Source organism: Rhipicephalus microplus, unplaced genomic scaffold (assembly GCF_043290135.1).
Source record: "Rhipicephalus microplus isolate Deutch F79 unplaced genomic scaffold, USDA_Rmic scaffold_47, whole genome shotgun sequence".
NCBI classification, from domain to species: Eukaryota; Metazoa; Arthropoda; class Arachnida; order Ixodida; family Ixodidae; genus Rhipicephalus; species Rhipicephalus microplus.
This window is the reverse complement of record NW_027464620.1, coordinates 2,558,723-2,847,080: the sequence shown is the minus strand read 5'-3', so window position 1 is coordinate 2,847,080 and position 288,358 is coordinate 2,558,723. Positions and strand designations below refer to the sequence as shown.

Here is a 288,358-nt window from a genome sequence, read left to right as displayed (position 1 = left end):
GCCATGCAGAATACTGTGGTTTGATTTTTGCTGGGATGATGACATTTATTCTTTGCATTTACTGGTCAACGCTGCTGATGCCCGCTTTTTCTCAACTGTAATAATATACGTGTAATTCATGAGGTATTTATGGTTGGGAGTGTGATTGGTCCCAACAAACCACGAGGCTGCTTGCACGTTCATGATGAACACTTATTAAAGGAAACATGAATGGAGGAGCACAAAAACGTACAAAACAAGCAAATGAAACACAGCAGACGGAAAGAGTTAACTACAAAAGTTACTGAGGAGCGAATCGTCCTTGCGAAAGTCCATCTCGGTGGACGGACGCTCACCTCTCAGACAGTTTGACACGCCGGGCGATGCGCAGTGACGAGCGACGTGGAAGGGCTTCGAAAAATTCGGCAACGCCTTGTCCTAGGTGACGAAGAGCATCTTACGGGAGGGAAGAGTCGGAGGTGGAGGACGTGAGCGGTCGCATGGAGCCCATAGCTCCTACTCGTGGACCCCGTCCTAGAGCGTCAACCCTTGGGCACAGTCACACGACTGCGTCGAGCACCCACCACAGTCTCATCTTCTTTCTTTCTTTACCCACGCCATCCCGACTCCCTCTCTTGCTTGCTTGTTTCTACATGTTGTGGCACGTACCCGCAATGGGGGATTGTTCTTTAAACCGGTGGTTATGGTTATGAGGAAAAAGGAATTTCAAATTTTGATGAAAAAATATAATTATTCAGTCATCTAGAGAATATAAGGGTGGATAAGTATAAGGTAACTTACGAATAAAGTAGGTAAATAACTAAAAATTAAAATAATAATTGAAATGAATGAATGAATGGTAGTTCCAAAGAACTAGAGTTTTATTAGTTAAAATAAGAAACTTTAGTAAGCAAGCCTTCTTGTGTCTCTGTGAAATTTGCCAACTGCTACGAAGACGTTCTGGTTGCTGTGGCCCATAGAAGAAGCCCCAATCGAAAGGTATTTTCAGAATAAAAAGACATGTTTAATTTTCTAAATATAGTTTCAAAATGTTTCGTGTTGTGATTCGAGAAACTTTGGCAAATAAGCAAACAAATGATGGATGTTTTCAAGCACTTGGCAGTAAAAGCAAAGGGAACATGGCTCTTGAACAGACCTGTATGAAAAGAATGGAGAGGCGGAATCCGGCATTGAAATTTTGTGCTGCAAACTTCCATTTTGCGAGAGGGGCACCATTGATTATTCCAAGCAAAAGAAAGATGACCGGAATCTTGAACCGGCTATTTGATATTCATGAAATTCTGAAGTAAAGAATATTTACGAAATCAGGATTCAGTGGCAACACTGGTATCAAGTACAATGGACATTACAGGAACATCTAGGGCCCACCGCGCAAGGGTGTCAGCCATTTCATTTTAAAATATGCTTTGGTGACCTGGCACCCACACAAACCACACTGTGAATAAATAAGCGAAAACATTCCAAGGACAATACTCAAATGAACTCTCGGCAGGCGCGCATATCTCCCCACGCGAACCAGCGTCTTCGTCGTCGACTTAAGCGCACACGTCACACTGGGGTGTCACAGCCTTTTCGGGCGCACATCGCATGAAGAAAAATGGCTTTAACTATATATATGTGTGTGTTTTCACCGTTCCTAAGTATATCTAAACCATCAAACATTTGGGGCTCACACCTGCATACCTGTGGCACATGCCCGCCCCGGAGTACGTACCACACGTCTGTCGGAAAGTGTTTGACGACGTACGAGAAGAAGGGCTTCGCATTTAAAATATAAGCATAGAGCCCAAGCCCGTGGACATACAGCCCAAATGTACGTGAAATATATACCGAGTAAGAGATTCTCATCGAAAGCTGCCTAGCGCCTCATTGGAATTCGCATCGTCCGTGACAGGAAGTATCGGATGAAGCCTAGCAAGGAAACTCAGAGTGCGACTATGCCGTGATTTCCGGCGATGCGATTGAGTCTCCTACGTGGGTGGGAACACCGTGGGCCTTGCTGAATCCACGCGACAAGAAGGGAATCTAAATTGATGGCCCACTCGACGATCGAAGCTTCTTAACCGTCCTCTCAAGGTCACGCGGACACTTTCTCTCTCGAGCACGTATTGAGGGGAATGAGAAACAATGTTAGCCAACTCCTCCCAGCTCTATCGGAGAAAGTGCCGTTGCATTGCTGTCACACTCAATTCACTGCTGCACACTTCGTCTACCTTGTTACTATGTTCTTCACGCACACGAAAAACAAAGCCCTTTAAATGGGAATATGTTTTTGATATTGTCGTTGCTTATGTTGCCACCGATGCCACCACTGTCATAAACTTTATAACAAAACCCGTTGTCTCGCCATAATGACTGAAGTGCAGATCACCCACAGTGCAGTTCGCCCCGCCACGGTGGTCCAGTGGCTAAGGCACTCGGCTGCTGACCCGCAGGTCGTGGGATCGAATCCCGGCTGCGGCGGCTGCATTTTCGATGGAGGCGGAAATGCTGTAGGCCCATGTGCTCAGATTTGGGCACACGTTAAAGAGCCCCAGGTGGTCGAAATTTCTGGAGCCTTCTACTACGGCGTTCCCCACAACTATTTGGTGGTTTTGGGACGTTAAATCGTATACATATCAATTGATCACACAGTGCAGTTCGCTCTTTGCTGCTGTCACTCACTCACTCACTCACCTACTCAATCCGCAGAGAAGCAGCACTTTGTGGTCGAGAATACCGTCTCCCGTTCGCCGATGAGCTGTAGCGTAGTTCGCCGACGGCTTCATAACCGATTCATGAGCCATCTCGAAACGAAGGCAAGGACTGCTTTGGAGGCATTTTGTAATGCAAGTAAATGCAAGTCCGAAGTTACCCCTTTTGGTCCCAGGACGACTTAAGTGCGTCTTTCTTTCACAATGCGTAAATTATGAATGAATCACGCATAGAGGTTTACCTAATGTCATGAGCAAGGTAATGATACTTCCAATGAGGTAACTGCCGAAGCCAATCCCTATACTCGACACCTCTAATCACCTTTGTGGGGTAGTTAGCTCATGTTTCTAATGTTGGCAGGTGGAAGGCAGACCGGCCGGAAGTCAATATTCAGAATACCTCGCCTTCGTTTTTTTTCTTGTGCTCCGCTCGTCGGGCAAATTTGATGGCTCTAGTTAACTTTATTTGAGGTTAGCCTGACATTTGGAATTGGTAGTTAGGGGGGAACCTTTGCAGCTTTCTCAAAGGCACAAGTATGCACCACCGTCTCTATTAAGCAGGTATAGTGCCTCTTTGGAATGCACCTGCCGGGAAACCCAGCTGGTCGAAACTTTGGAGCCCTCCACTGCGGCGTCTCTGTTAATCGTATGGTGGTTTTGGAACGTCATACCCCACATATCAATCAATGCGAGGACGAATAAAAAGTCACGGTTTCGGCACAAGCGCGAAGCAATGAGTGCGATAGATACCCATCAGCCGTAAGGCTAAGAGTTTTAGGAACTATACGAAATGCAGTGAACATGGTCGATTGTGCTTGAATTCACAGTAATGCAGTAACCACAATATCTAAACAGGTTTTGTTGTGAATAGTTGACTGCGTGAGGTCGGACAGGATACGAAGTCCAAGTTTGGCACCAAAAAACACGACAAGTCACTGGTTCTGCCGCCTAAGTGCACTAACGTTGAAGTCTCCAGTAACTATCACCGGTAAATCCTGTAGCCACACCGCGTGGAAGTTGTGCAGCAATAATTTCATAATGTCAGTCCCGTAGGGTATCAGGTGAGATGCACACTGTTACGACAAGAAAGCCGTACGATGTTTTGACGGCGTAAGCGTCACCACAAGTCATCTGGGGCAGGGAGTAGAATTAGTCCGTCTAAGGTGAAAATGGCGGTGCGCATTACGATGAGAACTGAATTCACAGGCGCGAACGCACCAGCAACTTTTCGAATAGTCCTGGATTTTAAGCGAGAGATTTTTACTGTTGCTTCAGAATGAAAGTGGAGCCAGAGACGTTTTGAAATGCCCCTTTTATTTAACTGCGTGCGCTTCAGTGAAGCCACACTTCCATTGACCAAGCCATCGGACACGTCAATTATTAGGAAAAGCATGTATGGCTTGTCCAAACAAAGTACATGCTTTGTTCAAGAATGTTCCTTTCAAGTTTATTTAACGTAAGCAAGTGGTAATTGGCATATGTACATAGCTCGCCATTTGTGAGAAAGGCAGTATGAGTGACGTGGCCTAGTTGGTAATGCGGTGCGCTGAGGAATGATAATTGGGGGGTCACTGGTTAGAATCCCCCGCGCGTGCCTTCAAATTTTAGGGGCGAATCTTCTCTTAGTCTAACGTTGTCCCGCATGAGGCGTAACTAGCAGTATGAGACATACGGTCAGACAAACATGTAAACGAACAGCCGGACAAACGGAAAGATGGATGTGCGGACGCACGGACAGACAGACGGACCGATGAACAGACAGACAGACAGACAGACAGAAAGACGGACGCTTCGCCCCACTCATCATCGTTCACTTCCCCTGGATATGCTGTGAATTTTTTCTTCTGCTTGCTTTAATTTTTCTTTGACCCTTATATATATATATATATATACATATCCGACGTGTCGGTGATACTGGTGGGTACCAAGTTTTAAACTGTCCTTCTTTCTCCTTCTGTATTTATATATTTTACTACTTTATACAATTTCTTTACGTCTGATTAAAGTACATCCTATCTCATTTTTTTGTTCCTTCCTTTATCTCTTTCTATGCTCGTTCTCTAACTCATCAGTTATATTGAATCTCCCGCCAGAGAAATTGCCGCACGTGTTCTGGTAGGGAAGCCATAGATGAAGAGAGCCCGTGTCATTTGGGATGACAAGTTTCTGTTCGCTCTGCACGGACTAACGAATCGGCTTAAACGACTTCATTGTTAAAATATTTGAGCGGATCGTCGTTATTTCTTTATGTGCGTTATATGAAAGCTATATTGGCCAGTGAGTGCCAGCTCATTGTCAGAGGTACATTCTTTCTGTTCCCGCACATTGCAACATGTGGCGCGCCTTGGTACTCGAACAATGGCGGACATCGAGGTCTGAAGCGGCAATATTGTCCCGGCATATAGAAATATTAGACAAGAGAATTAAACCTCTGACTAAGAAAAGCTGAATCTAACTCACCGGAACAACGGCATAAACAAAGAAATTGAAAATAACAATATTTGTGACAGCCGCGAAACTGCCTCAAGGGTAACTTTGGCAACACTGTAATTGTTACACTACGTTTAAAGCATTTAAAAAGTTCTACTTACGAAGGCCAGAAATACATCATGCACAACTCGAAAAGGGTGGTTTATAAGAACATATCTTTATGTTCCAACATGAATACACTAATTATTCGGAGTCATTTTGTTGTTTTGGTCCCATTCTAAATCATTCCCCGTCAGTCCTTTATGTTACCGGTTCGGGATACGCAATCTGTGGCTTCTTCTTGGTTTCTGTACTTTATTTTGTTTTTCCGGCACACATGAAGGCTGCCCCGTGGTCCAAGGAGCGACCGGCATCGTGCTACAGCCGCGACCCAATGGTGACATATGAGACAGGTTTACGAGTGTGGCGTGCTATTGTTTCGAGATCTTGCCGAGGACGATAGGCATTTCACCTTATAAATTTCGCTTCGCACCTCACTAGCAGAAGAAAAAAAATCTCTCGAACCCTGCGTCGACATCGGAAGGAACTGTTTCACTGCTGCAATCCTTGCAAAATTCATGTTTTCACACATATATATATTTCGCGTGAGAGTGCCGCGTAAGTGGGCAATGGCGAACATAAGTGCTTTGTCAGACGCCTTCGAATTGCACCGGTGCGTCAAACAAGATAAGACTTATGTGTTTAGATTGCCCCTTTTCTCTTTGTTTTGTTTTTATTTATTTAGGCGTGGTTGCTTGCATTTTGATTTTCACCATTCTTACAGGCACACCTGATGTGACAGACCGTGATGTGCACTGTTGGCAGGTAGCACCCACAATCGATGTCGTTATATTGTGGAGGCGCTGGGCATGCCACGCTCTATCGTAATTGAAACACCAGGATATGCGTTATGTGACACGAGTTGGATAATTAGGCTATCACATTCCGAAACCACCATAGAATATGAGGCTTGCCGTGGGGATGGGCTTCAGAAATTACTTCAAGCTGGGGTTCTTTAACGTGCTCTAACAACACACAGTACACTTATCTCTATACTTCGACTCCATTGAAATGCGACTGAGTGCCACGCCGAAAATTAAACTCATGTCTTTCGGGTCAGCAGCACACGACGCTGACGCGTGCAGTTGTTCGGTGTGGATAGAACGTCGGTCAGAAATATTAACAGACTGAAAAGTCTAGTTGTTTTCTTCTCGTCTCCGTGTCATTTTTGAGAGCCTCAGTTAATCACTTGTTCTGAGCCCATGGTCCAAAGCCCCCTATATAAATTTAACTCCAATAATGGACGTTAACAGTCATGACTGTGTTTGTGAATGAAATAACGGACCGAGAACGTGACCACCAACTCAAACCGGATGGCTGATGTCATTTAAGCAAGCTTTTCTGCACAAAGCTGCTTGATTTAAGCTTTTCGATGCTAAAACCCAACAGAGAAGAATAAAGGTGCCTGTCGAAAAAATCGTTTGCGGAAATGAATAGTTTGCTGATTACGTTTCATTTAAGTAAGCCATGTTTACGTTTTGTAAAACAAGAATAGCCAAAAGTGGCACACAATTAAAAGAAATATCCTGTTGCTTAACACTAACTTGGCAATGTGACTGTTAACTTTTTTTTTTCCATATCAGAGTGTCAGTTTATGAACAAATGTGAACTCATTATATGACAATACGCTGCCAAGGCTGATACGAGGTGTGTTGAAGAACTATCCAGCCTTTATTTCCCACTTAAATCAATGAATACCTTTGTTGAAGATAAGGAATGGATGTTTATGTGTGTACAGGGTTTTTTTTTTTAAGCCGCAGATAGCGTCAATTGCTGGCCATTGGCGCATTAGTGGGGACTTGTAGTGGCGGACTATAGTCAGTCGTAAAATTACGAAGCACCTCAAGGAGCGATATTACATCATATTTCCCGAAAGCTTGCTGGTACCTAAGTGCGATTCATTCACAATATGCAACACGTTTAAGGTTACGATTTGATTGAGACTAATTACATAAAAGAGTGGCGGAGTTGCTTCGAAAATGGCCGCACACCAGCTTACATCTAACCGCGTGCAGGCAGACCCTTAACAAGCCGAAATAAGCGTTTTCATGAAGTAACGGGGGCACTGAAAAATTTTCCTTGCCCTCCTGCTGATTAAAAACCGTGACCTCACAGTTTAAAAGCTTGATAACAAGATACGGGGAAGCATCGAATGAATACATTGAATTTAGACTCAAAATTTGGGCACGAGGACAGCTTCTACGAGATTGGAGCCAGAACTACTAACAATGGAGCAGAAGAAACTGCATTCCTCAAACATTTCTGTGATTAGTCAAGCACCCTGCCCACACATGGCACTGGGCGACCTTTGGGCGTTTCCCAAACTGAAAGTACAGCTGAAAGAAACTCAGTACGAATCCACAAAATACATCAGCAAGGCTCGTTTCAATTGTCCAGCTAATTACCATTTCTAAGTGCGCATTCGAAATATTTCCAACATTGGCGGGAACACTGCGAGAAGTTTGTAGATTGCCGAGAAGATTACCTTGAAGGGGCTAGCGTTTCGTACGCCCTCATCAATACATGTGTTTCTGCTGACCCAAGCTTCGACAAGTTTTGAACAAACCCCATATTCTACTTTGCAGTTTTCAATTGTGGTACTCCTAAGGTTTTGTTACAACGGGGGCTAGGTTATATGCCGGCAGGGAAACTAATATAAGTATGTAGTGTAAGCGAAGTGACTGGATGTGTTTAAGAAAGAACTTCTTGAAGTGGGCTAGATTAGAACAAAATAGAATAGAGGTATATTTAATGAGCAATTACAGATCGTGAAGGATCATCGAAAACATCGCCTCAAACCGTTATCATGTATGAGGTACATACTTTAAATCCCCTTATCAACGATGATTTGATTTTATCCCTTTTTGTGGAAGGAAGTTACTTTTAGGTCTTTCTTTTTGTTTGCTTTTTGTCTCCTTTTTTAACAGCTTCTGGTGAACAGTTCCCGCGTGGTCATGGTGAGATGCTTGTTAGAAAAGTAGAATTTTAAAACCACATTTTGAACCTTTACGAGTAATCTGCTGTCAAAGTTATTTCGGTTTCTTGCAGTCATCATTTTTGTTTCTTCAACGCAGACCCACAAAAAGAGGCGAGCGGAGTTAAGGCGTCCTAACGGGCGCGTAAACTTCCCTTTTTCTGAAATTGGCTTCGTTCTTCAAAAAATAGCGATTAGGCTGGCAGAATCTCGAAATAAGCCTAACTGTCTGTCACTGCAGCCCTTTACTTCGGAGGTTTATGATTTGAGCGCATGGTTTACCTCAGAACTACGTCGTCAAGTTCTGCGTGGCACTTAGCTTTGTGGGCTTCTAGAAAGTCGAACTAAAGAAGCCACTTATATTCTTTCCTACTTTTCTTTATTTTTTGCAAGATTTACTGCAAATCTCGGCGATTTGAGAGACAAGAGGCGATCACCGTTGCAAGTTCTTCGACAAGCGGGACGTGGGGTCGTTCTGAAAAAAATGTTCACCGAGTAGACGCGGAGCGAGGTCGAGATATTCTTTTCTCCTTAATACTGTCATCATGACACAAGATGAGGGCTTTCACCCGTTGTTAACTCCCTCACAAATATTCCTTTTCGCTTCATTTTCCAGTGCATCCGTTTCTCTATATATACATACACATCTGAGGATAACATTAGTAGTTATGTTTTGCTCACAGGAGTTGCTCGTTCGCTCTTCGTTCCTCCGGTGTCCTGGTTAGTTCAACGTCTCGTTGCTTGCTTTCTAAAATTGCCTCCACCGCTGCCAGCTCTTGTGACCCAGAGGCCTATCTTTTGTGGGCTCGACGGAGTTTTTCGAGACACACTATGAAGTGAAACGGCCGACCAAATTGAATTTATAGCCGCGCCTGTCTCCGTTACGGCGCGTTTTCTCGGTCGTGTAAGCGTGCTTAATGGAATTGCTGCTGCCTCCTGCAGCCGCTCTTCTTTTTTTTCGGAGGCCTCGGTTTCGTTTGTCTCCATCCTCATCCTCTCTTTACCGTGGAATTTTAATGTGGCTCCTACAGCGAGATCCTCCACGATTCGTTCTGGAAACGTAGGAAAGGTCATTCCGTGCTTGGCTTTTTTTTGTCGTCATTGCGCTAACGACAACAGCATGCCGAGTGTAGAAATAATTATTTCGAAAACATACTTTTAGAGTAAAACGGAGGGGGCTGGAATAGATGTCTCGTTTATATGCTTGGCTTTGCTGTGATCTTTGAAGCGTACGTCTCTGGCATTGCGATAGCAACTTACGTATGGCGCATGCATGTTTTTCTTTAATTTCATGGCTCTTCCAACTAGTGCGATAGCAATTATATGAACACTATCGGCTGGAGTTTACCGCCGGCGTCGACATCGGCGTCAATGTCATGCACCGTATATGTATACGTATCTATATTTATGAAAACGCAAGAAAAAAAATCCCAGAAAAAAAATCCCGCACGCGGAATCGTGCGTGGGACCTCCGCGTCGTGAATGCGAGGCGCTAACCACTGAACCACCGAAGGGTACCTCCTTCAACGTTCAAACGGCAAGCTATTCATATCTTCCACTTACCGCTGTTGGCGGGCATCTTTGGGGGAGAACTATCGTGTTTTCTGCATTATCAGCAAGATGGTGCAGTGAGCGCGCGTACTTTGGCCTGTGGAGAGGAGGTGATTGGACGATCTCTCACGCACCCTTATATTTCGGTGGGGAGGATCATACGTCTTGGCTGGCGTTCGGCTTGCACTGGAACGATTCTATTGTAGTTACAGCGCACACAAAGGTCACTGCAATCGTTGCACAGCCTCCTTTTGCGAAAAGGGCGCGCTTTTCAGACACATCGATGTAACAACTGAGACGCCTATTTGCGTTCATCTGTACCTGTCATTACATTTCGCGCATCATTTGTCTGTTTTTTCGTCATTTCTTGTTATCGCGTTCATTGCTTCGCCTTTGCGGTATAGCTGTGACTTTTTTTTTTCAAAAATATGAGATGTCTTATTGCTGGGGAGGATTAAACGCAGCTCGCAAGACTTTCACGTGAAGTGGCGAGCTGTTTATATATCGTAGTTTGCCTCTGGGACTCAAGTTCACTCAGACAGACTGAACTTGATTCATTGCGGAGCAATGATGATGATGATGTCTTCACTATGACTCTTGCCCACTCAGGAGGATCGGCCAAGAATTTCTCTGCCTTTTCTTTTCTTCTTCCTCCTCTTCTTTTTGCTTCGTAAAGAACCATGCCGCGTGTATAGCACTTGCAGTAATGTATCTAAAATGTATTACACCAAGTTTACAATATGTCACACGTTCACAAGTTCAGACTATATATATATAAATTTGAAAAGACGTTCCTTCTCACAGCCTTTTCTCATTCATATATAATATGGTCTAGTGGGTCAAAATACTGCATTAAGAGAGTGTCCATCTCTGCAAAGCCTTAAAAGATACGACGTGTTTCCGTACGCTTTATGGGGTTTTCCAACTTACGAAGCGTGCGCGAACATATAACACCGTTGAAATGCACACCACTATTCTGGCAGTATATCAGTTGAGCGAAATGTATTGTACATCAAAAAAATATTACAAGTAAAAGAAGACCAATTTGTAATATAAAGAATTGCTTGTCTATTCGCACAAGCTGCAAACATTATTGTGCTCCCATCTTTTACCTATCTTTTTTCTGCTTTGTTATTGGGCGATAATGCGCTGTAAAATTAATTTTTGCACACTGCAACTTATTTTAGTAAATTATGTCGATGCATTGTATTACTTTTTGCGTTATCACATATATACTTAATTGTGTAATTCCTTCAGAATAAGCGACTTTACACGGAAAACACGTGGCGCAAAAGAATTAACTTGCATACATGCTCATAAAAAGTCGGTTTCTTTGTTCATCGGGGCTAAGCTTTAGGAGTCAAAAGGACTCCTTCATACACACAGAGTATCCGTAAGTAATGAAGTATATGTCACAGTACGCGAATAAACAACTAATACTCGTTAGACGGTCAGCAAAAAATGTCAATAAACATCTTTATTTCTGCATGAGCTGCTATTCGGAGCACTACAGCGAAGCATGAGGACACGCAGAAAGATGGAATAATGAGCAAATTACCAATTCTGATGTGATGTCTGTCACTCTATTGCCATCAGGTTAATTAGTTGCCATGAGTTACTATTCAAACTGAACTCACGCCTCAGATATCACACGTCACGCCGCCTCTCTAACAACCTGATATCTTGCTGCTACACCACGCACTGTTGCGTGTCGTCAAGTCGTTAATGCAATAGTGTTTACAATTATATGGACGTTCATGCCCAGCAGGGGCCCCTTTCTTTTTTGTGTGTGTGGACGCTCTTTTTTAGCGGCAGTGTTGGCAACTTGTTCCCAATCAGGGTGTCCCACATTAACCCAAGCATAGTAATAAACAGCCAGCGGAAGCCCGGGCAAAGCGAGTCCTACGTTGATCGGGTGTTGATTAGATGAGAACGGTCCTGGGAATCGAATTGCAAGTTAGGACGAGTGACCTAGACGGAAGCTCTCGAGTGCGCAAGACCGGAAGTATGAGGCGCATACGTGACATCTGCCCTAAGCTTTCTACAATATTTATGTGAATGGTTTTGTTATATAATAATGTTAGATTATGTCCGTGCTGCACATTGTCAGAGCTCTCACAGCACTCCTTCTCTTCTTGAAGCTGCGATACCGCTGTGCTGTACACAATCAAAGCTACGCCGATCGTTCTGAACTTTCTGTGCTCGACCTCTTGTCCGTGTGGTGCCATGGTTTTCTCCTTTTTGTGGGCTGTATATATGCATAATTTCCACAGTGCATGCATGGCGTTTGAGTTCCCCTGAAACTACATTGGTGATTCACGGGCAGCCGTCATATTTATGAAAAGGAACCCGTGAGCGCTTGGCAAACAGCCTCATACCACACATGTAGCATTTCGCGACGGTGAAATATGAGCACAAAAGGAGAGAGCGGTGTTTTTTTTTTGTTTATTGCCTGCCACTTTCTTGCAGCTTTCATATTTCGCTCAAACGTCTAAACAATATATATATATATATATATATATATATATATATATATATATATATATATATATATATATATATATATATATATATTTATATATATATCCTAAGAGAGACACATTCGTGTTAGAAGTTTAGGCAGCATAAGGGACGGATCCAGCCTCTCTATTTAGGTACCACTCCCACTCTCTGTACACACTCTGTATCATGATTTACGTTGCCAGCATGTCAAGATTTTAATGTTGCGACCTTCAATATACGTTCGTCATATGCTTATGGCGTGCTGTGGAAATCGTGGTATATGTTAACGAAATGGTTACGACCGTACAAATAGTGTGTTAGGGAGCTGACACGTTGGGCTAATAATGTGTCGAATGACACCGCATGGCAGCAGATGCAGAGTGGTCTATAGCCACCAAAATAATATGCCATACGCCACAATTACTTGGCATCGGCATTGCGAATATGAACATAATTTTCTGGAAAAACTCTCATCGCAGCGCTGATCAAGCGTTGGTTCTAGCAAGGACGGAGCTTTCTCTTCCATCTGCGTAAATTGGTATACACCAGAACACAGTGAGCTCAGTGCGTGCTGCCATATTGAGAGGCGCGTCGCACCACCTGTTGCAAGCGCGGCGAAGCCACACCCTGTACTGCCACGTGAGCAGACGCTACGCACATCAAACGCGAAACTCTACAACACGAGGGTGGCTGAAAGCATGTTTCGCACTCTTTCTTTCCTGGAATTGCACGCTGATTTCGTGTGAAATGTCGAGGAGACCTTCCTCGACACTCCAAAATGTCTACAGCGCGCGCATTGCAGACTGCTAAAGCAACTTCGTCAAGTACGTACTCAGCATTAAAAAAACGTGAACAGAGGAAAGCCTTCCTTTTGACTCATTTAAACTGCGACGTGCTTTGGCTGTGGCAAAGCGAAATTTTTGCTGTAAGCCAGCGTCGACGTAGCGCTAGAATCTCACTTCAACTTGCACTCGTGCACCGCAACTGTTTGTATATTGGCAGTCCTGCTGGACACTCGGAACACACTCGCGGTGCGAAAATTCCAGACAGAACAAGATTTTAAAATGCTATGGCGAGGCCGACCGAGAGCTCATATTCGCCTAGTGACAGTCAAGGCATGTCGCAGTTCGACTGAGTCGAAAGCATGGTGGTCGAAAGTCATGCAACTTTGACAACATTGTAACTTGGAAATCTTCTTCCACAAATTTAACAAGATAGCATTCAAGAGCTCGTTTCACAAAGCTTTCGGTGTCTGCATCGTTGGTTGTGCGCGAAAACTTATCTTTTGCGTGACGGGAAGATCAAGAAAGATGTAAATAAAATAAATATAAAAATTCCGGATACGAGGGGGGATTGAACCCGACTTGTTTACGTGGCAAGCGTGTGTTTTGACACACTGCCACGTGTCTATTGGTGCATACATTTGATTGATTGATATGTGGGGTTGAACGTCCCAAAACCACTCTATGATTATGAGAGACGCCGTAGTGGAGGGCTCCGGAAATTTAGACCACCTGGGGTTCTTTAACGTGCACCCAAATCTGAGCACACGGGCCTACAACATTTCCGCCTCCATCGGAAATGCAGCCGCCGCAGCCGGGATTCGCACCCGCGCCCTGCGGGTCAGCAGCCGAGTACCTTAGCCACTAGACCACCGCGGCGGGGCTGGTGCATTTATTTGAAAATACCTTCTTCTGCTTGGAAATGCGGTCAAAGTAGCTTTCGTGATTAACAAACACACGCGTCCTGTACTCATGCTGCGGTATACGAGATGAGAAAAAGAATGAGGAAAAAGGCGGGGAGGTTAAGCAGGTCTAAGCTCTGCTAGACTACCCTGCACTGGCCAATGGGCCATCTTTTGCGACTCGAGGTCGGCCTTACAGAAATTACGGTTTGCTATGCAGCACGGGTTACACGAACAATTCGTATATCTGATAAGAGACGACTACCACGAAGCGCCCAAGGAAGGTCACAATATTGTATTTCAGTCATTGCCGAATCATTGCGGAATTGTCGGCAATGACCGTGCGGATGAAGCTGCTCGATCGGCTCATGACCAAGACCTGCGTACTCTTGAAAACACACGCTGCAAGACGACTACAATCACTTGCTCGCCGTATAACTCTCGTACAATGGAATACACCGGGTTTCTCCAACACGCACCTTTATTCGATCAACTCAAACTTGCAACTTCGTTTGCCGTACGGGCTCCCACGATGCGCTGCAACTTTACTATGTTGCATGAGGTTGGTTGTGGCATTTACGAATGCGTACTCTTGTCTCCTTAGAATGGCGAGCACTTCGGCGTGTAACATCTGCGCCTGCAAGGAAACGCTCGAGCACATACCCAATTGCCGCATAAAAGGAGCCTGAACGAACAGATCTTACAAATGCATGATATTGGAATGGGTAAGGCCACATAGCTATCGCATCTCTGTGGGAAAGCGCTCGGACGCACATGTGGCACAAGCAGCTGTAGATACCCTTTGTACGGCGTCACATCAAGACCACTTCCTGATCTGAGGCGGGACGACGGCCCTCATCGAGGAGCGAGCGTTTGCACTGGCATTGAAAAATAGAAGAGGCATTGCCTCAATGAAGTAACCACTTTTTTTATGGGTCATTTACTTGTAATAAAGTGAAATCGCTTCTTCCCACCATAGTTACTCAAAAGAAACACTCGGTTTTATGGACGCTTTGATTTTGCTCGGGTGTGCTCTAGTCAAATAAGTGTGAAGAAAAATGAAGGGTGTCAATACCTGAAAAACTTTTTATACAGGAACCGTTTAGGTAGCGATCCAGAAAGTAGATCACAAATAACCTGGTAGCGCTTGCAAGGCCTTTTTTTTACGACAATAAGTACGGACAATGGCGTATATATTATTGTTCCCTCTGGCATGCAAATGTCGGTTATCTGACTTGTTGTGAGCATTACAAAGTGATTGATTGGAATGAAGGGATTAACTTCACAAAATTACCATATGATCATGAGAGACGCCTTAGTGGAGAGCTCCGCAAAAATTTCGACCACCTTGGGTTATTTAACGTGCACCAAAATGTGGGCACACGGGCTTACAGCATTTTCACCTCCATCGAAAATGCGATCGCCGCAGCCGGGATTAGGTCTCGCGACCTGCGGGACAGCAGCCGAGTACCTAAGCCACTAGACTCCCACGGCGGGGCTTATGAAGTGATTGTCATTGTGCGATATAACCTTGGCAGTCGAACAGAACGTATCAAACTGTTTCTGCATGGCCACAGTGTTCACTGGTGGCGGTTTCTTCAGTCATCTTTCTAAAGATGCGTAACGCGTACGCATGTATAAACGTGTCGCTCAGCCATAGTCCTCACAAAATGGTAGCGTCACAACCACGAAGCCTTAATGGAAGTCAAAGGCTTAACAAAGATATTCTAAACAAACAAATATTCTAAAAATTTATGGAGGTTTCAAGACTGGGATGTTCGTGAGTTTCCGTGATTGTAGTACGAGTGCAAGTATTTGCAGTGAAGGTTTTCAGCAGCACCCCGCCACGATGGTGTAATGGCTCAATTATTCGGCTGCAGACCCTCAGCTCGCGAGATTGAATCCCGGCTGCGGCTTCTGCATTTTCGATGGAGGCGAAAATGCTGTCGGCCCGTGTGCTCAGACTTGGGTGCACGTTAAAGAACCCCATGTGGTCGAAAGTTCCGGAGCTCTCCACTATGGCGTTTCTCATAATTACCGTGATGGTAACTTTGGGACGCTAAATCCTACATGTCAATTATTCAAGGTTTTTGGCAGCAACTTGAAGTACCATTTGAAGCTTGGAATAATTCTACGTCCTCTCAGTGACAACAAACGAACAACGAATTGGGTATTGACATCCTGACATTCTTTGAGATTTGGTCATCAAATGAGAGTTGTTCGCCACGTAGAAAAAAATCAAGTATTAATGACTAAAGTCCAGTGAAGTAGATGTATTCACGTTCTCGACAGAGCTATAAGGATCAGATTCCCTAAAGTCTAACGCTGATTATCAAGAGAACGTGTCACACATAAGACATCTACAGCACAAGGCTTTTTTCTCCATTCTGCCTCCATCAGTATTTCGGATAGCGAAAGGCGTATTGGCATTGGTCATTCCCTTCTTTTTCTCAGATTTCATTGGGGTCTGATTTTTTTATTCTAGAATTTCTATCCGCCCTTTCTTGTTTCCCGTCTCTTACTGCGACTCAACATTCTAACCACGTCTTGAATTCGTGAGCAGCAGCTTCAATGCTGCGGAAACGAAAACAGCGACGTTCTCTAGTGCACCTTAGCTCGCACTGCTTTGGGTGACTGCTTCTTCCTTTGTTTTCTTCCTTCGCCAAGACTTGTCTTTGATATATTTATTCCCATGTCCTAGCGCTGCTCTTAAGACCGGGGTGCATTTATTTCACTCTTTTTCGGTGTTGTATCGCTGGCTACTTGCCTCTTTTGGTAGCATTTTGATCAAGACACGAAGTTCGGCATCCTTCTGCATTGTGAATAGAAAATAAACACCGCGCTCTTCCAGATCTTCACGGAGAAGTCGCTCCATTGGCGATGAATACGAATTGGTTGTCCTACGCAGGAGTCGGCTTGCATAGCTTGTCTGCTTTTTCTGCCATTTGCTGTATCATTCATTTCGGACGTCTGCGCCCGTGATCCCCTGCTTCTTTCGCTCTACCGTTACGTCCAGGTGTAGGTCGTCTTCATACACTGCAGGGTTCTCAATCGCTTGGTCTCTAATGCTTTTTGGCTTACATTGTCGTTATGTGTCTCATGGGTACTTGCCGTTTCTTGGCTTTGCCTGCTAAGAAAATTGCTTCTCTATCTGCTTGCTGTGTATCGTGATAGCCTGAGTGGTTGAGTGCAGACAGCAGAGCACGGATTTATCAAATATACAAGGAGGCTTCTTGGTACGCAGCTGCCTTCAGCGGCCAATGAAGTTGCATTGCTTAAGCCTAAAGTATTTCTCGTGCCCAATCACGCGCTAATTTTGGTTGCCTTACGCATAGCACGAACGTCTTCGCCTCTTAGCTAGAAGGTAAATTAAAACGTAAAAATTTGCTGCTAAAATAAGTCACAATGCACACTGCGTTCGTCGACAGCCAGTGTTTAGGTCACAAATGTTGCAAGAATAGCATTATCGACATGATGTGCATACATTTGTTTATTGCTTTTACATTTTCTTTCGCTGATACATAAGCAGAGGCGTTGACAACGTAATTCCTTTAAAATACTGCCTTGGAAAAAAAACAAAGGTTTAAAGAAAGCTGAATGAGACATAATCTCTAAAGAAACTTTTTTTATACCATTCAAATAATTTTATATACTTCCCAAAGATTCTTACGGAAATACGGGAAGTTTATCGAAATCATACGGATGATGTACGAATTTACATATAGAATTATTGTAAAGGCATACGAAACGCCACAGAACAATTGAATATCAGTGTCTCGGAATGGAATGGAATTGCGCCTAATTCAAATTGCTATAATAAAACTATGAAACAATTAGTACTACATAAATATAGTTTATCTATCAAAGCCCTCGTTGGACGCTTGACCGTGAGCACTTTAATTTTGATGACGTTCCTTCGTAATGAAGAAAAAAGTAAAAAAAATAAGAAAAGAGCACCGGACGAGGCCAAGCATTCAACGGTAGAGGAAACTGTATTTGAGAGTATCACAAATATGAAAGAGGTAACTAAATTTATGGGCAAAAGGAACGGGGTAGCCTACCACGCCCTTTGCTTAAGAGCAGCGCCATGGAAACAAGTGATCATGTGACGTGCTTGCAGTGTGAGAGAATTTAATTTGTTCTGACTTTTGGTGCTAACCTTGTGCTTGAGCACAGAGTTTTAGAAGGAGAAAATCTCGCGGACTAATTTATATGCAAAAACGGGAAACTTACATCGAAGTTGATAGCTTTTTTGTAATAGTTACACCACCTTTGGAGTCGCAGCGCCTTTTAAAAAAACAAAGAACAAACACATATAGGAGACAAGGACGTTGCAAGCGCGTACTATGCCACGATCTTCCCTACTCATCCTCCCCTTCCACTACAGCTCACCTTCCTTCATTCGCTGCGCAAGGCCACATCTCCCAATTTCGTTTTTACTGATTTGCATTTCTCTTTTCGCTCCTTTTCTATTATGTTCTGCTGCCTGAGGGCTGTTGCTCGCCCAACGCATGGAACTAACGCTATTAGCTTGCAAATCAAGGATCTGTTCCCTCGCGCGGCCTCTAGTCTTCGCACTGTGCTGGCTTTCTCGCGTTTTTTCCTCTTATCTCGTGTACCCCCTTTATTTTCATTTCTCTTCTCCCTCGCACTCATTGCGCCGTCTCTCTTTTCTCCTTTATCACCTTCTCTGTTTTGTTCAAAAAGAAGCGCTCGACTTTAACACGTCAGTAACAAAAACAAAACACTTCGAGGAGAAATCTGTTGAGCTAACAATAAGAGGGGATTTAGTCCCCAATTTCCCTGTCGATCATAATCGCATACGAACTCTCTCCTTGTCGAGCCCCGACTCCTCGTCGAGCTTTTCCGTCTCGCTTCGGTGTTTTGCTGCGTCCTGCATGCGTGTGCTGCTGTACACGAGCTAGCTTTGCGGGGAAGAAGGGAGCTAAGGAGCGACGAAGCACTTCTCGGTTTGATGGGCTCTCTCGCGCTTTGATCGAAGCTGCAGCACCGGCAGCAGCTTCCCGAAGCAGCGCGCAGAATAAGGTGCCTCTAACACGGTCCGTAATTTCGAGAACTGTGCTGTAACCTTTCTTTTGCGAGTACCCCCCTCCCCTTATTTTCCCCTCCTTCCCTGTTTCACCAGGTTGCCGGCAACGAAGAAGTCGCGAGGCCGCAGCCGGGGCGATGAGCAGAGTCGAGAACCGAAGGAAAAGAGGGCAAGGAAAACGTTGAAAGGAGAGAGAGACGGTAATGCGTCGCTGAGAAGCGCGAGGGATAGAAAGGGTTCCAGCGCATGGAGACGAGCCCTGGTGCGGCGGCGAGTCGAGTATTACCGCGTTTTGTGTTGCTGTCTTCCCGCGTGCCACTGCATTTGCTGCTGCCCGCTGACGTTGTCTCTCTCGTTTTCTTGCCCCGTATCATTTCTATCTTTTTTTCTTCGCGTACTTTCTATCTCTCACAGATTGCGACGTGCACGAGGCTTTTGTGCCCCGGTTCTTGCAAGCACGGTTCGTTAAGTGCGACGCGAAGGAAAAGAGCGTGAAGGGGCGGCAAGGGGTATTCTTGTTTTTTTTTTTGTCTCCCGCTTCTTTCATACAATTTCTTTTTTTTGGTTTCATGATTCATGGTTATCTCTCATTTTTCGCTATACGACGCGTTTGAGAAACTGCCGTGGTAAATTTTGTTCTCTTGGTCAAGTTTTACTCTCTTTAGTGTCAGTCAAGAAGAAATTTCGCGTTTCTCGAGTTAGTATGTGTGAAAATGGGGAGAAAAGGGAAGAGAAGTAGACGGGTTGGGTGTGCATGGTCACCGAGTGACGGCGCGGCGCTCAAGAGGCAAGGAACAAGTGGCGAATGAAGATCTAGACAGCTAGAGCCCTTCGTTGCAAGACAAGAACGTGGACGTTCGGGACAGCAGGAAACCGTCGCTGTAGGGTGGAGGTGAGAGTGAGACTACAAAGGTTTTGACAACCTCCGCTGGAGAGAAGCACTTGCTGAGCGCTGCTAGCGCACCTCTCGTTTCGTGCGCAACAGCGCACGTCTTTAGATTGCTCCTTTCCTCACACTCTCTCCTTTTATCACTGACACTTCTTCTTGTGTGTGACACCGGCGCTTTTTTTATCACGACCTCGTTCTCCTGCCCAACTTTGTCGCGAAAGACGTGCATTTAGATGAAGAATATTCAATTTGCGTTTTTGATTCTGCAACAACGTAGCAGTATAACGAGACCCGTAGGAGAATAAAGTGCTACTTTTAAAACAAGATTGTGTTGGGCGTACGTGTTTTCTAAACTCTGAATACATAACTTGGTTTTGTTTCCTTAGTCAGCACGGTTGTTTGAGAGAATTCAGCTATGATGAGAAATGTTTACTAAAGTATGTGTGCCCCCTTCCCCCCTTCACCCCGAAAAATATATATACTCTGTCTGACAACGTGGTTGCAGCGCTACAAAGGCTAAGCCGATTTCAACCAATGACGAGGGCGAGTTTCTCAGCGTTGTATAAATCCGTACACATTTTTAGCTGGAGCCTAATCGGTTTATTGCCCGCAACGCGAGATTGATCACATCTCAGTGAACCGAAGTCCAAACCCGCCCTGGTGAAAAAAATTTTGAAAAATTTTTGCAACGTAAATCTCTTTTTTTGCTGCCTGATGCCAAATTAACCACACCGCAGTGTTCAAGAAGTGGGTTCGTTCATTGGCGTATTTAGAATGTGTCCGCTACTGCAATTGCTCCACGCAGAATCCAATAAAAAAAAATGGCAGCATATCTAAGGGGTGAAGGATGGAGAGTGGGGCGAAGCATCCGTCCGTCTGTGTGACCGTCCGTGCGTCCATCCGCCCGTCCGTGCGTGCATCTGTTCGTGCGTTCACCCGTCCATCCGTGCGTCCGTCCCTGCGTTCGTCCATTTATCCGCTCCTGCGTCCGTCCATGCGTCCATCTGTCCATGAAGCCATCCGTGCGTCTGTCCATCCATCTGCCTGTGTGTCCATTTGTCAATCTAGTCAACACTCTAAGTACCACCATCTTGCATCTTTTCATCATAATTTCTGCATATAGAAGCACCGCCATCCAGCGGACATTCCAAGGACTAAACGAGAGGTGGCACACGCACACTTTCTTACGGCTTGCGCTTCGTGTCTACTTCCCACCTTTAACCACCTCGAGTTCATGGTATATACTAGTTCACTGTATTCATGGCACTGCGGCCCAGCGCTCGCTACACCTTTCTGAAACCAAGGAGGTTACTTCCAGCGAGTATAATGTAGCAACCCTTTCTTGTCAGATAGGGCTCAATGTACATGCCAATGGCTGCTAATGGGCAATAAGAGAACGGAGAATTCGACTTTTAGTTAACGCGCACGCTGCGAATTTTCGATTGCTCAACAACGCACAGGAGAAATTTCCCACCGGCACCATTTTGCAGGTAAAGCGTAACATGTTACGTACTAAGACGAGGGACGAACGGATGCCGCTTTAAGGAGCTTCGCCCCTAAAAACACCTGAAGACCGCCTGTTTCAAAGTATTTTTTTCCTTTTAAAGCAATGCTGTGTATGGTTGACAGCTCGAGATTTCGTCATGATGATGTATGCTAGAATGCACAATCTAAAAGAAAAGCATGCGCGGTGACATAATATGTGGATGTCTGTACCTACCAAGCGCCCCTGAAGCAGAGGTCTGATACTTTGACCTTAGCCAAATTATGTGACGCTTGACTTCTCAGACACCCAAACCACTGTGGGGATGTCCATCATAGGTATTATTGTCAATAATTGTAATAGGTATACAAATAACGTGATGCCACTAGTGATTTTTTGCACGATCTACGCAGAGTCACCAGCATAAAATGGACCAAATTGTCAACACGCGTCTTTGTTTCACCACCAGGTTTGTTTTTCACACATCGTGATGTCGCCCCACAACCAATAGAAAGCTGACACTCAAGAGAATACGAGAGTTTACTAACATTCGCACAAATATGGCACGTTTCATAGCACGTGTTTGCATTTGTACGCTTCGGAAAGAGATACGCACATTTCACAGAATCTTTAGAAGCTTCTTTATTATCCTGTGCATGATTGCTGTCGACACGAATGGCAGCTCGCTGTCCTCTTCCAAGTGCCCATAAGCTTAGTGAAAGTATATTGGTATCTAGTTTCTGTGAAATAAACTGTGTACAATCCTTCGCAGCACTCTCAGGTCAAAGTTGTCCAGCTTCTTTTTTGCGCAGGCGTCCTTTCCCGCCGCAAAGCTTCTTCGGTGAACACTTAGCCCGCCTTTTCTTTCCCAAACGCCAGCTGGTACTATGTCCGCTCGCTCACTTTTTCTTAGTTGCGCAGTCTTCTTCACGAAAATATTCGTGCTAGCTTTTTATCCGCACTCATTCCGTAACGTTTTTAGGGTAGTTAACGCTAGCATCCTTGCCTCCTTTGGATAAAATTGAGTCTTCGAAGGACGGCATATGAACTAGACGCTACTGCACTGGAGAAAGCCACGTTTGTCAAGGACGGCGCACGACTTTTGAAAGCCTCCGCATTGCGTTTTTGACGTGTGTTTGTTTGCCCGCATGCAATAAAATTTCTCTGCTTTTTCAAGAATGCTAATAAATCAGTGTTAAACCAGTGAATAGATTTTTTGCATACTTTCAATATCATGTGTGTATGTGCGAGGAACTACTTAGTCGATGACGTTGCAAAAAGTAAAAAAAAAGTTGCAAGACAAAAGTGAAGATCCTTAAAATAATCACAGCGACTGATTTCTAGTTGGTTTTAAGTTATAGGAGCGTGCATAAAAGCATTTATTGTAGTTATTAGACTAACAGAAATACATGCCCAACGAGCGTACTATTTTGCAGTGCACTGGGATACTGTCGCATTGCATCCCGTAGCTTTTACAGTGCTGCAACAAGCTTCTGAGATGGAGTGTAGTGCTAATTGGTGCTGGTTCTGCAGTTTCACAACTGTTGAAATCTATGGTTTGATAAGTGTTATTGCTGAGCTCAGCTATATTTATAACCCTTACAACGAATGATAAATAAACACATCGCTAGGCGCACGTACCACGGCTTCAAACATAGTAAGAAATGCAACGTCGCAAGCTAACGTGGCATCAATTTTAAGCGCTTCTTCTATCATCTCGTAATAAAACAAATTCTGGGTATCTTCTGTATACATTGCTTAACCCATTTGGATTACATACATTAGTATTTATGTGAAGAGCTTCAGTGCACTCATGTGTATGTGGTGGTCGCATATTTCATGCATCACTGAGTTTATATGAAAAATATAAGAGTCTTCAATATTTCTTTATTAAAAATGGCAGACCTGCGCGGAGCGCACAGCATAGTCACAGCGAAAGCTAGAAGAGTGGCCTTTCAGAGCGTTTTCTAAACCCCCTTAGGGTAAGTGCTACTAGCACACTTCTGGCTGCCCACAATGCTATAAATATTTATATTTTTTTTTTGCAGTAGGCCAGCATTCATCATGATATCTTTTATCATGCTATCCAACATTTACGCTGTTGGGCTATCTTTTGTCATTCCTTGGATAAGGGTGGTATCCGCTACGCACCTGCAAGGAGAATGGGGAATAAACTTGATTAAAAGAAACATGCAGGTGTAGGTCGCCGGGCCTAGGACTCCCATGAGGGGACATAAAGGGCTTGCCTCTACGCCGCCTCACGGGCGTGCTGGGTCACCTGGGTTTGGTCGTCAAGAGTGGTGCTCCGCAGAGGGTCATGGAGCTTCGACGAAAGGGCACAGGCCACCACTTTGCACCTACTTCAAGCAAACACGTATCCCTCAACTTCCCGCCTTCACTTCATGTTCCTGGACGTGTACACAACCTCCTACTGCCAGTGCTGCGGCACTCACCCGGCTACGCTTCCGCACATGCTCTGGGACTGCCCGGCACTGTACAGACACACTAACGCTTGTTAGGAATTTCATGCAATTTTAAATGCGAAGCATTTCTTATCGAACTTCGGTGACTTTGAGTGTATCTATCTATCTATCTATCTATCTATCTATCTATCTATCTATCTATCTATCTATCTATCTATCTATCTATCTATCTATCTATCTATCTATCTATCTATCTATCTATCTATCTATCTATCTATCTATCTATCTATCTATCTATCTATCTATCTATCTATCTATCTATCTATCTATCTATCTATCTATCTATCTATCTATCTATCTATCTATCTATCTATCTATCTATCTATCTATCTATCTAGCCACCTAAAACTTTTAGCTCTTCTGGCCGTTTCGAAAATGGTATCGACTCCAAACTTGGTATTGCGTAAGATGAGCATAAGATGACTGAATGAAGAATATATTTGACTGCTCATAACAAGAAAATCATGACATAGATGTCATGAATGTCATGATTTACATTTAATGGTCCTGCAGCTCTTGCGGTGGTTTCGTTCCCATGGCATGTTGCAAAACTTGTTTGGTATGGCACGATTGCATGGCGAACACAAGCGACAGACCCTAACATGAAAATCATGACATGCGTGTCATCTAACAACATAAATGCCACGCTCATGATGCGCTCACGGCCATTTTGTTAGCGTCACATACACCAAATATGATATTACGGTACGTGACTGGTGCAAACATGATAATCATGGGATGGGTGTCATGTAACAACATGACTACATACCATGCTCATGATGCGCTGGCGGCTGTTTCGCTAACTTTCCATGTACCAAACTCGGTATTACGCGACGTGAACCCACGAAATAGGTAAATGACACGTCCACACATAATAATCACGACATGCGTGCCATGTAACATGACTGCAAGCCACACCAATGATGCGCTCGTGGCCGTTTTGCTAGTTTCACATATGCCGAATTGGGTGTTACGTGACGCCAATGGATGACGAACGTATGTGACTGGTGCAAACATGATAATTATGAGATGCGTGTCATGTGAGAACATGACTACATGCCACCGCCAAGGCGCCAATACATTTCGACGTGACGAGGTGCGCGTGCTCACCGGCATTCGTTTCGTCGCGTCATGCCAGCATTGCCACGCCAGGCGCCGGTCCTGCCATATACTCGCAGGCACGCGCCGCGCTACGTTGTTTTGACGCAAACGCGTTTCAGTGCGCCCCGCGTCCCTCCGTCACGAAGAGAGGGAGATGCAGTGTTGTCTGCGTAACGCATCGGCGTGAAATGCAGCATGTCATATTTCGCACCGGTTGCTGTTGGGCGTAATGGACGTATGCATGTGGGAATTACGCCCAACAGCAAACGGCGCTTGCAGAGACCACAGATTGATACGGTCTCAAATTTGCCTAGACTTGAAAAAAGAACGACAAAAACTGATACGCAAGAAACCATTCAATGAGCTAGCACTGAGAGGGAAAGTACAGGAATTCAGAGTATCGCTTCAGAACAGGTACTTCGCCCTTAGTGAGGAAACCAACCTTAGCGTAGGTACAATGAATGATAATCTGTCGAGTATCATTACGGAGTGTGCAGTGGAAGTTGGAGGCAGGGTAGTTAAACAGGACACTGGCAAGCTTTCCCAGGAAACGAAGAATCTCATTAGGAATCCCATTCGGTATGAGTGCACGAAGGAAGTATATTTAAACCGTTTGTTCCGTATTTACAATCGTTTTTATACGTCAAATCCGCCCGCCATTGGGGATCACCGTGGCAATTATCTATGACCCGTATTATTACCGTAACAGAGTTCTCCGAGCACTAGGTGGCAATCAGGTTGTTGCAAGGGAGAATCTACTCGAGTGAGGGCCCGTGTTTACGGCTTACCACTTGTCGGACCTTTATACACTTCGACCCGCACAAATTTTCCGCGGCCACTTCGCGTTCACAGAACGCAGTCGGTGGAGGAACGGGGGATTTCAAGTACTTTTCTGAATGAATGTGCATGTGGGCACGAGGAAAGAGCCTCAGACAACCAGGCTGCTTAGTTGGCCACATAATTAGAGGATAAAGACTATAGTGCCTGCCGGAAGAACAGTGAACGGTGCCTACATCCGCACATCACAGTTTTTTAGACTTCTAATGTTTGTATATATCCAGGCAATTAAAAATGTCTTTACAGAATTTATTTACAATGTAATGAGCATGTACTTGTGATTTACGTGTGAATATGTTACATTATGCTTGCAGATACACTCAGGTGCATCATATAAGGTCATCACTGCATGACATTTATTTTTATAGTTATAGATTACCTAATTACCCAAACAAAACTTACAGAACAAAGTAAAATGACTTGTGTGATATGACGGAAAGTTATGATAGACAGTGTACAGGTATTCTGGAAAAAAGATGTACGAAGTCATTGCGATTTGCTAGATTTAGCATAAGGGAAGATACTTATATGCTAACAAATAAAAGTTTTGATGTACGCGTGCACACATTGCTGGTGCCAGTCTATCTTTCTAAAGGCTTCAACTCTGTTTTTTTTTATTCTGTGTACTCTTTCCCCTGAACAGGTTGATCAACGGCAACTACATTCGGGCCAAATCCCTGCTTTGTATGAGCATGTTCTCTAATAAGAATAGCTTTAGGACCATGCAAGAAGTATTAGAAGGAGAAAAGGTGTGCCTAACAATAAGGAACAGACTGACACTGTTGCGCATAATAAAGCGAATGGCAATCACCACTATTTTAGATTTCTCGAGATCAAATATAATAAAGCTTGAGGCATTGAAATTCACATAGGGAAAGTAACTATCTACTAGTGCTATTGAACACCAAGAATAAGGAAGCACAGTCAGTGGTAGTAAGTAATTAAGCGTTGCTATGAAAGTAGGACATTTTAGGGGCGAAGCTCTTTATAACGGCATCTGTTGGTCCCTCGTAGCCGTTGTAGTATGTAAGAAGTATAACATTTTGACCTCCAAGGTGGTGCCGGTACGACATTTCTTCTGTGCATTGTTGAACAATGAAAATAGTGCTCAATATACATGCCAATGGCTGCTAATGGGGAATGAGAGACAGGAGCATTGGTCTTTTAGTTAACGCGCCCGCTGTGATCCCCATTAGCAGCCATTGGCATGTGCATTGAGCACTATCTGACAAGAAAGGGTTCCTACGTTATACTCGCTAGGTGTAACCTCCTTAGTTTTAGAAAGGTTTAGCGAGCGTTGAGCCTCACTGCCATGAATACAATGAACTAGTATATACCATGCATGAACTCGAGGTCGTTAAAGGTGGGAAATAGATACGAAGCGCAAGCCGTAAGAAAGTAAAAGCCGAATTCTCCTGTCTCTCATTTTTCATCTTTAACTTGTGCGAAGGGCGTGCTATGGTTGATGCGTCTCCAGTTTTTGTTCATCAGGGTTTTTCTTCCTATTCTCCTTTCTCTCATTTGCAGTGTCTTGCACTTTTTCATCCGTTATATTGGTTTGCCTTGAGTGAAATCAACTTTCACTTGGTGTTCAGCGCCTCTTTGTGTTTGCTTGTCTTCTTTTCCTGTGTAATTTGCACTGTTCGCCCGATGAACAAGACTGACTTCCTGAATGGGACGTTACGTTATGGGCACACCCTCTCGCTCTCTCTTTTTTTTTTCGTTTAACCTATAACTTTGAAACTCATCCCATTCCTTTCGCCTGCATGCATATGGTAGGTAGCATACCGGTCATTCTTAAAGAGGTATTCAGACGAGAGACATATCCTCGGAGGATTGGAGTTGACGTTAGCTTGCGAGGAGAATTCCTCACAAATGCCCCACGCTCCATCGGATGACGGAAACAGAGGGAGAGACTAGTGTTACCAGACTACTCTGATAGCTTGTACCGCCCGCTGCTGAGGACGAAACCACCAGCGCTGTCGCTCTCTCGGAGCAAGCGTAACAATTTGGTCATAAATGTGGCCCAACACTTGTGTAAAATTCAGCCATATCCCTACAACGCGGAGGACAGTTTGACCTGTTGGGGATCATGTCCCCGTCGCCTCCGAGTAGGCGTGGCGAAGTCGCGCACACTCGCTAATACGTGACGTCATTGCTGCGTGATCCGCAGTTTCCGCGTCTCCCCCGAGGTCTCCCCCGCGTCTCCCCCCCGCGTCTCCCCCGCGTCTCCTCTATGTAAATACCCCTTAACGCGCTTACATCCCTGCCGTTCTCTTCTCTCCCGTTTGTTTCTGTTCTTCCTTCCCTCCTTCCTTAATATATGATGAACTCAGTGTTATCTGCGCTGGCGCTGGCTTTTTCGGTAAATCCTAAATAGTTGCACACTACGCATATATCGCATTATAGCGTGCCGCTAACTACGTAATAATCTATGGAGTCACAGCCCTATGCAACATAGAAGTGCAAGGGTGCTCATGAAACGGAAGTCAACGACGGAGCTATAAACGACGTCGATGTGTGACGTCAATGTCGCTCTCGGTAAAAATATAAGAAGCAGTAGTGAGACCACAGTTGTTTCTGAAACGCCCTTTTTGCTGTTACGCCTTTCTTTCCCAACGGCACTGTCACCACACCCACTCACGCTTAAGCGATTGCTGTAGTTAGGCAGCACTCAAACAGTGCCACTCACTGCTTAAACGTCACTGCGGTCGGCGAGCAAGTTGACAGGAACGCACGTGCATCCTTACTTATTGTACAGCATGACATAAAAGCGGAAGACGATGCGGAAAAAGTGAGCCGCGACAACAGCTGAAGACCGGCACTACGCAGCTTACTCGGCTACTTGGCGCGATCGACCAAGGTCGACCCGGGACAGCCATGAACGCGCAAGCGCCCACTGGTCTCCGCACATTACTGGCGCCGCGACAAGCTAGGCTCGGACGACTGGCGATCGTAAACATAAATCACGTGCTTGCGCGCCCATGCTCACGCCTTGGCCCAGGCGGAAATGGCAACAGCCCCTCTCCTCGTGGCCGTTTTCATCGTTCTCCATCTAACCGCGCACCGACGGACACTGCCTTGGCTGGTATAACGCGGCACGGAACTGCCGGGGACAAATGGTGCGTAAGGGCAAGAAAGCACGTCGCCCTTTCTCTCGGCTCGAGGCGGCCCGCGGAAGCTGGATACCCAGCAAAAGCGTCAGGTGCTGGTGCAATAACCGGATTAATCTGTCTCCAAGTCGCTATTAATTCTTCTCCTTTCACGGTGGTTTCGCGTTTCCGCTTTTACCTTCTCAAGGCCGCGGTCATCATTCCCTCCTACACAGTTCTCCAACTACTACCCTCTTCCCGCCCTCCTGTTTTTTGCTTACTGTTTCGAGGGTAACAGGTGGTTCGCAGCACTAAAGACGGGATTATTCCCTCCCTATTCCTTAGCCTTTGCTCTGTCCGCTCAGGCCGCACGCACCGCCGCAAGGTGTGCTCGGCTCGCCAAGGCTTAGCCCTTTAGATCCGCCCCTTGCATCTGCACCCCACCCGCTTTCTTTTTCTTTTTAGTACCATCTCCCCAGCCAAAAGTACCCCCACCCCCCACCCCTTCCTGTTTGCTTTAGTCCCGATTTTCCTGATTTCCTGCCCGTAACTTGCCGTGGTCGGAGGTGAAAGGGTGGCCTATATGTTTGTTCTGTCCTTACCTTGAAGAACAATCTGAGCCCTTCTCCTCTAATCCTGATACAAGTGCCAGCGGGCATGGTTTTTTTTTCTCTCTTCAGTGTTCGCGTAGGGGTTGGTAAACAATGCCGTGAAGGTTGCAACAAGTCGGAAGTCACGGGAAAAACCTTTTACGAATTTTGTGTTCTTTCAACTGCCAGATTACTGTCACCAGCACGTGCAATTTGATGTTTTTCATATTCAAACTTGCTATCGAACGAAGTAAAACAACATAGTGATCAGCATTTTCCCCTTTAATATAATTGTTGGAATTCTACGTTCCAACATTAGGATATAATTATGAGGGATAATGTAGCGTAGGGCTTTGCGAATTTTGACCATATGGCGTTCTTTAATAATGTACTTAGAGCTAAGTACAATGAGCCTCAAGGGTCCGGTGGTGTGAAGCAGTGGTTAAGGTGCTCGGCTGCCGACCCACAGGTCGCGGGGTCGATCCCCGGCACGGTGGTGTGATTTCGATGGTGGAGCAATGCGAGAGGTTCGTGTAATGTGCAATGCCAGAGCACGTTAAAACAATATTAGAGTGTTCAAATTTCCTCTGTTCATGATGAAGTCCCTTATAATCATACAGTGGTTTTGGGAAAAAAAATCTCAGATATTAATAATGAGACTTAAGCATACCGCCTCCATCGAAATGCGGCTTCCGCGTCAACGATTCGATCTCGCGACTTTGGGTCAGCAGCCAAGCTTCATAACCACTGTAACATCGTGTCGGGTGTCTGCAATTACTTATTTCATTGGCAGGATTTTACAATGGAGAGACATGTAGTGTTTAACTATTACATATCCGCAGTGGCCACATCGAAATGTGATCTTCTGGCCTCCCAACGAGCATCATACCACACGCTTCACCAAGTTGGACGGACGACCGTCTGGCAAAGTGTTCCATCACAAATCCTCACCCGTGATCAAAATAGCTTCGGAAAAAGCACTTCGTGAATGTCACGTAGTGCAAGTAGTGTCATTAACACACGTAATATTGCGTGGTATAAACGTGAAATAACTCTGGGGTCGAAAACATGTTACTTGCGCCAGGAGCCAGTGCTTGGTTGGAAGGCTCATAAAGCTCAAATAATACGGGCGCAATTAATCATGAAATATGAACAACAACACAAACATTGTGTGTAGAGGCGCGAGTTCCTTTACAGACCCGCAGTGTTTGCCTCGCCGATTCACAAAGGGAATAATTATGTCGCAGGGGAAACTTCGCAACAGTGTTTTAGGTAGGCATTTTGGGATAGTTTGAAAGAAAAATAGCTTGAAGAACCGTCCACACTCGTCGGTATGGTTGAGGTGCCTAAGAAGCGAAGCTATAGGTTAGTGAGGCCATGCAAACAGTGTCCAAATATGCTATCGCGTTCTTTTCTTGAAGGTCGAGCTGAGGCACCTTCGAAACGTTTTTTTTTGTTTCTCTTTTTTTCGTTTACAGCTATCTATCACGAGTCCCTCGCCGAACCTATTCCTACGCCAGCTTCTGTACGTACTATTAAACCTTTTTTTTCTTACTTACGTCGTTATATTTCATCGGTGTTTCACTCAGTCACCAAGTGTCCCTAGTTGTTTACATGAATACTGACTTTCATTTGTGTACATCAATGCTGACTTTATTTTCCCTTCCTTTTATTTTTCACCATCTCTTCACGAGCCTCTCGCCAAACCTATTCCTACGCCAACGTACCATCGAACCTTTTTTCTCTCGCTTGCCTCGTCATCTTTCATCAACTGTTTTGCACAATCACGAAGTTTCCCTAGCTAATTACACGAGAGCTGACTTGGGTTGTAATGATTCACTCTAGCTCTAAATACCGAAATGATATTTATGTTATTGGAGAAAAATTACGGCTTCTTGATAAAATTTGTGCCCCCTCTCCTTTTAGAGGTAATGCCGTTTCCATTTGCCATTTTCTCGTAAACGTGGCGTCATCGGAGGAACTTTGAGTGTGTCCCTCACTGAGTGCATAAAAAAACGCATATGTGTGAAGTTGGGAACACGCTGCGTAGACAGTACCGAGAAGCGTACGACTAAAAGCTTAAGGCAGTTTTTAGCATTTTAAAGAATAAGAAAGGCGTAATGTCTTAGCTCTGCACACTACACCAACAAAGTTGTGTCTCTAGCAGTCTTCCCATCACAGGCCTCGTCCCCAGTTTCTCGCGAAGTAATCTATTTCCCGAGGAATAACAATACTGGGAACTGAGCGTGGTATGTTACCTGCAGTTTACTGCGAGGCATAACGTCCCTTCTGCTTATCGCAAACAGTCAGCAAACTCACCGATAACTAGTGGTGAGCATGTTATCTCGCTGAGTAGTTTGAAGAAAGGCCAGTTGCATATACAGGAAAGGAGGAGCGTACTAATGAATGGTGATCGAAAGAATTGGATGAAGTTCCTTATTGCTAAAGTACAAAGAGTGTTTGACAGATTGAGGAACAAGTTTAATTGGGTCATGTGTCATTTTTCATTCAACTACATTATCTCTACTCCTACACGCTTGGTCGTTATAGGCAACAATGTGAGTTTTTCTTAAATTCAAAACGCAGATGAACAGGGTGTATTCAGTCTATTTCCTAAGTCAATGCCCTCTAATTTAAGACACTTAAACCACCCCGCTGTTTTCTCGTTTTCCATCCTATCTACGCAAAAAGATCGAAAAGCATACTGCACGCGCCTGCGGGAAGTAGTCATTCTAGCAGTTGAAAAGCAGCCACTGTTCAAGCGAGAGCGAAACGAACTGCCGATAACCCTATAGCACGACCGTGTTGTCGGCCGCACACTCCGACTCCCCGAAGGCAGAAACGGGCTGCAACATCAGTTTTTCCATCGTTCTGCCTTCTCCACTTGTTATTTCGCTCGTAGGATGTTGTGCGCCGAACGATGCGTTGCTCGTATAGCAACGAACCGCGAGTGGAACCGACGCATGCGCTAGGAGCGCGAAGTTTCCAATACGGCCCCCGTTACGCTCAGCTCCTATACCACCGTCGAATCAATACAAATATTCCCCACCGTCTTGGGGCACCCTCTTGCTTTCTGCGTCTCATCGCTGTTTTCTTGTTTTTCCAACCCATCGTCGTCGTCGTTTGTCTCTGCTTGCCTGTTTCCTTGCTTTCGAGTTCCCTTCTAGTCGCCTTACTTCGTTTTATTTTACCCCGCGCAGCCATCGTAGTGGGCACCCTCGAGTCTTGAAGCGGTATACGGACGAATGCCGCAGCACGTTGGCTTTGTTCGTCGCTACAGGCTTCGAGAGGACCGGCGACGGAAGAAGGGCGATCTGACGGAGACGTCGAAGAACTATGCGTTCATCGTCTCGCTCTCTCTCAAGTCAGGCTCCCCTCTGGTTTCTGCAGGCGAGAGACGGCGGCGATCGTGGAAAGGCAGCCGGAGGAGCAGCGGAAGGCGCGGCATCGTTTGGCAAATGATTCCCGGCACGCATCGGCGGGCCTCTTTAGATAAGTCGGTCGCGTGGATTTTTTTTTTTTTTGAAAAGAAGGCACTCCCGGCTTGACGTTGTCGAAAAAGAAGAGCTGTGTGAGTCGTTGCTGAGGCTCGAGCTCGCCGGATCCGACCAGTGTGACGAGAGAGGGGTTTGAATCGCTCCACCGTGGGGAGAATATGATGAAGGAGAAGAATAAGTCTATCGTCTGCCATCGAATGCGTCATGAAGACCTCTACGCGGGAAAAAATCTCCCTCTCCAGTTCACTCTACGTCTTTGGCTTGTTCGTTTTTTTTTACTTACGGTTTAAATGTAGCTACTTCTTAACTTCTCCCCTAAACATATATCACTCAGAGCGAGACGCCACTCCTCATGGCACAAAAGCTTTCTTCTATTTTTTCGTGTATTACTTCCCTGACCGCCGGAGAGGAATGGGCCTTACGAAGGGGAAAGATGAGGGCGAGCAAGTCGCAGGTCTGAGAGAAGCGGCGCCGTCCACAGGAGCGCTAATGCGTCTTCATGCGTTTCCTGTAGTGCTTTGGGTTCAGCCTCAAATGCGGCTCGATTTTTGGCATCGACTCTGCCCCTGCATGTGAGGACGCGCACTTCTCGCTGCTGCTGGAGGATTTCCGACGTAGATGGTAACAATTGTGACATCGTCCTTGACATGTCGACAAGTTTACAAGGTTTGAAACTTCGCCACAATCCGTAACGTGTACGCTGCTTATATAGCTTGATCTAAGTTTTCTGTGGTCTTTCTTGCATGTATGCAAATCGCCTTTCACGAGTTGTGTAGGACTGGTTCACTTTATTACTTTTTTTTATGTGGTCATGGGATTCGATTTCAATTGAGTGAAGGTAAAACAAATGTCAGTCAATGGAACCTGAATATATCTACCTTGATTCTATCAAAAAACAAGACATACACTCATATGGATATCATTTAGTCATACTGTTATTGGTATTACTAGTACTCCAATCGAAACTGCCTTGCTTGAAATGACTAAAGGTAAGTTAACTTAGCCTTAAGCTATAAGTGGTATAGCACAATTACACTGGCTGAAAATAATGTAGCGTAGTACTTTTAATGAAATATTAACACAAAGAATATGTTACGTCTACTTTGCATAATACCGCCTCAAGATGGTCTAATATACAAGGACCAAGAAGGGGGTATACGAAGCTTACATACAGCGCCTCAATAAACTTGGACGGACCCCGGTATTAGTGATAGGTTGGTAGACGCTCGTAATAATGACATTTAAGATTTCTTTGATGAATTTGTTAAACAGGTGCATTTTAAAAGGTTGGTAACAGTGCGCAAAAGAACTGTTGCAACTTTTGAGTGTCTGCAAGCATACGTAGTAAAAAGGTTACAAAAGTTAGCAGGTACCTAAAAAATTTAGTAATAGCTTCAATTACTAACACTTTGCTTAGCTTACAAGTTTTCTACTATTTTCCTTTAAGAGTGCCCACTTAAATACAGTAATTCACCTGTGAATAGACATTGAAGGATTTATTTGAATATGGTTCAAGTTTAACAAACGGCTCAAAAACCAAGGGTGCGGGCCGCATCAGGCAACCTACGCTGCGAGTGAATTAAAACGCCAGCTCAATTTTGACACAACGGGCTGCATGAACACCTAAGCGTAAATGCAAATCTTGCGAGCGTTACGTAAGACAGTGCCACATATTGCAATACGTAACAGCTCAATGACCACGGTAGATTAAAGATGCGTAACGGTGTGGACACGCATCTTTAAGCTACCGTCATATTCGAGTTGTTGCGTGTTGCAATACGTATGTTATTTAAACCATGAGCAACTCAGAAGAAGAATTACAGCTCATTATAACTGAACTATACACGAAAAGTAGAAGAGCAGGTCTTGAAACTATAATCTATAAATCTAGAGAGTTGTGCAACAGTCTCGACAAGAAACAGCACTTTGCTGAAGGTGGAGAGAAGCTAGAAGTCTTAAAGAAATATGTCTACTTGGGACAGGTAATAATTACGGAGGCGAACCATCAGAGTGAAGTAACTGGAATAATAAGAATTGGGTGGATCACATGGGGCAGCATTCTCAAATGATGAATGGTAATCTGACAGTAACCCTCAAGAGCAAAGGATGTAACAGCTGCATCTTGCCGGTAGTTACGTATACGGAGCAGAAACCTGAAGGCGCACAGACAGGGTTCAGCTTAAATTGAGGATGAAGCAGCGAGCGATAGAAAGGGAAATGATAGGTATAACCTTAAAAGACAAGAAGAGAGCAGAGTGGATCAGGAAACAAACCGGGGTTAAGGATATCATAGTTGAAATCAACAAGAAGAAATGGACATGGGCCGGGCACATAGCACACAGGCAAGATAACCACTGGTCATTAAGGGTAACTGACTAGATTCCCAGATAAGGCAAACACACGAAGGGGAGACAGAAAGTTAGATGGGCCAATGAGATTAAAAAGCACAAGACCAGGTTGATTGGCGGATCATGGGAGAGGCCTTTTCCCTGCAGTGGGCATAGTCAGGCTGATGATGATAATAATTACACTGGTAAAAACTACAGGACAAGAAAAAAGATAAGCATTGAAGTTTAACACAAAAAGCATAGTTTGTTACCGACTACGTGAAGCAGAGAGGTAAACAACTTGGCTTTAGAAAATCATGTACTCACTCTGTTAACCTGTCGAATATTATTCGATACGTAAGGTATACCGGTGTCACGCGGGCACTTTCAATCACGATCAGGGTGATCCTGATCGGTTTGCTTGGTCGTGATGAACTTTATGGTCACTGCTACACGGCCCAAGCTAATCCAGTTCGAGCTTGGGTAAGATGAAATGCACCAGGTGGCGTTTGCGGGCCGTAAAACTTGTCATTGACAAAACTCAGCGTGCGATATTTCAATAGAGCCATTTATTAGCAATATATTGTTGGAGCAAGAACTGCTCCAACGTCAAAACTTTGCGTGCCACTAAAAAAGTAATTTAATAAATCATCCAATCGGCAGTTTTTTTTTACTTACCTGTAGTGCTGTGCGAGAATCTTAATCTTCACTTTCAATTCTGACGGCACCTGCTCGCAGCCGTCTCGTTTCAGCGAAACGGCAATCTCGTTGTACACGCCAGAGTTTCACTTCTGGCACCTCACGTCAACCAGTTGCTCCTGACAGCGGTCAATTACTGTAAAGGTCTCTTCATTCGACCACGAAGGGCGCGTACGCTGCAACGTAGTCGAAAAGCTGGCTACACTCATAATCAATTTGCTTCGAGGTGCTCCAATCGCTCCGACGGTGCGAGAGTTGAACTTGTCGCCTGCTCATCATCTGCTTCTTCCATAACTACGTGCAGTCAAGGCGAATCTCAAAATATGCAATATTACAGATATATATATATATATATATATATATATATATATATATATATATATATATATATATATATATATATATATATATTTCAATTGAACCAGAATAAAAATATTTTTTTATAAATAAATATCTACTTTTTAAAATCAGTTTTCACAGAACTATGCTTGATTTTCTTGTTTATTTTGCTTTCAACAAGCTCGGCCAGGGGGTGCAAACGGCATGAAATTGAGGTCTCTCCGCCAGATCGTGATGCGCGGATCGCGATAATCTTGATCCTGATTGGAACTGATCGCGATTAAAAGGGACCGTGTAGAAGCACCCAATCCGAATCGTGGTTAATCCGGATCGGCACTGATCGTGATTAAAAATGCCCGTTTGACACCACTGATAATCACACATGTTGATCGAACGTGTACATGACACGTGGAGGGAAGCTTTGGCAAATCGGTTATTGGGCACACCTGACTAGGTACCTCAAGTATTTTTTTTTGTTTACTATCATAATCGCAATGTAAAATGCATTCAGTGTTTGAGTTTATGCGGCTAGCAGCTCACAAATTTGCCTTCGTGCAAATTTTTGCCTAGGGTAGTTTAAACTTTCTGGACATATGAAAAGAGAATTCACCCTTGGGGTTATCGCCTTTTGGTGTCAATAGAGTGGCAGCGGTGTTCAGTGTCTAACAAGGGAATAATGACCTGTGAAGCCGTGCGTTGTGTTAAAAGGAGGCACGAATGGCAAAGACAACGCTGGCCTATATTTGCACGCTTAATGCGTGTCTGCGTTAAGTAAAAACTGTTGCACATTCTCCTGGGATGCATGTTATGTCGAGACTGCTACATGCGCCATTCTCTTCGATCAGGCACTCAGAATTAGTCCGAAGGTATCATAAGTACTAGCGTAGTCTAATCTTTAAGCACCGTGGATCGCGTTCACAGATGTCTCTTTTGATATTGCTATAAGTCCCTGCCTTTCCCACTTCTACAGTTCTTTCCTACCTTCCTTCCTTCATGGAAGAAAATTCCGCTCAATTCTGCTACTGAATGTACTATTTGCGAAGGTGGCTACATTTATAACTCATGAAAGGTAAGTTCTTTAAACTTACCTCAAACGCCGCATTTCAATCCTACCCAGAGGATGCGTATCACTTCCTGTATTGTGCGTACGAGCTGATCGGCCGACAGCGGCAGCAGCAGTAACCTTGAGTAAGGGCCAGGAAAATTAGCCAAAAAAAAAAAAAAGTCTGTCCTTTAAAAGAGCGCAAGGTTTTGTAACGCGATGTCCGCAAGACAAGTTTTTGGCCGACGCATCAGGTCAAGAATAGTTTGATTTTAAAGCTCAGGCCAATCCAAGCTCTTCTTTTCTCTCTGTTTTCTGAATGACTTGTGCTGGCAGTAACGGATGAAAACGTGACTCCGAGAATAGACTGCAAGTGTCAAGCTGCAATCTGACTTTGATGATGTACCCACTGTACCTTACACTGAGTGCTCGGCAATGAGAGCATGCACCAAAATGTATAAATATGTGAAGACTGTTAAGCATACCGAAAACGCTCTATGGAATCTAAGCAAATAGAAGGAGTAGGATTAAATAAGCATAAGGTGATTTAATCAAGGTTTATTTTCTGCTATAGCTGGTGGTCGACAACTCTCAGGAGGTTAGCGAAAACTGTGCTTTTACTATGCTCTCAATTGAACTTCAGGCTTAAAAAATAAGCACAGCCTATTTATTCTATAAAATCCTAATACTTTTTTGAGACTGACATATTCAGTATACGCAACCAAAAGCAGAACCTAGCAACAGTTGCATCAACGGTTAGTACAACGTGCAACTTCTCATCGCTAAGATGATGCAAGGTGCGCGAAATAACAATGCGTGAATTATGTTTACATTCGAGATACTTCCTACGCCACGTAGTCTGTATAATGTAAATGACGTGTTGGAGCGTATATACCTTTAAACTGAGCCACTCTGCGAGTTCCGCATAGAAAAAGAAGCACCCATAAAAAGAAAAGCTACCAAACCAAGATGTGCCCAGATGACAGGACAATCACGGCGATCGAAGAAAACGCAGACATAGGTTGGATAGGGAGGACTCGGGGGGCGAGCCTACTTTGAAATGACAGATTGATGCCACTGTCAGCCGCAGTTGAGCGTTCGAGTGTACGAGACGGCCGCCTGCACGCTACCTTGGAGTGCGCACGCACGAACTCACGCATCCCCGCTCTCTCTCTCTGTTCCAAACCTCCATTTCGTCTTCGGCATCCATTGGCTTTGGCTGCGTCTGATGGCGCTAACCTCGCTGGCTTCGCCGCAAACCATCATCCCGTCCTCGACTCCCTGTCGCCTTCACGATGCGCGGAAGAGGCGGGGACCGCCACCGCGGCGGTTTTTCCCTCCACGCAGGATGCCCCAGCACTGGCCGTGCGGATTTCCACTTGTCGCCACTGGAAGGGCGGCAATTGTGATTGCTATTTGGTTCTTAGCGTAATAAAAGAAGAAAGGAAAACCTCTCGACCGAGAGCTCGGTTGCGAGGTTGCTGTCCTCGTGATAGCGGTTCATACACAGCTGTGCATACGTGTAGTTGCCCACCGCGTTCATTTTTTTTTTTACGTTGTGGTGCTTGTGTAGTGTCTGTGCTAGTCAGTCCGACCACACTCCCACAATGTTCTCTTTTTTTTTGTGAGTGCATTTAAACCTAGTTTCTCTTTTGACTTTGTGCTATGTTTTGCAGAGAATTATAGCTGTGTTTTGCAGAGAAATATAAGTTTAAAAAGCGAGTGGTTTTAATAGAACTGTGGGTAGATAGTTTCTGTTCTCTTCGCTTTCTTTCTTTCTTTCTTTCTTTCTTTCTTTCTTTCTTTCTTTCTTTCTTTCTTTCTTGCATAGTGAACTCTACTCGTTCGCTAAAAGGCTGATTTTGAAACCTTCCAGCTTAAAAGTAACTGTTTGGTTAGAGAACTTTTTTTGTCGAAATCAAGCATTTTTTGCTTTGCATATAAGTCAACGAGATTCGGCCTCTTAAGAATACGATACATAATGATATATGCTATACTGATACTCTGTACACGAGATTATATATATGCTGTTCATTGGATGTGTTGAAAAAAATAGTCTAAAACATCGAGTAAACTACATTTAGATTTTCGCTGCGCAGCGTGCTGAAAATCACACAGTTGAATACACTATAATTGAAGTCATGTTATACCAGAGGTCAGAAAATTTCTGTGTTTTCCCTTGATGATTTCGCGACTTCAGTGCTGAACTCGTGGGCGTTGTATCGCGCTTCGTTTCCGGTGCAGTTTCGGTCTCTCGCCGCATCGTGCATGCTCAGGTCTTGGTATCCCCGTACTGATGAACGAACACTGTTGGTTCAAGACTGGCTTCATTCACATGGCGTTGTAATATCTCTCCTATTCGGCTCACTACAACGGCTTTAGTACTTCGCCACTTTTCCGCGTTTGGCATGGAGGCATTGACTAGATGTCCATGGTAGCGTGATGAGTTACTTCGTTCTCATTTGAAAAGAAGTGCACTAAGTTTACGTCGCCAAACGAATCGCTGTTATTTACAGCTGAACAAGCAAATTGCTAGCATTTCGGCTGCACGCGCGTTATAGCTTCAACGGTTCGAGGGGTGCTTATGGCTTTTCCCAGTCGAAAAGCCTTTGACTATGACAGGACGCCGACAGCCCGCATCTCCGGAAAGACGTTCGCATATATAAACGCACAACGCACATCAGACATCCACAAAATTCAGAGGCTGCGGGACGTTTTTACTCCCCGCGCATTGGCTAGCAGAAGATAGGCTTATTTTGGAGGGTGAAAATTTTAGGCCCTCTCGCAGCACCCGATTTGAACGGCCGAGGGCAAAGACAGCTACGTAATTGAATTTCGGGAGATGCTCGGACACGCCGCGTTTGGCCGTTAGAGCATTCACGACGGGAAGAACAAGGCAGCAAAAAACATCAGCAAGTAACGACGTGAGTAGAACGGAGGCGAACACATCGACGCGTCCTCCCGGCGATGTCCTGGCACGCGCCAAACTCGCGACGCTGTAGCGGTGCAAACAAAAAGATGCTTGGCGCGCGGGCCGAGTGACGCCTCGGGAAAACATTGTTGAACGGGCTTGCAAAGCATTCCTGGCAACGTCATGTTCCATGCTTCCCTCACTTTAGTCATTTCTCTCGCCCTCTTTTTGGCCCTTATGTCGCCACACGGGCTTTTTCGCCCTGTATCAGTGGGTGCTTTCGAAACCCTGTACGCCTCGGAGCTATAAGCTGTGACTCGCGCTGGGGGATGCGTGGTTTGGCGCCCTCGACTGCTGGCTTGGGCTCCTCTTGGCCACGAGGCGTCTCGACAGTCGCCGAGGCTAGTCTGTAATTAATTCACGCGTCTTCTAAATTACAGTCTCGGCGTGAGTTATGGCGGGAAACTGACCCGCAGTGACGTCGCAATGAATTGCGCTCTTCGCGCTCGTTCACCCCGCCGGACGTCAGTTGCTGTTTGCTTTTGTGCGTGAATCTGGGACGGCACGTTGTTGCGTCATCGCAAAACAAGTGGAAAGTTAGACGCATTGAAAAGCACCAGTTGCGCACAATTATAACTAGATGCGTTTCGCACATGGATGGATCGATGGATCAACTTTATTAGGGTCCCTTAGAACACGCCATAGCATGTTGCGGGCCGGTCCCATATTCAATGAATTATACGCACGCGCCTTGCATTTACCAATGTGGATGCGGGGTTCAGTTAACAGTGCCATATAAATGCACGCAGAAAATTTATTATAGACGCCGTGGTGTTTCTCATCTTCTTCTTTGTGGACTTTAACGAATTCGTTTGAAATGTAAAACATATCTTTCGAGACATAGTAAATTTAATATGGATGAATGGATGAATGAATGGATGGATGCGCTTTATTAGGTCTTTCAGAACACCTCTTAGCACATTGCGGGCCACTCCGACGTCGGAACAGAAAGACAAGTTCTCTCTGTTACGTCACGGGCCCAATGAACTGCCCATGACTGTTCCTTGATTTCGGCGCAGGTAATAGCACCCTCCCATTTGGAAGCAGTTATGCCTTTACCACAACGTGACGCAAGACAACACCAGAACACGTGTTCTAAATTAACTATATCATTGCAGAAGGAACATATGTTAGCTGGATGCTGTACTTCGGGATAAATCTTGTGCAATTTTGTGGGGTTATAGGGTACGCCCCGACTTGAAGAAGCCGGAGTGTCAGAGCTTGAGGTCGCCTTAGTTTTCTGTGTGGTGGTGAATATTGTCTCCACGCCCGGTAAAATTGCTTTGTCAGTTCGTTATATGAGATCAGAAGGTCCCGTTTTTCCAAAACATCAGCGCCGCGCTCCCCGATGGCTATGCGGTTTACTACTCCTCGCGCAGTAATGTGGGCTTACTCGTTCAGATTGGGCGGCGCTCGATCAATGCATCGTTTGTGATCTTCATGGGAACCAAACGAGTGTGTGCGGCTGGATCTTCTTGTTCCGCAGGAATCGCAAAGCTGGTTCTTATATTCAGCCCTTCGCAAATGCTCTGGCTTACCGAGAAATTACTGAATTAATGTTCTGCGTTCATAGAAAGAGCACAAAAAATTGATGGAAACAAAAAATATGCACAAGAAAAAAAAAGACGCGTGAAGTACTAAACAACAAAGTCAAGAGAACACATTTCTTAGCATAAACTTTGGAGTAACGTTTATGTTGAGACTAAAAGCCATATATTGAACTCATTTCAACAAATATTTTTAATATGAACGAATGGCAATTCTTAGCACATTTAGTCTCCTGCTTTGCGCAACCTGTTTGATGACAAAGATGGCCACAAAGAGTAGATGTAAGTTTGCACTGTTGTGTAGCATAGCCTTAAGAGAGACATGAGATCAAGATTTATTTACCGGCTTAGTTTTAAATAGCAATGTGGAGTGAAAATAGAGACTTCATTCTGTGTGAGCAACAGCATACACATATATCTTACAATGACCTCAGTCACGAGTGAACACCTGCGTACGTAGATTAAAGCACGCCTCAAAGAGCCCTAGGTGGCTTATACTAATTCAAGCTCCTCCACTGGTGTCGTTAGATTATCATATCATGCTTGTGGCACATGACACCACATAATTTTATTTAATAGTGATTCTTGTATAACCGAGCCCCTCTCGCTTTCCTCTAGGTTTCTTGTTTTGCGCTCTAAACATCGCAGCCGGTTCAGCAACCACTAAAGCGAATCGAAATAAACCGAAAGTACTTCACATTAGTTCACTATGGTGCCTCTTGCATGCCCTGTGATCCTTCGGGACATATAGCCTTATCGATCAAAGTCCTCCTTTTCATAGCCTGAAGCGTTTCTGGCCACAGCTTTAGTATAGTTAAGTTAATCGATCCGAGCACAAGAGGTGATGTTGTTGCTGAGGGAGATTGAGACTGAGGAAGCAGTTGTGAATATACAGATACTGGAAGACATGCGAAGGCGTCTCTCATAATCATAGGTTAGTTTTGGTACGTTAAACCTCACATATCATCGGAAGACATGCGACAGCACTTGTCACACTATTCACTCGCACTTCGTTTTTTTTTTAAATTCGAGCACGGGCTGGGTGCATACAACGTAAGTTTTATTTTAGTTAGAGCACCGTCCACGGGTGCATGCAACGTCAATGGCCAAGTGAATTCTACCGAAAAATGGCTGTTCGGATTTTATTCACAGCTATGTCAAGTTGTAAGCGTCGTCTGTACATGGCTAATCAGACAAGCGGAAATGTCTCCTTAACCAAACTGAGGTTCAGCACTTTCGTGATGTGTCTCTTATTCGCAGCGAAGGAAGACACTGGTTGCAGTCTTAGACATCGGTAAAAAATGAAAAAAGTAATCACAAATTTATTTGGTTAAAAGCCACCTTAGATGCTAAATATTTTACACTAATGGTACTTGTGTTTTGTTTAGTCAATGGGTAATTAATAAAGTCGCATCAATATAGAAGCCAATGAATACACTCACTTTCACGGGAATGGTTATTCACAACGAGGAACCACTTGTTTAATAAAGCACAACCACCATAGACCTGACTAAGACTATAACTGAAGTTAGTTTCCCACTCACTCTGACATCACTGCAGACGCAAAAATGACCATGATGCACAGGGGTTTTGGTGACATTTCAAGTTGTTCTGATATCCGACTTCGGGTACTTAGCTATATTAACTATCTCATTGTATTTGACTTTGCGATTCTGGCTTGAATTTCTTCTTTTTAACACAAACGTAGAGCTGAAACTTTGGCTTCTTGTTTAAGCAATGGTGACGCGTCCTCATTCCGCTTTAACCATTGGTGAGAAAGAGGTGAAGACAGAAAAAAGAAGTAAGTACTCTCATCAAAATCAAAACCGAAAAAGTAAGAGCGGTGGCGACTCAACTCGGCGATTGGACGTACCGGTGCACACATCGAGAAACATTCGCATGTGTGTTCTGTATATAAGCGCACTGTTCTCTTTCGATGCGCATGAGAGCACTCCAGACGGCTAGCGATGGCGCCATAGTGGACAGATGGTTCTCATTAGTTCGTCTCAGTGATGTGGAAACGCCTTTCCCGATTCGCAACCAACTTTATCGCTCATCGCGCATGACCATCTGCCTCGTTCTCACACGACGACGTTTCTGTTCACTCTTCACCAGTTCACCGGCTCAGTTTACTATGATTTTGACCTATCATATCAGTATTTCGTTTTAAGCTTCAATAGTGGAGCCAGCTAAGGTGCCATCGAAACCACACGTTTACACATTAAAAAATATCTTTACAGCAGAGCCTTCTCTGCCACTTTTGTGTTTGTTAATTCTGTGACGATATTCGGGCCGGGGCCAGTGTACAAGTAGGTGAGTCGGCGAAATCCATTTGCGTTCAAATGAACGCTGACCCCATTCGAACGCTTTTCCACAATGGATGACTGCGCAAGCAAACGGGCTCCGCTTGCATAGACAAACAGAGGTGGGCTGGAATGAAAGTTTTCGATCGGGCTCTCTAGCTTCTCTCACTCATTTTCCCGCAGTTCATCTTGTAACTCTTCTAACGTCTATGCCCAGCATTCGTCTTTCTCTGTAAAATAGCGTTAATTAGCTTTTTTTTTGCTTTTTGCGCTTTACTATAGCTACTGAAGCTGTAAAACTCTTAAAGTAAACGAATATTCTGCGAGTGTTCGTTAAAGTTATGAATGTATAAACCTTCACAAGAAGGCATAGAAATGATGGGAGGGTAAGTGATGGTGCTTTTTCACGAAACGAATGACAAAGACTCACGCAGAAAAGCAATAACATCTGAGAAATGACGTATATTTAGTTTAGATTGGCATGCTTAAGGTTTGACTTCACTATAGATTTACAGATTGAGTATTTCAACGATTATGGATTGATATATTAGGCATACAAACAAACACGTGCCTCCTGAAGTACTTCTAGTGGCACAAATGATATAGAATTTTAGGAAGCACTGCAGTCAACATAACTTTCCCCCTCTGCAACGTAGATTTTTCCACAACCTTCACATTAAACTCGTTAACATCCTTGTTTTAGTCTTTTTCATACTTTTACCTTCTTTCTTTACACTGATACCCATTTTGAAAAAAAAAATAAAACAGTATTTATTATTGGTATACCTATCCAGCAGGCTCCTTATCTACTGACTTCTTGTATGAGATAAACTCAAAAGTGAAAGAAGACGGTGACAGTATATTTACGGCTAACATCTACGACTGGCATCTCACGTATACAAAAAGCGCCCCAGGCTGGTTCTCATTTCACGGCAGAGATTCATATGAGGACAAGCCACTTACTTTTTTTGTCGGCAATGATTTATACGTAATTATGATTGCTGCAAGATACGTGAAGCTAGAAGCACTCACATGTCAGTTTCAAAGTCCTGTTAAACTTTGAATTTACGTACGTTAATGCGGAGAGGTACGAAGTGCATTCATGCTAGCCTCATGTTCATAAACACGTTTTTTTTTCGTCCTTTCAACCAGACATAGCTATTTCTTGAAAGAGTCTTGAATTCCTCGTGTAGTAGGGCTGCACATCGTTAGCAGCATACAAGGTGCAAATGAGATCCTCCACGCGGTTCATAAATTAATGCATGAAAAATGGGGGACGTCGCAAGAGCCCCATAGGCAATTATACGACGTGCAACCTATAGTTAACCACCCTGCCTTTTTCTTTGTCTCTCTCTTTCTGTTGTTCCCACATACGTGGTTTCCACTATAGCAATTTTCTCGCTCATGCGTACAATCTCAAGCAAGGCGTGCTCTCAGTGGAGTAAAGGCTTGCATAATCACTTGCAGTAGCCATTTCGCGACAATAATCAGGAAAGCGATAGAAAAAAGTTTAAGCGAGGGAACAAACGTTATTGAGGCGTTGACAATGTACCTCATAAGCCTGAGGCTTTTAGAGGCAGCTCATCTTCGCCGGTGCAGCAGAGACTATACATATGGCTGCTTTCGGCCTTTCGGCTTCTGTAAGAAATTGAAACCTGAAAAGGGGTTTTCAGGTGTGCATGCTCTAATGAAAGGGCAAATAAAAAAAATAGCAAAGAAAGAGTGAGAGCATGTTACGTAAGAATTAATAAAAGTTTTCGTTGGCGTTTGTCTCCTCAAGCCAATTTGTATCATATATATATATATATATATATATATATATATATATATATATATATATATATATATATATATATATATACTCTACTTTGTCGATTATGACTCCACAAAATTCATGAGATTGACAGTACGCTATATTTTGACCAATAATTGACACACTGTAATTCCAGAAGAGCGCACTTTCCGTAGGAGATTTCCAGGCCGCGATTGCGGAGGTACAAAGCAGTTGCAGTAGCAGCTCTCTGGATCCTCGCTTGTAACTGCAGGCGAGTTACTGCGGATCTTGAGATGCAGACGTTATCTGCGTGCGTTGATGGACAAATATTGCTTGGTAGGTGGCTATGGAGAGCGATAAATGTGAGAATAAATAGCACGGGGTCAAATACATAACCCTTGGAGACGCCAGAGCAACTTGAATGGGCATAGGCGTTCCCGGCCTCCGTATTCCCAAAACAGGATCGCATGTGGAGATGGCGGTGTATACCCACTCAAACATTCCGCCACCCACTCCAATCTCTTCTAGTGCGGCAAGGATGGCATCATGAGTAACGTTATCATAAGCTCCTATGACAGAGAAGCGCAAATACGCTTATGGCTTTTCTCATGCTCAACGTATTGTCGCAGTGCAACGCGAGCAAAAGATGACAGCAGCTTACGGCAGCGAAAAGAGCGTATTCAGGATCAGCTGTACAGCAAGATGCCTGCTTCGTTGTCGTCCCGAAAAACCACCTGACCCACTAGCTGGAATCTACAAAACATTCCTATCATCGTTCTTTTTCATATAAACACGTGTCACTTGCCCCTCCTTATAAGAGCATCGCCCCGATGCTGATGCAGACGCACAGTATTTTTTTTTAACGTGCAGTCAGTCACTCACGTACGACTTCATACGCACTACATGAACAAGTTCAGGCTGGTGGTGGCGACGCTTCGGGCATTGGGGACTGTCGGAGACAACCTCGTAGGTGACGTCACTTAGCTGGCGCGATACTCGGTATGGCCCGAAATATCGCCTTAGCAGCTTCTCAGACAGTCCACGTTTTCGTACGGGTGTCCAGACCCACACTCTGTCACCGATTTTGTATGTTACAGTTCTATGGCGAGCATTGTAGCGGCCTGCATCGTAGTCTTGTCGCTGGTGGATCCGTAAGCGGGCGAGCTGTCTAGCTTCTTCCGCGCGTTCAGTGAACACGTCAGCGCCTGTGTCGGTAGCGTCCCATTCATGTGGCAACATCGCATCCAGCATAGTCCGTACCTCCCGTCCGTGAACCAAGCTGAAAGGAGTCATGCGAGTCGTCTCTTGTTTAGCCGTATTGTACGCGAACGTGATATAGGGTAAAATCTCGTCCCAATTCTTATGTTGGACGTCCACGTACATCGACAGCATGTCTTCAATCGTCTTATTGAGGCGCTCCGTTAGTCCATTTGTTTGCGGGTGGTACGCAGTGGTCTTACGGTGAGTCGTTCCATTAAGCATCAGGACGTGGTCTAAAATAGCTGCCGTAAATGCTGTTCCGCGGTCCGTGATCACGATAGTCGGAGCACCGTGGCGTAGCACAATATTTTCTGTGAAAAATCTCGCCCCTTCCACTGCGGTGTTCTTTTGAATAGCTTTTGTTTCGGCATACCTGGTTAGGTAGTCTGTTGCGACTATAACCCAGCGATTCCCTGCAGTAGAAGTAGGAAGGGGTCCCAAAATATCCATTCCTATCTGTTCAAACGGTGTACGTGGAACCTGTACTGGTTGCAGCTGACCGGCGGGTCTCTTTGGAGGTGACTTGCGGCGCTGGCAATCGATGCAAGTGTGAACGTGGTGCCTGACGGATGTTGTGAGTTGTGGCCAGTAGTATCCCTGCTGCACTCTTGCCAATGTGCGAGTGTAGCCTAAATGGCCAGACGTCGGCTCATTGTGACATGCTTGGAGCACTTCAGTTCGAAGAGGTGCAGGAATAACAAGCAAATAGGGAGCTCCGATGGACGAAAAGTTTCTTTTGTAGAGGACGCCATTGCGTAAGCAAAACGACGATAATGTCCTTGCAAAGACTCTAGGTGCCCTCGAAGAACGTCTGTCGACGTAATTAATCAAATCAAGCAATTCAGGGTCACTTCGTTGTTGTTGGGCAATCGTGGACGCGTCGAGAACACCAAGGAAGGCCATATCGTCGTCGTCAGAAAGAGAAGCTGACTGTACTGGTGATCGAGACAGGCAGTCGGCGTCCGTATGGCGCTTCCCAGACTTGTGTACGACCGTCATATCAAACTCTTGTAACTTCAGACTCCAGCGTGCTAATCGGCCGGTTGGATCTCTTAAATTAGTCAACCAACAGAGGGAATGATGGTCACTTATAACTTTGAAAGGGCGGCCATACAAGTACGGGCGAAATTTCATAACTGCCCAGACCACGGCGAGGCATTCTTTCTCAGTTGTTGAATAATTGGCCTCAGCGCGTGTTAGCGCCCTGCTTGCGTAGGCGATCACTCGTTCCGTGTCTTCTTGCCACTGCACAAGCACAGCTCCGAGGCCTACATTGCTTGCGTCAGTGTGAAGCATTTTTGGCGCTTGTTCGTCGAAGTGAGCAAGCACTGGGGGTGTTTGAAGACGTTGGCGGGGGTCATTAAACGCTGCTTGCTGTTCGTGATTCCACTCAAAGGTGGCGTCGTCTCTAGTGAGGTGAGTTAACGGCGACGCAATCCGTGCAAAGTCGGCGATGAACCGGCGATAGTAGGCGCATAGGCCCAGAAAGTGCCTGACAGCTTTCTTATCGGACGGTACTTGAACTGTGCCACAGCCGCAAGTTTTTCGGGATCAGGCCGAACGCCGGTACAGCTGACGACATGACCAAGAAACAGCAGTTCTTCAAAACAAAAGTGGCATTTCTCTGGTTTCAATGTGAGGCCTGCGGAGCGTATGGCTCGTAGAACAACTTCTAGCCTCTTGAGATGCTCTTCAAAAGTTGGGGAAAACACTATGACATCGTCTAGATAAACTAAACAGGTCTTCCATTTTAACCCTGAAAGTACAGTGTCCATGAGCCTTTGAAAAGTAGCGGGCGCTGAGCACAGACCGAAGGGTAGAACTTCAAATTCATATAAACCATCCGGCGTCACAAAAGCGGTTTTTTCCCGATCTCTTGGGTCTACCTCGATCTGCCAATATCCACTTCTGAGGTCCATTGAAGAAAAGTAGCGAGCGTTCTGAAGCCTATCGAGGGAGTCATCAATACGTGGAAGCGGACACACATCTTTCTTAGTCACTTGATTCAGCTTCCTGTAATCCACGCAAAAACGCAGGGTACCGTCCTTTTTCTTAACTAATACTACAGGCGATGCCCACGGGCTCTGTGATGGCTGAATCACATCATCTTCAAGCATTTTAGCGACTTGTTGCTGTATCACTTCCCGTTCCTTTGGAGCCACACGATAAGGATTCTGGTGTATAGGCCTTGCTGCGTCGTGGGTAATTATTCGATGCTTTGTTAGCGGCGTTCGACCGACCCGTGATGTCGATGAAAAGCAGTCCTGGAATTCAGCTAGCAGCTCAAGAAGTCTAGTTCGTTCGTCCCTTGACAACGTAGTACCAACGTCAAGATTAGGTAGTGATTCTTCTTGAGGTGCTTCGTCTAGGGCCGATAAACTGCCTTGGATTTCTGCAGTAGTGTCAAAGTAAGCGACGGCTGTACCCTTCGGGAGATGTCGGCGCTCAGTGCTGAAGTTAGTGAGCAGCAAGTTTGTGCGTCCAGCAGTGACAGTGACAAGACCTCGAGCAACTGAAATACCGTGGCTAAATATCAGTGAGCTTATTTGGTTAGCAATGCCATCGCCGTCAAACAGCTCATCCCCTGCCACCGAAACAAGCGTACACGATCGTGGCGGGACGACCACATCGTCATCCGTCAGACGCAAAGGCCCTGAACAAGACGTATGTCTCAGCTCTGAACAATCGACTAAAGTAGGGCTGTTGTTGCGAAATGTAATGACACTGTCAGGGATGTTGATCACGGCGCCATGTTCTCTCAAGAAATCCATTCCGATAATCAGGTCTTTACAGCATGAAGCGAGAACGACGAACGTCGCCACGAAAGTAGAGCCACCGATGTCGAGCCTTGCTGTGCACATTCCGACAGGCATCAGTAATTGGCCGCCTGCCGTCCTTAAGTGAGGTCCCGTCCACGCTGTCTTTACTTTCTTGAAGCGTACGGCAAGGTCATCACTGATAATAGAGAAGTCAGTCCCGGTGTCGACTAAAGCTTTGACTTGCTGTCCATCCACAAGAACGGTAAGGCCCGGGGTCATGGTTTCGTCGGTATTACGTCTTGTCGGCTTTACAGCGTCCTGACGTGGGAGTAATGGGGGCTTTTTTTCTTCGTCTTGACAGCCTGCAACCTTACCCCCTGAGGTCGCCGCCTTCAGTTTACCCGGTGTGGGCTGGGTGACCTCGCTCCTCTGGTGTCGGCAAAAGTGCGGCGCTGCAACGAAGGTGACTGGGCAGGAGAAGGAGAGCGTGGTCGATGTCGGAAGACCGGCTCCTAATCAGTTGTAGCCTCGTCATCATTGTTACGGCGGCCGTCGAATGGGTGTCGAGGTACCGGAGGTCCTTGAGAACCGACATCTCCACGGCGGGATACGTACTCGTTGGCATGTCGAATGTCAAACCGTGGCCTGAGGGGGCGAGACGGATCGGCGCGGTGCCAGCAATAGCGGGCTATGTGGCCTACACCACCGCAGTTGAAACAGAGTGGACGCCTGTCGGCAGTGCGCCAGGTGTCTGTTCGGCGAAGCTGTGGTTGCCGTGATGACTCCTCACGCGACAAAGGCCATGGCAAGCCAGAAGACGACTGGTCGTATGGGGGCTGGATGGATGGGCGCCACGATGTCTCCCCCTGTGGTGGTGACCAAGGAAGAGTTGCAGGTGGCGGGTAGTATGAAGGCGGAGCGGGTGGGGAGCTTCGAAGGGCGGCGGCGTACGTCATGGGACGTTGTTCGGGGGCAGGATCAGCTGTCGAGAATGCTTGGCGGATTTCGTCACGGACGACTTGAGCGACGGATGCCATGGGTGTATCCACTACCGGAGTCCGCAGCCTTTGCAATTCTTCACGAACAATCTCTCTAATTATGTCACGTAAGGAGCCATGACTGTCAAACGTCACAGCGGCGGCCTGAGTTTGGGGGCTGCTGCACAAGCGGTCATATTGTCGGCAGCGTTGGTGAAGGGCCCGCTCGATAGCCGACGCTTCTTTGATGAAGTTCTTGACAGTGCTTGGCGGGTTGCGCAGAAGTCCGGCGAACAGCTGCTCTTTCACGCCGCGCATGAGGTAGCGCAACTTCCTATCTTCAGTCATCTGCGGGTCAGCCCTCCGAAATAAACGTGTCATGTCTTCGGCGAACATGGCGACCGTTTCATTGGGTTTTTGGACCCTTAGCTCTAGTAGTTGGTGGGCGCGGTCACGTCTGTCGACATTGGCAAAAGTTTCAACCATCTTCTGGTGAAAGTCGGTCCATGTGGACAGGTTGCCTTCTCTGTTCTCGTACCAAGTACGAGCGCTGTCATCGAGATAGAAGTAGGCCCGGCCAAGCTTTTCCTGAGCAGACCAGTGGTTGATCTTCGCAACATGGTCATAGTGGTCTAACCAGTCTTCTACATCTTCGTGTGCGCCACCACCAAAGCGTTTAGGCTCCAGCGATTGAAAAAACGTTACCTGGGATGGAGCGGGAGCACTGGTGCCGAGAAGTACAGGCTGGGGGCTGGTGTTAGCCATTTCTATATGTCTGGTAGAGGTTTTCTGCGAGGGGTTGCAGTCTGGAGGAATACCTCGTAGCCGACGACTGAATCGATGGACAGGGGTTGCAGTAGGCACGTCCGGGCTGGATGAACGGCTCCCACTAGGACTGTGAAGCATCGGGCAGCGTCACGGCCCAGCACCTCCACCAGTGTCGCCGTGCAACGCGAACAAAAGATGACAGCAGCTTACGGCAGCGAAAAGAGCGTATTCAGGATCAGCTGTACAGCAAGATGCCTGCTTCGTTGTCGTCCCGAAAAACCACCTGACCCACTAGCTGAAATCTACAAAGCATTCCTATCATCGTTCTTTTTCATATAAACAGTGACACGTGTTTAGTATGTAATTAGGTGGATAAGACTTTCAACGGATGTGAACAGATTGTTGGTATAGTGCGCATTGTGATGGCGCCATGCTAGGCTTCTTCAAATCAAAATAAACAGTTGTCTGCATTCTATCCTGTCTGCCTTCTTACTATACTTTCTTGCGCGGTGAGTCTAGGTTTCAGCATGAGCGACGAGTCTGCGAAGCGGTATTTTTGAGGGAATGTTGTATTTGTAGAGGTTACTGTAGCGCGATGGCGTCTAATATTTTGTTACGCAGCCTAGTTTCTACGAAGCTGCGTAAAGCTTTTACGAAGCCTAGCATGTCGACAGAAAATCTAGAACTTACCGCTATTCCCTTTTGGCTATACATGAAATAAACAAGCGCTGTTTCTAATTGTAACTAAAAGAGAGACTATTATCAACTTACCTGTATTACCAAATTCAATATTGCTCGACAATAATATATAAGGCGCTTGTTTAGCGTGAATCAATTTTTCCATTTAGGAATAATAATCGAAACCGTGACGTGTCTGCTTGCACATATAGGCCTGTAAACACGGAGGTAAACAAAGCTTCGATTTGTTCGTTTTTCAAATACCAGTAAGCGCTGTACATGAGTACCATCTGCGTGCATAACAGATAGCTTGCGAACCCGCCATAACTTACCGCAGTCCTGTGTTAGGGCCAAGGCAGCAGATAGAATATGAACGCTTAGAGCTCATTACTTTTCCTCGCCTTTTGTCCGAGGCACGCTTCATCGATTAAGCGATCGAAATGCGCGTGGTGCGAACGACTATCGGTGCTGCGGCTTGCGTTCACCACTGCCTACAACGAAGTAAGCGCGTGAAATTCAAAACGCTTTCACACCAAGCGATAGAAAAAAGTGACGAAGCACGCGCTAAGTCGCTTAAGGCTTCGTGCTGAGCCGTGCTCCCAACTAGGGCTGCAGAAGTTGCGTCCTTTACTTCCCTGAACCTCTCTATCTCTCTCTTAAGGCTTGGAGCCATAACACTGGACAATTCTGAATTACAACCTGGTTGCTTATAGCTTCTCGCTGGGCTTTAGCTAGGTGACGCTAGGTTATTTCGGGTTTGCTTCTTATCGCAGATAATTTCGTGTTAAACCACAGACAGTCACACACACGACATGGACGTTCAAACTCGGGAGGCTGAATCTACTGCTGAAACCGAGCGTTCACACCTATCATAGCCATACGGGCACGTAGCAGTTCGCGTATATAGGGCTTCAATCGCGTCAGGGTTTTCTCGCAGTCGTCGTTGCCTTGTCCGTTCCCTAGTACTCTCTCGTTGTACGTAACTGCTGAAGCTGTCCGTATGCTTCAGCGAAGCTGAAACGCGCATTTACATTCTTTACCACTGGGTCAAACCAGGTGGTTTATTATCGCTTTTGTCAATTACTGCTTGTGCCTGTCTAGAAATATGAAGTGTTGGCCGGCCATCGCCTGCTTTTTTATTTTTTTGTGGACCAGCGTTAAGTAGTGGGACTTGCCCAATTACTTCGGTACAAGCCCGTTCATGATATTATGATAATGAGAGCTTTTTGTGAACATTTGTAGACACCGAAGTTTTAACGGCTGGCTTAAAGAACTTCGCTCGCTCTTAAACAAACCATACGTGTTACATATAAGGTTCAAGTTCCTCAACATTGTGAAGTAGCGATAGGCACTTGTGGATTCCACTCTTTGAAAAGTTCAGTTTTAGTTAGCAACTGCCTTCAATAAGCCTATGTATGCAAGTAAGCATGAAAAACATGGTTGCACACTAAATGCATTGACATGAAATACCAAGAAAGGCAGGGATCAAGCTAAGACTGAAGCTTGGGATCAAAAATTTGTTAAAAGGGGACGTGCTGAAGCAGAACGCCTGTTATGTGAAATATAACAATTTATTTGAAATATTTATGTGAAATTTTATGTGAAATAGCAACACTACTACAATAACTACTACTACTACTACCACTGCTAATAATAATAATAATAATAATAATAATAATATCGATGATGACCAGTGGTGTTTGTAGATAAGAGATGTATGCCGGCTTGGATGTAACATTTCACTCAGTACGAACTGCGACATGACGTATACGCATGCACCAACTTTTGTTTGTTTCTGCTGAGTATACTATAAGAGTTGACATTTTCCTTGCAAATGTATAGTGCAAAATTAACACTTTTACTATTCTCTGGACTAGTGGGTTCATGTACAAGCCATACCTTTGTGGCTTTACATGAATACTTTCGTCTGCCCCCGAATGCTTTCGTCTGCCTCTTAGTGGGTAGCCCTGAAATACATTCTCGAACTGTTTCGTCAGAGAATTGCAATTATACCAATTATAACAAGTGATATTGGCGGCATTGCAAACCCTTGTTTCTCATGACGCCATATTGTATGAGGCCACTCGAAGCTGTACAACTTGAACCTACAAGGACAATATTTCAGAAGTGCGCCACAATGTACCTACCTAGTACTCCTGCATGCTCCTACTTGCTTTGTCAGGTTATATGCATGTAGGGACTCAATTACTAACAATCTGTTTCCTTCAAGGCGTCGGGCTTGGCTGAGGCAAAAATTTTGGCATCATACCTACTTTTCGAAAAATTTAAGCCACTCCTTTGTTACATAATGATACCTTGAATTATTTCGCTACAAAAACTCTTTGATAGTAGCACACTCCAAGGTCTCTTTTCTGCAAAAATATTTTATTCGAAGTGAAAATTAAGACCACGATCTTGAATAGTCTGTGAACAATTATCGCACTGTGTGAGCTACGCTTTGCAAACAATTGTTATGCGCGGTAATTTTCTTTATATCCAGTATAACGTGCTATCTTACTCGACGCTTATTTGTTGCAATATATATCATAAAAATCATCATCATAATGAGCCTGATTACGTCCATGTAAATATACAATTACAAAATTCCACACCTATCAGATGCCACCTACAAATACCAAATCGGGAGGATATGAGAGAAAAAATGGGGACTTTGTTTCAATAGAGGGGGAGGGGTTCGTTTGTTCGTTAGCCACAACTAAATTATTTAACCTAGCAATGGAGCCAGAAGAAGTGTAAAAGACAAGAATCATTGATTCGCGAAAAACAAATATTTAAAATAAACAAAAAATGACTTTTTCTATCGGTGAAATTCGAACCTATATGACTTTCACATCACGCGGAGGTTGTAGGTTCAGATTGCAACAGCCAAAAAGGTGATTTCTCGTAAGTATTATTTATTTCAATTTACACGACCAATAGTACGGCACAGCCAAAGACAATTCAGTGCCGCCATGCCCTACCTGGCCTAATTGCCTGTTTGATTAATTTCTGCCAAAATCGGAAAGATATGCTTCGTAAAGCAGTGAAGTATATTTATATGTAGCCTTGTACGAAATGTTAATAGATTAGGTGTGAATGTTGGTGCATTGGAGCCTCTGTATGGCGGTCTCAAATTATGATAGTAATTTATATTTCCTACAAGGTTCATACCAGCAACATGCTACGAGTGAGATTGGCTGCTGCATCTAGAATGACCAAATACAGATTTCCTAGCGAGATAGGAGGTCTGTGCTTCTTTGTGATAATTCATACTTGACAAGCTTACAGCGCAAAAAGAGACATGGCGTTATATTCTTCGATATTCATTGTTGTCCATTTTTTCACTGTAAGCTGGTTAAAGATGTACAAGTTTTCTTAGTCACTGTGCAGTTTGATATGAATATCTCGTTTCTATGCAAATCGTGCAAAGCAGCACAGAGAAAAGGCTGTAAAAAGGAAATCTTCATGCTTCAGGTATTACTCGAGAAGACTTACGCCGACTGATAGAAGTTCGTTTTAAACGACGAGCTTGGGTGAACTAAAATCGAACGTTCTCACGTTTTTAACGAAATCATTGATGTCAGCGCAGCAGCCCTTGGAGCCATTTTTAGGTACACTTGATCAGCACTCTTTTCAGTATACTTTTAATTGTTTAAATAGAATGGGGAAAAAATTTTGGCAATCACTCATAGATAACATTCCAGCAATCATTAAGCTGCTTTGGGAAATTCCCAATGTTCTGTGGCACGTTTTCCTTGCACGCTGTTCCGCCTTTCACGTATGCGCTAAGAGTTATAAAACAGGTACAAAATTGGATTGACAAAAGCGGATTTGCAAGCAGCAAATAAGTTCAGCAGCGATGACGTAGGGAAGCCTGAAATATTTTTATCAGTCGAGTTCTCCTAAGTACCTTCCATCAAAGGAAAAAATTCAGTCAAACTCACTTTCATTTGTCACGCACAAAGAACGAGAATCGGTTCCTGTTGTAGTATTTTTCCTTGACAATTTGGCCTTCTGAACGTCCGTATTTCGTTCAGGTGTGTGCACTTCATAGTCTTGGTGCTTTTAGAGTGGCCCAGGGACGCGACAAGAGTACGAGAGCAGAAACCGAATTCAGGCCAGAGTGAGCGGTGGCGTATTTTTTGTCGTTGCTGTTTTTTATCGCTTCTATGAAACCTTTGGTATTTTCTCGTGTTCGCCCCTTTTTTTTTATCTAATATTTACGGGGAGGGTTCTCGCACCAGTGCTGTCTGAGCGAACAGCAACGCACTGAGCGTAGTTTGGCCTAGAGTTTACGATGACCCGACGTTTCTGTTTCCGTGCTCAGATATAAAAGTTTAGTTTGTCGATTCCGGTCCCAACAAAAAGGGTTTATGTGTGCTGAAACTGCTCATCGGAGACCATCTTTTACGACATAGAAGCAGGTGACTTAAACTTTTTTATACAATTTTTGTTCGGTTTGGATTACAAATGAAAAGCCTCGAATTGTGAGATATTACCTATCTATATAAGTTGTTGCGAAATTAAACATGCAGTTTATGTCTCTACGCATCTGTCGTAACGAGAAAACTGTATTTGAGATGTTTTATTTCAACGTGTTCTATATTCCTTGAGATGCTAATTTATTCTTTAGACATAAGAAGATAATCTTTGAAATGAAACGTCTCGCTGAAATTTATTGCTAGAGTATCATTCCAGCGGAATTCACTACATCAATGTCAAAGTCAACCTCAAGGGATAAGCTTAACATATATAACGGCTGTCTCTCAGTTTACTTCATCTAGTGAAATCGTTTATCTGAATTCTTAGAATAAAACATAGAGCAAGTCGCAGGTACGCAACCAAAGACCTTTCACTTTGCTGTTTAGCAAGAATATTGAGATAGCTTTTTTTTTCCTTCTAAGGACATTGACTTGCATGTGATCATTGCAAATTACTTCAAATCAGCGTCTTTGCAGGAGGTTCGGTACTCGTGTCCTATAGGCGTTATGCAGGCAATACTACAGCACACAGATGCACCTAAATATTTAATGTCATTCGGCTTTCTAATTAGCTATTTGCTTCGATTTACTGTTTGCGTATCTAGTTAGACACGCAAGCATGACTTTTTCCGCTTATGTTTATTGGGCGACATCAGATTTCGTTCCAATTAACCTTACGAGCACCATGTTCAGTAAAAGACAGAAAAAAATACCACTAGCATGGCCGTGTCTGTGGGTTTTAACACCTACCCCTTTCTGAAAATTTTGAGTTATTGCATGAAGACGAAGAAGTGTGTTTTGAATAGGAGCTACTTCTGCTAACTCCGGCGTATTTCAGTTGTAATTTAAGTCTGTTGATCAGTTTTCGCTGCTCCCTTGGAGGGGATGGATGTAGACCACCCCGGGCGCCTGCTGGCACCAGCGGCGTCAGCGGCGGCCGCCTCCAGGAAGCGGATGGGACAAGCGAGCGACAGCGACAGTGAAGATACTCATGCTTACTATCTCAGCAGTGAGGACTTCTCAGATGACGGTTTCCAACCTGTGCTGAGCCGCAAGGCGAAGAGAAGGAACATGAGGACATCCTCATCCTCAACTATTCAAACTGTAAGTGAAGCGCCAAAATCTAACACTTATACCATTCTGTTTCTGCCTGCACTTCCTACCGTCAGCATGAAACACCTTAACAGACAGTCTGTGTCGAGGTCTCTGGAAACGCTCGTGCCAAATGAGATCACGGACATAAGAGTGAACGCCAGAAAGAATATACTGGCTGTGGACGTTTTGCACGCAAGTGCGTTGGGCGTTCTGCGCAGTGTAACTGACTTTCACGGCAACCAGGTGCGCTCTCATGTTCCCTTGGGATGTGATGTAGTAACCGGCGTGATCTACGACATTGATGTCGCTATTTCCAATAAGGACTTACAACTTCTTGTCAAGTCAACAACTGATACTCCAATTGTTGATGTCACCCGGCTAGGCAAGTCTCGCTGTGTGAAGATTGCGTTTAAGAGCACATCCCTCCCCTCTCATGTGAAGGTGGGGTACTTCAGACATGCTGTGCGGCCTTTCATTCCAAAGCCTCTCCAGTGCCGTAAGTGCATGAAACTTGGACATGTGAGCAGCGTCTGCGAGAATTCGGTGGTATGCCACCGCTGCGCCTAGCACCATGAAGCGGATAAGTGCGTCGCAACTGTCAAGAAATGCTCTAATTGCAATGGATCCCATGAAGCCACATCGAAGGACTGCCCGCAGATTCAGAAGGAAATTGCCATCTTGAAGGAGATGGTGCGCGATCACTCATATCATCTAGAAGCCGCAGCTAAAGTCAGAAGGCGTCATTCACGTCGACGTCGGTCTTCGAGAACGCCCGCTACCTCCTCGACACGTTTGCGTGATCCCTCATCAGTACCACCTCCTTTGCCTCCCAGACCACATGCCGTGGGAAAGGCTGTAAAGGACAAAGCCAGTGAGCATACCCTAACTGCGACAGAGTGGCCTGCACTTCAAAGGGAAGCAGCATCAAGCGAACCGAAGGAGCTTCATGACGGCCAGTCCGCGCTCCCGGTTCGAGATCTTTCCAACCAAGACAGGCAAGTGACTGCAATCGTCCCGGTTCGAGATCTTTCCAACCAAGACAGGCAAGTGGCTGCAATCGTGCAATCATTAATTGCCACGATTCGCACGCTACTGAGCAGCATACAATCTCCGTCTGCTAAGAGTGCACTGCAAATACCGGATGCACTGAATCCAGTTCTTGCTAACTTCGTATAAGCACAATGGCTCAACAAAATCTCATCTTCCGCACTGAAGTTAAAAGTGCGTCAATTTTTCAGTGGAATGCCAGAGGCATGAAGTCCCGTATCTCGGACTTTCGCCAATTTGTTCGGGCCAATCGATTCCCTATACTTGTCATATGTGAACCAAACGTATCAACGCCTTATAGATTGTCCGGTTATGAAGCTTTTTGTTCAGCCGCTCGCGAAGAACGAAGCAAAGTAATTGTTTACATTCGCACAGACTTGACTTATCTTTCGCACCCAATAAGTTCAAATGACGACAATCAGTGCGTGTGTCTTCGTGTGAAGAAGAATGCAGTTTCGTTCACGCTTATTGGTGGATATATATCTCCGTCATCGCGATTTGACTGCGACAGATTAAAAGACATCCTAATGAGAACCAATGGGCCTTGGATCATCACCGGTGACTTCAACGCCCATCACATGCTTTGGGGGAGCACTAGGATGAATGCCAGGGGCCGGAACATTGTGACATTCGCTTCCGATTACGATCTTTCCATCATGAACGATGGTACCCCCACATATCTGCGGGGTCTCACGTATGGCAGTTGCTTTGACCTGACATTGGTGTCACGGTGCTTCTCTCACAAAGTTAAGTGGTTTTGCGATATTGAGACCCATGGGAGTGATCACATACCCACCTACGTGACGATCGATGGTATCATAAAAAATTTCTCTTCCGGTGTTGCAATTGGCACTGACTGGTCGATGTTTGCATCGCGTGTTGAGAACGCTTGCCAAGAAGGCCTCGCCTGCAGCGTGGAAAATACCATAGCGGAAGCTATGCAAGCGTCCAAATGTAAATTACCATTTTCGTCAAAAGTAACACAGTTTGACATCGAACTGGAAAAATTACGAACTATACGAAGGCGTGCTGAACGACGATACAGACGCACAAGATCAATTTACGATCTGAGGGAAGCAAGGCGGCTCCAGAAAAAGATTCAACGACGAATTTACACACTGGAGAGCGAACGCTGGAAAGCATTCTGCGAATCTTTAGACCCTCATTAACCGCTGTCATATATTTGGAGAACAGTTCGTGGTCTTCTCTCCTCTCCACAACAACGGCACCCTTTTAAAGCTTTGGCACTCCATCATGGAAAAACAGAACTCGAGGTGGCTGAAGAATTTTGCACGAGAGTTGCCGGGAATATTATGAACGAGAGCATTGACGCCGTGATCGTTCCTGAGACGCGATTACCAGAAATGGACATTCCGTTCACCATGGAAGAACTGGAAGGTGCGTTAGTCGCTTCTAAGCGCATGTCATCGCCAGGTCCTGATGGTATTACTTATAGTGCGTTGGGACACCTTGGACAAAAAGCCAGAAAAGAACTTTTAACATGCTTCAACAACTCCTGGCTCAGCGGCAGTGTTCATCGAGAATGGAAAATAAGTCGATTAATACCACTTTTGAAATCGGGAAAATCACCATTGGACTTGACAGCGTATCGCCCTATTGCCCTCGCAAGCTGCCTCGGAAAAGTGATGGAAAGAATGGTTCTATTTCGTCTCGAGTGGTACTTGGAACGATACACCAAATACCCTTCTTGCATGGCAGTGAGTAACAACTTTATTAGTCGAAGGGGTGAGGGGTAAGGGAGGCTAAGCCACGAAGGCTGCCAGGCTGTGCTTCTCGATGACTTCTTCCGCTCGTTTCAGGACCCGTGTCTGGATGTCTATGTCGTTGCTGGAGAGAAGGGCCTCCCATTGTCCCTCGGTGGGGGGTGAGCAAAGGAGGTCGGCGGGCGGGGGATCCTCCGGGCAGCCCCAGAGGATGTGGTTCAACGAGGCAACGTTGCCGCACAGGCAGCAGCGTGGATCGATGGCACCTGGGTGCATGTATGAAAACACGAGGGGGCACGGGAAGGTGCGGGTCTGTAGGCGACGCCAGGCGATCTCGGACCGCTTGGGAAGGCTGCTGTGAGGATGTGAATAGAAATATCGCTCGAGGCGATAGTGCTGAGTGATGTCGTGGTAGGTGACCAGGGGCTCCGGCACCAGGGCGTCCGACTCTGAGTGGCCCACCGCTCGGTCGACGAATCCTCGAGCATGGCAGGCTTTCGTCGGGGCCGCTCCTCCATTGACTGTGTCCTTGACTTATCGACATTTGTTCAACAAAAAAAAAAGTCGCAAGCGCATATCAGTAGCACTCTTTCTTGACGTGAAGGGTGCATATGATAATGTAGCTCACGATGCCATCCTCACTTCTCTCGCAGCAATGGGCATTGGTGGACGAATGTTTCAATGAATAAAAGATTATATAACTGGCAGGGGTTTCTTTGTACAAACATAAGAGGGTACAACTGCCCAACATTACACCTACTGCGGAGTACCCCAGGGAGGTGTTTTAAGCCCCACATTGTTCAATGTGGCCCTCATTGGTCTGGTGAAGGTTCTGCCAAAGTCGGTGTGCCTATCCATATACGCCGATGATATTTGCCTCTGGAGTGCTGCAGCTACTCGCCCTCAGGTGCGTGCACGAATACAGCGGGCAGCAACCCTCACAACAGCCTACCTTCAGAAACAAGGCCTAAATATATCAACTGTGAAGTGCGCGTTGATGGCGTTTACACGCAAACCAATGACGCCATACCCTGTTTACATCAATGGGCAGAGAGTCAAATATGCACGGACGCATCGTTTCCTGGGCATAATAATCGACAGAAGTCTTTCGTGGAGCCCACATTGTGCGTACTTGAAGAAGAGACTGCTATCTATTGTGCATATCATGAAATTCTTGTGCGGTAAAGCATGAGGAACTTCTGTGGCCTCCATGCTACAGCTGTACAGGGCCCTATTTCTGGGTCTATTGCGCTACAGCTTGCCGGTACTGACTAACACTTGCAAATCGAATACTCGTTCATTGGAGAGTTTGCAGGGTCAGGCACTGCGTATCTGCCTAGGACTGCCTCAATGCGCTTCTACTTATGCCATAATCATGCTTGCCAAAGACCATCCGGTCAGGACATATATGGTTGTGGATTGCCTCAGAGCGCACATTCGACATGCTAGCCGTGTCCCCGACCACCACTTGGCCCTTCTACCTTCCGGAAGACCACGTGCTACGTTTTCAGACGTCACAGCCAAGCACCTAAACAGCATTATATCAGGATATACGCCAGCTGCGAGAACGGCTTGTCCTTTGTGGTGCCTCGACCAGCCGCAAGTACGTCTAGAAATTCCGAGAATCAAAAAGAAAAGCAGTCACCCCAGAGTAGCATTGAAGCAAGCAACACTGCTATTATTACATGAGTTGTACTTAGACCGAACGCAGATATACACTGATGGGTCCGTCTCATCCAGCAGCTCATCAGGTGCCGCTGTAATTGCGGCTGCAGAAATGACAATCAAGTTTAAGTTGTCGCATATGACTACATCTACGGCATCAGAGCTTGCTGCTATAAGGGATGCTTTACAATATCTCGTTCAAGAACGGCCAGGAAAATGGGTCATATTCTGTGATTCGAAGGCAGCGCTTCAGAGTTTGCAGTCTGCCATGCGTAGGAGGAGTTATGACCAACTGGTACAAGAAATAAGACATTGCCATCATGAAGCTCTAGCACGAGGGCATGATATTATATATCAATGGCTGCCTGGACATATCGGTATTACCGGAAATCAATTAGCCGATGATGCAGCCCGCTCAGCCCATGAAGAAACCCGTGTAGTCCCGATTCCTCTATCAAGGAATGATGCAGCAAGACAACTTTACCTGCTGGCTCGAGATCTCACACGCACGTTCTGGTCGTCTACCAGCTTCCAAAGGTGTCAATTTTATGAACTGGATCCTTCGCTCAAGCTAAAGCTACCATCACAACTTTCCCGCTCCGATGCGACACTGTTATGCCGCCTTTGGTTGGGTGTTGCATTTACAAAGGTGTACTCCTTTCGCATTGGTATGGCAGACACTCCTACATGCGACTACTGCGGAGCTGAAGAGACCATCGAACACGTCCTGTGCAGTTGCACTTGCTACGACACACAGCGATGCCAGCTCCGGATGGTTTTGAATCGACTTGACCCCGGACCATTTTGTGTGCAGAAGATACTAGGACCTTGGGCATCTGCCTCAGTTGCGCAGAAAGCAACAAAAGCACTGCTACTTTACCTCAAGTCAACAAACCTGAGCGACCGCCTGTAGACTGTGTGTGCTCCCCGAGTGTGCTCGTGATTGTGTGTACGTTCTCATCTTTCTGCAACCTCTTTTCTCCCCTTTATCCCTTCCCCAGTGCAGGGTAGCAAACCGGATGTGCGTCTGGTTAACCTCCCTGCCTTTCCTTGCATGTTTATCTCTCTCTTGAGTTATTGCATATATACACACGTACAAATACTAACACGCAGAGGACCTCCCCTTCCCGACCCATTTCACTAGAAACAAAAAAATTGGTCACACCACTGTTAACAACACACCTTGATGGCCCCTGCATTATACTTTTATGAAAAGCTGCCGCATTAATGTATTCCTTAAGATCGATTGCGTGTTTAAGCCATACAAGCATCAGGGGTCCTGCATATTAAACAGCTTGTGAGCCCAGTTTGTTTTGAAAGGATGCCTAGGGAATGCGTAAGCGCAGAGTTTTATTGCGTAGTCGCAATCTTCCTTATACAGTTTTGATTTCGGGCGTCATTGTGCCTTTATTCCCTTCTACAGCGTTCCTAGGTGTATGAAACTACCCTATGGAAGGCCCTTCGCGCAAAGCCCACCACCAGGGCGCCCACCTCTTCCCCCAAAATTTTGATGGAGGGGGTTGTTTTACCAAACCTTTTTTGAGGGTGTGGGCACTTGCCTCCGGCAAGTGTTTACACCCCGAAAACAATATCCAGCCGCTGGATCGAATCCCACAACTAGAGAAACACTACTCTTGCATTGATTTTTCAGAAATTTTACCAAAAGCTAAATCTTCTATGAGCACACCGCTGCACTGACGAATGAAAAAAATGAGACAGCTTCAGCTTAGCTGGTTGGGCTGAAAATAATGAACGCTTGCCCTCGTGGGATTAAGAAATTCGCTCTTTTGACGATGCGGCAACCCACATGTGTGGACGTCTTTACTTGACATCATAATTTAATATCAATGAGAAACCTATACTTAGTTTAATTTCCCGCAGTTTCATTCGGATGAGGCGGGAAATAGAGGGGCTTAACCCCTGGGCTGTCCCACCCTACGTCAGTGATGATGGCGGTGCCTCATCATCGACGTAGGCATCATCGAAGCTTCATCATCGCGTTCTTAATTGGACCCAGGTGGCGTCTTCAGCCTACCGTACTTACATCTAAAAGCACGTTCATATCTCGGTCACATTGGAATTTCATACGTGTCCATCTTCAGCGTTCTTGCCAGTAAGCATTCAGACATTGGCGCAGCCAGGGAACCCTAGTGGAAGCCCCCAAGTATTTTATCAATTTGGCACATACATATGCACACGTACAAACGTACGCACATTCATATAGACACCATATTCGGTTCCGCTTCCATTTTCAAGATGGTTCATCTCAACTTAGATTGTGCTCTACATAGCCATACGTATGTATATATTCTTGTCAGAAATGTGCAACTTTTTCATTTTCGTTAGAGGTACAATTTTGCCGCGAAAATTGCAGAATAGTTAGTGAATAATGTTGCGCAACAAAAATTTATACTGCGCTGAGTTCAGTCTGAGTCTTTTTTTTTACCACAATTTCTAGCTACTTGGTGCAATAACGCTTCTCCTATTTCACTGCCATATGAATCATGTGGGGCATGTGCACCGCAGTTGTTTGGACAATGATTATAGCGTCCGTTGTTGCATTACGTTTGTTCACGTTCGTTTTCTCCCGATGCCACATGTTTCACCTCGCAGATTTTTTTTAGTAGGGTGAATAAGGCTTTCTTTCTAGACAAATTGGTATTTTGACTCTATACAGTTCTCTCGTTTTGATAGTTTCACGTAAAATGACCAGGAGGAACTTCCACAGGGTATTTTCGTGGAGCACCGACGGCCCAACCTTCGGGAGCACGTTCTAGTTATTGCATGCCTATAGCAAACGTCAGAGGCACGCCCGATGGAAGACGGCTCCTAACTCCCCTTGTTTGTTATTGACCAAAAGCGTCCAAGAAATGCGTAGAAGGTGCGCTTTGTTGCGTTTTGCGCGCAAGAAAGAAATTAAATCTTTTCTTTTGCTTTTTATTTCTATTTGTTGCCACACAACGACGGCATTTAGCAGCTGAACATTCCTACGCACGCCGGATCTCTTTGCAGAATTCATTGCGTTTCGATTGCTTCTCACACAAAACAGTGTGACAGATCGATAGGAGCATCACTATGCGAACCCATTTGCATCAGCCACACGTCTTGTTATTCCCCTTCATGTACGAACTGGTCTCGGTGCGTCAACTACACCCGCTCGAGTACGAACTGCCTTCCCGGAACGATGCGCTGCATGCATTTGTGTTTACTCGACCGCGCTTCGCCAAAGCGATAACACTCGAGCGGATGGCGCATTCCACCTCGACTCCATTGTTTGGATTCGCGGCTCTCGCTCCATACGCACGCATTTTCCAGGCCAGTGGAAATATTGAAAAGTTAAAAACCGATGCCGTGAGGAGATCCCCTTATTTTTTCATCGAACGGGAAAGCACGAGCACTCTCTCAAAGCTGACAGTGGCCTCTCCTTCTCTCTTATAGCCCTGGGCCTAACAACTATTTGTTCTTTGACCTCCTCTCCACTTTAAAGAAGCATGGATTTCTCCGTCTACAGCATCGTATATGTCGAACGCGTGCGCGCACTTTTGAAACCTGAAGCGCGAGGTGCCTTTAAAGCGCGTCTCGATGAACACCGCCGGAACCACCGCCACGCAGCTTTGATTCAGCGTCTCGTTGCCGTGTCTCAAGTGTGTTCCACTTTGGCTGGCACAATCGATAAGTTCCATTAGAGGTATTGCACCGCCGAGATCTGTTTCAATGGTGAGACAGAAAAAAATGAAAAGCGGCCCGTGGAAAGCCTCGAGTTATATTCGACGGTGATCTGATTTGGCTCGGATGTTTGCTTCGTCTTTTCTCCTGTTCGGTGGGAGTCAACCAATGAAATGAATGCGCTGTTTGCGTCTAGCGTGCGGAACGAAATGGTAGATTTTGTCTTGAGTTTGGATTACTGAGGGTCTCCCATAGTTTTTTTTGACGTTTTGTTTTCTAGTGCATGGTTTCCCTTTCGGTGCCTGTTGGAGAGCTCCGGCTGGTTTTGAAGAATTGGTGCTGTTCGAGTGGAAAATATAGGACCACTTAAGTTGTGTTTATCACCGCGGTGAGAGAGCGTTTTGGGGTTAAAGTTGTTTTAGCGCAAAGCATGAAAGGGTTAGGTGAGCTAGTAGAATTAGAAAACGTTTTTTTTTTTCATGTTCGTCAGCGTGAACGCGTGGTCTGTTTGTACTTGGGAAAAAAATGTAAGATAATTTTCTATCATTTTTAAAGGGGTGACACATATACGACTAACATGGGAAATAGTGAGATGTGCTGAAATACGTCATATATATGCACTCCAATCATGAGCACGCTCTTTTATGACACTAGGCAGCTATTAAAGGGTGCGTATTTATTTTATATTAGTTTTTCTGAAAACATCTGTGAGGCAATGAGCCATCTAACTAAAATAAAAGTTTGTAATTGGCATGCTGTTGGTTGTCTCAAAAGTCTAAAGGCGGGACTCCGGAAATATGGAAGTGTTTTGTTTTTTGTAGTTTCCGCTGAGGCTGAGTGTCTTTAAGATGAAAGTGTTTTATGCCGGGGTCATCAAGACGAGTGTCATTACTCCGTTACGCAAATGAAGTAAAAAAATGCAGGTGATTAGATCGGAAAAAAAAACACTTCCCTCAACTGGAATCCTACCCATGAACACTCAGCCCGCGACAGCAGTAGCCGGGCATTCCATGCACTGCAACGCGTTCACATATACTTAATTTAGAGGCTATACAAACGCGGATTGTATATATTTCACAGTCTGCTATCAAATTGCACTTGGTCAACGAGGGGCGGGGGGTCAAGCTCTTACAGCGGCAAAGAGTAGTAATTCATCATGACTGAGGCCTTCCTGATTAGCCCCTGCCGTGCGTCTGTGCTTCGCGATTACTAATGAAGTTTTGACAATGCTCAAAGAGTAATCTATTTCAAAGCACCCACCCGATCAGGCGCGTATTTAAAAAATGTTAAACTTCGTCAACGCCTTACCACACTGCAAAATGGCGACTTCAGCACAAGTGTTGGCTTAGCTCATAGCATCTATCCATACCGAAAACAGCTCTACATCGTGCGCCTGCTTCTCCTAACTGTAACACTGCGTTCCCTGCTTACGCTCGCCCTGAGAAAATTGTAGCCTGGGTGCGGGCGGACCCGACGTTCACGTCATTTCTCTCCAGTCCGGCCGTAGTGTTCAATTGGTTAACTTACTGTCAACATTGGCCCAAGTTTTGCGTCCAATCAGCGATGTTCTTCTGGCTGTCACACCCCGATCTGATTGCGCTCCCACTGTTTTATACAACTGCCACAAGGTCTATTTCTCGAATCGTTCATCATGTACGAGTGTCGTCAAGATGCAGATGGGCCGAAAAGCGCCGACATGGGCGTATCCACGCTAAACGGGGGTAAAGGTACCGACACACCAAGAGAGATTGTGTAAGTATATAAATGCGTGCTTATATGTAGAAGAATACCTTCGGTTGCCGCAAGGTTATAAGTATGAAAGTAGATGCGATTTTCATCACAACTGTTTATTCAGCCATCGTTTTGTTTCGACGGGAGCCCTGTATTTTTCAAAACATAAGCCCCACCTTAAATAGACGGGCCCCCGTCGAAATGTCAGCTGAATAAAAGCGCACCTACTTTCATACTATATATATATATATATATATATATATATATATATATATATATATATATATATATATATAAATATATATATATATATATATATATATATATTTATATATATATATATATATATATATATATATATACAGTATTTACAATCTCTAGGCATAACATTCCTAGTATATAATGTAGCAGTTTGTATTTCTGTCATGTTTTGCATTGAACCTGTGAATTTGTGCGGTAAAAAACTTGTCAATTATAGTACTTCTGTGCATACACTTACTGTAAGTATTTTTCTTTTCACTTGTACTGCGTCAATTTGACGGTATATCTGATTTGACCATGTTCACAGGCAATGTTCCATGATCTATGCTTACTCATGTCCTCGTTGCTTGCCATGTGCTAGGAACACTCGTGTTCTCCCCAAGTGACACACGTCACTTTTCTCCCGAGCCTGCCCTCATGCTTGAAATGAAAATAAATTGAAATGAATAATGTTATGAATTATTGCCGTTAGAGAATACAATTCAATTCTTCAATGTAGATTTTTTTGAAATTTCTGAAAAGCGCGTGGGCTGGAGCTACAGACCATGCCAAAAAAGAAATTGCTTGATTGATATGTGGGGTTAAACGTCTCAAGACCACCGTATGATTTTGAGAGACGCCGTAGAGGAGGGCTCCGGAAATTTCGACCACCTGGGGTTCTTTAATGTGTACCCAACTCTGAGGACACGGTTCTACAGCACTTTTGCCTAAATCGAAAATGAAGCTGCTGCAACTGGGATTCGATCCCGCGACCTGTGGGTCAGCAGCCGAGTACCTTAGCCACTAGACCACAGTGGTGGCACCTAAAAAACGAAATCCAGAGGTTATACTCATTTTACAATAACAAAAACAATAATGCAGCCTCACCCTAATATCACCAAGCCTGAAGGCGATGCGGAGCTGGCTAGCCTTTTTTTTGACGTCATGTAAGAAGATGTTGTCGCACAAATTAGGCACCGGCTACACCTTATCCTTTAGAGATATCTAACATAGAGCACTTAGGTTTAAGGCTCCATATGTATGAAGTCCACAGCACATACAATATACAATTATAACAACAAAATATACAGTATAACAGTTAAGACATGCAATGTCTATGTTGAAATACTTCTTTGTCTCACTTTTATTTTCTTTTTCCTTTCCTTTTTTTTACGTTTTGTATTTTCATTTGTGGCGTTTCTACAGGGGCTTTTTGAGAAATTCTTTTTATGTGCTTATGTCGACGCTGGTATAGGTTGGAAAGAAGGCGTTTATATGGAGAAATCATGAATATGCATTGGTTGCAAGGTTACTCCGATTCTTTCATACCTCGCCCATAATGACAGACACAAGTTTGGAAAGCTGCGTAGGTATTTCTATCGTTATGGCGTTTTGTTACGTGGACGAACGCTCGATTTTACTTTAGGGATGAGTACATTGAAACTGTGGGATCATCAGTGAGGAAAAATTTTCAAGTAAATAAAGGAGGGCTAAAGTTTATTTAAAAAGTTGCCTCAGAATAGTGGAATTTAATTTTTAGACATGTCTTTCACGTTTCTGAAAAACTACATAGGCTATAGAAGTGTTTTCTTAGATCTTTCAAACAGCTGTTGAACTCCTCGTCGAAGCACTCGAAGGTTGCAAAAAATGGTATTGCCACATCTTCTCTTCAGTAGGCCCTCACGAGGTCGTGTGAGCACTAATTGAGCGATGGCTTCAAAGCCAATTATGCGTGTGGTTTTAACGTAGGTTTTCCTCTTGTTGCACTGGACACTGTCACCCAACGTTTGGAGAAGTCTGTTAAGACCAATGATGGTTGCAGAAAGCGATGAAAAGAAACGTGTCGATATTGTACATTCATTGTGTATCTCACAGGCTGAAGAAAGTGTGATGTACACAAGGCGTTAATGTTGTTTTTACGACTTCGAATAAGCTGGGTAAGATTTGTACCACCAAGCAGAGAAAGAATGAGCGAGTGAATGAAATAAAAAGCTGACCAATATTTGTTGCGTAAAGCACACCCATAAATTCACTGATTGCTGTAAAGTGTGATTTTAATGTTCCTTTTAACGGTGGTTGTTCCACATAGCACACACGGGCCGTTGCATTAACCAGAGGTTATGAGACATAAGAGATCGCTAACAGGAGACTCATCTTCCTATCTATTTTTAAATTGTCCAGAGTGCGAGTGCGTGTCGAAATTCAATGAATACGCAATTTTGTAGCGGGATAGGAATGACGAAACATGTCTCATGATTGACGCATGACATATCAATAATAGTGGTTGCACATGCGTGAGCCAACCGTTGATTAACATGTACGAAGATTAAATCAGATGCCTTAAGAGTTATCTTTCACGTATGAGCCCAGTCATGCAAGGTTTCCCTATATTGATAGGTTTCCTTATTGCATGGCAATTCACAGATATGTTTTCGTACTCCCTATTTCCTTCCAGCTTTAAAGTTGTTAGTCGGTGTTTGTCTCCTTCATTCTTGCATCCATGTTCACACGCGGTATTTTAGGAAGTTCATAAAGTCTATCAATGCCCTTGAAGCTATTGCTGTTGCTTTCTTGTCCCGCATTGCGGACAATGCACACTCAAAAAGAAAGGATAAAAAATTATTGATTACTTGTTTGATGAGTCTGAGATAAATTATCGGGGAAATATGACAAATTTAAATGCCATTTAGGTGCAGATTTCTACGACGTTGGAATTTTCTACAGTAACCTGAGTAGTTCCTGCAATTATGTCGACAAGAGGGTTCTTTTTCTGTTCTGCTGGCTTATAACTTTTATCCTCACAATGTGCTCATTTCCGTTCACAAGAAGACAACGACATGGTTCCACAATTTCAACTTGGTATTTATTTACAAAATTTACATAACCAACTTCACTGTGTTAGTTGAAATGTAGGCGCACGCGGCACATGATTGAATTCTCCAACAATTCGAAAACAGCAGAGCGAATTTCAATAATGTTGAGCATACGTATCTTTTTATTTTCTTCTCATTCTATATGTATAAAACTTCCATTAAAGTTTCTTCCTTTTTGAATAACAAGTTTATATTCACTTGAAAAAGCAATATATTCTTGAGCACTTGCACTTATTACTTACTTGGTTTTACCTGGTTTAGTTTTGTTACGTTGACTAGAATTTTCACAAATAAAAAGTTTCTTAGTCTGGCTGCAATTAGCGATACAACAATTGCCTACCTATATTATGTACATGCCACGGAAGTTTTATTTTGCATTTTAAAGAGCAATTTTTCAAGTCCTTCATTATTGAGTCTTTCGTCGGGCTTAATAAGCATACACCTTATTATGTACAATTTCTCCTTTGTCAGACATCTAAGCAAGCAGCACTGCACAGAACGCTCTCTTGTTTAACTCGTCTGCCTCTTAGTTATCGCAAGATAGAGCACCTTCAACAAAAATTTCCTAGCGTGGTAAAGGATACCTAGGTTAACGATACATGCAGAGCGATAGAGTGCTTTTAAGACATCATTACAACCCGTAACAACGTGGCAGACACATTCGACCACTTTACAAACAGTCTTGGCCAACAAGAAATGCGCACGGCATTTTGTGTTCTTTTTTCTTGTTTTGCGCTTATCGTTGTTGGCTGCTCTGCTGATGAGTGGCCACTTAAACAGAATGTACAAAAGCTGCACCTGAACTACATTTACAACGCTGTGATGCTCACATGTGTCGCAAAGACCTGAGGTTCAAAGAACAGCATGGCCCCCTTGGAGTAACTGGGGCTCGTATATTTAAGATGGTTTCGTGATTAACGTGACCAAGTGGACCTGCAGAAAAAAAAAAGCGAAATTCAATTATTAGCAACATTTTAACACTAATATCGCCGATTGTCTTCGTTTCTTGAGCCGCATTTCTGCACTAATGGAAGCGTTAATTACTCACGCTTTGCTCGGTACAATGTCGCAAACGCATTTGGTCTCTAATATGGATAAAGCACCAGACTGCTGGCCGTCAATATGGTTATGAGCTGGTTAACTGAGCGCGTAGTTAAGTTTGACAAAGCAAGGATGCCTCCATAAAAGGCTGATACAACTTTCTTCTATCCTCATGGTAGAGTTAAAAGTTTCACGAAAGCCGTTAGTGTGAAAATAGTGATGCACAGCTTAAAGCGGTTTATACATTACTCGACTTTGCTACACAAGCTTGGAATTAATGGTGGCGTGAGGCTGAAACAGTGCACTCCCCCCCCCCCCCCTTCGCTCAGCTTAAGGAACCAAAAGAGATTGTGTGTAGATGTCGCCACATGATGACTGTTCCACAGCACGCTCCCAAAATCTAATACTCAAAGAAGGGGATGTAAAATGCACCCGCTTCGCAAAGCCTATTTATTAGGCTAGCTTTGCGGGTTTTTTTTTCGGCAACACGGTTTTCCTTTCACATTCTCCTACAGCGTGGTGAGAACAGTGCTAATAGGGATCTAAGATTAAAACAATTGATCCCTCCGTTTTAGCGTCTTTTTGAGTGTCACTAGGAAAGCCATTAGTCACTTTATAAGCAGAACAATGTATGGTGCTTATGTAAGAATAATACACGAATAGCTATCGTGTGCTCGTGTGCTATGGAGGATGGCCCGAGCTTATCCGAAACATGAGTTTGCACCGGGATTCCCCTATGGTGGTCATAGCATGAAGACAGTGCGGAGGACGTAGTAGCGTTCATAAACACTAGTGCAAGAATGCGAATGTCATCAGAAACGCATGCGAGACCTTTGCGGTGGTTATCAAAAAAAAAAAAACGCCGTGTATGAACACGTAGGCGCCGTGACTTAGTCACCGTTTCAACAATGGAGCGACGTCAGCGTTATTGTCACACTATCTTTTTTCCAACTCAACATCGCGCCTCTCGCAGGTGTGTTCGTAGCCGTTTGTCCTCTTTCTGGCAATTTCTTTTGTTCCATCTGCCGCATGTTAATTTTCAACCTCGAAGGCAGCAAGAGTGCACACGCAGCACTATTATGCGGCTCGTTTCGCTTCCGTCAAATATCGCAGATAGATATCAAGACATATCGATGGTGACGCGGCTATGAGTAGATATGTCGTGAGTGCGATGATGTTGCCTGGTGCCGCCCGCTGGTGTTGCGGCGTGAACACGGCTCTTTGGCAAGAGTTAACATGGTGGGCGGACAACAGTGGGTGTCTGTCAATCAAACTGATTAACGTGTGAACTATAATACAAAGTCGTTGACCTTGAAAAGCCCCAATTCAACTCGTGACTGTGATGGTACTGGTGTGACTGTCAAGCGTTGCATGCGGTGGATGCTAAGCAGCAGCTTCTTTGGATCCGAAATAGTTTCTCCACCTTTCACTGCTTTCTCCACCTTTCACTACTTTGCGAGGCTGGAGACATAGACTATCATGTGATCACCTATAGCTAATTCCAGTATTGAAATTCGGTTGTCTACTCAGTGTACTTCGAGGTGAAGACTGCATCCGCTCTGTCTTAGTTTTGATTACACTGACAGTTTTTTCTAGATGGTTAAAGTTTCAATTTACCTCACGTGTAGTAAGCATACATAATATAACTTCCTCGGGTGTAATTAGCATGGTCTTGATTAGTATGGAGCCTTTTATCATAACCCTAGGAAGAAGGATACCCATTATTTTTATATTAGTTAGCAAAGTATAAAAACTATCATCTTAGCATGGTTTGGCTAGAGTGTTAACAATCATGCTTTAGTTACCACATCGTAGTTTTACCATTTTTATTAGCACGGTCTCATTATATGTGGTGTAATTACGTCAGTGTTACAAGGACTTTGCTTAATTAGCTTAGTCATATAATGACCTGGTCTAACTAGTCAAGTATAGGTACCACTCAACCAAATGGCTAATTATCCGGTCACACGTGCTCGGGGAGCTGCAGACGAAGAGGGTGCGCACCGGCCGAGTAGCGCGCTAGAATGTACCGTAAGACTTTGACTTGGGCGAGTTGGTACAATCTTACTTGGAAAAAAAACAGCGCAAAAATGTCGAATGTGTACTGGGTTTCTGTGGCTTCGTCCATTTTGTGCTGTTTTTTTTTCTCACCTTAGAATGTATAGGCTGACTATGATCATTAAACACCTGGCCTGAGGTTTAATTGAGGTTGCGATGTTTCAAGGCACTCGGTCGGAGCTAATTTTAGACGCCACTATGCTCATTATTTTAAACGATGCTTAGAGGAGGCATCAAAAGCTTCAAGATCAATTTACACAGCCCGTACTTTAGAAAATATGATCAGGGAATGTTTGTGAGACCTTTATATCATAAGCGCACTTCTGCACTGAGGGGAGCGACAAACAAATGAAAAAAAATGATGCCTCTAGTTTCAAAACACCACCCAAATTTGTCGACCGTCCTTGACAATGCCGCGTTGCGTCGTAACCATTGGAACGTACCGCATTGAAGGGTGGATTTGACCTATTCGTACTGTTGGCTAGTGCAACAGGGGGTGTCTTCAGAGCTTGGAAAGATCCCGAGTTTTGCAACACTCGAGCGATCCTGCATAGCACTCCTGTACCGTATTCTCTGAAAACACAAGGTATCACGGAGAGGCACGCGAGAGCCTTATCTTCGCATACTCACCGGTGCACCAATGATGTAGTGGCTGAATGTAGGTGTTGAAGTTGTATCGTAATGTTGTGTTCAGGTCCACAAGTTTCCGTGAGCTTCAAGCTTCAATCTTCTTCCGTCGTAGGTTTTCCTTTACCGATTCCTCATGTCACTGCTTTACCGATTTCACTCAATCGCCACCTCGCGTTATCACGTTTTTCTTCTCGTATGTGTTGGTTAGCCTCTTCTACGTAGTTTTTTTCTCTATTATACACTAATACAGCTCTCAAGCTGAAACTCTATGGAACATACATCGAGTATCACGAACAGTCATTTGAGTCTTGTGCACAATCGCGGCCAGGTCCAATGAAAAGCCGTCAATGAACGGGAAACGAAAACACATAAAATTGACCAGAGAAAAACTGAATGAGAAAAAAAAACGGCATCGGCGATGAACGATGTGCACGAGCGTTTCTCGCGAGTCTCTCATTCGGCTTGTTGACAATGTCATCTGGCGGGCAACCCTCTCTGTGGAGTCATCCGTGTTTTCTCCGTGGATTTCGATTCAGAGGGTCGCAGTGTTCTATTCACAAGAACAAGCCTTAGTGGACGATTGTTTAGCGCACCGTCGACGCAGCAGCTTCGACGTTTTGTGTGCAGGCAGGGCCAAACTCTGTTACCTCAGCCTGGCACACGCAGTCGCCAGACAAAGGGCGAGAAGAACACCGAATTCGGTGAGCACCGTCGCCACTTCCGGAGGGCTCGAGGACGAAAGGGGCTTCCCGTCATGCTGCATTGCCGCTGGCTTCTCGCCTGCGATGAAAAAAGCAAACAGAAGTAAGAAACGTGAGACATTATGCTAATTCAGAGAGAGAAAGAGGAAGAGAGAGAAATTTGTTAATGATATTCTGGAGATATTAGCTTGTCTATTTGCCTGACAAGCTACTCCAGGTCCTGTGTGATGGTTGAGATTATACACTTAGACCTGGGCAGAGAAACAACTGTTTAGCTCGCATACTTTCTGTTCAACGCGTTCAAGTTTGTACTCAACAGTTCTAGATGTTAAACATGCAAAAAATAAACGTAAGTAATCATGGAAGGCTTTGCGAAATAGGCGAAAAAACCTTAAACTGAAGTTTTACATGCTGTATAGCATTATAAAACCGGCATTGAGCAAAAAAAGTGTTTAAAGTTACCCACTTACATCTCGTCGACACGTGGCCATGCTCTGAAAGTTCGACAATTTCCTTTTAAGGGTGACGTCATCACGTATTATTTTTTTTTCCACGAGCTATAAGACAGTGGAATGCTCTATCGTAAGACGTTGTAGACATTTTGAACAACGATGTGTTTTTCCACGCTTTGTGAGTGTGTTTACTTAGTATATTTTTTGGTATTTAATCCCCTTTCCTCTGCTAGCTATAATGCCCAGTGGGGCAATGTAGGTATGCAATGCATAAAATAAAAAAAACACAGCTCAACTGATAAGCACACAATAGCCCACACAGCCACAGAAACACACACTGTCTGCGCAGTTTCGTTAAGGCTTGGGGTCTGCAAAAATGAATGAACACCCTGAAGATTGGCCCCGCCGCGGTGGTCCAGCGGCTAAGATACTCGGCTGCTGACCCGCATGTCGCGGCATCAAATCCCGGCTGCGGCGGGTGCATTTCCGATGGAGGCGGAAATGTTGTAGGCCCGTGTGCTCAGATTCGGGTGCACGTTAAAGAACCCCAGGTGGTCAAAATTTCCGGAGCCCTCCACTACGGCATCTCTCATAATCATATGGTGGTTTTGGGATGTTAAACCCCACAAATCAATCAACCCTGAAGATTGTACTAAAAGAAGCTTTTTTAAAGCCGGTGCTTAGTGGCTCTAAATTGTCCATGTTCTGCATACTGCCAGGAGCTCTGGTGATTACATTTATTGTCAGCACCATGGTTGCCAATAAATATGGCATAACACAACCTCCCTATCTTGTTCACCTTATTGGAGCCCACGATTTCAAAGCGATTGCAGAATTACTCGTTTCCGGGATTAACTCAGTTTTCGTAAAACCGTCTACGCGATAGTCGAACTTTAGTATTTCACTCTTTCCATCATCGAAACATGTCACTCTCAAAGGAGGTGATATTACAGAAGCTCTAAACTTCTGTACCCGAATTCCGAGGAGAAAACATGCATGTGTTCATATAAGTGCGTATATTTCTTTGTTCTGGTGTTCTGAACACATTATTTTAGAGCCTAATTGCTTATTGAATAAAGGTAGCCACCTCATCATCAATTTAATTGATTGGTATAGTAAGGATAGATATTTCTTTAAACCAGTTCTTTATATCAGTGCTGCCCTCTGTGTGAAGTATTGGACAGGACCACCAAAGCGTTAAAGAGCTGTGGTAAATATAGTAGGATCCAGAAGTGTTCGTGAAGGTAAACTTCTTGATAGTGGCAGTTTGCATTTGTCGCAAAAGGACTCCATGGCCAAAAGTCTCTTTAAAAAAACGGAACGCGTGAGAAATTCAGCAATGCTTGTAGAATCGATCACTGTTAGGCGAAACAGCTCACTTACAACCATTGAAGACACCATCGAAATGCTGACCATGAGCTTACAAAAGACACTCCGTATTTCGCGCTCGACTCGTCAAATACGAAGTTACTATACTGCACAATACTGTTGTCAAAACAAAACTTGAGTGGAGTGTGGAGCCTGCATAAGGAACGTAGTGCTATTTCTTAATACGCTTCTCAATACGGTTACCGTTCCTTTGAATTACGCTCATCAGATTCATATTTGATAATTATAGCTAAACAACTAGCGTCAGATAGGTGAAAAGCGCGTTTGAAGTATCAAAGATCATGATTTTTTCGCAAACACTGTAGTCTCTCTCAATATCCCAGAACCTATAGCTATTTCAATATATCCCGGAATCTTCGGTGCACTTATCATTTCACTGAAAGTGACTTCATCACTGAATAAATGGGCATAGTGCGCAGCTGACATGCTGTATATGAAGGTATTTCTTTGTAACCCCCCTTTTTTAATTTTGTGCTAGTAATCATTCTTCCGAAGAAATCATCGGCCATGTGGGCAACATTTAAGAAGCCAAAATATGAAGAATTTATATAGATTACCTTTTATACTACATGTTCTCTAGAGAGGGCTTTATATAGCGCTCTATAAACCAATTGCTACGGCAACGTCTCTTTTAAATCTCATGTGTGTCACCAGTTTCTCGATAAAAATTATGCCCTTAATAACAAATATTGACTTGATGGGTATATCTTATGTGAAGAGAGGGTAAATAATGAGATATAGGAAAAAATTTATGGAAAAAAAAAATTACCCACTGTTTACGCAAATGTTGACAGCAGCAAAAGCTAACTCAAATGTGGTTCCACGCAGCATGAACATCTTTTTTTTTGCCGTTAGAAATACATTTGGAACATTAGGAAGCCTAAATATCAACCATCTGATCGAGAAATAATGCTTCTCAAAAACACCGCATCTCAAAACTGTGCGCGCCAATAAACTGCGCCATGGGAGTCGGCGGGAAAAACATTTGCGAGAACCGCTTTGCGAAGCGCGATTAAATCTACTTCCACGCAAAAGTAGCTCAGCCATCGTCCTTCCCGGCCGTGTTACGCAGTAGTGCACTCAGGCTGCAGTAGACGAACATACACATCAAAACGACGAGCATAATAAAGGAATAAATCCTGCAGCCGATTGGATTTGCATCAGTTCCTTCCACGCCCCGTTCTGCTTCGCACGTGCACTCTCCGTCGGCATAGTACGCCTTGCTGCGGCATTCTGTTTTCACTTACGAAAAAAAAAGGAGGTTGTTGGGGGAGGCAGGAAAAATAGAAAAAAATGCTCGCCATATTTTATATAACCAGAAAAACATAACAAAAATAAGGTTGGAAAATTGAAAGTCCATTCTAGGACATAAAATTTAATAAAAAGCCGTGCCGCCGGGGAGAACCCTTCCAAGATGCGAACGAAAGAGAGAGAGAGAGAGAGAGAGAGAGAGAGAAGTAGAAAGTGAACCGAGAGTGGTCGATATTGGGGTCCATGCCATGGAACGAGTGGCAGCACATTCCATAACGCCTCACAGCGCCAGAGACTGACGAGGAAAGAAGAAAGTGGGGCTGCGTATGGAGCAGCATATCGCCACTGACGCCCGCGCAAGAGCGCCACTCCGCGCACGGAGGCGTCGTTCTGTTTTATTTCATGACGCCCTTGTGTCTTTCCCCCTTGCCATCACTAAGAGCCATTTAGATTCGCGAAATATCAGCAATTCAACGCCGACGCCCGGGGAGCGCTGAGGTAAGGGCCTGTAGCGGGAGAACATCCGCCTGTGTAGGGCACACAACCAAGCCATATATACAGCAGAAACGTAGCAACGGCGAAAAGCAATAACGCGCACTATATGCGACTCTGCCAGTCAGAGAAATGTGCGCGTGAGAACGAGAGAGAAGGTGAGGAGGTGAGATACATAGAAGTGTTTTATAACTGACAAGCTCTCGCTGCCAACGACCTGAAGGAGGTTGCGGTAGACTGCAACCTCCTTCGCCGGCTGCACCAAATGCATCTTGGTAACAGGTGCCGGCCTGCCGTTCGCAAACGCGGAAATAGTCATGTTCGGAATAGCCGGAAGTAGACGCAAGGGAGAAAGAGGTAAAGGAAAGGAAAGGAAGTCAAGCAGAAGCGTATGCCGTCTCCTACCTTACAAAGAGGCAAGCAGGTTGACTGGTAAAAAAGAGAATGCCCATCAAGCCCACACAAGTATTGAAACCGATGTAAGATGAAACCAAGGAAAAAAAACAATATTATGCTTTCTCAGTTGTCCCCATTTCCGTCAGTGGGATCCGTACTTACGACCATTGTGTGTTGGGGGCTCGAATATCAGTCACGGAAATGGTGTATTTTAATCCTCTTTAATTCCTTTCAATTCAAGTGAGCAAAAATCAATACACAACTGTTAGAGAGAGGGAGAGAGAGAAATAAATAGAAAGAAGAGACGGAGAGATATGCCTATTACTTATTCAAAATTTAAACAACCTTAAATCTTTATAATTTAATTAATTAGGAAAAATACACATGCACACACATGCAGGGCGTTCCAATCACAGTCGTTTGGAGAGGCTTGTTGAACGCAAGCCTTCTTCTGGGACAGTTAAGAATCCTTCTAATACAGACCCATGTGTAAGTGTTGGCTTAATTGTCTTTGAATTTCTTGATTGGCATATAATTCAGGAAACGAATTGATGGAACGATTCCCCTACTTTCGCACTATCAACACCACAGTTAGCCATTAATGTTCTGAGAGTTAGATCGTTTAGCTTGAAGGGTGGCGCTCCAACACTAATGCGGAAAACTGAAAAGTGGTTCTTCAGAATCTTGCAAGGCGTCGAAATGTTTTAGAAAGCGAAATTGGTTCGTTATATATATCGATAAAGTAACAATCCCGGAAAGTTAGTCCTCGTTTCGATTCCCGAACCAAGACCCCTTTTGAAAAACTAAGCAACTTCATCTCTGACGAACAACTATGCATTTTCTTGCGGCTGGCTATACTACAAAGGAGTGTTCGTATAATCCTCTCTACTAACTTATGCGGATCACTTCGAAAGCTTTAACAACCCACACTACGACATCGACGACAGCAGAGCTCACCGCGCCTGAAGTCGCATTGTATTTCATCAGCGGTGAACGGGCACAAAAATAGACCAGGTTCGGTGGCACTGTGGCACGGCAGTGTCTTCTGTCACTTTCACGCCACTGCCCACATGAGCGAATGGTATATAGCTCAAATTGCAGAAGAGTTGGCTCATTTAACTGAGAAAGGAGAACAAATTTTTTTTTTTCATTGGTATTCAAATGACTTTAAGATGATCGACAATCCCGGCCGCGGTGGTATAGTGGCTAAGGTTCTCGGCTACTGACCTGCAGGTCATGGCATCGATTCCCGGCGGCGGCGGCTGCATTTCCGATGGAGGTGGAAATGTTGTAGGCCCGTGTGCTCAGATTTGGGCGCGTGTTAAAGAACCCCAGAGGGTATAAATTTCCGGAGCCCTTCTGTACGGTGTCTCTCACAATCATATGGTGGTTTTGGGACGTTAAACCTCACATATCGATCAAGCTGCCCGTTCACTCCTAGAAAAAACAATGAAACATTAATACCAGTCTCCAGGACTGACGCTGCAAAGAAACTCCACGTGCTTGCTCACCGTTGCACCACGTGTGGCAGCTTGGGCTAGTTGGTATGGCATGACGACAGTTATAGCGCGAGAACAAAACGACGACACAGAGACAAGAAGGACACGAAAGACACGAACGCTAACTTCCAACTGGAAGTTAGCGCTCGTGTCTTTCGTGTCCTTCTTGTCTCTGTGTCGTCGTTTTGTTCTGGCGCTATAACTATCGTCGTTACACCACGACTATGTTCCTTAGACTCAAATCTCAGTCTTCGAATTCCTCCAACACTGCACGAAGTTGGCGCTACTTTTAGCATTCTGTAGTTGGAGTGGCATTTATGTATGTTTATGTCTGCCGCATATAAATAGCTCCCGCAGCCTGTGACTACAGCGGCTGTTATAAAATGATATAAATTATCCTTTGAGACTGCCCACAGTATACTGTACGCAGAGACAGTCGCGTTGCAATGCACTCGATAAATTGGGTGACTGAGCACTTTCGGGTGAAAATGTTGCTGCGTTGACAGGACTTTAAGTCTTGAATAAAGGCTGTGCAAGCGCTACTATTTGTCCATTCTACCAATAATCGAAAATGGGTCTGATTGGAACATTTTGCACATCTGCGCATTTTCCTGTTTTGCTTTTTATTTAATCACTTTCTCTCGCTGCCCTTTTTCCGACCCCTATTTTCCCCACCTCTATGCAGTGTAGCAAACTGGTTATTAAAAACTTTCGATCATTGTCGACCGTCCTGCAGCATTGGCATAGGAGTCGAGTCCGTCCGTCTGTCAATCTCTTAATCTGTTCATCTGTCCATCCATCCATTCGTCCATCCTCCCATCCGTCCGTCCTTCCGTCTGTTTGTCTGCCTGTCCGTCTGTCTGTTTGTTCCTCCGTCCGTCCGTCCCTCCGTCCGTCCGTCCGTCCGTCCGTCCGTCCGTCCGTCCGTCCGTCCGTCTGTCCGACCGTCTGTCTGTCTGTCTGTCCGTCCGTCCGTCCGTCCGTCTGTCTGTCTGTCTGTCTGTCTGTCTGTCTGTCTGTCTGTCTGTCTGTCTGTCTGTCTGTCTGTCTGTCTGTCTGTCTGTCTGTCTGTCTGTCTGTCTGTCTGTCTGTCGGCATCTGTACAGTGAGTCAGAACTAGATGGTCACGTATACCAAGCGAAACATGCATGTATGTACAGACTCACGGCTTAACAAGCTTCGCCCCATAAAAAGAAGATTGCTTCTAGCTTTCGGTCGTCTTGCGTAAACTCGTAAAGAGCGCTGCGAGTGTTTTATACTAGGTTATCCTCCCTGCATTTTGCTTTTCCTCTACTTATTTCTCGCTTTTTTTTAACAGTCAATCGAAGATAAATATAGAGAACAGCTCTGCGAAACAGCTTTTGAACAGATTGCGCATTCGCGGTCTATAGTTTAATTAAAATTACTTGTTAGGCAATTTTCGAAAACATCCCTATGAAAGGATGAAATGCGCAACATGGTAGTCTTTTAAGCATAAAACGAGCTCATTTGGAAAGTACGCAGTAACGTTGGAGCAGAGCTTGGTTCTATATATGCTCTTTATCTTTGCATAGCAAGACTAGACAGCATATTCAATATGCTATTACCAAGGAAGTGCATTACGAAATAGAACGACTACATTAACGTATGCTTTGGGATATAAGAACAATAAAAATGAGTGATGATGAGGTGGTTTTCACGTCCCAACTAGTGCGGACGGCAAAGCAGCTGTGAGAAAAAAAATAGATCTTGCACGTTAAAAAGTTCAGATGGAAATGGGAACTTCAGGCCAATATTTATGCATTTGAGAAGAAAAATCTGAATCAGAACTGTTTCGCGAGTTTCCCGTGCCAGTTTCAGAAACAAACTTGGTTTCTAATCTCGTTTTAGCTTTGCAAGATCTGCTCCGTTATCTATTGTGCTCGAAGCAGAGCGACTTTGCTGTTACTGAGAGCAGAAGAAGGAACTTATAAAGTACTGGTTAACACGTAATCTTCCAGTTTATTTAATGACTTCACATGAACAATGAGGTGTGCTTAATAGCATATTGATAAGCTCAGAAAGCAAATGTTAAAGAAAGACCGGTTCTATGATAAATAACTGTACATACCACAGCCAGCCCAGTGTCGGCTATAACTCGTGCTTCGGGGCGTCTCTAATGCAGCTGCTTTGTAGTTATATTCTGCCTTTACCAGCGATATATTCTTAATTTACTTTACAATTTAAAATACCGCCAGACCTACGCGGAACGCGCGGCACTGTCACAGTGCAAGTTGGAAGAGCGGCCTTTCAAAGCCTTTCTTAAACACTCTTTAGGTAACTATCACGCACATTTGCAGGATACTCACTGCGTCATTAATCACTGCGTTGTACGCAGGCATTCACGATGCGGTCTTCTGTCACCATTTGGAAAAGCGTGGTAACTGCTGCACACTTGCAAGGAACTTTCTGGATTTTTTTTGCTGTGCTTGACGACGATGAAAAATTATGGCAGAAGCTTTTGAAAACCCCGCTATCCCACACAATGGGTAAGTGTCACAGTTAATATGGAAACAAGATATATAGGCTCAGATCTATCGCAGGCTATTGAAACTGCTGTGCAAAAGGCAGTACAGACTAGTACAGAACCTGCACTATCCGACAATACTAGTGATGCCGCTCAGCTATGCAATGTAGTGTTGGACGAACTGTCTACATCTGCAGACAAAGCTAAGCAGTCAGGAACACAGATGCACTTGCACTGACATACGCCTCAGCCTAGCACAAGTGCTACAATGAATATGGAACTCAATATGCTAACTAATAAACGTACCAGATCTCCTTTCTCCAGCGATCTCAAGTTCAAAACTAAACAGAATGAATCAGCTATTTCGCGTAAAGATGCTAACAAGGGCGCGACATGCTCCTCTGCGGTGCGCTTAACGCCATAGGTCAGTTGAGGGTACTACAGCTGAACTGCCGTTCTATATTCTCAGCCTCAACTGATTTACATTACTTTTGCAATCATTTTAATCTGGATAATACTATTCTCCTAAAAATTTGGCTTACATCAGATAAAAATGTCCATCTTGCAGGTTTTTGTTCTTTTCGATTAGATCGCATGACACGTGGTGTTGTTTAATGATCCTTGTATCAAGTAACTTATGCAATAGGGCGAAAATGTTTTTCAGAATGTTAGGCTCGGATTGAGAAATTGTAGCATTAGGCTTGTGTTCCCCCGGATACCACCCCTTTTAAATTATGAATTGTTACTTCCCCTCCAGTGTGCAAAAGTACGCATTATCTTGACAGTGTTTTGGTAGCATGTAGAAAAGAAATTGTACTCACATGAGACTTTTAATTCACATTATTTTTCTTAAAGCCTAAGAACAGATTCTTGTGGTAGGTGACTGTAGGAATGTTGTATGCCCATGTGCTTAGATTTCGGTGCACGTTAAAGAACCCCAGGTGGTCGTAATTTCTGGAGCCCTCCACTACGGCGTCTGTCATATTGATATGGTGGTTTTGGGACGTTAAACCCCACATATCAATCAATGAAAGACTGCTTTTCTAGCTTTCGCTGTGAGTGTGCTGCGCCTTCCGCGCAGGCCTGGCTTTTTTTTTCGTTTACTAAATTTGTTTTTATTTTGCGCCATAGTGATTACACACACTGGTGGTGGTGTTGGTGGTTGTGGCGGTGGACAACTAAAGCGCGTACGTAAACCATGTTGTGATCTTTTAAATGATTTCAATGTAATAAGACGCTCAGTGATCATATCTTGGCGAGAAATGTTTTGTAGTTGTACTGAGAATGTACTCACTACACCATTAATCATTGCGTAGTTCGCAGGCATTCACTAAGCGGTCTTTTGTGACTATTTCGAAAAGCGTGGTACCTGCTGCACACTTGCAAGGAACTTTATGGATTTTTTTGGTTTTTTTGCTATGCTTGACGACGATGAAGAATTATGGCAGAAGCTTTTGGAAACCCTACAATCCTCCACAATGGGTATGTGTCACTGTTAACAAACGAACAAGATCTATAGACACATATCTAACGGAATTGATGCTTTTCAGGTGTTTTACTTGTCATGTCTATTCTCTCTTCTTCATCATTCGTTGTTTATGTTGTTCTTTTTATCGTGTTCAATAGTGTATACTTACTTGAGCTCCACAAATACTTCCAAATATTCAAGAAAAGTACGCCTGGCTAACCTAAAACCTGCTTGAACAGGTGCAGTGCATTACGGGAAAGAAGAAACTGTCGAGGAGAGTGACACCACAGGACAGAGCGCTAACTTCAACGGAGCTTTATTAGAAAAAATGCACCAAGCATAAAAAACTGGGTGTAGTTTTCTAAATCAGGTGAATCATCTCTAAAACCTTGGTCTGTGACGTTACGATAGCATTGTCTAATCTTGGTGTTATGTTCGAGTGGTTTTGTATGCTTGCGCAAGTCTACATATCTGATGCACTTTGCCAATAAAGCTCAGTTATAACTTAGCGTAGCGCTCTGTCCTCTGGCGTCGGTTTGCTCGGCCATTTCTTCTTTCCCGTAATGCGCTATACCAGTTCAATTACGACGAACCAACTCGCCCTATCTTCTACATTTGTGTAACATAAATGTCGCATTCACTCTGTATGCATATGAAGGAAGCAAACGGTAAAGCACATGACCTTTTGAAAATAGAAATGTAGCTCTGTGAAGCGACCTTGCATTTTTTGTTTTTGTTTTCTTTGTTCTATATGTGTATAAAATCTACCAGCAGAGAAGTGAAGTGAATAGATCAGAAAATTAGGTCAGTGACAAGCGTTGAACATGGAATACATTCTCGCGTACAATGATGCCCTGGCATTAGTATTGCGTTCATGTGACACCTATCGCCTCGCTTATTTCTCTGCTAACAAGACATGCCCTTACCGTTCACGACATGGACGCTGATGGACACAGGCTCGGCGTTGGCCGGGTCACAGGTGTAGTTTCCCGAGTCAAGTGAGACTGCCTTGCGGATATAAAGTCGGCTAATGGTTCTGTCTGGTCCACCTTTGTGCAGCGTGATTTCTCCCTTGGCCGACACGTAGTTGATCATGCGATCGTTGTGGTACCAGAAGACAAAATGCGGCGGCTCAGGGCTTCGGCTTATCTCGCATGTCAGGTTGATGGAGCTCCCCGTGCGAATGAAGAGGTCCGGACCTCCTTCGATGACCGCTTTTGCCACTGCGATAAAAAAGACAAGATTGATGTCGAATGGTCGCAGCAGCCAACGGTTGTATCGACGCTCAATGTGCGGCAGTACACAAAATTTGGTGAACTAAGCCGCAGTGGCTGCCATGACTCTGGCGTCACGGTGATCACTTGCTGTCTTCGAAAACACGGTGAGTATATTCGAAAAAAGGGCTTATGGAAACAGCGAATGGAATGTCACATCATGCGAATTTCTCTCGGCACTCCGTTGCCCACTTGTTCACAAACCAATCTTGACCAAATGCAGAGGCATGGCCATAAGAATAAGCCAGTAAAAAAATAAAGTAACTATTTCAAGGCACAAAATGACCGAAAGCTGGTAAATCTGTTCTATGACATTAACATCCTGGGATGCTGCGTGTTCGCTGAGCAGTATTGAAGAATTACTCCCGCTTGACCACGTACCAGTAGAAAGCAATAATCACTGTGCTCCCTAAGCAGGTTTCTGGAATTGGGCTTTTGATCGAAGCTTAGAAGAGTGCCGCATCAGGGCGCGAACGTGCCTGGCATATTATTACTCTGTAACAGCGTTTGTTACGCGTAGGACTCCATCTATATCTTGCAAATAAAACACCCTATCACCCTGTGTCGCTCGGCGTCCAGCCAGTGCACCTTACAACACTTGTACGAAAGTAAAGCACTGCTTCAGCGAGAACGTTTGGATGCGTGGTCATAATGACTGCGACACGTGCTGTGGAGGTTCAAGCTTTAGGGGCGAATGAACGGTGCTCATTCGGGCGAAGCGACAACTCGGTAGCCTATTAACAGATGCGTCGGTCTCCCAATCGTCGAGCAGAGCCTCCGAGGGTGGGCTTGCGCTTATGACCCTGCTAATGCCAGCGGTCATTGTGAGGCCCGCAACGACTAGAGAAATGATGAGGGTGGGGGCAAACTATCAAGGACCGGGGTGCAAGAATGATAATCAAGATAGCAAGGGCGTTGCGGTGTGGGCCTCCGGCGGCCGACTAAGTCGGGGCAAGCATTGCCGCGAGACAAAAGGAACGGGTTATCCGCCTCGTAGAGAGAAGAAAGGGGGGCGAACGGAGAGGGCAATATTGCTAATGAACCGGTTCTTTGTTTTCACTGGGTCTCGATAGTGTGTGGGTTCCTCTGTGTTGCCCCGAGAACCGCTCGGCAGCTGCGTTTATTTCCTCGTGTCTTGGCTCCCACTGCCGGTGCGTCGTTGCTTCTGTTCTGTTCAGCCGTGTTCTGTGTTTATCCGTATCTTCGGTTCGTCGCGTAGGGCCCAAGCAGGAAGAGCCCCGGGCTGCTAGAGGGATCCCGTTTAATGGAGGCAGTGTCGATTGGGCTGTGACCAGCGCTCCCTGGCTGAGGCCGAGAACCCTGTTGTATCGGTGTTGCGAAAGGGGGTCCCTAAAAGTTATAACAAGGCGCCAGCAGAGGTCAAGGCAGTCGTTAGGCCTCGTAAGATTAACAACAGAGGCTACGGACATTTTAGTTTAATAATAAAATATGTGTGAGATTGTGATACCTTTGCTAATATATATATATATATATATATATATATATATATATATATATATATATATATATATATATATATATATATATATATGTATATATATATATATATATATATATATATATATATATATATATATATATGTGTGTGTGTGTGTGTGTGTGTGTGTGTGTGTGTGTGTGTGTGTGTGTGTGTGGGAAAGCGTTTAACAAGAAATCTTATGGCAGCGTTTGAGAAGAAACAAGAAAACAGGCCCCTCAATACATTCGTCTTCCTACGTGTGCTCATGAATACTTACCTAGTACGGTGAGGTTAACGAAGTAGCTGATCTTCGGGTCTGAAGAGACTTGGCATTCGTAGAGACCCTGATCCGATAGCTGCACGTAGCGCACCTGCAAGGCCCAGTCAGACGATCGTTCCAGGTGAACCGCCTGAAAGCGATCGTCGGCCGTGTACGTGTCGAGACCCACAGTGAGTACGTTGTAGTCCCGCCTGCGTATCCACAGAACCTGCACATGGAAATTATCGCGCAAGCACACTGTCAGCCAATCGCAAAAAAAGCACAACACTAATTCATGGCCTTAACAAAGGTCTCATATGTCGGCACTGCTACAAGTAAATATTCAGAATTGATAAGGAGGTGATGAATATTTTAATCAGCTGCATTTTAACATCAATTATCTATTTTATTTAGGTTTGTCACGTAAATTTTTAAATAATTATTACCTTATCTTTTGTACCAAGTAAACATGCGAATACGTATTTCGGCAAAGATCACGATAACTGTGATCTGATATGGAAATGAACTACGGACAAAGCAATTGTCAAAATGACCAAATTTAGCAAACACATATTATTCAAACTAGCTCAAACTAGAGGACAAGAAGTAGATACTTACAACAATTAAGTACTTTTTATAAGGGGGGGTAGATATAACGTGGGCTTTAGTGTTTTTTTGCTGTTTTTTTGCTGTCCAACAGTATGGCTGCATATATGGCGTTAAAATAGCTAACCGATGATGGATTTTTCTTTTATTTGCTTGTTTTTTTATCTTTGTACTTTTGGCAAGATTATCACGTGACGCCGATTGCGCAGTTATTCTGGGTCACTTTTTTATATGTTTTATTTTTATGTTCCTTTTGATAGACTTGTCCGTGGCGAGTGTGTTGTAAGGGTCTACTTCTGGTGTACAATATGCTACACTATGTTTTAACAAGCACAGTGGTTGAAAAGACTACAAAAACAATACCTTTCCGGCTTACCAAAACGTCACAGAGTAATTAAATGCTTGGACTGGCGTATGCCAATGAGGTTCGATTACATTGTCACTACGACCTTAGATGCGTGAAAAATTAACGACTGCGTAAACATTCTTGTTTCCCGAAAGACCCAGAGATTCACTACTGTAAGGGAATCTTTGGGAAGATAATTTTTTCATTGCATGAATCAAATATATTCGGAAAGTTTATTTAGTTGTGCAGGTTTTTTTGTCATTTGAATTCTTCTCGCACGCAATACCTCTTCTGTACTTTTATCCAACGGTCTCCAATTTGTCGAGGCTCAAACAGTGGGTGAGCAACGGTGTCCTATGCAAAAAAAAAAAATGTGTTGACGTGAAGTGTTGTATCTGTGAGAGCTTCCTGTACACACTTTAATCAAGCGCTTAAGAAGGTTTTTAAAAAGTTTAGGACGGTATGTAAAATATGACATCATTACTTTCTCAAATATAACTTTTAATCACACTGCATATGCTTGAGTCGTGACGACCGAGATTGTGCTTTTCTGGCCCAGAGTGCACGAATTAGTCACCCAGGTAAGTGTCATAATAGATGGCACAAGTAAAATGCAAATGATTCTAAACTAGTCAAAACAAATCATGGCATTGAGAAAGGACAAGTCTAAATGCAAGATGTGCGCAAGTACAAAAGATTCAGATGCAGCACTTGTGGTTCGAACGAGCTGGTATTGGAACTAAGAAGCACTAATCGTTTATTCATTTTATAAATGGCAATATGCATAACAGGCTTCGCAAGCGTGGCTGAATGGTCTTCTCGTACGTCATACGCCGTTAGTAAGTAATGAAGGATCGTTTTTTTTTTCATCAGCAAGTGTCGTGGCTCCTATGAGACTTATTGTTCTTTTTGTTCTTGCTGTTGTGCATTTCATGCCTAATGCTTTCGTGAACGCAAAGTGACGTTGCTGATAAAGGGTAGAAAGCAAAAGTTATATGTTGTGTCAGGTGGCGTCGGTATATAAAATTTTTGAAAGACAGTAATATGACGGTCTTTGTAACTTTTCATTATGAAAACTTTGCCTGATGGAGCTCGAAAAAAGGAAGAAATAATTTTCGACATATACATTATTTGTCGGAAACTCCACTGTCGTTAATTTTACTATGGTAGGTTCTTCTATAAAATAGATAATCAAAGCTTAATATTAATTTTCAATTACATGCATCATTTAGTTAAGGCCTAGAAATAAGGCGAAAACTACTGCCCCGCCACGGTGGTCTAGTGGCTAAGGTACTCGGCTGCTGACCCACAGGTCGCGGGATCAAATCCCGGCTGTGGCGGCTGCATTTCCGATGAAGGCGGAAATGTTGTAGGCCCGTGTACTCAGATTTCGGTGCACGTTAAAGAACCCCAGGTGGTATAAATTTCCGGAGCTCTCCACTACGGCGTCTCTCATAATCATATAGTGGTTTTGGGACGTTAAACCCCACAAATAAATCAAATCAAGGTGAAAACTACTATATTAGTCTTCAAGGCCATCCAGTATCACTGTTTGAAGGCTCACGTGGCTTAGTGAATAGTGAAAGCTGCGCTTTTTTTTAGTGCATCTGCTTTTCCTTCCAGTTTCATTCATATTTTAGATGCGGAAGCATCTTATACTCGCGCCTTGTAGTGCGCCGTCCGCGCCGTCCGCGCCGTCCGCACCGCTTCTCGAACATTCGACAGCTGACACGCGCGCATGCGCCGTCGCGCCGTCGCCCACCATCTGTGCCGCGCGCGCTTCTCCTTCGAGAACATACGACAGCTGACAGCGCATGCGCCGTCGCGCCGTCGCCATCTGTGCCGCGCGCGCGCTTCTCCTTCGAGAACATTCAACAGCTGACAGTGCATGCGCCGTCGCGCTGAATATGTACTCAAGGTCAGCGCTCGCTCGCTCAGTTGCCGCTCGTCGGTTGGTTTGTACGGCGCGTCGACGTCCAAGGTCGCGGTGAAATGAATTCCAACGAATCCACAAACACAATGATCGACGTCCCTTCGACCAGCGCCGCCCTTTTCATACGTGTGTACGTGTTCACTCATTTAACACCCCCTCCTACAACCACGTTAACCAATTTAGCCATCTACCCAAGTAAGTCGCAATTTAACACCCCATTTCACAACCACGTTAACCAATTTAGCCATCGACCCAAGTAAGTCGCACTTTAACACCCCGTTAACCAATTATATGCTCCGCATCCTCCTCAGTGTGCCCCCGAGGGAAGCTGCGGGCAATTTTTTTTCTTTCTGTTTCTCCTGCCTCAGTGTTGGGTAGTAAACCATGTGCTATGATTCTGATTGACCTTTTTGCTTTTCTCTTATTATCTCTCTGTTCCTTGTCACTTCGCAAGCGTCTTCTGGCGGAAAGCGCGCTGATTGGGGTACTGTGAAAAATCACTTCACCAAGACGAAAAAAATCGCTTTTATTTTTAGTCCCTCTAAGCTCGTAGACAAATTATATAAGGCTACTTTTAACATTTATTTCATTCCCCAAACGTGAAATTCCGAGGCTCGCGAAGGATTATGTTGATGTACCGTAGAACAAAAAGAAGACAACGTTAAGACCCATATACGGAAGTACGAGTTTTAGCAGAAGACCATATCTTTTTTGCATTGTTGCACCACATGAGGGGCCCAGGTTAGAACAATATATTTACACTAGTGTCTGTTTATATTGGTTCTTTTCTCATGTTTGCGTTGTTCTGCGACAACAGAAACGAGAGACACAAATAGGTTGTGTTAGAACAGTAAAACAGCCTGTTGAAGTTGTCAGAACATTGAGACATCTTCTCCGTTTACAAATACTCGCTGTTCCTTAAGTCACAGTCAGGTAATGCACTCAATACTATACGGTCGTCTGCACAGAGCACACGCGCCATCACTAAGACTAAATGCTTATATGTGTCACCAAACTCTAAAAGTAGCCGTCGACATACCAATAGTACCAGAAACTTGAAGAGTGCATACGAGACATCAAACATCAATAAAGAATGCACATTAATTACGAGCGAATTAAATCATTCTACATAAAGTTAGAATGAATAAGAGGAAAATGAGTTTATCTATCAGTAAGTAGGAGTAACTTAAAGTAACTTGAAGCAATGAGGTGTGCATGAAGTGTAACTGAAAATAATTGGTGAAAATACAACAAAAATGACTAAGCGAAAATTGACATCAATTGAGTAATGAGAAAGATGTGGGTATTATAGCCACTGGGCTAGCTTTCCCCGATGTGACGTAATGCAAATGCTAAAAATATACGATCTCAATATTAGCTATGACTAAAACAAGGGCTCAACCACGCAATGCAGAAATTACAAATACGTGGCCTCTTCGAATAAAACTTTTTGTCTGGAATGTTTAAAGGACAATTGATTATTTTTTTGATACGAGGGGTTTGTATGTGTGTTTGCATTGCATGTTCTAATTGAATAGCTAGGTTTTTTTCTTTGTGCACGAGGCTATCTCGTCGTTTCTCCTCAACCTGAAGTTCTTAACCTAAATTATAAAGTTTCAGCTAACAATGTGCGGGCGTGTGCTGCCGAATGTGTTGTGTTTATCTCTCTTCCCTCTCTGCTCTCTATCTTTCATCTCCCCCATCCTCCTCCCATGCGCAGGGTAGCGAACCGGCTGCTGTAGGCTGGTTAACCTCCCTGCCATTCTTTTCCTCCTATTTTCCTTCCTTCCTTCAGCTAACAACGTGTGATATATTAATCATAGCAATGCAGGTATGTAGTAATATATGAAAGACCCTCATTCATGTTTCCTGAGCTACAGTGCGCAGCAAAGTGGCATGCAACTCGAGCACCACAGTAAATTTGAGTAAACGCCAGGAATTCGTAACGACTACCACTATCAGAGGAGCCTGCAAAGACCACACAATAACTAGCTTGAACTAATGATCACAACTATCTTTTCTAAACGCTTATATAGGAAGTCTGATTACTTTTTTTCCAGCAGGGGTGGTTTGAGATTGAGTTCTAACCAGTTTCTGGGTTAGGATATTAGCCATCTATAAAGAAAGAAGGAACTACCCCTGTATGGGTGTGTAAAAATGCTAAAAGCGCAATGAATGGTGTCCTAATTTAAAAGTTATACCATCATTTACTGTACGTGGTATGAAATAGGTAGTAGCCAGAAGATCTACTGCAGAAATTCAGTGTCATAAGCTGAGATAAGTGCAAACGGTAGTGTAACAGCAAGCGTTTTTTTATTTTGTTTTTTCACATCAAAGTCGTGCATATCGATCACGTCAAAACACACGCGCTAAAGCTTGTGGAGTAACTCCAACTACGAAACAGCGGCCACAAGGAGTCTGCTTGCCTGATCGGCGCAAAAATAGTTTCCCGCAAAGCCAAACTTTTTTTCGGCCCGATCAGCGGCTGAAAGACTTCCCACCCGTCGTGCGGAAAAGTTTAGCGAGTTAAAAAGTCGGGACCCGGACCGGTTTTTCACGTCAGCCAGAACCTCCCAGAGCAGCGAAGAGACTGCATAATAAGGTGCGTTCGAGCTAGTTGCCACGGCGACCACACTTCCTAGCTTCCGAAACAAAGGCGCCTTATAAAGCGTGGAGGCAGCTTGTTTTTATTATCCTTATTAGTATTTTCTTTGTCGCTCGGCGAGCCCTTCGGAGAACCATTACCATCGCTGTTTTGGGCGACCGGCGGCTGCACGGCGCGCCGGCAGGACGATAAGAGGTCCCAAAGCGCCAGCTCTATTTATGCCTATAGACACACACGTTGTTGTAATTTTGAGCCGTTTAAAGCACTCAGTGCTCGTAGACGAAAGTCCTTCAAGAGCTGCTTTTACGTGAACCGTGTCGGTCATGTTGAGGACACTTCTCTCCGGCCTTCCGCCTTCCGCGGGTACTTGTAAGGATATTCGAATGAATCTCTCTTAAGCGACAAGTACACCGCAGAACAGTATAAGAGTTTTTCCTTATATAGTGTAAGCAGCAGTAAAACAAAGACAAAAGAATTCTTGATGTAATGGTGAAGTCGGTGAATCGGGGATAGAAAAGCTTTGAAGTATGCAAACAAAACAAAAACAAAAAAAACAATTCAGAAAAATGTACGAAAAAAGGGGAAAGGCGAACCGAAATATAAGTACGAACTAAGCAGCCATTTGTAGAGGGCCAGTTATCAGGTGAAGATACTTTTACCACGACAATCTTTAATTTAGAAAAATACGGACACGCCCAGACCACACGAGACATTCGGAGCCATCTCACAATAGGCTTCCTTGCTTTTCAACTGCAAGAAGGTGACCATTAGCGATATTTTTCGTAAGAACAGGAGGTTGTGAACAAGGCATCCGTTGGGAAAGCTGAAACTTCTTCTTTCATATTATTTTTGGTGTCCATGTTTTTACTTAAATTGTCACATAATTATACATTTCTAAACTTTTTTCACGTGTCTATCAATCTGCTGCGCAGTCAAAGTTGGATGCTAGTGTGTTTTGTCAAAACAACCATTTGCGCTTGTTACTATTCATTCATCTTATTGCAACAAATACGGTATTTTCACCAACAGGGGCAAAGCATTGCTTTGATTGATATGTGGGGCTTAACGTCCATATACAACCACATGATTATCAGAGACGCCGTTAGAAGGCTCCGAAAATTTTGATCACGTGGGGTTCTTTAACGTGCACCCCTGGGGCAAAGGAATAAATTATGACGACACAGGCACATGTTCATGTTACGTTGTCTTTTTAAGAAAAAAACTCAAAAAATTGAAAAAATAAAACAAATTTCAAGATAACTGCTTTGTTGCACAAATTTCTAATGAATGCAACACAGACAACGTTCGTTCGGCCACGTTCATGTTTTGTAGATAGCAGACCAAAACACCGAAGTAATCCAGATCATCATACTTAGTTTCTACAAACACCAAAGTGGTAGCGTTATTATTGTATTAGAAACTATTGCAACCCAAGATTACATTTTCAGGTGAAAGCTTGGGCTTCATTGAGCGCCATTTCGATGGATCGAAAATTTTTCGGGATATTCTGCTATGGCACATGCCTTTCATGAAGGTGGGAACTAAGGTACACCGTATGGTTGAAATAAAATGTTTATCATTATGTTATGCAAGAGCAGGCTTTCGTATAAATGTGCACGCACCCGTATATCATATTGTCGAGTTTGGCAATCGTGAGCATTTGCGTCTTGCAGCTGGTCCATTGATTTTCGCCACGAGAAACAATACTCCATGGAGACGACTCAACAAGGAAAAAGAAAACGCGAGTCAGAGATTGTGAAACAGAAAAGAAACTTCTTCCTACGGTTGCGTTATTCTCCCAATTGTAGGAAAGATAAACTTGAGAACCGTTGATGAACGACCATTTCCAGCAAGGTCGATGGCTCTGCGACTCCCCCGTCTATAACGTACCACCACCATGCGCTCTTCCCTAAACGACTGCAGCTCCGCAGGCTCCGGTTGGTTATTGCTTAATCCCAGAATGGTTGCTCAACAAACGACCACGCGGGTGTTAAAACATGCCAGCGGCTATTGAACAGTGAATACCTTTTGCGGGTTACAACATACCCATTTTTCTTGCTTCATTCCTATGTGTATACTTACTTTATGTATTACATTCCAATCGACCACCTTATTTGTGCTATTTATGGAAAAAAAAGACAGAGAGAAACACACCTAGAAGAGTGCTTCAGAGGGCACAGTTTCGCAGCCACAAAAAGTGATACAAAAAAGGAAGAAAAACGGGGAGAAGGGGGGGGGAGATGCGAGAGTGGTGGAGTGAGACGTGTTTGCCACCATCGTTTGGATAGCCTCTCCAGCACGTCGACACTACAGTGTCACTGGACGCGCAGTTTAATCAACACCGGCTCAATCAACACGCCTGTATAGGGTCGCACAATTGTAGTCGCACATAGCTGCGCAAGGCGTAAGCAAGGAAAGCGACGCGTTGCCTAGCTGTGCCTCATCAAAATTTCCATTAGTAAGGGCTCACGCGTCTCGCTCCTAATAATATCCTTGAATGATGCAACGCCCGAGACTCTCGGCTTGCGTAAATAATGGATCACACTTTCGCGCCGTAGATACCCGTTCATATGTTATTGAGGCGATCCTCCCAGTGCCGCCAAGTTACGTTGCGAGCTTGTAACGCCAACGCTGTCTGTGCTGCTAGAGCACTGAGTCCCCAATCTCCCGCGAGGGATTCCTGCCGGAAATAGCGGCTGCATCCGTAGGCAGCTCGACTTTGCCACTGCTCTCAGCACCTCGCTTCTGAGTGGCTGCCGGGGTAACAGCGTAGAACAACGCTACAGCAAGCAGCAAGTCGCAGTAATGGCTGCGCACTGCCATCGGCTACTTACGTTCTATTCGTTGGCACAAAAAGTGTGACCAGAAACATTCGAACTCCTTTTTCTTTATTCTCACCAATATTGAACGTGATGACGTTTCCTTTCATAAAAGTTATATCTTGATACGTATGCACCAACAGCTTCCATGTGCTTCCTTTTGTATTAAATATTACTCATTATTGCCTGTGCAGCGAAACAAGGGGTTACAATTGCCACAACAGACGCGAGAAAGTCAACAAGGTATACAATTTTCAATGCGCTGAGAATAATAGGAAACACTGCGCAAAGCTGTGACTCCCTTGTTTCGACGGCGCCCGCCGCTGTTCGTTATTTCCGCCTACCTTCTTTTACTGTCTGACTTATTTATTATCGTGGTGTGTCTGACTTCCCGTGCTGTTGTTATTTTTTTATCATATTTGCGATGACTTACGCACCCAAAGCACAAAGTTATTAAGCGCACGCAATATAGTGGACTTCAAGTGAGGGCTCTGTGCGTGTTTTCTATGACATGTTCATTACGCACGGTGCACACGCATTTTCAGGCTCTTTCCTCAACTAACTATGGCCGCCATGGTAGTTCAACCTATGACACCGACTTTTGTGACGCAGCACTTTAGCCGCAATGTTTTATCGACAGGACAGCGTCACTATATTTAGATAAGCACAAATGTGTTCAATATGCGATATACCGATTATAATATGCTACAGTGTAGGAAATTAAATAAAGTAACTGACTTCAATTTATCTTACACAAATGTCAAATATACCACGCACAAGCTGGAGTCAACATATGAACCAATATTCCATCATTTTCATTGATGATTGTTAACAGTACTACCAGACACAAGGAGGCGTTGAGTTGACAAGTGGCATTTGCAAGCTCTACAGCGTTAAATTGTTTGATAGCGTTAATGTTTTGTACGAATATGAATATATTGGTAGCTAAGTGCATAAACTCTTGCATAGTGAGTATGCGTGTAGATATCTTCTCCAGGCTTGGCTAAGTTTTCTAGTGCTCTGTGTTTGTATTACTTCTTCTCGTGTTTCTTCATTCCGTCATACAATGTGTCAGCATACTTATCAGGTGTATAACTATTTTCAACTGCATGTGTGTTAGGATATAGACAAACATAAAAATCTGCTAGGTTTCTTGTACCGTGACAATTGATGTTATGGGAAGCATGAAATGAAAAGTGGCCAGTGGTGTAATTTTTAGTTGAGTGAAAAGTTTTGAATGTTTTGCTTAATGTACGTAAACGTGTACACACATACATTCGTATAACACTTTCATATCATCAGCTCACCGGAATTGTACAGTTGCGTAACAATACCGACAGCAACATGGGTATTACATACAGCAGATCAGGTCAGCTGATATGTAGCGCTTGTGCTCGCGAGGAGGGTATCCCTGGCTTCTACTACGCAGATCAACTTGAAGTGACGTTAATCCGACTTTAGTAAAGATGTCCATTTTTTTTAACTTGAATGCGGGAGCATCGACCACCTAGTCTAAAGGCACCTGTTACGGGCCTCCCAGTGTCCAGTTCCCGGCACAGCCTAACAGAAAACAGCTGCACAGGACTGTTTACTGTGGACATACACGTATTGTCATTCATTTCACTGGTGTTATCCGTTACACTGCCCTTATAGACTGAGTAGTCAACTCTCGCACGTTTAGGTCAAAGAAAGGGTGCCAGTATATACATGTGTAATGTTAGTAAAACTGCCAGCATGGCAACTATAGCTGACGTTTAACAAACATTACGCCTACTTGCACCTATAGGAATAGTAAATTTGACATTGTCAACGCTAAGTAAGGATTCGTTCTACAGTTTTCTAAATGTTCTACAGTTTTCTCTTCTTCACAAAAAGAGCAAAGCAAAGAGGAAGTCAAGCCTGCTATGAATAAATGAAAAATTAAAGGAATACGACTGCGTAATTAGTGATTGAAACTTCCAGACCTCTGTTATGACATGAAGAAATTTTCCAGGGTGTCACAAAATGGTTGAAATCAAAAGAATTTTTTAAAGATTGTGTAGAGAATTGCTGAAGGGTGCTTCACAGTTTTCTTCTTCATATTGATTTTACAGTGAAAGCTGTTATGAGATTGAAACAAGAGTCACATTCTACCCCGCCTGCACTTTCAAACTTCGTTGCAAATTGACTCTAGGTAGGCTTGATGTCGGGAACGAATTCTGGTAATATGAATAATAACGCGTTTTAGAACAGCAGAAAGACAACCAGGCATCACACAATGCGAATTGCGCAACGAGTGGGCCATTGAACGGTGTAACCTCATTAAAATAGAGCTAGGCATAAGTGTACTTGTAGAGGTTGCTCAAAGCGTAATTCAAGCATGTTCCAGAAGCTGCAGCTTCTGGAAAGAGGCTGTTCTAGCTTTCGCTATGACTGTGCTGCGCGTTCTGCGCGGGTTTGGCGTTTATTCATTTTGTACTTGTTTGATATATACATGCACATACGTATGCGAGACATGACAGTGACAGCAACGGCAAACCTCTGCCGTTGCTCAGTCACAGTCACAGTCAAATAAAAAGCCACCACCTTTCGCTCTTTACTTTGTAGCAAAACTGTGTTGCAACTTCCTGAAATTGTCGCCGAGATTCACAAATCCCAAACTCATTATTTGCATAGCAAAACACTTTGTGTATGTGGGAGCAATATTAGGTAGAATGTGCAAAAGTCAGCAAATAATTCGTTCAGACTGGCGTCTCATATATGCTTTTTGGTCGATAAAACGCAGACGATATTTTGCAAGAGTGTAGAATTTCTTCGTTTTTTTTTGTCGTAAATACGTGTTACCAACAATAGGGCTTTGTTTATGTAATTATCATTCGTTGAGCCTGCATATATTCAGTGGCCGATAAGTTGTATATCATAGGGAAAGTTTTCAACTAGCAATGGTCACTCCTCAGTTGAGACTTTATTGGATGTGACACTGCCTCTGCGCAAAGCTCATTGTTAACAAAAGGGCTTGTACCCTTACGACACAGCGTTGTTTATTTATGCATTTCAGTTTTTTATCGTTTACAAGTTGTTGCTAGGCAAAAATGCAGAACGTTAAGAAGGAACAAATGATAATTATTGATAAAAGTGACATAAAACTGGCGGCAGCCGATTATGCTAGAATGTATGTCCTATGCTTATCTAATAATTATCTGTTATTACGACGAAACGGAGATTTTCGCGACGTGTATATGTCGCAGTAAAATGAAAAGGAGCGTTTTACAAATTAAGGCTTCTGGCATAGTTAATATGAACAGCATAACCACAAACTCTTTACTAGACATTAAATTAAAGCAAAGTTTTGAGGCCCCTCTAAAAGCTTTTTTGTTACTCAGTATATAGGGACTCTCTTGGGTCATAAACTTTTTATTTTATTCTTTGTGCTCGAGTCTGGAACCGGTACAAAATGGGAGGAGAAAAATTCTGTCCGCCGCTAACCAAGCAAGCGTAGAATCAAGCAACGTCAGCGCCATCTAACTAGCGCGGGATGTGTCAACAACTCGGGAAACACGATTCGCATCCGTCCGCGGATTGCCGCAGCCGCCTCTGTGGGGCTGTGATGCGATGCACTTTGGTGGCGGTGTGACGACGCTCTTCGGGTCTCGTCGAAAAGTTCAATCGCGTGTGACGACAGCGAAAGTCTCTTATCGTCTCCACGCAGGCGTTTTCTCGTTTGCTGTATTGCGTTCACCGTGCAATTTGTTATTTCATTCTGTACAACCGTCTCCCCCTTCGTCTCCCACACGACCGTCCCATTCCCATAGCGTTTCCTCCCGGACACTCTGCTGGCGTTTCTTGCGCCAACCTTTATACTGCCAACAAGCTGGCTTTTCGCTTCATCTGTTGCTTTCATTGTGTCACCCTCATCCACGAGTTTAATATCACGAGAGCGCGCAAAATATTAATACAAAGAAAAAAAAGAATGATAAAGCTCCGCTCCTGATATTGCTAGGCTCTTGTTACAGCTGGACAGGAGAACCGACGCACTGCCACAGTGCTGATGGAAGACGACGAGTCAGCAGAAATGGCGGGCGAGATGAAATAACGCGAGAAACCGAAAACAAAACCGAAGTGGGCCAACGTCTTTCAGGCCTTGCGAGAAGCTTCTCTTGCTGACCAGCAAAAAAAAATAAAAACAAAACACGAAGTTATATCTTTTTGTCTTCATGAAAATATTGCTTTGTTTAGACATACCACAGGGCCTAGCTGTGGCCATAAAAAGCAGTAATCACGCTGAAAGACGAAGCATAATTTTCACGGCTTTCAAAGAGGCATTTATCTTTTGAGGAAGAACTGTGTCAGCAGATAAAATCACATTGTCCCCCGCAGCGGTGGTGCAGCAGTTACAATTTTTTGCGGCTGACCAGAAGGCCATGGATTCGATGCCGCCCGCGATGGTCGCATATCTATGAATTCAAAATGCTGGAAGTCCATCCACTGCATGATGTCAATGTACGTTAAAGAACACCAGATAGTCGAAATTTCCAGAACCCTCCCCAACGGCATCCTTCACAATCGTGTCGTGTTTTGGGGACGTAAAGCTGCGGATATGATTATTATCTTGAAGCACGTTGACCATGGCCCATTCGCGAGTGGGCTCACAAACAGGTCAGCAAAATTATTAGCTGCCCAGGAAACAAGAATGAGTTCAATCTCAGATAAGTGTAGATCAATACTCTACGCGGAGATACATCGACGCACGCACAAAGGTAATCGTGAGATCTCGCATTTGTTTTTTAGTTGAGAGAAAAATATTACAAAAATAAATCAATTATAAAAGCATGAAATATTTTTACAGTGACTAAATAATTATGTTTTGACATATAATATTGGGCCACCAAACTTGCAATATTATATAGAGGTCTGTCTGAATGAATACTTCTGCAGGTATTATACATATCGACATCACGAATGGAATTTCACGTTCCTCTTTAAATTTTTCGTTAAGGTAACTAGTGCCACCCGACATCCGGCATGCTCTTTCAAGCATTCTCGGTGACTGCAGACACGTTGAGAAGCCTCAAACGATGCGAACAACTTAAAAAAAGCATCGCATTGATGGAAGGCGCATGACTTGCGTTGTTGAGTTTCATGTGCGAGCGTCAATTTAAACGCAGTTCAAAATCGAGGGCTGTGCGACACAGAAATTCAAAGTACGCCGCTCGCCATCATGTCAGTCATCTCTTGACAGCAGAGCAAAAAAAAAAAAAAAAACTGCGAGCTTCGCCTTTCTTTAGCGTTTTGTTTCATCCTCTCATCACTCGAAGCCGTTGCTTCAGCGCGCTCGCCTTTCGGGAACCGCAAACTTTGTTTCGCTCGAAACTCTCGCGCCTGTGCCATGCATGCCTTTCCATCGCTGGCCCATTTCCTGCACGCGGATTGGCCGTCGTTCCGCCTGACAAGCGTCTGTTCCAGTGCGACCGGCAGCAGCCACAGCCTCGGGGCATCGATGGGGCATCTGTCAGAGCTGTCTCGTGCGCCATGCTTTGGAGCCGCGAGAGGCGGCTGCCTCCATGAGACTAGAACTGGGATATAAAAGGAGGACCAAACCTTTTTCGCCAAAGACCTTCTTCCGCCTTTGAGGCAGGCCTCCATCCGCCTTGCCTGCGTTTTGTTGACATCATCACCTTTTTTTTGCTTATATGTACGAGCTGAGGTGGTTATCTTTATTCTCTCAAGCGGTGGTATTCCTCGTGCATCCCTTCATTCACTTCCTTTGTGTTTTTCATTCACATGTTCGACTCTTGAAACATTTGTTTTTTCTTTGTGTGGCTTTGGCTGCCTCGTGTGAGAACATAGGAAGCCCTACCAATTTCCTCGCGATCAAGCGCGCCGATATAAAACCGTACAAGAGCCGTCACCGTGACTATCGGTGGTGTAGTGGTCGTCGTGGCCTTCCTCCCGATTCACCATCCCGTCTTCTTTGAAGCAGCTGGTGCACAGCTGATGGCGTTGGCGCTTGCGACTATGCGGGACGTTGTCAAAAATATGACGCAAGATTTTAGCTGTTGAATCTATTATTAGCGCAGGAGAAAAGGCGTCTGCTGGCTTTCTTCGGCTATAACTGTTCGCCTGCAAGCCCTGTTGTCACAATTGTTTTATTTGAGTAGGGCACATTGGAGACGTTAGACCCAGAGCGGGCGGCCGCGCAAGATCACGTACGTAAAGTTTGAGGGCCTTGGCAAAGAAAGCTGTCCAATATATGTTTCAAAGAACAAAAAAAAACAAGAGTACAAGAAGCAACAACGCTTTTTGAATCTCATGTTCGCGACACTTTTTACCTCGAAAACGAACAGTCAGACTGGCAATAACAAAAAATAGATGCGCACTGTCGTGAAACATCAAACTAAACACACACACACACACACACACACACACAAAGTAGAAAATATAAAAAAGTACCGTTATTGAAATCTGTCAAAAGAAGAAATGCGTCAGTATGTTTAGCGCTCTTTCTTGTATTTTTTGTTCAGATGTCCCGAAAATTGTGAGCACCACCTGCTTACACTATTCGAGGCCTCCTGGCCTGTGCGTGAGCATGCTTGTTGATTTTTCGGGATGCATTCATGTGCGTGTGAGTCAACGAGCGTGTTTGTATGTGTACGCTCGTTTGTTTGTTCCTTTGTTTGTTTGTTTGTTTGCCGATGCAACACTGGCACTTCACCCGCACGACTGTCCCGTTTCTCGGAAAATTTCTTGCAATAGAAATAAAGCATTGCCCGGATATTCAGTGAATTTCTTTCATTGAAAGCACCTGTTTTTAGCCGGTACGCCCTTCCAACTTCTTTTCACTACGGCAATGCGAATGTTTCTTTCACAGCTGCTCTATTTTTGGAGACGCAAGAGCAAGAGCACTAGCGCTTCAGAAAACCACGCAAATATCTTGCTCCTGTTTTGAGAACGTGGCAAACACAGGTGATAAATAGGGCAGTATGGCAGCTTGAATTTATCGCTCGATGGTGACAGGGAGGCGGAAAGGGTTTCAACCAATGGCGTTTTCCTGAGGACGAGCAATATTCTACTAAATACTAAGGGTGGTTTAGCCTTCACAACGCATGCATTTAAGGCGCGTGTCGATATCGCCTTACTCGCAATAGCGCACATGTGTCTCATTATGCTAGAATGCAGTATTGTAATCTGCAGGAACATTTCGTCTATACATTTCGCAATTATCCCTTTCCTTATTCACAACTGGCTTGCATGCCGTAGATGCATCGCCCGGGGTTTATTATCATGCAATATATTTCAGAAATTGTTTTTGGCAGGTGTGATGCCGACAGACTCACTTAGAATGGCACTAGTAAATCAACCCCTGTGCCCCGTGTAACCTCCCAAAACCTGTATTTTTTCTCCCTCCTAGAGCAACGACAACAGCAACCTAGGGCGACAGCACAGACACAGGCTCGGAAACCTGCAGAATGAAGATTGCGTAGGCACTTAATTATACAGGCAAAGTTCTTCTGACATGCGTAACATCTTATATTACGAGCAGTTTTTCAGTGCTTAACGGTTCGCTCGAAACGGAACACCGAGGCTATACGAAGACATCGCGAACGCATGGAGCAAATATAGAGTTCCTGAACGGTGCGCAAGAAAGGAGCTGCAACTGCCGCTGACAGCAACCCACGCGAACTCAAGAGCTACAGGGCCGGCTCTCAAATAGTTGATTTCTCAATTCTTGGATGTTTTCTCTGCGCATAAAAATTTAACGTCAGTTCTTGGCGTCGCCGACCAAATTCAGAGAGAACACTCATGCCACGTATGACGACATTTGAAAACTACGTGGGCTGCTGTAGAGTAACGAAGACCATTTTGTAAGCAGAATCATTTCATGTCTTGCGTAGTGTTCAACCGGCTCGTCCATTATAGGTGATATTACCTGTACAAATTTGTAAGATTTCTGATTGCCCTTGCTATCCTAAATTTGTATTCTACGAGACAGACACAAACACATAATTTTTAACAACTCACTAATATATTTCGATTCACACATTGGTCTTGACTACAAAGCATTCCTTACTGCAGATGCGATGACCAAAATCTAGATTAGAAGTCCTTGATCAACTTTTGAACAAAAAAATAGCTCTAGACCCATCCCCGTATTTCACACCCCTTAATAGCCGGCCCACCCGACACCACCAACCAAAGGCCTTGATCCCATATTTTGCTCGCACAGACCTACTGAAGTATTCGTACTTTCCAAGAACCATATGTGAATGGAACTGTCTTACTAATACATGTGATGAATGAACTAACCTACCAAACAACCTTCTTCGCCCTTTATTGTTTTGTTTCGCAATTATTTTATTTGCATGAGTATTACCACCCTGCTTGGACCTCGAGTCTGCAGTATTGAATAAATAAAAAAAATAACAAGACAACTTTCTTGATTCTACGAATTTTATTTTAGAAATTTCAAAGACAGAAGTCCACCATCAAATTTGCGGAACTAGTAAATGTGCTCTAGCTTTGGCCCTAAAGCAAAGAAAAGGACAATATTTGAGGCCCAATTAACTGATAAACGCTATTTCATATATATATTTAAATGAGAGAATTAACCTTGTAAATATTAAAACTGCAATAAAACTGCGCGGGTGACTAAAACAAGTAGAAATTGACACGATGGGTGTAGACTAGCGACTGAAGTTACTGAAATTCATCAAGTTTATACTTTATTTTTGTTTCAATGTCGTATGAACCAGCCCGCAAACCACATTCCTTGTAGATATGACAAAATATTTCTCGGAAATGGTTTGTTGTAATCTTCCGTGGTAAAGACATATTTGAGCTTAAAAGTATTTCAAAAATCCTACTTAACTTTGTTCTGGATGCAGTTCTGAAAAACATTATATATCGCATAGAGAGAGAGGGAGAAGGGATTTATTTTAATGGGAAGCTGGAGAGTTTTGCCTGGTATTTCACCTGACAGGCTAGTCCAGTTGCCGGGTGATGACAGTGATATATACAATGGTAAACACACAACACATACAGTTACATACACACATAACAGTCACATAACACATAAAGTTTCTCACACGCACTGCACAATTTACAATGTTTCGTTCAAGCCTGTGGCCCGTAAGAACGTCAGTAGCACTTTTGTAAAGTCTAACGCACTACACGTGTTTTTCCATGGGCCTAGAATGTTTTCGAACTCCAAATTTGTGTCCTGTTGCAGTTTTAAGCCCATATACAGAGACTGTCTCTCTGATGCGTATTTCGTACACTCACAGAGATCAAGTTTGATGTCTTCAACGACATTACATTGGGCACAAAATCGCATAGGCACAGCGCTACAAAATAGAGAAAGAAAAAGGATTCCTACATTTGTTACGCTTCGTGTACAATATGTATTATGAACCATAGATAGAAGAAAACATTGATCAGATATTAAAAATCATATTATTGTTTTTAATAATATTCCTATAAGTATTCTTAGACTGATGTCGTACACTACAGGGCGAAGGTGTTTCCTAGTCTTCTCCAGCTTACGCTACATTGGGCCCAAAATCGCATAGACACAGTGCTACAAAATAGAGAGAGAAAAAGATTCCTACATCTGTTACGCTGCATGTACAATATTTAATATGAACCATAGCTAGACTAAAACCTTATTCAGATATTTAAAATCATATATTATTTTTAATATTATTCCTATAAGTATTCTAAGACTGATGCCGTACACTACAGGGTGAAGGTGTTTCCTAGTCTTCTCCAGCTTACCTTATTCTGTGCGCACTAATACTATCTTACACAAGCGAACTTCTTGATTTAGTCACTTCATGTGACTCTCTGCCTTCCTCGACTGTCATTTCCCACATCTTGGTAATCATTCTGTTGGTCTTACTGTCCCTCGAATATCACATAAGCATTATTCGGGTAATTTTTTTCCTGTCTCCGTCCCTGCATAGAGGGGATTTGTGTAGGTGCGGCGCATATGGCACCTAAGCAAAGGAGTAGACATATCGTTTTTCTCGAATTTTTATTTGCACATGACGGAAAATATACGACACGCAGGATAGGTGGTCCCTTTGTTTGGGAGGTGAGATTTTACATGTAAAAAGTCTATAAGAAAACAGTTTATAACCTCATCTCGAAAAGTAAATCTTCTACGAATCTCCAGAAAAAGAAATAGTGAATCGATGTGCACAGACGCAAGGCTTGGACCATGTTTGATAGTACTTCGAGCAAGAGAAACATCCAGACATTGATTCAAACTCTTATCCCAGCATGATGTTCATTCTTCGTCGGGTGAACTAACGCATAGCAATGTCACGCGACTGGACAATAGCGTATCATCATTCCGAGTAATACTAGGCACCAATATATAAATGATAGTCACCGTTTAAACCACCTTGGACGTACCGGTTCTGAACTATGACTACAATATAAATTATATACGCGAGAAAGCTGAAATGGCACCTCTAGTAACACTACACACGCACGCACACACACACGCACACACACATACACACACACACACACACACACACACACACACACACACACACATATATATATATATATATATATATATATATATATATATATATATATGCAAATGAGCCCTGCAGTAAAGAAGCTTCAGTCTTTGCGGTATTTATTCCAGAAGTTGAAGAGAACAGAATGTAAAAATTATCACAGAATTTGGCATTGTGCATGTCTAAATTAGTGGCTGTTAGTGAAGCAGCTAAATTCATCTATGACAGCTCTAAGACATGACACTTGATGGTAAGGACGGGTAGCTAAACCACCTTCCACATAATCAAAAATGCGACATCACCTTCTTCAAACGGCGAAATAGTCTGATGTACTGTAGAAACTATGCCCGAGAGCAGGATTAATGAATACCCAGCCACATCGCAAGAAAGGACACTGAAGAGGCATAAATACTTCACAAATAAAAACTGGAAAAAACCCTGAATGAAGGACGGGATTGCCCAATCGCCATGTCTGGGGCAGATAGTAATATTGTTAGAATGCACAGAGCGAACCACCATTTTATGGAGAGGTGGTTTCATTACACTAAATCCAATCAATCGTTCCTATATGAAGTCAATCTGCAAAAAAATTTTGAATAGTGGCAGATCATTCACAAAACGTAGAACAGATGCTTCACATATTTCAACTGGAAACAGTGTATGGAAACCGCTTCCTCTACAAGATAAACGATCTAGCTCACTGGATTGACACTGTGTTCATGAAGATGATACTCTTAGGCACAATCTTTTGCAATGCCTAGAGTGCGCTAAGGACAAAAAAGTTTTATAAAAGAAACTAGTAAGTTTAAAACACTTTCCTCTGGCCCGGACTATGGCCTGAAAATCATCTGACGTTTTCTTTTATTCATTCTTTATTCAATGATTACCCCGCTTAGCCCGAAGGCGCTGCAGCAGGGGGGTTACAATGTCGAAAAAAACACATCTTCATTAATACAGCACACTTGTTCATTTGATAAGTGATTCCATTCTCTAATGGAACGAACAAAAAATGAATTAGCATACAAATTAGATCTGGTACGGTACTCTAAAATCTTGAAACAATGATCATTTCGCGAAGAGATATAATGAGGACTGTGAAGGAACTTTTCTTTTCGAATGCCGGTTTTACCATGAAATATTTGGTACAGGAGCTTTAACCGCAGTTTCTTTCGACGCGATGAGAGTAATTCTCACCCTAGTTCATTTTTCATATTGGTGCGACTGTAATTTCTTGAGTACCGGCTTAGGACAAACCTTGCAGCTCTATTTTGTATTTTTTCAAGTTTGTAACTTAAAGTACTTTGCCAGGGGTCCCACACGGCACAGGCGTATTCAAGCATAGGGCGAATGTATGTTGAATACGCCGTTGATTTCAAACATGTCGGCGCTTGTGTCAGGCTGCGCTGTATAAAATTTAGTGACTTGGCGGCCTTCGCAACAACTGAATCAACGTGTGCATTCCATGAACAGTCGGCTGACAAAGTTACACCTAAATATTTCTAATGCGGTTTTTGTGTTACTATACTATTACAGATTACATACTCTGAAGCTAACTTGGTTTTTTTACGCGTGAAAGTAACATGAATGCATTTATTGGCATTTAATGTCATTTTCCACCTTGAACACCATTCTTGGATGCGCGATAAGTCGCTTTGGAGAAGGGCGACATCACTCTCATTTCTAATTTTTCTGTACAAGACACAGTCATCTGCAAACAACCGTATATTAGAATCAATTCCTGAGGAAATATCATTTATATATATTAAAAATAAAAGTGGCCCTAGGACTGAGCCCTGTGCATCCCAGAAGTGATGTTTACGAAACTTGATTTTTTGCCATTTAATACTACACACTGTTGGCGGCCTGAAAGGTAATTTTCCATCCACACCAGAACTTCGCGGTCAATGTTTAGCGCTGCAAGCTTACTTAAAAGAAAAGAGTGCGACACAGTGTCGAAAGCTTTTTGGAAGTCCAGGAAAAGGCAATCGATTTGTCCGCTATTGTCTATTTCAGATACTAAATCATGGTTAAATTCAATTATTTGTGTTGTACAAGATAAGCCCTTACGAAAACCATGTTGTTGAGACGCCAGCAAGTTGTTTGTTGATAAATGCGCCATTATTTCTTTATACAGAATATGCACTAAAAACTTGCAGGGTATGGACGTAAGTGAAATAGGTCTATAGTTGGTTACGTCTTTCTAGGACCCACTTTTATGAATAGGAACTGTATGTGCAATTTTCCTGTCGTCTGGGAGGGCACCGGAGGACAAAGACTTTGTGTAGATTACGTGCAGGTAAAGAGAAATTGACTCAGCACACTGCTTTAAGACTCGAGGTGAAATTCCGTCCGGTCCAATTGCCTTATTAGCGGTAAGTTTGTTTAGTAATGTCCTAATTCCATTCACACTTAACTCTACTGATTGCATTTTCGGCACGGAACTTGTGCATGGCGAAGCACTAGAGCTATATTTCGGCAAGTATACGGAAAGGAAGTAGTCGTTTAAACAGGTAGCTTTCTCAGTGTCGTCTAATAACTCCTCATTATTGAAGACAATTTTGGTGATTCCCGAGAGTCTGCTCCATAGCCTCTCATGTATTGCCAGAACGCCTTTGAATTAGTTTTTATTTTGTTTCCAAGTTTTTCAAAATAGTGCCACTTAGCCACCTTTATATTGAGCTTAAACTCTCGAGTCACATCATTCAAGCTTTCAAAGTGCCGATGGCATATAGTCCTTTTATATTTTAAATATATGTGCCTTCTTTTCCTTACTATTCTTAAGATACGAGCCGTCATCCAAGGTTTGTTTCGCTTTCTAAGTCTACCGCTTTTGATACTGGGTATGTAGGTTTCAGTAAGCTCTTTGATTTTTTGTTTAAACTTAACCCATAATTCTTGTACGTCACAGTCATCTGAGAGACATTCAAAAAGCGGCAGATGATCGAGAAGCTTCCTTGATATGCTAGCGTAATCACCTTTGTCATAGAGGTACACCGTTCTCCTCTCCTGTTTCGCTTGTTTTTCATTTTTTGTTTGGGCAATGGCGACGACAGCATAATGGTCACTTATTCCTGGTACGACATTTACTGAATTCACCATATTTGGCGAGTTGCAAAAAACAAGGTCCAATGTACTGTTGCCTCGTGTTGGAGCATCAACACATTGGATTAACCCGCAAGAATCTACAATGTGCTTCATCTCAAGGTTTAAGGTTCCCCCCGCTGTCATCTCACAAGTTCCGTCACGCCAAGAAAAATCAGGCAAGTTAAAGTCTCCCGCCAAAATGAACATGTGACAAGAAGCTTCCAAAACAATTTCATGCAAAAGCTTTAACGCGATTACGGACGAGTTTGGAGACCGATAGAAAGTACCTGCTACAAACGAGGAATTGTCTCGCATAGTAATTCTGCACCACACGGATTCTACTTCTTGATGGCCTATATCTAATTCAGATGAATTTAAATAGCGACGAACTAAAAGAAAAACGCCCCCACCCGTGCGGGATCTATCTTTTCGATAAGCAGCAAAGTCGCTGGGAAACACCTCGCTATCTCTAATAGAAGGGTCCAGCCATGATTCAGTTCCGAATACTAGATCAGCTTTTACAGAATCGATAAGAGCCGCGAGTTCATCAGCTTTATTGACAACGCTTCTGCAGTTCACTGTAAGTGTTATCAGATGTTGTATTTGACGCCCCCTTTTTTCTGGCAAGGGTCATTTTTTTTTACAATTTGAACGACTTCTTCCTTTTCTTTGTTCCACCCATATGTTTTACCATCCACAATTAACTTATCAAAGTTCATCGTTCATGTTGTTGGTTTTAACATATTCCCAAAGTCTTTTCCGAATATATCTTGTTTCAGGTGCATAATCTTGCTCGACACTGTACGTCGTTCCCTTGAATTTCTTAGCTTCGGAAAGAACACGGGACTTTTCTTCGTAGGAGGCAAAGTTGACGATGATAGGCCTGTTTTTTGATACATTATAACGACCTATACGATGCACTCTTTCCACTGACTGCAATTCTTTAATCAAGTTTTATTTGCAGATGTTTTTGAGCAGTAGTTCAGACTGTTCCCACGTTTATGATTCAGAATCTCTGACCCCAAAAAAGACCAGGTTGTTTCTCCGGCTTCTATTTTCCGAGTCGACGCCCTTGTCATGCAGCTGCTTAACTTCTTTTGCTATTGTCCTAATGGTGTTTTCTTCGTCGCTTAATTGTTCTTTGGGCGTAGTAATTTGACCTCAGTCGCACGTAATTTACCGTTAATTTCTGCCATCATTTCTTCGTGTTTTGCCAATCTGGTGTCGATGGCCTCTAACTTACTCAAAATTGTAGCCTGACCAGTTTGTAAGGTTTTAAGCAGTTCGAACTCTTGGGCATTTAGCGGACCGGGATTCAACTCAACATCACCGGAAAGTATTAACAATAATGCAAGGTACAGAACCTTATGCGTGAAAAAACGAAAGCGGTTGCTACGATACATCATCGGCTTTTACGTTCGGCGAACAGATACATCACTTGTGGGACATGGAGCCGGCAATGCACACAATAATCTACAAATCGTAATTGGGCAATTATCCCTAACCTGCAGCAACAGAAGAAACGTTAGCTGCATGTCGGCGAGTGTGCCGGCTCCAAATCCCGTTAAAACGAAACGTTAAAGCAAAACATCTTTTTGAAAGACTTCTTAGAGGCATTCAGCTAGATTTGCGCATCTAATGAAGAGCTAGCTATTTGTTGCTATATACGAGAATATGTTCAAGTTCGTGTAATGTGTGTACAGCTAGATGTGTATGCTTGGGAATGTTTGTCTGCAATGCTTACAGCTCGTACAGTTCACTTGCAGGAATTCACTCCTATTTTTTTTGCCTGTTTTAGTTTTCTACAAGGGTTTTTCTTTACTGTTCATATTTATAGTTGAGATTTTTTTTATTAAAGAACCTATATAAATGAAGTATACAAGGTGATTTAAAGCTGATTCTTTCCCTAGCAAGTCAATTAAAACCGAAAGAACAGAAATAAAGGAGGGGGTGACAGTAAAGTCAGCAACCAGCGAATACAACGCAAAGTGTCGCGCATCTGTGATAAACATAATCATTCAAGGGTCCACTTGACTCGAGTCGGGTGCACGTTAAAGAACCCCAGGTGTTCTAAATTTCCGGAGCCCTCCACTACGGCGTCTCTCATAATCATATAGTGGTTTTGGGACGTTAAACCCCACATATCAATCACTCGACTCGAGTCGAAGCTTATGGAAATATTGACTACATTGACGTTCGTTCATGCTCACAGCGTAAAAACAAAACAGAAAAAAAGCGAATACAGAAAGTCACGAGTGAGGCCGAAGAATACAATAGCATTCATGCTTATCTGCTCACTATTTACACGGAGTAGACGCTCCTCACTGTAGGTGTGTTAGTGTGAAACCCAATCTGTTTTTGCAAGCATTCAGAGTATACGGCAACCAGAAATACACAATGTGTGCCGCATTGCGAAGAAACACACAGGCTACGCTCAACTCAAGATGATGAGACAACTAAGGCAGACTTTGATTTTATTCTCCGCCTTCCCATATACCCATGATGTGCTCATCAGAGTTTCTGGCCAATTAACGAGTGCGACAGAGCAGGGATTTGCATCCGTAAGGGGCACGATGCCCGGCAACAGGACCCGACATGGAGGGGTTCTCAACCTCACATTAATGCATCCACAGTCAGTCGTTAAGTCTTGCCTAGCCTACATACTTATTGCCATAGTGCAGCAGAAATATGCCTCAGACAAACCCTTCCACATAACAAACGACCATATAGTAGCTTCTATGTCCTTGAGTAGGTCTATTTTATGAGCGACTGTGAACGCGCATGTGTGCATGACATGTGGGTGCTTCAGAAAGCCCGGTGAATTGTTTTTTTTTTTTGCTGAGAATGTGTCTTGTAATGCTTAATTTCGTCACCGTCTGCTGGAGTTTCTTTTTATGTTTTATTGTGCTTCGCTGTATGTGTGGTGCCACACCATCTAGCCTATAACTTTGTCCTTTCGGTCTAAAATGGCGTTTATATTCACCCACCTGCATGAGTGCTGCCGGCCTTGATAATCGTTAAAAACTTGCAGACACTTGCAGCAGCAGGCGTGAACCATTGGCGGGTGCGAAAATTTTGGGAACGTATCGACAGACAGACAGGCAGTTTAATTCGGAATAAAATCACCATTTACAAAGCTAAAGAGGAGACCAGGTGCGCCTTTCTAGGACCCTGTAGCCACTGCTCTTTTTTTCTGAAAAGCTAAATGCTCCACGATTTCGGGGGGTTATATGGTCGAATAGAATGCTGTTTCCAGTATTTCTTGCCCGATATTTACCAGTGTCACACAAGCTATTCCGATCACGATCAAGGCCGATTCTAATTAGGATCGATTCAGACCAGACACTGCTGCGCAGTGCCCTTTAATCGAGATGATGCTAGATCAGCTTCATGGCCTAATTTCGCAATTTTCGCATCGCAATTTGTCTGCCAGATCACGTTCTGACTTGTGTCTGCGCCAAACGTAATCAGGATTTGTTTACACCACGCAGCAGCCATGGTTGTTGATTGCGATGAAGAAATTTGATTAAAATTAACCCTAGTCGCGATCCAAAATGAGCGTGCGACACAGGTAACAAATGTTTCAGGCTATAGTGGATTTAACAAAGGGTAATTTCTGGTCTTCTTGGTACGACATATATGAAGTGATTACGCGCAGGTTTTTCAAAAAAGAGACAAGAATAAGGGAGCAAGCAGAGGCGTCCCTGTGTCTTCCCTTCATCTTGTCACGTCTCGGAAATATCTGCACTTAAGCACTTCAGGTGGTAGTGATTTTCGTTGTACTTAGAGCAACGCTGCTCGTTCGATGAAATTTCAACACTCCGTGGCTGTACCAGCGGCAATTTTTTTTATGTAAGATTTGAAAGTATTTTCTTTTTTTTTCTCGAAGAGGGGGTCTTTTTTTGTCGCTTTGTAATCTGTTGCCTTTCTCCAGTTATAAAATTTTCCCTGAAGTAGCATCACGTTATATCCCATGCAGGAAAACCCATGCTGTAGAGTTTGAACCGACGGCTTTTATACAATTACGTCTGAGATACAGCAGACAACACTATGATAAACAGAATCACCGGATGCTATTAAGTTTAAGGGTGGAAAATAACATGGGAATTTGTAGCAGCCACTTGACATGCTTTAAAGCTCTCGCCGTACATGCGCATATTTCATATGCTTTGCACTGAAGAATTACTCCACAAAAAAGAGCGATGTATCTCGTCGGTTCGTGCTTTGCTTCTTATTAAAAAAACTTTTCCATAATATTATGTGAAGACGAGCGGAACGCAGATAAAACTTTAATGGCTTGCGGAAACTCTATAGAAAACTGTTACTTGAGAAGAAAGAAAAGGCCCTTAAAACGCTGATATTGGATGTTTAATGGCCTCTTGCCTCTTCAGTTGATAAAAAAAATTAAAGTTTTCGATTACGCCCACCCAGGATGCCGCGGTTTAAAGTGCATTCCTTCGCAATATAAATAATTGGTACAGCGTTCTTTTAAAGGATTGCAAAATTACGCACACCATTAAGTCCCTTTTATTCGGTTGCTGCCGAAGGTTTTCATTTTATTCGCAGTTTAAACCAAGAACAAAGAAGGAATGACAAGCTCCAAATAAAAAATAACTAACTGAAATCTGCATTTAGGAGCTAAAGAAAACCTAATAGCGTCGCTGTCATGAGGCGCGGGGGTTGCTCTGCCGCCAATACGAGAGAATGTGCACACTTTATGGCGCTATCAATCGCTATGTTCAATATTTATAGACCTTATTCACCCCGGTATATCTGAAATAACCATTTACGTAGGGGCTTGTCGTTGGGCAAGAAGACTAAGGTGACATCGCAGTGACTTTACACCTGACAAATTCCTTCTACTAAGAATTCCAGCTGCGCCCCGCCGTGGTGTTTTATTGGTTAACGCACTCAGCAGCTGACTTGCAGGTCGTGGGATAGAGTCCCAGCTGTTGCGGCTGCATTTTCAATGGAGGCTAAAATGCTGTAGGCTGGTGTAATCATATGTGGGTTCAGGTTAAAAAAAAAATTATTGGCAGATCCCACGTACTGGGAATCCACGTTATGCGAAGCATGCGGAGGGAAGTTCACCGTGTTGGAATTTTTGTTTATTGAGCGACACGTCATGAAGTGACCCTAAATTTTTGTGCAAACGTTGCACGCACAGATATATGTTCAAGAGCTGCAGATGCTTATATAACCAGTTCTTTCACTTGCGCAACAATGTGAACTGAAACATGCGCATTAGCAACACCGAAAGCTGATATGAAGCGCTGACGCTCGCGAAGACGCTGGCACAGGACACTGCTGCATAAATCATCTTCAGCGCATGGTACCTAACCACAATTGACGTTAACCCGACGTGATAGTTGTACCAAAGGAGTACATATGTAATGTTTATAAAATTATGTAGGCAACACTGACCACTATTGACGTTTCACGAAGATTAGCGTCTATATTTGAAAAGTAGTTCCGAGACCTGGCATAGGTAGCTCTGTGGTAAGATACCTCATTGCCACGCATATTGCTTGAGTTCGATTTCAGCTGGGACCCTGAAATTCATTCTTTGCATTCGTCGGGTCGACGCTAGCAATGTCAGGTATTTGTTAACGCTCCCGCCTTAAGTTTGCCCACGTATGTTCTCGTGATTCCTCGGTAGATATTAAGTGTCAAACACCTGTGGCACATACCCGCATACCAGCGGCAAATACCCACCCGAGGTTATGTGCTACTGACTGGCGGCAAATGTTTGACGACGTACGCGACGAAATTGTGACATTATTTATGTCTTGACCAGTGCGTCACATTCGTCAAATCATTATACCCTCCCATGCTAATTTTGGTTCCCACCAAGTAAAGGGAGTGACCACGAGAGTGCCGAAACCTAAGCGGATAGATAGATAGATAGATAGATAGATAGATAGATAGATAGATAGATAGATAGATAGATAGATAGATAGATAGATAGATAGATAGATACGCTCAAAGTCGCCGAAGTTCGCCAAGAAATGCTTCGCATATAAAAACCCATGTTTCCAGAGCCCTCCACTACGGTGTCTCTTATAATTATAAGGTGGTTTTGGGACGTTAAACCCCACATATTATTATGAGAATTTCAGCTGCAAGGAGCTGCTGCAAACATACGCAAAAATAGTAATGACCATTACTTTAACATGTTTGGTAATTATAAAACGAAAAAAAAAGTTCTTGTGGCGGAAGCTCTAGGGGTAGCTGCGCCTGTCTTCGGGCTTGGTACCTAAGTGTTTTGAAACAATCTTACGGCACTTTTCTTCGCGACATTTATTCTTGTGGCATAAATATGATTGTATATATATATATATATATATATATATATATATATATATATATATATATATATATATATATATATATATATATATATATATATATATATATTAACCTTTATGAAATTTGTAGATCCTTGAGTGCAGCAAGCAACATTTAATAATGCCTAGGTTGCGTGCAAGGCTTAAAGGGAAAAAAAATTAACTTATACAATGACGCAAACCTTGTGTGCGAAGCACATTTTCCTCTTGTTGAAGTTGCTTCATTAAACCTCGGTCATTGCTCGCTGCGAATAAGACAATAAATAGCATCGATCTTTATGGTAAAGTGATCTCGATTATAATATGTCGATAAGTACAGAGGGATAAATTATGACTCGGCTGCAACGCTAATGATGCGCATCAAATGTAACAACACAGTACTCTCGCTTCTCTTCAGCGCAGTTGAGAAGATCTTGCTGTTTATCTGTTCTTGCTAGGTGATTCATATTTCGACGCGCTCTCCTTTAAAGTCAAGTATTGAAATGGCGTTTGCGTCGGGATTCTGATCATAATGGAGCTCGCTGAGCTACCGATATTTAGTGGACGGAAAGCCCTTCCTCTGGGTCACCTTTTATGTCACACAGCAGTGAATCAGACCACTTAAAAGCAGCTGGTTTAAAATCAGCCCTTGTTAATTTTTTTTCACGTATTCGCGATGAGGTATACCTGCAAAAAAGAAGTGACGAATGAAATATGAATACAACATTCTACAGTGCAGTTAATGTAGTAAATGATTTTGCACGTCTCCTGCCTGTCACTGAACTCGAGTAGTCCTGTATTCACGTACTGACACCAATTGTTAGATTTGATTGTGATTTAAATGAATATATAGCCGTGATGGACATTTTATGTCACCATATCAATCATATCGCTTCGCATGCGCCTCATAGAGGATCACTATGCTCCGCCTCGGTGGTCTAGTGGCTAAGGTACTCGGCTGCTGACCCGCAGGTCGCGGGCTCAAATCCCGGCTGCGGCGGCTGCATTTCCGATGGAGACGAAAATAATGTAGGCCCGTGGACTCAGATTCAGATGCACGTTAAAGAACCCCAGGTGGTCGAAATTTCCGGAGTCCTCCACTAGGACATCTCTCATAATCACATGGTGATTTAGGGACGTTAAACTCCACATATCAATCAATCAATCAATCAATCAATCAATCAGAAGATCACTACGAACTTGTTGGATGTAAACACATGAAGTTCATATGCATTGCAAGTGGGCCATTGTGGGTTAGAAAGAGAGGCGCAACATAAGATGAACGATTCGTTGTGACATATTTATTAAAGCCAGTCCAATTCAGAAAGGGGGGGGGGGGTACATGAAAAATAAATGCTCGCATCACGCTTCAGTAAACGCTCGGCAGCGGCTTGCGTGTCACGAGTCATTATCGAAATTGCCTCGGCACAATCCTTCGAAACGGGAAAGGCTGTCTTAATCGTGCAACGTCGATGCAGCCGCCGCCTCGGCAAACAAACTTTCATTTGTCATTACGAAACACTGACAGTGGATTTGCCCAGCATCGAATTCGAATGAGCTTATAAGGGCGTGGAGACTTCTTGTAGAAACTTTTTCGGGGAATGGCAACGTCCGCAGCGGCTGTCGTCTAATGCCCTCAGCGGATGCCGCGCTCAATGTTTTCCCGCAAATGTCTACATTGTTCTGGGCCCTTTGTCTTGAATGGTTATGACAGAATAGAAAGGGGTGGTGGTTTTATAACGGGCTACGAGACGTTGGACGAGTGCCCTTTAGCCTGAGAGGATATAGAACGATTGGCAAGCTCTACCTTTCATCTTGTTCAAGTGGTCTAAAGAAATACTTGTAACAGACTGATTACATGGACAAGCGTGTTAAAAGTTATTTGGCAGATTTTCAATTATTAAGACAGGGAGGATGAGTATAAGTAAAGTAGAGAGGTCATCTTGACTACATCCAGTTTGCTGCTTTAAACGTAGAAAGGGGAATTATGCAGTAAAAGAGAGACGGAGATGCACATTGCACATCGCACACAAAGTGCAGGGGCCCCGCCGCGGTGGTCTAGTGGCTAAGGTACTTCGCTGCTGACCAGCAGTTAGCGAGATCGAATCCCGGCTGCGGCGGCTGCATTTCCGATGGAGGCGGAAATTTTGTCAGCCCGCGTTCTCAGATTTGGGCGCACGTTAAAGAACCCCAGGTGGTCGATATTTCTGGAGCCCTCCACTAAAGCGTCTCTCATAATCGTATGGTGGTTTTGGGACGGTCAGCCCCACGCATCAATCAATCATCACAAAGTGCAGGGTTTCACAGGCGATCTCGAACGAGAATGCGGGGCTCTGCAGTGTGCCTTGAGGAGACTACATGATGGTCCCTTTCCTCAGGAAAAGATCTTGGGTGCATGGCCTTACAGTACATTAGCCCAGAAAGCCACACAAACTCTTCTACAATCTAGAAGGCAACGTCACTGAGTGCCCACCAGGTAGACATGCTCATGTGTTCCCATAGCCTCACAGGGAATTGGCAGTGTTGCGGCTGAAGGAGTTGTTTGATTGACATTGCCATGGGTACCCAGTCTGAAGCCCTGCCTTTTGCGTGCCAGACGACTGTGTGCTTGACCGGGCCGTAAAGAGGATTAGTCACGGGAAAGGCTGATGTGTCAAAGCGAAAGGTACCTAATCTAGTCTTGTACGTGATATACGGATAGGGAATAAGGAATAAAGGTAAAATTGGAGGAAGAAGGGTAGCAAAAGCTAACTGATCACAATGCCTCAATATCCGTCACTAACGTCAGTTGATGTAAAAGCTGCTAGAAATATTTGCATTGTCATTAAAATATTTGACACCACATAACATGCGAGAAAGTGTACCAACTGTGTTTGCGCAACAAAGCAGCCATGATTCAAAAGCAGAACTGAAGATATATATGGTGTTTTATTTCCCCAAAGTCACGACATGAATATGGGAACGTTATAGCAGTGGGCTCCGAAAATGTGTACCTCCTGGAGTTCTTAACTTGTACCTAACTCTAAGCAGATGGATCTCGAGCACTTTCACCTCCAAATAAAAACACGGCCACCATGGCCGGGATTCCATCCATGTGACTTTAGGGTCAGCATTCAAGCGCCATAACCACTCAACGACCAGGCGGGTGGACAGCTGATGAAAATGGTGGTATTGATAATCTTGCCACACGCTGGATTAGCCGGACTGCGCCGGTAAAAAAACTAATACGTGGTCAAGCGTCTAAGAGAGATAAAAACATGTGCTCTTCAGACTGAATACGCAATGAATGGGAATTATGGTGCAGAAAACTCCTTGAATGAAAATGACATAACGGCCCCGCCACGGTGGTCTAGTGGCTAAGGCACTCAGCTGCTGAACCGCAGGTCGCGGGATCGAATCCCGGCTTTGGTGGCTGCATTTACAATGAGGCGGAAATGTTGTAGGCCCGTGTGCTCAGATTTCGGCGCACGTTAAATAACCCCAGGTGGTCGAAATTTCCGGAGTCCTCCACTACGGCGCCTTTCACAATCATATGGTGGTTTTGGGACGTTAAACCCCACATATCACTCAAAATGACTTAACGTATATTTTTAGGTGTGAATTATTAATTGAGCAATACGATTGTGCAGTTCTCTAATGAATGGTTATTTATATGTTCTTCCATGCCCATCATAATATTAAAAATGAAGAAACATAAGATATTTGATACAAAGAGAAACATACAATCATTAACTAGTTGAGTGGAATACAAGTTCTCAAGTGTTTACTCTGTGAACACAGTTTGTAGTAAAACAGGCGAAACAATTAAATTCTAATATATTTAGGTAACTAGCGACATATATAAATGCTTTCGGCTTATAGTGACCGCGACCACGTTGTGCGTTGGTGAACGCGCAATATTAAACATAAAAAAGTGCAGGCTCGTGTGAAATACAATAACCTAGTGTTGTTGTTCCATCCTCTATCTAGCGTGGTATCGTTTTCCCTCATTGTTTATTTGAGACATGCTGCGTTGTTTAATGCCTGCGGCACGAATTACCGTTCAATACATATTATCTTCCGCAAACGTACTCGTAAACATCTCTGAAACACGAAAGTTACTATTTTCTGGAAATTCTAATATGTCAGCAGCAAGATCACTAAAAGATTGCTCAAATACGGTTTTACAGAAACAGAAAAACTTGAATTTCATTTCACCACTTCATATTCTCTTGCTGTAAGAGAGTTGGGGTCGGGGGATCGCTGTTTCGAATTGAGTCTTCGTACGAAGCGCTCCCCAATTGCAGACCTTCATAAAAGTTTTCCTCGGATCAAGACAAGCGGATTGCCAAAGTTCTGCTTTCAATGCTATAACAAGGGAGCCGCATTCATCATTTGTGTACAGACGCTTAATCTTCTCATCTTCACAATAGCCCAACACCGTCTAGGGCACTTGAAGGTTTACAATGACCGCACCGCATATTCACTAATCTGAAAAAAAGGCCGCAAGAACCATTCTGCATTATTCTCAATGACAAATGAAAGCTGCTTTGTTTGGGGACTGCATCGGTATGCAATTATCGTCGCTCTTTTCTTTTACAACTTACCCGCGCGCAATTGTTTGTAATGACTCGAGGCTCCGATGGCCATATTCGTTTACGTGCTGGTATTGTTCATTTCTGGGTCTCTCGTACCATCCATCCACTATAGACAGACAGCAATTGGCGGTTTTTATTATTGTTATTGACGTAATGTAAGGGGATGTATGCGCATGATAAGGGCACCGGCTACCCCTTATTTCTTACAAGTACTTGACATGGAGCACATTAGGTCCAAGTCTCCAAGCCTAATAATTCTACAGCACATACCATATACAATTTACCATAACAGCTTATTTTGAAATTGTGTCAATATCTGCTCGCCTGCTTGCTTCTCAGCGTCATGTTAGTCTTGAAGACTATGATGCCTCTCATCACAAATGAGTACAGTCTGATTTTTTTAGGGAAGGGCATCGTTGAATTGAAATTACTGAATCACTTCAACAGTTTGGTCTTTGCAAACACACAAGTTATCAATCTTTATTTCTACGCATGTTGCGACATTTTTTTCTTTAAGAATGAATCCATTTAAGCAGGTCGTAGAAACTTTAGTGAGTGCAATGTGCAAAAACTGTCATGATCATGAATCGCCACGTGGCCTCTACAGTCTCTTTACAAGGAAGCCGTTTAAGCTATCGGTAACGTTTGCTTCATCATGCAACACTCCTAAGGTGATAATGCACCACGGGCATTCGGCAAGCCCTACTATCTAGTACAGCATATGCGAGCGTTAAATGAAAGCACTGCTCGGTGAAGTGGAAAACGTAGAACATGAGAGAGAGAGAGAAAAAAAAATAAAAAAGATAGAAAAAACTACAGAGATAAAAAAGACAGAAAAAAAGGAGAAAAAGAAAGCGATAGAAAGAAAATGGGAAAAAATGGCGAAGCCTTCACCAAGCAGCACAGGTCTTAAAACAGTGATGCTAAGCGATACTGAAGTCTAACGAAACAGCCAATAACCTATAGACAACATACAATCAACTAGCTAACGTCCAGGATTGACCTGAAAGAAACCAAGAAAGCAACATAGCTAAGAGTCTATTCGCTACCCAGAAGCAACCCAGCATCGCCAATAGCTAAGGGCCTGCTATCTAGAAACCATCTAGCATCAACTACAGCTGAAGCCTCGCAACAGCGTAGGAGCAACCTAGAAACAACGTAGCATCACCAAACTAAATCCTATCAGCGATGTACGAGCAACAAGATTGGACGTCAGAAGGGCCCAGCGCTTCGCTGTTTCTAGCCTTGCCCAATCTAAATGTAAACTTCCCCATTTTTTTAAGGGCGAAGCTTCTTACAATGTGGGCCGTTCTCATCTCCTCTGTGGACCTAGCTAGTAGTAGTATGCAGCCACTTCTAGTTATTTTTTTGAATTGGTCGATAGATGGCGTCGTGCGTAAATGTGCTTGGGTTATGTGCTTGAGTGGCGTTGTGCGTAGTGGGCTTGGGCAGATGAGTTTTTTTGCATGTTTTGAGCTTGTCTTTATAATTATAAAGCAGCAGTTATAATCCTTGTAGCACTTATTTTATTGTACGGATTTTTCGTGGGTCAGTCACCAGGTATTTATTAGTTTGTGCGCGCGTGTGTGTGTGTGTGTGTGTGTTTGATTTTTGAGGTGCACGTACGAACACGCAAATTTTTGTAGTAGAGCTTAGACTTTCTCTTTTTCGTAGGGCAGGGCTCAAGTTTTGTAATTATCGAGTGAGACAAGTCATAGCAAAAATTGGTGTTGCAAAGACATGGTTAAAGAGACTGTAAAGTGTTCAGGATGTGGGGTTGGTTTGAAAGTGGACCGAAGTGTAGAAGCGGAAAGAGAAGAGGCTGACGCGAAGTGTAGGCAATGTGAGGTCGAGGAAAAAATGGAGAAAATGATGGTTACCCAGAGTGACCTGCTGATGAGAATCACCGAGCTCGAGACTGCGTAGACGACAGAGCAAGAGAAAACGAGGGCTATGGGAGAAAGGCTGAAGTCCGCCGAGGAAGCACTAGCCAAGGTGAACAGAGGAGCGGCCTACGGAGAGAACAGTAGGGAACCGGCAACCAGAACTGCGGAGAAGAAAGAGCAAGCAAGTTTGGAAAAAACAGGTTCAGTCGGTTCAATTGATGCAAGGCCCAGCTTCAGCGAAGTAGTGGTGGGGCTTGGAGGGGACAAAGCAGCCGGCGTCACAGGTGCAAGTAACCCCCAGGTGCAGGACGTTCCCGCTGAAAATTCACAAAATGTGATAATCGCCGGGGACGCGAATATTCATCGATGCACAGAAGTCATCAAAGAGAGGGTAAGAGGTGACAAGAGGGTTGCCATAGGACGTTCCCAGGACGCAAGCGGGAAGAAGTCATGAGGCAAGCGAGCGCAAAACTCAAAACTACTGCTGGCAGACGAAACCTCGTGATAATTTCAGGTGGTTTAAACGATGTCTTAAATGAAGATACAGCAGGACTAGCAACCACACTGGCGAAAGGCGTCGATGACATGCGCACCACTTCTCCTCAGGTACAGGTAGTTATGTGCACGGTACCGGAGGTACTGGTGCGTGATAGCAACCCGAAAAGAGCGGTTGTCAACGCAAACCAAATGATATGGCAGATGAGTCGAGAGAAAGGCTTTGAGGTGGTGGAATTAAACAGAGAGGTGCATAGGCGGGTTGGTTTTCAACGAGACAGAATTCACTTCGATGGGCGGCTAGGTCTAGAGGTGGGTTGGCTACTTGCAGGATGCGCAGTAGCTTTTTTGGGGGGCAAGTGGGTCCTTCGGGGTGCAGGATAGCTAGTAACGAGGAAAACAACCAGGGAGACTCTTTGACAGGTGACATGGACAGATACAATTCCAAAGTGGCACCAGTATCTAAGATAGGTAGAGTCCAGGGCAGAAATAGACGTAGCCAGGAGCGACGAGCCAATTCAGACATAGGGTATATTAACATGCAGGATGGTAGGAACAGGCAGAAGTGGGAAGAGATAGAAGAACAGCTAAGGGAGGAGAGGCCGATGGTACACGGTTTTGTAGAAACACATCTCAGGGACATGGAACAACCTCCTAACAATGCGGACTACACGTAGGAATATTGTAATAGAACAGAAGGCAGCAGGAAGGGGGGTGGTATTGGGGCATTCGTTCATAAAAGTACAGACTGGCAAAGGGTCAAGCTGGAGTGTAAGGAACATTTGTGGCTAAAAGGGAAAGTGGCAGGGCAAATGACACTCCTTGGTTTCGTGTACTTGTGGACGAGAGCAAAGGCCAAAGAGGAAAACCAGGCAATGGTAGAGTGTATATCAAATGACATTCAGGAGTTAGGAGGAGAGTATACTAGGAGATATGATATAAGATATACATGGGTATACCGACCCGACAGGCAAAATGATCGTGGATATGTGTGAAAGTCTTTATTTGATCATTTGCAACAGTACCGAGAAGTGTGAAGGGCAAATAACTTGAGAAGTAGGAAGGCTGCAGTCGACGATAGATTACGCACTGATGTAACATAGGGTGTATGATGAGCTCAGGGGAATGCACATAGATGAAGGTGGGTCCAGAAGTCTGGTAGTAATCACAAACGTATCAAGATAAACTTTGGAAGAGCAGTGAAAGTGGGAAGGAGACAAGATGAGCAACTACAGGAAAATTTTTATTCAGAAAGGCAAATCAAATGGAAATGGCCACTAAACAAATTGAGAAAGTAATCAGTGAGGATAATAAAACAGTGTGGACATACACGAATCTAATTAGACTGTTTGAGCTAAAGCTTGCTAAGGCACGTGACAAGTCACCCCGGAAAAAAGGACACAAACCCAAAAGCTGGTGGGATGAGGAAGTTAACAGAGCCATAGCAAAACATCAGGAAGCCTCTAGGGAACACAGACATGCTAAGCAGCGGGGTAAACCGACAGATGAGGTTGAAAGAAAATGGAAAAACTTCCTAAGCTGTAGAAGGAATGCATTCCTTCTGATCAATGAAAATATTAAAAGAAAGGGAGCTCAGTGGCTGGCAAAAGTATATAAAAAGGATAGAAAGGCATTGATTGATTGATATCTGGGGTTTAACGTCCCAAAACCACCATATCATTATGAGAGACGCCGTAGTGGAGGGCTCCGGAAATTTCGACCACCTGGGGTTCTTTAACGTGCACCCATATCTGAGTACACGGGCCTACAACATTTCCGCCTCCATCGGAAATGCAGCCGCCGCAGCTGGGATTCGATCCCGCGATCTGCGGGTCAGCAGCCGAGTACCTTACCCTCTAGACCACCGCGGCGGGGTGGATAGAAAGGCAGATGCGAAATTTGGAACCATCTAAACTCCCTAAGAAATGAGACGAGCCTAGAGCAGAGGTTTATAACTACAGCTCAAGGTGCTAGGCTAGAAGGGGACAAAGCTATTGAATAAGAACAAGGGTGACAGAAAAATTTCAACAAAGAAGAGCTTTATGCACCACAGTAGACAAGGATGAATCAAGTGGCGCAATGGCTCCATTTTCGCAACAAGAGTGGGAAAGGGCTGAGAAAATGGTTCCTAGTAGTACATCAACAGGCCCAGATGGCATTCCAAATATGCTGATAAAGACATTAGGTATAAAGTCTAAGCAGGCTTTGAGAGAGGCAGTGAGCAAAATAATAATCGATGGAGAATTTCCCGATGGATGGAAACTTAGCAGGATGAGCATGATCTATGAAGGAAAGGGGGACAAAGCTGACGTAAACAACTACCGTCCTATAACAGTGACATCAGTGGTCTACAGGCTGGCGATGCATATCATAAAGCAAAGACTGCAGGCATGAATAGAGGATGAGGGGGTGCTGTAGGAACTGCAGAATGGGTTTCGGAAACACAGGAGGTTGGAAGACAATCTGTTCTTACTGACGCAGTGCATCGAAATAGCAGAAAAGGAACACAGGTCCCTGTGGCTAGCATTTTTGGATATCAAGGGAGCGTATGATAGCATGGTTCAAAAGTAATTGTGGGGAACACTGGACACACTAGGCGTGTAAGATGTACTCACTAGTCTTTTAAAGGATATCTATAAAGGTAACAAGGTAATTATAAAGTGGAGAAAACAGGTATCCAAGCCTCAGAGGTGAAAGGGGGGCTTAGGCAGGGGTGTCCCCTGTCACCCTTATTATTCATGATGTACCTACAAGGATTAGAGGCCTAATTAGTGGGAAGTGGACTGGGCTTCAACCTCCCTTTCGTCAAACAAGCAAAACTCATTGATCAGGCACTACCAGCATTGATGTACGCAGATGATATAGTGCTTATGGCCGACATCAAGGAAGATTTGCAGAGATTGGTGGACATCTGCGGTAATGAGTGAGATAGGTTAGATTTCAGATTCAGTAAGGAAAAATCAGCAGTCATGTTTTTAATGACAATGAATGTAGTGAGCTTAGAATACAGGAGGTCACGCTAGAGATACCAGATAAATACAAATATCTGGGCGTATGGATAAGCAATGGGGCCGAGTACTTAAAGGAACACGAAATGTACGTGTCGACTAAAAGTAACAGGAATGCAGCGGTCATGAAAAACAGGACACTGTGGAATTACAATAGGTATGATGTTGTCAGAGGAATATGGAAAGGGGTCATGGTTCCTGGTCTGATGGTCGGCAATGCGGTCTTGTGCATGAGATCAGTACTTCAAGTAAGATTTGAAATTAAACAACGTGGAATAGGTAGGCTTGCCTTAGGAGCTCACGGGAATACATTAAATCAGGGAGTACAAGGTGATCTGGGATGGACATCATTTGAGGGCAGGGAAGCTAGCAGCAAGATAAAATTTGAGATGCGCTTGAGAGAAATGGGGGAGGAGCGTTGGGCTAGGAAGGTATTCAGCTACTTGTACATGAAGAATGTCGATACAAAATGGAGGAAGCGAACCAGGAAATTGACTGGTTAATACTTGGAAAACAGCAGGGGGCCAAACCATAAAGAATTATCGGTTAAGAAGAAGGTGAAGGAAGCTGAGACCGATATGTGGAGAATTGGCATGATTAAGAAGCCCGCACTAGAGATCTATCGAACTTTTAAGCAGGAAATTGTGAAGGAAAGGATCTATGATAATACTTGGGGTAGTTCTCTACTGTTTCAGGCCAGGACGGGAGTATTGCGAACCAAGACATATCGGGCCAAATACGAAGGGTTAGACACGGTATGCAGTGCGTGTGGAGAGGAAGAGGAAACTACCGAACAGTTAATAATGTTCTGTAAAGGGCTTCACCCTATAGTTCAGGATGATGGCGCAGAGTTTTTCAAAGCACTGAGGTTTAGAGACAGGGAGGGCAAAATAGACTTCAAGCGGGTAAAATTAACTAGAAGAAGGTTGTCTGATTGGTGGCTAAAGTCAAGGCAAGAGTGAAAAGCAAACCCTTCACTGCAAAGCACCAGTCCTCAACTTTACTATTTAAAGTAAAAAGAAGATAAATCTAGTGGTTAGTTCACTGAATATTATGGCTAGGTGGCGTTATCCACCGCCCGATCTAAAGGGTACAGCCACATTAATCCATCCATCCATCCTTGGGGTAGTTCTCTGCTGTTTGAGGCCAGGACGGGAGTATTGCGAACCGAGACACATCGGGCCAAATACGAAGGGGTAGACACGGTATGCAGTGCGTGGGGAGAGGAAGAGGAAAGTGCCGAACACTTGATAGTGTTCTGTGAAGGGCTTCACCTATAGTTCAGGATGATGGCGCAGAGTTTTTCACAGCACTTGGGTTTCGGGACAGGGAGGGCAAGATAGACTTTAAGCGGGTAGAATTAACTAGAAGGAGGTTATCCGATTGGTGGATAAAGTCAAGGCACGAGTGAAAATTAAACCCTTCACTGCAAAGTACGAATCATGAACCTCACTATTTAAAGGAAAAATAAATAAATCTAGTTTTTCGTTCATTGAGTATTACGGCTTGGTGACGCTAGCCACCGCCCGATCTAAAGGGTACATCCATATCCATCCATTCATTCTTGGAGATATCACTACATGGCGTTATGGTTTTTGTATAGTTTTGTATAGACAGACAGACAGACAGACAGACAGACAGACAGACAGACAGACAGACAGACAGACAGACAGACAGACAGACAGACAGACAGACAGACAGACAGACAGATAGATAGATAGATAGATAGATAGATAGATAGATAGATAGATAGATAGATAGATAGATAGATAGATAGATAGATAGATAGATAGATAGATAGATAGATAGATAGATAGATAGATAGATAGATAGATAGATAGAAAGATAGATAGATAGATAGATAGATAGATAGATAGATAGATAGATAGATAGATAGATAGACAGACAGACAGACAGACAGACAGACAGACAGACAGACAGACAGACAGACAGACAGACAGACACATTGCCCCACTCATTGTCATTCACTAGAGTGTGGTCGCATAGAAACATCGCGAGGCATTTCCATGTAATACCAGAAAAAACTGGCAAGTAGCATGTCAGTAGCGTCTATATTTCAATCGTACGACCAGACAGATGAAGGCGCAATCAAATATGATGACGATTACCCTTTTACAGTCACTTAGCGATACAAAGCAGTGACTCTTCGTCCCTTAGGGCAGAAACATTGCGCCCATCCTCACCACCCTGCACATATAATCATGAAACCGACAATTAAACTTTTCAGTTGGATATCCCGGGGCACAGACGTGGTAAGAGAGTTCTTCCAATGGGAACTGTGTAAAACCGCGACTGCATCTAACGTTTGAGCATAAACAAGTCCACCTGCTGCAGTCTCTAAAAAGATAATTATTCAACTTTAGCTAATTCTACAGCAGACAGTGATAATAATTGCCTCACTCTATGTCCCCGTACATACATAATTTCCCTGTGAAGATGCTTTTAACGTACCTCTTCATTCTAAATTTTGAGAAGACCATTAGCTTAATATTGAACGCCCTTGTAGCAGCCCGGCCAAAAAGTCGGTGTGTAAGTGTAGTGCAGCTAAGTTAAAGATTAAACATTAAAATGAGCTAGAAACGCTCTCAGGGATAGCATAAAAGCTGACTATTGCAAGTCATACATGGGACCAAAACACATGATATTAAAAAATGCAGCGTGATGTAGAATCAATAATGAGATTTTAAATGGAATTACCAATGTTGAGAAGGCCCACAATTAATCAGTGGTATTGAATGTTTAATCTATTTTGCTCAGAAGGCAGTCGTATGATGTTGAGCAATAAACGGTTGGTTAAGAGGAAATGAATGGGCGTGCTGTTTTGGGTCTATTCTGTCATTTGTAGTGCATAATTTATGACATGCCGAACTACGACATCTGGCATTTGTGCGCTACATTCAACTTTTTCACATGAGTTCGGTGGAATTCCACAATATTTATTTTATCGCTTTATACACTTAATTATTCAACCATAAAACAAAATGTGCCAAGGAAAACGCATTGCTTGCTACACTTTTGAAGAAAACAATATTACTGAGGTGAATGCAGTTTATTACGTTACCTGGCTTTCGTAGCCTGTCGTAGTGTAGGCTACTTTGTGCCAGGCGACTCCGTGCATAGCCAAGCAAGTTAACGTGGTAAGCTATCCTTAGGAAAAACGTTTTTTTGTGTGTTTGCTTAATGTGCTACAGTTATTTCACATTGCGACTCTTTACGTTCCTTTCTCAATCTTCATTGTATAAACAGCACAATATTGAACCATTGGTGAGTGGGCTATAGAGAAAACAAACATGCATGTTGTTTATTCTACATTCTGTTCTTTGGTAGTAATAAGGTACAATGTAAAAATAAGGGAGGATAGACATATTTCACATTTTTGTGCTTCATTTATTTTTGTCTCTTTAGCTTACCACGAATAAAGTAAAAGAAGAAGTGACACTAAATTTTTAACTCGAGATATGGCGTTCATTCGATTGCTTGGTACGCGCTCGTTTTTTTAGCAAAGTATCGGTGACATCCGTTTCTTGGAAGCTATACTATTTCGTGTGCAATGAGCGTCCAAGCCTCATCGGCGCGTTCCCGGCCATGAGACGTCGACAGCATTGGCAGTATCTTCCCCGTAACAGTATTTTGACGTTTTCAGCAAACTCCTAGGCCATGCCTCAGGAACAGTGCGTCGATGTGCGAGCAACGGTGACGTCGACATTTTTAGCGCTGTCATCTCTGTGCCTACACGTAGTACCATATGGTGTCGACGTCTGCATGCCTAGAAACAGCTTCGCTTGCTTTGTTTCGCTTGCTTCGTGCAGCGCGTTCGTGTGAATCCAGCGCTTTCGACGTGCCGCTTCGGCTGATTTGTCGTGGAGTCGTGATCACGAATGTAATATTTTGAAGCTACGGTCATCGCAAATAAGTGACACGCACGCAGAATTCGAATGTCTTAACAGCTAGCGTGGCCCAGGCATGCGTCTCAAGCTGTCTCGTCGATGCTCTGTCGGGCGTCGATTTCATAATCACTTCGCAAAAATGGCTGAAACTGAAAACGATTCGTCCCGCCACGAATCACCGCCATTCCATATTCTTAAGGGTTTTCATCGTCGCTGGAAGAACACTGAAGATGGTGGCGACCATGGGGGTGGTGAAGACATGCATTTACACATGCGTGCCGAGCAGACGGAATGTCAACTAAAAATCGCGTCACCATTTCGTGTGGCCGTGTGATCAGACGGGGCGGGACCGCGAGTGGTGATCGCTTGGCAGCGTCGGAAGCGCTGAAAGCTGGTGGGCTTCGCATCTGTTTTGATTTGGGTTCTATACTGGTCAGACTAATGGATATTAGATATATTTATTCGTCGCTATGTTGGCTTCTTAGTATCTAATTATTGGTACAAGGAATTGATAACTCCCCTTTGGCGAAAAAAACGTGGCTTGCACCAAATCGGTGTCACTGCTTTTTTAAAGGCTTAAAAGAAACATTCATTTTTTATATCGCAGCAAGATGCATAATCGAACCAATTTTTAGTCAAGTCTGAGAACTCTAAGACTTCATTTCAACTCGAGATAACTAATGTATAATGAGGTGATAACACTACATCACTTCTCAAACTAATCTGTAAAGGCAAATATTTAAGGTTGCAAGTGACTCAATTTTTTTTTTTTCACCGCTGTTTAATACGTAAGAAGCTTCGTTGTATTGCATATAAGCTTCTGAATTTCCCCTTGGTTCGTTTTTGTTCTCGAGCCTTCAATAATCTCGTCATGGCCAGCAGTGAGCTGCCCCAGTTCCTGAAAAACACCATTCACTACACCAGATACATCGCAAGAACTGCATCGTATGGTGCGCTCATGCCGGCGTCAATACGCAACACACTGCGCTGCTCGCATTGAGCTCCACTCAGAGCAGCCACACGAGTTCATTGCCTGCAAATTGTTCGCGGCAAGAGCCGTAATTGAAACAAAAGGAGGAACCACCAATCAAAGAAAAAATATGTTTCAGGCTCCAGTGGATAAACCTTATTTTCCCATCAGCCGCAACTCATCTGTTCCACGCGCTGCCTGTTTACGCGCTCGCTGGCTGCTCCCAATGGCGACCACGACCCCGAACTCATTCAATACCCGCCCGCACGCCCACGCCTGAAGAATGGCATCTCAGGGTCGGCACACCGCCCAGCACGTGCCTTCGTGCCTCCGCAGGTCGCGCGCAGGCGCACGACGACAGCGGATCCAATTTGCGGCTAATCCCCGCGCACCGCAGATCACACTCAGTAGCAGGCGCCAATCTCGGCCTCGCAGGCGCTTCCCCGCAGCAGCACCTAATCCCGAAAGCGACTCTCGGGGACACGTAACTTTGTTTGCGTAAGCCGCCGCGGACGACGACGCTGTGGGAACGCCAGTAATTCCTCTCCCGGGCTGACCGCAACGTTTGCTCGAGACGCACATTGGCTGCCTTCTCCTTTCGGTCGTCGCCGCCGCCCGACGTCCACGCAACTCTCCGGTGGCATTGACTTCGTCTTTGCCCGCCACTTCCCTCGCCGTCTTAATATCGCCCCGTGCCAATGGGCCTTCGGCGACATTCCCTCTTGACGCCAATAGCAACAAATTGACGAGCAAACCACTCCACGCTTTCTCGTCGGGGAGTGGGTGTGTGTGTGTTTGTACAGTGCGCAGTGCTGTGGAACGCGGAGCAGGGGCGCTACTTCTGAGCTGAGGTTTAACTAAACGCCTGCGTCTGCAACATGATGACAGATCTGTGGGAGGCGTCAGTTCGATTGCGTAAAACCATCCAAGCAAGCTGAAAGTGTGGCTATATTAGACACCGTGGCGGTATGCTTCGGTTGGGCTCTTAGACAGCGTAAACAGGGAATCATATGTAATGCGATTTCACGTACGTACATGCCTAACGAAATTATATGAGCCTCCTGTAGATAGTATGTACATAAAAGTAGGGCCAGAGTGGAGATGTTTTAATCACTCACTTCTACTCGTAATAATAATCAATGGGGTGTAACACCTCAAAACTAGCATATTACTATGAAACGCCGTATAATTTCAGGCTCCGGAAATTTCGACCACCCGGGGTTCTTTAACCTTCACCCAAATCTGAGCACATGGGCCTACACCATTTTCACACGGACCTACAGCAGTTTGTCATAATCATATGGTGGTTTCGGGACGTTACACCTCACATATCAATCAATCAATCAGACCAACACAGCGGGGCTCACTTTCAAAAACTCGCATACAAAAAACAAGAAAAATCTAGTTCGGGTTTTAGGGGCGAAGCTTCTTAGGCCGCGTTCACACTGGAATTCCGGCCGCCGAAAGTGCTCCGAATCCGGTTCGGTGGTGGCGAGATCCGCCGAAAGGGCCCTCTCCGCGCCGATCGCTCTCGGACCGATTTTTGCGGCGTCTGCCGCCGAATCGGTCACCGCGGACCAATAGGAGCGCTAGTCAAGGAATTTTGAGAAATGGCGGCTAAGCCCTACTCACTTGTTATGCCGCAGTGCACGTAACTGAATGCTGAAACCAACGGGAGTTTAACCTACTCTGTGCCTACTTCGCCTCCATATTTCGTGAAAGAGGTGACCGAGCTTGCTGTTGGCGTGACCGAGCTTGTTGCGGTCTTGCAGAGCAAAACGAACCCACCAACGCCGCTGGCGTCGGTCGTTTTTCTGCTCTTCGTGCATTACAAGACAGCCACTTGCCAGCAAGGTAAGCAGTACTGTCTTTTCTTGCGTACGAGAATCGTCGAAGTATACACCACCGGATAGCGTAGTAGCGTTTGCGAGCCGCGACAACAACCGGGTGACAGCGCATCTATCCCGCGTTCGCCCCGTAGTAGATGACATATGCGGCGGCGCGGGGCGCGTCCAGTGCGAACGACACTGCGTTTCGGCGGCAGGGGAATTTCGGTCGCTGTAGAAAGCGGATGTTCCAGTGTGAACTAGGCATTATAGCGGCCCCCGTTCGTCCCCCGTAGTTTGTAACAAGTATAACATGTTGACCTCCAAGGTGGTGCCGATGAGAGACTTCTTCTGTGCGTTGTTGAACAATAATGAATAGTGCTCAATGTACATGTCTATGGCTGCTAATGGGGAATGAGAGACAGGAGCATTCGGCTTTTAGTTAATGCGCAGGCTGTGATTGCCATTAGCAGCCATTGGCATGTACATTGAGCACTATCTGACAAGAAAGGGTTGCTACGTTATACTCGCTGCGTGTAACCTCCTTAGCTTTAGAAAGGTATAGCGAGCGTTGAGCCGCAGTGCCATGAATACAATGAACTTGTATATACCATGAATAAACTCGAGGTGGTTAAAAAAATTGCCCGCAGCTTCCCTCGGGGGAACACTGAGGAGGATGCGGAGCATATAATTGGTTAACGGGGTGTTAAAGTGCGACTTACTTGGGTCGATGGCTAAATTGGTTAACGTGGTTGTGAAATGGGGTGTTAAATTGCGACTTACTTGGGTCGATGGCTAAATTGGTTAACGTGGTTGTAGGAGGGGGTGTTAAATGAGTGAACACGTACACACGTATGCGAAAGGGCGGCGCTGGTCGAAGGGACGTCGATCATTGTGTTTGTGGATTCGTTGGAATTCATTTCACCGCGACCTCGGACGTCGACGCGCCGTACAAACCAACCGACGAGCGGCAACTGAGCGAGCGAGCGCCGACCTTGAGTATATATACAGTGCGACGGCGCATGCACTGTAAGCTGTCGAATGTTCGAGAAGGGGGAGAAGCGCAACGGCGCATGCGCGCGCGTCAGCTGCCGATGTTCTCGAAGCGTGACGGCGCATGCGCGCTACATTATACAGCTAGCGAATGTTCGTGAAGAGGAGAAGCGCGCGCGGTGTGTAGAGGAGGAAGGGATGCACAGATTGTGGAAGAAGGAGGAGGAAGCTTGCGGACGGCGCCGCACTACAAGCCTCGAGTATTAGATGCTCCGCATCTAAAATGGGAAGTAGATACGAAGCGCAAGCCGTAAGAAAGTAAAAGCCGAATTCTCCGCCTCTCATTTCCCATTAGCAGCCATTGGCATGTACATTGAGCAGTATCTGACTGAAAACGTTTGCTACGTCATACTCGCTGGGCGTAAGCTCCTTGGTTTTCGAAAGGTTTAGCGAGCGTTCGGCCGCAGTGGCATGAATACAGTGAACTAGTATATACCATCAACTCGAGGTGGTTAAAGGTGGGAAGTGGACACGAAGCGCAAGCCGTAAGAAAGTGTTCGTGTGCCACCTCTCGTTTAGTCCTTGGAATGTCCGCTGGATGGCGGTGCTTTTATATGGGGAATATATGATGAAAATATGCGAGATGGTGGTACTTGGAGTGTTGAATAGATGGACGAACGGACACATAGACAGATACATGGATGGACGCATGAACGGACGCAGAGGCGGCTGCATGGACAAACGCAGGGACGGACGCACGAACAGACGCACGCACGGACGGGCTGATGGACGCATGGACGGACGGAAGCAAAAACGAATGAACGGACGAACTCTTCGCCCCACTCTCCATCATTCACTCCGTGGATATGCTGCAATTTTTTTTATTGGGTCTCGTACCGTTGCATAGGAACATAGGTACAATCCTTGTGACATATGTAAGAAGAGTCAACTCTTGCGTTTCACAACCGTATTTTGATGAACTACGTACACTTTTATTCCTAACTAGTATTGTGGGCGTCTTCATCTGATATGCGGGATCATGTAATAAAAAAATTAAAGCCCTTAAACTGTTAAATAAAGCTGAAATAATGTCGCTGTTATAAAATATTTGCCAAGTCATTCGGATTCACTGGGCTGGGGCCGAGGCACGCGAATTCTAACAAGCGTTGCCAAGAAACTCTTGCAGTTGAGAGGCACTATCTAAGGAACTAGCACCCGCAATAATTTAATGAAAAGGGAGACGAAAGGTTGATAGCGAAATAGTAATTACGTATTTAAAAGAGCTCAAATGACAAGATTCTTATTGGGATCTTCGCGTGAGCCAAAAAGCAATGTGACTGCTGGCGGGCACTTCAAACATCTCTACACGGTCGATTAACTGAGTTTAAGCGAGACTTAGAGGAGTAAATTGATTTGCAGCGCTCCAACCATCCAATTCAATCAATTTCTTTCAGTAATATGTGCCCGTCGAACTTATACGCATTTCGCACGAGGCCTCTAAATGTTAAATTACATCCACGCACGCGCGCATGAATCTGTCTGACTTCCTTGAAGAAGGGTTTTTGCAAAAATCAATGCACTCTCTCATTTGCGTTTTGGCCGAGATCACGCTTCTCCTAATACATTTTGGTATACGGTCCACATAATAAACGCAAAAGCGGAGGCCTGCTATGACTCGGTACTCTGAGGCTCGCGTTCTTCATTCTGCTTTTTATTTTATGTAGAGGCACGTAAATATGTTTGTTTTTTTTTAATATGAAATGAGCTTGTAGGTGACTCGCGAAGTCCTTTCATTCTCTGCACCGTCTCCTGTTGTGAGGCGCACGTGCTTCGAATGCGGACGTGATCGATGGGGACGTCGCCCTTCGCGGCAGGTCGATGAATTCCATACGCTGAGCTGTCAAAAAAGCGCAAGAGTACAAAATGACAGAGGTGAAACGAAAGGATAAAGATGAAAGTTAGCCCCGACGACGCTCTCACTTTTTTTATTTATCGCTTATTAGGCGTTGTGCGCAAGATACACTTTTTTTCGAAAAGCTTCCCTGCGAGAGTTGATGACGAGAGAGGGCGACGGATGTCTGGTCACTTTTATATGCATACGTAATGAGATCACGCCTTATCTGCCAAGATAGTGGGAAACACCTAATATAAGCGCTGTCACGCCCGACGCGCATTAGTCTTTCTATCCTTCAATTTGTAAATAACAAGGTTGGGCCCTCCTGAAGTGGCTGTATAAGCGATCGATCGTTTACTGCGCGTGGCCTCTGCACGTCATTCTGAGTGGTTCAAAAATGGGCGTACCTACGAATACAGCGAGGCATTTAGGCGCGCGGAATCGAAGTTTCTGTTACTTCAGGAAACTACAGTGGGGAGCAGGGGCAGCGTTTATAGTAGATATTAGGATAATTTATATTACGATAATGTATTATTACGATAATTTATATTATGTTAAGCAAGCGTTGTTGCGAACACTCTTAGTGCTGGAGTACCTATAGGCACGCGCAGTGAGACGACGCAGAGCGACGACGCAGTGATGCGCTTCTCACGATAGTCTGCATGCCTTTGATTCGCGACATTCCGCGAGTTAAAACAGGACGTAAATAGTTATTGGCATGCAACACCCGGAGCCTTCGGCTGCAATTACCGTCATAAACCTTCGTCGCAATAGGCACGCTCTTTGAACAAGGATGGAAAAGCCCTTTCTAAGTATATGCAATTAACACGCTTTGCACCTTCTATTTAGGTCGATTGGGGGAGATTTCTTTCTCTCTTCTCTATTCCGCCGAAAGTGGGAGACAGCCTTTGTCTGTTAAGAGAGAGACAACCTTCATGACTGAGGAGGTTATAGAAAGAGCGAGAAAGAGTACAAAATTGAAACGAATGAAAAGAAATTGATTAAAGAATCGCTGCAAGTAACAAAGTGAAAAAAGAAGAACGAAAAAAAGGAATTAGGAGAAGAAAAGAAGGTCTTCTTTCAGGGATGGCACCATTATCATAAAGCTTCCGTAATATTTTTTTTCTGTTCTTTCTTAGCTTTTTTTACACGAGGACTAAACTATTATAGTAATCTTTTCTGACCTTCTAAAGCCCACATACCGGCGTGAAATCGCATAATTCTTGTGCTCTGTCGATTACGATAAAAAAAACTAAAACAATATAGGAGCATCGTCAAGCTGCTAACATAGGAACCTTTTGCTCTTGGACCTCATTTCTACAGTTGCTGCGAGAAAAAACGCTGAAATTCAATGAAGTTGCATATTTAATGAAGATATGCACGTACCGTCTTGTCGCCGAGGTTGTTGACGATGCAGTGCAGGTAGGCTGTCTGGCCGAGTTGCGAGGTGACATTGCGCTCCGTGCTGTTGTCGAAGGACGGGAACAGGCGACTCGTGGGAGGCCAGAGGTCGTCGCTGATCTTGGCATCGCTCTCGTCAGCCACAGCCTTGCGCTGTCGATTGACCTCGGCCGTGGCGTCGTCCCCGCGTTCGGTGGCGGTCAGTGTCGTCTGCCGAACTGCCGGTGTCAGCATGGCCGAGGGCGAGAGATGTCTTGATGAGTCTGCAAGGAAAAAAAATAACAGTTGCTTGAATAGGAGCAAAGTTTGTATTGATTTACTAGGCCATTGCTTGAACAGTTGCTTGAATAGGAGCAAAGTTTGTAGCGATTTACTAGGCAATTTCATCATGAACAAGACGGGAAGAAACATGAGTTGATAATGAGGAGGTTAGTGTTTCATGCATCTTGTTTTGCGTGTCACAGACAGCGTTGATCTCTTTTACTACTTGCGTCGACACTTAGGTGAATTTGGGGGTTGGTAACAACTTTGTAGAACTCTGGTGAATTCTGAGGAGTTGTTTCACAAAAAGAGTGTTATCGTCGAGGTTTGCCGTGTGTTTCAGTGAAAAAAAAAATATTATCATCATGAAATAGCATGTGCTCCACGGCCAGCCAATCATTCTGTATAGATGGTTATTTAAAGAGGCTGTAATTTGATGACTAGCTCTGCTGTAACCCATCCTAGTGCCGTTTAGAGCAAGTTGCGCTAATATTATTGCTGTTTTCAGTTGCATGGCCTTTGTTAATCCATATGACTACAAACATATCCTTCCACATACCAAGCCAATCCTAATACAAACATTGGTGGTTACGTGTCCTTGTTCTTCATCCATATCATTTATTATTTTTTCATACTTCATCTTTCTTTTCATCCCCCTTGCAGTAAACTGAAATTACCTCTGATTTATTTGTACGCTTCTCTATGACTGATTTCTCTCTTCCTTCATTTTCGTCATTATGCTTCCTGTTTCATGTAGTAGCAGCAGTGCCAGTGCATAAGTGAAATGCAGTTTCACGGATTTTTTTTGTGCCAGATCAGATATCTGAGGCGACGTAAACAATATTTTATAATTGGTATTTCCAACGCAAATCTGCTTTACGCCAGGGTCTACCAATGCTTTAATGACCTGTTCTTGTATTGGAAGTAGCATTAGTATTGTCACACTAAACGTTGACAAACAAAAGTTCAATGATAGAGTTCCATCACCCAGAATAAAATACACAAGCTCACGGTTGGTCAAGAAGCGCTGGCGAAAACGTTTTACCAATTGCGGCACTGAAGCACAATAAGAAGATTCACAAAAGTGTCTTATATCGCTCACACAATCTCTCTCGTACGATGCTTTTGACTTGCGAGGCGGTGTCACCATCTGTGAGTGGTGAAATAAAGTACTCTGTCATGATACTATCGAGCGCTGACAGGTAGTCATTCGGCGACAACGTAGTTAAGGCACCTCAATGCGAACGAAAAACTCTGGCTGCGCTATAGCATTAAGGAGTCACCCTTAGACGAAGTTACCTTCTTTGCCGCTCACTTTGTGTTAGCAAGTCACAGCTCGTTGTCGGAGTAGTGCAGCCTTCACATGCACCAACAATGCTTCTCCGCCACCTACGGCTTTAAGTGCGATAGCACCGAGTAGTAAAACTGTTTTTTAGATCATGGTCATGGCCGCTAGTCGCTAAAGCATGAACAAGTCAAGAAGATGGCGGACAAGGAAGGGTCGTCACACACAAGGACATTCAGCTAGCAACTGTGCGCCTAACACCATATCCTAGGACAGCAAACGTGCATGTACTGTTCACAAAATAATAAAAAAGCGAAAAATGGCCAGATGCCAAGTACAGTGGGAATCGATGATATGCGAAGCATAAATGAGAAATGTTAATATGTCACTTTAAAATCAGCACAACGTTACGAGGTGGAGGTAAATGATGCCGTGCATGACTTCCGTGTCATAAGTATCGTGTTTGGATGTGTTGTTTACCTTCATCATCTATTCACGCCACGTGATACCAAATTTAGTATATGTGGAGCTAGCGAAATGGTAGCGAGGACGCTATGAGCGTGGTATGTGGTCGTGTTCTTACATGACGCACGTGTCAGGATTATCATGTTTGCACCAGTCATATATTTCGTCATCCAATGACGTCACGTAACACCGAATTTGGTATATGTGGAGCTTGCAAAATGGCCGTGAGCGCATCATGAAGGGCCCAATATACTACAATGTAGAGCTGACGTGCGCGCACGCTGGGCACAGCGACGCTACATTAGCGAAACGCCAGCACTCAATAGTCTGACGCCAAGCGCCACCAGCGTCCGTTGGCCTAACACGACGGCAACCAGCAGGAAATGTGACATGCTATATTTAACGCCGATGTCATAGAGTCACATTACTCTATGCCGTGCGTTACTCCAACGCCTCCTCTATTTAGATGCCTGCCGCATGAGAAGAAAAACAGCTGCAACACCATTTTCCTCCTTCAGTTTAGAATGTTGTCGGTCGCTAGCGTCACTTGTGGCGGATGGTGCAAACACAAAACAATTTGCGTAGCCTCCGAAACAGTGATGTACAAATGCAGGTCTCGAACAACTCTCTACTGACGCGCCCCTATAGGCCGCAGGTGAAAAACGCTTAGCTCGTACCGCCCGCCACCGTGATGATAGTGTCGGTCACGAGCGCCACCATGCAGCGCTTGCTCAAAACAGCAGACAGGCCAACTCCGCTGGAAGCGCGAGCCATGGCGCGAGCCAATCCTCAGACATCTTTCTAGGGGAGGCATTGGTTACTGAGACAACACTACGTCTCCCTCTTTTCATGACGGAGGGACACCGGACGCGCTGGAACGCCCATGCGTGAGAGCAACACAGCGCGGCACGCCCCTGTGAGTATATGGCAGGTACGGCGCCTGGCGAGGCAACGCCGGCGTCACGCGACGAAATGAACGCCGGTGAGCATGCGCACCGCGCCATGTCGAAATGTATTGGCGCCATGACTGTGACATTCAGTCATTTTCTCACATGACACGCATTTCATGATTATTATGTTTGCACGAGTCACATACCTTCGTCATCCATTGGCGTTAAGTAAAACCAAATTTGGCATATGTGATGCTAGCGAAACGGCCGTGAGCGCATCATGAGTGTAACATGTAGTCGTGTTGTTACAAGACACGCATGTCGTGATTATCATGTTTGGATGTTTCATTTACTTATGTCGTTCGTTTGCGTCACGTAATACCTAGTTTGGTACATGTGAAGCTAACGAAACGCCCGCGAGTGCATCATAAGCGTAGCATGTAGTCATGTTGTTACATGACACGCATCTCATGTTTATCATGTTTGCACCAGTCGCATACCTTCGTCATCCATTCACGTACTGTAATAATAAATTTGGTATATTTGACGTTACCGAAACAGCCGCGAGCGCATCATGAGCGTGGCATGTAGTCATGTTGTTACATGACAGACATGTCATGATTTTCATGTTATGGTCTGTCGCTTGTGTTCACCATGCAATCATGTGATTCCATACAAGTTTTGCAACATGCCATGTGAACGAAATTACCGCAACAGCGGCAGGACCATGAAATGTAAGTCATGACATTCATGACATACATGTCTTGATTTTCTTGTTATGACTAGTCAAATATGTTCTGCATACAGTCATCTTAAGCTATGCCAAGTTTGGTATCGACACCATTATCGAAACACCCAGGAGAGCTAAATGTCGTAGGCGGCTAAATAGATAGATAGATAGATAGATAGATAGATAGATAGATAGATAGATAGATAGATAGATAGATAGATAGATAGATAGATAGATAGATAGATAGATAGATAGATAGATAGATAGATAGATAGATAGATACGATTAAAGTCGCCAAAATTCGCTAAGAAATGCTTCGCATTTAATAAAAAAAAATAAAGCGGCCTACTTCAGAAGCCGAGATCCTAGCGCCAGAATTAAGTAGGTTGCTTTTGATACAAACTAACCCAGACTTCGATTTTATTCGGCGCAAGTCACCGGGATGAAGCTGTGTCTGTAGGAGTCAATATGGGTGCATCAGAACCAAATGGTGTTACAGCTGCCGAACACCAAAATTCATTGTACAAGCTCTCATGCATGAATTAACAATAAGCAATCAACCACTTCTGTGAAGACACGTTTCACATTCATGTTACACGGGCTCCCAAAGGACGGAGGAATCAGCCATGTTTTGCTTTCAGACTAGTTACTGAACTTTCAAAAAAGTGGTCTTGGCCTAGCTCTTACTGTAGTACAAAAATTTAGAACTATTATCATTAGCATTAACATGATCATGTTCGTTAGAATGTGTGAGCAGAAACTAAGTTATAATATAATTTACATACAGGCGAGCAAGCGACAAAAATGAAAGAAAACATATATTGATGCTCGAGTCAGCGATACCACATCAATTAAAACACAAACAATAGTATCCACAATCCCTGTCTTTTTGGGGTAATTTCTTCCTTCAATGCATAAAAACACGAAATCATAAACCTGTCTTAAAAAAACACTTTAATGCACAGTGCGTATTCTTCGATAGATTTTTTATGTAAGATATGACGTTGGTGAAGGACGAGAAAGAAGGAACAGAAGCTGGTTAGGTACGTGGCTGAGCGTCATGCATTGATTACGAAACGTTGATTTTCATACTGATCAAGCAGATTGACGTGCTCTGGCCTCCCGTGATGTAAGTTGGTTTAGCTTAATGGCAAACACTTCCCATCTTTGATAGGCATAAGGGGAGAAAAAGAAAAAAAAATGAAGTTAAACTGGCTATTGGACGCCTTGCAAGAAATTGGATCGCACACTTTTGCCTGAGGCAACTTGGCTCTGCTCGCATGCTTGAAATATCAAGAAATACGGGAAAAACAACAAGCCATTACGAATTGTCCAAGCCCCTCGCTTACGAGCTTTCAGATTGTGTGCCTCCTTTAATTCATTACTACGCAAAATAAACTGTACGGCCTGTCGGTTCTTACATCTTGACCTAACTCGTTTTATTTTTCACTCGGTTATTTTCCCACGCCGCACATTTCTACACGATTGGTGCTTGTAATGACAACGGCCCGTTCAAATATCCTGAAAGTATAGGCTAAAGTTTTGGTAGTGGAGCACTGCCATATCAAAACACGATCTTGTTTCCAGGTGCCTCGCAAGCAGTAAAATTCAATTATATACGATTATCCAGCTTGTTTTTAGTTTGCTCTTATGTAGTACATGTGAGGATATGACGTTCTCTTTAAAAATATGAAAACAAATGTCACAGACGCACCGCAAGAAAGAATCAGTGAATGTGATAGCCATTGACAACCAAATAGTAAGTTGTAACCATGTTGTAAGAAGTGAGGCTAGTGGCCCACCTGGTGCAGTTTGACAGAACGGCGGCGTATGAAATGCGGCCGCTGCAGTTCATTATTGAACATTGTATAGCTGCGTGCACTTGTTCAAAGACACAAAGCAAAATGCGAAGTAATTTTCTCTATATATATGCACACAATAACAACAGAATATACCTACTCTACACTAATTTTTTTAGAATACTTTCTCCAGAGATATCCAATAACATCAGCCTATATAAAGCGAATTATGTCAAAATGCTGATTAAAAGTAGAAATAAAAACTCATCATTACCTTAGTTGGCTCGCCAAAATAAGGATTCTAATTTTTGTTTTCCTCGTCACAAACTTTTGCTTGGGTGCAACCCTTCGCTGCCCTAGTAGCTGCTCGATAGTAATCAAGCTCTGTAGGCCTATAGTGCTGCGACCCTCTTCTTTTTTTTCTATCCGCACCTCCACGCTTTCAAATATCGATCGGTGAGCCCTCATTCGCCTTGGTGTGTCACATCCAGGCGTAGGCGGTAACTAAGCGTGGTCTAGTTACAAGAGTGATCAACTTTGTGTAGGCACACGTAGGCAGAACGAAAGTTGTGCTTCTTCCCCACCTTCCCCTTTTCTTTTTGTAGGATTTGCGCTTGGGAAGCAGAAGACGTGTAAACTAAGAAAATATTCAGGACAACAGGTGACAAAGTTTTCTGCTCGATGCGATCGCTTTTTGTCTAGAGAAACTAATTGTCGTGCATGCTCTACTTGTGGAGGAGTTGTTATGGCTGGAATTGGCTTTTATCAGAGCTGCATGCCTTGAAGTTAAGCATAGATGCAGATACATATAGAGTAGTAGATTAACGAAAGTAGTGCCCCCCCCCCTCGTTCTCTCTGTTTTAGGAGTTGGCAGTTCCAATACTTTGTTGTATCATCGTCATCGTAATCAGCCTGACTGCGTCCACTGCACGGAAAGGCCTCTCCCGTGCCCTGCATATCAACCCTTTCCTGTGCTTTCTGCTGCCGTGTTATACCTACAAACTTCTTAATCTCATCACACGAATCATCGTTAAATCTTTCTTTCACGCACTTTCCTTTTCTTAGAAGCCAGTTAGTCGCCCTTTATTACCAGCGGTTATCCTATGTGCATGTTACGTGCCCGCCCATGCCCATTTCTTGTTCTTCAGTTCAACTAAGGTATCCTTAACCTCCGTTTGTTTCATGACCCACTCTGCTATCTTCTTGTATCTTAAAGTTACACCTATCATTTTCAATTCTATCGCTCGCTGTGTTGTCCTCAATTTCAGTAGACGCCTCTTTGTAAGCCTCCATTTTTCTGCCCCGTAGGCAAGTGCTGGTAAGATGCACATTTTATACACCTTTCTCTACAGTAAAACCTCCCACATGAATACACCAACTTTGTTATAAGCAGGAACTTGACTTCTGCTCCTCGCCCGTTGAAATTTGGAAAACTACGTGTACTTGAATAGACCACTCCTAGTCATTGAGAAAACTATTGGAACCGTTCCATCACACCGGCCAAGGCGTAGAACAATGATTTGCCACTATTAGGCTTAGTTCCCTTTTGTGTTGATGTTTCAGTTTTGAGATGTCTCGTTGCCACGCTACATCAATTTCAATTTCCTATCGTGCTGGCCTTTCTCGGTCAGCATGTCCGTAAGTAGCGTGAGTAATGGTTCTCAGCTGGCTTGGTTACACAATGAAAAACGTGTATTTATGAACAGGGAAATTAAAGGAAAGCTAAAGTGTTACATCATCTGCGTTTTTTTTGTCGCTCTCACTTACGTCCCTTCATTGAATTATACTTCATACCTTGGTGCACAAAATAGTTGGCATGCCTGAGTTCCTTATCCCCGCTCAAAGAAAAAAAAATCTCTCTTTTTTTTCTGCAGTCCGTTAACAGCGCTTCTATGCTATTTCACAAGTATTCCATTTTTCCTGATTATTCCGGAGAAAGAAGCGGGAAAAACAACTAAGGGTTGTTTCGCAACGACGCTTTCGCGGGTATCCCATTCGTCGCCTAAGTTCGACATTAAGCACGCTAGAAATGAGGTTCGCAAGGTCGCAGTAAATCTGGGGATGATCTTTCGCGAAATCCTATTTATTGAAGCCATAACGCGACAGAAAAGCCATGCAGTGAAGGCCCCGACACGCGCGAAGCGAATCTCACCCGGCAGCTCGCGAGAATGGGAAGAAGGGCTTCGAATGAATTGGGTCGCGAGGGACGAAAGAGATAGAGCGAAGACTATATGGTGCCTCCTTTTCATATACATATATACTTCGAGATAAGGTCGACTGATTAGGCTTCGCGTACGTTTTGTTCATGCTTTGGAGGGAAGGTACTCATACCAAAAAGATTTAATTAGGCTTTGTGAAGATCCGCAAAACGATCGATTTCGTAGATTTTGTTTGATTTAACAGTAGCGCACCTCGAACCACGGGGAAATGTGCAATTTTTACTCATAAAAGATTCTATAAATGGCTTAAATGATGAACGCGACAACGTAGCTGATAAATGTGAAATAGTATAAAAAGGCAGCCATTAGTAAACAGACATTCAATGCGCAGATTGTGTACGTTATAGCTAAACCTCATTTTTGTTTTCTTCATTATGGTAGTGGCCGATAATTTCTGTATTCATCATTATGTTAGCAGGTGTTCGAGATTCTATTAAGCGCCCACTACTCCTTCTAGCACTCGCTAAAACCGCAGAAATGAAAAAAAGTTATATAAGCAGGCCCTTAGGGAATATGAAGAACAAATATTCAGTATAATCATATCAGACGAGGCATCACAAATTGTAGGGGTGGTTGCCCCAGGGATCCGCTTCCCTTTGCCATCATCTCTGCCCATCGTAGTAGCCAAGGCTGATCTTCAAAGGCCGAATCTGTGTAAATGAGACTAGCTATAGAAATTATCGCTCATTCACAAACTCCGTTTACTTAGCGGCACAAAAAACAAAACAAAAAAACATTTCAGGACCAACACTACAACACTACAGCACGTTGCTATATAATTGCTTGTAGTTATAGTGCCATATATATATATATATATATATATATATATATATATATATATATATATATATATATATATATATACAGGAGTCTGACCGTGGTGTGTAAGGCATAGGAGCTTTGCATATTCGCATGCTTCATGAAGCATATCACTAATTAGTGATGAGACTCGGGCACGGTGGCTTCGAATTTATACCCTCATCTCTATGCTGACGCCGAGGTTGTCCCGACTGAGGTAAAAGACATTCTTCTCTTTGTTAATACCGCGCGTACAAGTGTTTTTCACACCATAGAGAACAAATTGTGAAAGAAAAACATACACAAGCCATCACTGTTGCAATTGAGTGAACCTGACAATTTTTGCGTAACAAAAGAGAGCAGATTTGTCGTCGCAGGCGGCCGCATTGCTCAATCAATACCACGAATACCAGCTCTCTCCGGCACCCGATGCGAGAATGCGGCGCAGGCCTGCCGGATAGCATAGACATTGGCATTGTCGTCGTCATTGTCGTCCCCTGGCCCACAGTGCTGTGGCGTCGGGATAGAATGCAGGAAGAAATCGGCCGAGACAGATAGTGACGACAGCAACAGCATTAGGAGGAAGAAAAAAAAGAGATGATGACAATGCAGCCACAAAACACGCACGCACGCAAGGAACATGCCGAAAGCTCGGCAGAGTCAGGAGTGAATACACCGAGACCAGAAGCTATCCCAGGCAGCGAGTTAGTGAGAGGGAAGGGAGGGTTAGTCCTTACAAAGGTTATGTGGCTTTTCCCCTCGCGAGACACGGATCCAACAGCGAAGTATGTGTGTGTATCGCCGAACAATATAAGAAAGGAATGGGACAGAAAGGTGAATCGGATGAAGAAAGACATAGAAAAGGGAAGAAAAAGGCGAGTTAGGTAAAGCCTTACAGATCATTGATACGACTCGGTCGGATTGAGGATATCGAGGCGTCGCTAGACAGTCGGAGTCGTCTGCATCGAACCGCTTTGTTCGCCGCTATGCATCGATCACTATAGTCGATGTCTCGCGCGCGAGCGCTTATTTGTTTACTCGTTTGTTTCTCTGTTTCGGGCTTTTCGTGCGTCGAATAGCGTGTGGGCGTCGTTTGTCGATTGTCTTTCTGTGTGCGGTTGTTTTGCTCCTGGGCGCCTCTGTCATCATGTCTGACAATACAGGGTGACACGAAGCGAAGCAAAAAAAAGAAAAAGAAAATGTCATGTTTCTTTCTTTCGAGTCATCCTTTCAGCTGCATTCTCAAGAGCTTTAAATCCCCCGAGACGCCCTATTTTATGGTATTTTCTGGTTGCCTACAACATTAGGGATGCTATGTCCCGGAAACATGTTTTTTTCCGAGCAACAGTGAGCTGAAACAGCTTGTAGGTTCACATTAGGTAGGCTATGCTTAGGTTCGGAAGCTACTGTTGGCACTATACGTATCGACATTGAATAAAAAGTATTGATGAGAGCTTAATAAAGCGAATTGACTCTGGGAGAATTGAGATTTAACAGTTGGTTTCGCGAAATACGTCCTGAAGTTTTACATTGATAAAAAAAATTGGTTATAGCTAAGAAGAAAATCTTCGCACGCATCTGAATGGCTGGCGCTCTATTTTCCCGAGTGTATCGATAGCATATCCAACTTGCCACTCTTGCATGGCGTGACAAATTCTGAAAAATGCGTTTGAGAAACGGATCACACGTGAACGAGAAACGCAGCAACTGGCATTTACAGCGTGGGCGAATAAAACAACGATATCACCACTTTCACTGGGAAAAACTGCCGCATGAAATTACGGCTCGATATTGAGAAACTGCCCGTTATACAATGGGAAACTATTTCACGCAGCAATTCAGATCCCGATGAGGCGGTGCTGGCGTGAACATTCGCATCGCGCAGTGAAACGAGCACGCAATTATCGTGTGAATGCGCGTCCTTTCATTAGGCGCACAAAGAGACACGCTGCTTTTCAGGCGTGCCTCACGCAGTGCTGACGATGGAACTGCACAGTTCGTATAGAGCGGCATTTCCGCTCTCGATTAGTGCGCTGATTGATGGATATCAAAAGCGATGACCAGTATTGCTGTATCAATACCAGCTTGTTCTTTTATCTGTTCACTTTACAGTCGGTGCTTCGAGCTGAGATTCTTTCTATGCATGCATGAGTGAACCACACGCCAGAGCAGTTTCCCTAGGTCTGGTGGATGCGCAAAGAAAAATATGCATTTCTATACACTCGATGACTGGGCTAACATAACAACAGTAATCGTGCTGGCATCGCAAATGAGAGTAATTTAATATCCAGTAAAGCGTTTCAACAACTTCCTTCTTTGTATCACTGTGTATCATCAAAAGTGTCTTACTTACTTGAGAACTATTCCTTTATTTTCTTTTAGCGATGTACGTTTTTATATATTTATTCATGCATGAAAAGAAAACATGGTAAATTAAGCAATGGCGCTGTGCATGTGATTGTGATGACATTTATATTCATAAAAGAATACACACGCACACACACACATGCACGCACGCACAGACACACACAAACATACCTATTGTCACAGCATTCCAGTGTTGCCTTGACGATACCTGTTCGGACGCTTCGCCTTGAATGCTGTTTGCGCTGGTTGCATGAGTAATATAACATTGACTGTATGCACATACATTTCTATGTATGACTATCTGTCATTTCCTATAACGTTTTCTCTACTTTTGTGCTCAATGCCACTGCCTGCGATTGTGCCGTAAAAACACAGCCAACAATATGAGTGCATTTATCTGTCGTATAGGTTGTCGGTAATGGCGAGAAGAAAGCGGACAAACATTGCCATCACGTCTAAAATATTTGAAACCTGAGGGAATATGTGCAGTCTTACGATCAAATTGTGGCTCAAAGAATAGTGATACAAGAAGATAAGCTGATATCTTTGTCTTTTATCATCCTGTTCCAAATGATGGAAAGAGAGAGAGCGTCTTGCTGTGCTTTCAATCTAGCAAGACGCCGGATATTGATGGAGGAAGTTTCAGCATAAATGAACAGCAGCTAAGAAAAAAAAACTTACGAGGTGGTAACTCTATTTGCTCATCGAGCAAAGTTATGCATCCTTTCTGATATATTCTTCCTCAAGCTCAAAAAATAAAACTTGCAGCATCAGGAGACTGAACAAGAAAGCCACACCCACGCTTTTCATCTCAAGAATTGAATGAAATCACAGCCATATGAAATTATGCAAGTGAAGTATACCATACCCTCGGTTGACCAGGAAAATATAAGTGTAGTGGATTACTTAAAATAAATAACACGCTGAGAAACGTCAGTGTATGCTTACAGAAATTACTTTACAGTAAACGGTATTGGCCTATATGATAGTTTAACAAGCAGTGAAGTTGGTCCCCGTGAAAAACGTGTGGCGGAAAATTTGTGTTTGGTGGTATTGTTATCTGAAGCTCGCATATATTTTGACACACTCCCTGACATTAAATTTTGGCCTTTATAACCATCTGCAATATTCTTTACGGTCTTATCTTTAAAACACCAAAATATGTGACCTTGTCCGCTCCACTAAGCGCTCACACCATTTACCTCTGCCCCAAGTGCTTCCGCCCTATCTTTCACTATGTCAATTCCTATATATTCTTCATAATGCGCGCTTATTATGGCACCCAAATGCACGCAGCCAGGCCATGGTGTAATTGCAGTGACGGTACGAGCACCATAACCTGTTTCCTGTGGAAAAGCTAATTATACGCGGAGAGCGAGGCTTCGCCGTAACATGCCTAGGCTCTGGAAATGATAGACGGTAACTAAACCTGAAAGCGACCGCTATGATGCTGCCTACACCACTGAGCGTTTTGTAGGGAACATTATACTAATTATAGCTGCAACAAAACAGTTATAAGCCAGACTATATTTTCACAAGCCTTATCTTTCGTAATTTACATCCGCAAGTGGATGGTGGGCTTGGCTTTTTATGGGTTCTGTACTTCATCACGATTCACTAAAAATTACCTTGCAGATTTTTGTAGCCCAGGACATCTTTGGTGTCATGAGCATATTATTTGTATTTAAAAAAAAACATGCTCGAAAAGAACATGATCTTAAGAGAAAAGCTGGTAATAGAATATTTCAGCCCATACTTATATTGGACAAATAATTGGCAGAGACGACCGGCGAATGACAAAGTGCACTCACATGCGAGAAAGCTTGGGGATTCGACACTCGGACCAGTATTTAAAAAAAAATGCGTCTTACGCTTGAATTGTCCGTAGGAGAAATTTTCAGTCAGTCCCCATGCTGGACATATTATTAGCGAAGCCTTCTAGCCGGTGTGATTCAGCAAACACGAACACTAAAGTTCTGTGATTTTGGCCCCAGATTTTGAAGAGCTTTTCATTACAGTTAATTGAGCCTATGAAAAAAAAAACTATTGCCAGGATTTTGTGAGTCAGTGGGTCCTCATGTTTATCACACATTTGCCGTGCATGAACATGCATGTGCAGGTGCAACTGGAAACCTCGTTCTCTCTCATTCAAGTTCTAAAAAAATATATAGTAGTTAACACCAGTGACTTCATAATTGCCTCTTTTTTATATTGCAATACAGCGGCGATATCGTTGTTTCAACGTAGTTCAATACGGAGCCGCCAGACCAATTTTTCAGACAAAGAAGATGCTGACAGTGATGATGATTATATACAGGTGAAGATGATGACGAACAAATGAAGTGAATGCTGTGCTCCCACTAATTTCCCCCTCGCGCAGAAGTGGCCAACCTGGCCGCTGTTTGCAGTGGTGAACTTCTTACGAAGAGCTTTAACCGAGGAACGTGGGCAACCTCCGTGCCACGGCAACGGTTGTCAGAAGGCATTGCAGCGGGTTTTACGTGATAGTTCACTTGAAAAGTTCACTCCACAATAGCGTATGCGCCTACAAAACGGGACTGAAACTTCTCGGACATGCCGGGGACTCGCACTGAGGTCCACAGCAACACTTCGTCTTCAGGAATAAACACAAAGATGCGATGAAATTCATTGTAGCGAGTTTTCCGATCCTGCTGATTTGCCTCGGTATACAGGCGAACGTGGTGGCAACAAGCTGCAAAGCGAGAGAATAGGTTGCTACTCCATGGCGTTGACGAATTGATGGGGACATCAAAAAAGAGACGTTGAAGTAAGATGTCGCTTGACGTCCGTAGACAAGGAAGAATTGTGAGCAGCCCGTGGTGCGCTGCGTAGCAGTATTGTACGCAAATCACAAATGGCAGGATAGTAGCCTCGTTAGCGTTGATGTACATGAATATTATTTATTTATTTATTTATTTATTTATTTATTTATTTATTTATTTTTATTTATTTACAACATACTGCAGGCATGGAGCCCAAGCAGGAATGGTACAGGCAGTAAGGCAATCAAGCCAAGCATCACACAGCATACAATAATCCAATCATCACACACATACAACAATAATGCAACCAAGCTTATCATAACAGCAATGAATTGTGTGCGATTGCTAGAATATCGAAAATAGTTCTATGAATGCACCCGGTGAGGCCTATAACTTGAGGATGGCAGCCAGAGGTCATCTTATGATTGGTGTTAGATGCGTGGAGGAACCGGTGACCCCAACGAAGCTCTAGGAGATCTCGAGGTCAGAGAGGACTTGAAGATCGACAGCAGCTTCCACCACTCTGAAACCAGACAGCGGCGACATCCTGCTGTCTCGACGCCGTTTATTCAGTGGAGCGGCCAGACCAGTTATTCGGATGAAGATGATGCTCACAGCAAAGGCATATGACAGCTGTGTGTGCAGTCTGTGTTGTACGTTTGATCAATTGAACTATTATATACGAAGCGAGAGAAGTGAAGTGTCAATGAATTGCAAAGAATCGATGTTCTGCTTTCACGCTATTTCTTTTGCAGCTATATTCACTTCTACTTCTAAGCGAGTGTATTGCAAGACCTGAATGATGTCCTTTAAATATTCCTTTCTTTTTCTCTCTTTCCCTCTCTCTGTTTCTCTAGCACCCCTACCACTTTTGCATCACTTCACGAGCTCAATGTGCTTTGTAAGCTACTCACAGCTATACCTAGTTTCATTCGTAGAAAAGAATATTGTTTCTTTCGTACTCCGAGCGATTGCAAAAGAATTTCGAACCAATCCTTTTTTCACAAATCATTTCTTTCTTTGCTCAGAGATTTCTCAAGTGAGTTGTAATTTGCGGTCAGTTACCCAAGTTCGATGACCCTTCCTTAAAATATGACTTAAGAGTGGTGTCATGAAACATCTTTTTCGGCCTGATATAAACGAGAGCGGCTTTAAACGGACTAGATTCTGATGGTATTGCACAAAGACCAGGATGCCAGTGTGTGGGAGCAACCAAGGCCTCCTGTCAACTCGAGTATACTCGCTTTATCATCACCATTGCTGACCCACGCAAGGTTGCTTCTTTTTTTCTGTTTCACGGCATGCGTACGCTAGTAATGACGAAACCAATCCTTACAGCGCGAAGATATCCTTGGACAAAAACGCTGTCACAGCCTTTCGCAAGTTATGCGCGACAGTAGATTTCTTTCGTTCAGCGCATCTCGAGAATAACTTTCTCTGCGTCCTAGCCTCAGATAGATGTAAAAAAAATATAGTAAAGACGATGCGATATTGAGGAGCCGAGAGAATTGGAAGAGATCAGTGTTTTCTTTCGCTTGCGGTGCGCATTTTTTTCCCCTGTTTTCTGAGACAAGACATGGGAAGTGCAGCGTGTTTTCCAGTAGCTCATCAATCTTTAGAGGACGCGCGACCATGCGGTCTTTGCGACAGGGAGGATTGGTGCGGGGTGCCGCAATCTTGCTTTTCAACCACACTGTGTGCTTGAAACTTTGTCTTCTCAAGTAATAAACGAAAATTGAAAGTTCCTCCTATTCTGGCTTTTCTTGCAATATTTTTCTTCACCTTGTGTATCTGTGCCTGCGAGCAGCTTTCACAAGCTCAGGCTTGAATTTTTTATGAGGTTCACTCGCCACATCTCTTTTCGCTGAACTTTCACCGATGGTTACACAATCTTGTTTTTTCCTTCTTATTTCTGGATGAGTAATGTTACGAAGCAGCAGGGAGTGTTGACAGCTGCACTATTGATTCTATCGTCAAGCACTATAGTTCCAGACTTTATTATCAGTAAAATTGTTGAATTGACAAATTATTTACGCCTGTAACCTATCTTTTAAGGCAGCGAGCGCACGCTCCTATTGTGAATGGTTTAGCTGACAATCATAAATAAATATGCCCGAGGAGTTGTAATGGGTAGACCTATAAGCTCCTCACTCGTGCAATATACATGTCCTCGCACCTGGCGCCATTCCGTGTCCTTCAAGTCAACATTACATGTGTGAAAGAGATACCTTATACTGCGTCAGCTTTGTACCATTTTTTTTCGAAGCTGTCGGCGGCTCTTTTCCCATAAAGGAACTTCACTAGTCGCCACTCAGGGTCTCAATAAAGTTCATTGTCTGTCTGTCGGTTCCGAGCAATTGCGCAGCTCTGTCGTAGAACATCCACTTACCACGCAAAGGTCTGGGTTCGATTCCCACTCAAAGAAAAATCTTTTTGTCATTTTTTTAATCTATTCAGAATTCGCGATCACGGATAGCCCTGAGTTTTCGCTCACAACCAACAACGCCGACACTGACACCAGCATTTCGGGGAAACGAGCTCCTAAACAGTACCGCAATAAAATCCACTCATTTAGATTTTCAGATAATACCTGTCAGATGGCTCGTGTTGACTAGCATGTAATCATTGTTATACATGCAATCATGCGCTTGTGTGGAAGTGCGTTTATTGCGCCTGAAACCGTTCGTAAAATGTCTACCCAGTTTGAGGTACCTACTGCATGAAACCCATCGCATCACCCATGGCCTCTCGCAATCCCTTGCGACACAGCGCCATACGAGCCTTCTATTATACTCCCCGAAAGTGTATAGGGTATACGCATCGCCACACTCACAATTCAGGCGCAAGTGTTTTTTTTTTTCTTTTGGCGAAACGCATAACAGCGCCGTCGCCTAATTTGTGCAGCGCCTACAGTGTCACCGTGAAGAAGATGGAGCAGAACAATAATCCTGTCTGGCTGCTCCTGCCAGCGTGTGGCTATATTACGCGGCGGTTTATATACACTCGCTACGCCGTCGGGGATCAGACATCGTGCTCGCGAGCAAAGGGTTGTGACGCACCGCGTCTTATACGCTCCCCCGACAGAGGCCGTCGCGGTGCTTCTCCTGCCAACTCGCATTCAGCGGGTCCTTCGTGCATTTTTCGGCTAGTCTACGCACGGCGGAGCCTCGGCTATGTCTCCATCCTACACGTCTCTATGTACATCCGTCCCGAGAATTCCAGTCACGTTCGTCAGAAACGCCGCCGCGTCGGGGATTCCGCCGTCGGGTTTGAGTCTGTGTACCTTTGTTTTGCGAGCGGTCGTCGCCTCGTGCTTTCCGATGCGGCTTTCGTACTCGTAAGACGCGAGAAAGGAGAAATCAGTGGATCGCTTTCTGGGACGCCGGCGGTGAGTCTCGGGCACGCCATGCACAGCGAGTGCTCGTTGGCGTGCGTGAGTGAATGCATTATTGCGACCAGTTGGCCGTGGGCGTACATAGCGCTATACATCGTATGACCGGGGAGGTGGCGACGCTATTAAAGAGGAGATTTGCGAGTGGGCTCGGGCCCTATAATATATGCTGTTGGGGCACGAATTTGAAGGCGCAGTTTTCCTTTCCCATTTGCTTAATATTAATGTCAGTATATTAGGAAACGCCGCTAACGTGGCGACGCTCTGTGCGAGACTCTGCAAGCCATGAAATGAAAAAACTGAAAAAACAATCGCAAGTATATTAGAACCGAATCTTTAAAAATTGGTCCTTTATTTGCGTCGATTACATTAAAATGGGTTGCTTTAGAACGCGCGCGTAGAGCTCGATTTCGAATATCTGTCTCTTCTTCTGTAGGCATGAAGATACTGCATTATTTCGAGAGACTGGAAAGCAGAAACATTTTCTTAAAAATGGTGATAAAATGCTCTTGTCCTTTTATATAAGTTATTTTACAACAGAGTACCATAGAATGTTGCGCGCTGTAAAAACGAGTGGCTGTTCCAAAAATGTTTCTGTTGTAAGTACAACGTTCATTTGGTGCACTACCTTTTCTAGGTCCTCATCTTTTTGCGCTGTTTCTTTTCTCCTTATATACAGCCTAGCATCATTTAGCTAAAGCTTAGCAGTGACCCAAAAACATTCTAGAAGAAACAACATTTATCACCTAGCTAAGCCCTAGAAAGAGCCTAGAAGCAACCAGATTCGTAGTGCTTGTTATGTAATGCAGGCCACAGAATAGACTTCAGCCTTAATCTTTTAACTAGATCACAAAATAAATCACACTTTTTTTGTGTGTGGACCACACGAACGTAGACTTGTGCTGTGGAGTGTGTATACGCTGCGCTGGCTGTACACGCTGAGGAAGATCTGTACATAGCCACCTCTCTCAAGGATGGCTTCTCTGAACAATAATGAGGATCCTATATCCGGACAATGGGCATCTATCTGCCTTCGTTCATGCGAGATTGAAAAAAAAACACCAGATCTGCGTGGAACGCACATCACAGTCACAGCAAAAGCTAGAAGAGCGGCTTTTCAGAATTTTTTAAACACTCTGGGTGACTGCATGCTATAAGCGTAATTGCAAATTACCCACTTGACCACAAATCATGATATTTTTTGTGTAGTAAGCAATCACTCACTGTGCCATCCTCCGTCATTCTTAACGAGAAGCGTGACACCAGCTACACATTTGCAAGAAATTTTGTTGCAATTTTTTTATGCTGCGGCCGACGACGATGAAGAATTATGCCTGTTGCTCTAGTAAATTGTTGGTGCATTCGAAGACCCACTCGTTACACAATTCGCGTTGTGTGACGCCTGGTTCTTTCGTGGTTTATGTGGAGCGCTTTATTGTTGACATTAACACGATGCTTTTGCCGACGCGTCAAGCCTCACTAGGGTAATTTTCGACGGGAGATCCACGCATAGGCTTGACTCAGTGGTAAAACACCGGGGTGGCACGCAGGGGCCCGGACTCGAATACCATTGTGTCGCTGGTGTTTTATACACTTAGCTTTTTTCTTATTTTGTGCTATAGTGGTTACGGACACCAATGGCGGCGGTGGTGGAACACTACGGCGCACGCGACTCTTGTTGTGATCTCATCATAGCTTTCGCGGTAAACGACGTGGTGCAGAATTGACTCCGCAAGAGCGAAGCCCACGTATGTGTTAATGAACGCTGCGGTTATTAACTGACGCAGCAAGAAGATGGCGCCTTTATTGTTGCAGAAACTCACCGAAATAACTTGGATCACTTGCTCAATCCGAAGTTCTTGATTCAAAGTTTTCCTACATCAAATTTATTTGTCACGTATGAATAGATCTCTTTCGACATGCTGGGAGACTTCCGGACTCCGAGCAGTCCTCGCGAACAAGTGCGGCCGTAAATAGCCGGAAAAACAGTGCTAATGCCATCAAAAAAAAAGAAAATTAAAATAGCAACGGACAGCGTTAAAAAGTTATTTTTTTTCCTTGATCCATCGAGTGCTAAACGTTTAAGTGACTTTGAGCGCTGTACATGTTTTGTGGTGCAAAAGAAAGCGCAACAAATTAGCCAGGCGTCTGGTTGACCCGAAACATAAAACGTTTGGTACCCTAATTACGCACGCGTGCCCTCGACACCGTTAACGTATACGTCTGAAAATTTTATTTAAATCTTTTTTATTATTATCGTTCGTTTTCAGAAGAACAAACCTGAATAAATATTTGTGTGGTACAAAATGATAAATTATTGCTTTATCTAGTTTCTACTATATATATATTTTTAAAGCTACCTGATTCTTGGTCAATCCCCCAGGGTCAGTGAGAACTAAAAGTCTAGGATATACATTTACATTTGCATCTACTTGTGGATTAGCGCTACATCCTGTGACAGGTAGAGTTGCATCCTGTTAACAGTTATGTACTGTGGTGAAAGTGGCGTGTTCCCAGCGCGATGGATCCGGCTTAGAAAAGTGCTAAGACGCCGTCCTTCCTGCGTATAGTTCTCTTCTATCTGTGGCGTTGGTGCTGTATTTATGGCTTTGCCTATGCAAGGCGGCAGGATTACTCAAAAGTTGCGTCTCCCGTCTGTACTTTAGTAAACTTCTTTGCATGACACAACTGTTCTTTGGTGAAAGTGACTTAAAAATCCCGTACACGATAGATCAGGACGCGAAGAAACTACTAAAATAGTCGTCATTCCTTATTATTATACGTAGGCTTACTTTTGCCTCTTCAATTGGCAACTATAAGTTTCTCCACTGCTGATACAGAAATAACCCCACCTGTCAGGCCAGCAGGCATGCTAAAGGTATGCTTGGCCTTCGTATTCAAAACCTTTCTAGCATACGCGTCTTCAATCTCTCATCACTGTGCATCAATGCTTTATGAAAGTGGACATAACGTTCTTGGTCCGGAAACAAAAGGGCAAGTGAATCTTGCAATTCACGAGAGTAGCCATCGACAAAGAATTAGGGCACCATGCCTTTTCTGAAGGCATGGCCAGCGTATAAGCCATAAACTCTATGAAATAAACCACCACATAAGCCATTGTCAAATGAGGCGGGATGCTTTGGCTGCAGAGGTTTGGGCTACCGAGCGTGGTCTACGAAATCAAGATTAGCTTTATGAGGTATAGCTTGGTTCGTAGAATGAAATGTTTTATGATTTCGTGGTTTAGTTCACAGAAGAGCTATATTCTGGGGTCCAGTGTGCAGAAATCACCATCAATAGAGGTGGGCTCCTTGGGCTACAGCGCAGTCTTCACCACCCCCAGCGCACAAGCTTATGGTGTGGTCTACAAATTGAAGCTGCGGTTTACATTGTGATCTTGTTCACAAAATAAAGCGAAACTTTAAAATGTGGTCTGGACGACAGAATAGGCACTAAGAATTGTATTATTATTATTATTATTATTATTATTATTATTATTATTATTATTATTATTATTATTATTATTATTATTATTATTATTATTATTATTATTATTATTATTATTCGGTTTGAGTACATAGAAAACACAAAGACAGAGGAAACAGGGAGGAAACAGGCTGACAAATGCCACCTATAGGGGCACGACGCCTGCCTGCTCCTTCAGGAAGGGGATACATAGAGTAAATGAAAGAAGAAAAAAGTAGAGAAAACAGAAAAGTTGATAAAAACACGCAAAAAATAAATAGTCACATGAAAAAGTTCTATAAACGTGACGCCAAGTGCGTTTTCTTTAATAAGTTATAAGGACTCTATGAAACTTATCACGCCTGCAAGCACGTCCTCCTGGGAACAAGCAATCTGCAAGGGTCGTGCATCTAAGTACAATTAGTCTATAGTTATTTTTAAGTAGTGCTCGCTGTACTACAGCATTTGCACACTCTAAAATTATGTGTTTTAGTGTCTCACAGGAGCCACGTCATGAACATATCGTACTCTCAGAACTTCCTTGACAGTATAGCTGTCCGCGCACCGACAAAGAATCAACTCTTAGCTGGTATAACAAGGCTCGGTCACGATGATCCAATGCACGACCACGAACGCCAAGAGGAAACAATCCGCTTCCGGCATGCAGATCGGGAGTCTGCTTTAGAAGATGTCGGTGAATCAGCAGACGAGCGTTGTCAAACCGCCATTAAATGTCTTGGCAGTCCCACTCGTTGTGGGTACAACTTGAAGCGAGGCGATCGGTCTCTTTATTCCCAGGAATACCAACATGCGAAGGTATTCACTGGCAAATTAGGGACACCGCACGAGTAATAGGTTTGTGGCAGATTTAACGATGCTGCATATAATTCGGCCGCTCGAGTCTTTTAACAACAATCTGCCAAAGGCAGCACGAGAATATCCAAATGTGACAACCTTCGATTCTTCTCATTCTTCTAGTACTTCATTGAGCACAACATAAATTGCAGTTCGTTCCGCAGTCGTTGAATAGTATGGATGTGGTATGCCTTACACCCGTCGGACGTTAGTAGAAAGACAAAAGAACGCTGCAGAGCGACCTTGGCCGTCACTGTATACAGTTTCATCTGTATACAGTGAATAGACACGACTGGACCAATTGAAATATACCGAAATAGGCTGGTCAGACTTTTTGAGTATTCTGGGAATGGAAAGATAAATGTGGAAGATGCATTTGTCGGGCTCTTTTGGAGTATTGAAAAAAAAAAGTAGGATCTACCGAACTGCGCGTAATTGTAGTAAACAATGCTACCATTTTTTCCGTGCCAGAGCTCTGGCGCTAAGAGAGGTGATTGATAAGTGCATTACAATCTGCAACTCTCTACACGCTCTCGTTATAGTACAGCGCGCTCTTGTCAGCCTGCAGCGTCAGGAGTAACTGAGGCGCTTCGGTGAGTACATTAACAGATTGCGCATTGCGAGGTAAGCCGAGTATTATTCTGAGGGCAAGATTTCTCTTTGAAATCATCCTGTTTCCCATTTCAAGCCTGGTGTTGCTTAATGCAAGCTTTCGTATAGTTTATTTTTTTCAAGCTGCCTAGTTTCGAGTTTTTTTCTTAAGCACTAGAGCTAACCTTTTGGGTCTAGAGAAGAAAATGAACAAATAAAAAAAAAGTATTCATAACACGCATAATAGTGAACCGTAATGGCAACTGGCTATGATGTCAACTGGCCATTCATAAACAATAATTATTTAGGGAGAAGGAGCAGTCTACGCATATAATAATGTTCCATCGTTCAAACTGTTGGCAAAATAGCGTTCTGCTATATAAAATGGTTGCTCCTGTCAACATAAGTGAAGCAAACTTCTCCAACTATCTTCTGTTAAAGACTTCTTTTATGAACACTAAGCTATATTTCATATTTAATAACGAAGCGTGGGACATTTTGTGTCTAACACCCTCGCTTTCGCAACGCGATGGCCCTATGCCAATGTTCTTTTAAGATACCCCAACATTTGAAGTCGCTCAGTTTGATGAACTCCCAAAATTCAAAGGTTGATGCATAATGGGTCGGTTGTTGAGAGAGAAAGGAAGCAAATGGCATATTTACTAGATAATCAGATAGAAGATGGCGGAGACCTTTTTGTTAGAATCACTGCGTCTCATTTAGCATTCTGGTCACAGGATAACTGTTTGTTCATCAAGTCCTCACAGTTTTTACCACTTCGAAGCCAAGCCAAATAGCTCAAGCCAGAAAATCCGCTATTGCGATATCTTCGGGGGCCAAAGAAAACCGAAGTAAAACAAAAAGTTTGCGTTTGCGTTGGGCAGACAGAACAAATAGCATTTCGCAAATGTACCCCTCCACTGAAGTACTTCATTCCGAGTACGCAACCTCGGTAGGTAGAGGCAGTGAGGGCATCGAACTCCCAAGATTTCGTAGACGGCATTGTCTGCCTTCTGTATGCTTTTCCACTATAGCTGTTGTGGGAATAGTTCTATAAGCAGAGTTGTTTGTTCAATGGCACAACCTCCCTGAAGATAAAAAAAATATTCTCTATTATATTCATTGCGCATTTCTGTTAGCAAGCTATTCGGCCAGTTGCGTTGCTCAAAGGAACTTGCGCAGGCCTTCGACGCATGCCAATGTTCGTTCGAAGGAGAGCAAGGGCGAAGCACGCAAGCATGATTACATCAATGCATTGAGCTTCGCAAATGTTCAATGAGCTTCCAGAGTACTAAAATTTGCTTTTGCGGGTAATGAAACCAGTGCAGATAGGTGACTGCGCTGCAATAATTACATTGCCAATATTCCGTCTATCATCGACTGCCCATTTACGGCGGCTAGCTAAAAAGCAATAAGATCATAGTTGCTGCTTGATACTGACTTAGAATGTGTCCTTCTTTGAAAAGCTACGCTTTGGAAAGTATGTGAATAACATGTGTTCTCTTAGAATACCACCACTTCGTCATTACAATCAACTCCGTGTTCTTGAAGCCTAGTTGCTTCAAATGGCTGTTTTTAATATTTTTTTATTGCCAGCCCACCCTAGCGCATATGAGGAAAGAGATGACGTATTTTTTTTCTTGTAATCTACACTTCAGTAATTATTCCGCACTGCTCCTGAAAGAACAAAAAAAGAACAGTGCAGTTTAGATATCAAGTCGCGTAAGGCTGGGTTATAGAAGAGCTGGTGGGCCCCTAGCTAGTAGAGGCTTGGATAAACTTCCATCCTCTCATCTCTCTATTTCTCCCTCCCTGTTACACTAAACTGTATATGACTGTGCTTGCTCTTTCTCTCTATCTCTTTTTCTCTACTAATGCCTTTCAGTTTCTTCTTCGTCTCCTTTTTTCTCTGTTTTTCTGTTTCTCTTTCTATGTTATGCTTTACTCTCACTCTTCTTTTTTTTTCCTTGATCTCTCTCAATTCCTTCTACACCTACTTGTTTTGTATACAAGGTTCTACTGGTATGACTAGATAGCCGAGTGGTTACGACGGTCGCTTTCGGGTCACGTGCACTGGGACTCAAAAGTCCCCTCGCCACAAAAGTTATTCACAAATAAATTGTTTTTTTAGTGTTTCTCCCTTTATTTATCGTTCTCCATACTGGTTCTCTCGCCCATCAGGATGATGTATCTCATGCCGAACAAATCGGTGTAAGTTTTCTGGGAGCAAAACAAAAAAAGAAGGAGAGCACGATGAGAGCGCGTGCCGGTTCACAATAACGGTAATTTTTGTTTTGTTTTTAGTCTTGACGCACGGCAAACTTTGAGCATGATAGCCCGGCTCTACAATCGCGTTGCACTCGACACGTTACAACGAATAGAGGCATGACAATTTGTATTCGAATATTTTTCAATTACAAAAATTACGACCTGTTCTTCGGAAACACGGTCAGTTGGCATTCGATAGCAGCATGTTCGCATGGCGAAGTGCTCTTAACTTTATCCGTATCCCACTAATACAAATACTTTTACGCCCTGGTTGTACAAATGAGAAAGAAGTTGTATTTCCTTTGGCTTAGAGTTATTACGCTGCGCCAGTGGCCAGACCAGGAAAATAATGACAGTCTAAGGAAAAGAATGACTGTCTCCTATTTACATATGCACGGAATGCAACATTGCCCAAAGAGCAGCAAATCACTAACCGTGGCTTTGTCAACAATCGAAAACACTGCACTTTATTAGATCGCACGCGCATACGTAGTTTTATTTTGTTATGTCCGATGCTGTACACCTTTCACACACTCTCTCGTCTTAATTCTGTCTTACATCTCTTTGTCTCTGTTTTTTTATTTTCTTACGTTTGCAGGGAGTGGCTTCGATTGCCACTTCCCTCCTTGCTTGGTTTGTCTCAGTGTGGCGGCACGTCAATAAGAACGGCAGGGCGTGACGTAATCAAATTTCCTCTTCAAAATGGCCGCCTACTAGGGCTAGGTGGTTCCTTAATCAGGTTAGGGGTGAGAGACTGCTAGTTTGCGCCTGCGAGATCATCCTCTCAAACATTCTGTTTCTCGCAAATTTCTTTCCGTTCCTCTGTCTCCTGATTGGTTATTTCCTTTTTTTATGTTTACTTTCACTGTGACGTCGTGAACCATGTCGGGGGTTCTTGAACCGTTGCGCAGACGTTTGTTCTGCCCCTACAGGACGTCTCTGGCCTTTCTTCCTCACCCGATATCTCGCTGTCTGCTCGTTTGCGTTGCGTTTTTCTTTATTATTTTTTGGGCATGGCAAATACCGATCGGGCTGCCGTTAGCATCGTATTTGCCTTGGAATCCTTGTGGATAAAGGAAAACGCCCATAATTGTTTAACAGTGCGGTTAAGGAACTGTCGTCTCTCGGTATTGAAAGAAGTAAGGCAGCAAGTTGTGTTTGCGCAAACAAATGTCGTTTAGGAAGAGCGACAATGTGAAACCCTTTCGAGTTAAAAAAAAGAACTAAATGAAGCAATTTTGTATGCTGTAAATCTGTATAGTGATTACGTTAGTGAATTAAAGGAGCGAACTTGCTAGCTTGTTATGTATGAGAGAAACATACCTTAATATCTACACTTATTTCCTAAACTTTTGAAAAAAAGAAGAACCAACGAGCAAACAGAAATACAATATCCAGGAAAGAGGAAGATATTATTCATGCACATGCTTTAAGCTTAACGTAGCGTTTCAATGCTAAGTGAAACGCTAAGATAAAATTAAAGTGTTGGTGGCGGTGTCAGCGGTGGTGACGTCATTGGTTCTCGGCGAAAAATCAGCCTTGTTCATGAGCGAAATATTTTTCTTGCGACACGGTCGAAGGCGATGTGAACTGGTCTCGATTATGCTGTCGCGTTTTTTTCTTGAAAGCGAATTCCACGTTGCAGTGGCCTAGTGATTAAGGTATACTCGGCTGCTGACTCGCAGGTTTCGGGATCGAATCCAGGCAGCAATGGCTGCATTATGATGCAGACGAGGATACTGTAGGCCCGTGTGCTCACCTTTGGGTGCACGTTAAAACCCCAGGTGCTCAAATTTCCGAAGCTCTACTATGGCGTCTCTCATAAGTTTTGGGACATTAAACCCGACATGTCAATCAATCATCTTCAAAGCGAAGCTGAAACGTAGATTTGTTTACGTGTATTTTTTTTTACTATGATTTTTCCTTACTTTTCCTTTAGTTTTACAAGTTAAAGTCGTGTTCAATTCTCTCGTTGATGTGATGTGTTTCACCAATTTCATTCCCTAGTTTTATTGGGGTCATCCAGTGCCAAAGGTCCCAGTCATTTTGGCAACCATCTCAAACGTATCTTAAAAAACAAAACCACATTGATTTAGAGCACCGAGAACAGTGAATTGCTGAAACATTTTGGACAGCGAAAAAAATTGGCCACGTCAGTGCCTTCTGATTTTTTCAGAACGTCGCCTTGGTGTTGTTTGCAAGAAACTTTATTCCAGCAAAAATTTCTCGTTTCAACACTGAATTTGGTTTCCATGTTGAGCAACGGTGTTTGTGTAAGGTTTCTAAAGCTCAATATTAGTGCAATATCTTTGCAATATGCGCGGCCACAAGCCTTGCCAAAATGTGTTTGTTTGAATTTTTTCATTGCATTCTTCCACGTTGTATGCATTTCTGAGTAGAATACTTACCATGCAAAAAGTATAATTTGCTTTTAAAAATGCAATCTCAGAGTTCTAAAGCTTCTAAACTATACGATGAAAAAGTTATAAATTTTACATTGAATATCACATCAAAAAATTGCAAAAAAACAGATTTTTATTCGCAGTGCTGTACAAAGTCACTGGTTTCACTGCATTAGGTTAGCAAAACTTTTCAGTAAACTTTTGAGAGATGGTAGTCGAAATGGCTAAGAAATTCGGCATAGACTTACCTCATGAGAAGTTTTCCACGTCAAACCAGAATTTTAACTGAGCAGACATTGAGTGGGCGTTCCGCATACAAACACCAAGCATACAATTTTTTACAGTGAATTGTATAATACAGATGGCTTCATTAGGCGTGTTGGGACTGCTCATTAGAAATAACGCAAAATGAAATTCTTGTGTTAAAAATATCAAATTGATAAATTTCGACACATCAATAAAGTGCTCACGATGTCTTGCAAATGCGTAGCTGGTACTTCATTTTTCCACGCTATGACAAGGAATGACGTAATAGGTGATTCCCCGCTCGACCGAAATTATTATTCACTGTGTGGTGGGTACCTCGCCTGCGTATTTGCACATACAGAGTGCTTCAAGAAATGTGTCCAATATTCTTTTAAAAAATCAGCGAAAGTCGCTTTTCGCTTGCCGTTTTCACAATTGCTTTTTCTGTAGCGGCAAGCATCTTAAGGAGGCTGATGGCAACAGTTGGAACAGTAATTATTAAAATAAATAATTACTTTTTAATTGCTAAAGTAGGTAGTCAACTAATAAAGGAGAATTGTAATCCTTCAGGCGAAGAACCCGTTGCCGCTTTGAGATTCTGTAACAGTGGCTTCTAATAATAACAGCGATATAATGAAATTCTTCTAAATGCTGCGGCAAAACCGAAACCGAAGTGCGAAAGAGTGCAACTGCCTTATTCCTCTGAGACGACCGAAATGAGGGAGCTTTGTTATATCAACCATGAACCGACTTCGTTGTGTGGGTGTGTGGGCTGCGCTTGCAATTACAGCACGCATGATGCACATTCGGAAACAAAAGGGGAAAAACGGCACCCCTGCAACCACTGTTTTGAACAGTGGCGTCATTGTAACCATCTGCTTGTTGCGCTCATTGGTGCTTTGATTTCGTTTTTACCGCAGGATTTCGGAGAATTTTGTTATTTCACATTTATTATTAAATGCCGCCTTCCCGAAATCTCAGAGCACCAGTGGGTTCTTGACATGAATGACTTCAATTCTCTCGTTTGACTTAACTGCCTAACACCATTAATTAAAAAGTTAATTATTTGACTTTCTTAGTTACTCTTAAAAATGATGTCTTCAACTCATTTAGGATTCCTACCGCTGCTGAAAAAAAACTGTTAAGACAGCGAGCATATACCGCTTTTTGCTGATCTTAAAGAGTATTGGACACATTTCTTGAAACACCCTTTATAGTAGTCCCTAGAAAGTTTACAAGGCCTTCAATAAATGCCTCTCTTCAAGCTTCAGCTGATACTCCGGCACTTTCCAAGCAATCTGATCTTTTTTTTTTCAATGCAAATACTATATTTAGCGCGTCAGCGTGTGTGTGTGAAGACTTGGCACTGCACCCTTTACACACACACCACACCATATATATATATATATACACGTGTGTGTGTGTGTGTGTGTGTGTGTGCGTGTGTGTGTGTGTGTGTGTGTGTGTGCAGCCGGCGCAGCCGAGATTCGATCCGGCGACCTGTGGGTCAGCAGCTGAGTACCTTAGCCACTAGACTACCGCAGTGGGGCAGCATTGAAGATGAAGTTACACTGTTCGGGGCAAATCAATTTTAAAAAGCCGCCATAGAACGAGAACAAATTTGTACGCAACTCTTGTATTCAAGGATATCGCAATATAATCCTGATTTGACTGCCGTCCACCCTGCATGCATTTAATGCTGACAATTTCAAGTGGAGTCCATCGTTGCAAAACATTTTCAACCAAGTGTTAGGTGTTCAATAGAAATCATTGGTTGGCAAAATTTCATTCATGACCGACCAGCCAATTCAACAGGCCTTGTAGCCTTTTGCTTCTGTTGCGCGTTTCTGCGTAGAAAGCAATTATTCTTAAACTTCAACTTCAACATATGTCATGGCTACATAGATTTTGCTTGCACAATTCATGCTGCATCATCGTTTTTTTTGACGTGAAATGGAGAACTGTGCTTGCAACATTGTCGCGACGCGTTTGACTGGTGTTTTTAAACGCAGCAATGCAGATCAACGGAATAGATTGAAAATAAAAGAAAGGGATATTCTATCCTATATACATGTCTTAAAGAAACCATAGAAAAAAATGACGGCACTGTCACTGGAAAACCTAAGAGTCCTTGGCGCCCCAGTGCACAAACTGTTGAAGAATAGTGAACATACTGTTGCTTCGTGACTTCCTGACATTCCTTGTCGAATGATGATGGCACAAGGTAGCGTCATTTCCATTTCCAAAACTTCGCTTCTATTTTTTTTTGTCTTGTACGCGCAACTTTCGGCCCATTGGCTGAAGTACGCCCGCTCAGTATATTAGGTGTCTCTTACACGCAGCAACACAGGGTCTGGCTTGTGTTAAACGAGACGAGAGATCGGAGCCTAGAGTTTCACACCATTCCTGGCGTATACGACGACCTCGTGCGTTCTCCAACTCACCCCTGTTTTTCACCCTCTTCCGAGCTCGGCTCAGGACAGATGGGCACAGCTCTCGGCCCCGAAGGCGTTCGACTGCGCCACCCATTCGCTCGTTGGTTTGGCAGGTTTGTGCGTCGCTTAAACTCAGATGGCACAGCCGCCACGCAGCATTCCGGGGATCGTGAAACATTGAAGCTGGCTGTCCTCGGAGACGCAGATGCCGACCGGGAGAGAGAAAACACGAACGGAATTTTTTCAATAAAAACCGTCCTTGAAAGGTCGACGCCGGCCTGAGCGCTGTGTGAAGAGGAGACGATACAAGAGAAACGCTATTGCTTCTCGTCGTAGAACTTGAATTTCGTACGCGCTTCGCTATATTCGCTGGTCGCCAACGCCACTTAAGACACAGATCAGACTACCTTAAAAAAAAACTCAAGAAGAAATTTACAACAGCGGGCCATGGGGAGCAACTAGAAGTGGAACGTGTTGGAATGGTGATTTGAAAAGAACAACAGGCAGGCAAGCGGGCAGCCGAACCAGTGTAGAATCTGAACATATTCCGAACCATAATCGTGTATCACTTTCGCAATGCGTATTGCAAACTAGGCTGGCCGGCTTGCCAACGAGCATAGACTCAGGCCCCATCTGTCCTCGTGAAAGCTCGCCTCCTTGGCTTGTCTCTGTGCCGACTTCTTTTCTTTGAGTCGTCTTTTTCTTACCCCAGGTTTGCTCGCTTTAGTCGTTCTAAAGTTATCTTCGTCGGCGTCTTCAGAAGTGCATTGTGCCGAATGCAACTTGCTTCACAGCCTAACCCGCGTCGCCAAAGGATAAAAAGGTATAGGTACAAAGTATTAAAAAGGAAAAAGAGTCGGTAGATGGACAGTAAAAAAAGGGATGCAGTAAAATACTGGCCGAGCGGTCACTAAGCACGCCTAGGGATCGCAGCAGTTGGGTCGGTGAAGAGAAGGTGAAATCGAATTCCAGAAAATCGAAACGCGGTGCCAGTCGGTCTCTTCTGTCAGAGGCGCGCCGAACCGCGCCAGGCACCGCGTCGCTGTAACTTGGAGGCTGGGAGCGCCAGGGTGAACGGAAGCGGAGGGGCTACAAGCTGCGAGAGAACCCGTAGGCGCCTCCTTGAGCGAAAAATTTGCTCCTTCAGGCTCGAATTTCTAGCGCCACGCTGCCATCGACTTGAAGCGGAGAACACAAAAGCGACGAAGAAAAGAAAGCTCTCGCTCTACCAGCTTTTTTCCTCCTCTCCGCTATTCTTCGACAGACGTGCGCTTGGAATGGAACAAAGTGAAAGTAAACGAATCGAGAAAATAGTTTATATGTATGCACTTTTTATCAACGCGCGGTGGACGAAGCCCTTCTGAAATAGCCACTTGAACTCCTCTTTGGAGGCGGGTTTAACGTTCGCGCTCTTGTGTTTGCGTACTGTGCAGTTTGACATTTTCGCCCGGTTTGACCTTAACCGTCCCGCTGTCAGAAGCGCTTGCCTGAAGAGTTTGATTTGCGATGGTGTTTTACGGTGTTTTAGGGTGCCAAATCAATGCGAAAACAGGACGAGAAAGTTTTTAAGAGCGATGCTGTATAGCTTGACGTAAAATGGCCTTCATGACCCAAAACTATGATCATCGTGAACCTGCATGTGCTCTTTTCTTTTTCGTTCCCAGAACACGCGTGCCGATTTTCCCGGCTTGAGGTGAGACAAAAGGATAGCAAGAGAGAGAGAGAGAGAGAGATAAAGAAAGGTGGAAGGATAGATACATAGACATAAGCTTCACGAAAATAATTCCTTATGACTTGTCGGGATTCAAACCCACGTACCTACAATAAAAAACCATTCGGCTATCCATGCTTTTTTTGTTTGTTACTTTATTGTCCTGGGTTACCAGGCATGCCGACAGAACGCCGACAGAACATAGAATGGCATTGTCATCATCATCATCATCATCATCATCATCATCATCATCATCATCATCATCATCATCATCATCATCAGCCTGATCACGTCCACTGCAGGACAAAGGCCTCTCCCATGTTCCGCCAGTTAACCCGGTCCTGTGCTTGCTGCTGCCAATAAATACCTGCAAACTTCTTAACCTCATGTGCCCACCTAACCTTCTGTCTACCCCTAACCCGCTTCCCTTCTCTGGGAATCCAGTTAGTTACCCTTAATGACCAGCGGTTATCTTGTCTACGCGCTACATGCCCGGCCCATGTCCATTTCCTCTGCTCTATTTCAACTATGATATCCTTAACCCCCGTTTGTCCCCTAATCCACTCTGCTCTCTTCTTGTCTCTTAAGGTTACACCTACCATTTTTCTTTCCATCGCTCGCTGCGTCGTCCTCAATTTAAGCTGAACCCTCTTTGTAAGTCTCCAGGTTTCTGCTCCATAGCTAAGTACCGGCAAGATACAGCTGTTATATACCTTCTTCTTGAGGGATAGTGGCAATCTACCTGTCATAATTTGAGAGTGCTTGCCGAATGCCCTCCACCCCATTCTTATTCTTCTAGTTACTTCAATCTCGTGGTTAAGCTCTGCGGTTATTACCTGCCCTAAGTAGACATAGTCTTTTACAACTTCAAGTGCACTATTACCAATCTCGAAGCGCTGCTTCTTTCCGAGGCTGTTGTACATTACTTTCGTTTTCTGCAGATTAATTTTAAGACCAACCTTTCTGCTCTCCTTGTCTAACTCCGTAATCATGAGTTGCAATTCGTCCCCTGAGTTACTAAGCAATGCAATTCCATAGGCGAAGCGCAGGTTACTAAGATATTCTCCATTGACTCTTATCCCTAACTGTTCCCATTCTAGGCTTCTGAAAACCTCCTGTAAGCACGCGGTAAATAGCATTGGGGAGATTGTGTCCCCCTGCCTTACACCCTTCTTGATTGGTATTCTGTTGCTTTCTTTATGAAGCACTGTGGTAGCAATTGATCCACTGTAGATTTCTTCCAGAATGGCATTGTATGCATCGTATAACAAGGGGGTAGACTATAGCAGGAGAGAAGAGGGCGATGCATAGCATCTGGAAAGAGAGAGAAATGAAGACGTAAAGAAAAGAGAGAGAGAAAAAAAAGAGAAGAAAGAAATATAGAGAAAAAACAGAAAGACGAGAAAGCAAGCAAAAAATAGAGAGAGTGAGAGGAAAACACAAAAGAAGAAGGAAAAGGAAATAGATACAGAAAAAATTTTAATAACAGAGTGAGAAACTTAAAACATAAAAATAAGTAAAGATAAAGAATGGCACAAAAACAGAGAGAAGAGCGAAACAGAAACAGGGGGGGGGGGGGGGGAGAAAACTTAAGAGAAGCAAGGAAGGCCACTCTGTCCTGCACTTCCTGAGGCTTGGCATCATTAGCGAAAAACTGCCCATCAGCGCCGCTGTCCCTGTAGCAGTGCAAGTTACGTCAATTTTTTCTCTCTCCTCATATCTCTTTCTAAAAATTTAAGTTTATATGGCTCTTGTTTTTTGCCTATGCAACGACTTTAGTTATACTGCATATTTGCTATGTAATTTATTTCTAATCCTGAATGTATTGCTGCTGGTTTAATATACCACTATCTAATCGTCTCAGAATAAGTAATGAGGGAAAGAAATGCTGCCGCAAGCTGCCTGGAAATAATAATTTCAAACGAAAATAGCTGTCAGTTCTGTGATTAAGATGAAAACATCACTTTATATTGTATGGGTTGTCTGCAAACATGCAGTGTCTTTGGCGTCTGAGAGTCAGAGATGCACCTTCCGAAGAACAACTATGTTTGAAAAGCAAAGGTCACCCATTTTTATATACATCTTGTGGATAATAAATGAATTCCTAATATGCGCCTGTGCAACGTGACTTGTTTGTAAAAAAGCATGACCGAAAATACCGAGGGGCCAGTGTCTCTGCGGTTGTTGGCAATGCCACTGCATGTTGAATTCGTGGGCCATCTCCATCTCGGTTGCACACGCAAGCTTTCGTTTTGGCAAGCGAGCATCCCATACGTCATAAGTAAATTCTTCCGAATAAAGTATGTAGATGACCGGTGCACTAGTCGATGCCTCCTGCATATTAATTGCTATTCGCATTAGCGTGACTAGGAACCTATGACATCGTGTTTTTCGAATTAGGATCAGGATGTTGTAGGTAGCTGGTGGATCCAACCTTGCATAATTTGCAAGCAAATGACCCGCCCGATTTCTTCTTTGTAAGCCCGCATGAATTAGCATAGGTTTTATGAATGTCTTAAACATATGATGACGTCCAAGAAATTGAATACTGCATCTTGTTAAACTCGCTGAACAAAAGACGAAGAGAAAATAAAAGGAGGCTTGATTTCATTGCTACAACGGCAAGATGCGCCACATCGTATTTGCTACAAAACGACATATTTGAACTTTAAATAGATTGTTAGTGTTACCACGCAATATGTATTTAGTTAAAATAAACAAAAATACGCGTAAAAGTAAATTTGAGCCCTACATTAAAGATTTTCTATTTGTGGGGCCTTCTGTGCCACCGGCAAACGTTATTTTTACTGAGATTTTACATCATCCGACATCACAACAATTCTTATTTTCAGGTTCCTCTTGACACTAGTTCCTGCAAAAGTACGAGTGATAAAAAGCGATTCCAGGCTGCCGGATATACTTATTTTGGTACCTCCACCTCCACCGTATATACAGAAAATGATAAATTGATTTCCGTTGAGTGCCTCGTAAATTACGTTCGCCGACGCTCGCAAGTACACACCGTCCTCAATTGATCCCGCAGTTCATCATGTCAGGGAAGAGGTAAATACGAAGACTGCATCTGGCGGTCTACGACTGCGTTAATCAGCATCGAAAAAAGATGACATTTTTATCCTCTAGCAATGCAGTCGAGGCATTTTAGTCGGTCATTTTTTTGTGGTCCAGTTGTGTGTACTTGTCTCGTAATATACTGCAGTTCAGGGAGAAAGAAACAGGGGATATTTGATGCTTACACCTCTCACGAATGACCACGTTTGATGAAAATGTTTTTGAAGCTTTGAAATTCGGGCGAGTTTGTACTGAAACATAGGGCTATTTTGAGCGCTTAAAATAACAAGGAACGTTTGTCTACATCTGTCTTTCGTTCCTTGTCTTTTTACGCTCTCAAAATACCACCATGAGAATGTTTACAGTAATCATCATAGTACATGTTATTAATAATAATAATATTTCAACAGTTCTGAGAAAAAACCTGAAGTCTGCCGGTGCAATTTATTTCGCTCTTTGCTGCAGTTATACATCTTGTACAGATTATGCTTATTCGGTTGGTCAATACAATGTGATGTTGGACAGCATTACTTTTCACGGCCGCATCATATACTAATAAATCCTGCAGATGCCATTGCATTGCCCATTCGCCTTTGCTCCTGGCAATCACACAGATAACTACCACATTCATCTCTACATAGCGTACTTTGCATGCATTATATTGGTTGCCACTTTTGCCTTGATGTGTCATTATTTCCGCTATATTTGTTCATCAATCATCGCCACGGTTAATATGCAACAAAATAGCCGAATAAATGAGCGCTTTCCAAAGGACTAGTGTGCATACATTTTAAGCTTACCGCGTAAAATGATATTGGTAGTTGTGCTTGCTTGGGCTGATAATTACACCCGTCGTACTTTCATTATATAATATTTGGTCCAACGGTCATAAAAAGAAACAAAGAAACATCACGAAAAAGGGAACAGAGAAACATCACGATAGTGTTAATGAGCACATCACCACCAGCACCACCACTGCCGATGTGCTTATCAGCAAATCATGTCTGAGAGGCATAATTTACATGACGTTTGCAAAGGTTATGTTTCTCATGACTCTTCACTCAAGTGTAGCTTCCGTCTGCGCAGCCGTCGCGCTCAAATGCTTGTGGCCGCGGCTAGAAAACAGTCGTGTCGTCGAAAGTATTGATTAGCCGCCTTATATACAGGGTTTATCCCACTTGGTTGCCGAGAAGTGCCAATGCGGGCATCTTCAGCTTTCCTCGCCGCTTCGCACGGCCTGTCATCGTCTTTCGTGCGGCGACGAATACGCTTTGCAACCAGGACGCTGCAGGCAGGTCGTTCGGTGGTCCGCACCATCATCAGCACTCCTGGGCGAATGGACGCGGGTGTCTTGAATGAAGCAGTTAAGCATGGTGTTCTGCCGGTCCGCGCGCCATTAACGATGTGCCTGGTGGCATGTCCTAATAATGGCGTCCTCATTACGCCCTGCGCGGCCATCCCACATTTCCCTGTTATTATCTAGACCATGCTAGCTACTGCTTTAACAATTCCTGTCATTTTCGCTCCCCTATCCTTCCTGCTGGATTGCTGTTCGTGTTCAAGACGACTGTGCCACTGCTTACTCAATCTTTTTCTATTCTTCCCACTTTTCTCCCATTTCCCTTTCCCACAGGCTCGGCGCCGTGCTCCCTACTGGGCTGCAGAGATTAGGTGCCTCTTTGCTCTTCTAGCCACTACCACCACTACCACCTTTTCTCGCTCTACCCCTCCATTATTTAACCATGTAATAAATGCCATGCGTGTTGATTGTCCACCTCACGTTATACGTGACCATGACCACTCCGTGCCTTCGCTTGCCGTAAGTGGGTTTTTCGTTAGAGTTCTCACTCTTTCTTTATTTATTTTTTGAAGGGAGTACGTGTTATTTGTCTATAGTAATGCAAGAGCCTTAAAAAGCTCTTACCTTCCAACCGAGTGGTTTGCCATTTGCTAGGCCTCCAATTCGTACACGTTATGCAAGATCCAGCAAAAGACACATTATTGCTGTTTTATCGATGCAAATAAAGTTGCGCACGTTCACTGGCACTTCTTTTCACCCCCCCCCCCCCCCCCGCTTCTAACCATCTCGTTACGAAAACTCGCCATCACACGTTACAAACGCGAAAGGCGAACATTCACACGCTTCCACGCTTTCAAGAGAAGCACCGTTGCCAGCCTTCAAAACTGCCTTCTCTCGCGCTTCATTTGGGAACGAGAGGTCTTTTTTTTACTTGGTTTCGCTCCACGCTGTCGATAAAAACCACGCATTTGTGTAAGTTCGAGAGGCACGCAGGCTCGAAATAGTCCTTCTCGTACGTTGCTTTTCTCTTGCGAAGGAGCTTCGTGGTAGTGGAAATGCACTTGCGAAATGAGCCGGGCATTTTTCTTGCACATATCTAAGTCCTCAGATTCGGTTTACTTCCGTATTTCTGGGGCTGCCGCCGGAGCCCCGAAATCTATGCTGCTTCCGTCGAAACCACAAGCGCAGCTGGTGCAGTAGAATAGCATGAAGTTAAAAAACCGCTCATTTCGTCCGAAAAAAAATTCCCATCTGGCATTTTCATTTATTTCAAAGCTTCATATTCTTGTTTTTTTTGTTCGCTGAATATTGCTTTAATCCTGTACTTTTTGTTCACTTCGAATACATTATTTCATTGTCTTTTAATAAAAAAAATGAGCTACATAACACCATTTCATTACCCAGTCTTAGGCATTTCTTTGAATTCTCTGTTCTCACGAATTCTTTCTGCAAGTCCGGTCTATATATCGATTGAAAAGATAGGGCCCGTGTCAAGACCATTACGGAGCTTCGTATTTTGCGTCATCTTGCATCCATGGTGCTTCCACGGCATTAAAATGAAACGGATTTCTCTTTTCTAAAAAATAATTTGTGTGGCTGTACTTTTTTAACTTTCAGAACACTCCTTACTTTTAAATAAGCTTTCCCATTATCTGCGTTATTTTTTTCTGTAGTTGGCCTCTTCTTCGGTCAGAAGAGGGACATAAGACTGAGCTCATGATCTCAACATCTGTCACGTTCACTTTCTATAGACTGACCACGCATGCCTTACCACGTACGTCATCCATAATCACGCCACAAAATAGGATAGTCCTATTTACACGAAAAAGACGGTTTCATTTCCGAAGTGTTGCGAAGAAGACACATGTCGTATGAATTGATTTCGGAATTTCACTATAGCATTCTGTCAAAATGATCAAAAAAAAAGTTAAAGAAACACTAGCCTGTGGCAGCGCACACGAGGTGAATGGACGATACGAGACAAAAGGACAGAAACATGCACTGAACGTGCCATTTTACCCTTTTATATGCTGTTATATAGAATAATCATATTGATTGATTGATATGTGAGGTTTAACGTCCCAAAACCACCATATGATTATGAGAGACGCCGTAGTGGAGGGCTCCGGAAATTTCGACCACCTAGGGTTCTTTAACGTTCACCCCAATCTGAGCACACGGGCCTACAACATTTCCGCCTCCATCGGAAATGCAGCCGCGGCAGCCGGGATTTCACCCCGCGAACTGTGGGTCAGCAGCCGAGTACCTTAGCCACTAGACCACCGCGGCGGGGCAGGAATAATCATATTTGAAAAAGTAAAACTTAAAAGTCGCCGCTACAATTCCGTCACTATATACGTCTCGTTGTCTGCGTTCTTTAGGTAGAGTTCTAGACGCATTCTATTGGTGTCCTCATCCGAATTTAGTTGCGAATCACAGCGCTGTCGTGCGTGATTCACAAGAAGTGGTGCAAGCCAGCGCATCAAAGATGACGTGCTATTGAGAAGTTAACCATACCAGGTGAACTTCCTGGCGTTTTCCTTTTGGTCTATTTCTTCCTCTTAAGTCTACCTCCATCCGCTATTAGTGCATTAATGACGGTGACGTATCATTTATCACATCCCCTACCTGCGACGTAAGCATGTAATTGTCCCGTAGAAGCTCGTTATGTAGGTCGCACAGAGCTCATTCAACGGCTGATAGCGGTGAACACCTCGGGGGAATGCTTTCAGGGTATTGGGTGAGGTCTACAGTAGCTAAAAAGTAAACAAAGAGTTACATGTAACACGCCATACATTCTCAGCGATTGCGGCACCACTCATCATAGGAGGCCTGTGACACTCGATGGAAGCGACTGCAGAGTTGTCCCAATACGTTATACGGCAAGTGCGCCGTTGATCGAGCGATGAGTTAAACGAAGTGCCGTAGGGGCGAGAAGGAAGAGAGCGACCAAACGCCGGGAAGAGAAAGAGGAAGAGAAAGTGAGAAAGGGTGTTTGTTTCTTTGAACATGCATTTCTGTAAGTACAAAGCACGGCCCACAAGCTCCGAGCGCTCATCGGCTGGGCAGGGCAGCTTGTGTGCCCTCCGGTGCGCGCGGTTCGCGGCGCTCATACACTGAGTGGCATGAATATTTGAAGAAGAGCTTAGTCAACATGCGGACGAGATTGCTACGGCATTGAACCCCGCTCGTCCTGGCTAGATAGCGTCGATGGCTGAAAGCTCGGAACCCCCCACCCCCACCCAACCTCCACTGGCGCTCACAGCCGCCTGCCTATACATACTTCCTCATCGGCAACGAACGCTGAGAGACAAATCTGGCGTCACCATGGAAACCATGGTTGATGCCGAAGAACCACGCATTCCCCCTTTTGCGGCCTGCCTCGCACACGATTCTGCCGAACCTGACCAAGAGGACGTGTGCTGTGTGGCATGGCGAGAAGGCAGGGTGCCCTGCTCCGCCCCACGGGACCAAACGAAGGTCCGGAACAGGAGCGACAGCCGGCGTCTATAGCTTCGGCCCGGCAGGCACGTGAAGAAGAAGGGGAGGTACTCGGGGACGCGTTGGGTCACAATAGAATCCATAAGCAGCCCGTTCCCGAAGCCCCGCTGCTCGGCGAGGACTGTGAAGGCCGCGCGTAAGTGAGGCCGCCGGTGCATTGACATCAAATATTCAGAGGAATGAGGATGGAGTTCGGGGATTTCCGAGCCATGTCTCACGACGCGCACATGCTGGCTCCTAGCGGAAAGTTTACGGAGTCTTGCATCCCAGGCCTTATGATGTTCGTGAACGCGTGCAGAGTCTGTGCACGTGACCTTAACGAGTGTGTTCATTTGCGTTGACTTCTAATGGCTGTCTTTGCTATATTCTGCGTGTGCTTTAACGATCGTGCTCTATCTTTCTTGGTGCTTGCCCTATTACAATATATCCGCACTGTGTTGCGGTTGTGTACACAGCAGGCGCACGTTCGCTGTGGCGAACTTTGTGCGCATGCCAATCATGGCGAGTTCTCGGTTATGCCCAGGAACCCAGCCCAACGTTTTGTTCGTAGATACGGCGGCACGGCTCAGGTTTTGTTTGAAGAACGGAGGCGGATGCAAACAGGGGTCATGATGGTCCCGGTTCACCGTGGTGGAAGCAATGTACGCGAAGAGACAGCGCGGAAAGGTAAACACAGGCGGCTTTCGTTACAGCTACGCACGGGCGCACCTATTTGTGTATAAATACAACGGTACTCTTCACATGGGCACGCGATAAATATGCTTAGCTGAAAATGAGGACTAAAGGCTGCACTTAGTGTTCCTTATAGCTTAAAAACAGTGCCCTCCAATTTAGGCTTTATTAGTAAATCATATCATGTTATTTTGTATGGGGGTGAGGGAGTTCCGCGTTACGGATCCTTCAGGCTGAAAGCAGTTATAAAAACACTGGAAATATGAGAGATAATGAAATGAGGGAAAGGAAGAAAAGTTAACCAGAAATTGGGGCATCGAGTTTGCTACCCTCCTCTTAGAGAAAAAAGAATGGGGAAGAACGATCAGAAAGAAAGTGAAGAGAAAAATAGACGCTCGAAAACGCAAAAAATGCTAAAAGAGAGCGGGCGAAAAGCAAAATGAGAGTGGAAGTGTTTTAGCCTATTTAATAGGCCACTACTTCGCAAGAAGTTCAATGAGGCCTTCACTGATTTCCTGTGTGAAGACAGATTATGTCGGCTTTCGAGCAGTTACTGTTCTGAAAAGGGTCTGTCGTCAAGGTGGGCGAACGCAGCAGCTAGCGGCTGTCTTTGGATGCTCTAATGAGGGCAGTGACAGAGAGTACTAAACACTGGAAAGTAGTAAACGTGCCAAACAACTACAAACATTAGTATTGATTCGTTCGAAACTTTTGCTTCCTGACCTATTGAAAATTGATATGTCTACTATATGCCATGTCAATATATAGGGAGTCACAAGTAATCCTCAAAGGCTCAGAAGAGAGAGTATTTCAAGACTGATTTTGCCCTAAATGCAGTTAATACCTCTAGGCATCACGTCGGCCTATATATGGTCTCCTAAGGTTGGCACTGAAAGTATGCGTATTTTTTTCAGATGGCTTCTAGACTCATCAAGCTAATCATATATTGCTAACCATCCTTCAAGAAATCAACTTGGTGTAGCGTTTGTACAGCATCTGTTTTTTGGTGTATTTTTCATGTACTCTTGACTTAGGCGCGCGATGTTTGACGATTGCTTGTTCGCATGAGTATGTGCTTCTAAACGTGACCTGGCTCATAGAGCCCTTTTAGCTTTCTTAAAGAAATGGACTTGGCGTCCCGTTTATAGACCTTTTTCACATGACTATTTGTTTGCATATGTGTGACTTTTTTTCTCTCTTTTCTTTTACTTTCTTCTTCTCGTTCTTTTTTTCTTCGCTCCTGCCTTTCTTTCCTCTGTCTACCCTTCCCGAAGGAGCAGGCAGGCGTTCTGTCCTTAAAGGTGGCAGTTGTCAGTCTGCTGTCTCCCTATTTCCTCTGGGTCTTCATGTTTTCTATGCACACAAAACGAATAAACAAACAAATCAATAAACGAATAATTACAATATTTTCATTCGCTTACTCCTTTCCACTTTTCCCTTTGCCATCTTGATTTTCTACTTCTATCTCTTACTCTCGAGGGAAAAGGCAGGTGTTCTTGCCTTCTCGATGGCAGTTGCGACCCTGCTTCCTACTTTGTAAGGAGCAGGCTGATTCCTTGTGAGTATATGCATTCATGTTCGCATATCAAATAATAAAAAGATTAAGCCTCACTTTACATGCACAATAAACATTCGAGGTGACATGCCTGTTCTTGTAATGACAGCAAGCGGGTTCAAGTAACGTATATTTTGTCCCTCTTTTATCTCCACTTCTGGCAATGTCCTTTTTTTTTCTTGTTTTTACTCCGAGGCAGGTACAGTGGGTTTCTCGTCGTCTGTACCCGTAAGAAAACACTGGAAGAACCAGTACATCCACAGCGAACAAAAATCTCAAAAAAAAAATCTTTTCAGTGGCTGCTCTAGAGGAAGCTCGTTCTGTGAGTGACCATGACGAGCACCTTGAGTGAAAGAGGGAGAGAGAAGATGAGTTATACAGCAAGCAACTAGCCGCACCACGCGCACACGCAAGAACAAATACATATTTGTCCCTGCCTTTGTCTAGTGCTCAGTGGCGAAGTTGTTGAACTTGAGCAAGTTTAATTTGAGAGTTTTTGTAGAAGGTGCGCCCACAATGCTCCATTCTGTCTACGACTTTGCTTACTACTTTTTTGCGTCGTATGCTTGATAGAGTTCCTACCGTTTGTTTGTAGTTCTAAGCGTTAGTTCGGGAGACGTCAAGGAGAAGGAATTATATTGCATTCACAGTTTATTGCGGGAAGCGAGAACGGAAGTTATTTGATATGCTTGGAGAAGAAAAATAAATGAGACTCTGCAAGCAAGAATTGGAGGAGCAAGACGATGACGCATAAACAAAGGGTGCCAGAATTTACGCTCAGCCAGGCTGAAGAAACGCAATAAAGCGTGGAGGAGTTTCTTAGCAGCTCCAGCGCATACATTCAAGTGCGAAAGTGCCGGATTCTACTACCGGGTTAAAAAACAAAAGTTATATAAAACATAAAGATTACTTTGCTTAGCTCTAGTCCTTGAGTATTTGCTTCAGTGCGAAGTGTTTTCTTCAGGTCAACCTTCTCGCTTACCGTACACACAAACATGCTTGGCTCGAATCTACTCAAATGTCAAGCAAGAAATTTGCAGGTCTCAAATGATCGCAACCGTCGTTTAGCATACGGGCCAAGTAGAGAAACCGCTGCAGCTGTCCGGTTTCTGGACAGCGTCCTTCTCAGAGTACCTAAGGGAGATCCACTCCAGAAGTGCCGCCATGTCTGTCGTAGGCGACTGGGAGAGGTGGTGGAAAAGCGGCTGCGTGGACGAGGCTGGCGTGGCCAGCAGCTTACTTTGCGTAATGAACATTTACCTAGCGGCTATAAGGAGCAGCCCCGCTGCTCAGCGCAATGATGCCCAGCACGTACTCGGCGCGTTTTCACGCCTCCGTCCCGACTGCGGGTAGCAGTGGGTCACGGTACCGCGTTCACACACCAGGGGAGCAGCCGTCGCTCCCCATCCGCCACTTCCTCCAAAGAAGCGTCCTTTTCTTTGCCTCAAGCTATTCTTCGCCTTCGCAGAGTGAGGCGAGCCCGCAGAATTCTGATGAGCTCCGCAGAGGTGGTGGTTGTAGTGCTATAGTAAGAGTGAGGCGTGAGCCGTCCTGTTGCCTTGTGCTTCGTCTCTATTTATTTAGTTGCTTTTCGCACCTCACCACTGAAAGTGTACAACTTGAATTCGCACACGCACCCGGCGCGTCGCACGCATTCAGTTCATTTTCATTGGACGAGCGTAATGAAGTAATCTCTTAACGCGCTGCAGAAACAGGTGAAGCAGGGATGCACTTGTGCATTTCTGCGGGTAGCGGCGGGGCTGATCAAGTTAAAACTATTCTGCGTGTTTCGGAAAGGGTGGGAACTTAATCATAGGGCGCGATAGGATTCTGTGATTAATCCCTGCGAAGTCCCTGCCTCCCGTAATTGGCCCGAAAGGGCGAACGCGCATGCACACTGGACGTTCGATTGTCCTTTTCTTTTCCCGTTCGACTAGCGCTACGCGCCAGTTAGTGAGCTTCGTCATTATGCGGGCACAAGGCTATATGTTCAGAGATGAGGCACGTACAAAAAAAGCAAGAAAAGCAAAAGCGCTTGCAGAATACCGAATAAATAGCTTCCACTGACGGCATACCACTTACTCCATGACGCATTCGGGAAATGCCAGGGTGGGCGTTCATTTGCTAATTGATTAAAAGTGAAGGACACGAGTAATATATGTACAACTCCTCGACTCGAGATATATGCAGAGCCATTCAGCATTACGATGGGCGCAACTAGAGCAGAGAAGGAGTGGTAACATTAAAAGCTACAAAGAATAAAGAGGGAATATCTAAAGTATGGAGTGCCTCGTACAGGTATTCACCGCTGAAAACAAGGTACGAGGCCCGGTGATGTTGGACGTTTTGATGCGCATTTGAAGGCAATAATACTGCTCAAAGTTTCTTGTGCACACAATCTGCTTGGTTTTGCAATTTACTTGTTCTAATTTTGTTTTGTTGCACGTAAACTTTTTCTTTAGGGATGTTTATATTTCACATACATATATTATTTCACGTGTTCTGCGCAGAAACAACACAATGGCATCTGTTTCTTTATAGTATTTAAACATTCGCAAGCCGCAAAGCTTCACAGTGTTGTACTTATATTACTTTCGAGTACTAGTGCTCGTTTATTATATATAAATCATCGGCTCGTTCTTTGGTTATTGTAATTGTGCATTACATAACACAGTAATAAAAACACACCCTCAGCTTTTATATTACTTGTATTGCATAAATATCTTGCTGCTTTTTTTATCAGTGACATAGCTTTTCTTGGGATGGGAACATGCAAAAAGAGTGAGAGGAAAAACTTAGAGTTTTGCTTCTAATATTTTTTTCCATAGCGAATGAACGTATCAGCCTCTAGAATCAAATTTTTATGTTGCAATACAATTTTGAGAATGTTGTTTATCAAATATGCTAGATATACTTCACATACGGTCACATTTTAAAAACATCAACAGCAAAAAAGACTGCCGAACAACAATAACAGTAGCAGCAGCAACAAAAAAAAATAAATATCTGCTTTCCGGTAGATGATGGACGTAACTGCCTCAAGGTGATACCGCGCCATAACCCAACCTACAAATGCATGTCTTTTAAGGCAATTGTACGTTCAAATCTTCTTGAACTGCGTGGAGGCAAAAGTTTTAGGTAAGCCGCTAGTGTATTCTCACTTGTTCGTAAGAACAGACAGTTTTATCATGTCTTGCTTGTTGAATAGAAACATTACTTATAAACAACGCTCGCATAGAAATTTCTGGCATTCTCATCATAACGTGTTGGCAGAGGCAAGCGAATAACAAGAGAAAGTGTTTCTGAAAGAAATATGTTTTTTCACACGTGTTGAAAGTTTTTGCAACGTAAAGGGCGCTCTATGGAAGCAACATCAATTTTGTCTACGTAAAATCATGGTGGACGCTGGTTCACTGCCTTTTCTATAAGAATGCGCAATATTGATTCCCACCAGCTAGAGTGCCAGGCACTGTAAAAAAACAAGAAACTTAAAAAACAGAAGATGGTTAATACACTGAGCGAAAAACAAGAGCAAAGACAGGACTAAACAAACGACTAAACAACAAAAAGCAGCGTGGCTTGTTTTCTCCTTTGTACTGCGGCATTTTCAGGGGTATGTTTGCGAAGTTGGAGAACTGTTTACAGTGTAAACATCGAACGTGTTAAACCTAACCCTAGCCAGCTTCGTTGTTCTGCCGAAACGTAACCTTGCAGCTGCGGCTATACGGTTCGGGATTATTTGAACGTGTATTTGAACGAAAGCGGCGACATGCTAATCTCTTGAGCGTAGCTACGAGCTCAAAGGAAATAATGTTTAAAGCCTGCACGAATATTGAATTGTCCTGCTCAACTCGATAAAGGGAGGAAGACTGCAAAAGCGCGGTAACTTCGCACAATGTATGCTTTTTATTCACTGCACGGCAGCTGTGGGATTCTCACGCAGTATTAACTACCGAGTGCAGCGTTTATTTTCTTCCATATGTCACATACCATCTTGGTGCGTAAGCCTCTTATGAGTCGCAAATATATTTTAAATAAAAGTATGGTTGCTCCTCGGCACGACTACAACAAGAAACACGAACACGCAAATAATCTATTTCTACGGGCAAGTTCAGGTGTTACTGCAACACATTTCTAGATGGTCTCGTTAGGATAGCCCTTGAAAATCATTCAGCCAGACATTTTACGTCATCTAACGCCGACAGCGTAACGCCACGCCATTTGTTGAGTATCAGCCAATAAGCCCTCTTCAGTCATATTTACATTCTTCATAATGCGTTGCATTGCTTAGAAACATTGTTTTTTCTTGAGGAAGCAAGTATTTTTTTTTATTTTATGCATATATAGTTCTTCTTTATCGAAAGTACATCGATGAGCAATTTGAGCGCTTAGAAGTGTCATGCAAGCATTCATTGGATTCATTCGACAAACCTCAGCCATCATGTCTCCCTATAAGATCCAATAAGACTTTTTATAACTTCCCGGCTTGCGAAAGTTTTGTTGCATTCACAAACAAAAATGGAAAAGAGTTGATACCGATCCGGAATCGAAACCGTAGATATCGTCCTACAAGAAAACTAGCACGCTTCATCTGCTTACAGCAAGTAGTGAAGTATGACTGCATTGCTGTATATAGTTTCGGTCGAGCATGCAACTATTATTGTGGCCGTGAAGTATGATGTACACAACAAGAGTTTAAAGGCTTACAAACGCTGCTTTTTAAAACAGCATAGGCATTCTTCATACACAAACGTAGTGTCATATCTTTTTTTTTTCGCAAGTCTCGCAGTTTTTTCATGAATATATTATTCTGAAAAATGGAAGTTTGAATAGGAAGAAAGTTCGGCCACTCCAGAAGAATTAATACAAAAGGCATATAAAAAACTGTGTTATCTTTTATAGCCACTGAATTCACTTAAGACATCTAACTGGTCAGAAAAGCGTCATTCGGCTCTCGACAACAGTTAACTGCTAGCTGTCGTAAATGTCAGCCTAAGAAGCAATGTCGCACATCGTCTGTTTAAAAAAACGTTTAATCAGCCATTTGTACAACATTGACAACGATGCAAAGGTTCAGTCAAAATGTGTTGGCAGTAATCCACGGTCGTAAGTACGCTTGACGAGCGAGAATACCAGCGAAATCTTCACAAAATGAGCGCTAGAAGTAGTCGAGAAGAGGAAAAGATAACGGCTTATCGGTGACCTGGAGAGGTAGAATCGGCCTCCAACGACGGCAGCTACACAGCACTTTGCTCTCAAGCCCTACAGCCCTCACGACCTGCGGAGAGGCTTATCGATGCCTCGTTGACGCCTCTTCCCGGCCTTCGAGTGCTCGGCGCGGCTTGAGTAAGCCGCTTATTGTGCGGAGACAGTGAAGGAGACACAGCTCGCTGTCTTCCCGCTCTTACGCTTTTGAATGCGTGGAAGAGAGAACTACAAAGTGAAACAGCAGACGGGGCTAAGATGGGAATGCGGGAGGACCAGTGGAGGGCGGGCAGCGGGAACACAGGGGAAAGAGGAGGGTAGCCCCTTTTCCAGACACCCTCCAGCGTCGCCAACGCCGGCGCCGCGCCGCACGCTTTCGCAAAAGTCCTCGAGATCGGGGCAGGCGGGCAGACAAGGCAGCGGCGGAGGACTACGGCTGCTTCTAAGGAGCGGCTGGTGCCATTAAGAACGCATTAATTGTGCACAAGGCTGCTCTGCGGCGCGCGCAAAGCAACATAAAATCTAGTAACTGGGAAAAGACGAGCGGGGGAAAATTGTTAGAACCATCTCCCTCTGGTCGACTCGCTATAGGCACCACTTCCTTTTTGAGTCTACGCTCTCCTTGTGGGCGTGCGAGGACATTGGGCTGCATATTTCTGTATCGTCGTCGTCCACGCCGGGTACTTTGTACGTGGACATTTACTTTGGCTTCGCGTTCATTCACAATTCATGGTTTGTTGCACGCTGGTTGGTCTTTTCAACCTTGCGCTTCTTCTTGTTCAGCCCCTCTTTCTGCGCCGTCATTGTCCTCCGGCAGGGTTCGTCTCATCATTCTTTAAACGTCTTCATCTAGCAATATTCCGACTGATTGTTCTCCTTCTCGCCGCCTTCTGCGCGCCGGTTATCTTTTGTACTCACCATTCTCGGCGGCATCGTTCTCGGACGTAATGTCTCGCCGCTAAGATGAATCTTTCGCACTTTCCTGCTGATGGACTTGCTTTTGAAGTTACTGTCCAAGAGGCACTTTTCTTCTCAGCTCAGCACTCAAACGATGCATTATGTAAATATTCTGCTTTTTATGTCAGTAGTGCCGCGGGTGGCTAATCGTGTGATTCGAGGTAATAAGATGAACAGCCTACAAGAGAATCATCAACATATTGAAACAAAACGGGAAAAAGACAACAAAACTGCTTCATCACTCGCAACAAAAAACAGCAAGTTCCATGCTGTTACTGAGCGTTCCCCTTTGGTGTGTTTTTTCCCTAAAAAAGATTGAATAACGAGCTGCAATTTTATGTACATATATATATATATATATATATATGTGTGTGTGTGTGTGTGTCACATATACACACACACATATATATATATATATGTGTGTGTGTGTAGAAAGAGTGAGAGAGAGAGAGAGGGAGGCAGAGAGAGAAACATTGTTTCTTCACTCATATCATGCCATCTGAATTCTCAAGTCCTATTTCTTGACTTACGAAAAATCACAGCATATCCAAGGAGTGAATGATGATGAGTGGGGGGAACCCTCCATCCATCTGCTAGTCTGTCTGTCCGTCTGTCCATGCGTCCATCTATTGAACACTGAAAGTACCGCCATCTCCCATCTCGCATCCCCTGTGGCACATACCCGCTCTAGGGTGGGCATGTGCCACCGGTGGCCACATACTACTTACTACATACACACAAGGGATGGACAGACCCATGCACCAAGGAGCTTCGCTCCTAAAAGAATATTAAAATGAGAAGAAATGGCCACGAAGTGCGAAGAACATCAGGCGTGAACAACTATAGTAACTTCATTCGCACTATCTTAGGGAGGCTGCATCGGTAAAAACAAAACATTTTTTTCTTGAATTACTTTATAAGAATAAAATAAAGAAACTGTTTACTTATTTTGTTACACTATGCATTGGTAGGAAGTTTTTCTAATACATGGCAACGTATCCATAACAGTGTTGCTTACGCGAGATCGTTCAATGCGCGGAGGAGTTAAACAGAGCATTGTTTATTATTTGATATAAGGTGCGAATAAATGCCAACATAGTTCACGCAGAAGCTATGCTAAATGCGACTGGTCGTAGAAACCCAGATGAATACTAAAGCAAGTCAGTTCTATTCGGAAATAAACTGGAATGAACGCGAGGATAAGTAATTGATTAATTACCCGCCGAGTGCCACAAGTACGAGGGCACACAAAAACATTGGACGCTATCATCGTTTCACCTATGTACGTTTGCGATGAGGATACAATTAAAGGTATTAAATAATTTATAGTTAACAAGCGATAAAGGCGATAATATTCGCCTTTCGAATATACATGATTGGCCACGTGACAATTTCTGGGCATTAACGAATTCAGCAATAGCATTTCTTTCTCTGCTAGTGCTAACGGTGGTGAGCTGACACATTTCTCCCCTTTAATGACTCGAGACATGCGTAGAGGGTGTGGTGTGCATTTTACCACTGACATGTGGTAGGTAATACATCGGCCAAACGGGTAGATATATCAATGATCGTTTAGGCAAACACAAACAAAACATTGCTCGATACAGAGATGAGCACCTGTCCACCCATTGCAACGACTGTGGTTGTTCACCTATATGTATTCATAATTCATCATAACCTGTCTTCCTGAGAAAGACAGGGTTGTGTGAACGCCTCTGACACGCAGTAGAATTCTACACGCTGCAGTTAAAATACTGTTAGTCTCCCCCCCCCCAATTTGTTTTTATTTTCCCTCTCTTCCCTCTTTCTCGTCTTTCTTGTCCTCTTCCCTCATCCCCCAGTGTAGGTTAGCCAACCGGATGTCTTTCTGGTTAACCTCCCTGCCTCCTCCCTTTTGTTGCTTCTTCCTTCATCATAATCTGCCTAAACAAAGACAAGTGTATTCGCGAAATCATCGAAACAAAGACCATAATCATAGAAAGGAAGAAATGTGTCAGCTCACCATCGTTAGTGCAATCGGAGAACAAAAAATGCAATTGTTAAATTCGTCAATGCCCTGAAATTGCCACGTGACCAGGGATGTATCCACAAAAGGCAGATTTTCAATAAAAAAATACTAGTTGCTAGATTGGCACTCTATAGTGCCTCCTCTTCCTCTTTCTTTGTATAGGTTGCGCCAGAAATATTAAATTAAGCTATGATTTCCAACTCGGCCAAGAAACAGTACTCATAAGTTCCACAGATTTACCGATGTTTCAATGCGATAGCGTTAAAGAGGTCACTTCGCAGAAATTTGGACGGCGGTGTTGCATCGTTGATTGTAAGAGAAAAATCATCATCTTGTGCGTGACCAAAAAATCGAGAACGATACAAATGAAATAAATTAAGAAAAAAATCGTGAAGCAGAGTGGGGACCAAGACAGGGTTGTTTGAGTTCAAGCGGGGATCGTACCCGGGTCGTTCCTGTGGCACGCGGATGTTCTGCCACGCAGTCACGTCTCTGCTTGTGAAAACAGTGCAAAGAGCTTCCTCTGCTAGAAAACGCAGTGATAGTAGCCTTCACGTTTCACAAACGCACGCGTCCTGTATACATGGTTTGCAATGCAAGTATAAATATTGCATTCTTATTGTGTGGTACAAGCGTTCATTTCCAACAAGCGTCGGAATATGTGATCATTGTATTGGCTCCGTGGTTGAAAGCTGGCACTCCACTACAGAATACACACTCGCTACTGCGCCTAGCATAGTAAATGCGAAAAAGTTTCATGTGCTGAGTGTTTGAAGTACGCACTAGGAACATGATGTCGCTATTGCGTTCAACTCCTAAAGGCGAAGCTTCAGGGTCCCCTTATTTTTCATGTTATTTTCAGCGCTTGTATCCAAATGGTGAGATCGCCGACAGTGCCATTCTAATAATATATCAGCCTCACATGACAACGCCTGACGAACAAGACAAATCTGCGCGAAAACATTAACTTAGTTATCTACATGAACTGACGAGCTTTATTTTACTAGCTGCGGTCTATTCGGGGCTGCATATACGCGCAGCCTGTAGACAGTGATAGTTTCACGCAAGACAAAGGAACTTCAATGGTATTGAGCGCACTTGTTTTTTCTTACAGCGAAAAACATCAGCGTTAGCCCAACAGATATTTGCTGCCACTAATCTTCCGATCTTGACTAAACGAAACAAAAATGTAGCCAGCAGGATAGGGGCCAATTAGCGATTTGTTCAGCCTGCCTATACGCGAAATTCACGCAAACGACGCCAGACATAGACGGGTATAGCAAAAAACGTGGTGCTTTTCTGGCGCATATAGTGACACCGGCGGCGGCGGCGGACAACAACAACTGCGCGTGACCCGAAAAGTGGTCTCATAACAGCTTTCGCTGTAAAAAGAAGTAAAAAAGAAAAAAATGAAAGTGGGAAACGATTTCATGCACATTTCAGCGTTCACCGCGCAGGCAGTCACAACCGAGAAATACTTGGTACTAGTTTGTCTTTTAGTAGTCAAAAAGTAGACTGCGATCCGAGATGTTAAAGAGGCTGAATTCGTTGCGTGAGTGACAACGTCAGAAACGATGCCGTTGTCACGTCATCACACATTATCACATTATCACAAATCGCCTATTTTCGTGACGCTTCACTACGTGAGATTGACGAGGAAGGTCACGCGTTCTGGTTGGTTCTACACAAGTCACGCGTAATATTTCCTACGGTTCCGGATAGGCCACAGTTGAAATTGTAGAATCAATTTTTATACTTCCTCAGATACAAAAGGACATCTGTTCTTAAACATAGCAATGTGACAACATTTGCAAAATGAAGCTACGAACACTGCACAACGACCACCACGCCGCGGGTCATCCGGTACGTCTCTGTAAAAAGCGCGTCAGGATTGGAAACGCTTTTAGACGTCAGTAGGAGAATGAAATGCAATGAGGAACATTTTTTTCTTGTTGTCCGCTACTGTTTTGAAGATCTAAAATTAATAACTTAACTTCCGCTTCATTATACCAATTTTGATATTTGTTTTTGCGTTCATCTCAGCAATTGGCGCTACACAAGCTCCAGCGCTGCAGAATGCAGGTGACAAAACTATGGACCATCTCTTCGAAGGGAACATTGTTGCGATGCGAAGCAATAGAGGTACGCACTGCGTTGACCTGGTTGAAACAGGCGTCGACGTGGGTGATGGGAGAATGGTTTGAAGCGAAGCTGTACAGTTTCCTCGAGTAAAAGTTTGTTTAAATCGCAAAGACATGGGAGGCAGGTTGGGTTTTGTGTAATTTTGATCGCAGAAAACGGAGCTGGAAAAGTACGCAGATTTAGTAACGCTTCAGCAGCAGCAAAGTCATATCGAGTCCGTACGGCTGCTGCGGACACGCAACTAAATTTGTCTAGTGTTTCCACTCGACGTGTGGTCTAGCGTTGCGGGTGGTGAAGAAGGTTAAGTGAAAGAGAAACGTGATGCGAGTGGGCGGAAGAGCCGACAGCTGCTGTGGGGGAGGGAGGCAGTGGCGTCAACGTGCAGCTTCGACCTGACCTACTTGGCACCACTCCAACACCTGTGGTGAAGGTGTTGTGCGGACACACGGGACAGCGTTACACCGGCCAGTCAAAGAGCCGCTTCGTATCTGAAAACGTCGCAGGCCTCTTTTGAAAGAGTTGCGAGAACTGGCTTCAAGGAATCCAGTACTTGCAGCGCATCTTGAGCTGATGGAGTCGGTATTATGTTGAGGAGAATGCGCACCGTCATCACGAGAGAACTCAGCACCGAATGGTCTTGTAAGTTGTCATCATAAAAATTGTCTGCGGACGATGATGTAACTTTGTTGGTATTCCGCACCAGCTCATTCTGAGTGCGCAGCGGTGGCAGTGAGCGCCACGCGAGATCCACCTTCTTAATGCATCTCTATTGCACAAATGGCACTTACAACGATAATGATAACAGTACATAACTACACTATAACTATTAACGCTGCATAAAATAACGTATGCACTATACTATACTATACTATATTAAGCTATACTACAGTATAATATACCATACGATTTTATACTAAACAAAATAATATTGCTATGCTATGTTTCCACGCTTTGTTATTTAAGGTTAAACAATAAAATACTGTGCTATGCTGTGCTGCCGCAGTATTACTGCAGTGTAAGTAAAAACAGACGAGATATCTGCAGGGATCTTTTGGGCGAAGTAATTCAACATAGATTGCGTGGACTATGCATAACTGAAAACTTTATTGAAATTCCCGAAAGTTAGTTTTCTATTAAACGGTAGCCTAACGAAATGTAGCAATATATATTTAGAAGATAATAGCAATGCTTTCGAAATGCATCGTATTGTTTAAGCACAAAAGGATATAGCGTCAAGAAAATAATAAATTTAAGGTAGCAAAAGTGGTGTCATTGACATAAATAATTACGCGTAATAAGCCTTTTACAAGCAAGAAATTATACATTAAGCCATTGCAAAAGAAAAATGTTTGACTTACGATCAACGTTCAAAGACGCGAAGAATTATTTGCATCGGTAGTTAAATATTGAATTTAATACAAATCAATAGAAGACAGTTTTCTGACATTTGACTTGTAATTTTTTTCAAATTTTAGTTTATTGTATTGCATTCTGGTTTGTTTGACGAGTCAATGCTTCATCACAACACGTATCGTATATCTTGCTTTTTACAGCGAAAGCTGTTATGAGATCAAAACACGAGTCAGGCGTGGCACCATAGTTGTCCCGGTGAAAATTTCTACCTTGTAATCATAAACTCGCTTTCACTTTGTTTCTTTTATCTGCGTAAAAGGTATGCTAACGAGGCTTAGAATGATACACAGTTTAGCTCGTTGAGAATGTATCTTGAACTGCATGGCAACACGAATACTAGATACGAGAACAAAAAGGCCTGAATCTTGCTAACAAGACCTTCCCCTTATTATCCCATTTTTCGGCTTCCTGCTTCATAGTAACACTGCCAACAGGACGCGCTTACCAAGTCAGCACTCATTAGCTGCTTACCTCTAGGGTTAGTTCAGTAAATTTGAGGCTGTCAGGTCGCGTATCCTATACGCTGCCGCCTACTCGTCCGTACTCTTTTAATCCGTGTTTTTTTTTTTTTTGGCAAACTTTCACACAGACAGGAGGCCTAAATGGCTGAAGGCCTCTCATGGCGTCACCCGCACGAGATGCATAGATTTTTCGGGGGTGGGCGACTGTAGACGGAGTGCAACAAAAAGCATTGGCAAAAAAAAGGTTAGAAAATGCCGCTACGCGTCGAGTCTTTTTCCCGAGAGACGCACGATTACAAATGATCCCGACGTCGTCTTTCCTTGATATCCAAAGGGCGATGCTTCCACGTTCTTTTTCTCTCATCGAAGTATTCTTGATCTTGAAAAAAAAGGGGGGGGGGGGGAGGAAGCAATGTTGGCAGTGCAGGCGTACTTGGGGGTCGTCAGACTGAGCACGAGAATCTGGAAACTGCGGACGCAAGCAAGAACGGAAGAACAAGGCCAGAGGGTGTGAGAGAGGGAGAATGAAGGATGGCCCCAAGCTGGATGCATGTTTAACTACACAAAAAAAGTCAGCGTGCGCCGCCTGCGCTACGATCGCAAGTGAGCAATGTCATTTCCGTCTTTCTGCTTTTCTTTGCCTTTCTATTTTTTTGTCTGGTGGGGCTTTAACGTTAAGTTATTGACAAAAAAAAAAGATGCACATTAACCTGAAAAAGGACAACGCTAATGCGCACTTGGTGTGTCTTGTGCATTTGTGCGCTAACGATTACAAACTGTGAACAATGAATTTGGCAAAGACGGTCACTATCATTACCACCCCGCCAGCTCATCATTTTGCCAGCTGCTTGTCATCTGAAGCATCGTGCTTGAAGTTATGCAATGTTTTGTTTCATTGTACACGCGAAACTGAGATGGATTTGATTGTGAAAATTGTTTTTCGGGTCGATTCACGTACTAATTATACTTAGGCTTATATATACTGGTGGTAACCTACTCACCGCTCTCTTTCAATGACTCCAAAGGTTAAGCCATAACATGGCCCTGCATGGCTTCTTGTGTAGCCCTGCGTTGCAAGCCTCTCCTCCGCTATTATTATGCTTCTGGTATTGAGTTGTGGCTCGTTAATTGAAGCAACCTATAAATTACTATCTCTGGTAGAAGTTGACCATGCTTTTTGATGACTTTACAGACTGTAATATTAGCATTGGGCCACATGAGGGGCAGTAAGTAAGGGAGACATTTTTTTCTTCTTTTTCTAATATGCTCAACGCAGAGAGGCTGGTTTTTATAGATCGATTGAAACAAACTGGTTTTTACAAACAGGCTATTGAACACAAGTCGTCAAGCTGAAAGTGCGCGGTATACAGGCGCCGAACTATATATTGCCTTAAATCATCACCGAAACCAAAGACGTGCAAAAGTATTGTTCGAGCACAGACTGCAGGTGCAGACACATCTGCAAGCTGTTTGCAATGGATTGTGTCATTCATTCATTAATATTTAATTCCAAAACGCGGCATGTCATGAGAGTGCGCTCAGTTGTGATTGACGAGCATAACTTCAAGCAGGCCGAGCACAGTGCAACTGACGTTATCATGTAATGAGTTGCGTAAGTTAGCCATCAACACTTCTTTTTTTGTGCGTGTTTTTTCTTTTGTCTCATCGAAACATCACTGCGCACTCACCAGAGAAAAAAACAAGAAGGAAGGGTTGGAAAGTACAGATGAGCTTTGTCCTCGTTCATGCCATCTTAAGAAAGGCCGCACCGATGTAGACCTCCTCTTCAACCACCCGGGCCTCAAGGCTTCCGAAATTAATAGCGACCCATTACAAACGTCGGCCCGAGCAGTCAGAACGCTCGGCGAAACGTACATTGTGCCTCTTCCGTTGCACTTAAGGGGCACGCCACCCCTCCCCCATTTCTCCTGTGTGCAGTAGTTCTCCATTTCTCTGTCTACTTCTCGCTAAAAAAAGCTGCGACTCTGAGACCTAAGAAACATTGTTTCGCCGCGTTAAAGCATCCCAATCTCGCTTCCGTTCAAGGGGCAGCGAAGACGGAGCTGCGCGGCCAGAAGCCGCTTTAATGGTGCCTCGGGAGCCGGAGAGGTTCTCGAACGAGCCTCGCGGGGAATGTCTCGTCGCTCAGTGAGGATTCCGACAGGCCCCCGAACCCCGAGGCACCGGGAATAATTTCGTGCGGGTCGCGCTCGAGGCCACCGGCGCAGCTGCCGCCAGCCACCCCCCTTCGCGAAGCCAATTCCGTGCGGCGTTGAATAGGACAAGAGAGTTCGTGTACGGCACAGGGGGATAACGCGCATTTGCGCTTCCGAGCGAGAATCCCGAGCTGCTGACGAAAGCAGCTTCGCATGCAGACTGCTAAGTCACTGAACCCCGTACCGTACGTACGAGGCGTGCTTCTCGGCTGGAAAGTGTAGCTGAAATGAAGAGATCAATCAGTCCCGCTTGACAGGCCTAATAGCGAATGACTCAGTCGACAGAAACATTGAGCGTGCTGAAGCTACGTGTAATTACTAGAGGTGGAAACTGGTTACACTGCAGTCAGTAGGGGGGTTGTGTGTCTACGTGGGCTTATGAAGACACGTGCGTTTTGGCATGTTTGTGTACAATCTGTGCGCGAGAACGTAAGAGTGCGTATTTGGAGGCGTGTGAGCGCTGACAGCTATACGCTTGCAAATTTCACTAGGTGAATATACATCGGTGTATGTGCGCGAATAAGTGTATACAACTGAAAGTTTTGGCACTAAGCATTCTCATATATCTCCCGCGTCACTGTGGGACGAAAGCATTACATCGTTTAAGTGAGATGCAGCCCCTGCGCCGCCAAGATTTCGAAGCACAACTAGGGGCAGCCCAACATGTCCGCGACGTGGTGGAGAGGCTAGGCTTATCTGTCCCGACGTGTGAGCAGTCCGCCATGTGCTAGCTCCCTACCCAAAAGATCTAAGTTAGTACAATTAATTTCCTTCATATCCATGGGCATTTACTTGATCAGCATGTTGAGATAAATGTGAGATGACTTTGAATAGTAGAAACACCTCACAAAAACAATAGCAGAAAGGCGCGGTGGATATTTCAATTACTTATCCTGGTGCAAAGGAATCCTAGGAAAGACTGTATGACATGCATTTAGCTGGAAGGCACTGGTCGCCCGTGTTTAAACCAGATGGAGTGAAAATTGTGATGTCACCATTCTGCTCCTGGGAAATATGTGGACGCACGCATGCACGTATTTTCATGAAGGCCATGCGATGGTAGTTGGAGATTATCGCAAAAGTGGTGCAACTCTGGACATTGTGTTATGCATGTTTGTGCTTGACTATTGAGATAAGCAACATAGCAGACACACAAAAGACATAATTTTCATGAAATTGGGCGTAAAGAGGTATTCAATAATGAAGTGGTTGTGCTTCTAAAGAAGTAGAGTTATTGTGCGATGAAATAATACACCAAAAGTATGTAATAGCCATCAGAGCCTATACTTTAAAAAACTAACCCCCTCCCCCCCCCCCAAGAAAAGAAACATTTGTCTATTGCGACACTATTTTATTAGACATTTTCTGATTCTTGTATGAAAGGGATATGATTGCTTACTAGAAAAGACATTTAGGCTAACTGACAGTAATTCATTCTGCGGGAACGACAGCTAGAAACAGACAAATACAAAGGAAGGCACTGGCACTGACTCTCAACTAAAAATTAAAAATTTCTTTGAAGGCACAAGCAGACTCATATAATGTAGCTGTCCTATTTACAATACACACCACAATATCTGGCCCCGCCGTGGTTACCTAGTGGACAAGGTGCTCGTCTGCTGACCCACAGGTCACGGGATTGAATCCCATAATTTTCGATGGTGGTGAAAATGCTGTAGGCCCATGTGCTCAAAATTGGGTGCACAATAAAGAATACCAGGTGGTCGACATTTTCTGAGCCCTCTACTACAGCGTCTCTCATAATCATATGGTGGTTTCAGGACGTAAAGCCCCACATATCAATCAATCAATCAATCACCATATTAACTGCACAGTAGAATAGTTTATTTAGTGTCATTTCACTTTGTCGGCTCCTTTGTATTTGTGAGCTACTGCCTTCGAATAAACTTTGAGTTACAGATTTCATTCCCAGCAGCAAAAACAGGGACAGTCAAAAAAAGGATAGGAGATACAAAAAGATTTTCTTTAGTTGAGAGTAAACGCCTGGGTCACGCCTTTTTTTTTGTCCTCGTATTTTTTTATCGCTGTTGTTTCTGTATATAATGCTTACTCACGTGCAATTTGATTTTTACATTATTCTTCACCTTAACCCAATCAATAAAACAAAAATGTATTGATGATGCTCCCTCTTTTCTTTAGTAATATTTTTATTGCCGCTTGCTAGATTGAGACATTTTACCACAGCGCTAAACAATCATTGAACGCACGGTTTTTCTCACTTTTCTTTTGTACTTGAGTGGTGAACAGACACCTTCGCGAACGCACATCTGGCTAGATAAGGACCATGCAGCCATGCAGTTCCATATAAATACAGAAAACTGCAATGGTTAAACGCACTAAAGATTCTGCACCTTTCAAAGCATTGCATACGTGTGCGCCACTGCATTCTTTCATTGTAAGCAATGCGCGATGTCTTAATTGTGCGAAGATTCACAAGGTGAATTGAATGCTTTTGGCGCTTTTGACTTACGCTTTCTTGTATTTGTAAGAACCGTTTTATAACTAGAACGCGTTAAGAATATACGTGACATAGCCCTGCGCATAAAAACACTGTATGCTGCATTGAGATTGATGCAAATTTGGCAACTTTTTCAGAAAATGAGTGCCCTCAACAGAGCAGCCGTCATTTTCAAAGCAAATAAAGTATGCACACTGTTTCATTTTTTAGTGTTTGTATGCCTTATTTATAAGTTGTGCTGATTGCATTATTTTGTTTTATTTCCCCATCCCTGCATCTTTAACGGCCGCCTGTGTACAGCAAAGAACTGCATTACGTTCAGTGTGCTAAGGAAAGAGTTTGCAAGACTAAGCACATTAAACTTCACGGCAGGCAATTTTTTTACACATAAAATATGTTAAACTGAACTCTACGCTTTCATGGAGCTGTAGAACTTTCATACTGTGCAGCTGATGCCAGTGCTGTCGCTGTGCAGGATTAGGTAATGCTGTCATACCCTGTGCACAGAGCCATATGTGACTGTGAGCTTCATTTATTTTCGAGAGAGCACCCAGTTTCACCTGAAGCAGAATCAGATTATTCCTCGCAAACGGGGTCAATGCTGAATGAGCAACAAAAACGGCACTGTCACAGCATGGGTCTTGCTTGAAAATTATTAATTTTTTTCTATTTCACCGGCCATTTTTCATTTTTTTCTAACTTTTCAGCCATTCTAGGTATGTACAAAATGTTTGAGTCACGAACACGCATCAATCGAGAAAACAATTATGTAGGATAACACTAAAAAACAATACTCTTGCCTTAATGAATGGCATCATTAGGCATCGCATCAACAGCACTTCCGCAATCACTAGTAAAATAAATTTTGAAGTCATGCTGCCTACAATGCTATATTTTCCTAAATGTTGACGCCCACGTGTTCTACAACCCGAATAAGATATTTAATGCGAAGCCTGATCCTACTCCTACTTCAACAGTCTCCTCTGTAAAGTGAACTTGGCTTCTCCTGTGAAACACCCTTGTTGAGGTGAAGCATGCTTTAAAAAGTTTTCAGGGAAACAAAAACAGGTAGCATTAATTACTTCTGGAGCTTCTGCATATGAAGATGATAGCGTTGAAGGACTCAATTTTCAGAAATTCTGGCGTTGGAACTGACGTCGCCAGTTGTCAGCAGATGCAACATTGGATGAATGGAAGTATGCCATTGGAGGCACACCATTATTCATATAAAGTTCGCGTCTTGTATACTAGTTCGGAAAAACACTATTAAGAAGAACGTTTCTTTTTCACAAATACTTCATCATCATAATTATTATTATTTTATTAATAAAATAATTTAACTTGAAGGGCTACATATTTATTTACCTTGAAGGGTGCTTCGTCTTATACATAGGGCAGGGAAATTAGAAATGGTAACCACGCGTTACAAAGTTAAGGCACATCAGTACAGTTTTCGAAAACAAGAAAACAGGGGAAGTACATGCAAATGACACATCAATACATTCACATATCACCACGTTATCACATATTACTAGAAGGGTATACAATTTGGTCTTATAAAGATGGCAACACAAACTTCGACGCTTTGGTTTGCGACTAGACTGTAAGACATTCTAAACACAACTTTCTGAGGAATAAAAAGCAAAACTTTGTTCTTGCTGCGAGTGGCGCTTCACGGTGTGTCCTTGGGTAGCAGGCCGCAACAAACATTCTCGGGGAGGCAGTAAGTCGTGAACTTCATGGCTATTCAGAGAACATCCAATCGAGGGCCGAGACAATTTGCCAAGCTCCCCTTGATTGCGCCGTCGTCGAGAACACGGCGTTCTCGAAAAAAGCGTAATCGCTACGCTTCGTTCTCGGTGCATCTGGTGATCTCGCAGCTCCTGGCACTGGTAGAAAGGTGCACCGATGACCCCTGGCTGGTCGACGAAACAAAGTCGAGTGCGACAGCGGCGGGGTGGCCCAATGGAGCAACGTTAATTGGCAGCCTTAATGAAGCGATGCACATTCTGCTGCCTTCCAGAACCAAGGAAGCAATTAAAGCGTTAATTGAAACTGCTAAATTAAAGCAGCGTCGATCAGGCGGCCACCGCTTGTGTCGCCGTGGCGTGTAATGGTCGATGCGGTGGAAAGTCGCACCCCCCAAGCAAACAAAAAAAGAAAGCGCAACGTCACTGCCTCATTGGTCAAGTAGGAACTAAAGCTGCTGTCTGAGTGGCTTATTTCAGGAAGCCGTTTAATTCCGAATGTGCCCCTCTATTGTCAGTTCTCCAGTTTCAGCACACCAAGTCGTTGCGTGACCAGTGACCAATTATTGGGCCTTACAGAGCTGAAAGGTACGCCAAGTCCTCGCACTTTCTGCCTATGTACTAGTTTCGTTAATACAACTCCCACAACCCCGGCGGCGTAGGCGTATAATTGCACCGTAAATAAGTCGGAGGTAGCATGTGTAATGTTTCGCTGAAGATTTCTTTCATGTAATTGCTCTTCTTACATAAAGTCGTAGTTTTACTGTATTAAGCAAAACATTTATTTCGTACCTTTCTTCGGTAATTTCCTTTCTATTCGGTAGCTTTCTTACCTAGTACATTCCTTCTTGTGTATAGTGGCTGAAACTTCAGCGTGGCATGCATTTCATTACTTTGTGGGGAAGGAAAGAGCAAGGAATGGGCAAACTGGAACGTCAACCAGGTTGCACCAGGCTTGCTGCCCTGTTCTAACATAGGCAAGACCTGACAGATGAAGAACCAGAAAAAGAAAAACAAAGCGCTCAGACAATCCACGTCGCCAGGTTGTAGCATTTGTCTTACGTACAGTGGTAGTCACACAGTGTAGTTGTGTAGAATGTTCTGCACCGCTTTTATAGGCCACAGTGCAGCATTTATTCTTTAGTGAATGCATTTATTCTTTAGTGAAATTAAAAGAGCATGCAATAATGTGTTCTTACGACAATAAAGTTGCCGGAGATTATCATCTGTGGGTTGGTCACAATCTCAACCGCTGCCAGGAGAAGCGTGCACGCAAAATTATAAGCAGCTAAAATTTGTGAAATCGACTCCAACTCAATTTAACGGTGTTACTACATAGCTATAGCCACTGTGTCACTCACAAGGTCAACAGAGTATATAAAACGTACTACCAGTTAACGCGTTTTCCGGTTCTAAACATAAAATAAACTTATTGCTCGGGACATCCACATGAAATTTAACAAAGTAATGTGCTCAAACACAAAATATGATGATGCGAAGAGGCAATGAAGGTGCTGCTTACTCAGCCGCCTTCCTCTCCGTGAGTGCTACTTTTATTATGTCAATTATGCCAGCGTAAGTTACCGAGTACAGTCTCAGACAACGACGGGAAAGCGATTGTCGGCCTTCCCTTGCACTATCGAGGAAGCTGATAATGAGGTTCATCTTGCGTCGGAATGCGTTAGATTTTCTTTAGCTTTTTAGACGAGAAAAACAAGCAAGAAAAAGGGAAACGAGCTACAACGGTAAGAAAAAACGAGCATTTTGAGAATACTTCTGCTACGAAAATATGGCCTTCATCTAGTTAGCTTGCATCTCCTTTTTGTAAACTTGACTCTCACCAGTTTCAAATCAATAATTTTACGTCACGTTAATAGCGCGCAAGTCGTTCGGGACCGGACGATGCTGGAAATACGGTAATAATGAAAAGAGAGCACGCGAGATAAATGTCCTCTAGAGCTACGTGGACGAAATACTCACCGTGTACTCAATGTTTCTTTTTCTTAGAGCGATGAACGGTATAATTGCGAATATGGTGTAAATGAAAATTACTACTCAAATGCGAGCGCACTATGTCATAGACGATATCGTTACAAGACTGTGACTTATAAGTTGAGCAAAAAATAAATACTTGAGTGCACATAAGTTTGGATAGGTGATCAAGGCATAATTTGCAGAAAAAAGGGGCAATGATGGATGAGAAAAAGGCGATTAAGGTGGATGAGTTGAAGTTGTTATGAGTGGACTTTTCGCGTTGAATAATCTCCTCATTGTTCACGGCTTGTGAAATGTAGGCATCTCAAGAACTCTGCGGGCATTTTAAGATAGCGCTGTCTTGTTTGGCTCCATCTGATATATGGGCGTCATTACATTAATGTGGACATCAGGGCACCCATTTGATGCCTCTACTGTTTATTTTCGACTTCTCTCTAATGCGTAGACACTCAAGTTAAGAGGCCCAGTAGTGCATCTTGTCTCAGCCGTGGAGCCCCATTGCACCAGATCACATTACTTAGAAAATAGGTAATGCATGCAGAGCAATTTCAAAAGGAAATGTAGTAAATAATGACAATTTGCGATTTTATGTGAATATCACGCGAAGTTCAGAAAATTTTATTAGCATAAATTTTTCTTGTTTGCATGTTTGATGGTTTTATAGCTGAGCAAGTAAGAAAATATTGACAGAAGAAAACCCAGTGCAAGCTGACTATTGCAATAACCAATTATCACGTAAATTACAGCTATTTCTGCGTTTTTAAAAAGAGGAATTTCCTGGTCTAGTAGACGGAATCAACGGCAGAATGTTTTTCCTTTTCATACGCAGAAGAAACATGAGGTTATACTAATGTTTCCTTCTGAATATGCACTGCTTGAACCTTTATGCTAAAACAGCTAATGTCCTCAGTTCTTTGGTGTGTGTGTGTGTGTGTGTGTGTGTGTGTGTGTGTGTGTGTGTGTGTGTGTGTGTGTGTGTGTGTGTGTGTGTGTGTGTGTGTGTGTGCGTGTGTGCGTGCGTGTGTGCGTGTGTGCGTGCGTGCGTGTGTGTGTGTGCGTGTGTGTGTGTGTGTGTGTGTGTGTGTGTGTGTGCAATCTAGCGCGTTATTTTTCAATTTTTGAAAGTTCCTCTCAATTTTCAAGTTTTCTATTTAATGAAACTGGTTTATGACGCTGTAGGCTGTTTCGATTTCATCGGCACTCTTTTAGCACTGCGTTTTTTACCGCGTTTACTATACTTGCAGGTTTAGTTACTTTTGTTTTCGTCAAAGGTAGAAGAAAGTTTTTGAAGGTGAAAAATTTAATGCTTACTTTACATTAAAATCACAAACAGATCTGGCAGTACTCGCCTGAATGATTGCTTTAGTTAGTGACTTTCACCTAAAGCTGCATATAAAAGACAGGAAAAATCTTCATTTGGTGCACTTGAACCATTTGGAGGCTCTACTTTCAAGAAAATATAACTGAACCTTTGAATCTTTGAAAATAGCTTGCTTTTGTTGTTCTTTCAAGAAAATATAACTGAACCTTTGAATCTTTGAAAATAGCTTGCTTTTGTTGTTAAAGCGAATTCTTGATCTAACAAGCATGCAATTAAAACTGTGGTGTTCGCGATGCAATTCGTTTCACCAGATATGTTGACGCTGTGTCATTTATGGGTAAAAAGTGTATGCTTTTTCGAAATGGGTAGCTTTTTATCTGACAACGTAAGGTTACGTCCCTATCTGCTCGCTCAGTGGCAAGTCATGTTATGGGTGCCCTACAACGTAGCGGTCATTGTTGTTGTCGCAATCTGAGAAGCGTTCAAAAAAATCAAAATAACTTGGCGGAAAAAATGAACTTGATGCAACTCATTAGTGAAAAGGGTGTGTGGGATAGAATAGAAACACACAAGGAGAGAACAGAGAAGGCGGGAGCATAAATACAGGGCCCCAACCGGTTGTACCAATCACTCATTATCGCACAGATTCATTCATGCCTTGTTGTAGAGAAAAAAAACAAAACAAAACAAAACAAGTATGAAGCAGGCTAACGCATTACCCAGCTACACAATGTAGGATTACAGGTCCTACAATGCCCACGTGACCGTTAAGGTCGGAAAAGGACGCGGAAGAGAACTGAAAGGCGGGATCAGATTACCCCTACGTTGATAGCGTCTCTTCTCTAGATTTTTTTGTGCGCCTATAGTTTTGATGTGCGGATGCTGCTTGTGAAGTTACCAGTGATTCAATCGCCACTGGTTATAGTTGACGTTAGTGTTCGGGGCATTCGCTTCCTTAGTCGTCGTCTTGACTTACTGAAGCGCACTTTCGTACCCACGAAAGAGTTAGCTGTGATAAAGGCCCAGCACTAAAGCAATAAGGGTTGATAAGGATCATTTCCGTCCGCTGGAGTGGCTAGTAATGTGGCACGCACTGAAAGGTTCGTTGGGTATAAAGAATTTCTTTTACTACTGATGGCACTGGCGGATGTTTCAGCGTAGAGAACTTAGAGCGCATTAAAGCTTCTCCCTAAAGAGCGGAAGGCAACAACGCTTTCAGGTCAAGTTCCCATCACTTTTTCATCCGTTTGCCATACTTCACCTCACGGTGGACACGTAAATCACGCCGTGAGAGAAGAAGTGTTGGTGCGCGTTACATCGGTGGTTGTAAACGTTCCTATGGGGTGCTCACTGCAAGTGTGGTTACGAACTACCTAACACGCTATGATTCCGCATATTGCAAAGTATTCAAGTACACTCTTCAACTCTCTAAACAATACGTGCACATACGTACCTGTACGTTTTGTTGGTGGTGTAACTGGTACCATGATAATGTGGAACCATGACTTCGCCAACAAATGTTAAGTGTATGATCCTCAATGAACTCAACCCCGCACTGATACTGCTGTTAGAAAAAGATGTGGCCGGACGCTGCTGTAAATCAATACTCCAAAATTTCCCTGATAGCATTGCGGTTAGACTTGGTGTTCTGCCAAAAAGACTGTATGCGATAAAACGGTTTCGTCCACGGAGAAAATCATTGCTGCATTGGAGATGGACGGGATTTGCCTATGGATAAACATGGTCATGTAAGAGGAGGTAAGTCCGTTTTTAGTTGTGTACTTGACGCAACATGTTCGCTGCCGCACTTCTGCAATGACGAAGGAATCGTTTTAAAAACCTAGGGAATGAAGATTTCGCGTATAAAATTTGCATCTTTGCCGTGGTTTTGCTATTGCTGACCTGCAATGTCTCTGGCAAGTGCAAAGACACAAATATTTTTGGAAAAGGAGGGGAGGGTGGCACCACGTTAATCGGAAGTGGGGGTAGGCAACTCACATGACCATTTCGTGCTTGGTATGTCACAACGAAAGAAAAAAAATTGTGGGGAGGGTGGGAGGGGAGGGGCATAGGCCTAGTGTATTACCCACTGGTTACTCCACTGGTCACTTGTTCTCTCGACATATGGTAATATGAGACTTCAATATTGCACCTCACGTGCAGGTGAAAAATGCGCGCTGACCTGATTGCACTAGTAGCTATAATTAAGCAAGCAATCATCAAAAAAGAATTTATGCCATGCTGTGATGGTCACCTTAGTACAGGATAACATCGCATCACCTCTGACAAATAGCCAACACCTATGAATGCGCTTTTGAAACAGCGGGCATTCTAATGCTAGAGAGCATCCTTGTGTTCATTTCCCCAGTTTGTCGTATTTACGTTAGATATAACTGTGTCAACGTCGTAAGAGCAGCGTGATCAATCCAACTGGTCCCTGAGCCCACTCCGATGACACCATCTGTGCCGAGTTCTGGGTAAGTATATAAAAGAGCACTATCTGTCTTTGTCTCAAATATCTTTGATCTCGACAGAGAAAGCAGCAAAAGAAGCGAGGAAACTGAGCTTTGTTACAAATCGTCCAATTGAAGTGCAAGTCAGCAATGATTCCCGAATCTTTCCTTCAGAGGGCGATATTTCCTTCAGAAGAACCTCTGTTCGAAAGGTGAAAACGACTAAACGAAGAAGCGATGGATTTGTCTTCTCGAGAAGCGCCTACGTCCAAAGAAAACAGAAAGACCACCACCTCTGCACACGACACTCGTGAAAAACGGATTGTGCTCCTTATCGGATGCCGTTTCGAAACCCTCGGCTCCGAGGAGGACAGCGACGGATGGCGAAGCGAGGCGGGCACTGAGACAGGAAGTGTCCTTCCATTGCGGAAAGAACTCGAGCGCGCAGAGCCTACCTCATACACGTATACCGTGTACTTTTCCTCCCCTTATCCTTGTAAACGGGACACTTCCCCAGAAGATGCGATGAAATGGAGGGTGTGCATGGGCGTAAAGGTAACTTACGGCGTCGTCGCGTGCGTCAACCACGAAGACCAAACATTGGCATAGCGTTTCCGCCGCAACACGTCTCCCACACTGCACACCCACAGTTTTATTTCGCTGCTGCTAAGTGCACGCTTCTTTTTTTTTTTTCGTTTCTCTGTACATCAAAATACGTCAGGTACAAAGCATGCAGTGTACTCTGGCAGTTCGTGTTTTGAGTTTTCCTCCTTCTTTCGAGCTAGGCAGGTAAGAATATATACAAAAAAAAGTGAAGTAGCTGTAAGAGTTGGCGCAGATAAGCGTGTGAATCACCGTTTTCTTGCCTGCGTACTTCGAGAACGACGCTGAAAACTGCCAGCATTTCATATACGCTGGCCTTTCACCAAATATTTTATTATTCACCTCTCCTTACCTCTCCTTCGCTTTTCAATCTTTTTCGCTGCTTTGTCAGCGCTTATACTTTCTTGCGGCTGAGGGCCAGGTGTTTTTCATCGACTGGACCTCCTTTTTCCAACTGGAGCCGCCTTGCACTGGCTTCGTTTTCTTCTTTAGCGGTTTCCCATTCGGCCTACTGCGCCACGGAGAAAAGTAACATATCGTGTCAAATTTTTTTTTCGAGAAGTATCCGAGCTACAACCTTCGTTTGTTGATCCTGATGTCAGTATTTCTCCTTATACTCTCGATCACTTTGAGTCCCCAGTTCTTTCGTTTCTCCGAGGAACTTTCTGGCTTGCGGTCAGTGCGCGCGGTGAGCCATCGCCTCCAGTGGAAAGGTGGGCTGTCTTGGCAGCTGGCAGTTCGAAATTGTACACGTGGCCTTCGAAATTTCCTACACTCTTTTCATCATTCTTTTTTATAATGCGGTTATTTTGCAGAGTTTGTACGGTATTTTGTTATTCACCGGTTTCGAAACGTTTTTATTTAAACTTGACCGTTGGCCCTTACAGATGGAAACAATGGACGACCTAACTTCTGAGCGATGGGAGGTTAGAATGTGGTCAGAGTCGATGTTTCCTTTCGCTTTTTCTTTTCATCCACCCAGCATTCCTCTGCGTAAGCCTACACGACAGGCAGACATATTAGAACGAGAGAAAGTTTGCGTAGTTTCGAACGAATGGCACTATCTGTTGTACGCTTACTTCTTTGGGTACTTCGTACGTGGATGATGTTATTTTCCCGTAATAACGGCGGCAATGTTTTATGAGCAATTCACAGCCGAACAAAACCTGACAGGTTACATAAAACAGGCCAAATCGCTTTGGGCAAAACTCTTTCACAACTATTAGGACTGCTGTATTCATGTTCACACGTGGCCGCTCAAGCCTTATGTGTCTTTGGCAAGCTTCACCTGATATTGTTTGCTTTAAACTCGGAATTGAAATAATAATAATAATAATAATAATAATAATAATAATAATAATAATAATAATAATAATAATAATAATAATAATAATAATAATATTATTATTATTATTATTATTATTAATAATAATAATAATAATCGCCACATCCCACGTACCTTGGGAAACGATGTTTTTCGAAGCATGCACATGGACAGTGGCTGTGTTGTAATTTTTATTAAACTGAACGTAATGAAGTGCCGCTAATGATATGTACACATGCATTCACAGACATACGTTAAACAGCTGCATATGTTTTATTTAGCCAGTTGTTTACAGTTGCGTAACGATGCCAACATCAACATGAATATTAACGACACAAGAAGCGGTAAGATGATATGAAGCACCGGTGGTCGTGAGGCCCAATGCTAGAGGTGCATGTTGAGGACCATGTCAAACCCATGTAGAGTGCACGTTCAGAACACCGGATGGTCAAAATCTCCAGAGCTCTTCACTACGGCGCCCCCCATAATCACATCGTCAGTTTCGATTGCAGAACTCCAGATAATATCATTATATTAGGTGGCTTAGTTGCCCCCCAAAAATTGCCATTACGAATACAAACTTGAAGGATACTATTTTTCAGCTTCAGGCGATATGATCAGGATTCTTTATTTCGATCACACACTCTATTTTTTTCTTTTATCTGTATGGATACAATACAAAGAGACTTGGGCGCACAAGGTGAGACACTGATGCTCGTTAAGTTAGATTTAGGTCTTCTTTATGGACTCGCATGTGACTCAGTATTGTCGCTTAACCTTACGTGAGTTTTTCGTAACTTCGCCAGTTGTTTCAATCGTTTCACCCCCTTAACCACTTTCCCCAATAGCAGGACAGCAAACCGGAACTTAGCATGGTTGACTTTTCTTCCTTTCCTTCCTTCCTTTTTTCGTTGAAAGGGTGAAACATACAATATACCAGTTTTATCAAATGACGTAATCGAATAACGTAGTCAAAGTACTATTCGCGATATTACGAAGTGGCGCATTAAAAAATGAAGTCATGCAGCGACCTCTTCGCCAGCCTACTAACTATTTCACACCCAGTTGTTTTTTTTCCTCTGTGTCAGTGCGTCTCTTTTATGGACAGCACCAATTTGCGCTGCGCGAACTATTCATCTTTTTTTATTCTAAAATCTCCAGGAGAAGCCAACACACCTGCTTACGAAGAAATGAATTGTCAACCTACGCTCTACCCTTTCTTTCTGTCTTCGATGTGCTCTGTCCTTTTTCAAGACGTTGAACAAGCACATTTGAAGTTTGTAGTTTGCTGGCGAAATCGCTTTTGAAACGTCTGAGTTGGACAGCACCATTTATGGAGAAAAAGGTGAGAAGTCAGCGAAGGTATCGGTCGTATAGCTAGGCGGCAACATTTCAAGTTTAGTGCCTAAAATTATTGCTACCTTCTTTGTCTCTTTTATCTGACGCATAACCGGACGTTTCCTTTCAAGTTTGTGCGAAGCAAGCTTTTAGTTGAGCAGTGAAAAATGCTTTGTTACAACTCCATGGTGATGGCAGACTAGTTCCTAACTTCCAATCCTTCGTGTTTTCACCGCGCGTTCTTGCCTAGCTACGAGCGGGTCTTCTCCCATTTCTTTTCGTACTCGATGCTTTTTTTACGCTCCCAGAGCACCTTTATGCTGCCGCGTGGCTTTGGTGTGCCGTTGGAAATTGTCGCCGACATTGGAGCCCAGCAGTCGCAGAAACTGCAGTGACCGCCCTCTTTGCCCAGCTGGACCGACAAGAATGTGAGAGACACTGGCGGCAAGCGAGTCAGCAGGCGGTGCACGCGAGGCATCCGAGCACTTGGGATCTCTGAGTGAGTGAAATATGGCCAGTATGTCGTGTTTCATCATAGGCACAAATGGAAACGACGGTGAAATAGCGCGGCGGCAACGGCGGTGCCAAAGCTCAACTGAAACTCGAGCAGAAAGGGCGGGAAAGCAGGTGATAAATGAAAGCGGCTTTGCGAGCCCCTGCTCAAACTCCTCCTCGCCATCATCCTCTTGTTTTCCGCTGCATCCCAACGTTGTTGTTTTTTTTCATTCATATATATACGTGCAGCACGAGGATTTTTCATTTGTTAGCTTTGTTCTTGGTGCTATGGCTGTAGTTTTTTGTTTGTTGGCTCGGCTACACGACGTTGCCGCTGCAGTGAAACGAAAAACGGGCTGGGCGCAATACGAAAGTATAGGAGGAGTGAGAACAACAGCGCTCGCAGGACAGGCACTCGCACACATAGTGCGCGGCACTCGGCGTTCGGCCTCCGACGCCCGCCAGGGACACAGAAACAATGCGGCCAATAAATGTTTATAAATAACAGACGCCCCAACTGTGGCAGACGTAGCAGGGCCGTTTGAGATACGATACTCGGGAGAACTCTGAGTTATGGCACCGGCCTGGCTTGGCCTGCCAGCCTTTCGGCTATGTTAGGCTGAACATCGCCCCTGTATTATTACGCAGGAAAGGCGATGACAATGTCTCCTATTGAGATTACATAGGGTGATATTATTGAAAAATAGAATGCCTATTTGAACTTTTTGGTGCAAGTGCAAGCAGAGAAAGGGGTGGCGTACTTGTTCCATTACGGTGTGCGCAGTGAGCTATGAAGATCCACGAATTGATGTACCACGGCGCTTGGTTAAAGTTGGCCGTGGACCATTTAGGTGCGATGCGTCTTTACGTCGAGCTCGATCCGGTGTGGGGTGTGACCACCCCTACTGCGGAAGCGTGCCCTTGCCCTCTCTCCTCTCCTAAACCTCTCCTCTCTCTCCTCTAGGCGTCTTTCCTCGTGGAGTTTACACACCCGCTGCGCATACGCGTACTTACGAACTTTCTCTACTCTCCTAGGCTCCCACCTCTCTCACCTCGCAACACTGACGCAGGCAGCGAATGCCAGCGAGTTTCTTTGTATTTAGAAAAAGCGGTTAACGGTTTAGAGTACTTGGTACTCGACTTTGGAAGAGCAAAAAGCCGTTCTGTTGCCGAGGCAAGTTCTCTCGCACAGTCTATTGTGGTCAGAAAAAGTTGTTAACGATTTAGAGTACTTGGTACTCTACAATGGGAGAGCTTAGAGCCGTCTCTATCCCGGCGACAACAAGAGAAGATTTACAAGCTTGTTCTTTATAGAGAAAAAAAAAGCGTCTGCTCGCGCTCCACAACCGTTTACGGGCAATCCCGTATATATAGACACTCGATCTCGACCTCCTAAGCAGTGACGGTGGGAGATCGCGCCATTGTGCTGCTGAACAATAAAAGTTTGCAGCGTGGGCAATAATTAAAAGCAGACTGTGGTGCTCTGTGTCCCCTCAAAGTTTTCTGTCTCTCATTGCCCATTAGCAGCGATTAGTATGTTCCAGTAGGAAACGGTAGTGAATCACTGCGTGCTTTGTGCCTCCCCCGGCTTCTTTCCTGTGCAATGCAGCAATGATCGCTAGCGTCAACAGCGCCGCTAGTGTAAGCGTTAGTGCCCGCTGCTTCGCATCTACACGGGGTTTTTCTTTAGCGGGAGATGGTGTAATTGTTTTTACATACAACTTCCTTCTATCAGACGAGTGTCATGTGAAGCAACACTTGCAGGTTCTGCTACTTGCAGGACATCTAACATGGCAAATGTAATCTAATTTCACAAATTTTGTATGACCAAACAGATGCGACCACCAAAAAAGGGGGCGGTGAAGAAACGGAGACTGAATTCAAAAGCGACGACTAGGTTTCGTAGTTACCACGTCATATCATCTTCAGTTTCAAAGTATGAGATCAAAATTGGTTAAATAAAAGAAAATAGGATGTGGCCCTCACTGTAAGAACAAGTTTATGTGTGAGTTCATGTCCACCAGTTTGCTATAAAAACAAGTTGCGGGGCGAAGTTAGAGAACATTCTTACAAAAGATAATGTATTGGAGGGACGCTGACATAGTAGGGACGGCGCTTGTCCTGTCATATACTGCTTCTTCTGATCCTGGGCAAAATGTAGTGCTGCTATATTTTGAGCAGCTCAATGATTTAACACGCGAGTATTCTAATAATAGAAATTCACCTCCGGTAAAATCATCCGCTTCATGAACATATATGAACGAAACACTGCTGTATTGAGCCTTTGAAGCAAAGTAATAAAGCATATATGTTCTGAATATAAACAAGGGTACCGAGAACTGTTACGAATATTGTGGTGTCTGGACACTCATGGAACATATTTTCAATATGACTACCTTGGGAAATTCCTCTCGTTTTCGGTATTGTAAGGATTGTTTCACAATGACCAGTCAATGCAGTCTGATGTAGGTACAAGTGACGTAGGGTCTACAATTCGTGACGTATACTAGCAGAATATCTGTCATCCTTTGTCGGTTACTCATGTTACTCGTCAGAAACAATAAGAGAATCATCATCCAGTGACCCCGGCCGTAACTATGGTGATTTAGACCATATTTGCCTCTCATTCTCGAAGGAGCAGGCAGGCATTGTGCCCCTACAAGTGGCAGTTTTCAGCTTGTTCCCTCCCTATTTTGTCTGTCTTTTTGTGTTCTGCATGCTCAAACCAAATAAATAAATAAATACAATGGTCTAGGCCGCATCAAGGACGCAAAGTTTGCAAGGCCACCGAACTGCGTCGGCTTGTCAAGATAATATTGAAACTGCGAGGATGGTTTGCAAATGCTGGGTGGAGAACACCTCAAAACCAAACTGAAATAAGCTATACGTGTTTTCTGGCTCTGATATGGGGAGATCGGTAACACTGCCTGCCAAAAAACAAGAAATGTTCTTTTTTCTTTTGTTTTACACCTTGAAATGATGTCATTACTTAATTGGAGTCGTCAGCATTGATCCGCTCTTTTTTTACAAACAAAAAATACTTAAGTACATATTAAGAGTATTTTGCAAAATTGAATCTCATTCGTGAATCATACACTTCCCGCGAGAGGATGTTCTTGTAACAAGCCAGAAATGTGTTTTTTCTTTTTAGTGAAGACGGTGTGTGGAGGGTTCAAACAGCCTTTCTCTGTGTTCCTTCGTCTGTTTGTGTATGTGTGCGTGTTCTTGCGCGCTTGTGAAATTGACAAATTTAAGGGTTAAAGATTGCATATACCCCCCCCCCCCTTTTTTTTTTGCAAATCTTTTTTCTATCCTGACTAAGCCAGTGCAGAGTTTACTACGTGAACCCAAAGTTATGTAGACCCTCCTTTTAGTCAGCGGTGACCCGATTGCGAGACGGACAGCCACGCTTCCTTTTCGACGGTACTTACCGAAAAAGATAGTGTCTGACATTTCAGCTCACGAAGAAGGAAACTAATGAATAGACAAAAAATTGTTATCCTTTTCACGAGCAGCCACTTTTTTTCACTCTTTTGAAAGATGAATGCCGTGCATTTGTTTCACGCTCGAGTGGTGCTTTGAGCTCACTGATGCTAAAATAGATGGACTTTTGATGCGAGCAGTTGGCGTTATTGGTCTTTTTTTTCTGAAGCGCAATGATGAAAGCGCTCAAGTTTGCGTGAAGTGCGTACTGATAGCCTCCGTCCTCTTTACATTCGGCTCGCAACTCTGGCGGGCACGTCTCGAATAGTCGCCAGATAAATTTATCTTGTGTCGAAATGCATGTACGCTGAGACGAAGCTTCCCCACTCCGATGCCGAGAAGAAAACAGAGATGAAGAGAAACAAAAGGTCCACTTGAAAAGGTATGCCAAAAGAACGTGCGGTGCCGAATTTCAAAGTTGTAGACCACTGAAAGCTTCGAAACTAGAAATACGATGAGACTTTTTTTTTTTGCCTCTCTCTCTTTCTTCTGTTCTGTGAAGCGTGTGCTTTAAATATTCTCAGTACAACATGCCACATCGTAAAAAAAAAAAAACATAATCCTGGGCAGCACAAGCACTACAGTCACGGCGAAGGCTGGAGGAGTTGCCTTTCCGGAATCCGTTGTAAACTCTCTTGGGGTGACCACTGCAAGGACAGTTGCTAGGTGCCCACTACGCCACAATTCATTATAATTTTGGTAAGTTGGGAAGTACCCTCTATGCATGTCATTATTGATCGTTCTGCGTGGAAGAGAAATAGATACCTGCTATACAGATGAAAACATTTTGTGCACTTTGTTGATTTTGTGACTGAAGACAATGACGAATGATGACAAAGACATTTGTAGTCGGTGGGAAGCCTAAACTTTCCCACTCATTAGGCATTTCGCGTTGCATGATGCCTGCTTTTTTGTTTGCTGTTCTACCACGCTGTAGAGCACTTCTCCTAAAACAATGTTTTAACCGACATAATGCCTGTACAGGGTATTTTTTGAGAAAGTGATCCGAGCCCTTGTGGCTCTGTGGTATGTTATTCGAGCGCGACGCTGAAAGCCTAGATTGAAATCCCGCTCTATGTTGGATATGTTTTTCTCGTTGTGCTCTATATAGGTTACAGACACCAGCGGTGGCAAACAAGTACGCCTCCGTAATCAGTTATTGTGATCCCATAACACCTTGCTGTAAATATTTTTTTTCAATATCTCGTCGTATATTCCTTTTTTTATGTACCATTCGCAATAGGCGTGGGCTGAAAAAAAAGGGGGGGGGGAGAGAAATTATAGGCTGCTTGCTGGCAATAAACGCTATTTTACGGAGTTCAAGATGCAATAAAATATTTCGGTAGATATTCATAAAAAGCAAATCAAATGAAAAAAAACACATTTGTACCGGCCTTCGGGGAAACTTCAAGGCACCTATCAAGAGCTCTTCCATCACCGTTATAAGACAGGGGACTGAGGGCCTACTCCTGTTCTTCAAGCTTGACGTTAAAATTGGGGAGAAGCCTCAGGAACGAAGCGCGAAACTGAAATAAAATTATAGGACGAGTGAGCTCACGGAGATGTCAGATAATTGCAGTACTGTTCAAAGTGCCGGCGGTCGTTATAGTGGTTTTACGCGTATAGCTACCCAACTTTGCACAGAATGATAGCATATACTCGCCTTATCACTCAATTGCTCTATGAGTGACGTCACTTTATATGTTACCTATATGTAAAGTTAGACAGCCATTACTGTTGGGCAAAAGTGGTGTCCTGTGCGACCGTTTGGGGTTATGGCTCCAAATCGTATTTGAATGTGATATGACTTTAAAATGACGTAGAACAGTCACCACATCAAGTGTACAATGACACATGTTTCGAGTCGGGAACTATATAATACAGAAAGGATATGGGTTGAGTTATTTTTTATACACAGCAGACATTTTCTCTTCAGTGTCTCACGTCGATTTATTTCGCATGTACCAGTTGCGCCAAATGTAATGAATTTCTGATTTGACTGTCACCTTCTTTTACGATCATATTTCACAAGAGAAAATTGTAGATGACTTTTCAAAGTGCCTTCTTATTGATGTGTTCCTGAAAAGACTAACACAGGTGTATATGCTTCCTTCTTGAGTGAAAAGTGCTGCGGAGCTCATAATGAAAATCATGAAAACGTGATAGAGCGTAAAAACGAACTATCTGTTCAATGGAAGCACAGTAGCGGGAAAGACGGTACACACAATACTCATCTGCGCATGATCGAATATGGTAGCGCCTCCACTCAACCAGACGCACTTGCAGGTGTACGCATGAAGTAACTGTTCAGACACCTAATTTCCTCTCGGTGAAGGTTGATCGAATCCTGGCTCACGTATGCACTTAAACACACCGTTTTTATGCCTCGACTCGAATAGTAGAAGTGCTTCTTTGCAGTCAGAGTCTTTATTAAACGGTGCAATAATCGAATTTTGGTGTGCGTATGCAATCACGGCCGTGCACATGTCATGAAATGGTAAGTGGTTATTCTTCTGTTTACAAGATTTTACGATTCATTATTTTGCGAATAACGCCGCTTCTTGCCGGACCCTGGTGTAAGCGGTCACGATTTATTGGAGTTTCATAACTCTAGTAAGTACCTAGGTAATTTTTACCTAGCTAATTATCAGCCTAAAAACAACGTTGACCCCATAGGTATACTTCACACCTTTTTTAGCCAAAGCCATTCATTAAGAAATGACTAGTTTATGCTAATGTATTTTTTTGTTAAACATTGTGTAATAAATAAAAGAGCTTTAACGGGTCCATACGACGATATGATTTTGAGAGACGACGTAGTGAATGGCTGCAGAAAATTTTGACCACCTGGTTTTTCTTAACATGCAGCTAACTTTAGGTACACGTGCCCCACACATAATCACCTTCACCGAAAATGCAGCCACCACTGATTGGACTTGATCCCGCCACCTGCGTACGAGAAGTATAGCAATACAACCCTTAGACTACCATGGCGGGTCTTAGCTAAAACATTCTGCCAGTATTTTCTGAGAATACGAAGTGATGGTCTCTTTAAAACGTTCAGTGACGCTTGCTACAGCGACGTGACGGTATACCGCAGCATCAAGACTGGCGCGAATTCAGTGCACAGATGATTCTGAAAAAGCTGACTATGGGAGTGCAACTTTGTTGCACACATTTTGTCGTGCCGTTTTAATATTGTAAGCTTTTTAAGGAGGAACAAATTTTAAGTCTGATGTCAAAAAAAAGGAAGAGGCAATGACCTTTCGCACAACTAACCTTCAGGATAAAATGCTTACAAAAGACGAAAAAACACACTGTAAAAAGCTCTGGACGCTGAATATAAAAAAACATAGTGGCATCTTTTTGAAATTTGGGAGGTCTGTTGCTTTTTAAAAAAACAAAAAGTACGGCGCAATGAAGGTTTGAAATTTTGTGAGCGCGCAAGCATTTTTTTTTCTTCGCCAATCTTCGGGGTATTGTGCCTCGGTGTGAAGATTGCGACCACAGAGGAGAAGTGTGAGGCGGTGCGCTTGTTGTAGCGGGGAAATCTTTTCCTCCTTATCTTTCTTGCAAGCGCATCCCGTAGCTGGCGCATTTATGCCCCCAAGGAGAAAGCAGCATTTACTTCTTTTTGTGCGTAGCCAACCACGTCGCCGCAACGTCGTTTTCGTCCCTAGCGTTTGCATACATATTGCCTTTTTAAGCGCGTGGAGGCCAAACCAACTCTTCTCCCCATTTCCTTTTTTTCGCTCACACTCTCCACACTGCGGTGACGCGACTGGCAATCGCCTAGCGCTCGCGGAAGCCGCGCGACCGCGCAGTGCAACGGGTGTTGCCACGTTTTTCTGTTTCGCGTAATTTTGTTTCGATACGTTTGCTTTCTCTTCGCGTTTAGATCAACGAAAAGGAAACGTCGTTTTCGCTCCGATTCCCGCTCGAGCTGTGCAACTCACTCATTCGATGCGGGCAATATGTTACTCTTTGGTTCCCGAGCCGCTATCGTCTGCGGCCGTCATGAAGTGCGCGCCCGGGCTTCCTGGTACGACGGCCGTCGCCGCAAGTGTTGGGCGAATGGGCCGAGCTGCTTTCGGAATGAGCGAGTTAGGCTCGCGTCTGGAGAAACCGTTCGCGACAGAAAAGGAGTAAATGCTAAGAACCAAGAAGCTGACTTACGGCAAACAGGGCGTAAAACAGGCCGGTACGTGTCTCGTCATTCGTTAATTTTCTCTTTTTTCTTCGTTCTCCCATTTGGACCGGGATGTCTAAATTGGACCACGCAACCAATCCGCCGAATGTGACACAGGAAGAACGGGATGCGGCCTCTGATGTCTCCTTTTCTACAGTGTTTGTGATGTTCAGCAAATCTCCTTATGTGACAGTTCGGCGAATCACGTAGTCTACACATATGGCGTTTTTTGAGACTACGGACAATTGCAGCGTCTGAGTAAGCTGCGCTGTTTATGACATGCGTAATTAGAAAGAAAACCTTGTTAAAGCTGTCATACGAAATTGTTCTCTTTGTTGTGTTCAATTTATGTATACATAAGTGGTACAAGCATCACACACGAATTCTTGTTTATTTATTTGGTCTTTATTCTTTCAGTTTTCAAGCTACATTCAAGAAAAGAACCCTGTGACTGTTAATTTAGATAGATAGAAATATAGATAGATAGATAGATAGATAGATAGATAGATAGATAGATAGATAGATAGATAGATAGATAGATAGATAGATAGATAGATAGATAGATAGATAGATAGATAGATAGATAGATAGATAGATAGATAGATAGATAGATAGATAGATAGATAGATAGATAGATAGAAAAACCATTTGTTCAAATATTGTATATTTTTGCCAGCATCGATTTACCAATGGAATGTTATTATGCATAGGAAGGGGTAGGGGACTAAAATATTACAGAAGAGAGAAAAGAAACTAAAAATGTTTTTTTTTTTCTTTCAAGTACTTCACTTCTCATTCAGCTACCTGCACAGAGTACTAATAAAATATTCTTTGCCAGTACCACCATCTCATCTGCTTGCTGCATTTCTACGTCTCATCGACCATGAATGCATGGTTTGTCTCTAATATCGAGTATAAGGAGAATATAAGGACAAACGGCTCCGTCACCTTCAATATCATCCCCTATATTTTCCAAGGATGTCTGTTAGTTTTCTTTAGTATGTAGTATAACAAAAACAAACGACAGCCCTTAAAATAATAACATCTCGTATATATGTTGCTTCGCTACGTTGTCTGTTAGTTCCCTTTAATATATAAAATATAAATAAAACTGCGTAAATTCAGTAGAGACTGAGAAAATGACACACAATACGATCCCTCAGTTCTCATTCAATTTGCGCTGTTTTGTTTACATTCACTCTGAATCCTTACGTATGTGCCCAGTTCTCAATTTCACACGTGTCTCTCAGCCAGCTATATCCCTCTAGCTTCTTTAAGTAAAGCTTTGGTAACTTCAACATGGACTTCAGCGTTTCAGCTCTGCCGTGTAAACAATCGCAGGGTTACCTCTCCTGAGGGGAAGTATCATTCCCTAATTATTTTTATCGAGCATTAGATATTGTTTGGTTGCCAACATTACTTTTCTGAAGGTGGTAGTATAAGGGAAGGGATCAGGCTTGTTCGTATTCTATATTTAGCGTATAAAAGGTGATTCATATACCCCTCTCTCTGTGATAGGAGGTATATGGGAAAGAGTGTAATGCAGGTGGTTCATACTTTATTTATATTCGTCGTCTATTTTAGCATTTAGTAACTTCTGTGTGATTTCTTCTTAAATGCGAAGGCACACCCGCAAGAGAGGTTCGCAAAGTGTCTTCTATCTGTCACCTTGAAAGAAAGAAGAAATGATGGAGGTAAGCATGAATACTTCGTTGGCAAAGTTACTTTTATGTCTTGTCTAGCCTTGCATTTCTAGGAAAGAGCACTGGAGGCATAGCTTTTTTGCCTAAGTATTCTGGCCTTTGCAATAACGCCTAAATGTAAGTGATCAGCTAGCGTTATTTGATCATTGTCATTTTCAGTATCACCATTATCATCTGTCTTTGCAGGAAGAGATGTGAATACAATGATGCTACCAACTACTCATAAATGAAAATAATTTACGTCCACATCCAGAGAAAGCTTTTGCGTTGGAATGATACGTAACACAAAGTGAATACCAGCCAGTCCTAATACTTTGCAAGTTATCAATTCCGGAATTTGTTTCAGGTAGTTTAGTATATTTTACTAACATAAAGATATGTGAATCCAGTCCTGTTTTCATAATGCCACAGAAGGTTTTAGGTTCTTATATAGACTATCATATCATGAACTACCCATAACGGCTAACAATCTACGTCCCCGTTCCTAGAAAGTGTTTAAGTTGGAATGGTTCGTAAAACGAAATAAGTGCCAGCCAGTCCTAATACTCCGCTTCATTATTATTCAGATATCTAATTTAGGTGTTCAGTGTCTACTAAGAACATGAAATTTAGTGGTTTCATTTCCGATTTCACACTCTAGCGCGGGAACTCTTTCGCTATTTTCTTTTTGTCCACTTCCTGATGTCAACGTCTTATATAAGATTTCGGCCACATGGTCGTTTGTAATCGAGTTTATATGAGTGCATACGTAAAACAAGTATGTTCCTTTTGTTTCACCTGTTTGATTCATGTCCCAGATTATGTATGTGATATTCATCGGGTCTGGCGCACTGGTAATGCCCATAGTGCCCCGCTGTTTGTGTCTGCTTATTTCTATTGTGTGTTGCGTTTGTTTTGATTTTTTTTTATTTTCATAATCTTTCGCTTGCTATTTACCTCTTAGCAGTAGATTTGACATTCAGGGATTCTCCCCGTGTAAACAGTTTCTTTTAAAAATCAAAGCTGCATCTCTTCTATCTCTGCTTTCTTCATCACCCACATCCTCCTAACCGCGCCTTTGCCTAAGACAAAAGCCTCTCCCAAGCGTATTTAATCCCAAATGAACTTTTCGTCGTCGATGTCTCAGCCGAAACATTCTACGAAACGAATGCTCACAATTGAAAACTTTCCTATTTTTTTTTTTTTTGAATTGGTGAGAACTGTTTTCGTCTCTTCAAAAATCGTGTGGCAATAAGACATGTAAGCTTTAGAATATGACAGGGCAGACTCAACACAGGAGACGGAATACATGAGAAGCCACGGCAACGCAGAAGACGAGCACAGCAATCATAGTACGGCTGCTCTCACAGGGACCGAGGTGACCCGAAGAGAAACGGAGCCTGGATTTCCTACGCCGCTATCGCATTTGCCGAATGAATCCTTTCGCCCGTTCTGTCAGGCCACGTTGTACGTTCTCGCGGGCGCGTTCGAGTGTTTTGCCAGGCTGCGCTACATACATGCACGGGCATGTAGGTACACTGGTCTCATCTGCGCGCGCTTCCGAGCGCGGGGCTCGGATAAATGGGAAAGTGTAATTCGGGTAGCGAAATAAATTGCACTCTCGCTATGCAGCCGCGCCGCCATACGTCCGTGTTTCTCTCGGAAGCAGCCGAGCCCGCCGGATCCAGCGTACTCTCTCGAAGCTCTTGGCCTTTTGCGTTATTATTTATTTATTTTTTGCCTCCGTTTCCATTCATTCCGGCTCAAGCACTGCAGCAGCCGGGGATGGCTCATCGCGTGGGCTTTGTATTCATTCTTTTTGCCTGTACGACCCCGTAGGCTGCCCGAGCACTTCGCTCCTTTGCAATTTTTCTTGATTCTACCTCGCTAGACCGTTTTCAACGTGAGCTTGTTAGTGTATCCTTGTCTCGCACTTGCTTGATTTTCTATCTGTATACGTTTTGTGTTACATCCTGCCCGCGGTGCTTATTGCGTTAGGCAAGCTTTGTCACTTTTCAGTTGGTCCTGCAACGTGACTTTTTCCTTTCTTTCTTTCTTTCTTTCTTTCTTTCTTTCTTTCTTTCTTTCTTTCTTTCTTTCTTTCTTTCTTTCTTTCTTTCTTTTTTGTTTCTTTCTTTTTCTTTTCTTTTTTCTCTCGTTTTGTATTTTAACTTTTTTTTCACTGTATCTAATGTTTTTTATTGTCACTGCTGTTGACACGTTTTGCGGAATAGTCAATCCATCAGTGACAAAGAGCTATTGATGTTCACGTCTACTGCTTTGTATTCAAAAAGCATTTCTACATGCACATTCACAGAATATCCCCATTGCATAAAACAAACTACTCCTTTTCTACTAGTCTAGATGCATTTCCGATGGAGGCGGAAATGTTGTAGGCCCGTGTACTCAGATTTGGGTGCACGTTAAAGAACCCCAGGTGGTCAAAATTTCCGGAGCCCTCCACTACGGCGTCTCTCATAATCAAATGGTGGTTTTGGGACGTTAAACCCCACATATCAATCTAGTTCTAGATGCTCTAAATTCTAGGTTTTTATTGAAACAAAAGTGTCATACGAGTAAAGATGCTTGAAAGCGCAAATTCGACACAAAATCATTAGTGCACATAAAAACTCAAATAAAAACGCAAATAAAAACTCAAAACTCAACACCTAATTAGAAATGTGTCCCGAAGATTTTGGAATGCTTGTAGACCTTCATGTTGCAACAATGCAAGCTTCAGACTAAGAAAAGCCACAGAGTAAGCAAAGGAACAGCAAAGGCAAGACATGGAAAGAAAACGACTGAGGAAAATTAGGAAGTTTAACCAGGTTGTACCTAGTTTAAAACCCTGCTCAAGAGGAGAAAGAAAGAGGAGGAAAATAATAAAAAAGCAAGGAAGGAGAGAACGAGTGAAAGAAGAAACTGTTCACTCTAAGCCACTAGCACGTTGTGGTGGCCACCTCTCTCATTTCTAGACGACAGTTATCCAAAGTGCTTCTAATGCAAATGGCCCTGTTTGGTCACCACTAAATTTTATAAATGAAAAGAAAGAAAGAAAGAAAGAAACACCACTGACAGATTTCCCGTGCTAGAGAAGGCTGCTTAAATCTGATAATGAAAGCTTCTCTCAACGGACATTCAAAAGAAAGAGAGAGAGTAGAAATTGCTGAGAGGCCTAGTTTTAGTTACGCCTTTGACAAAAATACGAAAGAACGACGATTCAAAAATATAACAGTTCCGTAATGAGACCTGAGCAAGTTGGTCGCTTGTGAAGAAGCATGCGAACAAAAACGATACCATGCATCCGGCCAATATCAGATAGGAACAACTGTACATGACTGCAAGGACTAATTGCTGAATTGAGAACAGAACCAGAAACATGAAGCAGTAGGGAGGAGAAGGAGGCAAGAAGAAAAGCTGCTAAGTGTGTGCATGCTAACGAAGAAAGACTATGGTGCTCAGTCAGCACAGAGCACCGCTATCTGCAGAACAGTATCGGCAAAGCCGCCACGCAACTCACGGCCCGTGCAGTACGGACATTGTTAGAAGCTGACACGAACGTGTGCCTATCTCTACCTAAATAATTCGTATATATATATATATATATATATATATATATATATATATATATATATATATATATATATATATATATATATATATATATATATATATATATATATATATATATATATATATATATATATATATATATATATATATATATATATATGCACATTCAGTCCTGAAACTCGTATTCAGTACGTTGTACTCTCATGCATTACAATGCAGTGAGTCCTGAGATAATGCTGTTACTGTGACAACAATGTTCAAGGGAGGCAGATATAGTCAGAGGCTTTGCCTGAGTGCTTACAATAGCCGACTTTAGTCGATTCACATAGTCTATGCATTCTGCTTGCGTGTGAAGCACTGTAGGCTTTTTTCACTTGGTGCCTACACAGTTTCTCCCTACCTGTCGTTGTGAACGCGTGTGTTAGGATGCAGCATGTGTGTCCAAGCTATCTGGCGCGTAAACAATACTGTCTCTTTTTACTCTATATTAAAAGTTTGCGATGAAAAACTCTGTGTTCGTTGCTGAAAACGGGAAGTTTTTGTCAATGGGGTGTTGTATTGAGGAGTTTTTCACCGAATTTAATAATGCACAAGCGCTGCGAAGCCATCGTCATCGCGTACGCTTCGCATAGTGAACATGCAGAAGCATATGCAATCTCAGAAAATAAGCGGTTCAGTGTGCGTGCATTTTGTCAGGGTTTTATTTAGCAGAGGAAGAGCTTACTGAAAGGGAAGTAGAGACAGAAAAACGAGTTAACAACGACGAAGTTGATCTGCTGAGGCGGCACTGTGGCCACTGGGCATCGTGAACTTCCGCCTAGCATATTCTTCAACGTCACCCCACCTTTGTTTCTTTCTTTCTTTCTTTCTTTCTTTCTTTCTTTCTTTCTTTCTTTCTTTCTTTCTTTCTTTTTTTCTTTCTTTCTTTCTTTTTTTCTTTCCTTCTTTCTTCCTTCCTTTCTTTCCTCCTTTCATTCTTTCTTTTTTCTTTCTATCTTTCTTTCTTTCTTTCTCAATTATTGGAACATATTTTCATTTTACACTGTGCTATCTTTCAGACATTTAGAAATGAAGCTTATCTTCTGAAGTTAGCCTCCTCAGCTAACACGCCGGAATTCGGAACGTATACTCTCTGCTAAACGGGAATAAAACAAGTTTCGTGCCAGAAGTTCACATAGAACAACTATACTTATAACCTTTATTTTTGTGCTATTTCGCTTCGGCAGCAATGACACGCCACTCCTCGAGCTTCGACATACAAACGGTACTACCAGCAGAATGTGTGGCGTAAAAACACATTTCCGATACGCTTTTAATGTATAGCAAGAATAAAGCGGAAGTATTTTACTACACTAAACTGTCGCTTGCATTCTATGTAGAGCAACAATTTAGCAAAACGCATGTTGGTACCGTGAACAACAGCACTGAATTATCCTACTTATATTGAACCATTATTTTTGAAAATGCATCTTGTTTTTGCCGCTCTGTCGGCATTTAAGTTAAACGGACCAAAACACCCATGTCTTTAATCTTGATTTGTGTTAGGTAGGTCAATCCTGCATGTCTTCACAAATAAGCTGGCGATATCGTAGTGCATTTGGTCCAGCGCTCAATTCATGATAGAATACTTTGGTGAATGCCTAATTGACTTGAAAGTCGGGCTTCAGTAGTTAACGCGCTCGCAAGCTGCGAGGTAAAAGGCGGCTTGCTGCGCGAATGCCTGCATTTCGTTGAACGATTTTGCTTCGGCTGCGCAGGCAATCAGCCTAGTTAAACTATTTTTTTCCGCTCAGCAGTGAGAGAGAGCAAGCTGCTTTTATTTATGCAGGATTGTTCCCGTTGGGTGGATCCCTCAGCCGACTCTGTGGAATGCCTGGATCAGCCGAGTTGATCAGCGCTGTCTTCCAGGAAGAATGTGAGGGTGAAGGAGTAGGGCGGGAGCCCGGTGGCTGTGCACATTTCCAGGGGCAGGGGCACACCGTGGGCTTCGCTCTACAATAGGTGAAGTATGATGGATATTGTGTAGGGTGGAATAGATGAAGAATATAAAAGCAGGGAAATGACTTGGTCTAAGTGGACGCCTGGCAACAGCGTTCTCTCTGACGAGTGATTTCTCTGGTGGTGGTAAGATCATACGGAGTTTTCGGTAATGTTGTAGCATGTACGAGTATTTTGTTGGTTCGTTAAGTGCATCGTCTGCATTAGACCGCTCTTCCAATGGCACCCAGTTTGAAAGATCTTGAACTAGTGCATTAGCGCGTTCAGTGCCATAGAAAGAGGCGTGTCCCGATGTCCACACTACACGCATCCTGTGTAACAAAGTATTGACATCACGGAACGTTCCGCTATGTTCCGACAGACAGTTCAAATTGAGTGGCTGGGAATGACTGGAAATGTTTGCAGAAGATAATGGGTTCACTCCATGCAGCACGTGACGTGACACACGCCTGCTTCAGTAATCAATCGTTACGTACGATTTCGTTCTTCGCGCATCAAGGAGAGATTCTCTGGCAGTTTAATGCGTTTTAAGTCTTTCATCATATAGAGTGAAGATTTTAGTTATGTGGGTGAGATGAGTGTATCACACTTTTGAGTGCACGTAAAATATTTAAAAGTTCGAGTAACATTTGTGAAATAAAGCCATAATATATTTAACGGCAGTTTTTTTTTTCAATTTTTCTCACACTCAAGCACGCATGACGTTTAAGATGTATAAATGAGCACAGGTTTACATTTTCGAGCATTTTCGTGAATTGCTATGAAGGCAGCAAAGTACCTAACCATGGCTAGTGTGGCAAAAACAATAGAAAGCCAAGAACTATAGAAAATGTAAGCCTGCAAGTTTATTTTTATTTTTTACATGACATCATTGGCAGTTGAATAACGATGAAGTACTCCCCTTTCCTCCGACGCTAAACAACTGCGAAAAGAGCTGAACAACTGGGGCTCATTTCAGCTTTATCATTCTTATTACCTTGCTCCGTATTTAGTAAGAGCAGCTTGTGCCAATCAGTCTAGCCACAAACTTTGCTAGAACCTTTCTATTCCGCCGCGATGTGTCATGCAACTCTCACCAAAATATTACCTTATAACTATTTTGGCAATCAATAAATTTATGCACTACGCACTGAAAATTTAAGCAACGTCCCCTAACTACGCCATGCGTGAGGACTATTTGTGAGTTCACTAATTTTGGCGAGTGTGCACTCATGTGTTGGCCACTGACAAAGCTGACAATCAATTTTATAGAGACTGTCGTGGCGCGACACGTCTGTGTTTTAGTTAGCGTTACATTTCGAGAACTGGAAGCATAAAAGTGTGATGTGTGCATAGGTATTGCAACGCTGGGTTACTGAATCAGAGGTCACGAGATCAAATTGCGAATGCAGCAGCCAGACTTTGATAGAGGTAGAAGCACGTGTTTTCATTTAGCTACCAGTTAAAAACTTCTGGTGGTTAACATTTCTGGAGCCCTTCACTAAGTGCACTCATACTCTCGACCCCAAGTTACTCAGTAAATTAATTGGTTTCATATTGAAATTAAAACCAATTTCCTTTCACTTAGACACGTAGCGACTACTTTGTATACGTTCGTGCAAGTCGACGGGTACTCACAACTGTGCTGGTGGCTGTCAAAGCCGACAGCCACTCGCATAATAATGGTTCATGAGCACAGACGTAGGAATTTTACTCAACATAGCAGTTCACGAACTGGCAGAATGTTGAAAAATGCGGATGATAAAGAAAACGTGGCGTGCAGTTTTCTTCATGTCACACCTTGCTGAAATTTCTCGTTCAAGCAGACGGAATAATTACTTTAATTAGCCGCACTGTAAAACTATGATTTCGGGCAAAGCGTGGGCGCAGCTATACTGTACAAACAAGACAAACCTGGATGCTCAAAGTAATAGTGGGGATAAGTAATGTTAGCCGGCCTGTGCTGGCCTAACTAGAGTACCGTCGTTTGCGGGCGCCCATAACTCGAGCGCGCTCAGCTTGTGGGTCGTTTCTCTCGAGCCGCGATATTTAGCGAGAAGAAAAATTCCTCTTTACAATTACCCGGAAAGCGTGAGATTAACTTCGGGGCACTGTTGCCGGGATCGTGTCCATCAAGCTGGCGCTTGCGACAATGCTGTCCAAGGCTGCCAGTCCCGGTCGGTGGAAAACCGAAGCCACACTCAATTAGAAGTTTTAATTGCTGTCGTTCACTTTCGGCGCCCGACAGCTCAGAAAATAAAAAAGAAGAGGAGGAGGAGAATGCGCGAGGGAAAACAGTGGAACGAGCGGGCAGCATCCAACGTGGTGCGGCGGTTAATGTCCTTCTCGTACGACCACCAGCGACGACCGCTTCAAGATTGCACGTCGCGTTGCCTTTGAGCAAACACCCGACAAAATGAGGCCGCTTTGACGGCGAGCACCGAACGGCCGCGCGGCGATACGAGAGTATACAGCTCGAAACTGCGAAGACATGAGTGCCAGAAAGTTTAATTGCTTCAAAGCAAACGCTGCTTGAAAGAAATAAGGAAAGAGAAGAGCTTGAACGGGCAATTCAGAAGCACATCGGAGAAGTGACGGCACTAGCCTAAATGGGCAGGCGAGTGGGATTAAAAGAAACAATTCTGAGAGAGCATGCGTTGCAGCCATTACAACTCCGGTAAAGTTTCGTTTTTTTTTCTTTCATTCACATCTCGTCGCAGCTGATGAACGACCACGCGAAGATCCGAGGCATTTTCCTTCGACTTCGTGTGCACTGACGTTTCGTGGTTAAGCTAATAAGGCGCGAGACAGAGAGAGCTCCCGCTCCGAGACACGATGATAAAGGACGAACCGGAACGAACTCGAGAGGCAAGCAACGACACAGCGCAGTGGCTGACGCGCTGAGCTACCTGCCTGCAGCAGCCCTGCGACCGATCACGGACGCCGTTAGTGGCGCAGTATAGAGCGGCAGCTGAATAGACTCGGAACGTTACGGCCTCCCAAAGCCCAGATCCCGGCTACGCTGTATACCGCGGTGCAAGCTACGCTGCCGACGGCCTGTATTAGTCTTTCGGGAATCGTTATTTAGGGCTCTGCGGCGGAAAACGCTGCGCGGATGCTCCACCAGTCGCCCAGGGAAGCGGGGAGCGAAGGAGAAAAGGCTCGAAACAGGGCTACAGGCTGCGAAAGCTCGTTACTAGGATATGCGGGTTGCGGAGCTTGTGAACAAGGATGGTCTAGAGGCAGCCTTTGTGCCTGGCTCTTCGTATGAGGCTGCATAACGCAACGATGTGCCTTCGTCTACGGTAGGCACACGGAAACGGCACTAGCGAAGCCTCTGTTCATGCGCTCCTATCCATTTAGGCTAGATTAATTTTAAAAAAATTCGCTCTTTGCACACCTAAAACAGCACTCGCGAGGCGTGCCAATTCCGAACGTGGAAACGCGCGTGTCGTGCAGCGCAACACGGAAACAATACTTCTACAGTGAGCGGGAACTAACTCAAGCTGTGTTGATTGCACGCGCGCGTTGTTAGAAGCAGGCGCAGCTATACAATAGCCAAGATTGAAAAAAAGCTTACTTTTTCGCAATAATCGAACGAGGAAATGTACCTTAAAATCGCCCTTGTGTTCATTTTTTTTGCAATATCAGATATTGAATTCTATAGTCTTTAAATGCAAGATAATGGTATAAGTTTCACTACTATATATACATTCAAAAATTTTGAAGATGTCGGAAAGAATTTAAATCATCTATACAGAACTTCGTTATGAATTTCAGAATCATAAACATAAGCCATAGCGAACGCTTTGTTTAAAAATAATAAATTGTTACCCTGCCTCTAGTTATAAAATAAAGATAGAAGAGAGGATAACCATAGTGGCCTGATTAGTTATAGAGAAAAAATTCAATTAGTGATGCTGGCTTCTGCAAATTTGCTGTCAAAATGGTTAACTGTATCCTGTTCTTTCGTTACGGATGTGGTTAAAGTATTTGGCAGTATAAGTGGCTTTTAATTTTAAAGACGATAGCCTTTCTTAGGATACTTCAATACAAAAATTTTGTTCTGTCTGTCTGTCTGTCTGTCTTTCTGTCTCTACCTGTCTTTGCATTTGTCTGTTCGTCTGCCGTAACGATACCCTAACCTGCAGGGAGTGTTAACCCAAACGGCCAACCCTATCCGCAGCGCCCACCAATATTGCTTAAGTTTCAGCGTACATACTTGCGCGATTGTCAATTAAAAAGCAATGATTGCGCTTACGAGAGACACCAGAACAACACCTCAATATTTTGTATGTGTGGCTTTATACTGGAGAAGGCTCACGTAAGTAATTCTAAGGACCCCCCCCCCCCCTTTATCGCGCTGCGCTGATAGTACAACGCGATGCTCAAAAAGGCAGCTGTTTCCTACGTTTTGCTAATACGATACGGTGGTGGCACCTGCCCATAATTTTGCGTTCTACACCTTATCGCCTCCGAGACAGGTGCGCATCTTTCTCCGTGGGCACACACGCCTTCCTTCGTTTTCGAAGATAACTGCCAGGTGGCGCTCGTGTCTAACGTGCCTCGATGTGCTCGTTCGCCCTCGCTGCACGGATCGAGACACTCTAATGCAGCGCTTCGAGAATACAATCCACCAATTTTCTCGTGCTGAACATCAAATAAACGTTTTTCTCACTCTCTCCACATGCAAGACTATCGTCGTTCAACGATATTTGCAGTAAAGCATGCAGATACGGGACCACATTTTTTTTATCTACCATTGGTTATGACGATATGTGCATTACCTTCCGGTATTAAATCAAGTAATTGATTTATTATATTACATTCACCCGACCAGCAAGGCCCTGAAATTCTTCTTGAAGTTTCGTGTCTTTCGATTCTTCTGCTGCCCCGCCGTGGTGGTCTAGTGGCTAAGGTACTCGGCTGCTGACCCGCAGGTTGCGGGTTCCAATCCCGGCTGCAGTTGCTGCATTTCCGATGGAGGCGGAAATGTTGTAGGCCCATGTGCTGAGATTTGGGTGCACGTTAAAGAACCCCAGGTGGTCGAAATTTCTGGAGCCCTCTACTACGGTGTCTCTCATAATCATATGGTGGTTTTGGGACGTTAAACCCCACATATCACTCATCAATGATTCTTCTGCTTTGTATGTGATTACTTGTTTGGTTTCTGGCCATGCTATGCTGCGTTTGTCACTTTTTTTTCATTCTGCAATGCATGCGTGATCTCACATGACCCTGTAATGCAAGGCGGCGAGTACACGCCGAGTATATATATATATATATATATATATATATATATATATATATATAGAGAGAGAGAGAGAGAGAGAGAGAGAGAGCTTTATTTTTGTATTGCTACTCTTGAACTGTAAAGTAATTATCCAACATGTTCTCTCTTCTAATACCAATAGTAATTGCAGCGTATGTCACGATTTATAGGTATAGCTAAACCTGCCAAGCAGACACAAATTGAACGAGCCTTTAAATGTTTCGAGAATAAGATGCATAGTTTCATGAATGAGTTGTTTATACACCGCCTGTGTAATCCTACGTATTTTGCAAATATATATTCACAATAGACAGCGATGAAGTTCAAGTAGTGAACTTTAATCAACTGTGCTACAGAATCGCAAAAAGTGTTCCCTTTTACTACGGGCCCAGGCGTGCTTGAGTTTTGTGACCCACTTCCTATGTTTTTATTCAATCGGTCATGTACTTTGCCAGATATCAATGACGCGTCAAAAAGATTTGTCAGAGTACAAATTAAAGGGGCCCGCATTGCAATAATATGATGATAAATGAGCTTTAAAGGTGTAAAAGAAAATTACAGACATGCACTACTGATGGGAAGGTTATTACGAAGTGATAAGCTGAGACTAACGACGCCTTTGGGGGCACCTTCGATATATCTTGATAACTGCTAGTGGCGCTGCCAGCTATTGCGTGAGTAATAAATAAAACAGCAAAACAGAGAAAAAGAGGAAACAAATCTTCGAAAACTCGAGCACATTTAAGGGCATTTTAACGTCGTCTCTGTTATACGACCTGCTATAACTGGAAGAGCGGGAGTCAAAGAAGAGGGGAGACTTAACGCATGCATCGAAAAAAAAAATTCATATGCAAGTGGCTGATAGCCTTGAGAAAGTAGGGAGAATAAAGACGTAGTTGTGGGGAAAATTATTGATGGGTTCCAGATGAGCTGGCTTTGACCGAGGTGAAATTATTACACAAAATTAGAGGTCACCTGCTCAGCGAAAACAAATTAAGATGAATTAATCTGTTGTCACAATGTTTACTCTACACGTAAAAAAAACAGCGGCTTGCGGAAGAATGCAGATCTCCTGCTTATCCACTGTGAACAAAACAGAAAAGAAAGAACCACGTGCAGGGCACATGGCATGCTTAAATATTTTTATAAAGGTTTTTGTCGCGCGATACAACTTTATTGCATCAAAAAATTGATAAATAATTTGTGTCTTCTTCAAAAAAATAGCTTTATTATTTTTTTTAAATGCACTTGTGGTAAAAAACAAGCTCTCGCAGTAACTTTTATTTTGTTAACAGAGTAATCCTGCTTGCGCTACAGTGCTTGTACTTATGAAAAAATCCACTGGACCCTGTGGACAGCCCTTGAAACAGTCGTGCTGCCTGATATGGCAGAAAAAAAGCATCAGACTGAATTTGGTTGTTGCCACGTCATTTATGTGATACACCACATAAAGGACTTGGCAGGCGCCTCAAAGAAATTATTATTATTATTATTATTATTATTATTATTATTATTATTATTATTATTATTATTATTATTATTATTATTATTATTATTATTATTATTATTATTATTATTATTATTATTATTATTATTATTATTATTATTATTATTATTATTATTATTATTATTTCCTCCCTCCCTTTTTTGTTTCCCTTTTTGTCCTCCCTTTTTGTTTTTACATATTAACTTTTCGTGTTTTTTCTTGTAATATGTCTTCATACTATTGGTTCGCTATAGCAGTTTTTGTTCCTGCACTGCTATCATTTGACTGACCGATTGATAGAATGGATGATTGATTGATCGATTGATTGAGTGTCTGATTGAGTGGTCTGACTGAATGGCCAGGAAATAGCAGGAGACTCCAGAACAATTATTCCTTTTGACGCTTTTTCAAGCCTGCACGCCAATGTAATGACGTGAAAAGGTATGTGTGTACTAAGAAAGGGGTACTATCACATTTAAACCTCCAGCTCAGCATTGCGGCATTAAATTCTAATGTACGAGAGCAGCTAAACAGTATCTATTTTTGTTCGACATTACTTGCCAGATGCTTTCTTCTTCTAAGTAATTGCAATATTGGAATGGGAAGTTCAGAAAGGATGCAGGGATTCTGCGACAATGCATATTAGAAGGCAGAAATGTTCGTTTCGCTTAAATATGACTTTGATTTTGCCTTTGTTTTTTGAGGCAAGGATGAAACATGACACGCGCAGACTTTTGCTTAGCTTGTTTTAAAAGGACGAAAATAGGAAGGGCTATTTTCGAGCTCACAAGATATTCATGTTAAATTCAACGAACTCTTTTATTCGTGTTTTAACTTTTTGAGCTTAGACTGTCCCAAAGCGCTACCAAGAATATGACATAATTGCCTTAAAAATTCACAGAAATAAGACCGCCTAATCTCCTTAAGCTGCAGAGTCACATTATCCTAAAATAACCCAGGCTTTCATTCCCTTATTGTTTTTTTTTCTTCTTGTGGTATACTAATTAGGTGGAATAATCTGCATTCTCTTAAACCTTTTTTTTGTGTGTGATATTGCGAGCAAATATGGCCTCTATTTCTCCGTGCTCTGTGAAATGTCCTCGCCGTTGAGCTCTCTTTTAAATATATTTCACGTACATCCGTTGTTATTATTCATCGTCGTACAACCACCTCTTCACTCATTTGTGCTTTTTCTTTCATTAAAAAAACCAGCAGTGCTCTGAGCTGCAACTAACAAGAACGTTAAGAACGACGGTTGTACGACATTTTCCCTGCATGAAGTTTGAGGAGGATTAGCGTCGAGAAAGTAAAATTGGGCATTCACACGTTTAATTAGGAAGGAGGCACATAGTTTGTTTGATATATGTATGTGTGGTGCATGCACTTTATGTAAGTAATTGGGGTGGGAGGATCGTGCAAACTTTTCGGTAAAACTTCTCGCTTTTTTTCCCGCGCTACATGTTCCCCATTTTTAGCGTTCAGAGAAAAAGTATGTCCATTTTCGGGAATGTGTTAAAGCAATATTTCCGCGTTTCATGAAACGTATGGAAATACGAAGTAATAAAACCGAGATTGCAGTTGTTGTTTATAACCCACTATGGCACAATTTTTTTAAACGAGAAAAACTCTGTGGAAAGCAAAGCATACCCCCAGGCTATAACTTGCAGCTGTTTCTTTCAGACATATATTGCCTCATGACAATATAAGTAATTATACTACTCTATGCGTTAGAATTACTTTTAAGGGTGAATCACTCCCATTACACGTAAAACTAGGCCACTTCCAACAATTAGTTCGCCCTTCTGTACCGAAACCGCTTTGGTGCTGGAAGTGCATGAAGATAAGCTACGTCAGTGCTGCGTGCACGAACTCTACCGTCTGTCCCCGATGCACTATGCACCATAACACGGACACATGCCAAGCCACGATACTGAAGTGTTGAAATCGCAATAGGCCACATGAACTTTTTGGTAAGGACTGTCTTTTTATTCGAATGGAGCTAACGATACTGAAGAAAAAAAATTCCGCCATATCCACGAAGTGAATGATGATGAGTGGGCGAAGCTCCGGAGGTAAACATGGTAAACCATGAATCCTCTGTACATTTTGCCCACTCGATTTTATTACATCGCTCCCCCTAGCGTACGTCACCGCACTAAATCGAACGATTGCCTTCAACCAATGAAACGCGCCATATGTGACATCATTCCTATTTTATAAGATCTCGCGTCTTTCATCAACTACAAGTACCGCTTTCTAGTTTATAACATCTTGCATCTTTTCATCATCAGCTACAAGTACCACCATCTAGTAAACACTACAAGAACTAAACGAGAGGTGGCTACACACAGGAGACGGTACCGCCATCTAGTGAACACTGCAAGAACTAAACTAGAGGTGGCTACATACAGGGGACGGTACCGCCATCTAGTGAACACTGCAAGAACTAAACTAGAGGTGGCTACATACAGGCTACAGGGGACGCACAGCCCACGCCCTAAGGAGCTTCGCCCCTAAAAGGCTAGAGATGAAATCTCACCCCGAGAAGCAGCTGCATCTATGACGCAACGAAGGTCCTCTCGAGGGCGCTGCATCAACGCCTTCAAGGCCTCGTCACCTGGCAAAGCAAGTCCAAAACCACCTCCGCCTTTTCCACTCGAGCTAAGCGCTGTCAGTTCTCAGAACAAATGCCTTTCTCCGAACAGTGGAGCTGACGCTTCTTTTTTACTACACAGTCCAAACGCAGCTGTCTCGAAGGACAGTGACACCTCTACCAGCAATGGAGGTGACGCTTGGCCCGAACTCCCAAAGACACATGTTCTTGATGAGAGTCATGAAACTTTGTCAGTGAGGAGTGCTTTATCTGTACGTCATAACCTGACAGACGAAGACGGACTAGTTGTTGGCACAGTCCGCCCCTTGGTAAATGCTATGCGCGTGCTGCTGAGCAAGACAGCTGGTGCGCGTTGCAACTGCTTGACACTATCACTCTAGTTTTCGCAAGCCTTCAAAAGTCTGCAGCTTGAGAATGCAACCGGCACCATCATGGCTTCCCCGCGGCAAGATTGTGGGCGCATGGAATCACGCATAGAAGTTACGTAATGCTGCGAATGTACTCATTTGATTAGAACACGGGTGTCCCTCACCGTCTGTGATATTTAGCAGAGAACTGCCGTCATGTCGACGGCATCAGCCACTTTTCTCTCCTTCCCTCTCGAACCTTCATTCCCTTTACTTCTTTTTCAGTGCAAGGTAAACTACCGGGCTCAGCAATGATTAACCTCCGTGCGTTTCTTTCATCCTTATTCTCTCTGTATATTCATCCATTAGGAACTTTAGTGATAGGAAAATTTAGAATTACAATTCACAACTAGTAATAACCGGTCAACACACGCACAGAAAGAACACTATGATGACGCTTAGATCGAAACTTTAGTAATTGATTTGATTTATACGTAGAGCCTAACGTCCCAAAACCTCCATATGATTATGCGGGAAGCGACTAAAGCTCTCCTACTTTACTTAAAGACAACAAACCTGAGCGGCCGCCTTTAGACTGTGTGTGCTCCCCCGAGTGTGCTCGTGATTGTGTGTACCTTCTTATTTTTCTGCAACCTCATTTATTCCCTTCAACCTTTTCCCAGTGCAGGGTAGCAAACCGGATGTGCGTCTGGTTAACCTCCCTGCCTTTCCTTGCATCTTTATCTCTCTCTCTCTCTCTCCATAGTAGAAGGTTCCTGAAATTCCAACTACCTAAAGTTCCTTTATCATCATCATCATCATCAACCTCACCATCATCAGCCTGACTACGTCCACTGCAGGACAAAGGCCTCTCCCATGTTCCGCCAGTTAACCCAGTTCTGTGCTTGCTGCTACCAATTTATACCCGCAAACTTCTTAATCTCATCTGCCCACCTAACCTTCTGTCTCCCCCTAACCCACTTGCCTTCTCTGGGAATCCAGTTAGTTACCCTTAACGACCAGCGATTATCCTGTCTACGCGCTACATGCCCGGCCCATGTCGATTTCTTATTCTTGATTTCAGCTATGATATCCTTAACCCCCGTTTGTTCCCTAATCCACTGTGCTCTCTTCTTGTGTTTTAAGGTTACACATACCATTTTTCTTTTCGTTGCTCGTTGCGTCGTCCTCAATTTAAGCTGAACCATCTTTGTAAGTCTCCAGGTTTCTGCTCCATAGCTAAGAACCGGCAAGATACAGCTGTTATATATCTTCCTCTTGAGGGATAGCGGCAATCTACCTGGCATAAATTGAGAGTGGTTTCAAAATGTGCTCCACCCCATTCTTATTCTTCTAGTTACTTCGATCTCGTGGTTCGACTCCGCGGTTATTACCTGCCCTAGGTAGACATACTCTTTTACAGCTTGAGGTGCACTATTACCTATCTCAAAGCGCTGCTCTTAACGTTCCTTAACGGGCACCCGAATCTGAGCATACGGGCCTACAACACTTTCGTCTCTATCAAAAATGCAGCCGGCGCAGCTGGGATTCGATTCCGCGACCTGCGGAGTTGGAATTTATTAAGCACACTTTGAAAATCAAAACAAGTAACGTTGATAGTAGTGCCCACATGCAAAGCATCTCGCTAGAACTAACTCGTGGTGAAAGAAGCAATGCAAAGTACACACGTGATGTCATACACAATACTGTATCCAACAAATATTTTGAGTAATAAAGCGGAAAGTAATGCCGGGGACTTAATGAAAAAATTATATACAGGGGTGTAGTATAATCAATCCCGCATAAAAGTTCATGATTTTAATGTTTTTTTCCAAGGGTTCAATGTTTATATATCTGCAATAGTATTAGTATATTCTAATGTAGGAGAGAAAAAACTTAGCAAGGTTCAAAAGGAATTGTAGAGCCCAAAATTATTAAACACCCATGTTCCTAAGAAATAAAAAAATTCTATTCGATGCTGCAAATACAGCAGTCAATACTGTGAAAAATGTTCTCAATACCCATCGAAGTTGTTTGTTAAAAATATAAACACTACAATATTTTGATTTTCATGGGAAGCATTAAGAAGAAAATAACGCAAACATAAAGAATACGATTATTATAAAAAGAAGCTTTACCTACAAATGTTTTCAACCTCCAATATTTCATTTTATAGTCTTCTACACTGTTTTTCATGGTATAATTTTTCCACTTGTTTAACTGTGACAGTGCAACAATTATGTTTTCCTAAAAACGAAGCCCTGAAAAAAATTTGGACAAAATAAGGTATATAAAAATGCTTATACTAGAGAATTTGTGAAAAAATAAAGTACTATCTACCAGTAATCAGGAGGCACAAATTCAAAAGACGGAAAAGAAGATTTTAGCCATGCTGGGGCAAGTGTGCGAGAGAAAAAAAATAAAACAGGACACCAACACCGAAGAGAGAGAAAACGTGATCGTATACTTTCAACGAAAAAAAAAAGTAGTGGAGAGGCATATTCAAACTACTGACGAGTTAGTTGTCTGCGGTAGCATGTACGTATATCCTCTATCTCCCCTACTGCATCGAAAAGATATTTCATGACCTCAGGGACGGCCGTATCCTTCATACGGCGTGGCTTTGCGTCAGCGTTAAGGCACAACTGCAAAGAATAGATGAAGAAGGGCTCGTATTAAGGTGGGAGCATATGGTCCACAGATGGTGTAGCCGGTTGGAAAGCGCCTTTTGAAGAAACGCGACAAGTTGTTTGCCGAGAACATCGTGGCGGAGAGCAAGCCGTCTTTTCGGCTCACCACGGAGTGGGTGCTTGCCCCAATGCACGAAGATAACGCCACCAATCAACAGAAGATGCGAGCGATGAATTCTTCGACAGGGACGTTGATAGACATTAAACTGGCTTCGGACATTAAGGCTGACTTTGCCGTCTTTACCGATACTCAAAGCCATGGCGAAGCGAAACTCCAAAGACTCTGGGTGCGCAGCAATTACCCTCATTTCTTATAAGGATTTGCGTGAGTCTGGAAGCGCTCGGAAATTTCCTTTACGCGTGTTTTTTTTCATTATCCGTCTTGAATGAGAGGGGAAAAACTAATTAAGATTTCCCGCTATGAAGCTGCCCACGATTTTTACTAGATATTCTTTATTTCCTTGCAATATCTATTTCCTTATTTTTCCTTGTTTGTTCCCTGTGTCAGTTTCCATCATTGCTAATCTTCCTTTTGTTAGTACGATTGGAGACGGATAAAATATTGATGCTTCATTCAAGTGAAACAGACACATTGCGTTAAATGCGACAGTCTCCTCATGCAGCCACAAAGTCGCGGAGTGGCTTTTTTTCTTTATTTATTATTATGAAAAACAACACTGTTTCGGAATTCCTTTTTATGTTGACTGCTGGAATGCGTACCCAATTATAAGAAACTTGCCTGAGACTTAACGGTAAGTCTGCTGTCTGCATAGAATATCTTAACAAAATGAAGAGAGAGATAGAGAGAAGGAATGTAGGAAAGGTAGGGAGGTTGACTAAACTATGCGTCCAGCTGGCTACCCTACACATGGGGAGGGGGAGAGGGGAGTAAAAAAGAGAGAGAAGGATAGACACATGTCACATCACACACACAATGCCAAGTTTCACAGGCGTTCCCTCAATGAAGTTGCTGTAAAGTATCTCAAGAGGGCTCATGTGGCTTTCTGTGCTGATGCGCTGCGTGACCAGGCTCCTAAGATCTTTGCTTCATTAAATGGCCGGTCATCAAGTCTATTCAAGGCACACTGGAGAGTCCGGCGATCTTCATCAAATTGGGCACAGTGGCACAAGAGATGTTCAATAGTCTCTATACAGTTGCAGCTTTCACACATGGACGAATCTGCCATGCCACTGCGATGGCTGAATGCCTTAGTGAACGCTACCCCAGTCCACAGCCAGCACAGCATTGTAGCGTCTCGCCGAAAAATCTTGAATGGCAGTTGTTTCTGGAGTAATGACTCAAGATTCTTAGGGCGATGATTGGAGTTAAGCGGAGAATTTCAGTGTCAAGCGTGGCATTATGCGCGATGTGACGAAGTACTCTAGCTGCGTCTACTCTTGACAAGGGTATTAACAGTGCGGAAGCTCCATCGTGGGCACATCGGGCAGCGTCGTCGGCGAGGTGGTTACCACTGATGCCACAGTTGCCCGGCAACCATTGTAAAACAATGTCGTGTCCTTGATCAGCAGCGCGATGAGAAATTTCAATAATACTATACACCATCTGGTGGTAGTTTCCACGTCGTAGACTTCGCACACATTGAAGGGCTGCCTTGGAGTCGCAGAAAATGGTCCATCTACTAGGAAATTCTTGCGTAACAAACTCCACAGCGGCTCGAAGAGCGGCGAGCTCGGATCCCGTTGATGTCGTGACGTGTGATGTCTTAAATTTGACGGTAATTGATCGAGATGGTATGAAAAAGGCACCTGTCGAACTTCCCGAGACGGAACCGTCCGTGTAAACATGAATTCGGTTAGCATACGACAAATGCAAAAGGTCCAGTGAGATCTGCTTGAGGGCTGCACATGACAGGCTTGCCTTTTTAGATTTCCCCGGCACTTCAAGGTGCACAGTCGGTCTTTTCACACACCACTCTGGAGATAGTAGTATGGCTGTGGGCGAGAATCTCCGCGAGATGAAATTCTTGTTAGCCCCAACAACTTTGGAAAACGCTGCCTTTGGTCTTTCTAGTGGCAAGCTAGCAAGGTGGTGGTTAGGCACTCTGGATATGTGACAGATATGTGTCCGGAGTGTGTCGACAGTTATATATGTCGTAATCGGATGGTCTTTAGCAATACTAATTGTTGCTAACGCATTAGCGCACCGAGGAAGCCCCAAGCATGTGTGGAGGACTTGGCCGTGAATGCTTTGCAGGTCCTTGATGTTAGTTTTTCCGGCGTTGGAAAGCACGGGCGTGCTACACCGCAAATATCCCACGAAGAGCACTCTGTACAGCTGAAGCATAGATGACACTGAAGTGCCCAACGTTTTACCAGCGAGAAATCTCATCACGTGTGTGATAGAGCTGAGCCTCTTCTTCAAGTGCGAGATGTGAGCACTCCACGAGAGATCTCTGTCGATAATGACGCCCAGAAATCAGTGACGTCTCGTATACAAAAGGTTCACATTGTCGATGAAAATAGGATAATAGATCATAGGCTTGCGGGTAAAAGGGACTAAGGCGCACTTCTCGGTGGAAATTGTGAGGCCTCGAGCATGGGGAGGTACGTCGACGTTATTCTCGCTGCTTTTTGGAGCCGTGCACGTACCTGGGGTCGTGTAACTGCTGATGCCCAGATACATATATCATCAGCGTATGTAGAGATATTGACTGAACGAGGTAGACTTTGTACAAGGCCAATGATCGTGAGGTTAAACAGCGTAGGGCTGAGAACCCCTCTTTGTGGAACGCTACGAGCAGTGTAATGATCAACGGTACGGCCATCCGCGGTAAGCACTAAGAAGGATCTCTTCTGTAGGTAGCTCCAAATACATCGAAACATTGCTCTAACGATTCTAATGTTCGCCAAGGCATCTAGGATGGCATCGTGCATTACGTTGTCGTATGCACCTTTCACATCTAGGAACATTGCCACCGAGATGCGCTCGAGGTATTTCTGTTGTTGCACAGAGGTTACGAGGTCGATGACATTATCAATAGAAGAGCGGCCTCTACGAAAACCAGCCATGGCCTCTGGGTATATATTATAGCGTTCAAGGTACCACTCGAGGCGTGTCAGAACCATTTTTTCCATTATTTTCCCCACGCAGCTGGATAGCACAATAGGTCGATATGATGCCAGATCAAGCGGCGACTTTCCAGGTTTGAGGATTGGTACCAAGCGGCTCGATTTCCACCTTTCTGGAATGACGCCATCGTTCCATGACTGGTTGTAGCATTTTAGTAGCTGGTCTCGGCCGCGTCTTCTAAGATGGCATGAAGCAGCGTATGTAATAAACAAAATAAAATTTATGCACATGTGCCAAGCGGTAATGAAGTGTGTTTTTGTTTTTGCGAAATAATTAAAAAATAATAAACGGTTGTTGCAATCCAGTAGCTATGGCGACCCCTATTCACTTAGGGGGGGGGGGGGGTTAAACAACAAGAGGGAAGGCAGGGAGGTTAACCAGGCACATGCCCGGTTTGTACCCTACGCTGGGGTAATAGGAAGGGGGCATAAAGATGAGAGAGAGAGGAAAGAGAAGAGAAAGAGAGAGAGAAACAAAAGGAGGATTGTCAGTCAATAGGCTGGCGCGTATGCAGCGGTGGCACCAAACAAAAGTTAAAGGTGGTCACATAGGCCTGTAGTCCTCAAAAAACACAAGACAGCTTTGAGCCGACGAAAGGCGACGACGGTGTTCCAGTAGCATCTGCACAGAGAGTGGCCGATCGTCCAATTTTCGCAATGCGTCCGAAAGCTTCTGTCTTTCAGAGGCAAATCGAGGGCAATGGCATCTCAGATGGTCGATGTCTTCTTTGGTGCAGCAGACGTCGCATTCTGCATTGTCGGTCAATCCGATGAGGGTTCTATATGCTTTTGTGAAGGCAACGCCCAAACAAAGGGGACAAAAAAGTGAAGCTTCACGTCGACGAAGTCTGGATGTAGGTCGAAGTTCCAGTCGAGGGTTTATTTGGTATAGTCTCGTATGTCTTATGCTTGGGGTGTTCCACTCCCGCAGACTCAGACTACGTGCCAGGTGACGAAGTTGATTCGCAGCGTCAGTCCTTGACAAAGGAATCGGAAGGGTGTGTTCTTCTTGGTGCGATGTGCGAGCCGCGTTGTCTGCGGAATCATTGCCACTGATCCCACAATGGCCAGAAAGCCACTGAAACTTGACCTCGTGGCCTGTTTCTCTGACGTGGTGAACGAGCTTGACAACTTCGTAAGTTAATTGTTCATGGCAACCTCGTCGAAGGACTGACTGCATGCTCTGTAGGGCTGGTTTTGAGTCGGAAAACACAGCCCATTTACTAGGTCTTTGGGATTTGATGTGTTCTATGGCGCCATGCAAAGCCGCAAGTTCTGCCGCTGTGGACGTAGTGACATGTGACAGTTTGATTCGCAGACTGATTCCTCTAGCTGAAATCACTACCGCACCACCAGAACCAGACGCTGTGGTTGAACCATCGGTGTATATGTGCACGTGGTTGTTGTACATTTCGTGCAGATGGCTCAAGCTCAATTTTTTTAGGGCTGATGAAGGCAAATTTGATTTTTTCTGTATTCCTGGAATTGAAACACGTACTTGTGGAAGTGTCAGGCACCACGGAGGATACACCAGTTTCTCAGCAGGCGTAAAACCTGACGTAAACGACACACGATGAGCGCAGACAATTGCACTAAATTTCGTGCGGGGCCTCTCAGTAGCGAGGGTTGCCAAGTGGTGTGAAGGATTCCTAGCATGTTGCCTGAGGTACGTGCGCATCGTTTCAATGGTGATGTGCGTCATGATCGAGTAGTCCTATGCAATGGCAATTGTTTCAGCTGTCGATGCGCAGCGGGGTAAACCAAGGTATATCCTAAGCGCTTGGGCTTGAATATTTTGGATTGTGCGCAGGTTCGTTTTGCACGTGTTAGATATAACAGGTAGGCTATACCGCAGGAATCCAGTAAATAATACCTTGTACAGCTGTAACATAAACTCGACAGACATTCCCCAACTTTTCCCAGCAAGAAACCTAAATAAGTGACAAATGGCAGTCAGCCGCTTTCTCACGTAGTTTACGTGGGGTGTCCAAGACAGGTTTCGGTCGATTACGACTCCCAAGAACCTGTGACTCCGGCTGCATGACACCAACTGCCCGTTAATTGATATGCCGTAAGCGGACATTGGTTTTCTGGTGAAGGCGACGACTGCACACTTCTCACTTGCGATTTCAAGCCCTTGTTTGCGTAAGTGGTACGATGTCACTGATGCTGCTTTCTGAAGTCGAGCGCGAAGTTGAAGTCGAGTCACACCTGATGTCCACACACAGATGTCATCAGCATAAATGGAAAGTCGTACACTGCTTGGTTGCTTGCCAACTAGTTCAATGAGTGTTAGGTTGAACAGCGTCGGGCTTAGCACTCCGCCTTGCGGGACTCCTCGGCTGCAGTAATACTCGGGTGTCGGGCCATTCTCTGTCTGCACGTGAAACGATCTATTCTGTAGGTAGCTCTGAATCCACGTATTTATCCTGCCACCGAGTCCCACTCCTTCTAGTGCGCTTAGAATGACTTCGTGGGTGACATTGTCGTAGGCCCCTTTAACGTCAAGAAATAGAGCAGCAGATAACCGCTTGCAGGCCTTCTGGTGTTCTACATATGTCACCAAGTCAACTACATTGTCAATTGACGAGCAGCCTCGTCTGAACCCGGACATGGCATCTGGATATATTTCGTAGAACTCTAAGTACCATTCCAGACGCGCTAAAATCATCCTTTCCATAAGTTTTCCCACACAGCTCGCGAGGGCAATCGGGCGGTAAGAGGAAATGTCCAAGGGTGACCTGCCGGCTTTGAGAAGTGGAATCAGGCGACTTGACTTCCATTCCTGTGGAACCATGCCAGTTTGCCAAGAGTCGTTGTACAGCTGCAAGAGTGCCTGCCGAGCTTGATTTCCTAGGTGACACAGAGCGCGGTAAGTAATGCCGTCAGTTCCTGGCGCTGAAGAACGTCTACACAAAGCAAGCGCAGCCTTTAGTTCGTCCATTTAAAACGAAATCTCCATTCGGGGATCACGTGAGGATACCGAAAAGTCGGGCATCTTTGTCCCAGTTGAATTTGAGCCGCAGGCAATCCTTCGACAGAAGGAATCTGCGACATCAATCTCTTCGCAGCGTAAGTGAAATGCCAGAGATTTTAATGGGTAGCGCTGAGTGATGGTAGTACGAAGACCCCGGACAGTTCTCCAGATTAGTGACAGAGGCTTTCTGGGATCCAAGGACTCGCAAAAAGATACCCATCGTTGCTTGGCCAACTTGTCCATGTGACGTTGTATTTTCTTTTGTGTGTGTCTGGCCACTCTCAGATCATCAAGTGACCTCGTGCGTCTATAACGTCGTTCTGCACGACGACGAATCACTCGGAGTTTCTCGAGATCAATGTCCATATCAGTGCGAGATGAGCCCACTGGAAGCGAACGCATCGTTGACTGTAGGGCACTCTTTATTGCGTCCTCTAGGTTGAAAGGTGAGGCGCCAACATAGTTTTCCATGATTAACTTGTATTTTTGCCAATCGGTGCACTGGACGGCTCTGGAGGACTTGAGACTTGGAAAGCCGTCAATCTTCAGGTATGTTGGGATGTGGTCACTGCCCCTTGTTTCCAAATCCGAAAACCAGTGCACTCTGCGTGTGAACGAGCGTGAGACGAAAGTGAGGTCCAGGCAACTGCTATAGGCCGATCCGCGCAGATAAGTAGGGTTGCCATCATTCACGAAGATAAGTTCACATTCAGAAGCGAAAGACACTAACTGTCTACCTCTAGTGTTAACCCTGGAGCTTTCCATAAGTAGTGGGGGGCATTGAAGTCACCAGTTATTACCCATGGCTGGAGAGTTGAATTCAAAATTCCGCGCAAGCGCTCTCGGTCTAGACGACTTGATGGATGTAAGTAGGCTCCGATGATAGTGAATGTGGTCTTCTTGTTTTTTACTTGTAGGCAAACGTACTGGTTTTCTTCGTCAGGGGGTACAGGGTGATGAACATAAGTTAAGTCGCGCCGTATGAACACAGCGACCTTGCTGCGCTCTCCATGGGTAGAAGACATAAAGCACTCATATCCCGACAGTCTCATGTGGGCTGACAGGTTCGGTTCACAAATCACAATTATCGAGAATTTGTTCGTGAATACATATTGCCGGAACTCGGACATACGCGCCCTAAGTCCTCTGGCATTCCACTGAAGGACAGATGCGTTCTTGACCTCCTCGCGAAAGGATAACATGTTGCGGGCCATCGTTTTACCTTAGAGCTGCAAGCACCGGACTCAAAGTGTCCAGCACTTGGAGTGCGCTCTGCGCTGATGGGGTGTTCATGTTGCTTAGGAGCATGCGCATTGCGTTCATAAGGGTCTGCAACATGTTGATGACCTGGCGATCCTCAGTTGTCTTTTCATCTGTGGTTCATGATGGCATCGAGGTTGGCGGGGATAGATGCACCTCTGAAACAGGCTGTGTTCGTGGAAGTGATGGCCACTCTTCACGATGTGGGAGTCTTGACCCTGAATTTGTTTTCGGTGTATCCGTCTTCGCAGAGCTTGACGATGGGGGGCCAGTTCTTCTTGTTTGAGATGACGGGTCTCTATCGGCAGATGCCATGTTGCGTGATGATCTTTTGTGGTGACGCCGACGTCGCCTGACAGTAGCAGCGGCTTCTCTGTTCGTTGAATTGTCGCGCACCATGCGTTTCAGCACCACGCGTTCATTTGTCACTCGTGGGCAATCTTTAGACGACGCTTTATGAGCGCCGTGGCAATTCGAGCATTTGAACGCAGTTGCGTGGCAGGTATCTTCTGAATGAGGTTCGACACACCGCGGACACACGACGTTGCTGGTACATACTCCTTTGACATGTCCCATCTTGAAGCATTTGAAGCCTTGTAGGGGCTTCGGTATGTATGGACGGACCTGATGGCGAACGTGGCCAACTTTGACGTGTGGGGGAAGACTGTCTCCCTCAAAAACAATCTTCAGGCATCGTGACTGACCAAGCCTTGTGATGTGCTTGATGAGGATGTCGTCTGTAGTTGGCTTTATCAAGATTGGGAAATCGTCAGCGGGAATGGAAATGTCCACGTCATAAATGACGCCAACACTGCCCCTACAGTCAGTGGGGATCACTGATTTAACTGTGACTCTGTCGATTTCCGAGATGTTCTGTAGGCTTTGCAGCGCACTACGTTGTAGAACATCAACTGCCAGAATATTCTTCCGTGAGTTGATCCTGACGTCTTTAATTTCATTTGGAGCGAGTCCTTCGATGTATGCAGAGAGGACTTGTCTGTTAAGCCGCCGTAGGTTGGCTGAAGGGTCCACAGCCATGAAGAGTATAGTGTGTGGCCAACGCTGCGCGGTAGCCTGCACGGTAGATATACTCGTCGTCGACGATGTTCGTAGCAGTCTTCGTTTTGCATTGCGGCTCATGACGACTGTGTAGTCGTCATCCGATGACTCGAAACCGTCGGAATAGAGCTCCGTTGCCTCGCTGTCTGTGCCACTTGAGGTGGTCCCACGTTTCCTAGCCGCTGCCAGACGTAGCGGTTGTCCACCTCGAAAATCCTGAGAGGCTTCTTCATCCATTCTCGCAAGGAGGGAGCAGCAGCTCCCAGAATTTGCGGTAAATTAAATAGAAAATTTGAGACAAGGGTACTAGCGTTCTATGAAATAGACACTTCCCATTCACTTAGGCATTTGAATAATACAAATTAAAGAACTAAGTATAGTCTTAACGCCCAAATCATGCTGTGGTTCTAGCAAATGCAAACACTGGTATTTTCATGCTTTTTGTCACTTTAATCTTGCGCCTCTGATGTGCATGAGCCTAGTATTTTAATTATGTTAGTTTACGTGTATATGACATGCACGACGGCAAGATAACAAAGATTTTAACTACTATTAGTTCGAATACTTAGGCCTGAAGCGCACACATAAAAGATAAAAAGGTATTAATAAGTGTATGAATGAATAACCAAAAGTACGGTAAAAGCAGCATGTAACGGCTTCATTTTAACGTTGTGAAGTTGTTGTTTAGTCACTTTGTCATGTTCAGTGTAATTATGTAAGGACTTGACGAACAAAAAAGTGAAAGAAAGCAAAACAAAGCAGTTAAAATATGTGTAAGCCTTGATTATTATTGCACTAGAAGGAACCGTTTGTGGTACATGTCTTGGCACACACTAAACACATGCAGAGCAAAAAAAAATGATTGTGGGAGATACATAGACTGGTCCTGCCTATGTCATTCATGTGTCTTCCCTTGGGTTCGTTTCTTTGTGCAGTACAGACCTAGAGTGTATCATGAATATTTGTGTTTAAGAACTTAACACGGTGATAAAACATGTCCTGCATGCTATGAAAGACATTTGGGTGACTAAAGTTTCCGTCTTTGGCACACGTGATTAAAAAGGTTGTCCTCAGTGCACCTGAACTCAATTATGACATTTAAACAAAATCTGTGTCCTACGGATGTGAGAGACTAAGTGATTCAAATAAACAAAAATGGAAAAAAATGAACTTCGCTTATGTAATGATAGAAATCACCAAGTACTTTTCTGCGTAACAAGCTGTATAGGTCTTTTTTGTTCTCTTCTCGTGATGGCAAAAGTTCTTCAATCACGTACGAAACGATCGTGTGCGTGTCATTCTCAATGGTGAAGCAGTAAAGCCCTAGAATGAGCTGTCAGGTGCTGACGGGGCGACCCTTTTGAGCATCCGAATCCGTACAAATTACGCGAGAAGTTTTCTACGGATTCCTTCCAACGCAACGCTTTCATTAATGTGCTCTTGGCAATGAAACTTCGGAGTTTACAGAGTCGACTTCAAAAGGTGGCTTCTGAACATAATGATTTTTTTGTGTGTGCGTGTGTGTGATGGCTTTGTCGTAAAATAAAAATAAAAACGTGTCTATGTCAAAGAGCTGTCTACCTAGCACGGTGTGACTAGAGCTTCTTCTTTAGTATAGTTTTTTTTTCAAAACAATGGAGCAAAACTCCAACTAGAACCTAGCACTTACATAGAATCTTCCTTCTCTACATGGGGTCGTAACAACTGCTGACTCACGCACAGATGTGAAATCCTTCCGTGTTGGTTGCGTTTGTAAGTATTTGTAAAATACTTCTCACAAGCTGACTCGCTTGAAAATTGGTCATGCTGAGCGAGTTCCTTTATTTCAATTGAACATTTTTGCAGCTCAGCACTATTGACAAGGATACAAAAGGAATCTGGTCAAACTTGTATACTTACCCAACTTTTCGTCTTGCTGCAATATATTTCTATTGATCTCAAACCTTCAAGACCCAGCGTGCTTGGCTACCATGATTGTCATGTGCTCGTGGATGAAGAAAAACAAAGTGCAGTGTTGTTCGTTTTCTTTCCTTCCGTTGGCCTTTGCCTATTGTTGAGCTGGGATCACATTCAACACTGAGGACATTCCGAGTGAATTCGCCTCGAAGCCAAGCGGGATCCAATCGTGGCCAAGGTAGTCGAATTTATATGAAGGCGAAATTTCAGTGAACAATGTACTTAAAGGTACCCTGCAACACTTTTTGAGCATGGTCAGAAAACGCTGCTGATCGGTAGTAGAGGCTCCTGACAACACGTGAGCCAAATATAGTGCAGCACGGGGCACCGAATTCACAATAAATTGTCAAAGTCAGCTTGCTCTTCTCTCGACAAATCACGAAATACGCCCAAAAATCACTCGTATTAAGCCCATCTATCAGCCATTGGCTGATTTGAACAAGGTGCGCGTGGTTGTTACAGAGGTCGCCGGGAGAGGCCGTCACTTGTTCACACGTGCGCGCACGATCGTACTGAAAAGGCCACGTATTCGAAGAAAAAAAAAACGTGCTCAAGGTCACGAGGCGTGAGTGACGCTTTTTGTATGCCCCTCCCATCCCTCCCCTGCTTAGCTTCCATTGCTTTCGTCGGCACAAGGGTAGAGGGAATGCGATCGCAGCGTGTAACAAATCTTTGTCTCTCCACTCGCACAGGACAAATTCTTAAAATATTCGCTGCGTTGAATTAGTAAGGTAATACGCTTTTCCAGTGAATTAATTGCAGTGGTTACTCAAAAAAAGTGTTGCAGGGCCCTTTTAAGATCAAGGAGTCCGTTGAAAAACACCAGATGGTGGAATTTCCCGGAACCCTCGAATGCGTCCCCACTTATATTCATACCGCACTTTAGGAACGCAGGACTGTTTCAATTGCTACTTTGGCGTAGCTATGAAATCATGATAATATCAATACTGTTTTGCCGAGCGTACAACATCTGTTTGCACGATCCCAGCTGTTTTGCACTTAGGAGCATGTAGGGCTGTCGCAATGCAGTCACTCCTCCGTGGGCGCATAGAATTGCGCAAAACACGTGGAATGGCACGAGTCCCACGAGCGTATGCACTCGCGACGGCACGCTTCCCTCGTCATCACCCATGAGAGCAGCCACCGTACGCAAACGTTCGCGCTCAGCCGCTTTCGTCGCCGCACGTGCCGCGACGGTGTACGGCGGTGGCGTAGGTGCGTAATGTGGCGGAGCAGATCAGCGCACTCTGTCGAGGAAAACGCACAGATAATCTCGCTGAGAGTCAGCCGATGGCATACATAACTACGTGCAGCAGAGGAGCTACGACACAGGCAGCGAGCGACCGTATGTTCGTCGCGTGAATTCCTATTCAGCGGATAGAGTTGATAGTCATTGTCGTCACATCGTGAGCCAGATATTTCGATGCTTTGAAGTTTGCATAGCGGATGTAACAAAACGTCACCTTCTTGTTTTCTTTCTTTCCGCGAATCGCTCTATACCTAGCATTAACCGTATACCTCCTCTTCTATCTCCCGCTCATTATCTCGATCGCTATAGGCACGACGCAGTGACGAGAAGCGTTTGCACGGCACATTAACTTCATTTCCGGAAAACGGGACGTGCCGGTGAGGCAGTGCGCAGAAGAGATCACGTGCGCCTTTGTTTTTTGTGTGTGTATGCGTACTTTATTTCTTTTCAGGGTGTTTGTACACTTTCTATACTCACGCATCAATAGCTACGCTCTTCTTCGAGTGCAACACTTAAAGATTTCGCTTTCTTAAAGAACAAAAGAGGAAAAAGAAAAAATAATAAAGCTGACGGATAATAAGCCGCACGAAACCTGTATGCACCGTCCTTCCGCAGTCTGCTCGAGTTAATGAGACACGGAGGGTTTCATCGCACTAGCGTATATTGCTTTCTTCTGTCGCTAGGTGACGTGAGGCGCTACAGAAAGATGCGCTGTGCGGGATAAAAAGAAAAAAAAGTACGCCGATAATTTTATAAGAGAGGCGTCGCGTTTCACGGCAGCGCGGAATCGCCTCATTTAATCAGGCTCGAGCTTCCACTTCCAGCGTCATTTTATAATCAGCAAACTATCGGGCGTCCCATTTATAAGCGTCATAATTTTCGTGCGGGTAAACAAAAATTTTATTTTCCATTACGTGTTTTAAGGAGAAAAGTTTGCGATACAAAAAAAAAATGTGGCATGTCCTCGAAGGTAATGCTGACGATGGAACAAAGCTCCATTGATGAAATATTGAACGATTGATTGATTGATATGTGGGGTTTAACGTCCCAAAACCACCATATGTATATGAGAGACACCGTAGCGGAGGACTCCGGAAATTTCGACCACCTGGGGTTATTTAACGTACGCCCAAATCTGAGCACATGGGCCAGCATTTTCGCCTCCACCGAAACGCAGCCGCTGCAGCCGGGATTTGATCCCGCAACCTGTGGGTCAGTAGCCGAGTACCTTAGCCACTAGACCACCGCGGCGGGGCTTCAACGATGTAATGAGTGTTTATTTTCAAACCACATGCGCGCTATGCAAGCTCAGGAGATGGTATTACGCACAGATGTTTTGCACCTGAGCTTCGACTAGGAGGACGGAGAGCTTCGCCGATAACAGTCGGAACCTGTGAGGGCCTAGGGAGCTTGGTTCCTAAAACAGAACCTGTCCAAAGACGTCGGACGTGGATTTATACTTTGCTGCTCTCGTGACGAAACTGAGCCTTTAGGCTCTTTTATACTTCTTGACAAACGCACCAATGAATGGTTCGAACAGAGACAGCAAACAATCCCAGCTTGTATTTTTCGTTCCACTGCTTGTAATGACGTCATTTCAGCAAGTGGAAGACGAAAAACGATGAGTGTATAAGTGAGCGAAGAAACCGCGTCAAATGGCTCGTTCGCACGGTGTCCGAAAGAGCATAACGAGCCATCAACAATTGTGACGTTAAAGAGCGAGGGAGAGAGAAGAAAGGGCGGGGTAGAGGGGACTCTATAAGGCAAGAGAGGGGGAAGACATAATAACGTACCACCATCGCCAAAGAGTAGCGAGGCGTGAGAGAGAAGTAAAACAAAAGCGAGAGGAGAAACATGTGGAGTCAGTGAAGGAAAGGGGGGAGGTGGAGTCTACAGTAGTCTGTGTTGTTCCACCATTTGCCGGGAGTAGAAACAATACCGTGCCAGCCAGAACATATTCCGCGAGCATTAGTTAGATTTAATGAAATGACAAGTAAGCGCTATTCTTTCTGCTCATTTAGTTTGCTCGGGCGCGCACCGCTCTCTCCTTCGCCCATTTATCTACACCCAAATGTATCAGGAGTATGTTCCTTTTATTCGGAACGTTCCTTTTTTTTTCTTCTCTCTCGTGCGTTGCTTTGATTGTAGCCTTCATTGTTATTTCGCGTGTCGGCGTACCACCACCGTTTCTGTGTGCTACAGATTGCCCGTTTTCTTTTCGGCCATATTCATGCCTGCGTCATTGGTGGCACTCTTTTTGTCCCGTCTTCGTCTTCTGGCGTTCTTCTTACCATCGTTAAGCAAATACTCTCAGTTGCTGGAGAGGAAAGACACAAAAGAGCAAGATGATGAGACGATAAAAAAGCGAAAGAGAAGCGGAAAAAAAATATAACGGCGGAAGAAGAGGCGTGCAACAGCGGAAGCATCGTTGTAGAAATAGCGAGCACTGAGGGCGAACGACTCCTTTCCGACAACGAGGCACGGTGGCAATGCTGCGCCGAAACAAGTAGCGTGTCTCTCAAATTCAGTGCCCCTCGAGGACACCGCCGAAGTGCGCCGCCACCAGAAATGGCCCTGCAATAAATATAATTCTAGGGGCTTCCTTTATTTTCGCACGGATCGCAAACACGCCCGTAGTGCACCCAGACACGAGCACCTCGAGTTTCGTATTATTTTAGTTGGTATTATTTTCCGGAAACGGGCGAGTGTTTTATTTAATTTTTTTGTCTTTCCTAGGTCCTTTCCATTCGCTGGGCGCCTCGTATCCCGCTTTTGTTTTTTTTTGTTAGGATTCGTATCTTAGCTTCATAGGCGTCTTTATCACACACGACCAAGTAGCGGTAAATTTTGCAAAATGAAGTGTACTGTTCTTTACGGGTGTTTCTCACTTCCCAAGTTATTCCCTCTTTTTTTTTATGCTTGCCGCAGTTTGCGAGCGACCTTCGCAACCTTATTCCATCACATGCAGCTACTACACCGTGAGCAGACACATCGCTTTGCGTGTTTGTTCTCGCATTTTGTTATGAGGCGTAGTCGAGAACTGCTTTTTTGTGTGCTTAATCTTTATATGTTCTTTTAATGGAGGTCAACACACAGTACCTAGGCGCAGTGAAAATAAAGTTCTCGTAAAATTTGGCAAGAACTGCACGCCTTAGATATAGCATAGATGTATTAAACCAACAACCAGCTATTGTAAGTGTGTTGACAGAAACACTTGCCTTGAATTATGCATGCGCTTACCAAATATCGGATATATAGCTTAAAATTATTTTTAAAAAGACGTACAGTAGGAAACGATGATATTCGGAGCACAAATGAAAAAGGTGGACATGTCACTTTAAAATCAGCACAACGTTCCGAGACAGAGGTAAATTATGCAGTACATGACTTCCATGTCACGATTATCATGTTTGGGCGCGTTGTTTACCTTCGTAATCTGTTCCCGTCACCTGATACCAAATTTGGTATATGGGGAGCAAGGAAAACGGCTGTGAGTGTGCTATAAGCGTAGCATGTAGTTCATTTTTACATGAAACGCATACCATGATTATTATGTTCAGACGTGCCATTTACCTTCGTCGTCTATTCATGTCATGCAACACCGCAATACCAGATTTGGTATATGTGAAGCTAGCGAAACGGCCACGAGCGCATCATGAACATGGCATGTGGTCATGTTGTTACATGTCACGCATCTCATGATTATCGTGTTTGCACCAGTCCCATACCTTCGTCGTAGATTCACGTCCCGTAATATATACCAGATTTGGTATATGTGAAGCTAGCGAAACGGCCATAAGAGCATCATGAACATGGCATGTAGCCATGTTGTTACATGTCACGCATCTCATGATTATCGTGTTTGCGCCAGTCCCATACCATCGTCGTACATTCACGTCCCGTAATATATACCAAACTTGGTATATGTGAAGCTAGCGAAATGGCAGCAAGCGCACGTAGCATTGACGCGCGCGCACGCTGGGTGCAGCGACGCTACGATAGCAAAACTAGAGCACTCTATAGTCAGACACTAAGTGTGACCAGCGTCTTTCGGCGAGGCCCGGCGGCAACCGGCGCGAAATGCGACATGCTGCATTTCGCGACACAACGTTACCCAGACAGCACCGCGTCTTCCTAGCTTCGTGACGGACGGACACCGGGCGCGCTCAAACGCACATGCGTGAAAGCAACGCAGCGCGGTGCGTGCCTGCGAGTATATGCCAGGCAGATCGGCGCCTAGCGTGGCATTTCCGGCGTCACTCGACGAAACTAATGCCGGCGCAAACGCGTGCCAAGTCACGTCGAAGTGTGTTGGCGCCTTGAGTGTGGCGCGTAGTCATGTCAAGATAGTCATGTTATGACTAGTCACTTATGCTCGCCATACAGTCATGTTATGCCATACGAAATGTGGTATTGATACCATTAACGAAACGGTCAGGAGAGCTAAAAGTCGTAGGCGGCTAGACAGACAGACAGACAGACAGACAGACAGACAGACAGACAGACAGACAGACAGACAGACAGACAGACAGACAGACAGACAGACAGACAGACAGACAGACAGACAGACAGATAGATAGATAGATAGATAGATAGATAGATAGATAGATAGATAGATAGATAGATAGATAGATAGATAGATAGATAGATAGATAGATAGATAGATAGATAGATAGATAGATAGATAGATAGATAGATAGATAGATAGATAGATAGATAGATAGATAGATAGATAGATAGATAGATAGATAGATAGATAGATAGATAGATAGATAGATAGATAGATAGATAGATAGATAGATAGATAGATACGCTCGAAGTCGCTGAAGTTCGCTAAGAAATGCTTCGCATTTAATACGCCCGGCCTGCGTGGAAGGCACCACACAGTCACTGCGAAAGCTAGAAGAGTGGCCTTTCAGAGGCTTCTCTAAGCACACTTGATTAATGCGCACTACGGCATTAATAATAAAAAATAGAGGGTAGTAGGCCGGCATTCGCTGTGCTACTTTTCGTCATCCTTCTGAGAAGCGTGGTATCTGCTAAACTATTGCGAGAAATTTTGTGCCAATTGTTCATGCAGTGGCTGACGACGATGAGAAATTATGCCTGAAGGGGGTATGCGCCACAGTCAATATAGCTGAAGAAAACAAGCTTTTGTAATGAGTCGGAGCATGGGATGACCCATTCGTTATGCTATTTGCATTGTGCGATGACTGCTTGTTCTTTCGCTCTCTTAAAACGCTTAATAAATCGAATTAACGCGATTGATATCCCGACCTCAGGTCTGCCTAAGGCAAGTTTGCCGAGAATTTCCAAGCACCCGCGTAGCTCAGTGGTTGAATACTGGCTTAGCAACAAGCGGACTCGGGTTCAAGCCCAACTGTACCTTTGGTACTAGGTGTTTTTTATAATTTCCCGCGATGTGGTTGGGAACACCGGCGGCGGCGGACAACTACGGTGCTGCACGAAACCTGAGTTGTGATCTCATAACCATAGAGTTTCCTAAAATTAACTAGAAGGGACTCTGTCGCTGCGACCGTTCAGCGACCATGGAAATGATGGGTAGTACACACGTTTGCCTAGCCTTCGTACTTACGGGCAGAGAATTGTACTTGCGGCTTAGTTTATTGCTGCGTTTCAGTTTTGTTTCGAAAGAAAGAACGAACCCTTTGAACTTCGTAACCCAATTTGGAAATTTAAGTCAAAAAGAATAAGGTGGGGAAGCGCAACCACTGAACATTTGCTGATTTTTGTTTTGTGAGAAAACAGCTCCAAGCCACACAAACACACACGGAGCCAAAAAGTAGGCCAGAAGTATGAAAGTTAGACAAATGTGTGTACTAACCATCGTTCCCATGCTCGTTGAAGCGCCCTGCGTTGCAGCTTTCATAGACACTAGTGCCAGATTTCCCTCTAGTGTATGTTGGGAAACTCTATGCTCATAACAGCTTTCGCTGAAAAATCATTGTCGAAAACCCTTTGAATCTTGTGACTCCTGAACGAAAATCTCGTTAAACTTGTCTTTTGATTTGAAAACTGACATAACAGCTTCGAGTTGCTTAAAAAGTTATCACGAAAGAAACTTTTATTTGCTTATGAAGTTGAGCAGCCTAGAACGAAACAAAAAAAGACGAGTAATAATTAAAGAATCTTTCACAGTTGAAAAGCAGAACGAAGCAAAATTGTTTTTTTTTACCAGTGAATAGTGAGCAAGTTTCGAGCCAGGAAATGTATACACTCAAGGCAAATAAGAAGAACTAGGAGAGAAGGAAAGGTAGAGAAGCTTTAGATCTTAATAAATTCCAAGTACGTGTGGATTGGGAAATTCGTTTGGATTCTTGTTGTCTTTCCTTGGTCATTTCCATTCATTGGACGCCTGGTATCACGTAGCAGACGTGAGATAGAATCACGTGACATTGGCCTGCCAACACACACAGGTAGTGAAAAGAAACTGTACGCCAACACTGTAGCAGTGGGAGTCTGCGCTGTCCAGTTATAAGCCTGAAAAACTGCTCAAGCTGATCGACAGAGACAGTGGGATTGGGCTTGTTTGTTTAACACTATAAAGGGTGCTTACCAGCGCAAACGACAGGACAGGAGGGGACATCAGCGCTCTGTCTCGTCTCTTCTCCTGTCCCCTCCTGCCCTGTCGTTTGCGCTGGTAAGCACCCTTTATAATGATCGACAGAGCTTGCAAGATATCAAAAGCCGCAGAGTCCCTGGACTGAGGCCTCCACCTTCATCAGAAAAAAATATTTGAAATAAAGTTTGGCATTCGTTCATTCATAACAAAATTTAAGCATTTTGTTGGAACCCGGTTCGCGCCAATCCCTCAGCATGGGTTTGTGCCACAGGTTCTAGGCTCTAATACTATTACTACTATTAACAGGTTTAGAACGACTGGTTTGCGGTCATATGCGAACAAGACAGTGCAAAATAGAGAGTAAAGAGAGAAAGACTGCACATAAGAAAGACCGTCACTATTGCGCGGTATGCAACATCACTGTCGCTTCCGCTTGTTCTAGTTCATTTCTTTTAATAAAAACAGCAGTAGCACATTCATCGCCTTCAGCTGCGATGTCTTGTGTGTACTGAAGGCGAAACTGCCAATGCAGCTTTTCATGTGGTGGCCACAAAGAGTGTGGTAGATGCGGTGCGCCACGTGTTACCAACCAAAGTGGTGTGCAGGATTTTGTACCTCGATAACGCTTCGGTGAATTCACTCAAGCTGAAGCGATGAAAACTCAGAGTCGAATGAAGAGCACAGGACACGCACTTCGGTGCAGCTTGGACAAAATTTCTTTCACGAAGTTTGCACTGGTAACATGTGACTGAGTGGCAGACGATATTATTACTATACCTCCTATAGCTTTACTGATATACCTTCCCACTGCATAGTTTAACGTCCTCGTACAATATTACTTCAACTTCGAAGCTAGCGTTACACGGGGCCTAGCTTTTCAGATAGGCAATGAAAGCACCGGTGGACCATTGTATACGCGAAGAAGACCGCAAACTGCGCTCGGAAAAGTTGGCATCAGTGTGTTTCACTTTTGAAATGATCATATTTGCGTCAGGCTTCGTAAACTTTTTTTTCCTTATTGTTTACTACCCATACGTTAGGGGCGGACCTTGTAAAGACGGTGTGCGCAGTAATATATTTTACGCTATAAGGTCCGTGGGTGTGCTTCGTACAATTTTGTGGTCAATATCAGAGCCAAACTGACACCAATTCAGAAATAATTATACACCGAACGATATTCTACGACCGCGTTATTCGTGACAAATACTGGTTCTGGCAGTCGAACTGGAGAAGAGGACAAAGAGCAGATACAGCACTTGACGATCTTGTCTGCCTCCTCTTGGGTCTTAGTTTCAGTTCCTCTGCTTGAACTAAAGTTCACTTTCCATTTCTGCTATGTTTGTTCCAAATTTTTGGTGTCTGTGATAAATTTGACGAGAGATATGTGGGAAGTTAGCGCTCTGTCTGTCTATGTGTGCCTTCATTACTTCCTTTCCTTTACGTGCGCACAAGGAAACTTGTGAAGTCTGTAATAAAGCAGTGAACCAGTCGATTGTAGTACGCAACAATATAAAATAATAAACACCTGGATGTGTCACCGAGGTTCTCAGTGTCTGCCTCAGTGTCGTTTCGAACCACCGTTATATTGTACAACAGAACTTCCGGTTGAACTCGGTGAAGTTCGAAGCTTCTGTGGAGGTATTGGACAGAACTTGGCCAGGACGAATGACTATGCATCCTGCGAGATCTTCATTATAATGTTGTTTCTGAACTCGCTGATTACTATCTAGTCTCTTCCCTTTCTTTGCCCTCTAGCTATGCCCCCCTTTTTTATACCTCGTATGAATGCAGTAAACCGGATAAAACGATTTGGTTAACCTCCCCGCATTTCCGTTATTCTCTACCTCTTTCTCATCGGGTGAAAAGATGCATTTGAGAAGCTTAAGTAGGCAAGAATTGCAAAAACGTTCGGGTGTGATACTTCCTACATTTTTGCGCATTTTATTGACGTGTATCAACAACTTGGCGAGGCCGAAATCTGAGGCATTTTGCTGCCACCTCAAAACTACCCTAAAAAAGTAGTAGTCTTAGCAGAGGTAGTAGTCTTAACAGCAAAGTAGTAGCCTTAACAGGCCTCAGCGGAACGTGCAGCACGGTCACAGCAAAAACTGATGGAATGCCGTTTCTATATATAGAGAGCTTTTTTCAGCACTCTTTGGGTAACTGATACAAGCGCACTTGCAAAGCATTCACTGCGCCTTGAATTATGATAACTTTCGTGTAGTAGGAAGGCATTCACTAAGCCATTCTTCAAAGATGCGTGCATGGTACTTGCTGCAAACCTGCAGGGAAATATGTGCATTTGTAGATCTTTTTGGCTGACGACGATGAAGAATTATGCCTGAGATTTTTGCAATGTGCTGGAGCATTCGACGACCCACTCGTTAGGCCATTCGCATTGTGTGACGCCTATAAATGTTTCCTTCCTGTTGTAGAATGATTTATTACACATAATAACGCGATTCCTTTGCCGACATGGAGGCTGCCTAAGGTGATTTTGCAACGAAGTTTCAAGCTCTGCTGACATTGCTAAGTGGTAAAAAACTGAGCTACCACGCGGTCAGCCCTGGCTCGAATCCCAATCTGTTCTCGGTGTATTTTTATTTAGTTAATTTATTCTTTTTCGCGTGGTAGTGGTCATTGACACTAGTGGTGGCGGCGGTGGACAACTACGGCGCCAAAACGACCCTTGCCGGTATTTTTTTTCATTTTATTTCCACCAAAAGGCCCGCAGACATTACATAGGGGGGGGGGGGCAAATAGGTTTTTACAGGACATTTCACATTAAAACAAGAAAAATAGCGCTGTTCAATCATTAGTGCATTCAGACTTGCATGTGCAATTCGTCAATAATATGCAAGAGAACAAAAAATACTCACGAAAAAAATTTACTGCTAAACAACGTACGCACAATTTATCCATGATAAATACGGAAAAAATCAATAAAAGAGATAAGAACGTCTACAAAGAGCCCTCGTGGAACAAAGATCATACACAATTTACATACAAATGTCGACAAAGCAGGCAGAAAGTAGAAGTATTTACAAAAAAGCAATACAGTGATTCGGACGTATATGTACTAATACGTTAGATGATTTCTCTTATAGACTGGAATACCCTTTGACGAAGATAAAAGTCTCAGAATTTGTAAGAGTGTGGTTGATCTTTTCAATGAATTGTGTGAGGAAATGACAACCGTTTAAGCATTTCTGAATATTTGTCCGCTTTTATTTCTTTAGCAATAGATCTCGGCAATTGATTCCACTCCTGTATAGCCAAATGAAGATTGGAAAAACGAAGTAGATCTGTACGGGCGAATGGCTGAAGAACTTTAAAGCAATGATCCAAGCGTGGAAAGTTTGCGTTCGGCGTCGTTATCAAACAGGTAGCAACATGTGAAGGGTTATGATATAACTTACGGAAAAAAAAATTCAATGAGACACCTTTCGTCTGCATTATAGTTTTGCAAGGTCAAGGCTCTGTTTGATTTCGAATGCACTTAAATAGGGAAAATAAGCGGAGGTGGTAAACCTGGCAGCTTTGTTTTGTAATGATTCTAGCTTCTTAATGTGGTATGATTGGTAAGGGCTCCAAATAATTGAACAGTACTGAAGTTGAGATCGGACTAATGAGTTGTAGGCAACAAGTTTCGTGTCTTTATTACTTGGCGGAGTGTGCGTCAAAGGACACCAAGAGTTCAGATTGATTTACGCAATACCCAGTCAATATGTGTGTTCTAGGTCAAATTTGAAGCTAAATAAACACCTAAGTATTTAAATGATTCATCTGCATCAATGATCTCATTATTTATTGTATACGCGTACAATACTAATTGATTGCTAGTAGTAAACCGCATAGGTTTTGTGTTCCTAATGTTAATACTCATCTGCCAGTCCTGACACCACTCACACAATTTTCGCAAGTCAATATTTAGTTCTTCACAATCGTTTTCGCCAGAAACAACACGATAAATAATGCAATCGTCAGCAAATAGACAAAATCTTGTGTTTACACCCATGTGAATATCGTTAATGAAAATTAAGAACAAGGTTGGTCCCAAAACTGAACCCTGGGGTACACCGCACATGACAGGTTTGAAGTCGGAAACAACGCTCTCAATCAAGACCGCTTGACGCCTATGACGCACTCTTGAACCCAATCAATTACCTGTGTATCTATTCGACAACGGCTTTCGCTGTAGAACAGAAGTGTAACGCGGGAGAGCCGGCAAGTTAACCAAAGAATAAATACCCGATTTGCTACTCTGCACTGGGGAAGGGGCTAAGGAGGACACGAAGGCAAGGGTGATAAAAATTAGAGAAGGAGAGAAATAAGCACAAGAATACATGGAAAGGAGTTTGTTATCGTCTGTGAAGGCGGGACACTCGCAGAAAGTTCGACACAAATCGTGTATACAGGAACTGCAAGTATATACGTTGTCTTTCTGAAAATTCAATGGAGGAATTCTGAAATGCTGCAAAAGGGCATTTTTAATTGGTTGTTCCCTTACGATTTTATGTGAGGTCAGAAGATATCCGGAAAGCACATTTCACGTTGTTCAGATACGTGTGGCTATACAGGCTTCAACTGCAGGCAGTGTGCCTTTTGGCACTGGACTTCATTATGACGTGAATTACACATTACAATAAAATAGTTCATGAAATAAAGTATAGATTTTCAGTAAAGTTTAGTAGAAAGTTTCATCAACAGCGGTTTGCATAAAAACTCGTTGAAAGTGCTCTTCAAAGGGCATAGTTCAAATAAGTCGTGAATTTAGCATGAATATGACGAAGTAGACGTGGAGAGTGGCCAGATCTTTTAAAAGTGCTTTTCTTTGGCAGCTTCAGTATACGTATGGTAATATGGGCTCAGACTGAAGAGAAAGAAGTTATCATTAAGTTTCGCTTATAAGGAAAATATACTGCTTTTAGTGATGAATAAAATGAAATGTGGCTTAGAATAGCAGACAGCTGAGCTTGTTCGTAGGTATTTACCTTAGAGAGACACAGTATAAAAACACGGACACGAGGTAGAAGGAAAACACAAAACACTGGCGTCCTGAGTGTTTTGACTGATTTCTCGTGCTCATATTAGCACGTCCAACATGAAACTCCTCTTCCTAATAAAATTTCTCATTGTGGCGCATATCATCTGCAGCGGTTCAGAATAGATATTGTTGAAAGCACTGGCACCGCAAGAAATTACAATAGAAATGAAATTAAAACTCCAGTTTTTGCTCTTACTGTAAGCAAGCTTGTAGGTAACTTGTTATGCCCTCATAAAAGACTAATTTTTGCGCTGCTTCTCGGACCGGCCGTCGTTACGGCAAAAATGCGCCAGGAGTTTCCGTGTAATTGCTATCACCATAACAATGCATAAGTAGACTCCGGCAATGCACCCGGCTGTCGTGCCTTGCCGAAAAGTTTGCGGCCTGTTGGCCCACACCGGTATAGGCCTTTGTTCGATCGACGCTGCCGTGAACGTGCACGCGTGTGTTGCGGCTCCAGCGCGTTCCAGCGAGACTATTGTGCGCCCGGCGCGATGCTTGCCGCCAACGCAGCGCTGCGCTCATCTGGGATGAGGGAAGAGCGAGTGAAGACGCGGGAAAAGAAGTGAAAATAAAAGAGTTTCTCGTTCGCCGCCGCGGCATCCCTTTGAATCACAGACAAAAGAATGCGAATGAGCCGTCGCCGATTCAGAACGCTGCGGCCAGTTTAAAAGCTCGCCCCCCGAAACATCGAGGGCGAGGAAAAATGCGGTGCACGAGGAAAGTAACAAAGAAGGGAGGGTAAACAAAAAGAATTTTCCCCTCGCACACATACGAAGCATGGGCGTATATAGCTGACCGAGAGAGTAATCTGGAACGAAAGAGATGAACAAGATGATATTAAAACGGGTAGTCGTCGCGGGCGGAGTACGACCTAGTGGCTGCTATTCATCTCACAATGGGTAGTGTATAAACGGGAGTTCCGAATGGCGCAAGCTCGCATAACATGCCCTAGTCTCGGCTCTTTGCGCATGCGTGAATGTTAGTGGTTTGTACCTCGCCTGTGGGCACCGGGTTAGCAAAAAAATGAGGGAGTTCAGACATAATGAAGCTGAAGCTAAGGGCATGTTTACGCTGAACATACGGGCTCATATTGTATGCGACACCAAGCTCCGGGCTTCTTTCGCTTGTGTGGAGGCAAAGGTCGAACTTTGTTCGTACGCTGTATCCGAGGTTGTTTTCCGTCAAGTCGCGTTTGGTTGGTCGTCCTCTGGGACTCGTTAAAAATTTAGAACGTGCCTCGGCGACACACGGTGGCTTGGGGACCGCAGGACCTTGTGACTGCGTTGTGAACGCTTCGGAGGGATCTCGCCTACGCCTGAGACGTTGTTTTTGTTTTCTTCTTTCTTCTTCTCATCTCTTAATAAATCTTCAGCAAAAACATCCCTGCTTCATAACTTTTCTTTTATGAACTAACATAGTGAACTTTCAAACTTTCATACAGCAAGAACTAAATACGTTCGCGGTTTGCCCATGCTGTGAGTAGCTTATAAACTATTTCTTTGAAGTGCAGGACTCGATACTTGCTGCGAAGGTTCATCGGGTTTTAATACCAGCCCTTAACTTCCCATTAAACTTCAGACAAGTTCTCATTTTATAGAGCTAGAGATGTCCCTATCGCATATACCAGGATTGTTTCACTTTGTGTTTGCTCTACGGCTTAAAATATTCAGTCTGGCAAATACTGCCCAACGGACAAACGTATACTCTTGCCTAGATCGAAAGTCACGTTCCTGCTCCTATTCCCTGGCCTGCTGGAGCGACAAAGGTATTGTTCAAGAACCTGCTCCACCTTTAGGTTGGCCCGAAATTCGCATAGCTGCCCTAGACTTTTTGTCCTATACGTTTTTCCTTTTCTACCCGAAAGCCCATCTTCGGCAGTGTTCGTTCACGATTTCTTTCTCATCTTACTTTTTTGTTGCTTTGCTCCAATGGGCAAGAGTATGGCCAGCCAATCTTTAGGCTTCCGACCAGACGCAGCTGCGCCCTTGTTAGCCAGGCAGGGTGCAGCAGAAGCGCGCAAATACAAAACCGCAAGACTGGCCTCCTTTATATTTAGTACTGTGCAGCATTGACCACGCTGGAGGTAAATCCGAGAACAAATTGTTTGAAAAGACGCCAATAGCCAAGGCGGTATAAATAACGCCAGTGTAGCTACTCGTAGGACATCGTATCTCTTTTACCTACCACAAATGACCAAAGACAACAAAAATTCGCGACAGATAGAAAACATTAGGGTATACTTTACTTCTACTGGACACTTAAAACTATATTTAAACAAGTTGGCCGTCATGGAAAATTGACTCTGCGTGCTGTACACTTCACTTTTAGGTTGCCAGGCTAAAAAATTAACTAGACTGAAAAAACAAATATGTGGGCATATTTGCAATGTTTTCGCAGATTTTTGGAATATCATGCAAGATTTAAGAATTTTTTAATCAATGCAACCTCATGAAAGAGCAGATAACACCATCCAAAGTTTCCGTAATCTACTTCAGTTTTCTGCGTTTTATTTTGCGTTCAAATACTTTCCGGGAGAAGTAACAGTGGTTGATAATTTTTTCGTACCTCTTTGAAACAAACGGATGCCACATGTTACTCTCACTGTTGATAGCTTATGCCTTATTTACTCCCATCATATCGATAGTCTAATGGCATCATGAAAAACCGCAATGCGATTATAGAGTGAATGACCTAAAAAACAATAACAAATGCACTCAAATGGCACAAGATACACGCAAGCTATAGCTTATAGCGGCGTATTTGCGGTTGGGTGCTCTTTAGTTTGTAAACATAATTAAATGTGGTTCTGCATCGTATACCATCAATGAAACTTGCACCCAATAATAGCATTATTTCTTATTGGCAGGTACGCGTCCTCCATATAACCAGCATGACAGTTCACCCAAAGTGCGAGGAAAATAAGGAAAAGACCGGGGTTGAATACACAAGGCTCTGCGTACGTTAGTAGCTTGCGCCATTTGCCGACCGCTTTCGGAAATAAAATGTCGAACATCTGTATCCGCTGACGTCTTTCCTGAGAACTGTCCAAGCTTTAGAACTTATTAGTGAACACCTGCTGGGGTCTTTCTGTTACTAGGTAGGAGGGCAAGGCCTGCGTAGCATCGAGATTACTGCACAGTATTTGTCGGGCCTGGCTCAAAGCCTGTAGATGGGCGTGCAAAAATAAAAAAAAATGAAACAGCAAGATCAAACCAATTAACTAGGAAGTGGGAGGCGTTCGCATGCAGTGCAGTTGCCTAGCTGATATCCGCTGCTGTAACTGTGTTGCCAACTATGGTCGCTCGGTGGAGAGCGAGATCCGGTTTCTCGCTCCATCCGTCGTTCGGCAATGCAGCCTCCCTGTTGCGGGAACGCTGCTCCGATGCCACGAGCAGCGCACGCGCGCCCTTCTCTAATCACTTGCGAGCCGCGGCTTATTCTGCGAGCGCGCATAGCCAAGTAAGCAGCAGTAAAGTGGTGGTTGTTACGTGCAGGTTGCGGTCGTCTGGTGTACTCCGAAACGTAATTGCAAGCACTCGCTTTCAGCACAGGGCCGATAGACAGAAGAACAAATAAAAAAACAGAGTAAAAAAGCGGGTGGAAAGTTAGCTAGGGAATGTATACCATCGATTGGCTACTGTGTACTGCAGAAATACAAAACGAGTGCAAAATGTTTGAGAAAAATGTGGGAAGAATGAACAATGTAAAACCGTCTGAGTGGTAGGTGGCACTCCTTCAGTGAAGGTGCCACGTTACGATACGTAATTTCAATGCACCACTAAGGCATGTGAACGCTATACCGTGTGCACTTTCTACGCATCGTCACACATACTATTCCTCATCGTAACATAGCAGTAGTGCCTTCAAACGATCTTTCAAAGCATCCTTCAAAGCGGCTTATGCAGATATCAGCGCATTAGTCCAAAGATTTTACTTATTCGTGAAAGAACATTTGTGGGGCTCGTCGCGTGTGGAACTGAGCGCTACTCTCCAAAATAATTTGTGAGGTGGTCTCACTTCGTCTACAAAAGTTACAAAGTTCGCTAATTCATTAACGAAGAATGAATTGTGCACCGGTAGTTTTTATGATAATCCGTCTCATAAACGGTATAGACTATGAAGGCAGCCGCGTCGTGATGAGAGTGCAAAATAGGAAGAAATACGGTACGACGACATGTGCTTCTAAATATTTATGATTTCTACTGATGTACTGAAAAAAATGTTTCGTGCAAACACACTGATAGCGGTGAACAGAGCGTTGGCAGTCTATAAACTGACAAGTGTCTAAGCGGGTCGTCCTTCATACATTGAAGGTTCCAGCGTTATCGCTATAGAAGTAACGTAAGTTCCAAATCTAACTGCAATGCTCGCGTTGAGCACGTGATAACATCAGAAGGCTCTAATATTATCTAAATAGTTCCAATCATTTGGGCGCACTAGAGCAAATCAAAAGCAAAATTGAAATGAACTGGTAACGCGTCAACTTGAAAAAAGTTGGATGTGACAGTATGAAACCTCTGAATTATTTTTTTTCGTTGCGTTGGCTCTCGAGAGAGAAACGGCAACAGTGCTAGCATTGCCTTATACAGACTAAGTGGCTGCATTGACGCGTGGTCGTTCCCATGATTACTACAGTGAGTATACACTACCACAGAAAGTAAGTCTCGTTTGCCAAGTGTGCGCGCTGAACTTGTACGAATATAGATTGACTCTGACGTAACCAAAGAAGTACAATGTTTATAACATATCGCGTCACGAGATTATCTATAAATTTGGGGTATTCAGTTGTATAGAAACTGGCACCGGTAGTTTTTTGGTCAATAGAATTGCCATATTCGTGGCCATCAAACATATACATTTATTATTCTTCGCTCAATCACGTCCCGTGGTAGGACGCAGCTGATTAGTGAAATCAGTGACATTGAGGCCATTACGTAATTGCGTGATTAGTGTATTAGTCTTTCTTCACTAGCCGTCATCGACGAAAGGCGTATCTTCTGGGTAGTGGCATTATTCAACTCGTAACTGTTATTTTTATTTCGTGTACGCGCTTCCACTGTCTATACTGCTTCCGTGTATAAAAAGGCTCAGTGGCATCATAACTTTACTTGATTGTTCCAGTTTCATATCATAGGGCTTCCAGGCTTCCAAACATGGACAACAGTAGTCGAAACAACACAGACGCCGAATAACACCCGCAAACGCCCACAATAGCGTCCAAGGCGCACAGTGGCGGAAGCTCATCTGCAAATAAAACAGCTTATACTAGTATTTTTCTTTCCTCTGCGACATCATCGGGCCACATATTTCGTACTGAAGTCTGTATATTATGTTTAGTAATTGCAGCCACCACCCACTTCATGTTTCAGCGACTGCTATAAGCCGAAATTTACGGGCTTGCGGCCGTGGTGCTCACATTTCGATCAGGCGAATGGGCAGAGGCTCGTGTCCTGTGCGATCTCAGTGCACGTTAAAAACGCCAGATGGTCGAAATTTTCTGATCCCTTCACTACGGCATTATTCATAATTGTATCGTGGTTTGGAAACTTCCTTCTCTGATATATTATAATATTATTACTAATATACTACTACTACTAATAATAATAATAATGTTTTATTATTATTATTATTATTATTATTATTATTATTATTATTATTATTATTATTATTATTATTATTATTATTATTATTATTATTATTATTATTATTATTATTATTATTATTATTATTATTATTATTATTATTATTATTTTACTATATGACATCCTCAAATTGTCTTGTATGGTTCGTTACGAGAAGCTGCTTCTGCGGCGTTCACTTCAATTTTTTTTTTATACTTCCTTAAGTACCACATTGGAGGTGCAATATGTGAGCATGAAGGTGGAAAATTAAGACATTAGGTACGGCAGTTTGTAACAGTTTTAATCAACACAATCGCGGAATTATCCGTGACAGCCATGAGAGTTTAATATGTGTTGAAATCACTACACGAGGGCTTTTACAGCGAAAGCTTGTATGAGATAACAACAAGAGTTGCGTGCGGTGCCGTATATAGTTAATCGCCACCGCCGGTGTACGTAACTACTATCGCACTGAATAAAAAAAAACTCACTGAATAAAAACACAATGGTATTCTAACCCGGGTGCCCACTGTAGGAGCCCAATATTCTACCATTTTTCCTCTTTATTTCCGGTAAAACCTTCACACATGGGGGGATAAGATAAACATATTAAAGTATACCAGGCACATGACAGAAAAATTACTACGGCCATCAAGCACTGACATTGAAGGAATTTTAAGCCCAGTATTTTACCACTGAGCCACGCCGGTCCTTGAGACTCCTTTGTAAAATGGCCTTAGGCAGATCTGATGTCGGGAAAACAACTACGTTAATATGTGAAATAAAGCCTCTCAAAACAGCAAGTGAACAACCAGGTGTTATACAATGCGAATCGTGGAAAGAGCGGGTCGTCAAATGCTCCAATCTATGACAAAAGCTTGATCTTGTTTACCCATTAACTGTGTCGCATACCCACTGCGGGGAATTGTGCCCCTGGTTATTATTCCTTGCAAGCGTGCAGAGAGTACCAGACCTTTCCGAAGAATCGCGGAGGGCGGCATAATGAATACCTGCGTACTGCGCGATGATTGATGGCGTAGTGGGTACACTGCAAATGTGCTTGCAGCAGCTACCCAGGGTGTTCAAAAAAGGCTCTGAATGGCTGCCCGTCCCGCTTTCGCTGTGGCAGTGCTGCGAGTGCCCCGCAGGACTGTTTTTTTTTTTTATTCAGATTCGTCTTCTTCGAATGCTGCAGACACGTGTGGTACAGTCGAGCCTAGAATCCTGTGATCAACAGGATTCTAGGCTAGTGTAACCACCACACAGCCACTACGGCAGATGGCGTAGACCTAACAGGACAGTGCCCATTTGCTAGTGATTTGGCACATGTAAATAAGCAGAATAGTCCAGACTGCAATGATCTCCCATCGCATCTAAATTATTTACAGCTTATTCTACGTGCGTATCTGGTATGAGAGCTTTTCATAGCAACAAAATGGCTTCAAGAAAGTCAGAATACAGCGTCTTAAGAAATACACTTCGTTATGAATTATTATTGAAAAAACAAAGTTGTTCTCCCGGAAAACGTCTTATTTTTTTATGCGCTAGCCTTCTCTGCTGCGAACATCGCTAAGCACTGCTTCACAGCGAGTCTTCGCAACAATGGAAGTGCACCAACGAAGGTTTTCCTTGTTCTATAGTTCCTTTACCCCATACGGCAGCACAATGCACTGTCGAATGATGTAATTAATCCTTGTTACAAGACTATCGTGGTTCAGCTCCCGTAGAACCGAACCACGAAATAGAAGTAACTAGAAGAATAATAATAGGTTGGAGCACATTCGGCTAGTACTCTGAAATCATGACTAAGAGAAATGAACTACGGACTATGAAGTAAAAACCTGGAGGCTTACAAAGAGCGTTCAGGCTAAATTGAGGACCACGCAGCGAGCGATAGAAAGACAAATTATTGGTATATCCTTAAGAGACAAGAAGAGAGCAGAGTGTGTCAGGACAAAAACTGGGGTAAAGGATGTCGTAGTTGCAATGAAGAAGAAGTGGTCATGGGCCGGGCACGTAGCACCTAAACAGGATAGCCACTGGTCATTAATGGTTACTGAATGGATCCCCAGAGAAGGCAAGCGGGCTAGGGGGAAACAGAAAGTTAGGTGGGCAGAGGAGATTAGAAAGTTCGTTCGATTAGGGGCTGCAGCAAGCACAGGATTGGGTTGACTGGGGAAACATGGGAGATACCTTTGTCCTGCAGTAAGCGTAGTGGAATGATGATGATGATGATGATGATGATGATGATGATGATGATGATGATGATGATGATGGCACTATATTGCATGTCAGCATATATTTAAATATTTCAAATTAGGTGTACTGAGTAGCATCTTTTCTTGCAGAACGTTTTCTTGAGTCCAAAATAATGTTGGCTCACGTGCTTGTATGCAGATGGTAGTGGCATCAGGTTACTGAAAATAGATGGCATTAGTGGCTTAATCTGCTTCCACTTTGATCCTCCCATGCCATCGAAAATGCTGGCGCAAGAAGCTGTGTACGCACGACAACCCGTAGCCCTGCCTAGCAAAGGCGGTGTTCCTTTACGCATACAATAATTGCCCTCCTTACCGTCAATAAAAGCCAGACTTTTGTTCTTACGAAAGAGGTCTAGAAAGGGGCACTTAGGGTAATGTCTTCAAAATGGCGTGATTGCAAAAGATTCCTTGAATATCCAAGGAGCATACGGCAGGTGAGACTGAGTCCTGATCTCCACAGTCCCCTATCGGTGTGTAATGCTGACTCAACTAAAATCGGAGTTGAGAAAGCGCTTATGTATAGTGTATTTCGAAGAAAGTGCATTTAAAAAGCCCCAGGAATGTCTGCGTCGTTTTCGGTGAACATCAGGAGCACTGCTACGCCTCAACATTACGCAACGTCATTCTCTATTAAATTTTATACCTTTTCTCTTACCCTAAATAACCCTCTAGGGGACATGAAATGCGCAAATGCAATGTCGCTAAAGTGGGGCTACATCGCTCTTTTCTCTCTTCAGCCTTCACTTTGGCAATGGCGACGCAAATCTTCTCTGCTAAGATGACTCCGCTGCCTTTACGAAAGCTGTGCTTCAAGGACTTTGTATTACCATCGATTGAGCTTGTATGACTTGAACTGACAAGGCTCACTGTAAGAACGGTTTTATAGAAGTGGTTTTAGCAGGATTACCCGTCCTCCAAGATTTCAATCACACGAGGGATAAGGTTAGGCCAGACAGGTGAACAATTGGCCCACCACTAAATTTGGTCTTTGTTCTGGGTGCTTTTAACACGGCGAATGCGATAGAAGCTTCGTGCGGCTTGTCATAATGCTTCGTGAAAGCGTGGTGTAGTCACACACAGCACGCTTATGAAATAACAAACATGAAATACGTATGCATAGGCGCATACTTCCAAAAGCTACCCACTGCACATAGTGAACTCGATAGATGCCTCCTTATGCGTGGATTGAAACCAGCGAATCTTGTGCGACACAATTTAAGTTGCGTACGGCTTATATGCTATAAATCAGTGATAATGAAACTACGACTGCCAGCCGCAAGTATACCGCCTCATAAATAAAATAACTTAAAAGCTTTTTCTTTGTTTTTTAAATGCGAAGCCTTGCGTTGCCTACTGCGATACCTTTGAGCTTATCTATCTATCTATCTATCTATCTATCTATCTATCTATCTATCTATCTATCTATCTATCTATCTATCTATCTATCTATCTATCTATCTATCTATCTATCTATCTATCTATCTATCTATCTATCTATCTATCTATCTATCTAGCCCCCACGTGTGCTCTCGTGATGGCCTCTTTAATTTGGTCAGACCTAAATTAGTAGAGGAGTAAGAGAGAGTTGGAGAAATACTTGACAGTTTGGTCACAACATTAACAACGTGCAAATCCTGTGGTGTACGTCGTCAAACTGTTTCTTGCATACACTTGTGGCGCATGCCCATGTACATATTATGGGCCGCAGTTTGCTGGCATGTGTCACAGGTGGTTGACAGTTAAGAACAGCCCCAGAATGGCGGGTACAGACATTAGTAACTCAAATGTGAGAGCGTTAATAAAAACTGACATCAGCAGCGTGGACCCGGCGAATTCATAGAATAAATGTCAGGGTTCCAGCAGGAGTTTACCTCCAGAATACTGCGTGAATATCAATTATTCTTGCACAGAGCCAAGCTAGGTCCCAAAACTTCTTATGAAAAGACCGTAATATTTGTGAAACTCCTACTGTGGATGAAGTGCTGGTTATATAACTTTATAGACGTTAGGTATGTACTCCTACGCTTAAAAAAAGGTGGTGCTACTTACTAACTTTTGAGGGAGTGCTGTCACAACATTCACCAATAAGTGGTAACTCCAGGCAGTAGACTGCAGACATTTACTACTTCAGATTACTTTATACCTCAAAGTTAGCGAGTAGCGCTACCTTTTTTTAAGAATGTATGACACAGCCGTCACGTCGGGTTAACGTCACTTGTAGTTACGTGCCGTCCCCGGATGTTGATTTATGTTGCGTTATCAAAGGTAACCATCCTCGCAATTGCAAGCGCTACATGTCAGCGTGATACCCACGTTGCAGTTGGCATTGTTACGCAACTGTAAACAACTGTTTAAATGAAACGTATGCAACTATTCAACATAGGTCTGTACGTACAACGTATTTACATATCTCTAGCGCCATTTCATAACGTTTCGCTGAATAAAAAATTACAACACAGCTGCCTTTCCTCCGCATGTCTTGCATAACATAGATTCCCAAGGTACGTGACATCTGTATACAGAATTTCTTTACCTAAAATAAGATCTGTCACCAGAGGCATGTGTGAGTAAATCTATAGAATTTTCGCCCAAAGGGGTCGAGGAACGTCACCATTTCAGTCTTAAGCTTTTATACATACTTTTATCAATGCTTTTATGCATGTGCTCTTTGCGCTATGACAAACGCAACAGAACAAGTAATTTGCGAGCGTAGCGCAGAATTTCCCGATTCAGCGCACCGCAACGACGCTATACATATAAGCCAGGACGTACTAGTTGAAACCGATTTATTCTTGACCACATGGAATTCTTTATAGTGGTTTTATATATAGGTATTTAGAACTTGTGTGCCTTGGACTGAATAAGCAATGCTTCTTATTTTGCTAGAATTTCACGGCATGCACGTATTCGCATACCTGAATAACATGTTCAACGCGAATACTTGCACGCGATCGTTATCATGAATCATGCTAACGAGGCCATCTGTTTCTTCAAATTATTCTTGCTCTCTTTTCTTCTTGTTTATGCCTATACGGAACACGCCTGATTACAATTTTCTGAAATATCAGTTTCAATATGTTTACACTGCTTATAAAGTGAACGAAAAAGGCAAAACAAAGGACGGCTGGTAAGGCTGTTTATTTGCTATAGAAATAATTCGCGATTTTACAAGCCTGGTATGGGCATGCAGCTGCCAAACACAAGAGATGTCGTGCGTTTTGAAACTGTATTATTAATGTCTGCCATGGAAAAAAATTCCAGAAACGAGGATTTCTATATGCGGGCATTCATTTTCTTTTCTTATTCTCAGGGCGAGAACAGAGGCTCCGCTGAAGTTGAAAATTACCTTCGCGGAAAAATTATCTTCGCGCCTTTAGTTGTGCAAACTTTCTCGTGTATACGTTAGCGATTTCACGCGTCACGGGAGGCGGTCCAGCTAGTTATTCGAGGAGCTCCGCCACGCTACAGAAATAGCAATTTTTTAACGCCCGATGACTTCCATTACGTCCTATAGGTGTCTTTTTTTCTCCTGATATTGTTGCTACTATGCCCTTCTTGGTGAATGAGAGCTTCTCCGAGATGACAAAACGCGTTGGTCGCGAGCGCCAAACCAAGGACGAGACTGCCTGAAATTGGAAGGGGGTGGATAAATAAACGAGAAAAACTGCAGGCAAGGGATGCCGACAGAATCCGAGGCGTAAAGAAAAGGGGGGGGGGGAGGGGAAGCAGCGTACCGCGAGGATTCCTCCGGGGGAATCGGGGTAAAGGCGATGTAAAAGAAGGCCTCTCTGCGAGGGTGGCGTCCGGGACCCCGGAAAATAAGGTGGGCGAAAAGGGAGATGGAGGGGGTTGGCGGGGAGGACAAATAGCGAAAGGATGGGATGGAGATGGAGAGGAGAGGGAGAAGGTAACGATAGGGAGACGGCTCTGAGAAAAGGGGAACCGCGACAAGCGGGGCGAAAGCTGAGATAAGCCGGAAAGCGTGGCGGTCAGCAACGACGAACGAGCCCCGAAGCAACAATGAAAGTGGAGGGGAAGAGGCTCGACGAGGCAAAAAGGAAGCAGTGATTGCTCGCGCGCACCGCTACGTTGTCTGGGAAAGGCGCGCGGGCTGGGAAATAAGGGTTGCTTGCGTGTTCCTCTCCCGTTATCGCCTTCGCGCACCAGAAAATTGTCCGGAGCTCTCTCTCCTCTTCCTCCGCGCGCGTCGTCCCTGTCGCCGAAACGGCGCCGTCAACGGTTGTGTTGCGGTATCAACCCGCGAGCCCTTGCTACGTACTGTTACGTTTGATTGCTGCGTCCCATAGGGCTGAGATCACTCCCTCGGCGCCACAGAGAGACGCCGGACTGGTCTGTATCACTGGAGCACCAGACTGTACCCGCAGCAAACGAGCCGATTCCGGTGGTGGCACGAGATATCGCGTTTGCTGCGTGAACCGTGAAATCCAACACACGGGTGCTCTGATTGCTTCAGCAGTTTAAGCTTAAGGTGGTAGTTGTGCTGTTTGGTTGCTGCATCGCCCCGCGGCGATGGTCTAGTGGCTAAGGTACTCGGCTGCTGACCCGCAGGTCGCGAGATCGAATCCCGGCTGCGGCGGCTGCATTTCCAATGGAGGCGGAAATGTTGTAGGCCCGTGTGCTCAAATTTGGGGGCACGTTAAAGAGCCCCAGGTGGTCGAAATTTCCGGAGCCCCGCACTACGGCGTCTCTCATAATCATATGGTGGTTTTGTGACGTTAAACCCCACATATCAATCAATCAATTGGTTGCTGCATCCTTCATTTTCATATGCCAGGCAAAAAAACAACAAAAAACACATGCAGGCACGCACTTGAAGGTTAGTACATTCATCGAAGCCGGAAAAGAAAAACAATGCCTGTACTTTAGTGCGGGCAGGTTTTGTTATTCTAGGTGAGATGTCTGCATGTTTCTTGCCATTTTTATCTCTTTATATATATATATATATATATATATATAATATGTAATGTGTTTGCTTGTGCAGTACCTGCACGTGCGTGCATGGTGCTTCCCAAAGCTATTATTGTAATAGCTCCACAGGGACCCAAAGCAGCATCTCACATATCGTAACTTGGCCTGTCGGCAACAAAGTGAACTAAAAAATTTCACTGCTTCCTGGTCAGGCAAGACGACCCTAGCCTGCAAAGACAGAATAATAAGATGTTTTTGATGTATTTTGCAGAAATTGTCGCAGCAAACAAGAGAACAACTCGACGTAATTTCTTCTCGCTTCGCAGCTTCTCCAGCCGAAAAATCACTCTTCGATAACCCTCTGTCGAGAAACGAAAGAAGCCGAAAGTGCGGCCCTCGTATAAACACAAACCACTTTGCTCGAGTCATAGCCGCAGGCTTACAATTCGTTCCATCTTCATCTGGCGGACAGTCGAAAGTGGGCGTGGTAGGGGACACTGATCCGAATGACACCGAAGTTTCAGGGAGAGGAAGAAAGCAAGAGCGCGAAACAATCGAACTGCTTCATTTCCAGACGGCGCCAGGCGCTGTACTTGGAGGACTTCCGGTCGTTTGAAAGAGTGCGTTCCCCAGACGGGCGGCCAAGCAACCGAGTGGTCTTTGTCGCAGGATGCGTCGGGAAGAGGAGGCCACGACCGAAGGACTGCCATCCTCGTCGGCGTTGCCGAGGACGTATACGGAGGCGCACAAGTTCATATGGTGAGCGCGTTGCCGTAAGGGAAAGAAAGAGAAGAGTTAGAAGAGGGAGTCTAGTGAGCACCAATTTCCGAAACTTGCCATTCGGGCCTATCGTGGTGTGCGTGCTGTACAATGCCCGTAAGGAGCATTGTGCTGAAATGCGCCTCGCACTCTGCCAGCTTCTTCTCCGCGTTGTCATTTCGTCTGTTGCACTTGTCCTCCAATAATGCGTCCCAAATCGACCAGCTCTAATGGCTTTCCTTTAGGGAATGAACGACTCTTTCCTTTTGCACACATCGGCTGCGCCCTTCGCTTATGGTTGTCTCTAACCCGAAGGGACCACAGTGCTTGGGGCGATGTCAAGAACGGGAAAAAAGATCGCTGGGTGCGGTCGCAAACCAATGACATCCACGACAATCATGCTGAGACAAAATACGCCTCCCCTTTCTTACGGCGCTTGCAAATATGGTCCTCTCATCACATAAACCCATGATCGACGGCACAGGCACAAGTTTAACAAAACCTTTCCCAGAATATGTTTACAGATGCCCTTTCTGGCATCTCATGTTTCTTACTGAATGGGGCAGTATGAAATGATCATTTACTCTGGCGAAGGCAGGCCCTCCTGCCAAAACGTTGGTAAACTTGCGCATTTTTTTTTTCAGTATGAGCACTTACCCAAATGTTTCACGGGCTTCATTCAGATATAACATCGCAACGTTGCTTTTGCATGCTCAATAATGCTTCAGTATTTAATCACATTGTCGTCTACAGAAAAAACAACGCATAGACATAAATGTGCTGTGGTTCAAGCCCATGATTGAAAGAGTTTGTCATTGTCATTGCAATTTTCATATCCTTTCACTTCAGTAATTCAGTAAAATTTATCAAAAACTTGGGTGCAATAGACTACAAGTATTAATTACCGAAGTCGACGCTAACCACAAGCACGGTTGTTTTTAGCGTCCCCTTTTGAAATGAACTATTTTAAGCCTAACATCGTGATCGCCGCTCCGTTGTAACCTTTCAAGGAGCTTTTCGCGTGCAACATCTTCGCACGCTCGCACTTCCTTAGCTGCTCACTGAGCGTGAAATCCCACCTTCTCGGGTAAAAGCTTTTCACTGTGGTTCTTTTACTTTTACCAGTTTACAGTTTTGCGATTTTCGAACCTTCTTCATCCAGCGCCATACCCCCGCCTCGACTTGCGAACCACTCTTTTTGTTTTGGTATCGCGTTATGTTTTCGTTGATGGATATGCATACCTAAACACGTGGTTGTACTTTCTCATCGCGCCCTTCGTGCTGCCTTTCTGATGACTCTCATATCTGAGCTCTCGCCGGTTACTTCCTGAGATGAACGAGCGTCTTCCGGCCAGAGGAAGTGCGTTTCCCTGTTCTCGTGTCGTCGTGCCTAATGACAGAAGCCTCGCCGTCTCCCTCCTAGCGCCGCATCCTGCCCAACCCCTTCAAAAAACGAGCACTATTAGGGAGCGGGCGTCGCGTGCTCGCCATCGCGGCTGCACCGTGCCCGTTTCGACGCTCGCCTCCGGCGCTGTCGCCCAGCATCCGAGCGCTCCTCGCCTCTCGTCCTATTCCGTCAGCACGTTTGAGATGCTTCGCCATCTGCCACTGAAGTGCTGCAGTGAAACAACTTTGTCCCTTTGCCTCTTCTTTTTTTGTATTTTTTCATTGTTCGACGACCTGATGTATTCGGTTGCCGCAAACGTTATGTAAGTAGAGACGACGAGTCGAAGACATCTGCCTGCTTCGCTACAGTTCATAGGCCGGAGCACTGTAACACAAACGCAGCTTTTTGTTGTTTTTTTCTTTCCATTTTCTCTCATGTGCACAGCGCGCAAGTAAGTTATGAGCAAAGCTGTATGCTGCGTTGGAATTCAGCGAATGTCCTCGTATGACTCGTTACGCTTTGCAGTAGCGATTTAAAACTTTCTCTCTTTTTTAGGCTTCTCTCCGTCTAAAGAAACGGCAACGGAGGCTTCTGTGACTCGCTCAACTTGCTTGAATACCCCCTGAAATACTTGTTCGAAACAGCCGCATGTGACTTATTAAAAAAAAAAAGCTGGCTCGTTTCAAGTATATGTTGTAATGAGGAAGTATGCAAACGTGGTAAGATGACGAGTTAGATCATGGAAGGTAAAAAATCTATATACGTAGAAGCGTCTTCTGGTTGCATGCTTCGTATATATAGTGGAAAAGACCGTCAATAATGTTCATACCACGTAAAATGTTGTTATTTAGGTCAATTTAAAGACACCTATATTTATCACCTTTTGAGCTAGCTCGACTATCTGACAGCGCAGCCTGTGAAAGGGCAAGTATGAATATTTTCGTCACATCTATCATGATCCCCTTCCTCACTAATTTGGTTCAGGTCAACGATCGAGTTGTTACTCCAATAGGTTAATACTTCCTCCTATATTTTGCCTTGAGTGTCTAGTTTAGACCTATGTGCCAGGTTAGGTTCTGCATTGTGCGTTTTGTCCTTCGACGACATGCAATCAGCAAAGAGTCAACATTGTAAGTTAAAGCATACGTAAAACTGCTCCAGTATTGTGCACAACATAAGCTTTAAAGCCACCGAATAAAGGCAAATTACTTACACTGCAAAAAAAAGACATAGCGAATACAGTTCTTGCTTTCTTCATCTGTGAAGAGTTGCACTTGTCTTGACTGGTACGTCGCACTTGCCTATTATACGCGTTGGCTCCTGTCGTTTCTTTTCAAGAAAACTCACAGATGTGGTAAAATGGGGGCAGTTATACTGTTTTCGCCTAAACAAGCCGAGGCGAACCGAAAACTCTTTGACCCTGCGGAAGAGTTTCTCAGCCAAAGGTGGTCGGCTGGGATCGATTGAGCCAACATCTGCAGTATACCGACTGAGAGATCGGGCTATGCTTTGTCGGCTTTATTTTTCCTGAGGAATGTAAACAGCAGACGGGCCCCACCCGTTCCCTCCTTCGAGAGAGACGCGCTTGTGTTTTATTCTGGTCGCCAGCAGTTTGATGTGCTTTGTAAGAAACGCCTTTCAGTGAAGAACTCGATATATTGACCCACGTCTCAGCTCAACTTAGGCATCCCTCGTGGGGCATTTCTCTACCATTGGGAATTGTGGCAGGAATATGGAGTGCCTAATGTTGCGACATGCCCATTGTTGGTTCGTGACCACATTCGAACCACTGCTGTGCTTCGTTTTGTGGACAAGAACAAAGACGTAAGAATGAATATTGAACGGTACAAAGTGTACTGTTATATTAACATGAAAGTAATTTTGCTTTTTCACTCGATGTCGTAAAATGTACACATGAGGTGTGCGCGGTAGAAAGCTATGTGTCTCGTTTCACGCGGGTGGTAACCAATTTGCTTATAAGTTTGATATCTTGTTAGGTTATGTATGTTCGTCAACTTAGAAAAGAAGATGTCGTAAAGAGAAAAATGCGTGCTACGAAATTTTTCCCAGCATGGGCTGCATGACATTGTGGCCCTGCGCAATTGTTATGAAAACAATTGAACACAGTTTTGAGACTTTATGTACCATTTTGTGTTATACGATGTTCATTACAGTGAAGTACAAGAAACAAACTATTGTTAATATCAATGCATCACTTTACTGGAGGCTGAGTAGAGTGATCATTTATGTCGGTGCTTTCCTTTATATTCCATACCTGTCGTGCGACATCAAAGGTGTGGGAAACTTGCTATATGCATATGCATAGCTTCACACGCTCAACAATGTCTGAAAGGAATCTACGGGTTAGCGATACGCCTGCAGATAATGTGACTCCACTCTTGAAAGGCGGACGCACCTTGTTGAAGCATATTCTTGAAATTCGGCCAGCTCCAGTTAGTTATACTCCATGGATTCTGGTAGCACCGCTTTGCGTGGTTGCATGAAAATGCGTTGCATTGTTAATTACCAATATATACTGCTCATCAGGGTTCACGAGTGTGAGATGTGATGACACCAGATGGAGTCAGTGCAGCTGTGTCTGAAATGACGATAGTTATAGCGCGAGAACAAAACGACGACACAGAGACAAGAAGGACATGAAAGACTCTTGTCGCTGTGTCATCGTTTTGTTCTCGCGCTATAACTATCGTCATGCCATACCAACTAGTCCAAGCTGCCACACTTCTAAATGTGTCTGAAAATTTGGTATGATGCTTCCACCTTTAGCATCATCAAATATAGAACGTGCGTGATCAACCAGAGACTCTCGAAAGTCTAGTTAATATTCACAGTACCACTTAGCCGTTAAAAGCAATCATTATTTGCTCGTCGACTACACCTTTTACAAAATAACAGACTTTGACATGCTTATAAGTTTCACAGAAGCACAGCGCACATCGACAAGCAGCAAGTCACGAGTCTTATTTTAAATGCTAATCCTGCTTTAACATTCTAGGCTTCCCAGAATATATTCAATGCAAAACGGACGTTTCTTTATACCTGTCGTCTTAAAAAGCAGACATTTCCGGTCATTTAAACGAAAGCATAGTGCCTCTATTTCGGCGAACTCTTAGAAAATCGGAATCACCTAATAGGAATGTAAAATCAAGTGTAAAAAACACCGTAGAATAAATATGAGCGAAATAAGTCATATGCTAACGACAATCGTTTTTATAAGTATACGGTCACCAGCTTTGCACATTTTGCTACGAGATATGGTAAAGTTTTTGTGAATGGTTCTGATGAAATGATTAGAGGCAGTCAGAGAACGAATGTAAAGAATAAAAAGTTCTCCAGAATAAGACTGTTTGAAAGTTTCAGTTATATTTCAGTGACGTTGCAGACATTATACTATAGGGTAATAGAAAAATAATACGCAGTGTTTATTTTGAGTTAACGCAAGCATTACATTTTACACTGTCCGATCAAGATCTCTCGCAAATGCTAAACACACGTAATGGGTCCAGTGGTCAAAAAGTTTTGTTTGATGCTGAATTACAAAGAAAATGGGATGGTAAGAAAAATTAGTGCGTTTGAATTTCTCGGTATTTCTTGCATTTGTTGATGCATTTATTAGTCTCCACGTCCGCACTTGCGGCAGTCTAGTCAAAGCTGTCGGGAGTAGAAAGTGCGTGGGTATTTTTTGTATTCCTCCTTCCAGCTTCATGAGCAGATAAAGGCTATCACTAAAGGTGCGCGGCTCGGAGAAATCGCTTCTTCTTAGCGCTTCGACGAGAAGTCCATACATCGATAGGCGCCTAGTCGACAGCTTCCCATTCTTCTTCCTGCACGCCAATTGGGGCCATCCCAAGGATTCTATTTGTTTTCCGCGAACGTGAAAACAGAAGAAAAGAGTTCACGATCCAAGACTTCTTCAGCAATGAACCAAGATGAAGGAAAAAGGAAACTCGAGATACGAAGGACCACTGCCAGTCCAATTACCTTCGCTTATTTTTCGACACTGACGAAGATGTGATTAATTATAGATGGCTGCGCTATCGGAACACATTAAGAAGGAAATTACCTTCCTGCTTGCGTGTAATGCTTAAGTTATCATTCTCTTTTGTCCTTTTCGTTTTAATTAGGCAACGCACTTCAATATCTGGAATTCTTCCGCCGAGCCATAGTTTAACTGTGAAACTTAGCTTCTTTGTCTGAATCAATGGACAATACTTGTATAATTAACTTGACAGCAATTTGACGTTCTGTACTTTCCTCCATCTCAATAATTGATCCTGAAAAGCTGACATTGATTACCATCACCTATTTTGCAAGTACACTGCAGAGCCACCCTAACGTACACTCTACGGAGTAATTTAAGTTAGCTTGTGAAATTTTGTTCATGCTAGAGTATACCTAAAATGAGAGCAGGCCACGCAAGTTCATATAGACTGGGAAGGTGCATTAAAAATTGCGACAAATGATATCCTCATGCTATTTGCAGTGGTAGAAAGAGGCCGTAACTAACAAATTAGACTAGAAGACTTGAGAGCTTTAGAGGAGAAAGCTAACAATGATTCTGCTTTCAAAGGGACGGTACGAAAGGAACGCATTCTCTTAGGTCTAGAGGCCACTGAAAATCAGGATTCAAGATATGCATTTTAAGCGGCTCGTTTTTTTTTTTTTTCATTAACAGTTGTGCTAGGTGATCAATTGTTTCAGGGACGAAGCTCCTTAAAGCGGAACTCGTTCGTCTCTCGTCGTAGTACGTAACATGTCTTACTCTTTGATCTGCAAGGTGGTGCTGGTGGGAGATTTCTCTTGTGCGTTGTTGAACAATAAAAAATTCGTAGCGTGTGCGTCAACTAACCGCCGAATTCTCCTGTCTCTCATTCCCCATTAGCAGCCATTGGCATGTACATTGAGCACTATCTCACAAGAAAATGTTGCTACGTTATACTCGCTGGTCGTAACCTCCTTGGTTTTAGAAATGTTTAGCAAGTGCTGGGCCGCAGTGCCATGAATACAGTGAACTAGTATATACCATGAACTCGAGGTGGTTAAAGGGGGGAAGTAGACGCGAAACGCCAGCCGTGAGAAAGTGTGCGTGTGCCACCTCTCGTTTAATCCTCGGAATGTCCGCTGGACGGCGGTGCTTCTATATGCGGAATATATGATGAAAATATGCGAGATGGTGGTACTCTGGTGTTCACTAGATGGACGAACGGACACACAGACAGATGCATAGACGGACGCACGGATGGCTGCACGGACAGATGGACGCATGGACAGAAGCAGGGGTGGATACATGGACGAACGCAGGGACGGACGCACTAACAGACGCACGCACGGACGGGCGAATGCACGCATGGACGGTCACACAGACGGACGCATGGACGAAAGCAAGAACGAATTAGCGGATGAATGCTTCGCCCCACTCTCCATCATTCACTCCGTAGATATGCTGCCATTTTTTTTGTTAACACACTTGAAAGAAACTATAAGCTACAAGCAAAGTTGTTAAGGAGTCCAAGATCTTGGTGAGGCCAATATATCGACGAGCGCATTTTATATGTGCGGGCATGTCAACCATGCATACGCATATGTGCATTTTGTCGAAGCTCGTCCCGACATAACCATGCCGCCTGTGCCCGTATGATGCACATGATAAGAACAATACTGCCCTGCAACATGCCTACACTTGCCCTTTCTTAGTAAACATCAATTTACGGGTAAAGAACTAGAGTGTAGCAATTGTATGCTAATCAGGTGGAGGCATGGAAATTGTCCTGTGTCTACACATGACAATCTATAGACACTTCCAGAATGACTATGTTAGTTTATGATTACACAGAGATGGAAAACTTCGTGAATGGCGTCGATAGGACATGGTATAACCCTTGGTGGTATATATGTATCAACATGGTCTTTTTTGTTCAAGACTAATTGTCTGCTGCTTATTTGCTCATGCTTGAGTTTTTGCACTTTTGCGCACATGAGAATTAGGTAAGCACGTTCATCCCATTTACCGTAACTTTATTACAGTATTTGAATGAGACGCAATACTTCATAATGTCACTTGCAAGTTATCCTCGTTTTTGTAGAACATGTCACAAAGGCTATCATTCAGCGTGTCTATATCAAAAAGTGACTTAGTACTGTGGATGCAAAAAAAAAAAAATCTCAGTGACGAGAGAAACAACTCAGACCTATTTCTCAAGTCGCAATTTTCAAGATGAGCGTCGACCTCGCACAAAGTTTTCTTGTGTGACTAAAAGATACTGCTCAATCATCACAAGCTATTCTTACCAACTAAAACCATGTGAGTACGTTATCTGGCTCTGTATTACCAAAGTAGGTACCTAGTTAGAGATAACACGAAGCATAGGGAAGTTAACTACATTTTGCTCACTTGCTACTTTATTAGTGGGTAAGAAGATCAGGGAGAGAGAGATAAAAAAAGGACACTTGTCTTAGCAGAGAACAAGGTGTATAAAAACTTTCTTGTCTCCTAATAATGCAGAAGAGCTCTCATGGCTTTCTTCGCAGAAGCTTTAACCCAGACTTAAGGACACTATTTTCAACAACAGGCCCATCGTGCAGCCTACTCAAGGTACAGTACAGTACAGACGTTCGTAAGAGCTGCATCGATGAATCATATCTGCATATGGATATATATATAGTGATTATGGTCATAAAGTGAAAATGATACTTTCTATTTAAAATTTTTCAGAATATTTTGGCCTTGTCTACTTTTTCGTGATAGTTTACTTATTCTTAACGGCTGTCCAAGAATGCCACCGCTTCATGCAAGAGCCATTTCAGGCTATTTCGAACGTGTTATTATTGTAAAAGAAACGTACTTCGTTAAAATAAAATTATGAGGACGTATGATTGCAAATTTGAAATTAAATGCTTGAAAGCAACTTGTAATATTTCATTTTCATATATTACGCGACAACGTCCTGCACTTTAAATGCACCTCGATTTCTATATGTTTGCAAATTACCAAACCAGCATTGTGCAATGTCTTCTAATATCTCGGAGTATACTTACGTATACTTAAAAAGAAGAATTCAAGCACACGAAAGTAAACGAATCTACTTTCAAATTTTTTTGGGTGATATATGCCTGCAATACTGTGCTTCTGAGGTTAACTATGTGAGTTAAGTTTTCTGTGCCTTGCTTACACCAACCCATGGTCGTCATAAATGTTTGTTCATGCATAGTTTATTTAGTATGGTAGGGCTCAGCACTCTGAAAATTGCAAGATGATTCACAAAACCTAATGGTTGCTATAATGGATACAATGATGCATCTCTCATCAAGATGACGTAAATTTAGAGCGAGCTCCTCGTCAGAGAGACCGTTAAGCGCTAGTTATGACAAACTTTATTTCGACAGTTTTAACAAAAAATGTCTAAGCGTCTGCCAAGCGCACCACACAGCATCACGCAATGCTCATTCTTTACTGCGAGAACTGTCTGCTACGACGTCTTAAGAAATCTACAGTCCCATCAGTTTAGGCCGTCTTCCATTTATCCCAACACATTCATCGTCTTCCAACCAGTATGCGCATGCAGATTGCTCCAAGGCCGTTGTCTCTAGCGCTGTCGGTTCTTTCCGACTGGCCCATTTTGTTAAGTTTTCTTCGAACTGTGAGAAAACGGTATTGGTATGCACGTGTGGGAACGAAGCTATTTTTCTACGAATCCTCTGGCACACTCTGCGCCGCGTAGACCTTAGCGTGTCGTAATGCCTTCTTCTCACGGGCTCTCTTGAAGAAACACGGTCGGTTGCACAGTATCGCTTTCCGTGAAGCAACAATACGAGACGGAGAATTCGAACGTGCGTTTGAACGTATTTATACCCATTCTGCATCTCTTTTACGCGTTTCATAAGTACAAGCCATCGCATGGAAGGAGAGAGGAGGTCAGATTGCGCTAAAGGCTGCGTTGAAAGGTGGTTATGGAAGGGTCCACACGGTGGGAGGAGGAGGGGGGAGATGAGAAGTGAGGGCTATTATCAGCGCTTTATAAATCTCGTCAACGGGCGAATGCCTCGACGAGGCGCATCAAAAATTTAAGCCTGCCAATACGCGGTGCAGGGGTCCATCGTTCGCTGCGAGCGAGGGAGGGGACTGGACGTGATAAAGTGACTCAGTCGAAAAAGAATCGCGATTTGCCCATCCTGAGAAGTGAACTTGGCGAACGAATTATCCAAAGAAAAAAACGACAGGTTATGCAGAAAAAACTAACAAAAAAAAACGGTGTGCGAGATTGCGGACCTTGCGTCGAGCGAGAAAAAGCCAGTAAAGAACAAAGGAAGGAAATGTTGGTGGAGCTGGGATTATGGGATATGGAAATTGGGGGCAGTGAATTCCCTTACTGAGCACATTTTTATGCGCACGACAGGAGAAAGAATGAAACGAGGAAAGGTATAAAAAAGAATAGAAGTCGGAGGTGTTTAAAAAGTCGGTGCGCTAAAATAGAGGGAAGTAAATTCGGCTGTGGGAAGAAAAAAATAAAACTGCAGAAGCTCGTGTATTGCTATACGTCTGCCTCAATAACCGGTAATTTGGAGAATGCAAACGTCCTATACCAAGACAGGCAGTGCACACGCCCATACGACGGGCGAGGAAGGAAAAATTGCTCCCAGATTTCAGATAAAACGCCAAGTAGTCTTATGCTAAAGCGAAGAAATGTTTCAAAAGAATGTGGGATGGAGTGCGGGTGCCACGCTGGGACAGTGGTAATTATGCGTTTGACTAAAGATGTGCGCATGCGCAGACGTTGTCTGCATTGGTAACAGTAGCTGCGGATTGGAAAGTATTTCTAAATGCGCGAAGGTGGCCCGCAACTTCACTGGGGGAGATCTTAATTCGCGAAGCAGACAGCGCCCGATGAATACACCACATTACAATTTCGAACGAAATAATGCTAGCTGCTAAGTCAAAGGAACACTTTTCTAAATATATAAGTCGATGCAGTCTGCTGCTCCGTATATGTATTCACCGAAATAACAAAAATTGAATCACCGATTTATGCTGACAAGCAAAAATGAAACAACATCATTAAAGAAGTAATACAAGTATGAAGATTGTCCTATAACTTCCACTGGAGCACGCAAGTGAGTAGTGTTGTAAAAATTTTCGGTGCATTTTACGAGCCATACTTTCGGATAACGTGTGCCAACCGAGCACCTCTTACAAATGAAACACTTAAAAGATTGCACGTAATATTGTAGGTGTTAAACCTGACGCTAATTATTTTTCGCGCTTGGAAGAGAAAAAGTAAGGTTCAGGTGGATAAGATGCGACTAAGCTGTTTGCTACCCTTCAGTGATGTGAAAATATGTTGAAAAATGAACGCCAGGCTTTTTACCACTTTGCTCCATCCTGCAAATATATCTATGCCTGAAATACAATAAGGTAACTGGCAGAGAATTTCGCACGCGCATTACTCGATATACTAGGGACTGATACGATAGGCTGGTGTGGTTGCAGCATGTTAGCCGCAATTCCCGGCATAGAACGCCCCGTTACCTTCATAGTTTCAGAAAACAGTGATTCGATAGCACACCACTAATAACAATGCTACTGCGACTGCATATTCCCCGAATCAATTTCGCTCAAACATCAGATGATACTGTAACGCGCGATAATTTAGGAGGAAGCGAGAAGTGGCGAACTAAGCCTATTCTATGAGCCTGCAATACAATTATAATCATGTTAAGGCGTATGTTGACCGCATGAAGTTCCGTAAGTTTCTTCCAATTGGCTGGTTTCTGTGCTACGTTGTTGAATAGAGACTGCGCGAGAAGCCTGATTTTTTTTTCCTTAGAGGATTTTTTCGCAAGCGGCATGAAAACTTCAGCGATTCCTTCCTCTGCAGTGTACCATGAAATAAAAAATCAAAAGTAATTGCCGTGGATCGGTGAAACTGTAAAATCGTACCAAAGAAACAAGGGTAAAAGCAAAGGCGTTCGTATTTCTCTCTTCTCATCAGCGATATGCCTCGTTTACAAAGATTGCATTAGCAGTCCTAATAAATTGCATGCCCAGTTAATCTTACGTACGTCTTAGTTTTGGTTCATGGTCTCAATGTCTAAACAAGAAAGAGAACTTAGGCGTGGGTCGACAAGAATAATTAATTTTCAGGAGTACGTCTTTCAACAGCAAGATGTGCATGCTGGTTCTCTTGCAAAAATCTCCCGCTATTTCTTTTTATGCCCTCTTCCTAATGACAGCAGTCAAGAATGCGACGAGCGTCCACGCTGCATGTAAAACTTCTGGCCCAGTTCATTACGTCATGAGGCTGGCAATCCTTAATAAAGCTTACTTCTCCTCTTTCAAAACCTTCTCTATCAAAATGAGCAACCATCATGGAAAGCACGGTGAGTTCGTTAAGATCATCTTCTAACAAAACTGAGGTCATCTGTCTCTTCCTTCTTTCTTTGCGCCTTGTCCTGCTACGCAGTAGCTTACTAAATAATCTAGAAGAAAGCATGCCCCAGGATGTAAAATCTTCGTAATTATACAAATAAAACGTTTAGAAAGATCATCTGATTGAGAGTACAGCAGCTCAAATCGCTGCCCCCGAAGGAAGCTTCATGTTAACAATATGCTAAGGTGTGCCAGTTAGTGCATCATTACTTACTTGAAAGACGTAGCACTAGCTCGAAAGTATCTTTTGTCTGTTATCGGTCCTTCTCGCTTTTAAGCTTGCGCCACGTCTTTCAATTAACGAAGCATCATATCTGTAAGGTGCGCTTGGTGCTCCATAAAACAGGAGAAGAAAGCTGTGTTTTACAAAAATTTCACAAAGTTGTGATGTAAAAACTAAACTTAAGCGATGACATACTGCTCATAACGGCTTGCTATCCGCCCATGGCTTTCCGGGGGTGCCGGTTGGAAGTAATATAGTTTTTCAAAAGCAACTCCAGGAGTGTTTAGTCTTCGTTGTCCCCCAAAAGCATAATTACCCATGCTCATAAGCATTAAAAATGACGCCAAAGGTTCCTTGAGTAATGATCTAGTATAAAATGGGCGCCCCCACCCCCTGTTTGCCCGATTAAATGGAAAGGAGTCGCCGCCCCCATGCATCCCCCATGCGCACTTTGATCATCCTAAACAAGACGTGATGCATTACACATAAAAAACAGCAATAACGAGCGTTGCTGCGCATCAACTACTACAGGCATGTTCTTCAATCACAGGTGCCACGCACCTGCATGCCCATTTGCAAGTAGGCTTACTCTTTGTATTATCCAGCATATGCCTATCTTTATCATTGTAGTATACATGCTGGTAGTGCGCCATTATTAAAGCCACGTTTGAATATGCAGAAGTTTCTTCTTTGATCGTCCTTTTGTGCTTCAGCATGTATGTTTTGTAATAGTAGTCAGCGTAAATGTATGATGATAACGATAGATGTTACACTCGGTATTAAACTGAAAGTGTTAAATAACCCAATCGACAGTATTTTGGTTATTACTGCAATTTAGGCTGCCTATGTAAGGTACACGTATTGCCTTTAATATATAGATACGAGAAAGCTTAGGCATTTTCACGAAAAGTACTCTGTCATATAACTTCCTTGACGCTGCGACTATATGAGTGAATAAGCTTTAATGAAATGAAGCACACAGTTAAGATGCATTGGTGACATAAAAAGCTGATGAGTACGTAAATTATGACAAGAGTGATCAAAAAAACGTATGTAATGTTAATGTTGTAGACTGTTGTTGTAATCGTATTCTTCATAAAATTTAATAAAGCCACTGACCCACAATGCGTTGAATTCAGTTGTCGTAACGCACAGCAAACGGCAAACTACTAACGCCTTTGCTACAGGTCTTCGTCATATTAAAGCTCGATACTGTTAAAACTTTCAAGTATTAAACACTATTTTCTCGTTCGACCATACAACATTTCATGGCATAATAAAAAAGCGACTTTTTTGTGTTATTGATCGACCAGCTCCTTGTCATGACACAACTGTTATAAGTGGCGATAAACCTTAGTGGAGGCAAAAAGTAAGAAAACAATCAAAAACATTCTAAATTTTTAAAGATGTTATCTTATTTATTGTGAAAACACAGCTTGTCATCATTTAATATAAGCCATGGCCGTGTATTTGACAGAACGCAAATGAATGGCTGGGACGCTAATTTGGAATAGGAGAGCCAAAAAACTGGTGATCAAGCTTAAAGCTGCGGTCCGATAACATAGATTGCTGGTCGGTATGACCAAGGAAAGAGAAAACAGCTTATAAATATTCATCAATACTTGCAAAGGATTGTTTCGCAGCTGAAGCATGCGATTCCCTGCAAAGGATAATGCTTAAAAGGAGTTAGGTATCTGTGTTCGAACACAAACTCCATACGACAGGAGTACCTGAAGTGGTGTATTCCGAGGATAGGAGAAACTCCGCCGCTGTCTCGGAGAAAGCGAACAACACGGTGAGGCAGAGGGAGTACCACCATCCACGCATCCCGAAAGGGCTGCGGTGCAGGCCGGCTCGAGCGCAACTTTTCCTGGGAGGGCTCATGCCGGGCCAGCCAGTAAGTTCATCGGGGAAATCGGAGGCGTCCTTGTCCGCTAAGTCACACTCTCGCGATACACTGTGAAAGTCGGAGTTCCGGGTCTGAGAGAAAAGGGACAGATTTGACGGGCAAACCACACTTCTGGTAGGTTCGTGTCAGCGTCCGAATGGCGTTCACATGTGTGTCAGAGGAAGCACGTCACGACGCCACATCCTAAGGAATGCAGGGACATGGTCGTGCTGACGCTCCGTGCATCTCCTGCACTATCGTTCACACCTCACCAACACGGTTAACGTAAATCACAGTTCACTCAATCCGATAGGCACGCAAGAACAACGCTCCTGTACACACCCCACCAGACGTCCAAGTTTGTTTTGATTTTTTTCCGTGCTACAGCGTCCGATCTTTCTAACCGACGACCTCACTGTTTCCCGCCCTGCCGGCAGGCGCGATCCCTAGAGGCAAACTTTTTGCCGCCCCCGTCTTCTTCCTTTCTTTTCCCGTCTTCAGTGGTGCGCACGACTCAGAAAGTGGGACAGGGTCGTGAGGAGGCGGCTGCGGCGGGCACCGAGAGTACAGCAACGGCGGCAGCCACGAGGAAGCAGCGAGCGCTCGCTTCACCGCAGGACGCGTCCGATGCTTGTGGCGCCTCAAGGTGGGAGAGGGGGTGTCTGCGGCCTTAGTCACGTGGGAGGTGCCGCTTCCCGAAACGCGCCTGCGCGGAAGAGGAGAGCCCTGACGTCACGTCCGCGCTCCCTTCCCTAGATCCCCTCACCTTCCGCCGACGTCCCGGACGGCGGCGTCGTCCCGTCGCGCCCCAAATGGAGGGAAGAGCGAGAGCGCGTGGATGGGGATTGCAGCGTTGGCGCGTTTAATCCGCATCGCCAAGAAACGCGCGTGCCTCAACCACGCTTTTCTTCCGCACACCCTCTTCCTCGCTCTCTTGGTTGGCCCGGCCTTCCCCTTTTCTGCGGAGGCACCCCCTTGGCCCGCATCCAAGTGGAGGAGACTTTTGTCGAGAAACGGGCTGCTGCGGGACTGTCGATGTAATAAAATAATGTTCGCTCTTTTCCATTGCGCCGAGGCCTCGATTTGATTTTTATTTTCCTGATTTTACTTCTCGAGCATTTCCAGTGGGCAGGGGCTTTTTATTCTCAGTGGGCCGTGGCTGCTGCGTATTTGCGGCTACTGCAAAGTGGAAAACGTGGAGCAAAAGCAGTGGTGCGAATCCGTCTTCCAACATGTTTCCTCATGGCCTCGTCATGGGACCTGCAATGCTTCCGGTGCCTCTAAAAAAAGAAAAAAAACAGACTGTCATTGTTCGTGCTTCGATCTGACGACCAACAGCCGAGCAAAACAGGTTGTGTGTCCTTGATGGGTCTGTCGTATTGTAAGCGAGAAGAAGCTACGCAGGAAGCTTATGTGGATTCATTTTGAGCGTTTTACCACTGTCGCAGTTTCCATAAAGTTGCACTAAGAATAAGTACGTTTTATGGAAGTTGAACGAACAAGCGTTCACAAAGCGTGACAGCTTCTACATCTATAACTTGTTCATTCCTCCTTTGAGGAAATAATGATGATACGCCTTCCGGCGCTTCATCGAAAGACTCTTGCGTAGTAGTAAAGATTCATGAGGCACTGAAAGCACTTTCTTCTGGATGATTTTTTTCAGGATTACCGATGATGCGATATATATTATTCACAAAGGACGGTAAACATTGTTGTTTCATGTGAGACTAAGCTTAAGGAACCTATTCTGCAGTAAAGAGGATATTTTGATGGCGGATTCACCTACACGATCTTTGATAAAGTGGGTCTCATTTTCTGAATTGCTGATTTGAGGTTCAGCGCATCAAATGAAAGGAGTATACCAGTTGAATCAAATTACGGACCACTATCACCAGTCTGGCCACAACACAGTTCTCTTTTTCTTTATTTTAGTAAAAGTGGCTGATAGTCAAGAGCGAACGGCTGTGATGCGCAGAACAACGAGGCGAGGAGCGATTTTCTCGTGAGTTTTGAGCAAAATGAGATCTTGTCTCCGGGGGAACAGAAGAAGTGGACATCTTGAGTGGTGCTCAAAATTACCATAATAGTAGTTAGGTTTAGTACACACGAAGAATTGCAGGCCCGTATGTTCCTGATAGCAAAATTTCAAGCAGTTTAGCTTTTCAGAATGGTGGTCTGTGCTACGGATGCCAACTTATGCCAGGGAGTATGTTGGTATTTTTCAGAGAACCTATTTACTGGTGCGCATGTGAGTGACAGTACAAATGGTTCTAAGGACATGTTAGTCAAATACAAAAGGAAAAAAATGTATATGGGCACGGCGAATAGCGCTTGATTATTATAGAAAGATTAATGTCCTAAAATGTCCTATGATTATAAGAGACAATGTGGTGGAGAGCTCTGGAAATTTTGACCACCTAGGTTTATTTACCATGTGCCGAAATCAGAGCACATGGACCTATAGTATACAGCATTGTTGCCTCCATTGAAAATGCATCTGGGGCTAGACCACGCGACCTCCGGGTCAGCAGCTGAGTGCCTTAGCCACTATAGACCACCGCGGCGGGGCAGGACATGTAGCGCGTCGGCAAGATAATCACTGGTGATCAAGAGAAACAGACAGTATTCCAACAAAATGCAAGTGCATGAGCGGGAGACAGACGCTCATGCACATGAGGTGAAAAAGTTTTCAGGAAAAACGTGGCCGCAGCAAGCGATATCGGGCTGATTTGTGTTACATGGGAAAGGCGTTTGCCCTTCAGGGGGCTCTGTAGAGCTAATTATGTTGATAATGTCGGTATGTACCCATAACGGTTGCTTGTGCGCGTTGGCACGACATATGTCACATAAAAACAGCACAAAAACACAGAGAACCAGAGAAAGGAAGAAAAGACGGCAGAGCAGACTCACAACAAGTTTTACTTGTCAGAATCGCGCAATATACATTTTCGGAGTATATAGTGTTAATGATGCGCAGTCATGATGATGATGTATGACTGTGTTTTGCCATTTTTGTCACTCTTTTTGTTTGCTATATACTGCGCTGACTTAGTGTTCGTCATGGAAGCAGTAACTCGGCACTGCCATCAGTCTCCTTTCATCTCTGCTCGTTGTGTCATTTTTGCGCCGTTTAGACGTGAGGTGTGCATCTAGCCAACATATGTCATTGATTTATATGTGTACACAAACACGCCCGTAGCCAGCTTTACAGTGATGGGTAGGGGATATTACTTTTGTGTCATGGAGGCAAATGGAAAGAGTGGAGACACATTTTGTCAAGTGCGAAGAAACTGCATGGGTGGTTTGCTCGCGGCTGTAACAATGTTTGATGGAGCGTGAAACCTGAAACCATATTTGGAGGTTGCAAATGCGTTCATTTTCGTAAATTATGCGTAATCGATAAGGTGTTCACAAGGGCTTGACAAACAAGTAACTTGCCGTATACTGATCTATACCTTCATTCAAAACGAGGTTAGCACGTTCCGCAAAGGATGGCAAGTGCGCATTTTGTGGAAGCCGAAAGTTCTTTTTTTCTATATTTGATTTTTGTCATGTTATTTGAAGAAGTAAGCAGGAGAAAAAAGGAATAAAATAAAAGGAAGTGGTCTAACAAAGGCCGAGCCCAATCGGCTACCCAACTTGTGTGAAAAGAAGAAAAGTATTAGATGAAAAAGAAAAACACAGGTCGCTGTTGTTTTTACGAGTTACAGTTCTTTGCTTGAAGTCACACGTCATCAACGTCATAGTCTTTAGAAACTTGATCAGTGCTATACTTCCGTTTCTCGCAGCCATCCAACCAAAATGAGAGTTTGTTTCGAGATCAAAAAATAGATATTCTTTTTTTTTCTTTCTTTCCTTTTGTGTGCAAAGTTTTCTCCATCGATTAAAGGCTGAGTAAAAGAGAAAATAAAAGAGCACAGCAATGAAAGAAATAGACGACTGACGTATTTTATGCCACAGATTTCTCACAGAAAAATTTTTATAGCATTTGATAACTTTAATAAACGCATGAATACACTGTAATACTTCGAATGCGAAGCATAGTTGATTAGCCGGGTGCTATCTGAAGGTCGTCATTGTGCGTCAATACTTAGAGGAACGCCATGTAACAA

At 43.8% G+C, this 288,358-nt stretch overlaps 1 protein-coding gene and 1 pseudogene across 1 annotated transcript; both read right to left on the bottom strand.

Annotated features, from left to right (window-relative positions):
• Positions 1 to 74,947: 74,947 nt before the first annotated feature.
• On the bottom strand, positions 74,948 to 284,682 carry LOC119186943 (zwei Ig domain protein zig-8). The gene is made up of 5 exons (XM_037435291.2): positions 284,089 to 284,682; positions 136,967 to 137,244; positions 87,815 to 88,025; positions 85,710 to 86,006; positions 74,948 to 75,430 (listed from the first exon to the last, which is right to left on the bottom strand). Exons 1-5 carry the CDS (start codon positions 284,240 to 284,242, stop codon positions 75,294 to 75,296), a joined length of 1,077 nt encoding a protein of 358 aa, XP_037291188.2. The 5' UTR covers positions 284,243 to 284,682; the 3' UTR covers positions 74,948 to 75,293.
• Positions 98,956 to 99,082, bottom strand: LOC142788208 (U4 spliceosomal RNA; annotated as a pseudogene).
• Positions 284,683 to 288,358: the final 3,676 nt, after the last annotated feature.

Coding starts and splice junctions, on each gene's coding strand:
- LOC119186943 (XM_037435291.2), bottom strand. CDS start 284,242: ATGAGCCCTCCCAGGAAAAGTTGCGCTCGAGCCGGCCTGCACCGCAGC. Junction 137,245..284,088: donor CTCGGAATACACCACTTCAG/GTACTCCTGTCG, acceptor TTTTCCTTGCAG/ACTCATCAAGACATCTCTCG. Junction 86,007..87,814: donor CGTTAACCTCACCGTACTAG/GTAAGTATTCAT, acceptor TTTTTATCGCAG/TGGCAAAAGCGGTCATCGAA.